Source organism: Onychostoma macrolepis, chromosome 19 (assembly GCF_012432095.1).
Source record: "Onychostoma macrolepis isolate SWU-2019 chromosome 19, ASM1243209v1, whole genome shotgun sequence".
NCBI classification, from domain to species: domain Eukaryota; kingdom Metazoa; phylum Chordata; class Actinopteri; order Cypriniformes; family Cyprinidae; genus Onychostoma; species Onychostoma macrolepis.
In genome coordinates, this window is record NC_081173.1 from 22886700 (window position 1) to 23109001 (window position 222302).

At 36.9% G+C, this 222302-nt stretch overlaps 14 protein-coding genes across 29 annotated transcripts; 9 read left to right on the forward strand and 5 right to left on the reverse strand.

Moving 5' to 3' along the window:
* The first annotated feature begins 7622 nt into the window (after positions 1-7622).
* cacng7a (calcium channel, voltage-dependent, gamma subunit 7a) lies at positions 7623-26179 on the forward strand. 2 transcript variants are annotated; one of them, XM_058752538.1, is made up of 6 exons: positions 7623-7752; positions 13320-13515; positions 15064-15150; positions 16840-16980; positions 22295-22440; positions 24042-26179. In XM_058752538.1, exons 2-6 carry the CDS (start codon positions 13320-13322, stop codon positions 24495-24497), a joined length of 1026 nt encoding a protein of 341 aa, XP_058608521.1. In that variant the 5' UTR covers positions 7623-7752; the 3' UTR covers positions 24498-26179. The 2 variants fall into 2 exon arrangements, with proteins under 2 accessions (XP_058608521.1, XP_058608522.1); XM_058752539.1 differs by lacking the exon at positions 7623-7752 and adding an exon at positions 7766-7911.
* Positions 26180-32848: 6669 nt separating this feature from the next.
* Positions 32849-42172, forward strand: cacng8a (calcium channel, voltage-dependent, gamma subunit 8a). Its single transcript, XM_058753797.1, has 5 exons — positions 32849-32979; positions 35963-36190; positions 39088-39171; positions 39298-39438; positions 40297-42172. The coding sequence occupies exons 1-5, from the start codon at positions 32949-32951 to the stop codon at positions 41082-41084; spliced, it is 1272 nt and encodes a 423-aa protein (XP_058609780.1). The 5' UTR covers positions 32849-32948; the 3' UTR covers positions 41085-42172.
* Positions 42173-45578: 3406 nt separating this feature from the next.
* On the reverse strand, positions 45579-52857 carry cacng6a (calcium channel, voltage-dependent, gamma subunit 6a). Of its 2 annotated transcripts, none has more exons than XM_058753946.1 (5): positions 52796-52857; positions 50474-51239; positions 50308-50382; positions 48774-48911; positions 45579-48136 (listed from the first exon to the last, which is right to left on the reverse strand). In XM_058753946.1, the coding sequence occupies exons 2-5, from the start codon at positions 50850-50852 to the stop codon at positions 47916-47918; spliced, it is 813 nt and encodes a 270-aa protein (XP_058609929.1). In that variant the 5' UTR covers positions 50853-51239; positions 52796-52857; the 3' UTR covers positions 45579-47915. The 2 variants fall into 2 exon arrangements, with proteins under 2 accessions (XP_058609929.1, XP_058609930.1); XM_058753947.1 differs by having other exon boundaries at positions 52731-52857.
* A 13298-nt stretch (positions 52858-66155) lies between these two features.
* Positions 66156-72208, forward strand: si:dkey-14o18.2 (neuronal pentraxin-1). Its single transcript, XM_058753989.1, has 6 exons — positions 66156-66444; positions 66544-66991; positions 68890-69484; positions 70204-70454; positions 71425-71604; positions 71676-72208. The coding sequence occupies exons 1-6, from the start codon at positions 66200-66202 to the stop codon at positions 71883-71885; spliced, it is 1929 nt and encodes a 642-aa protein (XP_058609972.1). The 5' UTR covers positions 66156-66199; the 3' UTR covers positions 71886-72208.
* Positions 72209-76222: 4014 nt separating this feature from the next.
* Positions 76223-96265, forward strand: slc2a3a (solute carrier family 2 member 3a). Of its 3 annotated transcripts, XM_058753992.1 has the most exons (12): positions 76238-77204; positions 77336-77799; positions 78818-78947; positions 80982-81080; positions 81339-81499; positions 83460-83700; positions 84026-84188; positions 86027-86214; positions 86912-87016; positions 87097-87195; positions 87316-87519; positions 93789-96265. In XM_058753992.1, the coding sequence occupies exons 3-12, from the start codon at positions 78933-78935 to the stop codon at positions 94149-94151; spliced, it is 1638 nt and encodes a 545-aa protein (XP_058609975.1). In that variant the 5' UTR covers positions 76238-77204; positions 77336-77799; positions 78818-78932; the 3' UTR covers positions 94152-96265. The 3 variants fall into 3 exon arrangements, with proteins under 3 accessions (XP_058609974.1, XP_058609973.1, XP_058609975.1); XM_058753991.1 differs by having other exon boundaries at positions 76223-77204; positions 77336-77846; positions 87097-87519; XM_058753990.1 differs by having other exon boundaries at positions 76223-77204; positions 87097-87519.
* Positions 96266-96735: 470 nt separating this feature from the next.
* On the reverse strand, positions 96736-103801 carry styk1a (serine/threonine/tyrosine kinase 1a). Its single transcript, XM_058753472.1, has 10 exons — positions 103594-103801; positions 102492-102535; positions 101142-101354; positions 100603-100836; positions 99330-99511; positions 98869-98949; positions 98361-98572; positions 98235-98275; positions 98006-98102; positions 96736-97588 (listed from the first exon to the last, which is right to left on the reverse strand). Exons 2-10 carry the CDS (start codon positions 102532-102534, stop codon positions 97405-97407), a joined length of 1287 nt encoding a protein of 428 aa, XP_058609455.1. The 5' UTR covers position 102535; positions 103594-103801; the 3' UTR covers positions 96736-97404.
* clcn1a (chloride channel, voltage-sensitive 1a) lies at positions 99407-132626 on the forward strand. Of its 2 annotated transcripts, none has more exons than XM_058753460.1 (23): positions 99407-99537; positions 112135-112420; positions 112504-112635; positions 113390-113518; positions 115932-116065; positions 116243-116320; positions 116550-116628; positions 118194-118319; positions 118439-118523; positions 118886-118987; positions 119152-119236; positions 120015-120170; positions 120477-120546; positions 121570-121680; positions 121911-122124; positions 125541-125674; positions 126010-126197; positions 126923-127004; positions 127181-127266; positions 127602-127646; positions 127822-127926; positions 130433-130519; positions 130604-132624. In XM_058753460.1, the coding sequence occupies exons 2-23, from the start codon at positions 112198-112200 to the stop codon at positions 131069-131071; spliced, it is 2919 nt and encodes a 972-aa protein (XP_058609443.1). In that variant the 5' UTR covers positions 99407-99537; positions 112135-112197; the 3' UTR covers positions 131072-132624. The 2 variants fall into 2 exon arrangements, with proteins under 2 accessions (XP_058609443.1, XP_058609444.1); XM_058753461.1 differs by lacking the exon at positions 99407-99537 and adding an exon at positions 106738-106812 and having other exon boundaries at positions 130604-132626.
* A 164-nt stretch (positions 132627-132790) lies between these two features.
* On the reverse strand, positions 132791-165914 carry fam131ba (family with sequence similarity 131 member Ba). 7 transcript variants are annotated; one of them, XM_058753465.1, is made up of 10 exons: positions 165753-165914; positions 156884-156921; positions 154164-154199; positions 153406-153435; positions 142433-142526; positions 141115-141333; positions 139444-139584; positions 137145-137440; positions 135904-136161; positions 132791-135088 (listed from the first exon to the last, which is right to left on the reverse strand). In XM_058753465.1, exons 1-10 carry the CDS (start codon positions 165778-165780, stop codon positions 134852-134854), a joined length of 1377 nt encoding a protein of 458 aa, XP_058609448.1. In that variant the 5' UTR covers positions 165781-165914; the 3' UTR covers positions 132791-134851. The 7 variants fall into 7 exon arrangements, with proteins under 7 accessions (XP_058609448.1, XP_058609447.1, XP_058609454.1 ...); XM_058753464.1 differs by having other exon boundaries at positions 142424-142526; XM_058753471.1 differs by lacking the exon at positions 165753-165914 and adding an exon at positions 163250-163277 and having other exon boundaries at positions 153390-153435.
* LOC131525620 (uncharacterized) lies at positions 147994-153369 on the forward strand. Of its 2 annotated transcripts, none has more exons than XM_058753462.1 (2): positions 147994-152180; positions 152520-153369. In XM_058753462.1, exon 1 carries the CDS (start codon positions 149261-149263, stop codon positions 150719-150721), a length of 1461 nt encoding a protein of 486 aa, XP_058609445.1. In that variant the 5' UTR covers positions 147994-149260; the 3' UTR covers positions 150722-152180; positions 152520-153369. The 2 variants fall into 2 exon arrangements, with proteins under 2 accessions (XP_058609445.1, XP_058609446.1); XM_058753463.1 differs by having other exon boundaries at positions 147994-152171.
* Positions 165915-175298: 9384 nt separating the features above from the next.
* Positions 175299-181926, forward strand: ing4 (inhibitor of growth family, member 4). Of its 3 annotated transcripts, XM_058753532.1 has the most exons (8): positions 175299-175357; positions 175837-175908; positions 176243-176409; positions 176849-176963; positions 177063-177177; positions 179830-179974; positions 180218-180279; positions 180437-181926. In XM_058753532.1, exons 1-8 carry the CDS (start codon positions 175321-175323, stop codon positions 180474-180476), a joined length of 753 nt encoding a protein of 250 aa, XP_058609515.1. In that variant the 5' UTR covers positions 175299-175320; the 3' UTR covers positions 180477-181926. The 3 variants fall into 3 exon arrangements, with proteins under 3 accessions (XP_058609515.1, XP_058609518.1, XP_058609517.1); XM_058753535.1 differs by lacking the exon at positions 175837-175908 and having other exon boundaries at positions 175321-175357; XM_058753534.1 differs by lacking the exons at positions 175299-175357; positions 175837-175908 and adding an exon at positions 175946-176091.
* Positions 181927-185984: 4058 nt separating this feature from the next.
* On the forward strand, positions 185985-199460 carry iffo1a (intermediate filament family orphan 1a). Its single transcript, XM_058753531.1, has 9 exons — positions 185985-187261; positions 190013-190073; positions 190171-190266; positions 190397-190537; positions 191232-191422; positions 191708-191825; positions 192442-192534; positions 192726-192856; positions 196794-199460. The coding sequence occupies exons 1-9, from the start codon at positions 186288-186290 to the stop codon at positions 196948-196950; spliced, it is 1962 nt and encodes a 653-aa protein (XP_058609514.1). The 5' UTR covers positions 185985-186287; the 3' UTR covers positions 196951-199460.
* Positions 199461-200770: 1310 nt separating this feature from the next.
* Positions 200771-207331, forward strand: vamp1a (vesicle associated membrane protein 1a). Its single transcript, XM_058754126.1, has 6 exons — positions 200771-201109; positions 201372-201387; positions 202514-202634; positions 203213-203371; positions 205181-205232; positions 205572-207331. Coding segments are annotated over exons 2-6 (351 nt in total). The 5' UTR covers positions 200771-201109; positions 201372-201385; the 3' UTR covers positions 205589-207331.
* Positions 207332-207457: 126 nt separating this feature from the next.
* On the reverse strand, positions 207458-211864 carry si:ch211-288g17.3 (high mobility group protein hmg-12). 2 transcript variants are annotated; one of them, XM_058754125.1, is made up of 2 exons: positions 211707-211864; positions 207458-210078 (listed from the first exon to the last, which is right to left on the reverse strand). In XM_058754125.1, the coding sequence occupies exon 2, from the start codon at positions 210007-210009 to the stop codon at positions 208825-208827; it is 1185 nt and encodes a 394-aa protein (XP_058610108.1). In that variant the 5' UTR covers positions 210010-210078; positions 211707-211864; the 3' UTR covers positions 207458-208824. The 2 variants fall into 2 exon arrangements, with proteins under 2 accessions (XP_058610108.1, XP_058610107.1); XM_058754124.1 differs by having other exon boundaries at positions 211702-211863.
* Positions 211865-215207: 3343 nt separating this feature from the next.
* LOC131525098 (uncharacterized) lies at positions 215208-220313 on the reverse strand. Its single transcript, XM_058752460.1, has 2 exons — positions 220176-220313; positions 215208-216768 (listed from the first exon to the last, which is right to left on the reverse strand). The coding sequence occupies exon 2, from the start codon at positions 216697-216699 to the stop codon at positions 215812-215814; it is 888 nt and encodes a 295-aa protein (XP_058608443.1). The 5' UTR covers positions 216700-216768; positions 220176-220313; the 3' UTR covers positions 215208-215811.
* Positions 220314-222302: the final 1989 nt, after the last annotated feature.

Sequence of the window (222302 nt, forward strand, 5' to 3'; positions counted from 1 at the left end):
GATATTTTAAAACCAGGCTAAATCATAATAGTAATAAAAATCTTATTTTAAGATACTCCATTTAAAACTTTGGGTCAGTAAGGTTGTTTTTAAAGTTTTTGAAAGAAGTCTCTTATGCTCTCCAAGACTGTTTATTTAATCAAAATACAGGAGAAACAGTAATGTGAAATATTTGTACATTTTGAAATCACTGTTTTACATTTATTGCTGTGATGGCAAAGCTGAATTTTTAGCAGCCATTACTCCAGTTACTCCATTGCTTCAGTGTCGCATACATTTCAGAAATGATTATATGCTGATTTGGTGCTCAAGAAACATTTACTATTATTGTTAATGTTGAAAACAGTTGTGCTGCTTAATAATTTTGTGGAAACCGTTTTTTCAGGATTCTTTGATTAATATAAAGTTCAAAAGAACAGCATTTATTTGCATCCTCATTGAATAAAAGTGTTCATTTCTATCTATTGATCTGTCTGTCTTTTTGTTTTGTTTTTAAGTAAAATATCGCACAGATTCTGCAGGAGAAGTAAATTTATGATTAAGATATATGTTGTGCTTTTCTTGTCATTTAAGACGGCTTTTCTGATACCTATATGACACAAGGACATTTTTTTTATAATTATCTTCCTCGATGCTGTGTATGAATGTAAATGTAATTTTTAAAGATATTAAACAATAATAATAAAAACTGTTCTAAGTAAAATAAAAGAGCTTATATTAGGCTACTGATATAGTCTTCTAGTTGGAGTCTTGTGTATATTGTGTGATACCATTTACAGTATATGTACCATTTATTATTTATTTATGTTCAGTGTTTAATGAGCAAAAAATTAGTTGAATATAGTACATTTTTGGAAAATATGTTAGATTAGAAGTGATCAGTTATTAGTAGGTACTGAACACAACTCATATCATGCAACATGTCAGAAGTCCTCAAAAACTTGAGTTCCAGTGATTTTTGTCACAGATGTGGCAGAGCTGGACAGCTCGAGGCCACACACACACACACACACACACAGACAGAACATCAAGGCACAGCACAGCGCTGCCCCGAACTGGGTCACAGCTACAAAACATAACAGTCCTAAAAAAAATCCAGTGCATCACACAAACACTTTTAATCATTTCCATGCACTATATTTACATGCATACAGCAAACTCATAAAAAAAAAAATCATTTCTATAAGTAAACTTGTGAATGCTTGTAGGCAGGGCCGCTGCTGGCCAAATGGGTGCCCTAAGCAGGATTGTATAGTTGTGCACCCTCCCTTAAATATTATGGAAGTAAAAAAAAAAAAAAACACCTACTATAGGGGTCAAAATAGAAAATAAATAAATTGCAATTAAACTGTATTATTTACAAATTACAATTGTTGCTCTAGACTGTTTAGTAATACAGTTGTCTGATTGATTTTATGGTCTCAAGCATTCATAAATCACGCAAAAGAAATGATGTCCACATGTTTTTTGTTGAAAAAATGATAGAGGCTGTGTCATCTAGCAAAAAGGTGGCCAAAAATGAAAGATTAAGTGCATATTTGAATTAAATGTTTGGTCTATAGCCTATTAAACAAGAATATGATCGTCCTGTAAGTGTAACAGCAGAAGTTACCAGGCCTTTGGCTCCCTTTGCAGGCATTTGTAATAACGTAATGCTGAAAAAACAATAGATGCCATCACAAAATTTGTAATGGTTTTACTGGTTATAATGGGACTTGTATTGGTTTTAAAGGGACCCCGTTGGTCTCTACTGGTAATTGGTCACCTTCTATTGGTGGCTTGTTAAAACCAATAAATCCTAATGCAATATGTCCCAAAACACACTGCAGAAAACCATTTTTTTAATGGTTAAAAGTTGATGGTTTTTAATTTTTGAAATGGTATTTGTGATTTATTTCTAATTAATTTGTGATGGTATTAGAATTTTCTGTGATGGTTCTATTGTTTTTTTGTTTGTTTTTTTCAGCAGGGTTGCCTCATTGTTTTTATATAATGCATTTTAAGTCATTTTAAAGGCTGTTGTTGGCTTAGGTTTGTTTTTATAACCACAAAAAATATTATCTTAATACTTCTTTGTATATTAATATTTGAAGTAACAAAACCATGGTTAATTTGCGGTTACCATGGCTACAAGAACCATGGCTAACTTTTTTTTTTTTATTCGTATTACATCCATGGTTAACTTTGGTAAGGGGGAGAGAATGTTAGATGTGTTGGTGGTGGTGAAATTATTATCGACATTAAAACACGTTATTAACCTCAACACCCAAAAAAGTTTCACAGGATTATGAATGTAGCCTACCTGAAAGTGACACATGGGCTTCATTTTCATCTTTTTTCTTTTCTTGGCGCCAGATTGCTGATGTCTTTTCACGGGCATAGTTGTCCATCAGTTATCATCATTTTAATTCAGCCGCAAACATGAGGTGGGAGTGGTCGCGAGCAACCCCCGGGAGTTGGTGCCCTACGCAAACTGCGTACTCTGCGTATAGGGAGCGGCGGTACTGCTTGTAGGCAGGTTTGATGTCTGTCAGTTTCATTTTACTGTAAACCTTTTGACAAACTTTCCCTACTTTCCTCACTTTTAAAATTGGATAATAAAGGATAGTAAAACCTGAATTTTTTGACATTGTGGGTACCAGCTTGCAGTCCACACGAGGGGAAAAAAATATTAATAATAGTAAATGATGTTTACCTGAAAATGTTACAATGCAAACAGGTTTTATGTAAGGGGTAGGTTTAGGGTTAAGGGATAAAAATATTGTTAGGTCGGTATAAAAGTAATAGAAATCTTTGGAAAGTCCCCACAATTCACAGAAACAAACGTGTGTGTGTGTCCATCATAAATCAGTTTCAAGGCATCCGTGGTTGTACATGGATGGGTGTGTGTGTGTCTTTATGTATATATGTATCATAAGTGCCCATGCTCAAAATTAACTCCCTTCGGGATTTCATGACTGCCTTTGCTCTCAGGGACCAAAGAGAAGGTATAATAAGAAGAGATCATGCTAGTTTTAGATACTGTGTGGGTTTGTGTGAGAAAAAATAAAATAAAAAATCAGATACTTGTATAAAATTACATGCTTTTTCAATGAATTAATTTCATTTTCTGTGTGTAGCTGCAGGAGTAGTGCTCAATAATGTCTGTAAATTTAATTTAATTTAATTTTTCTATTTTATTTTATGATTTTGAGGCCAGAAATGACACTTCACATGTAATATTTTTTTGTAAAATCTCTTTTTCTCTTTCATTCTCCATAAAATCGTTTTCTTCCTGTTGCTCTTGTTCTGACTCCATCCATCCCTCTCTGTACGAGCTGCCTGTATCCCTACAAGTTATCCATATGCATAAATGTATTCAAATCATCTGTGCATGTCCCTATAATCTGTCCTCATTTGCATAATCTTCACATGGGTACTTATGCATTTCCCACTCTCTGTTCTCACTGACTGGACTGTGAGCTTCTCCCTCTTGCATCCTTGCCTTCCCCTGTCCTGTTCCATCAAACTCTAACTCTCGCTCTCTTTCTGTTGATTTCATGTTTTAACTCGCCCCTACTTCCCGCCTCTCTCTGATGAGACCTCTTTGAAGTCATGGTTGTCACAGCAACGACATGATAGTGAGGGTTGGTTGCGGGCCATTTCTCTGTGGAACGCTGGGGATTCTCTGATCGGCCCAAGTCTATAAATCAAACTCCAAAATTAGCCTTTTTCTTGGTAAGTGAATACGGTAATCATTCAAGCACAATGGTAAATGTTCACCCACAGTAGTGCTATTTCCCCCCCGCCAATACGTTTAAAGACATGTCTGTAATCATTGTGTGCTGTGAAAGCCGTTTCAAATGTCACTTTATCTGTGATATTCGAGAGATACAGACTTGAATGCAGATTTTAGGCCGTCCTTGAATGGAGATATCAGGTCAGTCAACAGCACTGTGTGTTATTTTTATCACACATGTATTGGGTTTCCCCACCAGGGGTCTAAAAATAGATTAAAAAAAAAAAAAAACAGGAAGGGAGAGGCAGTCTGGTGAGGAGTGGGAGGGAGGAAGAGGAGCGAGAAGAAGAATGAGCGCATGAAAGACTAGCCCGCTCCTTCTCCTCCTGTGCTCTTTCTGCTGGAGTGGATCGATCACGAAGACCCTCGGAGGGGCTCAATCTCGAGACCACCATAAAGTGAATTCTTTATTGTGTACTGCCAGTGGCAAAGCCTTTTCAGTGTATTCAGTGCAAGCTCTAGAAATTAGATGAAGCCTATATTAACGAGAATATCACCAGATAGTTTGACAGATTCATGTGTTTACACAAAGCTGTTTTATAAAATAGTAGCACTATATATTCAAAAGCCTTGTTTGCTTCAATTGACACAAAAATTGTGAACCTACTTGACCGTTTGCAAAGAGCTTGATTGACAGGCGACCTGACCAATCATAACGCCAAATCCGCCATCCTGCCCAATAAACAAATCATACAGGAGAGTAGATTAACTTCGGTGGACTTAAACTTGAAACATTGTGTATATTGATGTCTTTCCACAGTTGAAATAAAATACATTCTGAGGTTCACTCATGTTTATTTTGTGCTTTAAGTAAATATGAAAAGACGATCGGTTCATGTGTGCCGTGACACATTAAAGAGCTACAAAACGGTATTTATTGTTTGAATTTCTTAAAAAAAAGACAGAATTTTAAAACTGAGACCTTGTTTCATACCGAAAGTAACCTGCTCTGTCTTGTCTGTTGGCATGTTGTCAGTTTCCTCTTTGCTCAGCGTGAGAACATGTTGTGTGTGTGAGAGCATCATTGGCTTGTCGGACATAGCAACAGTAACTAAGGAGCGCAGGTTTTTGCAAAGGGTCAATTGTGCATTTAAATTAACTGATTTTATTTAAAATCAAAATTCACCTAGAAGGTAAAAATTCTGTCATCATTAACTCACTGTTTATTGATTGACTGCCCAAACAATGAAAGTCAATGGAGTATGATTTTGTCTTGGCAAATTCTTCAATATACTTTTGTGTTCTGCTGAAAAAAAGCAAATCATACAGGTTTATGAGGGTGATTGAATTGGTGAAATTTCCCCTATAAGTTAAAACTATTTTTAACATCACTAAATCAACCAAAATCCATTAGGTTATGCAACAAAATTGAAGGGTTACTGTTATTCTCTATTGTTTGGTGCATTTCTTTCCTATACTGTTCTTTTTTCCATTCTTTTTTTATCACTGTCATTCAGTTAGAATGATTAACAAAGCATAAAAGATGAGAATGCCTAAGTTTATCCACTGTATTATTAACTCTAAATCTATCTATCAGCTCTGTTATTGATCCTGACCGAATTGACTGAATGTTAAATGTCTTCAACTAAGACACAAGAAGTACCGGAGGAGAAAAAGGTGGGTGGGTGTACGATTGTGTTTGTACAGTACACTGTCATAAAAAAAATGTGCAAAAAGTGTTCCTTTAGGGCACAATAGCTTGTGACTGGGGCAGAACTCTCAAAGGGACACCTCTGTATCTTCTTTACCTCCAAAGAGTGCATAGTAGTGCTTATTAGTGCTGTAAGAGTAGTAATATGTACTCTTATGGTACTGTTATGAACTCTTTATGGGTTAAGAAGGTACAAAGGTGCCCCAGTGACCAGATGTTGTACCTTTTTATGTGTGGTTGTTTCCCCCTCTGAGAGTGTATGTTGCATATGCATTATGTTGTGGTTTAATCTAAATATTTCCACCTGACCAGCTTTTGTTTTTTCACTTTACTCCTCCTCGTTCAAGCACAAATGCACATGCACCACAAACATCAGAGCTTCTCTGCTGCATGAGCAGGTTGGGAGTAAAAAAGCCCAAGGCTGTGCAGTGCAGCACCTTGAACCGCACACACAGGCACAATATATATATATATATATATATATATATATATATATATATATATATATATTAGCACATAATGGTTTATCACATACAGACACTCAGAGGCTGCATATAAACACACTGCAGTGTTGTAAACATCTGCTTATGTGCTGCAGTCTAGTGGTATCTCTACATGTCCCCCAGCAGAATCAGCTTTCTTTTACTGCAGTACAGTGGGCATCTGTGGACCTAAACATCTGTTATTCACCATACTTTCAGATGAGTATCACACAGGAGTTTGTAATTGTTCCCTTTGAGAGAACATAGTTTAATTTAAGACATTATGCCTGTAAATATTGGGCAATTCTGATATCGTTCCTCATTGTTTTCACCACATAGCTTTTTATATTTCTTATCACTTTAAAATAAAAACTGAATTTTTATGCACTGTTGAAAATGTTACTAAAAAGTTGCCTTATAATTATAATCTTATCATATAATGTAAAAATATATTACATTTATTCATATTAAATTCATTGGTTTTTTATTTTACAAAAATATGTTGTCTTTTAAAATATATTTTATATTTAATATTTTTACAACCATAAATAAACATTTACAGTAAAAGTATGTTGTTAAAATGCTTTCAGAAGTTAAAAAAAAAGTGATTTAGTTTATATTTAAATGTTTCTAATTATTTTGTTATCAGTTATGTACATTAGGTTCTTTTGTGTTGCAGTTTATGTTGTTTATTTAATGCATGTTGCATTATTTTAGTGTCTTGTGTATATATCAATTATTAGTAAAAGGGTTCCTTACCATATACTGTAAAAATATATTTTACAACAAATACATGTAATTTTATTGTAAACGTATGATTTTAATATATTTTCTATTATATATATTTTTAATAACATCCATATACTTTTACAGTAAAAAATATATTTTTTTGAGAAAACTATATTGTAAATATATATGTGACCCTGGACCACAAAACCAAGTAGCATGGATATTTGTAGCAATAGCCAACAATACATTTTATGGGTCAAAATGATTGATTTTTCTTTAATGCCAAAAATCATTAGGATATCACACAAAGATCGTGTTCCATGAAGATATTTTGTACATTCCCTACCATAAATATATCAAAACTTAATTTTTGATTAGTAATATGCTTTTCATGTGGACAACTTTAAAGGCGATTTTCTCAAAATTGTGATTTTTTTTTTTGTTTAGTTTTTTGCACCCTCAGATTGCAGATTTTCAAATAGTTAGTTGTATCTCAGCCAAATATTGTCCTATCCTAACAAACCATATATCAGTGGAAAGCCTATTTATCCAGCTTTCAGATGATGTATAAAACTCAATTTCAGAAAATTGACCCTTCCTGGTTTTGTGGCCCAGGGTCACATACAGTATATATGTTTAGTAATTTCAGGTATCCAATCACTTTATGTACAAATCAATCAATCAATCAATCACATGTACCACAAGAAAGTATGCATAAGTAAGCACGTATGCAGTTTAGGTTTTGTTGTTTAGGGAGCAATCTGCTAATTAAATGTTAAATTCTCCGTATCTGACTCACATGCCTTCACCGACATATGCAGACCTAAAACTAACCGTGACCTTATTGAGCCTCATCAGCGTCAAACTACATGAGTGAAAGTCTCTCTTCTGTCATCCCATCCCCATTCAGCCAAATCACCGCAGTGCTGAAAGAGTGAGAGAGCGCGCGCGAGAGAGAGGGAGAGAACACGCGTGTGTGGAGTGTGTGTTAGTGTGTGAAAGAGCGAGTGAGGTAGAGAGAGAGAAAAACTGCAAAATCTGTCAAGGTTTTCAGGCGTTCGCTCATTCCTCTCGACGCCTGTGCCGCGCTGACTCGGGTCGCGTGCTGGACGGTGAGTGCTCGCGCTCTTCGTTCTTCATGCACGTTACCGTCGCCGTATGAGTGGCGCGTGATTAGACAGCATAGTTTGAAGTCGAGAGATCGATTCGTTCCGGTGCTTTCGAGCCAAGAATGACAGAATCAGTCAGTTCATATCTTATAGTCCTTGCATGTGAGTATATCGACTGCGGACCTCGTAATATAGCTAGTGAAACGCTCATTTAATGATGTTGTATTTATGTAGCCTATTTTAAATCATTTTTCTGAATTGTTAGATGTGAGTTTTGTATCGTTTATTTTTAGACTCCTAGTCAGGTAAGAGCATAGGCTCGTGTCGTGGCGGGACTGGTACTGTATGTGTCATGGATGTTGTACATTTCTCTAGTGCTGACTTTGGTAACGCCACGAGGAAAGAGTGTACTGCGGTTGTGGGGATTTGAGAAGGGGTAGTCACGCTGTTTGTGTGTGTGTGCGTGTGTGTCAGGATTTGTCTTCATTGTGAGGACCAAATGTCCCTATGACAAGGATAATATAACCTGAAATCAGCTACATAGTGAGGACCAGCTTACATACTGTATAAGTAGGCTAAATAGGGTCCTAATGGTATGTAGATATGCAGAAATGTTTCTGTAAGGGATGTGTTTAGGGGTAAGGGATAGAAAGTAGCATTAGCTGAGTATTTAAACCAATAAGAAAGTCCTCATCTCTGTTGTAAGGACCAAAAGGATGTAAGGATATCACCACTTTGTGGGGTCCATCCAGCTGTTCCTATGAGCAAAATGGCTTAATATGCTAAATAATGTAATAAATAAAACACATCGATATAAAAAACAATAAAGGTTCTTTTTTGGAATCGATGGTTTCATGAAGAATTTGTAACATCCATGAAAACTTTTGATTCCACAAAAGGTTCTTTATAGTGGAAAAAGTCTCTTTAGATTTTTAAAATATTCTTCAGACTTTGAAAAAAAAAAAAAGGCTTTTTATAAGAACTGATGACTGAAAGATTCTTTGGGGGACTAAAATGGCTCTATGACATTGTTGCTAAACCCCCCTTTTGAAACCTTTATTTTTACGAGTGTAAGGAAAGTCTCCTTTATGATAGTGGTTGTGTGTGAGAGAGAGAGAGAGCGGATGAGGACAAAGTGATGTGTAGAATGGCCGAATTGTTTTATATATATATGTATACTGTTGATTCTGCCTTGAGTCACGTATGATTGTTTTCTGGCTTCTTGTGGCTCAGCTGAAATAAAGATATCAGTTTGAGCTTTATGAATGGTGCTTTCTATCTCTGTGAAGTGAGCTGAAGTCATGAATGTGCACATGTGAATGCATGTGCGTATGCGTGTGTCATTGAGAGCTCGCACATGCGTGCAGGCCTGCATGCACGTCTGTCCTCTGAGATATTTTGGGCCAAGGTCTTTCCCCAGACCCTGTCCTTTTTTTCCTCTTATTCCTTTTGCTCTGCTTGAATACCATCCTTTCACAAAGCACGCATCTCTCTGTTTTCTCTACTCATTTTCCTCCCACACTCTTCCCACTTGCCAGTTGGCCTAACCTGCTGACAAGGGAACATATTGCCATCTCAACAGAAAACTACACTCCCCTTGGGCTCTTGCTCCCCAGTCGAGTGGACACACCATCTGTGGAACCCCCAGTACACCACGAGGGCTGTCTTTTCGAAATGTGGTCATGTCTGGCATGTATTGAATGCCCTCTGACGTAAGACCTATATTGCCTAAATCCCCTGGAAGATATAAAGGACGACTGGATATTGTGCTGTTATGCTGTACGTCTAATAGAGGCTGATGTTTTAGATTGGTTGAGTTATGTTATAGTGTTTTTAATGATCACAGCAGTGAGGGTTTTATTGAGTCTTTACTGCCAGATTGTCAGCCCAATGTAGATTACAGCACTGTACAGTTACTTTACTTTCCACTTGGATGCTAGTCTTTTAGGGTAGGCATAAAAGTTTTTGATTACTTCCAGAATCCACATTTCTTTTTATTTCAGTTTATAAAAGAGGTTTTCTCTACAGTAGATTGACTACTTTTACAAGAGTGCATTTTTCTTACACATGTTTTGGACAAAAATAAAATATTTCATACTTTGTATTTTCACAAATCGCTAAACCTCCAGAAACCCTTCTTGATCAAGATTACAGAGCTTTGGTGAGGGAACACAGGTCTTTGCGTTGCCTGATTTCAGCACCACTGTGACGGACAGCTCCCAATTGCCTCACTGTTTTCTCTCCCACCCTGTAGCCTTGATTCGCTCTCTTTTATCTTTTTCTCTTTCATTGAGTGTCTTTCTACTCACTTCGCCCCTCACGGCTTTAAAAACGGGTTACATTTGGTACCTGCACATTTACAATTCAATAGCTGTATCACATGACCAGCTGTTTCTGCAGTATGCATATATTGACCACTATAATTTATTCATGTTTTCTTTTTTTTTTTTTTATCTGTTTAGTATGAGCGTATGCTATTGGTACACTATTTGCACAATTAAACAAAGGTGCAAATGTTATAATTTTACTCATACTTAGCATTAAGGATTTAAACAATTCCCTAACTCTGTTTTGACTAAATACATTTAATTTATTCTTTTAAATTATATATATATATATATATATATATATATATATATTATTTGCATTCTTTTATTTTTAATTTTCTCAATTTTGTACAATTCTCAAACTCTAATAAATAAATTAAAATTAGTGCTGTCAAACGATTAACCACTTCCAAAATAAGTTTTTGTTTACATAATATATGTATGTGTACTGTGTATATTTATTATGTATATATAAACACACACACATGCAGTATATATTTTGAAAATATTTACATGTGTATACATTTATATAATTATATTCTTATACTTTATATTATATATAAATATATTTAATATATAAACATAACATATTTTCTTAAATATATACATGCATGTGTTTGTATTTATATATACATAATAAATATACACAGTATACAGATATTATGTAAACAAAAACTTCTATTTTGGATGTAATTAATCGCGATTAATCATTTGACAGCACTAATTAATTTCAAAATAATTTCTATATCTATTTGTTAAGATTATTTCATTGGCATTATTTAAATATAATTATTTAAATTATTAAATAAAATTATTTTCACTTATTTTATTTTAAATATTCAAAATATTAAAATACTTTAGTTTTTTATGGACAATGAATCATCGTAGATTGAGCAACTAATTTAAAAAAAAACAATCAAGCTAGATTTGTTTTTGTTTGTTTTGTTACGACCAATCATCCAGCATACTCCAGACACATGCACATATTGCTCACATTTTCTTCATAAAATGTGCTACTATTGCAATGCTGGTATCCAAAGTGCTAATGCTTTCTTCAGAGGAACTTCATTATTCACCATATTATCTTTCCCGAAGCCATTTTTCCTCACCTTTAACTTTCTTCAAAGCACCCCTTTTCTCCTCAGCTCTGCTCTGTCAATGCTCTGTGGATTATCTTAACCCGCACACATAAACCACCATTCACTGTGAATCCTTCATTCATTTCAAGCTCACCCTGGGGCTCCCGACACTAACCGTCGAGGATTTCACCAATAATAACCCATTATTGTGTTCTTCTCTCCCTGCCAAAAACCAAGCCCCCCAAAAAATGTTAATTTTCCAGGCTTCTAATCCACCAGCTATATGGTGCCATTCAGTGAATTAAGGGAATTGTGGGTCTTCTGGAGGCATGCCAGTCAAATTCTCACTCGTGTTTTAGAGCATGAGAGCAAAACGTGTAGCAATCCAGGAGGTATTACACTGCAAAAGCTTTCTGATACACTTCACGTTCTCTACATTTCTCGATTATTCTTTCTGATTGTCTCTTTCGGTGTTAACCTTCAGGCTTGGATGTGTTGATCTATTCAACAGATATACATTAGTGCAATAGGCAGCTGTGATGCTTAAAACCCTACAACCCTGGGTTCACCCTTGCCCTTTAACGTTAAAGGATGAATTTAGCTAGTGATCCTCACCTATTTGTCAGAATGTGGACCTTTTTGGGACTAGTTGATTAATGGCCAGCGTTGGCACAGTGGGTAGTGCACATGCTCACATGGGGTACAGAATCCAGCTTGAATCTCAATCCCATTCTCCCTGCACTTTCCTGTCTATTCCGTCCTGTTCATGAGAGGCAAAAGCCATCGAATAAAATAACTAATGATTTATTAAATTAATGCACCTCATGTAATTCTGAAGATATGGCTCACTGTATGCTTGCCCCTAATCATTTTAGTCATACACTATTTAAAGGACACTGTTTGTCCTTCATCTGTTTGTTCTGTTGATGAGTCACACACTAGTTCAGTAGTCGATGGAGAGGAATTTTTCATCAAGCCCTTCAGGCACAGCTAATATAATCACTCCTGGCTTATAGTTGTTATAGTGCACTCTGTTTCCCTTAATTGGTCAATGGTTGATATTGAAAGAAAACTCAGTAAAGCAATTTCTGAGTTTTTCCACATGATTTTGCACAAATTAAGTACTGTGAGTATGAATCATTGGCAAATGGTTGTATCATCATGGGTACTTTTGTCCAGAAGCATAAGTTGTTGAACAATTGCCGAATAAAACTAAGTAGAATTCTTTCTATTCATTTTTAATAGTCGCAAATATTTGTTTTTATAAACATAAGTTGATTGATTCTACAAAAGGTAACTAGCAACATTATTAAAAACAAATAGCAGATCATTTATCTGCTCAATTTCTCAGTTGCAACACCAAGCTCATCAGTTTCGTTTCTTAGGGAACACGCTTAGAGATGGGGTAGAATTGCCTATGTAATTGTATGTGCTATTTTAACATGTTTATCTGTTTATTTTTTTTGTTTATTTATGCGATGAAACCTACATATTTCACCCAGGACATGCACAATCATTTAAATGTTTGGGGTTGGTAAGATTTTTATTTTTTATTTTTTTGGGGTGTGGTTTTTGTGTTAATGTTTATGAAAGTCTCTCACCAAGGCTGCATTTATTTGATCAAAAATACAGCAAAAACAGTAATCTTGTGGAATATTATTACAATTTTAAATAGCTGTTTTCTTTTTGAATATATATTAAATTGTAATTTATTCCTGTGATGCAAAGCTGAATTTTCAGCAGGCATTACTCAGTCTTCAGTGTCACATGATCCTTCAGAAATCTTTCTAATATGTTGATTTGATATTAAAGAAACATAACATTTCTTCTTATTATCAGAGTTTTATTTATATTATTATTAGAGTTATATTATATTTTTGTGGAAACCAAGAAATATTTATTTTCAGGATTTTTTATATGTGTAATAGAAACCTTTTGTAACATTATAAATGTATTTAATTGGAGTTTGATCAATTTAATGCATCCTTGGTGAATAACAGTTTTTTTTTTTTTTATCTTACTGACGCTAAAATTTGAATATTAGTGCATCTAGAAACAGTCCAGAACACCCTTACAACCACATAGCAGTTCCCTGGCAACCATCCACAATATATGAAATTATATTTTATTTATTTATGCGTGTTCTTCTCTCCCGTCTTTCTAGATGAGTTCATTTAGCACCAGGGCGCTGACGCTCCTGTCGTCTGTGTTTGGGGCTTGCGGGTTACTCCTGGTGGGTGTGGCTGTGTCGACAGACTACTGGCTGTTAATGGAAGAAGGCATTGTCCTGCAGCAGAACCAGACCACAGAGGTGAAGATGGCTCTGCATTCTGGACTCTGGAGGGTCTGTTTTGTGGCTGGTAGGTCCCATTACTGATGGTGCTGTATCGTCTTCTATTGCTGACCAGTTTGTTGCTGAGACAGATGCCTGATTAAAAATCAAACGCCAGTTGATTGTGGCGTCACGCTGTTATGCATCGCTTTGTCTTGACTTTGACTCCTGCATCAGGTGTTACACGCAGATCTACAGTTGAATCCCTGTGCATCGGAGTATCATCAGAAGACAGCGTCTTGGTTAAGTCACGGTTTATTTGCGGGGCGTCCTGCTGTGTTATGCAGCTGGTCTTCTTTGTCCCTGCACTGCACTGGTGTGGCATCCTATTGCATCACCCTCCCAAATCGTGCCAGACATTGAAACAGGAACTAGTGAGGCTGTGTGGGCAAACGGCTGCGAGATGGCAAATCAGTAACCACATCAAATTCCTAGGCTAATAAAAGATGCAGTGAAAATGCATTTTTGCTTATGGAAAATTGCATTTTTATGTTGCTTTGCATTGCATGCTGGTTTGTTTTCATGACACTGACAGGAAGTGCTGAGGTGGACTGAAACGATGCCACACCAGTTGGCTGCGAATGGCTGACTAAGAGAAGTGTGAAGATGATGTCACCTTGTTTCTAGCTTAACCAGTCCTGGTATTTAGTTTGTCTGTATGTATGTGGGAGTTTGATAAATCACTACATGAAGACTCTTCGCCAATTAGGTGTGTTGTATGTATAATGTGCACACTTTCCATGCGCTCCGGAGAGCATATGATTTATGTAAGCTCAAAAAGGATCAAGTTTTTTATATGTGTGTGCCGAGAGGGAGGTCTGATGTGTCCTGCTTTCATGCACGATATGCAGAAGTGTCATGCACATTCAGATTTTTGATCTTACATGTATCTTTGAAAATTACATTTAATAAAGTTTACGTTTAATAAAGACTTTAGGTTAAAACATTTTGTCTAAAAAAGGGTTTTCAAAAGGGGAAGGAAGGTTGATTTGGTCAATTATTTAATTTAATTGTCTTAATATCAACATTTTCCACACAAAATGCATACATTAAACTATTATAGTAGCCTTTATATTTCAGGAAGGGAGGCTTATATTTGGGGGATCCTTTGCATCAAATAGGGGGGAAAAAACAATATATATATATATATATATATATATATATGTGTGTGTGTGTGTGTTTGTGTGTGTGTGTGTGTGTATATGTATATATATATATATATGTGTGTGTGTGTGTGTGTGTGTGTATATATATATATATATATATTGCCTAGACTAAGTCAAGACAACCACTGGTGCAAAAAATAAAATAAAATGCATGATGCTTCTGACTAAGTGCAGTGTATATGTGTAATGCATGTGAGTTTGTGAGTTTTCTCACCTCTCTTCTCAGTGTTTGAACCAAAATCATTGCTGTGTTTCTCTCTGTTTGTCCCTGTCTCCCCTACTGTCATTGTCAATCTCTGTCCTGCTCTGCCTCTACACTCTATCTGTCTCTCTTTGTGTCCCTGTCTCTCTCTTTCTCTGTCTCTCTTTGTTCCCCTGTCTCTCTCTCTCTGTCTCTCCTTCTATCTCAGGGCCAGAGAAGGGGAGATGTGTGGCATCTGAATACTTCACCGAGCCAGAAATAGAGATCACTACTGAGAACACAGCCAATATACTGAGTAAGGAAAATTAATGCACTTTATTGTATGTGAATACAAATGGAAAAATCAAGGTGTAAGTAAATGTTATATTATATTATATTATATTATATTATATTATATTATATTATATTATATTATATTATATTTAGTGCTGTCAAAATTAGCGCGTTAACGCAGGCGATTAATTTTTTTCAATTTAACGCGTTAAAATTATTTAATGCCGTTAACGCAGGGGCGGAGCCTAGGGTTGGCCACCCCACTCATAACTGTTATTTCTGGCTGTTTTTTCTTGACAAGAAGTGCATTTATTCAGTCGCAGAACGTATTTACAATCACATCAATCCGGAGACGTTTCAGACGCGCGCTCCAGCTTCACTTCAGCGGCAAGCAGCGAAAACGGCGCGCGCTGTAACCTGTATCAATTCTAATCAAAGCGTGAAATAAACTACGTGCATGCAATGTCGTGCTCAGTTAAGGCATGAAGTTAACAAAAAGGCGATTAAAGCTGCCTTAAAACTGTGCGTGCATGTAACATGTTATATGAGTTACATTAAGAACATCTGAAATGGTTTCAAAACTGTCCTGGAGCATCCCAGCACTGTCTCCCTCATCTAACACACCCGATTCAACTCGTCAGTTCATTAGTAGAGACTGAAATGGGTCAGAAAAGGTGATGAGAGTTGAGAGAAAATACGATGCGTGTCAGATCCGCGTCACGTTCAGCAGCGACAGCTCTTAAAGAAATAGCAGCCAAAACAACCTAATAACCAGCTGCTGTGATGTCTGTTTATTAAGAATAAAAGAAGAAAGAGGAAATCTATAACTTTTATATAGCTGTAATTGTTTATCTGTATTTAGTTTAGAATTTGGTTTGATAACTTTATTCAATTTCTGTATATTTCTGCTGAGGGGCACAGGTGGCTAAATATAAGATTTATTATAATGGGTTTATGTGAAGATTGTTTTAAGTTCACTTAAATTAGAAGTTATTTTTTAAAGTCTAATAAATGTTAAAATTGATAGCTCTTAATTATAATGTAATGTTTAATGGCTATAGTCAATGGCTAAATATTAGGGGAATTTAATTTTTTTTATAGGGAAATCAGTATTACTTGGTATCAGTGATACTGGCCTTCAGTCATAAAAAAGATGACATTAAACAAATATTAAAAATATGTTGTTTGCCCATTAATTTGAAGATTGAATGTGAAATTATTGCAATATAAAAGTATATTCAAAAACTTTAATGTTAGGTAGGATTAATCGCGATTAATTTCAGAAAAAATGTGCGATTAATTAGTTATTTTTTTTAAATCGATTGACAGTACTAATTATATTATATTATTAAATATATAAATATATATTATTTATTTTCATGCGCTCCTAGCATATTTTAGGTGCTGATGTGCTTGAATTTAAATAGTCATTTCTAGTCTTTAGTCTTTTGTTTTGACAATAATTTTTATATGTACAATTGAAAGATTTTCAATATAATATGACACCATAAAAATACATGTATAATAATTATACAAAAATATTTTTATATATTTATAACATTTATATTATATAATATAATAATAATAATTTGTTACATTTATATAGCACTTTTCTGGGTATTATATATAAAAAAGGTTATAAATAGTTTCAGATGAAGCATATCACCCTTGACTCAATGATTTTGAGGGACTATTTTTCTGTCTCTGTTAGAAATGGTCAGGACGGCCACCCCGTTTCCTATGGTCTCACTCCTCTTTGTCTTCACGGCCTTTGTCATAAGCAACATCGGCCACATCCGTCCTCAGCGCACCATCCTGGCCTTCGTCTCTGGAATCTTCTTCATCTTATCAGGTAAGTTATATGGAAATATAGTGTGTGAAAATCTGCTAAATAAGTTCTTGATTCTCATCATCATGTTTCTCATTTTTGCGGCCCATAGTTGTGTATCTGCTTACAAACTCTAGATTAGATGCTGTTTGATGATATCCAGTTTCAGTGGTGAGACTGGTATTTCTCCACAACTGTGTCCGAAATCAGGCTGAGAATCCCACTGAGAGGCTTGCATATTTAATGAATGGTGTTCCCGATACCCATCTATGGTAATGTGTGGGACACAATATCCATTAAATGCTCCTTTTTTCTCACAAACAGTAATTAATAGCAGCGGACTCTCTGATCAAGTCAACAGAGCTGTGCCTAACAGCTGTCATTTGCATTCGGCTAATAGAAACAGATTGTGAAGAATGTCAAAGTGTGTTTAGATTTGACTAATTTGCATGCAAAGTATGTCTTAAAACAGATCTGGTGTGCATGAATGTTCTGACAGAGATGGGCACAAATACATCAAAATGTATTTAAAGTAAAAATACAAAATACAGTGTGGAAAAATGTATTTAAATACAAATACAGTATTTTGTATTTTGAAAATACATTTGAAATTGGACATCCAGTGAAGTAACACTATTAAGGCCTGTTTACACCAAGAACGATAATTATACAGATAACTATATTAGTGTATTCCAAGTATACAATGCAGTTGTGTCATCTGTCACTTTAAATGCTCAAGCTCTTTTAAGCAGAAATGATTCTGATTGGCTGTCAATGTTTTTATCATTCATCAATTTTTGTGCTGTTATGGTTATAGTTGTGCTATTCACTTAGATTTACGATGTACTCACACTAGGGGACCTGATCCATGCTTGAGCGATTGACCCCCAAAGTCCAGTTCATTTCACAAGTGTGACTGCTCTGTACCGTGTCCAGTGCGGTTCGTTTAACTATATATTTGCATACCATATTTGCATATAAATGATATAGAAAAAGTTCAATCAAAAAACAAGACTGACTAGTGCTAATGCTATGTTCCCATTGCTAGTGCTCTTTTTTTATCTGCTGGGACAGGTATGCTTTTTTCCCCACAAAAGCAAGATCACCTTGTTTTAATGTCATGCACATAGTAGTGCAATAACCATTTCAAGCATTTTGTATCGTTTATACGCAGCAAAACAGCATGTATTTGACTGAAAATCCAGAATCATCAACAAGCTAACTATAAATATAGCACTGTGAATGATGATATAGTTGTCAACAAATGGGATGCTACATTTTATTTAAAATGAAATATCTTAAATATCTACGATTTTGGCTTTAATAAGATTTTCCCAGGAAACCTGGCGTCCTCCACGATTCCTATTCTTTCCAACAGCGAAGCACTTGAATGAGACATGCTTGTAATCATGACTTCTAAAATTGAAAGTAGGAAATTTTGATAGCACACTAAGGCAGTATTATTCATTATTTCCTTACAGGAATCCAGAAAATGTCATTACCCAATTCTAGATGGAGTCGTACAGCTGCAGCTCACATGCATGAAAGTGGCATGTTTGAACTAGTTGACACAGGAAACCAGCAGTCTAATAAAGAGGTTGATTTGGCAAAAAGTATTTTATGAGATTAAATGTATTTAAATAAAAAATACATTTGATTTTCTTTCAAAGGTATTTAAATACAAAATAGTATTTTGTATTTCAAATATGTATTTTAAATACATGTATTTGAAGTACTGCCCATCGCTGTGTTCTGAAAGAAATCTTGAAGCATTAGACTAAATACATAACAGATATATGTAGGGCTGGATTGATACCAAAATAATAATGCCATTTAATTGCTAATTTTCTCAAGGTGTACCAGTACAGTACGTTCAGACTGAACCGTGGAGCTGTGAATTTCACAATACTCAGTGTGGCTTGAAGACAGCGATGTGGCAGAACTATATCAGTTGATTGTATCAGTTTCCTGCTGACAGCTGTACAAATCAGCCTGCAGGAACAGATTTCCCATGAAGGTTTAGAAAGCTTGTGTTTGAACAGTTCTAGAATGCTGGAACAGGACAGCTTTTAAACAGCCCTCTGGAATATTTCATTCTGATTGCAGAATTCTGAATTCAGTCATATAGTTTTACATAATCTGTGCAACCGATCGTTGTCCCATAGCTGTGTTTCGTGTCTCTCGTATCATGCCACAGTCTTCTCAAATAATAAGATCAACTCCATACAGGATACAACAGTGGTTCGTAACATTTTTGACTCCCTATAGGCTATGATATTTCCTTTGGTATGTCTGCTGATTATAAGGTTTATAAAGCCAATCAATCAATCAAGTTATAAAGAAGGTATTTAAAGTTTAAAAAAGTTATAAAGAAGGTATTTAGTTATAAAGAAGGCTTTTTTATTAACAAACTAAAAGTGTCAGTGGATTTAAATAATAAAATGTGATTAATTTTGAATGCAGAGGTTCTAAGAGTTCAATAATGTTCTTAATTAAAAACTTAATGTGTTTATTTATTTATTTATTTTTTCAATATATTTTAAATTTTTATTAATTTGATTTATTTTTTTTAAATTGTAAGAAATCATGCAGTCCCCTTGAAAGTTTGCTGAGGCCCCCTGGTGGCCCAGCCTCCCAATTGAGAACCACTTGAACATTGAAGAAAAGAAAAAAAAAAAAATTGAAAGAAATTAATGCTTTTATTCAGCAAGAATACATTAAATTTATCAAAAGTGACAGTAAAGGCATTTATAATGTTACAAAAAAAATTATATGTCAAGTAAATTATTGCAATTTACAAAGGAATATTAGTCAGCACACCTGTTTTAAAAATTGATCATATTTATTAAGCACAAAATTAGCACATTAAAATGATTTCTAAAGGATCATGTGACACTGAAGACTAGAGTAAGGGCTGCTGAAAATTCAGCTTTGCTATTACACGAATAAACAACATTTTAAAGTATATTAAAATAGGAAATATCTATTTTAAATTGTAATAATGTTAAACATTTTTACACTGTATTACTGCAATATTAAACAATATTTCTGCATTTGTGATCAAATAAATGCTACAGTAGTGTGAATTATATAATTGATCATTGTCCCAGGTAACTAATTTCCTTTTTTAATTTAATTGATCTCGTCTCACTCGTTGCTTTTTTCTTCTCGCATGATACGATAATTTCAACTCAATAACTTTGAGTTTAAAATTCTATATTCACTATACTGCATAGTCTCGCATAACTTATTGCTTAATTGCAGCACTTGATTTGCACTTCTACGTGAGACCATTTACACTCCAATCAAAACAATCAACATTTGCTAATTAGAATACAGTAAATCATTGAGTGGCTGTTAAAATCTAATTTGCCTCACCGTCTTCATTAGATGCCAGGAAATGAACAAAGAGGCAAAAGCAAGGAGTCAGCAGAAGTGGGGGAGTCAAGAATCAGCAAAGCCCCTCAATCGTTTGCACAGAGCCAGGTCAACATGTCCCATGCATTGCAGCCGATGCGGCTCTAATGCATGCACTACTGCAGTTTAATAATAATGGATTCTGTAGTACAACTGCAGATTCCTGTGGCAGCACCGGCAGCTGTCCAGCGCTGTGCCGTATAGCGCTGCATCAGGTGCAAATGTTACATTTAGCTCAGCATTTTGTACTACAGAATTATTAATAAAGCACAAGACACCACAACAGCGCTGTTGCAAAATGCTGAACACAGACATGCACAACACTGCAAAAAAAACAAAAACGCAGTCTGTGATGTTCTAAACTGTAGTATACAGTAGTTTACTATGGTATAGAAGCAGGTAGATCCAGTCTTTATGTATCCTACTTGAGCTTGGTTGTTTGGGAATATATGCCCTAGTGTGACATAGTAGTTTAATATCCAATGTCTTGCATTTCTAATGCGAAAAGGAAATATGTAAGCACATTCCTTGTCGGTATTCGCAGCATAGACAGCTGGCAGTGACAGACTGCGATAATGTGTTTGATTATGCCAGAGGCTTTCCTTACCGCTGTCTCCCCCTCTCTCTTTTTTTCTCCTGCGCTCCACAATTACTGCAGCAGAGCTTTCTCCATCATAACACAGCAACATTTGAGCACGCTATAAATGTTAATGTTTCCCGGTATGACAGGTTGCATGTTGGTGCGCTGCTTTATCGTTCCCTCTCCTCACCGAGCTTTCAGAAGAGCACAATGTTGACTGTTTAGTTGCGTAATAGGAAAACACTGCGGCATCAACTGTACTTTCTTCTAGATATTTATTTACAAGGCATATTTGTTTCTTTCATTTGTCATTTTCATTGAATGCTTTTAGGCTCCTTTGTGTGCATATAATAGTTTCCACCTTTACTAATGTGAAAGTGATACCACAAATTATGTGACTTATTGAGGAAAAAGTGTGTTATTAATTGATAGATGGAAAGATTTTAGTATGACCAAAAAAAAAAAAAAACACATTAGAAACCGCATACTGTAGCAAAGCTCTGGCTAACTTTTCTCCAAGTAAACCAGTAAGTAATCACCTAGCAACCACATAGTTATCACCCATGCAACCACAGAGCAATGCACAAACTACTATTTATAACACCTAAGTAGCCACAAATTTTGAATGGGAAAGCTCACATTTTCTTTAGATAATGTTTCTTACAATCAACCAATCAATCAATCAATCAATCAATAAAATGTAACTAAACCAGCATAAACCAGGTTTTATAGGGGTTTACAGCAATGTTCAGCTGGTCAGGCTGGAAGTCCAGCTAAACACACGCTTGGTCAGACTGGGAAACCATCTTAAATAAGCTTAGACCAGTTTAAACCATCTAAGACCAGAGACTGGTCAGGCTGGACTTTTGCCTGGTTTTAGAGGGTTTTGGGGAATGTTCGGTTTGTCAGACTAGTAGTCCAGCTAAACACAAGCTTGGTCAGGCTGGGAAACCATCTTAAACCAGCTTTGACCAGCTTAAACCATCTAAGACCAGAGCCTGGACTTTTGCCTGGTTTTAGAGGGTTTTCATCTGGTCAGGCTAGGAGTTCAGCAAAACTGGTCAGGCTGTGAAACCATCTTAAACCTTGTACTGTGCTGAAAATTCTTTATTTAATTTGGTGTTTCTAGTCAGAAATGACTGGCCTTTCTTGTAAATTTCTTGTTAATCTCTTATAATGTTATATTATTACCTTGGATTCAATCTTTTTGTCAAATTGTTTTCTTTTAGATAGCAGAGGTTCTGTAATTCTATTTAGCATGAGGGTTAATCCAGTTTTTTTTTATGATTTACCACTTTTCTGTCATGATTTACTGTTTTACCCTCTTGTATTCTCTCTCAGGTTTGAGTTTAGTTGTTGGTCTGGTGCTGTATATCTCCAGTATCAATGATGAAGTGATGAACAGGCCTCGGGAGCCGGAGCAGTTCTTTCACTACCACTACGGCTGGTCGTTTGCCTTTGCTGCCAGCTCCTTCCTGCTCAAAGAGGTCAGTCACAGAGACCAGCGACTGTTAACACTCGAGCTGACTGCGTGTGTACTCTTATCACAGAGCTCAGTTCATTAATATGCAGCTGTGTTAACAGCTTTCACTGCTGTTAGCTGCTAAACCAATAGGTCTGCCCTCATCAGTATGCATTCATTTTAGCCTAGCTTTTGCTGGGGTGAAGGCTACACTTTTCCGTTATGCTGCATATATGCTAATTAAGTTCAGTGCAGCAATTTGTAAATGTCAGCATCTACTGTCTGCAGTAACCTCAACTTATATTTTTATGATATATATGCATATACAGTAGAGTTCAAAAGTCTGAGATCATACATAAAAAACTCAAAATCTAATTTAAGCCTGGACATAGACAAAGTTTTAGGATTAAATTAGTAGTCTTTCGAACTTCTGCCAATTTTGTGCACTGTCATTCAAAAGTTTGGGGTTAATGAGATTTTGAAATGGTTTTGAAAGAAGTCTCTAATGCTCTCCAAAGCTGGATTTATTTAATCAACAATACTGGTCAGCAACAACAACAAAAAACTTTAATATTGTGAAATATTATTACAATTTAAAATAACAGTTTTCTATTTTAATATTTTTTTTTTTTCTATTTTGAGAGATTAAATGTAATTTATTCCTGTGATGGTAAAGCTGGATTTTTTTAGCACCCTTTACTTTTTCAGGATTCTTTGTTAAATATGAAGTGCAAAAAGAAAAAGAAAAAAAGCCTTTAATAACAGTTCATTTAGTTTATTCCATCAAACTACACAAATACATTATATTTGAATGGCTGTCAATGCAAAAATATGCTTTTTGCCCCCAGATGGTGTAGTTAGAGCTAACTGGGTCATGCTTACCAGCCAAACTTGACCCCTTGGGCAGAGAACTTTTCTAATTGGCTAGTTTTCGGCTAAAAAAACACAAGCTCAAACCCTGACACTTTTTTTGGATTTTTTTTTTTTTTTTTGCATAGGAATATCACAGAGAAAGGTGTGATTTCTCTGAAAATCTGTTTGCAGATATATCTGTTAGGTTGTAGGAACGTCAGGGTTCCTGTTCGGTACTGTTAGACTGTAGGAACATTTTATCTGTGATATTTAAAAAAAGAAAGAGATAGTTCACTCAAAAATGAAACTTCTGTCATTAATTACTCACCTTCATGTCGTTCCAGACCTGTAAGGCCTTTAAAAGTTCATCTTCAGAACACAAATTAAGATATTCTTGATCAAATCGTGGTAGCCTACTGTCGTGAATGTACGTCAAAGTCTGACACGGAAGAGAAGAATTGTTTAATAATTGTTGGTTTTTTGCACACCAAAAGTATTCTGGTTGCTTCATACCATTAAAGTTAAACCATTGATGTCACATGGACTATTTTAACAATGTCCTTACTACCTTTCTGGGCCTTGAACGTGGTAGTTGCGTTGCTGTCTATGCAGGGTCAGAAAGCTCTTGTATTTCATCAATAATATCTTAATTTGTGTTCCAAAGATGAACAAAGGTCTTACGAGTTTGGAACGGCATGAGGGTGAGTAATTAACGACAGAATTTTCATTTTTGAGTGAATTAACCCTGTAAACTGACTAGTTTTGTTGTACCAGGGCGCTGGAGTCATGTCTGTCTATCTCTTCATGAAACGTTACGCGGAGGAAGAGATGTACCGGCCCCACCCTGCGCTGTATCGCCCTCGCCTGTCTGAATGCAGCGACTACAGCGGCCAGTACCTGCACCCTGACTCCTGGCCCCCTCCTCAGCGCGGACGCAGTGGCTCCGAGGTGTCCAGTGACATCTCCATTCAGCTCAACCAGACCCCGCTGCCTCCTCCGCCGAAAAGCGGAGGGCCCTCCAATCCACCCTCTTCCTCGGGCCCCTCGTCCGGGGCCAGCTATCACCTCCCACCTGCTTCCTCCTCCTCTTCCTCTTCCTATCCTCACACCATCCACTCCACCCATTCTGGTGGCCACGCCCCTCAGTCCCTCCCAATGGCCACGCCCCCATCTGCAGTCCCGCCCCCCCGCTACCATGCGCATATGCGCATGAGCGCCTCCCCATGTTAGATTTCCTCCGTTTAAGATACTTAAACAACAGAAATATGGGCATAACATTAGATAAGAGGATAAATCTCCAGAGACTATGGGATCAAAAGGGTGCTAAGTTGAAAAGAGGTAGACGAGGAAGCGCTTCACTTACAACTCTGTGCCTGAATGAAGTTTAATAGATTCTCAGAGCGAGATTAATAAGTGAAGGACTAGCATTTATACATATAGAAAGAATGTATGGAGAAGAAGGGTACAAAATACTGACTTGCTGAAAATAGTTGAAAACAACTATATACATATTTAAATTTCTATGTAAAATGTTTAAATCTTATTGCACACCACAACATTTTTCATCCCCTCATATATCATGAGCACGATGAGGCTATTTATACCATTTCTTGTTTATACTAAAGCAAAAAGACACGAATGTGCCCTAAAGGTGGCTGATTTCTTTAAATGGTGTCGCAGATTTATTTCAGCGGACAATTTCTGTACATAATGTATCAAGAGCAGTAGTCATCTAGTGTAGTCCAACATATTTACCTACGTTTTATCATGTGGGCAAAGAAAAGTTTAGGTGCAGGGGGTTCGATTTGTCCTTTACTATCAATTTGTAATGTTTTTAGATTTGTACATCAGGGTAGATGTTCTACAAAGCTGGCTGATGTTTCTTTACTGGGATGTTGTACGCTTGGCCCCACGGCCCTCAATATGCCTTGTGTTTTCTTGTGCTCTCATATTCAAAAAAATAATGTTTTAAAAACATTTAGCAGTGGTATAGCACGATACGAAAAGGAAACGTTTGAAATTTTTAAACATATGTACCTTAACCTAGAATGGAGGCTGACTCCTATATGAATTCACTGTTCAATCATCATCTTAAAAATGCAGCCGTTACTTCTCGTTTATTACTGATATTATTACTACAACTATTAATTGAAGTGTTTATTATACAAAATCGATTGCAAACCTACATATATGTGTTATAACGGATGCTATTGTACATCAGTCCTGCAGTATTTCAGAGATCATGTTTTAGAGTAATATGGGTTATTTAATGAAAAATGACAGAAATCAACATGAGGGAGAATTTAACAGCACAAAACAATGTGCTTGAGAGCTCCTGGTATATTACGCCATCTACTGGTCATGCAGTATTAGTGCATTAAAGCCCTGAAGTACCTTGTCTGAACCACAAGTTGTATGAAATCTGTATTCGATTCATTGACTAAAATGAGACAGATGAGTCAGCACTTCCATACCTGGTGCCTGCGGATGCTGCATTGATTGAGCAATGCAGTAAAGACAGTTCGTACAGTATGATTATTATACCAATAAATCAGTCCCTTTTCCTAATGCATAAATGTCGACCTTTGTAGAAAAATATCCCTTAATAAATATTAGCTAATAGATATTATTATAATGACCTGTTATGCATTTAAGCCTAAAATTTTAATGCACAGAAGCTTGAGATATTTTCCAGAGTGTTATAACTGAGAGTTCATTATTGTGTGTAAATATTGTGATCATAAATAGTTATGAAATACGAATAGTTATGAAGAACAGGACTGGTTCCTGCTGGATAGTAAAGAAATATATAGCATAACAATTTATATTATAGCCATATTACAAGTGAAATATGCAGAATTGAAGGTATGATTTATGGGAAATGAAAATAGCAAGAGGAATGATTTTTGAATCCTAATATTTATTCAAGCATTGCTGGTGGTACAAATTTAGTGTGCTTTTAAGTCTGAAAAGTGAATATCTGTTTATGTTTCTTGTCTTTACTAATAATTGCTTTATAATGAGCTTTCTGCTCTCTCAGTTCCAGTTGACATTTGTTGTTGTTGCGCTCTACGCTGAGGGTCTGGCTTATAAATATGTATGTACCATTTTGCATGACTTTTTTTTTTTTTTCATCTTCATACCATTTTCCTCTCAATTGTTTATCTTATTTTATTTATTTTATTTTATTTTTTTTCTGTTTTTTCCCGGTGGGCTGTCCTTTGTCTTGATTTGTCTCTCTCAAAGTCCCATTAAGCTGAAGCTGCCTCACTCATTTGACTTGTCTTTTCCTCTTTTACCCTTCATTTCTCTCTCTTCTCGCTCTCAGCCTTTCTGTCTTTACTTCTCTGTTTTCAGTTATCAGTTTTGCATGCCTTTCATTCCATAATGCCAAAGCAATTGTGCCTGACTTAAGATGATGATGACAGTTATTATTATTATTATTATTATTATTAAAACTGTGGCATTTCTTCTTTGTAATCTGGAATTTGCTTAATAAAAAATTAAGAAACTAAAACAAATTGCACATCGAATGACTCGTGTTTTATGTCCAGTGCATTTCTGATACATGTACTGCAAACTGTATGCTTGTACTTTAATTTGATATTTAAATATAGGACAAAAATACTGGAATGGTTATTACATGATATGCCATCATAAATACAACTTTAGCCTACATTACAGAGAACTGCTTTTTCTGGTTATACTTTATTATATCACAGTGTACTTATACATTCAAGTACTGAGTAATATTAATTAACTACTTTTACTTACTATATGGTGAGGGTTTAGGGTTAGTTGTATGTCATTATGCATAATTTATTGTTATTACTATAGTATGTACATGTAACATATATAACAAGGACAGCGTAAAATAAAGTGTTACTCTTTTCCATTATAATTATAATTTCATTATTCATAAGTAAAGTTTTTTTGTGCAGGCAGAGAAAATTGATTTTTTTTTTTCTTCTAGATTTTGCTTAAAGCCATTTAGGACCTATTTTAAGATCATTAAGATTATTTCCATAGTAACATTATTTTCAAATTATTTGATTATTTACAAAACGACAATGACAGCACATGAAATAATTTGCAATTTAAGTAGTATTTACATAATTGTATTTTTAGTGGCAGTAATGAGAATGAGGGGTTGCTTAATTGGGATGAAAACAATGTCATAATTGAAAACAAAAAATAAGCTTATTTTTCTTAAAGCAAACACATTTCACATTTCTTTCTTTTGATTTCAGGGTGAAATATGACCAAGACTTGTTTCATGAGATTCAGTCTGCTAGTTTTTTGAGGTTTTAACTTGACAATTTCACCAAAAAACAATTGAAAAATAGCTAAGAGTCTAAATTTGTCTGTGTTGAAGAGTTTGTAGTTTATTCAATGATCACATGGTGAATGTCAGCATGGTTGTTTTCATATTTTGGATTTCCTTAAATGCCATTATACTGACAAGTACATGTTCTCAATCAAATCATTCTCATCTTGCTATATATTCCTTATGCAGGTCAATGCACTTTTGCTGCATATCAGAGAGACATTTCTTAATATTCTCAGTGGTTTAAAAACACCCTAGAAAGAGGCCAGTGCCAGCTGGTTTTATTAATTAAATTATGCCTGTGGGTGATGAAAGTATCTCTTTTAAGCTTTTGAATAAAACCACAGTTAATGTATCTGTTTAATCAGATGCCAATGTAAGCATGTCTGTGGGGCAAGAATTGTGGGGTGAACGAGTAACTGGGTGGCATGCTTGTGGAGAAATGAGTAAATGGTGGAGGAGTGTGGGTTGATGGGTCAGTGCATCAGCAATGAGCACTTGCTAATGTTCAGGCCATGTGCTTTAGATCCAGTATCGACTTCAAGAAATTCCATTGATTCCTTCTTTCTCATGTCTAACTTTGATAGAATGGCCTTGAAAGACCTTGGGAAAGAATCTTGAGGCATTATTTACCTTCAATGCACGATGTTTGTAAGGAAAGGCTCCCTGTTGGTTAAAGGTGCGATCGCATTATTGCTGCAACAGCATCCATTGAAACTGAGGAATTGCTTTCATGGCAAAAATACCCTAGTGACAGAATAAACACCCACATGAATAAGGAACCACAGTCTCTGATACATGCATCTCTCAGTGTGTTCAGACCACAGCGATGTTTTCAGCACTACATAACTGAGTGCTGATAATCAGCGCTTCTTCTCTACCTGAAGATGTGTGGGCGAACAGTGGCTGGTGTGTCTCTTTCTCTCCCTTTTTTCTCTCTCAGAGGAAAAAAACACTGAGGAACATGTGAGCAAATGAACACATGAAGCTGTATATCTTCAGCGTTTGCCAAAGCATAAAAATAAATACATCACACGGCGTACTAGAATAGTCACACCAACCTGCTGGAGTCCTTACAATTTTACAGTGGATCAAAGTGCTGCTAATTAATATAAAGCCTATATATTTCCTGATCCATTTCTCTATTAATAATCTTCCAAGATTGGTTGGTCAAGACTGATTAATTGGCCAATATTACACTATTTGGAATAAAAAATTAATACAATTATTATATTCCTGTAAAAATATCTTTAATAATTTCTCATGGGGGTTCATTATGCCTTTTCAGGTATCCAAAGCCCACCACCGCCTTATCGATATCAACAATGTTTTGTCCCCTTTATGTAAGTTATGCAAAACCAGTTAATAGGGCAGTCGTGTTCTATTGGATAGAGAGTTGGACTTGTAACCCAAAGGTCGTGGGTTTGAGTCTCAGGGTTGGTAGGAATTGTCAGTGGGGGAGTGAATTACTAGCGCTTTCTCCACCCTCAATACCACAACTGATGTGAGACCCTTAAACAAGGCACCGACTGCTCCCCGGGCGCCGCAGCATTGGCTGCCTACTGCTCCAGGTGTGTGTTCACGGTGTGTGTGTGTGTGTGTGTGCACTTGGATGGGTTAAATGCAGAGCACAAATTCCGAGTATGGGTCACCATACTTGGCCACATGTCACTTCACTCAATATGTCAACTGATATTGCAAATGCTCTCTTTACAAATATTTTAATTGGAAATATGTGGAATCTTTGCAATTTTGTATATGCTTTAATTCCTATAGGCTGCATACATGGATCTTATTCAGGGTAGGTGTCATTTTTGTCACAAATGAAAAGAAGGCTGTCAGGGAAAATGCAAATAAATATGACATAGGGGTAAATTCGGCTAAATTAGGACACTATTTTGCCATTAAGATTACTGGGACAAAACGTCCCAATCAACCTGAACTCACTCTACTCTAAATAAGGTGCATTCTGACCAAAACATTTCATGCCCTCATTAGCCATATTAAACTCTCTTTCCCTTTAAGGCTTTTAATGGCTTGAAAGCGTGTCACATATTGAAACAATCCAAAAAAATTACAAAGAAAATGTTATGTGCCATTCTAAAACCGTAGGCTAAGGCTTAGATGCTCAAACAGCCTACAATCAGTCCATTCTTCACTCTCTGACAGAATCTATATGCTTTGTTCGATTAGTTCGGGTCTGTCATCCTGCAGACCTGTTCCTAGAGAACTGTGATTTGTCTCTTGATCAATATTAAGCAAGTCCTGTCGGCTAATTCCTGCTTCACCATCGTTTATTCATATGAACACAACTGTCTCTTAACGCCCCCTCATTCACCGCCTCTCCAGAGCCGCCTCAAAGAATTACGACCAAAAAGCAACAGGGATACATGTCTAAACTGTTAAGGTAAGGCGAAAAAACATCAAGCAGTTACATTTTCTGCGATTTGACACATTTGGTACAACACATAGCCTGTTTATTTATATATTTTCAGAAATGAATCGTGAAATTTAACGGACGCTCTGTGGTCTCTTTACTTGACGCGCGAAAGCTTCAGTCGATTGTTAAGAGGTTCATTCGAATCAGTTTTTGTATTATTTATGTATTGTTATGAAGAACGTGTTTTATGCTGTTTCTATACACAGTTGTTTGTGAACATTGTGGAATTGCTAAATGGTTTGACTCGCGTCTCGATGGCAGATGCGCGAGCTCAATGGAGACGCGCGCGGACTGAACGCCTCTAGTATCGCTCTCAGAGAAACATCTGTCAGTCATTTTGATAGCTGAGGGGGATCAGTCATTGGTTTTATGTTGTATCATCCCCTTTAAGGCGAAAACAACAAATCATTGATCGACTGAAGGTCCGCTGGCACTGCAATATCGCTACGTGTTGCTCTAGTGGCACTGACCTATACAAACAAGAGACGTTAATTGACACTTTATACTTGACAATTTAGGTGATAAAGTACATTTATACCCGTATATTAGGCTGTATCATTATGAATGGGTAAGTCTACCTTAAAATGATTGGATGCTTCTTCATTCTTTCATTCGTTCATTCATTCACTCGCTCACTCACTCACTCACACACACACACACACACTCACACCAAAGACGCAAACGTCTCTTGGTGCTCATTAACCTAGTGCCAATGCGTTTTAATGAAAATGCGGTCACTTTAAATGGCTCTAAATGACTTTATATGTGACAACAGCAGTAATGAAAGCAATGGAAACTGGCTGCATGTGCAGTTTAAATCACTGGTTTATAGAGGTTTATTCCTCTTGTTGAATGAGATAGGCAAGGTTGAACCGTTCCTTCAAGGCGTTTGAATCCTCTGTTGTTTCTATCAGACATGACACATGGTTGCCATGTTATGTGAATGTTTCACTGCTGGGAGGCCATTAGTGCCCTACAGAAGCTCATTCATATGTATCATTGAAACACTAGCTTGCCTTTTCTCCACAGACTTGGCTAATATGTGGCCAGAGGATGGCCTGCAGTTTAGTGCCCCAAAGTAGTTTTTATAGTATTTCCGTATTTTATATTAGAAATAAAAAATCTTTAAAGTTATCATTGTAATAGTAGGCATATGAAAGGGATTTTTATTAGGATCTTTGAGTCCAAAAGTGTTGTGAGCAAAAACTGCATGAACTGTAATAGATCAAGTAAAATATTATTATTTTTATTTATTTATTTATTTTTACAAATATTTATATAGTTACAGGTATTATAATAATAATAATAATAATAATTATTATTATTATTAAATTAATCACATGCAAGAAACTTTCAATAAAAGAGACAGAAGGTCAAAATGCATATAATATATTATCACTTTTATATTATAAATTAAAATATTGATTTTGGCATAATAACAATAAAGTTATGGTATTATGAATGCATAATTTAATTATTATTGTATTTTTCTTATGTATGATTCTATATAAAATCTTTTTTTATTGTTTTCTGTCACCAGGGTATATTATATCACCAGGGCGTGATATGTTTTCATTAGGATCTTTACAGGGGCCAGAAGTTTTGTGAGCAAAAAATGCATGCACTTTAATTATATTACAGAATAAATAAAAATACTATTTTAAAAGGTTTGTGTTTATATAATGACAGATATTACCTTCTTCTTCTTCTGAATGTTATTCTTGTTAAATTCAGTACATGCATAATATATGTGTAAGAATTTTCGTAATGAAAGAGCCTTAAAGTTGCATTAATTTATTATATCGATATTTGTACGTTATAGAATAAAACATTAATTTTGGCATATAACAATAATATTTTATTTTTTTATTCAGTATCCAATATTTTTATTTTAGATTTCATTGTCTTTTCTATCTATCTATACACACACACACAAATAAATATATGTAGGTGTGAGAACTTTTCATTTGTATATTTCTGGAGGACTTTTCATGTGTTTATCTCATGGTATTTATCATCCTTTGTGTGTGTTCAGCTATGGTGTTTGTTACCATTTGGTTTCCGGTTTCTGAGAATGAGCATGAGTGACAAAACTCTGAACATACAGAACAGAACTCTAAGTAACTGCCTATTAGAGTCTGAGCTCGTCATGGGGGGACAGATCAGCTGTCCTCACTGTGCATGTCATTACCGCATCACCATACGGCCAGAAAAGAGCGCTGATCGAAGCCACCCGCCAGGTGCGTTCTGAACATCCATGACAGTCGAGGGTTTGGCAAATCACTAGGTATGTTATGATGAATACACCCCCCCACCACCACACACACACACTAGCATCACCTCACTCACCAACATCACACACACCATCCTGTTCTGTTCTCGACTTCAGAATGCGCTGTTGCCATGGTGACGGAATGGCGCACACTCTGTCTTGCTTTCTCTCTATTCTCTTTTTCTTTATATATCCCTCGCTCTTCCCGTGGATGTATGGGCGACATAACCATCTAGATTCACCGCTCGCCTGGATCAAATACATGTACTGCTGTCATGATAATAGCAAGAATGCAACCCCAAGCTGTTTTTTTTTTTCTCCAGCATGCACCTTAAACATGTTCTGTCTCTTTCAGCTATGTTCTCATTGTTTGTTTCTCCTCAGGAGGAGAAGCAGTAGGATTCCTGCCATGAAATCTCTCTAAGAGGAGAAAAGCAGCGAAACCTAGAAAATCTACACCCACCCACGGGCAGGAGACAGGGGGAGAGAGAAAGAAAGAAAGAGAGAGAGAGAGAGAGAGAGTGAGTGGAGGGGAGCGTGAAAGAGGGGGGGAAGAAAGAGCGAGGGATAACAGTCGATGGATGCTGCTTGGACGCTCTGGTCGGTACAATCTTCAGTGACAAGGACCGGAGAGCTGCAGGGATGGATGGGAAGGGAAGACACATTCCTCCAGGTAATCGGATCTCATTAATGGCCGCCGGTGCTGTGCAGAGACCACCGTGTCTTATGCTTGTTGTCATGTTTAGTGAAATGCTCTTGAGTGAGAGTCTGAACGGGTTTCGCTAGATGACGGCATCATTTTCAGCTTGCTGTTGTCTTATCGGGGAACTTTCTTGCAGACGTCTTCAGATGTTCCAAAAGTGTTCATTGTCAGTCTTAGTTTATGCGTTCTGCTTGGTTTTTCATGATTAAGTTCATTGTGTTCGTTTGTTACTCAACTCACTATTTGGAATACTTGATTGGTCAATTGTGGAAACTGAGCTGTAAAATGTTTTTGTATAATATTTGACTGTTGTCCATGGTAACATGCCGGTGCTACTTTCATGTCACTCAGATCAAGACATTGCTATATTGTAATGAAACATTTGAGCTAACTAATCTATAGAAAAAGAACCTTGAATTTCAGAATAATTATAATATATAAACGAATATTTTATATATATATATATATATATATATATATATGTATATATATATATATATATATTATACATCAATATAATATTAATATTGCTAATAAATATTCATATAAAATATTTATAATTATTGTATATAGAAAGAGCAAGAGTGAGTGTTGTTGCACGTTGTAATCAACTATTTTTCATAACATAAACTTCAAGTTCATCTAAAAGTAAAAAATATAATAATCATTCTAATCACTCAGTATTTCATATGCACATTTATTTTTTAGTAAGTAAGTATCAATTTAATAAGTAGCATTAATGTACAGTCTGGACATTATTACAAAAGTTTAGTGTTTGTATTTTTTGATAATGGCCAGTGCTGTGAAAATGTTTTTGCCCCCTTCCGTTTTATTTATTTATTTTTTTTGCATGTTTGTCACACTTAAATGATTCAGATCATCAAACTAATTTTAATATTACACAAGGATAACCCAAGTAAATACAAAATGCAGTTTTTAAATAATGATTTTATTTTATTAAGGGAAAAAAGCTGTCCAAACCTGCCTGGCCCTATGTGAAAAAGTAATTGCCCCCTAAACCTAATAACTGGTTTTGCCACCCTGTGCAGCAACAACTGCAATCACGCGTTTGCGATAACTGGCAATGAGCCTTTCACATCGCTGTTGACGAATTTCAGCCACATTGGACGGTTTTCCAGCATGAATGGACTGTTTAAGGTCATGCCACAGCATCTCAATCGGATTTAAGTCCAAAACCTTAATTTTGTTTTTATTGAGCCATTCAGAGGTGGACATGCTGGTGAGTTTCGGATCATTGTCCTGCTGCATAACCCAAGTGCGCTTGAGTTTGAGGTCACAAACTGACAGCCGGACATTCTCCTTCAGGATTTTCTGATAGAGTGCAGAATTCATGGTTCCATCAATTATGTCATCCAGGTCCTGAATCTGCAAAGCAGCCCCAGACCATCACACTACCACCACCATGTTTCACTGTTGGTATGATGTTCTTTTTATGAAATGCTGTGTTGGTTTTACACCAGATGTAACGGGACACACACCTTCCAAAAAGTTAAACTTTTGTCTCATCAGTCCACAGAATATTTGCCCAAAAGTCTTGGGGATAATCAATATATTTTTTGGCAAATGTGAGACGAGCCTTTGTGTTCTTTTTTGTCAGCAGGAACTCTCCCATGGATGCTGTTTTTGCCCAGTCTCTTTCTTATTGTTGAATCATGAACACTGACCTTAATTGAGGCAAGTGAGGCCTGCAGTTCTTTAGATGTTGTTCTGGGTTCTTTTATGACCTCCTGGATGAGTCGTCTTTGTGTTCTTGGAGTAATTTTGGTAGGCCGGCCACTCCTGGGAAGGTTCACTACTGTTCCAAGTTTTCTCCATTTGTGGATAATGGCTCTGACCGTGGCTCGCTGGAGTCCCAAAGCCTTAGAAATGGCTTTATAACCCTTTCCAGACTGATACATCTCAACTACTTTGTTTCTCATTTCTTTAGATCACGGATAACTCCGATAACTCAGCTTTCTAAAATAATGTGGTTAATCACAGTTCTTTCACGATTTAACGGGAGGGGGCAATTAATTTTTCACGTAGGGCCAGGTAGATTTGAACAGCTTTTCCCTTAATAAATAAAATCATCATTTAAAAACTGCATTTTGTATTTACTTGCATTATCTTTGTGTAATATAAAAATTATTTTGATGATCTGAATCTTTTAAGTGTTGAATAATTTGGTTATTTCTGAATTTGCACAAAAAGAACTGTGCATAGAAATGGTGGCCATGTATATTCAATCTCATTTGTATCACTGTGTTGTATTAAACATAAAATGTCAGTCACATGATTGCACTCATATGCTCTGTACTATAGCACTGTCTGAGATCTATTTTAGATTCACTGATCAGAGATTTTGGTTCAACTATTATATAAACATTGACTGGACATATTTAGCTTTATTAATCAGAAACAACCTAATCTACTGCCAGGAAGAAAATGGACCATATCCCTAGATATCTTTCATCTACATTAACATGCTTGAACTGCTCCTCATAAAAGATCTATCCATGCAAAGAAATGCTCAGTTAAAACTGTCTCGTGACCGTTCACAATTACTGCCTGGCTACTACGTGCCCAATGGGACTGTGAGCAGTTTGGTTATGGTCTAAAAGCTATGACCTTTTTGACCTCTCTGTTTCTTTAATGTATATTCAGATGTTGCATTGGTATTTGCTCATGATCTTAGTAACCTATATTTGGACACACTGATGTCATTTGTGCATCTTGGCTCCAAATGTCCTCACAAAGTGCAACTGATCTCCCAACACTTGATATGTTCTGCAGGATCACACATTCATCTCATCTACTTCTTCCTGTAACCTTGGGCTCCGATTACAATCTTTCTTCATGTTTTTGATTCATACCCACACTGTCCACTTCACCCAGATTTCTGTTCACACTATCTTAGCCGCTCATTTAACCGTGTTTCTGTTCACGACTCCAGCCATGGTGTGGTGCGAGCGGGGAATTCAGGTGCTTCTCACCACTGTGGGAGCATTCGCAGCCTTCGCCTTGATGACCGTGGCCATTGGCACGGACTACTGGCTGTACGCTCGGGCCTTTATCTGCAACAGCACTGCCAACTCCTCTCAGGATGACCCCCACAACAAGGACAAGAAGGATCCCGGAGCCCTCACCCACTCCGGCCTCTGGAGGATTTGCTGCCTGGAAGGTAAGTGAGCAGCTGTGTTTGTGTGTGGGGGCGAAGGAATGGGCCATGTATGTATGTAAGGAGGAAATGATGCATGAAGGAGGTCCCCACCTGTGCAGTTTCCGAAAGTGTTTCATGGAAGGTATATTGCAGAAGGAAAAATGGTTGGATTTGAAATTGTGTTATACGGTCTGGACGACCGACCTAACATTTGAGCAGTTCAAGTGTTCAAGAGCTTTTTCAAGTACATTTTATGTATAACCATGAATGAACCTGTCGGGAATGATAGTTGGGGTCAGTAAGATTTTTTTATGTTTTTGAAATAAGTCTCTTGTGCTCATCAAGGCTGCATTTATTTGATCAAAAATACAGTAAATCAGTAATATTGTGAAAATATCTTTTAGTCGTATATATTTTAAAAATGTAATTTATTCCTGTGATGGCAAAGCTGAATTTTCAGGAGCCATAATTCTAGTCTTCAGTGTCACACGATCCTTCAAAAATCATTCGAAAAAGCTGATTTGATGCTTAAGAAACACATATTATTATTATTAATGTTAAAAACAGTTGTGCTGCTTTTTATGTTTTGTGGAAACCATGATTTTCCCCAGGATTCTTTAATAAATAGAAAGAATTTTCATTTATTTGAAATAGAAATCTTTTGTAACATTGTAAATATCTTTTACAATGCCAGGGCTCACTTGTAAATGAGATAATTATCTCAATGTGATTTTCTTCCCTGGTTAAATAAAGGTATAATAATAAAATAAAATAAATAAATAAAAAATATATCTTTAGTGTTACTTTTCATCAATTTAATGTATCCTTGCTAAATTAAAAGTACTGCTCCCAACTCAATAATTGTACCATTATTTATTTTTCCAGTCTTTTACGACATTTAAATTGCAAATTTAAAAGGAATCAGAATCAAATCATTGCAGAAATAAGCAGTGAGGTGACTATATTCACATAATAACATGGCCTCAAATGCCTTACTGCTTTTGCAAAACGACTACAACAAAAAATATTCTCTTTGAAATTTCATCACATGATCACAATCAGCTTCAACTTTTTCTCCATTAGGATCTATTTCTTCCTGACTGCAGTCATATTTCTTCACTCTTTAAAAAAAACTTATGTTAGCACATGAAGTACATTTTTTAGATTTAGGAAGCTTGTTGTTACAGAGGAAACAACACCAGGGCACTGAGTCAGAACCCTAACACAAACTGATTTCACTGTCTAGCTTTAGGGTTACTTTAAAGTTATCAAAAGCATTGTGGGAAGCGCTGCCTCCAGATCCTTTTAACCATTGCGCTCTGCAATGCAGGGTATCCATGTTAAGCTATTTGTTTTAACAGTAGTTGCTCTAGCCAGGTCTCAAGAGACAGGTTTGAAACAAAAGTGGGCTGTATTGTTTCCATTTGCATTAGAAACCTAGAAGAGTACATGTCAATGGCTATGATTATGTGGTGAGTCATCGCAGGTCAAAGGTGCCATGCTGCTCTCTCATTGCATTTGCAGCATAATCAAACCAGACAAAAACAAAGTCATTTTGACTTATTATATTGCTCACTTTGGTTCTCTGCTTTATATAGCGCAAACTGATCTGTTTTTTAAGGGAAATTCTTTACTTTACTAATAGTGTTTCTTACAAAATGGCACTGTCCACTATATATGTGACCCTGGAAAACAAAAATGAATAAATAGCTTTCCATTGATGTATGGTTTGTAAGGATAGCACAATATTTGGCCGAGATACAAATATTTGAAAATCTGGAATCTGAGGGTGCAAAAAAAATTTAATATTGAGAAAATCTCCTTTAAAGCTGTCCAAATGAAGTTCTTAGCAATGCATATTACTGATCAAAAATTAAGTTTTGATATATTTACGGTAGGAAATGTACAAAATATCTTTATGGAACATGCGCTTTACTTAATATCTTAATGTTTTTTGGCATAAAAGAAAAATGGATAATTTTGACCCATGCAATGTATTACTGGCTATTGCTACAAATATACCCCAGCGACTTAAGACTGGTTTTGTGGTCCAGGGTCACATATTACATATAAAATATTAATACTTTTTGCAATAAGAATTCTGTTGCAAAAGCCTCTACACATTGTCATATAAGTGAGTGATTCAGTAACAGAACTGAATAATTCTTTCAAAGATTCCAAACCAGTAACTCATGAGTTTGTGATTCTTTGATTAAAAGAAGTGGTTCAAAAGAGTAATTTTCTCATGAATCAAAGCATGCATACAAAATTATTTCAATAATTTAAACTAAGTTTTATTATTTCACTTTTTCGGTCTGTTTTTCAGAGTGATTTTTACTGATATAACTCATTTTTACTATTTTATTTATATATTTACCATGGTACTGTAGACTCCCGGTGAAAACCCAAAGGTAAAACTGTTTCATATAAATATTAATGCCTTCTTGGTCATCCTTGTTGGGGGGATTCTCCAAGATTCTTGGCACACAAAGGCATTAAACATTCTTGTTGGCCATCTCGTAGCATGAAATGAAAACAGCAAGCACTGGGAGACACTGGGCATATGCAGTGCACCAACATGTTGTCTAAAGTGAATGGTTTCTATCACACACTGCATGACGCCTTTGACCTGGGGTGACTCACAGTCATTGACATCTACTCTGAATCCATTTCCAACAAAACACCTCACCGACTGAGCTCCATTCAAACCCCTTTTAGCCTTTTGTCAGTTTTATTTATAGGGACATTGAGAAATAAGACAGGAAATGATTTGGGGAGACTGGACTGAAAAATGTTGCAGGTTGAACTCAAACAAAGTCACCCAAGCAAGTGTTGCGTCACCCATGATAAAGAGCAACTTTATTTAGTTAGTTTAGAATTGACACTTTTGAATGATCTTTCTCTTTGATTCTCTTTAGGACTGAAGAGAGGAGTATGTTCCCAGATTAATCATTTCCCAGAGGATGCTGATTATGACCAGGATGCTGCAGAGTACCTTTTACGTGAGTCAGGAGTGTTGATTCGTGCATGTCTTATGGACTATAACTGATTTTTACATTATAAATACAGGGGTATGGGAAAAACCAATGCATTTGTTGTCTCTGTTTGTTTTATTTTTTTCTTCTCAGGTGTAGTCAGGGCCTCCAGTATATTTCCTATCCTTAGTGCCATATTATTGCTGCTAGGTGGAGTGTGTGTGGCTTCTAGTCGGTTCTACAAGACCAAAAGACACATCATTTTGGGAGCAGGCATTTTGTTTGTAGTGGCAGGTAATACGTCTCATTATGATAATTGTAGGATCCTAATTTACAGTAATTTGTGATGGGACGAATTCACTTATGATTTTTTGACGCTTTTGTGTGCCATATTTCCATGTCTTAATCACTAACCTATAATCCAGCAAATTTGATCAGTGTTGTTATTGTTAACTAGAACTTCTGTAAAACTAAAGCTATTAAAAAATATTCTTGTTAATTGAAATAAAGCTGAAATAAAATATTAGATTAAAAATGTAAAAAATGTCACATTGGAAAGTAACTAAAATAAAATAAGTTGAAGTACTAAAATTACTAAAACTAAATGAAATTGAAAAGCTGAATAAAAATGATAAAAACAACAAAATTACAAAAATTTAAACTAAAATTAAAATTAAACTTAAAATATAAAAATCATTTAATTCAAAATATTAATGAATACTATAAGTATATAAATAATACTAAAATAACAATGATTTAAATGTCTTGTTTTTATATAAAAAAATCGAATAAATGTAATTATTTAAGTCAATGTATTAAATATGAAAAATAATTAAATGTCAACATTTAAACCCATTCTCATTCTTTTCAGAAAATCACACCTCATTTCAATGCAAACTAAGTTTATTATAGCACATTATTCAAGTCAGCGCTATTAGCTTGGTGTAATTTATATTTGGCTGTCATGCTTGTATGATTTTATAAACAGAATTCAGTTTCAACAAACTATGGCATCAACAGGTGCACAGGTGCAATTCTGCTGAATTTGAGTGAATTCACCCCAAAGTGTTTGAATCCTTGCTTTGTATTAAAGATAAAACTGCTGACCTAAACAAACAAACAAAAAATACATTTTGTCTTGAATTGATCCAGGCCTGAGCAACATCATAGGTGTCATTGTATACATCTCGGCGGCGCTCAGCGACATCTCTCCCAAAAAGGACGAGGACAAGAAGTGGCACTACTCCTACGGCTGGTCGTTCTACTTCGGCGGCCTGTCGTTCATCCTGGCGGAAGTGGTGGGCGTGCTGGCTGTCAACATCTACATTGAGCGCAACAAAGAACTGCGCTGCCGCTCACGCACCGACCTCTTCCGCAGCACGACCTCGGCCGTGTTGCGCCTGCCGGGATACCGCTTCCGCCGGCGCTCCTCCCGCTCCAGCTCACGCTCCACAGCGGAGCCGACCCGCTCCCGCGAGCAGTCCCCCACCTCTGCCATCGCTCCCAAGAACTTTGGCCCGCCCCTGGCCGCCGGCCCGCCGCCCTTTTCGGTTGCCACGCTTCCCAATCCGCACACGCACTCCGGAGGAGGCATGGGGGATATATCCATGTACACGCTCGGCAGGGAAGGTAAGCCGCCCATGTACGGCACAGTCGACCGTGCCACGCTCTACCAGCTGCACAATTACTTTCCGACGAAGGAGGGCGGCGGAGGAGCGCTCATGACGGGAACGCTGCCTTCTCTGTCCAAGTCGAACCTGGCTGCGTCGACCAACGCCACCCTCAACACCTCGTCTTCCTCCGGCCCCCAGCAGGCGCCGCTGTCCGCCGGCTCCTCCGCCACCATGGAGAGGGATCGAGGGCTGGGAACCTTGGATCGGCTTGGTAAAGGAGACAGTTCAAACACTAACACTCTCAACAGGAGAACAACACCTGTGTAACGAAAGGCTGGAGGGGGGAGGGAAGAGAGTGATGGGGAAAACAAGCGATTACATGAACTGGAAGAAAAGCGGGAATGGGGGAGGGAAAAAAAGAGCAAGAAAGGGCTGAGAAACGAAACAAGGTCCACTTGCAAGACGACAAAGAAGTGAATAAGAAGGCAATACATCCTCTTTTTTCTCGTTTTTGAACATGGTGACTTGAGTAACAGAATTCCATCCGCACTTCTTATTGATTCATGTTGAAATACTCGATGTGTGTGATGGTGATCTTTCGGTTCTTCGAGCTCTTTCAATTCCAGTGCTTTATCATCAGGTTATGCCTGTAACTTATTTAGCATTCCAATATAGTTGATGTTTTTTTTTTTTATTATTATTATTATTATGCTAATTGTTATTGCTGGGTTAACTTATACATTATCCATTTTTATCAAGGTATTTTGTTTTTGCACAATTATCCATTTGAATTTATTTCCTTTCGATTGATGAACTCAAACTGTGATTTTTTTCTTGTACATGTTGACACTATATTTCACGATGTCATTCAGTGTCAAGCATGTGTTAATTCTGCGAGAGTGTGACGACTATTATTATTATTATTATGACATTTTTTAGTTTTTACAAAGATTGTTAATATTTAGACCTGTGGAATTTTTCATTGTAACCGTAAGTGTACAAGTAGTTAAGTCTTCATATAAATATAATTGATTTATTTATCATACTAACAGTCTTAATATTGTTACGATGGGATAATTATTATAATGAACTACTTTTGAGACTGAAAGTCAAAAAGAGAAAAAGAAAGAGACAATACAGAAGTGAAAGGCATTCATTCCAGGGGAGCAATACGTATACCTAAAAAACCTCACCAGAAAAGACAAAAAAATCTATTAAATATATAGTATATTATGAATATAAATATATATATAAAATTGTGTGTGCGTGTGTGTGGAAAAAACTTTTTTGGTAAAATAAAATATATTCTATGAATGTGTAAAACTGAGATCTATGTGCATACTGTTAGCAGTTTTGACTGCAGCATATTATTTTCATGTTTATTTGTAACTTTGTATGCATGATTCATATCTAATATATGATATATTCATAATGCTCTGCTTTTTGGTTTTGTGTGCATCGCGTTTATGTGCTCATGTGGATGGATTTGGGATGACAGACGAGGGTCAAAAGGAAGGTCATCATCAAGACCCAGAAGACTAGAAAGGGATCTGATACACCACACTTTATACACACATATTTTTACATAAAAAAACAGACATTTATCCTCTAATTAATAACTACAACTATGGGAAGTGCAAAATGGACCAAGAGGACAGCCGTACACCACCTGGTAATCATCACCAGTGACATCCCTTAAAGGCCACCTACATAGTCAGCTGGCTTTTAAAAAAACTCATAAGTGACCATTTGAAATGTTTTAATAGACAACAACTCATTGAGCTTCTAATTTAACACACGCATTCCTTGACATTAGCATTTTGCTAATGAAGCAATACTCAGCATATGAGCATAAAACATACACAAATATGCAAATTAGATTATTTTTAACTTTATTTAATGACCTTTTGACTTTATATATATATATATATATATATAAACACACACATATATTTGTAATCCGTATTTCCCAGGATTCTGGCATAACCGTCTCTGGAAAGGCTGCCTTTGAATTTGGCCAGAATGAAGTACCTAAAAAGGCTTTAAAAATACTGTCTAGGTAGACAGCCAAACACACAAGCCTTCAGGAGATGCACACACACGAATAGAGTAATTAGAAAGAAAGCAACGCATTATTGCCTGCGTCTAGCTCAAGGGAAGGACATGACTGAAAGAGACAATTCTCCAGAGTGTCATGTTCACTTTTATGTATATAAAAAAATGCTGTCTGAAGGGCCTCATTTGTGCGTGCGTGTCCATCCACTCCTACACAAATATTTAGTCGTAGGCATCCTTACTGTACATACCTTTCAGAGAAGTGTCAGGCAATTAAATTTCACCTGCACGTCTGTTCAAGAGAGCTGTCATCAATCTGAGTTACAGTTTGAATCCGCACCAACAGCGCTCCTGTCCAAATCACATAGATACAAAACACAAACAGCAGCAATTACACATCTACAGTGAAAGAAGTAGTTCAGGATCAAGCTGTACCACACATCACACATCACACTAACACAATAATAATAATTGTAAAAATAGTTTTCCTACTGTATAGCAGGTGAAAAAGAGTATGTGAACAGAGTAGCGTGTCCGAATTTACAGTATTCATAAAATAGTAGGCAAAGAGTCCCCAGATGACCTACTATTCATGGCAAGAATCTGAAGTGTGCTTCCAGTGGACTCCCACAAGGCCATAGGAGAGATTTGTGAATGGCAGTGAAGGGATGCAACTTCAGGTCACATGACAATGACAAGACAAATGTAGTATGTTCATACTACACACATTTATACTATATAAAACATAGTAACTCAAAAGTAGTACCTACTCAGAGAGCATGCAATTTTGGATGCAGCTCTTTTGGTGTTGTTTTGTAGCTTTTAGTTAATAGGTGTTTCCAAAATTGCATGCTGTCTGAGAAATGTTCCTCACATTTGATGAGGAATTAACTTTAGCTTTGGGAACATTAAAAAGATTTGCTCATAATGCTGAACTAATGACATTTTTTGTCCAATCTGGAAGTCAGCATCACCATGGTTCCCTCAACAAAAGAATAGTTCGCAAGAGCGTGATTATACAAAACAGTGAGGCTGTAAAAGCAGACTAGTGAATAGATTTGTTTACCTGTTCAGCTTGATGACGTTTAATGTCCTTGATAACCTCTGTAGTCCCATTTAGCCTCTTGCTAGCAATCTCCTTTCTTAAGACACATCACTGATGTATTTTATGTCATAGTGCTAAAATGCTAACTCATTTCTGGGTTTGGTCTGCAAAAATATGTCTATTTACAACTCCTTTCCCATGGCCTCATGGGATAGTAAATTGTCCATAGTATGCATACTTCAAAATATGGGTGGAAGTAGTTAATTTGAGGTTTATTAATACTAAAAATTCAGATGCACGACTAATTTCACCTAATATATAGGGAAGTAGGCATTTTCAGGCACAGGACATGTCTATTAGCTTTTAACCGTCTTTTTAGCTTTTTACCGTCTTTCTCTTCTAGAAAACCAGAATAAAAATATTTATGACACATCCTGAAACATAAATGTTTACAAATTTATATCTAATAATGCATTCTTTAGAATAAGATGTCCTTCCTACTAATGCTACCTGCTTCTGACTAGCATAAGCAAGTAGCAAATAATGATTCATGACTGTGATGTAAACTAGAGGCTACTAGCTATTTAAAGAAACACGTCGTCGCAAGAAAACAACACTCGTCAAGCATTTTCTTGGGGTCTTTAGGATCAGGTATCTCATGCGTTGGAATACCGGTAGCGATCATTAGCAGCCTGAAGGTGTATGAACTGTAAGCGCAGAGTTTTCAGAGGTCAAACCAACAAGGGCAGAGTTTAAAGATAGGCCAAACATAAACAAGCTGTAACTCATCAGAAGATTCAGTTGCCATGTGGCCTGCAGATTTATCTAGGTCACACTGAAGGTAAAGACACCTGATATGTAACCAAAGCTGAACTGAAGTAGAACATCCACGCCATACTGGTGTCTGTCAAGGTGTAGGTGTAAATGAAATTAGTTATACCGATGGTCACTATTTTACGAGAGGCTTGGGTGGCTCTGTAAAAGAGGGAAACCGTACTTCTAATCCATGTTTGTGTTGCTTACGTCCTCTGGAGCGCGATTGGCCACGCTCTAAATTTAGAGGAAGAAGAAGGGAGGAAATGAGATGAGTGGGATGAACAGGGAGATGGAAATCTGGAAGGAGGTCAAAAAAGAAAATGACATGTGTTTCTGTGCGACAGTGACAGAAAGAAACGAGGTATGAAGGCAAGGTGGTTGATGTTTTATTCTTTATGATAAATTTGCATTAATCCAAGTCAGGAGAGAAACTGCGTTCACTCAATGATTGGCACACACAGTAATGCATATCAAGAGAGCATACCAAACATCCGAAACGGATGGATGGAAATAGGCAATAGAATCTTGGCTTCGGCATGGATGTCATTTCACATATCTGACAAATACTGTGCATGTGTAGACTGCACATGTACAAGTGTTCTAATACAGGCGAGATCGACAGCAGACAAAACAAGATTTAGCATAAAAATCAACGCATATACATATTTGCACCACTCTTTTTTATGAACAAGGCATTGATATCACACTTTGATTTTAGAAATTCATGAGTACAGTAAGACTTTTGAAGCCAAAAATTATACAACTAAAAAACTTCACCTGATAATATAATATAATATAATATAATATAATATAATATAATATAATATAATATAATATAATATAATATAATATATAATATAATATAATATAATATAATATAATATAATATAATATAATATAATATAATATAATATAATATAATATAATATAATATAATATAATATAATATGCACAAAATTACAATATCAAAATATTTACTTAAAATTCACTCAGAAAATATTTTAATACAAAAAGTGCCATTTTTATTCAGTCAGACAATAAAAGATTTAGAATAAGATTCAATCCATACACAGATCTTTACCACTCTTTATTTATGAATATGCACTAATATCGCAATTTGTTTTAATGTATTTGTTAAAATGCATGTGTACAGTAAGACCTTTGAAGTCACAATTTATAAAACTAAAAAACTACACCTGAGTGGATATATAATATAATATAATATAATATAATATAATATAATATAATATAATATAATATAATATAATATAATATAATATAATATAATATAATATAATATAATGCACAAAATTTTAATATTTATTTAAAATTCACTCACAAATATTTGAATACAAAAATGTGCAATTTCCATTCAGTCAGTAGTAAAAATCATGAAATTAGTCAGAACCAAAACCAGAACTGATAATATTAATAACAGAACTACCAGAAAGACAGAAAACATTGCTTAAATGGGAAGAATTAGTCTAGTTTTGCCTAGGGGAAAAACACTGAAAAATCCCAGAGTACATCATTGTGGTGCTGGATGTCACTGCAGACCTGCAAAAATACTTTCATCAAACATTCTTTTGTTTAATAAAAAGGTCACATTAACAGGATAAAAATAAATAAATAAATAAAACACTCAAAGTTTGACTTTTAAACCAGCGCCTTCCTACTTCGGATTGTTGCATAATCTAGCCCAACTCAGTAGGAAAGCTATTTCTGTCATGCACCAGAGGCTGCCAACAATGAAAGTTTCTCATTATTATGATCTGCTTTCCTCTAACACTTTCAATAACTGATTCTAGATCAGCATCAGTGTCAGCGTTCACAATGGGAAGCAGCAGGAGCAGCAGCAGCAGACGTTGGGGCTTTTAATTAATGCTTTTGATTTCAGTTCGTCTCTTGCTGTCATCAAGCGACCACCTCCAGATGAAGAGGGCTGGTCAGAACCGGAGATGAATCAACTGGGCTTTCCACTGCTGCTGTCAGCTGCCAGACTAAAAACACGGATGAAACCCAAAACCAGATTTTCATTAGAACTGGAAGCCCCATCATGTAACTGAAGTTCCTTTTCAAAGACTAAACTGCCCTCTTTCTGAGAATTTGATGATATATTTCCATCGTTAAAACCATCATGTATCTTTTTCCAAAATATTCATTTCTCAGTATGTACTTTTGCAAATCAGCCAGCACATTTAAATTTGTGTTCCTGTGAATAATCATCACTTTATTCGTTATTTATTTACAATGCTGCAGTTTTCTCCAAAAAGAAATAAAATAAAATAGTTGAGTGATCATGTTGCTTTTCAAATATGCAATTCCATGTGGTTGCTTCACGTCTAAGGCGCCACCGTTAATAAACAGTCAGTGCCGGCCAAGAACAGAATAAATTCGCTCATGTATCTCAAGCAGCTTTGTTATGGATTTCAAGTGGTTCTCTTATTTCCCCCACTGACGAGACATGAAGGCTGTTTTCCACATCACGAAGGAGAAAAGATTCATCTGTTTTTTCGATGTACTTTAGTGCCAAGACCAAATCAAAGCTTGAAAATGTCTGCATAAACATAAATATAAAAACATAAATAAGCTTCATTTCTGTTACCTACAACTTCAATAACAGTCAGTGTTTGGAAACCCAGTCATGCCAATAATAACATTTATACCACAATTACATTTATACCACAGCATAACTACAGTATGGCTTCAGTATTTAGACTTCTGTTTCCAAAATTATAGTCCTAGATATTAAACATTATAAGTTTACCTCAATTATACCTCAATCTTCATAAAAAGTTAAATATAACAGTATCCAGAACCTCAACCTTTAAATGTCCCAAGCTGTATATAAAGTCAATCAAAATATACAGCATCAAGTTTAACTAAAAACATTAAAATAACAAAAGATATAGTTCAACCAATAATGAAATATTGCACGAGTTTCCCCAAAAAATGTGCTATTATGTTAAAGTTATGAGCTTATACGTATTATTATTTTAGGCATTTCATCCTAATGGTACATACACTCTGCCAAAATGTCTGGCCCACTTCCTGTTACATTTCCAACAGCATCCTCTCTAGTGCCAACTTATGCACAATATAATCACATTGCCAACCATAGCTTTTTTATATATGTATATACCCCAGATTCACCAGGATGTACTACTGTTGTTTTCTGTTCCACTTTATCAAGAGGATTCAGTTCAAAACTAAATGAGAAGTTCACTTCAGCCTCCACACCACTAGATGTCACTGTTTTTCTTAGGTAAGCACTTTTCCCAAGGACTGTATGGAAGAGCAAGGACCAAGAACAAGACCCCAGCAACAATGACCAGACCCCCGGCACAGCCCACACACGTCACTGACCATGCCATTTCATGATTTAGAGGTATGGATTGGTCACTTGCTAAGAAAGACAGCACTGATTGGTGGAAAATTATGATGCAGAGGAAGATTAAGACACCTGTGGAGAGACAGAGAGGAAAAAAAGAATACCATCAGATGTATTCAAACCTAGGTAACACTTTATTTTAAGGTGTTCATAATACAGAGTAATTACCTAGTTAAGTACTTAGTAGTAGCCGTTGTACTTACATGAAATAAAATGTACTTACCATGTAACTAAGTTATGGAACAGCCTGTAATTACAGTTTGTAATTATGTAGATGTAATAGACAGCTACTGTTACTGTTAAAATTCAAATGCTAAACAAATGCTGTTCTTTAGAAATGAAATGCATCATGGTTTCCACAAAAAATATCAAGCACAACTGTTTTTAACATTGATAATAAGAAATGTCTCTTGAGCAGCAAATCATCATATTAGAATGATTTCCGAAGCATCATGTGACTCTGAAGATAGCAGTAATAAATTACATTTACAAATGACATTTTACTGTTTTCTGATCAAATAAATGCAGCCCTGGTGAGCATAAGAGACTTCTTTCAATAACATTAAAAAATCTTTCCAACCCCAGACTTTTGAACAGTTTTGTATGAAGATTCCAAATGAACTTAAAGTCACTTTGGATAAAAGCATCATGCAAAATGCATTTGTAATATTTAGTTTAGAGGTGTTAGCCAATAGCGTAATAATGTTACCTGACAGTATGAAGCAAACTGCGGCTGGCTTCAAGAAGAACTGAACACCTTTGCTTACTGCCATGATAATGCAGATAGCTCCCATCACCATCAGGAAAAGACTAATGATAGCAAACATGGCCGATGCTACTGTCAGATCTGATGGAAGAAGAGGAGTCTTAACAAATAGCAGTAATATGATGGCATAATGCAGACATACTGAGCTGAATTAACATTTAGAACATGTTTTGCTTTAAAGGTGCACTCTGTAAGGCTTGGTTTACATTACTTGTTCCAGTTTTCTTAGAGTTTATATTGACATGGATGCATAAATATTTATTCATTTCTGTGACTTCTTACTTCTTTTTTGCCTATATACTGTATTTAGCAATAAATATTTTTGGGGATTCAATACCAACTTTGTGTTGTTGTTGTCGTTGTTTTTAGGTGGTTTGCTATCATGAATGGGCTGCCGTTAGCACTTTGATGAATGTTTTTCCTGTGGCTGTCAATTTCAAGACACTCGTGTGCAGTAAGAGTACATCATTTTATTGACATTTCTTAAAAGTGAAAATCATTAACCTTTTAATCAGTGCAGTATTACTCAGAGTTCTTCAGAAAATTAGCTTACTCTTTACGATAATTTTCCATTAGTTTAGAATGTAGAGCAATACATTTGTTACAGTATTTATTCATATTAAGTTAATAAAAACACAACTGTTCGTTGTTAGTTCATGTTAGCTCAGGTCCATTAAATGATATTAACAGATACAACTTTTAATAATGTATTAGTAAATATTGGAATTATCACTTCAGAAATTAAATGCTTTACACATATTTTTCATTGTTAGTTGATGTTAACTAATGTTAACAAATAGAACCTTACTGTAAAATGTTACTGAAAACTGGTGCAAAAGAATCGTTCTCTGTAGGAAATGTAATGTTTAATTTCTTCATGTATTGAAAATCTATCTATCTATCTATCTATCTATCTATCTATCTATCTATCTATCTATCTATCTATCTATCTATCTATCTATCTATCTATCTATCTATCTATCTATCTCTCTATATATATATATATATATATATATATATATATATATATATATATATTAATTGTCGATAACTCATAATAATTTATTAAATTATGCTGGTATAAGTTCTCTTAGGGAATTATATTGCGCCACAAACACTTTTGAAAACATATAGAGTCAACCACTGAATCCACTTTAGAGTTTTTATCTAAAGCAAACTTTAAAAACCTTACAGTGATTTGGCTCTTTTAAAGTATTTCAACTTGTTACTTGCCATGAAAATAGCCAAGGAAGCTGGCATGGCATTAAATTTCCAATCAACCAATCATTTCTTCATTTTATTTTATTTCCTTCGTATTATTATTCATGCTATTATTTGCTGCTCGTACACCATCTAAACTACCTGTCATGTTTTGGTGAAAAATGCATATATGGGGTCAGCACTCAGTGAAGACACAAAGAAAGACACATTAGTGCTACGGATCTAAAGATAGTGAGGAGGATGTGGGATGACTCACCCTTTTCTGGCGTTTTCTGAAATAGGACAATGTTCTCTCCAGTGGTGTAGAACTTAAAGAAGGTGCAATTGGATTCTATAATGGGATCCAAAAAGGTGATGTTATTCTGACAGATTATTCAGAATTCTCCTACTCCAGTTGAGACATTTTTCACAAAAGCTCTTACCTCCCTGTAAGTGCAAAGACCCACAGATCTCCTGCTTTGGGTCCATATCTGACACCCAGAATGTCTTGGTACAGCATTTCCATAAGCCATAATGTGCTACCAGACAAGTCTGATTGTTGTAGAAGCTCTTGGATGGTTTAAACTCCACCCAGAACTCTGTTCCCACCCCGAGCACAGTAAGCATGATGCCGGTTACAGCCATGAACAACGTCAGCTTGATTTTGCCCTCTTGGCTTTCGTTAATTCCGTCGCCAGAACTGGAGTGCGTTCTGTGTCGGCGTTTACGTCCACCGCCTCGTGATCCCAAAAACCCATCCAACCCACCGGACGTATTAACCGTCCTTACCTCTTCATCCTGCACGATGAACGTGGACCACATGATTGATTTGCAGCTTCAGAGATCCAGACAAATGAATGAGAGGCTTATTTTGAAAGGACATTTAAGTCTTCTTAGATGTTTGGGGTCAAAATAATCAGATGGGAGGACAAACAAAGACAGTTACTGCTGGAGAAGTCTGAGTTAGATTGATCCAGCGTTATCAATCTGGGCCAGTCTAATGTGTTTGTAATGTAGGCGTCGTCAGAAGAAGATGCAGTTGAGGATGTTAATAATGGAGGCGTTAAGGCCAGCTGAAGGATGCTGGGAGCTGTAGGACAGGGAAAGGCATTGCCCATTCATACAAAGAGTGCTGACATTGAATGCTAATACAGCTTGAAGATGTGAATGATGAGATGATGAAGTCAGGGGTTGGTCAGGTTGGTTACTCTAAAAAAATCAAGAACATGATGAAACCGTAAATCAAAATAAGCACAGTTTTATGGAGAAAAATGTTTAACATGAGTAGAATTGGGTATCACCATATATGCTACCATGTGTGTGTCATAATCGGATCAATTGGGCCAGTAATTTTTTTAATCAATCATTTGAATATAAGATATGTTTTATGTTTTTGCTGATGTGTTTTTCACATTTTATAATGGTGTAAAATTATTTTTTTGAAAATACATATTTTGAGCTTTTCCCCCCATACAATGGAAGTCAATGGTCACCAAAACTGGCTGCCAAAATTCTTCAAAATATCTTATTTTGTGTTTCATGAAATTGGCTATATAACTACTTTCTGAACTACAGAATTGTATTGTGTTTGCAATTATAGTCTTAATTTAATTGATTAACAGTGTCAGCAAAGACATTTACATTATTACAAAAATGTTGTATTTCAAATAATTGCTATTTCTATGTATCTATATTCTATATAGATCTATATTATGTATATTTAATATGTATTATTTATATTCGACATTACATATATTCTATATTATTTATATTAATCCTGAAAACGAATGAATGAATGAATGAATAAATAAATAAATAAGTGCGTAAGAAAGTAAGTATCACAGCTTCCACAAAAATATTAAGCAGCACAAAAATTTCCAGCATTGATAACAATAACAAATTTTGAGCAGCAAATAAGCATATTAGAATGATTTCTTAAGGATCGTGTGAAAAACTGTAATGATGTGAAAATTTCAGCTTTGCCATCACAGGAATAAATTACATTTTAAAATATATTTAAAAAAACACATACAAAATAAAAAATAAAAAAAAAACAGTGGTTTTAAATTAAAAATATATAAAGTAATAATATTTCACAATAGTATGGTTTTCACTGTATTTTTGACTTCTTTCTTTCTGTGTTGAGAGTCACATGTCACAACAAACCACCCACAAAAAAAAAAAAAAAGTAAGCCATTAGTCTCATTTCTGATAATATCCAATAGTTTCAAAAGCTGTTTGGCAATGATTTGTTTTCCTTTTAATAGTAACAATGTAACCAAGTAAAACTTTTGTATTTGTTTTAGTGCCTTTTATACCATTTTATGCTAGGAAAAACTAGTTTGCTGGTATGGCAGAAGCAGAGACTCTACAGTATATAGAACATACAGCATATTTCTAAAAATATTTCATGCAGCTCTTGATTGACTCATTAGCTTCATTGAATTGCCTTGCAGAAAATACCAGCCAAGATATAAACCACAGCATGTTTAAGGAATAACAGGACATGCTAATACTGCCAAACAGCACAGAGTATATAGCATATAGAGAAAAAAACCCCCCATCAAACATGACTTGTTGTTCAGGCATACCATGTTGTACCTAGTATATTAGTAATTTAAAAAAAAGCACATAAGCTCCAGACTGACACAAATTAAAGTTTTCTGCAACAAAAACAAATATTATGACTTTTAATTGTACCTTAACAGTGCTGACAAAGCAGGTACTTTTACAGTGAATCACAAGAGCACAAACAAGCAGCTGACCTGTCGAGTGTCGAATACGTGTAGGGGGTTTCTGTGAGATGGACAGAAAGTACGTAAGAGAGTGGTTTAAAGAGGGAGGACGTTGATATGGCACAGTGCTAGTATTTAGGGATGGGGGTTGTGTGCTTCTGAAAAAGATCACGCCCATGTCCGGGCATAATGATATCAATGATTTTTTAGGGACGTTGGCACCGGGTCTGTTTCTGTCTGTCAATTGTTACTTCATGGCTGCTCTGCTGAGATTTCAGTGTGTCTCCATGCCAGCATGATGTTTGTATCTTCTTGTGTCGCTATGTGTGTGAGTACGCGCGTGAGCATTTCTTGATTCTATTTTAGCAAGCCACCTGTTAATGACATTAAAAATCGTGGCACCAAGCCCACTCGAGAGCTGAGGTTACAGGATGCATGTGCATGGGTCTTCATGAGGCTCATTCTGGGAAAATGAGGCCTGGAATCCTGAAGCAGTGTCAATGTCAGTATTTCAAGCGTAGCAATTTACTTTAAATGTTGATTTAGACTGCCTGCGCTGCCTTAACACGGTGCATTATTATATATAACAAAATATTATTATTATAACTTATTATTATTGTTGTTGTTATTTCTGATGATTCAAGATAAATTATATAAATTATAATAATAATAAATAATAAATAATTATTATTATTTAACTATTTAGACCTATCTTTTTATCTGTTGAGGAATTAATCATTACATGTAAATTTGGGTTTATAAAACTGGACCTGAACACCTGATAAAATAGTGCAGGTCAGTTTTTTTTTTTTTTTTTTCATTTTATTTTATTTATCTGTTTAAATTCGTTTTATTGTTATAATTAACTTAATAAATCTGTCTGTCTATCTATCTATCTATCTATCTATCTATCTATCTATCTATCTATCTATCTATCTATCTATCTATCTATCTATCTATCCATCCATCCATCCATTCATTATCTGTTGAGGAATTCATTTTATAAATTGTTTGAAAATTTGAGTACATAAAATTGAATCTAAAATTGTCAAAACTAATTTTATTTTATTTTACTAAAGCATCTCCAGATGGAAGGTTGGTATTTATTTATTTTAATTATTTAGACTTTTTGTTAGTGAATTATTTTGACAATTTGTTGGTGAATTAATTATAGGCTATTGTTAAAACTGTGTGTTAGTAAATTGATAGTCAGACCGGGAACTTTTGCTAAAATAGTGTCAATTTTGATGTCTTAAAATCAGATGAAAATGGGAACAGGGAAATGGTTCTGGTTACCAAGAATGCAAACAGACACGTCGCAATTCAAACTTTCTTGACAGCTAGTTAAGTAGGGTGGTTAAGGTAGCTATTTACAGATGTTATGTAAATGTGAGTTATGTGGACTAGCCAAATGTAAAGTCCCCTTTTGATGTCACGGTGGAATGTCAAGTGAATTTTGACCATAGACGTGCGTGAGGGGCACCTGCTTTTTCACCTTACATTTATTCCTTTATGGGCATTTCACATATCCAAACAGAATGAATACCTCAGTCACTAGTCTTTCTTTCAATACAGTGACGGTAAATGTCAGTCATCTTTTGAACAAAGAACGTCAAGCGAGTTTGTAGCGACGTCAGGGTGAGTAAAAGATGACAGGTGAACTATTGTTCATTTGTGCTGTTGAGATGATTGCAGCTTCAACATGCTTGCAGTCCAATCTGTATACAGTCCATTCAATGGATCTATGATGTACTGACATGGGTGGTGCTCATTTGTATTATGTAGCCTTATCAGACCGACAAGAAAGGAGAGCCAGCGAGAAAGAGACAGACACTGTGCTGCAGTCTTATGTGCTCAGCATGGCGATGGCTCTGATTTGTGTACTCACTAACCTCTATGGAACCCGTTGCAGTACCAACACTGTCCAGTAGGTGGCGCCACCAGGCAGCGGTGCCTCAACACGTCTCCAGAAATCCAATCAGCCTATTAAACAGGGTATAATATAACATCTGCCTATTTTTATAATGGCTGTCAGTGTCAGGGAATTAATCCCCTATAACAGGGGTCGCAAACTCAAATTAGTTATGTGCCACAAGCCAGGTGGTTTCTATTGGGGGCAACAAACACAAGTGCTTAACAAGCCTGAAATGCAACTGCATGCATTACTGTTCAACAGTCTGTGGTCAGCACGATTTTTTTTATTTAGTTGTCTATTTATTTTTGTTAAAGAAATGAATGCAGTTCTTCAGCAAGTAGGCAATCAACTGAGTCAAAATGGCATTTATAATATTACAAAAGATTTCTATTTCAAATATGTGTCGTTCTATTGAACATTCTGTTCATCAAAGAATCCTGAAAGAATTATAACTGTATTCTCAGACATATCAAGCAGCGCAACTGTTTTAAACACTGATCATAAACATTAATAATTTTGCATTTTGTATTTCTGATTCAACAAATATTTGGTGAGCATAAGAGAGCACCTTGGTGAGGTGCTTTTTTTTTTTTTAAACAATATCTTTTAGTCTATCTTTTACCGACTTTTAGTGAAGTTACAGACATTTTTTTTTCATTCAACTTCCTCATCTTTTACTCATGTCTAGTGGACTGCTGTACATGTGTAATGATGCGTGAGATTATATGACTTGAAAACTGCTATTTTATCCCTTGTAGAAGACCGGAAACATCAGCTGAACTAAAGCTATTAGTTCGATATAAGTAGTAAAATACATAGCAGTCTGACACCTTGCATATTATATTATATATTGGTGCATACAATCCTTTTATTTCAGATGAGAAGGTATAATAAAGGGACTGGAGTAGCTGTCAATGTCAAAAAAAAAAAAAAAAAAGGGCTATTGTCAACTGCAGGTCCATTACAATGCTCTGTTTATAATCAACCTTTTTTGCCTTTCACATTTGTCATTAAATACTGTTCAGTGAGAGTAATTTTGTCTTATCTACTATCTCCTGTGACAGTTGGCTGGTTTCGGATTGGCATTTGACAAGAAACAAATGTTTGATTCGATTTTGAGGAAGATATGTTTTTTTTTTTTTAAATGGTGAGGCATGTGTCTGTTCATTCTGACCCAATGGACTTTTTTCACATTTCCAGTGTTATTAAAAGCAGAAGTCATTCATAGCTTGGTAAATTTCCACAGTATAGTGGTGAAGGGAAACTACAACAAATATGATTTTTGCGTTCCTATTGACACCATATATATATTCATTTGATCAGAAGAGAAAAAAATGTAATTTTTTTTTTTTTTTTTTTTTTTGAGGGGGCGCTTTTGGGGTTCTCAGAAGCAGGTCTAGTCATAGTTTTGTAAAGTTCTGTAGGGGTGAACAGAAACTACAATAAATATAATTTTTGTGTTCCTTTTAGATCCCATACCAAAAGAAAAAAATCAACAATAGTGTTTCTATGACTTTCCAAAAGAGGGGAAAAAATGTAGAGAGATCGATTATGTTGTAGCCTGTTAGAAACACCCACATCAGCATTAACTAGTTTTCTGTAAATTAATGCAAACTTAATAAAACACACTATTTTTTAAAAAATGAAAAAAAAAAAAAAAGAAAAAAACTTGAATATATTTATGATATTAATATTTGGGGAAATGCCTCATCACAAAAAAGGGTCCAGAAAAAACATTTACACAATTGCCTAGTTTAAGAAAATATTTAAAAAAGGAAAATATATATACGGTTTAAAAAAAAAAAAAAAAACCTTGCTAGATTTATGATGCTAATAACTGTAGAAATGTGTTATAACAGGCTGTGAGAAGGGTCTATTCATTCAAGTCACCTGGAATTTTGTCTTACAGTATATGTGTGACGTATTTTGACATTAGTGCATTTTCAAAAATTCTTTTGTGATTGTGAAAATGTAATACAATTCCATTTTTTATTCCAGTGTGAATTCAAAAGGAACTGTGTTCTTCACTTTTCACTACTTCATAAACTCAGCATTGATCAGCCATTGTGGATAGTGGGCAAAAAGGTTAATTTCCCCCCCAGCCCACAATGCCTCACTGCCTCAGCGTGTGCCATCGAAGTGTGTGCGTGTGAGCATTAAGCTTTGTCCTGACGCACAGGAGAGAAAGAGATAAAGAGATTAGGCTACTCCCAATGGAGCTTCACACAATGAAAAACTCTGTTGTCTGTATTGCTGCCCAGTCATTCTCATTCAAGTCATTCCTCTCCATACTCTTCTCCTAAACAATGCAACAGTACACATAGTGTATATATAGTGATTGATTAACGGTAGGAGCCAAGAGTCAAGCGGAGAGTCTCTGTAGCGCTTACCAAACAGAGATGAGTGACTTACGGAGTAATCAGTGCAGAAGCTGTTAATTAAGGATCAATTACATCTGTAAGTGGATGATTACACAACATCAGCAGCGGAAGCCATTCACCTGATCCTGAACCTACAATAGACAGCTGTTCACTCAGAAATCGGGAGAAACAATACCAAATATTATACAACCTTAAAAATATAGGTCCTTCATTGACAGTGGTTTGATGAAGGAGCTTTAACATCCACATCCTGACTTTTGTTATATAATATATAGCATACTGTATATAATTATTTTTAATATAATAAGCCATGTTGTTGTGGAAAACAACGGTTGAAAGTTGAAACTCAGTGATGGATTTGTTTCTTGATGGACTGAATTACTTATTCTTTTGTTTTTATAAGCTGTTTGGACTCTCGTTCTGATGGCACCCATTGACGGCAGAGGATCTAAGAATCTCCAAATCTTGAAGAAACAAACTCATCTACATCTTGGATGGCCCAAGGGTGAGTACATTTTAAGCAAATTAAAATTTTTGGGTGAACTGTTGTTTTAAATATCTAATCTATAGCTTGTGGTCAAGTCGGACTGTGGTTGTAAAACAAGTTTTTTTTCTTATAATTTTATTTAATTTAATATACTTTTAAATAAAGGATCCGCACTCGCTGCACTGTAAAAAAAAATTCTGTAGTTTTTACAAAATAATTTTGGCAGCTGAGGTTGCCAGAATAATTTTGTAAATAATACAGAAAAACTGTAAACACGTTTACAGCCAAAAACTGTAAATGTTACAGTATAAAACTAATTTACAAACAAGAAAATTTGAATGTAAACCAGCAAATTCAACAACGCACACTGCTATTAAAATCTGTTTTGTACCTTTTACATACTGACAACCACCATAATAATTCAGGTGGTAAAGAGAAAGCCACATGAAGAATCAAAGAGTGCACAGAGTCATTCATGCAAACACAAAACACCATCATGGTAACACACGATACTTAAATAATGCAGTATACTTTCATTAAACAACAGAAGATGTAACAAAGCCCAAATGTACATAACTGATAACAAAACATGATTATTTGGGAATTCTGGGAATATCAGTTTACAGTTTTTGACTGTAAATTATACATTTATTTGTTATTTTAATAAGTTATTTTACTTCTAAAACTGTACAATTAACAGCATTTTACTGTAAAATTACATGAAATGTCTGGTTAGATCTTTTACAGTTTTTCCCTGTTTATAGTACGGGAACTTACTGTTAACCTATTAACAGTTTTTTTTTTTCCGTAGCGTTTTTACAAAATTTTACAGTTACAGTTTTTTACAGTTTTTTTTATTTTGCAATAGAGCAATCAACAATCAGACATTTTGGCAACAAGCCTTCTTCATTGAATCATCTTGTTTAATATAAATTTAGTTTTTTTGCAGATTTAAATATAATGTGTGCCATTTCTTTCTCTTCTCTTGCAGCACTTTGTGAAGCTGCACTCACAAATATCCAGCAAACCAGTTAATTTTCCAGATGTGAAGCGCTTGTCTAGGGTTTGGGCTCAGTTCAGCAAAGCATTTGGCTTCAAGACTCCTCACTCACAAGCTCCCATTGCCTGTGGTTATATTTTCACACCATTCATGCAGGTATCTTCTCATATCTTGAATGAAAAATAGTTTAATGCTGTAAAGATGTGTCTGTAATGCATTTGAGTCAATTAATCACAATTAATTCAAAGTCAGACATTAGATTCAGCTCTTGCTGTCATTGCCATCTGATACCCCTTTAGACTTTGTATTTCCCAGAGTGCATTTGGCAAAGCTGCAGACTCCTCCCAGTCTAACAGCAGGTCCTTTACTTTAGCTCAGGAGTGCCTGCGAGAAGGATGTTGGCAGACCGGCTTTCAGAAAACACATGGGATTCTGTCCTCTAACAAGTTCACTCTTCATCAGTGTGTGCAAGGTACTCGCTCATCCAATTTAAAGTAGTGCGCCAAGCCCATATGTCCAAAGTTAAAATTGAAAGCACTCAGGAGCTAGCCCTCTATGTACTTGGTGTAAATGTGCAGATGCCTCACTTGGACAGGCCCCAATCTGGAGCATTATTGGTGATCTGTAGGCTATTTGAGACCGTCTCAGCACTCTTTGAGCGCAGATTAGAACCAGATCCTCTGGTAATGTTGTTTGGGGTTACCTACAGGACATGATTCAGTTGTGACATGATTTTTACATTCATTTATACATTGACATTAATATATATTGCTTAAAATAGCTTTTTTTTAAAATAACTAATTGATTATTAAAATTTGGACATAGTTTTATTAGATCCTCATTCATTTTGCCATAAGTTTCTGTATGTTTTAAAAATCAGTTTTCAACATTGATCTCTCAAGCATCAAATCAGCATATAAGGATCATTTGACACTAAAGACTGGAGTAATGGCATAAATAATGCCATTAATAAATTACATTTTAAAATAAACAATACGCTAAATTTATTTTAAATTGTAATAATATTCACAATATTACTGCTAAAATAAATTAAGCCTTGATTCATCCCATTAAAGTGTAGCCTTTATAATCAATATACACTTATAATATAAAAAGTACCATATTAAAACAAACTAAAAGATCTCTGTGCTATAAAACGGAAACTGTTTAACCATTATTATTTACCTTTTGTCTAAAAAAAATGGCAGTCCTATAAGTTATCTCAGTCTTCCTGTTTGTCTGTTTGTATTCGTCTATCTGTATTTCACTTTCTCTCCCTTTTTAGGCCAACTGGCATCGGTTGTGTGCGTGAATAGCTTTAGGACTGATGCCCATTATATCATGGAAGGTTAGGGCTGCCAGCTGTCCCTTTTCACATTCAAGCATCATTGTTTCAAATGACAGATTACAGTGAAAAATGCAAATACTGAAATGAAGAATTTCCTTCATTTCTTAAAAGAAGCCAAAAGTGGCCCATATATCCTTCTGCTGGAGTTGGTAACTCTATGATTGTGCCAGCAGGTTTGTTCACAGGTCACCTGAGCAGAATCTATTTTCAGGATGCCATAACCAGACTGAGTGGGGTCAGCAGTGACTTGACAGACTAAGTTTAGCACCTCGGCCAAAACAATTAGTGTGGATTATGAAACATACAGTTATGAGACCTGCTCCTTTCTTTGTGGCCAAATGTTTTATTGGTGCTGAAAACTATGGATGCTCCCTATATATCTATTATATCTGCATTTTGGAACTAAAACTAAAAATGCCAGAGATTAGATATCCTGTAAAGATTAAATATACACTCTCAGAAATAAAGGTACAAAAGCTGTCACTGAGGCAGCTGTCAGCTGTCACTTTTCAAAAGGTACATGTTTGTACCTAAAGGGTCCGTTTTGGTACCTTAAAGGTACATATTAGTACTTAAAGTGTACATATTTGAAGCTAATAGGTTCAAAAGTGTACCTTTTGAAAAGGTACCGCCCCAGTGACAGCTTTTGTACCTTTATTTCTGAGAGTGTATATACACTGTAAAAAGTGATAAGTTGACTTAACTTAAAAAAATTGAGGAAACCCATTGCCTTAAAATTATTAAGTACATTATAATTAAAAAAAAAAAAAAAAGTTAAGTGAACTTGACAATTCAATTAACTTATTTTTTTAATTATCATTTACTTAAAAATTTTAAGGCAACGGGTTTCCTCGATTTTTTTAAGTTAAGTCAACTTATCACTTTTTACAGTGTACACATATAAAAATCTACAATGCATTAGTGTTTTTGTTAATGAAAACTAAATCTAATATAATAAATATTTGAATAAAGCTGAAATAAAACAAAATATAAATATTAGAAACTTAGAAAAATTTGAAATATTTCCTCGGCAAATTACTGAATTACAATGAGTTTTAAATAATTGAAGCATTAAAAAATGACTAAAACTAATACAGAAAAAAAACTGATTAAAATAACAAAAGCATATAAAACTTAAACTAACATTAAAACTGAACATAAAAAATGAAACCTAATTCTAAATATGGATAAATATAGTACATAAATAATACAAAAATAACATGGCATTGTTTATATGGTATTAAATTGTTTAATTGTTAAATTTCCTTAGATTACCAGTCTTGTATCCCATAATGACCTCATGGATCAGTGTTTAGGAATAGGTGATGAGGCAAGTACTTTAGTGGTGTTGCAATTTAGTGTTTTACAAGAAAATACAATCAAAAGAACCCTTAAAGCTACGACATTCAAAGAGGACTGATAACAGGAGGGAGGGAAGGATGGATGGGGGGAGTGGAGAGAGTTAAAATTATCCTCCCTAAAGCAAATCCCTCTCAATCTGATCAGTGTGTTTGGAATAGACTAACTTGCCCCAACTCTGTGACTGACTGCAGGTGAGCGATCTTTTTTCTCTCCAGAAAACTAAACGGCAACTTTCTGATGGAGTTCATTTTTTAACAAATTTACTTCAGAAGGTATGGTGTCGTTTAGAAGGTGTGATGTAATTGTGGCATTTTATTGTATGATTAATGTTCGTATTAATCGTATTAATGTTCGTTCGTATATTATACTTTTGTACAGCATGAATAGCCATGTGATTTTAGGAAAACTGAAGAATATCTGTTTTTGCTCTCACAAACTTGACATTTACATTGACATTTATTTAGGGAATTTTTTAAAAGAGGTTTTAGATTGTGTTAGATATTTAGATGCTGATTATATTTCTCATTTACAATGCATGGTTACACACACCGTGTACAGTAAATATATTTGGGAATTGTCTTTTAGTAGAGGAATGCATGAATATTGTGATGGATATTTGCCTATGAATGGATTTATGCCTAGAAATCCCATACGCTGTGTTTTTACAATTTTGTTCTTCTAAAATGAAAACAGAGATCATTTAATTGATTCCTGGCGACCTTAACTGGTCTTTTTCTGGATTTTTTTAGTAATGATAGTATAAACATGCATTTCTAACTGTACTGATAACTGTTGTTTACAGTTGAAAGCAATATTTTTCTTAAAGCTTTCTAGAGGTGCTTGCGATAATGGTTCAGTTTAAAAGCTTGCAAGAGCCTCAGGGCTAACAATCATTTTTTCTCATTCTATATACTTATCTACAGCACTGTTTTCAACTGCCATATGAAAACATGTAAGGTTTTTGTATATGTATCTGGACGTGTTAATAGATTTAATATGTGGTCAACAAAGGACACATTACCTCATGATGTACTTTGACCTGATACATAAGGTGAACAAATCTCAATATGTCTGTTCTAGGGACACCTGTTCATGCTAATGTTACAAACTCTGAGCAGTGCCTTACATGGATGATTATTTTAGGTTTTGGTTAAATTTTACTCACTTTTACAGTGTTCATGTTACTGTAAAATTAGACAAGCAAGTACTGAGTGATACTAACAAACAACATATATAATATGTGTTACATGGACAGTATGAAGTTTTCTAACACTAGAGGGAGTTTAGACTTACCTCACATTTGATATAATCTAAACTAACAAACTATCTTTTAAGCAACACAGACTACTGAGCAGCCAGGAAGTCTTGTGGAATATTACAGCTCATTTGACACAAGTCTCAAGTGCCTGATCTTTGCTGATGCCAACCTGAATGCATCCTCTAATTTTAACCAACACAGATCTCATTTAGTCTTGTTGGTTTCTCGAATGATTCTTGTTTGCAAACAACAATGACATCCATTATGTCATTTTAATTTTACATTATGGCTGGATTTCATTTTTGCTATTTTGTATTTATGTTTTTGCTCTAAAGTCACTTCCAGTTAATTGCAGTTTCCAGAGCAAAACCACATAAATTTAGAGTGGAATTGTTGCTCTTTTTGGTACACCATTCTTTGGGATTTGAACGTTGGTGCACTTTTAACCATTAGTCTACCTTTAGTCCAGACATTTAACCCTTAGTCTAGCACCAACCATTCATTACTGTACATCTCTGAATGCCTGCATGCTCTCAACCCACGTCCTTTTCTTTGAAGATGAAAAAAAAAACTGAATCAAGTAGGTTATGTAAATATATGACCCATCTTAATAAGATAACCATGATTTTAGGGCTAATCATGTTTAAAAGTGCATCCATGACATCTGTTTGTGACATGATACAGACAGATTTAAGGAGCTTAGCACCAGTCTACTTCCCTTTATCTAATTTTACCCTCAATTAGCCAACAGACTATGAATGATTCAACAGATTCATTTAACTATCAGTACAATTAGGTTGAGATCAAGGGCCTACAGCAGGACAGGTGTAAAGAGTACAAAACAATTCACAAATGCATTTGTGCACTGATAGTTGTGGACTGTTCTTTAATAAGTAAAAAGAATTGGTCAAACATTATTGATTAAATGATTATAAATATTTTTGTAAGAAGTCTCACAAGAATATTGGTAACTAAACAGTTGACAGAAGCCACTGACTTTCATAGTAATTTTTTCATCCTATGGAAGTCAATGGCTACCATCAACTGCTTGGTTACCAACATTACTCAAAATATATTTTTTATTATTCACCAGAAGAAAGAAACTCATACAGGTTTGAAACAAGCGGAGGGTGAGTAAATGATGACAGAATTTAGATTTTTAGGTCAACTGTCCCTTTAAATAAGTGCAAATCACTGTTCTAAATATATCATAATTACAGTTGATGGCTTAACACATGCATTTGTTGCTTCTGTATCTGAACAAAATTTTGCACCCAAACTTACATGCTCCCAGAACAGACTTATTAGAAACGTACCATGAGAATAATATTGAAACTAATATTTCAAGGTAAAAAAAAAAAAAACTTACATAGAGGTGCTTTAAATTAAAAATTCTGAAAACCCCTAAGGTCTGTTCTATTGTGTTGCACTGTTTATAAACGCGAGAATACATTATGTGTGAAAAGCCCCCCAAGTAACATGTCTGGTGGACTCTAATTATACAGCTGAATAGTCTGTGAAATCTCTTCAGGGTTGCTGCAAGTCTAACTAAGCTGACAGCTGAAGTGTCCTTGGCAATCACCTTGATCTTTCACATTCTCACTCATTCCGTCTCAGTCACATGAGGATTCTGAGCTCTGTCTAGTGATATGTCTAGAGTGGCATGCTGTACAGCGTGAGAAACACATTCAGGGTGGAATGGGCAAGCCTCTTAGTAGTCTGCTGGCCACATGTAGAGTGTTTCTGAACTGGCTCATAATCGCCAGTCTACGACCCACCGCCACCGACACATGTGATCACGACAGTACTGCAGGAGGAGACTACCGTAAGCATGCCAAGCCAATTCACCATGGCCTTTAAGCCTTCCTAGATCCTATTAGACAGTCAACCTTGGGGACGCAAGAGTAAGAGAGCCCCTGTGAAGTGGTAGATCCGATACTTCCAGGTCGAAACTACTTAGATCTTTTAAAAAGTTGCTCCTCTTCAGGCTGTAATACACAACACAACTTTTAAAATCTGAACTGATTTTAAAATGCTAGGCATCATACACTAACTGACTTTGAAAATAGTCACAGAGGGAAAACTGGCCATAATACACTAATTGCCTGAGGATCACACACTACCAGATTTTAAAGTTTTTCAGATCACAACAGATTCACGCAGAAATGTTGTTAGGAGAAGCATGACAAATGAAAACAATATGTGTTCTTAAATCAGCTCAAAATATCAAACATGCTTGATATCCTCCAACTGGATAGTCTGTGACCATCATACACTGATTTTACATGGAATCTGTCAACTCGGATCTGCAGACTGGCTCTGACTTTCAGCAACTATTGTCAGCTTCTCCAGATTGTAAATCAGGGCAAAAATCTGACCAAAAAATTCTAGCATTTATTCATATATTTCAGAAATGTACACTTTTGTTTTAAAAAAATAAATACGATCATCATCATTGAAAATCTATCTATCTATCTATCTATCTATCTATCTATCTATCTATCTATCTATCTATCTATCTATCTATCTATCTATCTATCCATCTATCTATCTATCTATCCATCTATCCATCCATCCATCCATCCATCCATCCATCCATCTATCTATCTATCATCTATCTATCTATCTATCTATCTATCTATCTATCTATCTATCTATCTATCTATCTATCTATCTATCTACCTACCTACCTACCTACCTGTGATTCTGTCATTTGTCTGATACATAGTTTGCTTGTTTTATCTATTCTTCTATCTATAATTGTCTGTCTATCTATTCTGTATTTCTTTGAATTTAAAAGGCATTTTAGTTTTATGGTGTATGCTTTAAAATCTTTGGTGAAAATCCCTTAAACAATGATTAAAAAGTTAACAGTGAGCTGTGTCACAGTATTTGTCCTGTTTGCTATTGTGTTCAGTTTATATTGCCCCAGCTAGTGCTTTACTGATGTGTTCCCTCTAGCATTAGTTTGCCATTCTCCCTACGCATCCTTCATTAGCTACCTCTGACTACAGGCTTTCGAAATCGCTTGGCTGCTCACATTATTTTGAAAGCAATCTTTCATCGTTTGCATCAAGTTCGTGTAACAGTAATCTGATTACAATAGCCGAGGGGGTTTTCAGCTGTTAGCGTCATTCACCTCAGGGACACGTCTGACTCAACATGTCATTTTGTTGACTGATCGACTCAGTAACTAGAACTGAGCTATATGCAATCCCACTACTGCCATTTACAAAAAAACATGCTCGTTTGTCTTATTAGAATTATTGTAAATAACCCCAAAAGTGTTTTTCCTTGGGGCACAGCTTCATTCTGACTGAAATCTCTTTTCTAATCTACAGGGATGTGCCTGACAGAATACGGAAGTTAAAGGATTACTGCTAACTGCCAAACACTGGAGAGCCGGTGTGCCAAATATTTCATCAGCCTGGGGCAAAAGAGTGGTCAACGGGTCCTGCTTCTGCTCTGGTTTTTTGACATGCGAGTTTGTACACTGGAATGTCTGCGTTTGATGGATTTATAACCGTTCACAGTGGATATAACATTCTGCACTCACAAAAAGTGGTAAACACAGTATAAACAATGCATTTTCTGGACATTTCTTGTGGATTTCTAAATCCACTGATTGTTCTCTCATGACCTCTTTTTGTGGTGCTCATCCCACTGCTGCAAAGAAGAAATCGATGATGACGAAAAGCACAAATTATGTCATTATGGCATTGCCTTTTTCAGAACACATGAAGTGGGGAGGGATTTTACGCTCCCACTTTCTTCTTTTTCTCTTATCTTTATTACCCTCGGTGGCAGTTAGTAGCGTGCCAGGTTTGGAATATGATTGGGGAACACAACCCAAACTTGTTTGCATCCCTATCCCTGCAGATGTAGACCCTAGTTGTTTCACACCAGGTGAGGCTTCGCATGGGGCTTCGCATGGGGCATCGCATGGGGCTTCACATGGGGCTTCACATGGGACTACACATGGGGCATCACATGGGGCTTCACATGGGGCTTCACATGGGCCAAACAGCAATGGACATGGGAACGGCCATGGGAATGGACATCATGGGCCAGTTAGCGGGCCGCCAAGTAGTCACAGCGGCAGCAGTAGTAGTAGCCGACACGGCATTTCCGATGAGGCCAAAGCCACCATCCTTCACCTGAGGGAGAGCCTTGTGCGACAGAAGGAGACCATCTTGGATCAGCGAGAGACCATTCGGGAACTGACGGCAAAACTGACTCTCTGTGAGAGCTTTGGGAGGGGACACCATGAAGATCATCACGGCCCTTCACAACACAACTCCCAGCATTCCTCACACCACTATGACGGCCACCATGCTGATCCACACTTCCCTTTAAACGGACATCGCAGTGACCATCACAGAGGCAAATCTCCATATCTGGGCAAACATGGCTTCTCACCAGAACAGACAGGAAAAACCCTGCAGGCCCTGAAGGAGAGGCTGGAAAATCTTCAGGTGGGAGGGAAACTGAAAATGAAAGCCTGCAAATAATAATAATAATAATAATAAATAGTTAATATACTGTCGTTCAAAAGTTTTTTTTAAGTCTCTATGCTCACCAAGAATGCATTTATTTAATCAAAAATACAGTGAAAACAGGAATATTATAGAAATATTATTACAATTTCAAATAACTGTTTTTAGTATATTTTAAAATGTAATTTATTTCTATGATCACAAAGCTGAATTTTCAGCATCTATTACTCCAGTCTTCAGTGTCACATGTTCCTTCAGAAATCAATAAAATATGGCGATTTTCTGCTCAAGAAACATATCTTATTATTAGTCTTGAAAACAGTTGTGCTGCTTAATAATTTTGTGATAATTTTTTTACATTTTTCATAAAACATTATATAAGTCTTTAATGTCAATTTTGATCAGTATAATGCATCTTTGGTAAATAAAAGTAATAATTTCTTGAAAAACAAAATGAAACGAAAGTTTTCCAAATCCTGCTTGGATTTGTTTTTAGGGGTTATGTCACATGTCACAGGCTGATCTGTATTCAGGGCAACTTCTCAGCACGACATAAGCTCTTTTCTGTTTCTGTAACGTACACTTTTGTGGCTTCCTGTGCCAACAACAGATCATTGAGTACAGTCTTCCGTTTAGGCAGCCCAGTCAGGATTTGCTTATTTAATTAGCCGTATTCCTACCTTTGAGAAAGCAAATTGGATAAAATGGTACAAAAACAAACCAGTTAAATTAACATGTGTAATTTGTATGCTTATTGATTGCAGTCCACTTACAGTCAATCCTGTAAACCAGCTACAATGTGACACTTTCATTGAACACAGTATGCAGTGAAACTCCATTTTTAATTGATCTGTAGTACACAAGTGAATTGATGATGAAGGGTTTAAAGTTGTGGAAGTGTCTTCAGGTTTGAACTGTGCTTTCCGGATGACCACGAGCTTGATCAGGATTGTTGTTGTCTTGGGGAGGAAGTGCATGCACAGCATGCTGGTGACAGCGCTCTGCAATGTGCTAGTTGCTGTCATCTCCAATTAACCCCATCTGCCTTGATAAGCCATTAAGCGCAGAATGCTGTGGCGCTGAGAAAAGCTGGATTTGCTGCAACTAATCAGAGGAAGGAGTGCTAGCAGCTATCTTGTGATGTCATAACACTTGTCTGTATGCTAGTACACTACCGTTCAAAAGTTTGGGGTCAGTAAGATTTTTAATGTTTTTAAAAGAAGTCTCTTATGCTCACTAAGGTTGCATTTATTTGATCAAAAAATACAGTAAAAGCAGCAATATTTTGAAATAATATTGTGAGTTAAAAGAACTGTTTTCTAGTTGAATATATTTTAAAATGTAATTTGTTCTTGTGATGGCAAAACTGAATTTTCCTCAACCATGATTCCAGTCTTCAGTGTCACATGATCCTTTGCATATCATTCTAATATCCTGATTTGGAAACAAGAAACAAGAAACATTTCTTGTTGTATTTTTTCAGGTATCTTTGATTAATAGAAGGTTCAAAAACAGCATTTTTTTATACTGTCACTTGATCGATTTAATGTGCCCTTGGCTGAATACAAGTATTAATTTATATAAAAAAAAAATAGAAATGACATTAACTTGTGAACAGCAGTGTATACTGAATTTTAATGTTAAAAAAGTTTCTACAGTAAACCTGGTCTGTTGTTAAAAAAACACGGTGTCCTATGGTTTTGGTGAATTTCATCCATAGTTTTAGCTATAGATTTATAAAATAAAACAGTTTAAAATACTGGTCATATTCTGTTCAACAATCGAGATCATTTGATAAAATAAGCATACAATAGCATTGGTTAGAATTTTGCCAAAATAGTATACTGTTTTTATTATCTTCATTTTTGTTCTTCTAGGCAAGAAATTCTTCCAGTTCCTATTCAAGTTCATTGAGAGACCTCCTGCAGCGCAAGATCAACGCACTGGAAGAACAGCTCCATCATCACTATGACAGTCATTATGGTCATCATGACAGCCATCACGGATATGGTCATCATGAGGATAACCATGACCATGATGACCACCATAATAACCACCACAATAGCCACCATGAGGACCATCATGATAACCATGACAGCCACCAGGCAAACCACCACGACGACCATCACTCCAGTAACCATCGTAACCACCATTATAGTTATCGCCATGACCGTCACACCGAACACCATGATGATCACCACGATGACCACCATGGCAATCACCAAGACAATCATCAAAGTGGCCATGATGATCATCATGACAGCCACCACAACAGCAACCACCATGATGATCATCATGATGATGGCCATCATGGCAATGGACACCATGATGATGGACACCATGGAAATGATGATCATGTTCATCATCCACAAACCTCAATCAAACCACCTGGGTCTAGAGCACCGGTCCGTGGAGCCATCAACAAACTAGACGCAGTGCTGAGTAACCTTCACCACAAAACTCCAGAACAAGGTGACATGTCCTAAAAGTAGAACAAAATAGAATTGAATGAATTATACCTTATCAAATTACCTTTTTTTTTAAATATAATTTTTTTAACCATTTTTTAAATGTTTATCCGTTTTTTACATAGGACAACTGTAAGTGTACTATAAAATCTATTTTGTATGAAATATTTTAACATATTTAAAAACAAAACAACAACAAATGACTAAATGTCAACAAATCTAAATGACTAAACATATTTTAAAATGTAATTTATTACTGTGACGTCACATGAACCCTCAGAAATCATTCTGAAGTTATAAATGCTGATAAACATTTGCTCAATTATTGTCAGTTATTACTGGTGGACAACTATTAATAAGTCAGGTTCTTATTATTATAATAAGGTTTTGCTTCATATTTTGAGAAAACCATGATATATTTTGTACAAAATTATTTGATAAATAGAAAGTTAAAAAAACTGCATTTATTTGAAATGGATTATTTTTTTTTTTTTTTTGTAGTATTAGAAATCACATTACAGTCACCTTTGATCAATCATCGTGAGTAAAATATATGCTTTTAATAATAAATGTTTTTTTTTTTAATTTTCCCACAAATTAATTTTCCCAGTTCCCACAAATACAAACAAACAAACAATCAAACATTGGTTAGCATAATTTTAGATGTTATGCTGCCTAGAAATGCAATCCCGTTTCACAGTTTCTTATTTTCTTCTCTAACAGGGCCAAATAAGAAGCCCAAGAATCCCGACGCTTTTCAGATTGGCTTCCCGATGCGCACCAACTACATGTATGGGCGAATAAAGCGCACCCTTCTGAGCGAGATCTTCGCCCTCACAGTCTGTCTTTGGTTGAAAGGGGGCTCAGCTCCTGGGATCGGAACCCCGTTCTCCTACTCTGTCCCGGGCCAGGCCAATGAGCTTGTCCTGATTGAATGGGGCAACAATCCTATGGAGCTGCTGGTGAATGACAAGGTAAAGAAATCATCCAATTATAAAACAGGCATTGCATAACGAATGCTCTAGATTTATTAAACACAGGCAATCAAAAACATTTTAGCTTGGAAGTGTATTTAAATTGATGCAATCGAACATGTCATAACATTAGACAAAACATTTGTGATCAAATGTATTGTGATAAAATGCTAGGGGTCACCAGACTTACCCTGATATTGCCCTTGTCCTGCTCTTGCAACAGTCTGCAAATCTCTCTCTTCCTCTTGGCTTCTCAGCCATTTGCATCATCCTGCCTAATTAGTTAATGGCTTATCCGTGGTTGACGTGAGAATACATTCTACTGGTTTTTTTTTTTTTAAAACCGAAACCTCTTTCCTCAATGCCTGTTTACTTGCTGTCAGCTAAACTGTTTACAACTAATGCTGGCAAGCTGATACAGCATAATAAATCTAGAGCTAATAAACACGGTTTGTCAGTGCATAGACTACATTTTCACAAGGTTACTTTGTTTATAGCAAACTATAAACATTTAACCAGAAGTAAAAGTTTTTATGGTTTTGTTTCAATGATTTGTAAATTGCTCATTCTTTACTCAAATCTTTTTTTTTTTGCCATTTGTATTTTTGTAAATGATCAAATTCTACTTCTTCCATTTTCTTTTTTCTTTTTTTTTTCTATATTATAGAATATTCTGTTACTGTTTTATGGGAAAACTATTGGAATTATTCAGTCAATGAGTGAACTGTCTGAATGATTCAGACTGAATCACAAACTATAATTTAGATCATTATGCTAATCAATTTGTTTAAAATAATCAACACAAAGTTATTCCTATTATTCACAGTTATTCAAATATGAATTAGGCATTGCTAGTTCTTTTTTTAGGCCTGGGGCAAAGCACAGAGGTACTTATATAAAAAAGTGTGTATGACAGAATTCAATATACATTTTGTTTTTAAAGATATACTCTGTTTGTGCCCTCTTGCAGGCAGTTACTCTTCCTCTTTCTCTGACGGACAGTAAATGGCACCACCTCTGTATAACGTGGTCCACACGTGACGGCATGTGGGAGGCTTATCTGGACGGTGTGAAAAGGGGCTCTGGAGAGAATCTGTCTCCGTGGCATCCCATTAAACCAGGAGGAGTCTTCATCCTCGGACAGGAGCAGGTATGTCTCACAGAATCAATCAATCATAATCAAAACACACGCATGCTAACTTGCGATTCTCTTCTCTCCAGGACACTCTGGGCGGCCGTTTCGATGCCACACAGTCTTTCGTAGGCGAGATGTCGGATCTGCAGCTGTGGTCACGCATGCTCACCCCCACCGAGATCTACAACCAAGCGTCCTGCTCCAGCCACCTCACCGGTGACGTTATCACCTGGAGCGAGTCCATGGTGGAACTTCATGGAGGTGTCACAAAGTATCCATTCGACCCTTGTCATTAGGGATCTGACCAAACAGAGCCTGATTCTCCACACCTCTGCTTAACCTGCAGCTGGAAAGGTGGAGAATTCTGAATCCAGATGGAAAGGCTGAAGAGAAGGCCTTGGACTGCAGCCGCTCCTGCAAGATAATAGGATTCCACACAGGTCTACATAGGCCTCGGGCATTTAACTAAGCACTTTATTAGTTTACGTGTCTAAGAGTTACATACTGCATATCGATAAGCACTTATGATGTCAACAGATTGGTTGAACTCCATTCCGTGTTTTTGATTCACTTCCAAACACTAATGGAAGAACTTCAGTATGCTAAAAGTGCAAAACACTCCACAACAACAATTAATAACTGTTGGCATGTACTATCAAAAAACGCGAGACAATGTGGTCTATTTTTATATCAAAGTGATGTTAAGTGAAATAGAGATTTGCAACCTTTTTTTTTTTTTTTGGTTGCTTTGACCCATTTGTATTCGCTTTAGGCTCAGCAGCAGTGAGTTTTAAAGGCCTACTTCATGATTACATTTCATTTATGCTGCATTTTTTAAGCCAGAACTTCAGTAGTTTATAACCTGAGGTGCTCTTTTAGTCTTACAAATCAAGAATAATTTATGCTGGAAAAGAAATAAAATGAATTTTTTTATGTATGTAAATTTGTATTATAGAAAGCCGGAAAATGTGCATGCATCATGTTTGAGCATATAAAATGTGTATGATTGCAGTTTTGTATTGCTTTAGAAGACTTGAACTGTTGGAAAAGATGGCATTTCTTCATATGTACAATGTACAAGATGACAAGTGTTGTCTGTGGGAAGGTGGGCTGCTGTTGATGGCTTTATATACAGTACACGCATGCCAGAAAACTAGGAGCTAAACGAAAACAGTGAGGTGTCCATGGAAACATAGCTTAAAAGGGGATTAAACAGAATCTCTCTGTCTATCTCTCCCTCCATTTCATAATACATAATGCACTTTTTTGTGTTTAAACACATGCACACGTAGCTTAAGAAAACTGCGTCTTGTCACTATGAATAACATTGCAAATGTTATTCCGTGAAATGTTTTGTAAATGGTTACATGCGTGTGTTGTAGACATTTGTTTTGAGGGCAAGTGAAAATGCAATGAGGAGACAACGAACTGATTTTTTTGCTTGATTATGGAATGATTAACTTAAGTACAATATTGTTTTAAGCATTCTGATTACAGTAACACTTAAAGTATATGCATTGTTTTGTGTCATGTGGGGCTATGAAAAAAACATTCTTTTAACATGCGGATTTTCTATGTTTACTAAGTTTTTCATGATTAAAGAAATTTAATATAATTCAAAACCAACATGTCCTAAGAGGCGATTTAATGAAAGGTGATAAAAGTGGTAAAAATCATCTCATCTTTATAAATGTAGAGAGTTTTGGCCCTAACCAAGCACTGCTGGACATTTTGTGGATTACATGTAAATGTCCTGCCTACTGTGAAATTTATTCGGTCTAAAAACCATTTCATGTTCCTTTAGGACATGTGTTACTCTCAGAATTCATACCTCCAGCAGTTTATTAAAATGCTGCTCCTTATTTTTATGAATTTAACCTATAATCTAGAAGCATTTTTAGATTATGCATTTTCACTATTAAAACCCATTTATTGTTTTATTGAACTTTTTAACTAGATGGCCAAATGTACACACAGAGATAGCCTGAATTTTTATGTATTTTTCATCTTCTTATCGAATGGACTCTTTACATATTTACCAGTTAGATAATCTTCCAACCTGACTGGTCAGATTTATGTATGCATGCATTTGTATGTTTAAAATGGACTGCATAAATCAACTGTTAAAACCGCTTAACCTCGCCTTTGGTATATATCTGTATCCAAATGCACTTAGTTTTTTTTTTTTCTGTTATCTTTGTTCTCTCTCTCTCTCTCTCTCTCTCTTTGACTATAATTTATGTATATAGCAGATATACTGTATGTATATATCATATTTTTACTCATCATTAACAATATGTTTGGGCATGTCTTTAATGCCTTTAAGCCAAAATGTACAAGCTTAACTTGAGACAAGCATGTATTTAATTATTTTTAAATAAAGTAATGGTTTTCAACTAATCAAAGTGTTCTTTAAGATGTCTTTGGGATGGGTTTAATAAAATGTCAGTCTACTGCATTTCTGGGATCGCCAGTTTAAAACAAATTATGCCAAAGTCACATATCATAATAACCATATAATGATGAAATAATTTGTTTTAAACGGCTCTGGTTTGATGTGGCCAACAAAAGGGAGATTGGATGAAATTTTCCTTCTTCTGCATACATTACCAGTGGCAAACATTCCAGCCAATCAGCTTTCAGTAGAAATGTTTATTATTTTTATCAAAATCTTTTTTGCAGTATCGTATTTTAATCAAATGTGTGATTACCAGCGTTGTACTCGATTATATCATCATAGATGATGAAAGCTGTCATTCACAAAGGCTTTGCACCATAGAGGACGAGATCTTACTGCATCGAGACACAAGCAAAAATCCAGTGCATTAAACTCTACTCTAAATGGAAACTGGGCATTAGTTTTTTAAATAAGGTATAAGAATGAGTACATGTTAGCCAGCTTCTTAGCCATTCAACTGGCTGATTTTTTATATTTATATTTTTAAAACCTTCTGAGTATAAAATTATTATTAAGACCAGAATGAGAAAACCTTCACGTGATCTTTACAATAAAGAATGTTCTTCACAGGCAAAAATTGAAAATGTATAGACTAGACAGCTAAGATTGCAGATAACCAGTAGCATTGTTGTCCCCCTTGTGTCCCAGGGGACATCAGCTCACCAGCTGGTGCTTGCAAAAATGACCTAAAGAGAGTCTGTGAGACACCCAGTGTGATATAGAGACTGAAATACAACAAAACTGCAGTTTAAGTAAATAATCTACTATATAATCCCCAAGCTATCTTTATTTAATGACATTCAGAGTGCTTTCGCATCATTTTTTTGTGACAGTAGTTTCACAACGTCAACAGCAAACAACAGCAAAACGTATTTTCACTGGGTTCCTCGCATATAGGAAATGAACATCAAGATATCAATAAAGTCATAAAGGCAAAAAGCAATTACTCTCCTGCACTGTTGGGAGCCACAGCAGAGGTTTCATTATGTTTAAAGGTAATGGGTGGAAGATGGCAAACGAAAGAAACCTTTGCATAAGAAATGACCTTTGTCTGCCTGACCTTTTCTTTTCTACTTTGCATGTTGAGTCTCAGGGTTTAGAAAGAGCATAAATGACTCAAACTAACTGAACACGAGAAAGCCTTTGACCTTTTAAGTCAAAATGATTGCAAATATATTGATGATTGTGAATATAGAAATTTGGCTTGCACATTCAAATGTGATGTGTGTTATAAATGGAGACTTGGAAATATGACTGCGGGTGTATAAAATATAAAATTGAATTTTGATTAAATTAATCAGACTTTTTTTTTTTCCAGTTTGTGAGTAATGAAATGGATTAAACATGGATGGCTTGTCCTGTTTGACTTTTATGAAATGCTTTATGTTCAGTGACTATACCATGTAAAATGCATAGCCTACAATGTGATTTGGAAACTTCTATCAAAAGGAAAATACATTTAATTAAGGTAAAATGATAATTTGGTAGAAAAATCTCACATTTCATTATATTTTTCTGAATGACCATCTTATTCACGGAGGCAAGCACTAGTGGTTAGTGGCACTAGACCACAGAGGCCTCTAAGTGCCTAATGTTTGCATTATGAATTTTTTATGACTAACCATTGTCAATAGATGTGCCAATAAAAATAATTTCACAAATCTACAGTACACATTTCTGTGAGAATTACATTACAGATGCCTTATTACGATGCTAATGTTATTGAATTGCAAGCTCCAATGGTGCAGTTCCACATTGCGTCCTGAGGATGGCAGCAAAGTATCTTTTTTTGAAATCCCATCACATGATGTGAACACTTCTTTTAACACAAAAGCAAGTTTTTTGTTTGTTTGTTTGTTTTAGTTTTTTGCTTTATATGCCTGTTTTGCTTATAAATGAAAATGATTTTCACACATTTAAGAAATACAGTATGACAAATTTACAATAACGGACAATAACTTTTATCTTATCTTTTATTCAATTTGATGTTTATTCTATTTTTTTATTATTTTATTACATAATTAAATATGTGACAATATTTCTTACCCAATACTTAAACAAACTTAATAAACAGGAAAAAACAAGTATCATCATATAGCCTACTTGTAATAGCTCATGGATAAATAAGTGAACACAATAAACCCCACAATGGGATGCATTAAAGCAATCATATATTAATAATATATATAAAGGTAGACTTTAACTATTTTAACTTAAAATTTTAACTATGTTCTTAGAACAAGGATATATTGCATAAATGTGACCTTGGACCACAAAACCAGTCTTAAGTGTCAGTTTTTCAAAATTGAGATTTATACATCTGAATAAATAAGCTTTCTATTGATGTATGGTTTGTTAGGATAGGACAATATTTGGCTGAGATACTTGAAAATCTGGAATCTGAGGGTGCAAAAAATCTAAATATTGAGAAAATCACCTTTAAAGTTAGCAATGCATATTACTAATCAAAAATTAAGTTTTGATATATTTATGGTATCCTAATGATTTTTGGCATAAAATAATAATTCTAATTTTCTAATTTTGACCCATACAATGTATTTTTGGCTATTGCTACAAATATACCCCAGCGACTTAAGACTGGTTTTGTGGTCCAGGGTCACAAATGTTTAGATCGGGGCATTAACTTTGCATCAAGTTGTCACACGTTTTAGCACAAGTATGTTTTTCTTTTCTTTTTTTTTTTTAACATTTTCTACTTCAGTAGCTCCTTAAAAAAACTTTAATAGCTACTTTAGCTAGTTCATTTTTAATATTAAATCAAATACAAATACAACATTAAATAGACTATAATACATTTTAAACACAAACATTTACTTTGAATAATAAAAATGTATTCTCAAATCCACCCATACAAAATTAACTAGCCTACAAATAGCCTAAACAATATCCTGACAAAAAGTGTGCCAATTAGCCCAAATCTCCCCTTATAGTTAAGTCAGCAGCACCATTTGAAGTTAGGTATATTAAAACCAACAGAAACTTTTTACAGTGCACATAAAACGAGATATGATGCAACCGCGTTGTGTTATAAAGTCATCTGGAGTCTTGTGACTCCTCCTGCGGTAGAATTTGGGCTGTTGTACTGCAGAATTTGATACTACCATGGCTCACGTGCCTCTTCGAGGCCTGAATAAAGGTAAAGTGGGATGTGCCTACTACGGTTTTCAACGGATATTCATACGTAAACAAAGAAAAAACAAGAAAAGGTGAATATTATATATATAAATAGTATTTGTATTACTACTTTTTCCGCTCTACAAATTTCAGGAAGTAAAAGCCGCATGGCTGCATCCTTGGAGATCGTGGTACCCGGCGCTGCATCCATTTGGTAGCACCCATCATCTGATGCTCTATCAAGGTCACCCGCGCAGAGCATCATGGGCGGCGGTGTCGGATGCTATTGGTCCCACCCCACGAGCACAATCCGCATCCTAACTCAAACCTCGCCGAATAAGGTTTTCCCGCATCACGAGGCGTTATGACGGAACAGCTGTCACAAGGCGTGATGCCAAATACGAGTCTCGGATAAATAAAGGGGCGGGGGCGAGGCTTTACGTGCGCGGTCGCCGGTATTCCGTCAAAAGTGAACGTGCGGTTGGTCGTGTATTTGCTGCTTGTGACGAATGAACGAATACATAATTGCCGGAGCGAGTTTCACCAGACTTCAGTGCCAGTGGGTCAACGGGATACGTGCACACGCGAACGGGTGGTCACGACGCACGAGAGATACGGTAACTGCAAACTCAATTGATGGTATAGCCTACGTTTAAATTGTCAGGTAGGCTATTTAAATAGTATGTGACTTACCATATTAGCCTGATGCTGATTATTGTGGTAGCCACATCTTCTATGATCTTATTTGACTGTTTAGTTTAATGAATTTGACGGCGTCTTCTTTAAGTGAAAAATAATAATGGACAATTGTGGTGAATGTTAAAATATTAGATGCATAGTGTGATCTATGTTTTTTGATGGTTATGAGACCTGCAATAGGCTAGTACAGTAGTATTCATGAAAGTGGGATGTTTTGGCGATTAAAATTACGAGAATATTTATTTTTGCATGTGTAAAATGTTTAATGATCAAAAACAGGTCTGAGGTGAAGAAGAGGCTATTCAAATCTACTTGTCAAAAAAGTGGAGTCAGCAATATGCAGAAACACCTGTTGTACGGCATTGTATAGTTTGGGGGGTTATTTAGGCTATTTAACTAAGGCTATTTATTGATTTATTATAGAATCGTTTTCTTCTTATTTTTTGGTGTTTTTGCACCATAGAATGAAGGTTTTGGGGGCTGGGGGGTCGTCACAAAAGGTTTGGGGGAGGGGTCAAAAAACAGTAGGCTTATATTCTCTTAAGCTTTTTAAGCATATAAGTACTTATTTATACATAAACATTCAGTTCAAAACGGTTTCCAAACATTCATTTTACCACAAAAGTTTACAAGTTCGCCTGAAGATGTAACTAACAGCTTTGCTGTTAATTTCAGGATGTAGCATTGGTGAAACAAAAATACTAATGTCATTTATTACTTAAATTATACATTTTAATATCATACAGGCTTATATGTCGCTAAAACGTTTGTGGTTTGCTTAACTTGTAACTTATGTGCTCTAAAAGATGTTGCGGGAGATGATAACCAAAGTCCTTTTAAGGGTATTCTGTAGTCTTTGATGATAACGCAACAGATTGTTTATGGAAAAAATGTATGACTCTCACACTTTTCCGCTCATTTACAAATGTTTTACAGTTTTTAAAATCAAAATAGTCACGAACAGCATCGCATCTCGGGCATAAGAAGATTGTGTGCCAAGTATCACGTTCACTCAGAATTCATCAGTCTTGGACGTTTCCACTCTGGCACAATGGAGGGGGAGAAGGTTGGTCCTTATGCTTTCCTCTATCAATACCGGCTGCTTTTGTGCTGTATTATAATTATATGTTCCCACATCGCTCTACATGTATTTAAATATGACATTTATGCAGTTTAATTGTATGAATGGGTTTACATATACTGTAAGTCTATGTGTTGCATCTTGAATGTAATTAATGTAGGCCTACCATAGATTCTTTGCATGACTTTGATTAACCATTTTAGTTATGCAAATTCTTCATATGTCTATACACCATACAGTCTTTGTTTCAGCACTGAATGTATGTCAAAAATCAATCAATATGATCAATAAGCAGTGTCATGCATAATCCCAGTGTGTTGCCTGTGTTTGCTGTAGTCTCATTGAAAGGAATGTCAATGCAGCTGTTACCCATAGGATGTTGCTATGACGATGAAGGAGTGGCTGAGATGCTGAGGACAGGATATTAAGGATATTAAGACCTATTGGGATGTAAATGTTTGGGAGAGACAATGAGAGAGAGGCAGAGTGGGTAGTGAAGTTGTTTGTATTGGACGTTTATTTCTATCCTCTTAACCCTCACAACATCAGCAGATTAAACCATTCTTGTGAGCAGATTAGATGATTTCATTCATAGCCCTCTACACATGTTATGACTTTTCTGTCCAGGTTGTCTTATAACTCTTTAATTAAAGCGTTTGACTCAGAATGCATTTGTCAGATGATGTTTGTTTCGAAACTTATTTCACTGAGTCATCGTGACTTTAGAGCATTTGTATGGGTGCGGAAGAGAGGGAGAGTGAGTAATAGGAATAATAGGATCAGATTAAAAGGAAATTGATCTACATTTCTTTCGGATAGTTACATCCAGTTGGTTTTGCTTAGATAAGACTAAATGTTGTGCAAGAAATGCCCTGCAACACTGCATCGACCTACACAAATGCATCCATGTCCTAGAAATACTGCTGTATTTATACAGTTTATGGTGAAGACTATACACTCCTTTTGTTTTGATATAGTCAATAATATCTTTAAGGTCACCTGTGTCGAATGTCTGACCATCTCAGCATCACACAGCCCTTCACAATTCACAGTGTCAGCACTGCTGTGTCCTGTTGCCCTAGAAACCTGGAATCTGTAGTCGCAGTGTTGTCTTACAGCTGGGGGCAGGGCCATTTTAGGACATGGCTGATTTGTGATGATTAAGATGAGCTCTTTAATAATATAATGTGTTGTTAGCTGCTGTCGTGTTTACATTTACTACATCAAAGCGGAGTGCAGTGTGACTACTGGATCTTTTTAGAGAATTCAGTCAAGCAAACATTAATGTATATAATGAATATGTATATGTGATTAATTTTAATAATACAATTATATAATTGTATTATATATATTAATAAATTATATATATATTTCTGTGCTTATAATAATTATTACTTATATGTTATTATTTCAGGAGTTCACAAAGACATTTTTCACTTATTTTATGTTGCTTAAATAATTATTATAATATATATGTAAATATTTCGGTCTATTACAGTTTGACAGATTTTATTCAGTCATTTTGCACATTATTGTCAACTAAAAGTATATGTCATTTTAGTCAGAACAAAATGAATGGACAACAAAATTATGACTTATGGCTAATTATGGCTGTCTGTTTTTTAAATTTTTTTTATTTTGCAGACGTAAATCTGTGATTCTCTTGAATGTCTCGACCTTTCTTGCTCTCTTTTTTTTTTTTTTTTGGAGAAATCAGTCAAGCAAACGTTAATAAAATAATCTAGCGGAGTAGCCAGTAAACTAGGACTTTAAAGAAACACACAACCCAAGAAAAAGTATGATTAACATGGCATCTATGTTTTTTAAATGTTATAGTCAATTGCGAATATCAATAACAGTCTTTATAAATAAATAGGCTACTTTAATCTCAGAACTCTCTTTTAAAGTCCGTATGCATGTTTAATTTTTATGATCAAAATGTGAAAATTTAAATAAAATAGGCAAAATAAAATGATGGACAACTAACCAACCTTGAACCTTTTCTCTCTTATTTTACAGAAGCAGGTGACATGCTACCTCCTGTTTTCTTTATCGACAGCTGTAATTGGCTCCCTGCAGTTTGGCTACAACACAGGAGTCATCAATGCCCCAGAACAGGTTAGTAGGTGTGTATGTGTGTTGTGTAGTACCAATCAAAAGTTCAAACACACATATACTATACGTTCAAACTTTTGGGGTCAATATGATTTTTTTAAAGATTTAAAGCAAGAATGCATTAAATTGACCAAAACACATTTATTTAGCACTTAATTAAAACGATTAATCAAATTCAGTAAATAAAATACACACATACACAAATGATAATATAGGAATTATGCAGTGGCCATCTTCAATGAAAACATTTTAACCTCTTAGAAACTGCGGGCGTTCTTTAATGCCACATGGATGGAGCGTTACGGGCAGCCCATCAAGCCGGGCATGTGCACCGTTGTGTGGAGTTTTGCTGTGGCCATCTTTAGTGTGGGTGGAATGGTGGGATCATTCAGTGTCGGTGTCGTAGCCAACAAATTTGGAAGGTGAGTGGAAAATCATCATGTGTAATATAGCAAATATTGCAACCTGTCCTCCAACCAATATGCCCGTATAGGTCGTTTGTCCAAATCCCTGAAATACAACCCGTTAGAGCGTATACTACAATTGTGCCCCTATCGGCAACAGGACATTTTCATATTAATGTTTTGTACTCTTATCTTATCTGCGTTGTAACTTGGGTATAGTGTAGCTCAGTTGGTAGAGCATTGCATTGCATGATGATATGTTATCATGCGATCATGGGTTTGATCCCAGAGAATGCACACACTCATAAAATAAGCACTAAAAATCATGATTTCTGTAAAGGGTGGGGTTAGGTGTGGTCATTTGTATGAATTAGCCACCTAGTAAAATATGTACAAATTACCGTGAGATCGGTGTAAAAAGTCCACAAATTGCATTTAAATAAACACGCATTTTGATTGGTAATGACAGTCATACGTCATTTCATGACGACAGACGCAACACGACACTGTCATTATTTTTACGCGCGCTAGAGGGCGCTTAACTTTAAAACGTAAATATAGGTCGCAATAAGGCGCTTGCACAAACAACCTATATTTACCTATAGGGTCGTTTTTTGTTGGAGGACATTAAATGAAAAGAAAGAAATCCTAAGCTTGTGACTTCTTCCGTGTCATTACTCAAATAGGTTTACATTTATTGGTAAAGACACATTGAGGTCATAGCCATGGCCTAGTGCTTAATGCATTTTCTTCTAGTACATCGCACCATGGATCTAATGCTTACACTATGGGTTTGAACCTGTCTTCCATGTAATTTATGCATCAGTAAAGTGGAAATGAACAGAGAAGTTTAGTGTTTTTCATTTATGTTGTTGTGCTGGGAAACCTCAGCCAGATAATACATCAGCTTATGTGAGTTATTCACAATGCCGCTTTAACTGGACAGTAAATGCTTCATTAATAATAAAAGCAGTTTACTGTAATGAGGGCACTCAGAGTAGAAGAGTTGACCTCTGTCTTCCTTTCTGCTTGAACACTGTCCACATTGTCAGAAAAACCTCATTCAAAGCAAGCATTCATGTGTGCTCAGTGGCCATTGTTCTTTTTCTGTGGCCTTCTCTGCCACTCTCCCTAGTTTTGGTTGGTTTTTGGTTTTGTCAGCAATAATCAAGAAGGAAAATATGCGTAATATGTTTGTCTTTTGTTTTTAAAGCACAAAGATTTTACAACACAATAAATAGTAACTAACTATATACTAATATAAGCTACCATTTAAAAGTTTGTGGTCAGAAAAAAAATAAAGAAAGAAATGGTTACTTTTATTCAGCAGGTGCTTTAATAATCAAAGGTGAAAGTAAAAACATGATGAAAACATATTTGTATATAGTTGGTGCTGATAGCCTTGTGGGCAGTGCACCTTCATGCAGCACCGTTGTGCTACGGGCATCCTGTTTTCGAATCCCAACTCAAGGACCTTTCCCCCCTATCTCTCTCCCACTTCGCTTCCCGTCAGTTCTGATCTGTCCTATTGTAATAAAAAAAAGAAGAATATATATTTATATAATTATTATTACTTGTATGTTATTCTTTAAGGAGTTCACAAGGACATTTTTCTCATATTTTGATTATGTTGATTAATCTTTTAAATGTTTAAATTATTAAATGATTGTTAAATTATTTTCTTTTTTGTGTTTAATTATTTGGTTAGCGTTTGGCATATTATTTTCAACCAAAAATAGTATGTATCATTTTAGTCTGAGCAAAATAGAATAAAATGAATGAATATGACATTGACTATATGTTGTGACATTTTCATCCAAGGACAACAATTGTGACTAAAACGAAAAAGGGTGCAAGTCTTAACATTGTGTTCTTCTCTTTCTTGCTGTCATTTTTCTCATTTCCTCTATTTGCTGTTGAATTAGTGTATCTAATTCAATTGAACTCCCTCTCTCCCTGTCTGTTTTTCTTTCCACAGACGTAAATCTATGATCCTCGTGAATGTCTTGGCTCTGATTGGTGGGGGTCTCATGGGACTGTGCACTCTCTGCTCCTCCTTTGAGATGATCATTGCCGGTCGGCTGGTTATTGGGCTGTTCTGTGGCCTGTTCACCGGTCTTACTCCAATGTATGTTGGGGAAGTGTCGCCCACTCCCCTCCGCGGGGCCTTTGGGACCCTGCACCAGCTTGGTGTCGTGGTGGGCATCTTAATCGCACAGGTACAGCATTCTATGGCACAGCAATGTAGTTTGTTGCCTTTACATTCGTTTTCAATTTTGGATATGACCAGATGGTTTATAAAAAATGTGTAAATCATTTCAAGAGCCTTGTGGCCTCATTATATGTTTGTGCCACAACAAAGCCTTCGGGAAATATCCCCTCTAATTAGTTTTGATGCACTTATGTTACATTAAGCTTGTAATTGAGTCTGCTGGTCCATTTTTAAGTCTGCTAGCCTAATTTATGCCATCATAACCTAATCAGTTTTAATTTGATACCTGTAAATGTTCAAATTTCTTATAAGGCGTGTCCTTTTCCATCTAGATTTTTGGTCTGGAGTATCTGCTGGGTTCAGATAAGCTTTGGCCTGTGCTTCTGGCTTTAACTGTTTTACCTGCCGTCGTGCAGTGTATACTGCTTCCGTTCTGTCCAGAGAGCCCTCGATACCTGCTCATTAACCTCAACGAGGAAGAACAGGCCCGTAAAGGTAAAAAAGAGATCACAAATGAGCTTTATCTCCACTGAGCTGCAACCATGCTTCACTGAACAGTTTATGCTGAAAGAACGTTTATAGTGGTGAAAGCAAAGTACAGCAAATATATCTTTTGCATTGCCTTTTGCTTCAAAAGCAAATGAAATAATCCATGATGGCTTTACAGAAGAGGAAGAAACTATCAGGAGATTGATTACATTAGTCAGAAAAGAGAAAGATGTCAAATTTGGCACCACTCCCTAAGAAAATACTCATGCATCAGCGTTAACCTAAACTATTTTTTTATTTGGTGAACAACGTTCATCTGTGTGGCAATGAAGTTGTGCCAAATGCACTTAACCTTATGTTTCCACTTAACGTTAATTATGCCTTTGAGAGTGCTGATGACAAAATGAGCTAAAACATCTGCTTAAACAGGAGCCCTTTATTAAATAGCATACAGGTTATCATTTACTGGAGCTGGATGATTAATTTTACACCAGATTATTACGCATATAAATGTGTAATAGATGTCAGATAGCACAGCTATCTTGGAAAATGCTTTTAAAAAAACTCTAAATTTCGCTCTGTTTTGAGCATCTTGACCAACCCGACACAGCAAACCCAGCTTTGAGCGGGACTATCTTTTAGTCAACCAGTGGCAGCTAAGAAGTATTCAGGAAACCTGTTTGAAAGCAATCAGTCTTTGCAGTTTTGTTTGGTGATGCTAGGTGTTGGTGAAATTACACACTTCCGCTTTAAGCCAGATAAAGTTTGTGAAATCATTTAAGATACATGCATAATATGGCAGGTTTTGTTAATATAACAAATGTGCATTTTCTTATTTTGTGTAAACATCATTACCTCATTCCATTTTCTGAGACATTCATCTTCAAAATGAATCTGTTTACCCATAACATCTAAGACGCAGGCTATTGGAGAATAACTTACTCAGTGTTCTGAATTCAGAATTCATGTAAATCAGAAGAACAGACATTACCATGTTTTTAGCAGTAGGTACTGACATAATTCTTGTTATTTTTCATAAACCTATAAACCATGAAGTTATTGATATAATTTGCTGCGAAGCAAAGTTTTCAGCAAAAGCTTGAGTCTTTAAGAGTCCCTGATCTTGACAAAAGACCAACAGCAGGTTTTGGCATGCTCTTTGATGTTGATGATGCAATAGTTGCCTTTTATCTTAGAATACATCTAAATATACACATACAATTAAGTTCAAATAAATAATACATTTAATATTATATTACATTTAATATTAAGCAGAACAACTGTTTTCAACACCAGATCAGCATAATAGAATGATTTCTGAAGGATTATTTGACACTGAAGACTGGAATAATGGCTCAAAATTCGGTTTTGCTGTATGTATGTGTTTGTGTGTATATATATATATATATATATATACATACATACATACATACATATATATATATATATATATATATATATATATATGTATATATTTATATTCATATAATTTATATTATATATATAAATATATTTAATATATAAACGTAACATATTTTTCTTAAATATATACATGCATGTGTATGTATTTATATATACATAATAAATATATACAGTACATACACATATGCTATGTAAACAAAAACTTTTATTTTGGATGCGATTAATCGTTTGACAGCACTAATATATATATATATATATATACAGTATATATATACATATACACACACACATACACACTGTATATAAACTTGGTAAGCATAAGCACTTCTTTCAGAAACATTCAACAATTTTGCCCGTGCCAAAATTTAGTAGTCTTTCTTGTTAGATTTGTATGACCAAAACTCCATTATTTTGTCCCTCAGCGCTGGTGCGTCTCCGTGGTTACGAGGATGTGGGAAAGGACATGCAGGAGATGAAGGAGGAGAGTTTGAAGATGGCTATGGAGAAGAAGGTGACCATCCCAGAGCTCTTCCGCACCGCTGCTTACCGCCAGCCTCTGCTCATCGCTGTCATGCTGCAGCTGTCCCAGCAGCTCTCTGGCATCAATGCTGTAAGTGACATACATTACCCATCATACACTGTGTGTCAGTCCTGTGTTGTGTGTTTCCCGCCCTCTTGTGTCCTTATTTGGTCATTTTCCTGTCCTTGTTTAGTTTGATTATGATTCCGTTCAGATGTGTGTATTAATTTTCTAGTTTTATCCTGTGTATACAAGTTCCTGTCTGTTTAGTTAGTGTCGTCTGGGCTACTCGTTACGTTTCCTTGTGTTCCTGTGTGTCTCAGCCCTGCCTTGTCTTGCCCTGTGGGTTTGGATTAAAGACTGTTTATTTAAGTTATTCTACGTCTCCGTGTTCCTCGTTCCTCCCCGCTGTGTGCACCGTGACAATGTGCTCGTTACTGCATACTACCTACAATTTTGAATGTGAAACAGTATGTATATTGTTTATAATATGCATACTTTATATATGCAGTAAATATTTGGATGTCTTATTATACTTGGAATGTGACCAAAGCCAAACTTTCATTATGTTCCAAAATGCAGTATCCTGAAATGCAATGTGCCGGATTTGACCTTACATTTTGAAGGTGACAAATGATTTCTGATATCAACCATGGTTTTTAACTTCCACTTTAAAGCTCATTATTTGGTCAGACTGTCAAATGTTTAATATACATTAGTGTTCTTGTTTTACTATCACTTTACATTCTTAGTTAACCATTTGGTCTTTCCTTTGTGTTTCTCAAAGGTTTTTTATTACTCAACTGGTATTTTTGAGTCAGCTGGAGTGAATCAGCCCATTTATGCCACTATTGGAGCTGGAGTAGTTAACACTGTCTTTACCATAGTATCTGTAAGTATTTTATCATTGAACTTCGTAAGAAATCTGTGATGTGTTTGAAATAACACTTTAATTTTATCCTTTTCTACAAGCTTTTCTTGGTGGAGAGGGCAGGACGAAGAACTTTGCACCTTATTGGTTTGGGTGGAATGGCTGTCAGCGCCTTGTTCATGACCATTGCTCTCTTATTGGTGGGTCCTGCTGTCTGTTTTTATTTTGCTGAAGATTCCAAACTGAATCACTGTAAATATCTGACCATTATAAGAATGCTAATGTCGTACCTGTATTTTCTTACCTTTGTCCCTGAGCAGAAGGAAATTGAGGCTCTTCGCTACCTCAGCATTGCTGCAATCTTTGCCTTTGTGGCCATGTTTGAGATGGGCCCTGGACCCATTCCCTGGTTCATAGTGGCTGAACTGTTTTCCCAGGGGCCACGTCCTGCCGCCATGGCCGTTGCAGGGTGCTCCAACTGGACAGCCAACTTCCTTGTGGGAATCAGCTTCCCTAAACTGGAGGTATGAGCTTAATTTAGATTAAACTTTTAAAAACAACTGACATTACTTTAACTACTTAAAACTACAGTATTGTTTTAAAGTGTTTTAAGATAAATATAGTAATATTGGTTATGGAGAACCAGCTTTACAAATAAACATTTCTGAAAAACACACACACATTTAAATTTTATGTTAAATTAGTGTATTATTATTATTCTCCTTATGGGAATTAGCTTATTAAAACTTTAAAAACTTATTAACTTATTAAAACATATTAAATCAATTGGCATTACTTTAACCACTTAAATCTACTGAATTAATTTTTAAAGTAAAACTATTAATAGTCTATATGGAGAACCAGCTTTTCAATGAAATATTTACATATGTATTTTTTTAAATCACTCACCTTGAAACTTGAATTTTTTTAACGCTAGTTAGTGTTTGAGCATAAACAATATCTGCAAAGTTGCGGCACTGAAAGTTCAATGCAAACAGAGATATCGTCTTTTAAAATTATGCCAGTTTAATGCCTACAAAAACATCACAAACCCCGCCCCCGGAAACATGCAACAAAGGAGGCGAGGCCATGCTGCGCTGCTTTAGAGAAGAGGAAGAAAAGTAGGGGTGCACGTAAAAATCTATTCATATATGAATTATTGAATATTATGCCTTCTAACGATTCTAATGGATTCACAAGTTTCAAAATCAATGTTCTAAATCAGCGGTTCTTAATCATGTTCCTCGCGTCGCCCTGCTCTGCATACACTCTGCATTTCTCTCTCTCTCTCTCTCTCTCTTTCAGTCTCTCTCTCTTTCTCAATCTCTCATTCAGATCACCAGCTCAGCTCAAACAATGAACTTTTCCATTTATACACTTATTTTCACATAGCTACGAGAAGTGTTATACATGTGCGGTTGCCGTACTGTATTAAAGCTTTAATCAGCATAAAACTGTATATTAAAAGCTAATGTCTCGGTTACATTTGTAACCCTCGTTCCCTGAAGGAGGGAACGGAGACGTCACGTCGGATGACCGACGAATTAGGATCTCGCCAGAGAGACCAATCCACTTCGAGTTTAACTAAACGAGCCAATGGACATTGGCATGCGATCATTGCATCCAGCTGCCGCTGATCACAGCGTGAGTATAAGAGGCAGTAGGTGCACCGCATTAATTCATGCTTTCGCTGAGGAGCCGAGCCGGAGACCCGGCCGCTCAGCGGTGGTACAGCGACTGTGGCGACGGGACGTGACGTCTCCATTCCCTCCTTCAGGGAACGAGGGTTGCATACGTAACCGAGACGTTCCCTTTCAGTCGGTCACTCCGAGTCACGTCGGATGACTGACGAATTGGGATCCCTACCAAAACGCCACAGGAGCTGCCCCTTCCAGTGCCCTGTGTAGGCCCCCTGATCCTTCCTATAAGGCAGACGATAGGACCGGGCTCTACACAGAGAAGATCAACTACTGTTGTTCCTTGAGCAACCCAGACAGTAGGACTTGGATAACACTGGGAAGCGTGCCCTTCCGTTTGGAAGAGGCACACTGCGGAGTCACCTCCTCCCAGAGGGGGTTAAGTGGTATTTAGACATGTGAAGTAACCCCATAGGGCCCTATTGCACATGGAAGTCTCTGAGATGGCTTAGGCTGCATCATTAGAGATGGCAGAACGTGGTCTGCCAGGGGAAACACGGCTCTAATAAGCATACCGTGGAATACACATATGGGATCCCGGCAGGGTCTCTCATATGGGCACTAGCCTCACATCAGATTTCAAGAATTCATTGGCTGAAAGGCCTGGCGCCGGACACTCCGCCACATCCAGACGCCGGAGTGCTGGAAGACTCGACAGGGTTTGCCTGGTTAAGGAACTCTCTGGAGAATTAGGCGTAAGAATGCCGCTAGCCGACTCTGAGCCGGGCCTCTCAGTGCCACTACCCGTTTGAGGTGAGAACACGGGAGGAAACCGGTTCGACACGTAGGCTATAAAACCTAGCGAAAGTGTTAGGAGTCGCCCAACCTGCAGCTCTACAGATGTCTGCTAGCGAGGCACCACGAGCCAGCGCCCAGGACGATGCGACACCTCTAGTGGAGTGAGCACGCAACCTGAGCGGGCAGGGCACACCTTGTGCTTCATAGGCCAAGGTGATGGCATCCACTATCCAGTGGGCCATCCTCTGCTTGGAGACAGCCTTCCCCTTCTGCTGTCCTCCGTAACAGACAAAGAGCTGTTCTGAGGTCCTGAAGCTCTGAGTTCTATCCACGTACTGTCGCAGTGCGCGTACAGGACAGAGCAAAGCTAGGGCTGGGTCTGCCTCCTCCAGGGGCAGCGCTTGCAGGTTCACTACCTGGTCCCGGAAGGGAGTGGTAGGAACCTTGGGCACATAGCCCAAACTCAAGGCACGATTTGTCGACCAAAAATGCCTGCAGTTCCCCCACCCTCTTGATCGAGGCCAACGCAGTCAGGAGTAGGGTTTCAGAGAAACTTCAACTCGACTGACTGCATAGGCTCGAAGGGGGCAGTTTGTAGGGCTCTTAGCACCAATGCCAAATCCTGTTGGGCCAATATGGAGCCCTAACAAGACCTGCTCCTCGTCGTCCCTGATCTTGCACAGTGTCTGTGCTAGCAGGCTCACTGGGGGGAACGCATATTTGCGCAGGCCGGTGTAATCTGAACCCGGTGAGTACCGCGTCTCCACGCCCACCTTGGGACTCGGCCATGGAGCCAGTGCTGAAGCAGTCTCATATGGAGCAGACCGAGCGGAACTATCGCCGCAGCTGCAGCCATATGCCCCAGGAGCCTCTGAAAGTGTTTCAGTGGGACCGCCATCCTGCCTGATAAAGTCTTGAGGCAGTTCAGCACCGACTGAGCACGTTCCTGGGTGAGGCGTGCTGTCTGGTTGACCGAATCCAACTCCATGCCGAGAAAAGAGATCCTCTGCGTTGGCACGAGTTTGCTCTTTTCCCAGTTGACCCGAAGACCCAACTGGCTGAGGTGCCTGAGCACCAGTCCCTGTGTGCGCACAACTGCTCTTGAGACTGTGAAAGTATGAGCTAGTCGTCGAGGTAGTTGAGGATGTGCACACCCCGATCTCTCAGGGGAACAAGGGCCGCCTCTGTGACTTTGGTGAAGACACGAGGCGAAAGGGACAGCCCGAAGGGCATGACCTTGTACTGATATGCCCGACCCTCGAACGCAAATCGCAGGAATGGCCTGTGTCATGCGAGAATCGAGACATGAAAGTATGTGTCCTTCAGGTCGATCTCTGTAAACCAATCTAGGGGACGGACGCATCCAAAAATGCGTTTCTGCGTCAACATCTTGAACGGCATCTTGTGAAGTGCACGGTTCAAAACTCGCAGATCCAAGATCGGTTGTAACCCACCGCTTTTCTTGGGCACAATGAAGTAAGGGCTGTAAAACCCCGACCTCATATCGGCTGGAGGGACCGGCTCTATCACGTCCTTCGCCAGCAGGACTGCAATTTCCGCACACAAGACAGGGGCATCGACGGCCTTGACTGAAGTGAACCGGATGCCCCTGAACTTGGGGGGACGCTGGGCAAACTGAATCGCGTAGCCGAGTCTGATGGTCTGCAGGAGCCACCGAGCGCTAGCCAGGCTCCGAGAGACCATACCAGCGGGACCAACGGGGCCACTGACGTATCCACAGTGGGGCAGCGAGGTGGAACACAGGGACCCGGCCTGGAGCCTGTGACGGCCTGGCCTGTGACGGCGGGGGGCGGGGTCTGGGTGTGCAGTGTAACACTCACCTGATTCCTCTTCGTGAGGGAGGAAACACAGGAACCCGGCGTGTGACGACTTGAAGCGGGGACTCGAGTGCTACCGCCCTTAGCTGGTTCCACGAATGGGCAGGAGGGGTGCTCTTGGGCAACCCACTGCTGCCTGCTGGCGAGAGAGGAGGAGGGAAGTGATCCCGTGATGCACGGTTCACCACTCTCCTCCTCTTGAGACCCAGACATTGAGGAAACCGCTCTTTTATTGATGTTTGATGTAAAAAAAACAAAACGAAACAAAAGATTCTCCACCCGGCCCTCCTCCGGGGAAGGGAGTGGTGCGGTCACCATCTCCCGACGAGCAGTCTCCTCCATCTCTGGGTCGCCCGTCCCAGGGCCTCTTGCACTTGCGCTTGCTGGGCTGGGCGTCCTGCCTGCGACCGGCTCCACGACGCTGCCTGGTGGAAGGCTGCTGCGGCTGTGCAGGAGCAGGGGCGGCCGCAGGGGGGCACCCACGGCGACGAGCAGGCTGAGGGGCTGCCGCCGGGGTGGAAGCAGCAGGTTTCCTCTGGCGCATGATGTGTTTGATCGCCTCAAGTCTACTTCTGAGCTGCCGAGAACTGCTGGGCAAAGCTCTCGACAGCGTCGCCGAAAAGGCCGGTCTGCGACACGGGAGCATTCAGGAACTGTACCTTCTCTTGCTCCTTCATGTCAGTGAGACACAGCCAGAGATGGCGCTCCTGGACCACTAGCGTGGACATCGCACGACCCAGAGACTGTGCGGTCACCTTCGTCGCTCGAAGCGCGAGGTCCGTCGCAGCACGCAGCTCATGTAGAACCGCCAGGTCGTGACCACCCTCGTGTAGGTCTTTCAGGGCTTTGGCCTGGTGGACCTGCAGTAACGCCATGGCATGGAGGGCAGAAGCCGCCTCCCCACAGGCTCTATAAGCACTGCCAGTTAGACCTGACGAATACTTACAGGCCCGCGAGGGGAGACACGGGTCACCCAGCAGAGTTGTAGCGGCTGTTGGACATAGTTGCATGGCCACAGACCGCTCCACAGAGGGGATGCCTGCGTACCCCAAAGCGGCTCCACCATCGAGGGTGGTGAGGGGGGAGGAGCCACAAGATTTGTTTCGGGCAGTGAAAGGTGCCTTCCACGATCTTGTGAGCTCCTCATGCACTTCCGGGAAGAATGGCACCGGAGGAGGGCGCTGAGAACTAGCGCGACCCCCACCGAGAAACCACTCGTCTAGCCTCGAAGGATCGGGACGCGGTGGAGGATTCCACCCGAGTCCGACATTCTCGGCGGCCTGGGAAAGTATAGCCGTCATCTCTGGGTCTGGCTCGGACAACGCTACCACACCCGAAGGGAGCAACGCAGCCAGGTCGTCATCCCCAGAGAGAGAGGGCTCTCCCTCCGATGCAGCGATCGACATCTGGTCGTCAGAGGGGGCACCGAAGGAAACGCACAGTGCACTCTGTCCAGAAGAGGGCCCAGCGCGCTCCTTCGGCAGCTCCACCGGCTGCGGAGTGCTTGAGGGGTGAGTAACTCCTCTTGGGGAAGCCCTCACTGTCACCCTCAGATCAACTCTGACTCCACCGGATACAGCGCCGCCCCGGTTGCCAGGACGAACGCTGGATCGCGGCAGGCAGAGGACTCCGCCATGTTTGACATAACGGAGTCAATTATGCAACTCCGAGATGGTCATGTCCCCACAAGAAGAACATGAACCATCCACGAAAGTTTCCTCAGCGTGCTGAATGCCCAGACACGTGAGGCAGCGATCATGACCATCCTGAGGCGCCAGGAAACGACCACACCCAGAAACGCACGGGTGAGAAGACATCTTTAAAAAGACGCGATGACCCGTGTTACTCTTTTAGAGAAATTACTCTTTCAGAGAAATGCTCTTTTAGTGCTGAAGCACGCAGGGGAGCTGGCCACCGCACACTCCTAGTGTTGCTGTCAGCAGAAGACGAACTTTCTCTCCCACCACCGACGTGACACGTTAGACTGTATTATAGATTATAATACATTTTTATCTCATGACTAGTGGGTTATTGTTATCTTATTTTATGTTAAATTAGTGTATTATTCTCCTTGTGGGAATATAGTTTCCTAAACCAGAGAATTGGAGTTACGAGTTTAAAGGGATAGTTCACCCAAAAATGAAAATCTGAACACAAATTAAGATATTTTTGATGAAATCCGAGAGATTTCTGACCCTCTATTGACAGCAATGTAACTGCAATGTTCCCAGGCCCAGAAAATGCAGTAAGGACATTGGTAAAACAGTCACATCAGTGGTTCTATTTTTATGAAGCTACAAGAATACTTTTTGTGCGCAAAGAAAACAAAAATAACGACTTTATTCAACAATTCATCTCTTAAATTAATTCATTAAATCAATAGCTTCAACCACTTAAAACTAATAATTGTTCTAATATAGAATATTTTTATCTCATAACTACTTATCGTGATTTGATTTTGTGGCAAAATGTGCGCGCAATGTCAGAATGAACTTTTTTCTTATTGTTTGTGAATTACAGGAGCTGTGCGGGCCATATGTCTTCATTATATTTATGATCTTCCTCATCATCTTCTTCATCTTTACGTACTTCAAAGTACCGGAGACCAAAGGGCGAACGTTTGATGACATCGCCCGTGGTTTTAGCGGGGCTCCGCCTCCAGCTGCCACCTCCGTGGAGGAGCCCGGCAGAGCCGCACTTCCTGCCTCTCCGGTCAAAGAAAAGGTCCCATTGGTGGAAGCTTCCAAATCTTCCTCAGAACAGGGTGCAAGCTCATCTGAGAAAGCTGCGGCAGATGCCAAAAAGGTGGAGGAGAAACCGAGCTCAGTTACCCAGCCACTGGTGGATTCTAGTAAAGAGGAGAAATCTAATTCCACCATCTAAGAAACGATGTAACTATATAGCTTAATTCGATTAAAGCCATGACATGTACCACTGAAGATAGAAATATAATACTAGAGATTTATTTACTGGAAAGAGATTATTTAGGGTAAACAGATTATGAAAGGAACCACAGTGGAGAGTGACAGATCTCCTAGACATATTTTGAAAGGATACGAGATCTCATAGTACATGTGCTTTATTTTATTGTGTAGTTTGACAACTGATGGTTTGGTGCAATATTGATTCATGTTTTAAGGGTTTTATCCTTTTATCCTCATTCCTGTTTGTGCATTTTTAGTGCAGTCTTAATGTGAATTATCAAATTGGACATAGTTTCCTTTATCAACTCAAACAGGGAAATAAAAAAAAAGGGAATTTTGCCATTTGGCCTTCATAGTTCTCACCTTTTTTTAACTGTCAAACATCTTTTTCTTTTTTGCTTATAGAAAAACCAAAGTGTTTTTCCCTTGAATGATAGCTGGCGATCATCATAATCTTGAGGTTTTTGCACTGACGATATTTATTTTGTATAAAATATAGTGTATACATTTTCATTACTTCAGATCACTACTACCATCAAATTCACTTAAAACATATAATTAATTGTCATTAAAATATTTATATTTATAGGAAGTGCTTAACTAGTTGAGCTTATGCCAAGAATAAAATCGCTAGTTTACTGCCAAAAATAATACATTTAAAGAAACAGACTCTTCAGATAAATACATCACTCATTTATCTAAAATCACAGTAAAGGTTGTATTGTAGAGGATGCAAATGGACCAACCAGTGTTCAGTGAATTTCACAGTATATACTACTATATATACAGTCTCAATAACTAAACAAGCTCACATTTCATATATCCAAGATTAAGATTTTTAGCAAATGATGTAATCAATGAAAATTTGCTAGATTATGACCATTAATACCGCTACTGAACTTCCTGTGCTTGGTGATTTAGTATTTCAGCGTTACATGTGCTGCACCGTCTCACTTCGAGGTTTGACAGAGTAGTGAGACAAGTCTCACCTGATTTTAATAAATGTGTTTATAATAGTAGTTTTGCATTTTCCGACATTCTGTTTTAATCCCTTTCATAGAGAACACATATAGTATTTTTTTGTTCATACATTTATTTTTTACTTTTGGTTACACTTTATTTTGATAGTGCACTTTAGACATTCTACTAACTATAACTACATGTCAACTAATTCTCATTCATTTGCAACTACATGTCTACAGACTCTCAGAGTAGACTGTTAGGGTAGGTTTAGGGTTAGTAGAATAAGTTGACATATACTTGAAAAGTTTCTCAAAGTCATTATGTTGTGTGTTGTGGACCCATCAAAATAAAGTGTTAGAAGATATTAAGCAGTCTACAGTCTACTAATATTCTAATGACTGCTAGTTGACATGTAGTTGCCAAGTTACTTACTGTTAGCAGAATGTCTAAAGTGGACTATCGAAATAAAATGTTACCTTACTTTTATTAGAGAATCTTTACCAATAATTTCTATTATGTAAGTCGATAGACGCTTTATCCTGCCATTGCTTAGGTGTTGCTATTTTTGTCTAGATATTGAATGTGAAAGTATTTATTAATAAGCACATTTATATGCCAGGGGTAATATGAAGAACTGCGTTTTCCCATTCTGATGTCTTGTGGTCATGTATGTGTTGCACGGAGAGAAACTCCAAAAAAAGACCAAGAAAGACAACATTCCTCTTGCAATAATGCACTGTGGTTTGTATTCCTGCGGTCAAGAGCAGCTTCACATTGAGCCAGCCATCTTCTAACACTAGCAAACACAACCATCTTATTAACTGTTTATACCTTTCACATATTGTATCTTTTACTGTGCATAATGTACACAACTCATAGTTACTTGCTTACTGTACAGTTAGAAGAGCATTACCCTGTAAATACCTAAGTTCATGTTTCTGTGTTGAATGGTATAATTGATGTAATTGCAGGTCAAACGGAGAGTGTCTGCTAAACAGAAGTGTTGATGTTTTGACGTTTGTATATTTTATGATGGCTTTTCCTGAATGTGTATCAAAATCATGAGTGGTACTGTGTACAGTTGTTGTATTATTTTGTGAATAAATAGTCTAAATTATTTCTTCTCTTGTTACTTCTGTTTCCTAATTGTTAATAGGATACATCAGATTCAGTGAAGTATCTATAATACAGTAACATTTGTGGTATTTTGGAGTAGCTATAGTAATTGTCCTCACAAAAATATATTCAAGATAACTAAAGTCATAAAGAGAACTGTTTTTACTCAATGTGCATATAAATAACAATATGAATTTGATAATGAGTATGTATAGTTCTTTCCGATAACACAAGTTAGTATTTTTAATCACTGAACTGATATTCAAATAACACACCGTCATTTGTCTCCAATCATTCTTGCATAACTATATTTGAAGCCAATCAGATTTTAGCATCACTCATTTGCGACATCAGCCGTGCTTCTGGTTAAAAACAGCTGAAGAGAAACTTTCATATTTAGACAAAATACAAATGAAATCGCATTTATTGAAGGATTATTATAAAACCTACTTCAATTTCGCTCACGGACCAACACCGCAGGCTTGAAGATGTAAGTGGAAAACCAAATATTTAAAAGTAAGCCTAATTTCGAATAAGTCAGGTGACCATTATTATTTACAACTGCACTAACGATGACTAAACTGACAAAAATGTAAATTTACATTAATAAATAGTGTATTTTAAATATACTTCATTATAATGCAATAGACTTCCAATTACCAATAAACACGCCAATAATATAATTTTAATTTATACCATTTGAATCAGCCATAGCAGTGAACATAATGGGTAACAGTATAGTCCAACCTAAATAAATATAATGATCAATTAAATTACTATTACTAGACACAGTTTGTTTCTGTTTTCTACATGTTTACATTGTAGCTTTTTTCTATTACCTGCATATTTATGCATATATGTAGGCCTATATGACACAAGCATATTTTACGTAACACCCCTCGTTCTCATTTGTGTTACAATTAAGCATTTAGACTTTATCCTTAATCTAAATTCCTGAATAATAGCACATGCTTGCTTGATGAGATAATGTTCTCCTTTAAATTTGATAGAGCGATGTCACTGTCTGTAACAGCAGGTGCTTCTGTAATCCTTTGAAAGTGCTACTTTCAAACCTTAACTGTTCATTTATGCATTGATTGACCTATAAAGGGAGCATTAGAGCACCGCATAGCCTAATTCAATGATTCTCCATAGCCTGCTTCCCTCATGTATTTCTCCATGTCCAGCGGCTCAGACACTCGCAGCACTGCCTGATCATCGGCGCTTCTCTCTCCTGATTGGAGCTTTCTGATCAGCTCAGCCAATGAGACTCGATCCTTTGGTTTCCACTGACAGCAGGATTTGATAATAGAATATCTAGAGAAGAAATATAATGTAAGTGTATGTTATAGTGGCTATCGAAAAGGAATAGATTCATTGTTGTATGTGTATATGTTTTTTTCTTCGAAAAATGGTATGAGTCTTATGGTATAGGCCATCCTTACAAACTTTAAACTGACATTAGAATTCCCTGAGTGGCACTTCAAATTTGATGGTATTTTGTTTACATAATTGTGTTTTCTAATAGCTTTTGTTATCACATGTACATTAGGGTGTTTTGTTACATCTTATGTTGTTATTTTATTGGCACATGCAACAATGACGATGCTTTGTATTTGTGTGTATGACGCAGTGCTCCAGGATTATTATAGTTAACTCCAACAAAATAAATTTAAAGTGCATGTTTTTTTAGATGAACATGTTTACTGTATATGTGTGGGTAAAGAGACGTACAGAGTATTCGAGCAGTTGGGTGGTTTCTTTAGTGTGTTCACTCTCTGTAAATGCTGCATTAGTTCGCTGGTCATGATGTTGGGAAAGGGCGGCTCTCCTGAGATTAAAAACAATGCGATAAAGAGCTTTAAACAACTTCATAATTTGATTATTTTTTCCACATAAATGGAACCTTGCAGCTGTAGCTGTACTGGAGACTTTTATAATACTGGATGACAGAAACACTCACCTAATGTCACCATCTCATACAGCAAAATGCCAAAGGACCATCTATGGAGGATTAAACAGAAATGGACACAATGTCAAGATCAAAGGTGACATTAACTGAAAATTCAAATAATTATCACAAACTCACATGTCGCTGCTTTGCTGGAGAGGTTGCCGTGCTAATGCTTCTGGAGCTTGCCATTTTCTCATTCCCATATCTTCTACATCTATAGAGCCTGTACTCGTTTTTCTGCGATATGCCGGACCCAAACCCCACAGCTTGACCGACAGGTCCCGACCAACCAAGACGCTTCGAGCCTTGACATTACCATGGATGTAGTTCTTACTATGCAGATACTCCTGTGATTTCATAGCAGGTTGTGTTAGACTGCAAACTTAATCTTGGGTGTGACAAAGTATTTATTGTACATTGTAAATCATATATGCTTTGGTTAAGTGCTCATGACTGGCCATGATTAATGCATGCCAGAGTCAAACAAAGTATAAAGCTCTGTGATTTATGTAGTTGCCAGTGTGTGCGTGCCTGGTGTGTCTTATAAATCTCTCCATTCATAAATATACGTTTATACATTGTTGCCAGGCTTTAGTCTGTCAGTATGAATGTATATATCTTGCAAGCTGATTTGTTATCTAACCAGAGCAGATGCAATCTGAGCAACCATGGTAAAGATTCGTCTTTCAGTCATGTCACACGGTGCCTCCTGACCTGTGTGGTCCTGTGAAAGAGATTTACAGTCAGTCAAAAAAAAGGTGAGGTTTAAACTAGTCGTGTGACTTTTAATCAGTCCATTACAAATGAGATCATCAGGAATGACACAACCTCTGTGTTGTCCACTCTCAGGTGACCTCAGCAGTGTAATGTCAATATTTTACAGTAATTGCTAGTCGTGTCATATTTATCTAGAAGAATTGGAGTTTTGAGACTTTTAGTTCACAAAGCTGATTTTTCAGCATCATTACTCCAGTTTTCAGTGTCACTTGACCCTTTAGAAAACATTCTAATATGCCGATTTGCTGATCAAGAAACAATTCTTGCATTTTTGTCAAACGTCAATATGTCCCTTGCCAGAGTGAAAATGAAGCATTACTCATGTACCTGTCTGCACCTCCACAGGAAGCTCAGCAGGTCTCTGTGTTCCAGCTCCTCTACTGCAATCATCAGCGGTGTCTGCACAGACACTACCCCCAGCAGTTTGGGTATCAATGGATGTGGTCCCAACTCTGAAAGGAAGTGGGCAAACCCCAGAAAGTACTGGTGCTCTCTGGCATTGGCTGATTCTGCATGTGGGAAAAAGTAGAAGAAAGTAAGATTGTTTGTCTGTCTGTCTGTCTATCATTCTATCTATCTGTTTGTCTGTCTTCTATCTACCTATCTAACTTGTTGGCCACAATGGTGAGGTTTTGTAGCTCATCCTTTCAAGAATCAAGCCTGCAACCTTCTAGTTGCAAACCCTGAGCTTTAACAACAAGTGAAGCAAAATTCTACCACTGATTCATAATCAACATTGTAAAAATAGCCCGTGTGACTTTAGTGGTTCAACCGTAATGTTATGAAGCTACGAAAAAACTTTTTGTGCACAAAGAAAATAAAAATAATGACTTTTTTCAACAATTTCTTCTCTTCCGTGTCAGTCTTCGACACGCGTTCACAAGAGTAACACGACGCATGTTCTTACAGGTTTGGAACGACATGAGGGTGAGTAATTAATGACAGAAAAACAGCAATGAAATAAGTACTAAAATTACTAAAACTTAAATAAAATTAAGCTAAATAGAAATATTTAAAAAGAACTTTAAAAAAAATAAACCCTATGAAATCTAACTTGCCGGGCCACAATCGTGATGTTTTGTAGCTCATCCTTTCAAGAATCAAACCTGGAACCTTCTAATAAAATTCATTCATAATAAAATACACTGCAAAATGTTTTATTCTCAGATAACTGTATGCTTTATGGTGACATATTTGAATTAACTGGTTTTATACAAAATAACCTGACTAGAAAGAGAGCTGACAGAGATAACTCGTTTGTGTGAAGGAAATGATTTTGCCTACAACTTAAAAGAGATAGTTAACCCAAAAATGAAAATTCTGTTATTAATTAACCTCATGTGGTTCCAAATTCCGTAAGACCTCCGTTAGTACTAAAATTACTAAAACTAAAACTGAAATAAAATAAATCTAAATAGAAATATTAAAAAACATGAAAAATGAAAAAGTAACATTAAAATTTAAATGAAAACTGAAAATATAAAAATAAAAGCTAACTCAAAATATTAAATATAATAAATTGTATAATATATTAATTTTCAAATCAAATAAAAATAATATTAATAATAAAAATAATAAAATAATACTTGTCCAACAGTACCTTTAAGCACTCGTAAAATGACTGGCTGTCTGTCCATGACAGCTCTGTGCAATGTGAAGGTAGTGTCTTGTTTTACTGAGAAGGTGAGAGGAAGTGGAGAGACCAGCTGAAAGAGGTCCGGATGCCTCCCGGTGGTTTGCTGAGGTACTGCAGGGCTTGAATTCTGCATGTCATGGTGAGGTTGGACTGTCATGGGAATAACCTCATGTTCCAATGGGTTCAGCTCTGCTGGGGCTGTTGTTGCAAAGTAAATTAAAAAAATAAAAACAAATCTGTTGTATGTTCTTACAGTATAACTTTTGAAAAGACCTTTCAATAAACTCTTTGATAATTAATGAACAAGATAATCTATTAATAAACATTGCGATCATTCATAAAGGGAAACCCTTGAAATAAACATAGCGATCATGCATGGTCAGGAAGACTTATAAATAAACATTTCTGTCGTGCATGAACCGGAAGACCTTTAAATAAACACAACAAACAACAAGCGACTTGAGTATTTAGTGTGTAACACTAAAGTCAGATGCCGTAGCTACCGTCAATGCCTTGCAGGTGCCGTCTGTTGCTGTTATGGTGTCTGTGTGTGTTATGATGGTGTTGTGTGTCATCTTTGTCATTTCTGTGGTGTCCATAAAGATGTGATGGCTTATGAAAGCATTTGAGCACAAACAAAATGATCAGCGTGACCAGAAAAGCCAGGAGAAACAGCACTGGAATGACAATCAGTTCAGCTTTATAAAAAAGCACCTCTGCAAAGAAAATAGAAACGCAACGGGATTAGAAAGCTGAATTCCTTGAGTCACATGTTTGCATGTTTTAGTCACAGAGTGTGTCATGCAGTGAGACACCTGAACACTCAAGCTTTGTTGTTCTAGTCTCCTCCCACGTCCTTTACACCAGTGGAACATGCAGTGCTCATTGTCTGCAGTGGCACTGGTGGAGATGATGAGGTTTTAAAGTTTTAGATCAGTCATGTTCCTCTCTGAAACAGTGTCTGGCTGTGAGGGCAGACTTCTGTCTTTGTCTGTCTTTTTCTTTCCTATCTTGGAAATAGGTTTCCCACCTTTAACCTCCTGTCGTGTCTGTGTGATTTTTCATCATGTTATGTGATTATTTATGAACGAGAGAGAAAAAGCGTTGTGATTTTCAGTACCAAGTTTATCTTTAGTGGTTTTTATTATTGGTGTATTTTTATTTATTATTTTTTGTTATGTAAAGGCCTTAGATGTGTGTCTGATTGTGGTCAAGTGGACTTGAAAGCAGCCTAATTATACAGGGGTATGAATAGTTTAGTTGATTAGTGGTCCAGGTTACTTGCTTCCTAGTTTAAAAAATCTTGGTCATTTTCAAAAGATATAGCTATGAGTGTGTACATTTTAAATGTCAAACTGAACAGATAATTATTGTACAAGAAGTGAATGTTCAAGAATTTGGGGAAAATGTCAGTAATCATAATGAACTGTTGAATGAATAGTCATAGATGAGAAAAGTGTGTTTCCACATGTATTAAAATAAGTCTCTTGTGCTGCCTAATGCTGCATTTATTTGATCAAAAATACAATAAAAACGGCAATATTGTACATGATGCTTCAGATATCATATGTGATATGGTGATTTGATGCTAAAGAAACATTTTTTTTATTGTCGATGCTGAAAGCAGTTTTGGTAGAAAATATTTGGTAGAAATAATTTTTTCAGGATTCTTTGAATGCAAAATTTGCATTTTTTTAAAATGGAAATCTTCACCATTATTATACATTTCTTTACTGTCACTTTAGCTCAATTTATTTGTAAATAAAAATATTAATTTCTTATTGAATATTAAAAATATTTGTAACTTTTGAATTGGTAGCGTATAGAGAGAGACTAAAAAACACACTACTTACCACAAAGAGTGCCTGATACACATGGATTTGTTGCGTTAGACATACTGTAAAAGGAAAAATATATATTACCACCATTTTATATGGCAAATACATATGGCAAAGCACCAACTTCAAAACAGTACATATAAACTGATATCTAGTAATTCAAGTGCAGTGCTATTCACATGCATCAGCTTATGTGTTTTATGAGTGCATATAACATTTCTGCATGTGTGCAGTTTGGCAGCTCTCTTTGAAAGACATAAAACCAGACTTCAAATATTTGACATTAGAATATTTGTCATACTTTGTTAATGTATGTTGTCAGTAAATGATTTGTATGTTTCACAGTGCTTTTAAGATTTGATCATAAAGCTAGTTTTGCTTTTGTTTTAATTTGTCTCTGACATTTTTATTCAGCAATGAAATATGTAAGCAATTGTCTTGTAAAACAAGACAACACCGTCATATTGCACAAAAGCTAAATATTTGTTATAATATCATCTTGACAATGTTGGAACTTTTTGCCTCTATATAAAACACTGGCATGAAAAGAAAATATGATCTACACTCGTAGTCACAACATTGACGTTTGTGATCAATGGTTTAAAAATAGATTCAAATTTATCATGATTATCAAGAAACAGTAAAAAACATTGTGACAACATCACACCTTGAACACTCCCACTACTGATCATCCTTTGTCAGCACATTCTTTCTGTTTGACTTTAACATCTTAAGTTTGTGTGTGAGACTACCAGACATTCGCTCAACCGGTTTCTCTGCATTTCTGTCTTCACATTAAAAACACACCACAAACTTCACCACACGCAGGAGCCATTGTGAGCTTGGTATAATGTGAATACCAACTTCTTGATTGATCAAATCTTGATTTAACTAGAATTTAGCCAGTGAAAGTGTGTCTATCAAGTTAAAGGTTTTCCTGTTGTTTATTTATGTATATTAATAATAACTAAATATATAAATTTATATATTATATATATATATATATATATATATATATATATATGTTGTTTATATACACACACGCACATACACTGCAGTATAATGTAAAATAATATTTGCGTATAAATGTATATGGTTAGCATGTTAATGAACTTACATGTCATCTTCTCTGTGTGTGAAGAATGATGCAGCTATTTCTCAAACATGGTCATCTTCTTTTGTCAGAGGCTGTTTTGTTTCCATCCGTTGTTTTAAAACTGGTGTTTTTGCTGTACTTTATTCTCAAAGTATCAACTTCTTGGTCCCATCTCTTCGTATACTGCAAGTGCTCTTTGTTTTTGCTGTATGTCATTTACCTGCATTCTTGCTGCCACACCCACATCCAACAGCTTTTTTTTAAGCTCCGCCGAGTTTCTGCCATGCATCAATGTACCACAGACAGTTGATAAAGACTGGCTCAGTTGTCATATGTTAATATAATAACGTATCATATGTTTGCCATGGAAGGTTTAATTAAATATTTGCATGGAATTCTACCTGTATGTGAATACATCTTAAAGGAATAGTTCACCCAAAAATTAGAATTTGATTCGAATTTACTCAACTTCAGGCGATCCAAGATGAGTTTGTTTCTTCCTAAGAACAGATTTGGAGAAAATAATCTTTATAGAACTGTTAGCATCTAATTGTTTTGGATAATACAGTCATAGCCAAAAATATCGGCACCCTTGGTAAATATGATCAAAGAAGGCTGTGAAAATGAATCTGCATTGTTAATCCTTTTGATCTTTTATTTTAAAAATTCACTAAAATCTAACCTTTCATTGGATAATAAGAATTTAAAATGGGGGGAAATATCATTATGAAATAAATGTTTTTCTCTAATACACATTGGCCACAATTAACGGCACTCTTTTATTCAATACTTTTTGAAACCTCCATTTGCCATTTTAACAGCTCTAAATGTTCTCCTATAATGCCTGATGAGGTTAGAGAACACCTGACAAGAGATCAGAGACCATTCCTTCATCCAGAATCACTCCAGACCCTTTAGATTCACAGCTCCATGTTGGTGCTTCTTCTCTTCAGTTCACCCACTCATTTTCTATAGGGTTCAGGTCAGAGGACTGGAATGGCCAGCAGAAGCTTGGTTTTGTGCTCAGTGACCCATCTTTGTGTTGTTTTTGAGGTTTGTGTTTGAATTATTGTACGGTTGGAAGATCCAAACAGGGCCCTTTTATAAGATTTCTAACAGAGTCAGTCACTTATTGATTTTTTATCTGTTGGTATTTGATGGAATCCATGATGCCATGTGTCTAAACAAGATGTCCAGGACCTCCAGCAGAAATATAGGCACACAACATCAAACATACAGCAGTATATTTCATTGTACACATGGGGTACTTTTTATCCCTTTGTTCACCAAACCCATCTTGAGTGTTTGCTGCTAAAAAGCTCATTTTTTAGTTTCATCTGACCAGAAGCCAGTCCCATTTGAAGTTTATCCACTCAAACTCTCCTTCTCACCATGCATTAGGACGATATAGACACACGTCCTCTTCCAGGTAGTTTCGTAACATTTTCTGTTGATTGGAAAACCTTAATTATCGCCCCGATGGTGGAAATGGGAATTTTCACTGCTCTAGCTCTTTTCTTAAAGCCACTTCACTAATTTGTGAAGCTCAATTATCTTTTGCTGCACATCAGAAATATATTCTTTGGTTTTTCTCATTGTGATGGATGATTAAGGGAATTTGGGCTTTGTTTCCCCTCCTATTTATATTTCTGTAAAACAGGAAGCCATGGCTGGATAATTTCATGTTCATAGTCACGCTGGAGTGCTCAAAATTGTGAATATGAATGGGAATATACTTCAGAGATATTTTACTCATAAGAATTTCTAGGGGTGCCAATAATTGTGTCCAACGTGTATTTGAGAAAAACATTTATTTCATAATGATATTTCCCTCCATTTTAAATTCTTATCCTCCAATGAAAGGTTAGATTTTTGTGAATTTTTAAATAAAATATCAAGAGGATTAACAATGCAGATTAATTTTCACAGCCTTCTTTGATCATATTTACCAAGGGTGCCAATATTTTTGGCCATGACTTGTACGTGCAAGATTGTTTCTTTATCTGAACGAATTTGGAGAAATTTTAGCATTACATCACTTGCTCACCAATGGATCCTCTGCAGTAAATGGGTGCTGTCAGAATGAGAGTCTAAATGATCCAAAAGTAATCCACACGACTTCGGCCTATCAGTTAATATCTTGTGAAGCAAAAACTGTGTGTTTTTAGAAACAAATCCAAGGTGTTTTAACTTTAAATGGTCACTTCAGCCCAAAAATCCACCAACATATTTGTTTAGAACCAATTTAGCGTGTAAATTGTGCTTGATCTGTGCATATTTCTCTCCTGATTCAGACAAAATGACTTTTTCATTGGAGGAAGCAATATTATGGATAGAGGACTCGTATTTTAGTAAATACGTCTTAATGATGGATTTGTTTCTTACAAAGGTGCAACTTTTCACTTCACAAGATGTTAAGTGATGGACTGTGGTGTGGATTACCTGTGGATTATTGTAATGTTTTTATCAGCTGTTTGGACTCTCATTCTGACAGCACCCATTCACTGCAGAGGATCTATTGGTGAGCAAGTGTTGTAATGCTAAAATTCCGCTCGTCCTAATTTTTTTTTTTCTTTTTCACTTTTATCCAGAATGTGTTTATGTAACGCTAAAACTGTCTCCGTGTGTCATTAAGTGTATTGTTTAACATTCTGTTGGTCATCACAGATGAAAAGTGCGAATCAGAGACGGCACTGGCCAATTTGGTCCTCCCTGTGCTGCCCTCATTATGTTTCATGGAGGATGGGGAGTTCCCTCAGCCGCTCAAACCCTCACTGTGCCCCTTTCCAAATGAACAGGTGATCAAAGTCTTAGTTTGTTGCCAGGGGTGACAGGATTGGCCACTATTAAACAAACCAGCCCCGCTAATGAAGGGCCAGATGGGTTTAGTTTGGCATCTATGCTCTCTTTGTAACACTCACACACATGCATAAACACATGTACGTGTCCCAGGCACAGGCACGTCCACATAAACGGACACACACAGGGCTTAGTCAGTCAACTGGACTGCCGTGTTGCACCACATGAGAAGGTGTGTGAGAGAGAGATGGCTGTGCATGCGTAAAGCCAGGAAAGAGAGCTCGAGCGAGAGAACTTGCATGTGCCCTCTCTCACTCAGTCCGTGCCACCCCAGGGTGGGAATGCTAAGACAGACAGGCGGTTTATTTTTGGGTCAGTGACAGTGTGTCAATGGCCGCAGATGCGTCGCAAAGGAAGGCTCTGAGATACCAGCAGACCGTGGTCAGTCCCTGTCTCTCTCCTGCTCTCTCTCTATCTCCCTCGCTCTTTCTTCTGCTCTTTCTTCTGTCTGGTTACTGTTTAGTCTGTTCTGAATTGCTGTTCTTCTGTCATTTGAAATTGTATGAGCTGAAAGATGTTGCACAATCTTTGCATGACTTGTATATTTGTACCGACTGAGTCACCGCATTGAGCACTGGGCTGCAGAACTCGCGGGAAAGTGCAACAGGAGTTAGTCATTTTCCTCCTGTCATTTTCTCTCCCTTTTACTCCATCTCTCATTTATGTATATATAGGCTCCTGAAGAGGTCTGTACTGCTACTTTGTTTTATTTGAATAAGTTTGCAGTGCAACTTTTTTAAGACAAAAAGCCCAGTCAGTACTTTGACAAAAATGAGTGATTCTTCAATTAGAATGACTATGCAAAAAAAACAAAACATTATGTTCTTTCATAATCATTCTAGTTTTAAAGTAGAGATTATTAATAATTATATATATATATATATACACACACGTTTTTTTTAAATCAACTTTTCTTAATTTCTGTTTTGAGCTTGACTTTTAAATACTGTGCAAATAAGGGAAAGTGTATTTTGCACTTTTTCTAAATACTTTTTAAAAAGTTGACAAAAACTATGATGAAATCTTTTTTTTCAGGATACTTCTTTTTTAACATACAGTATAATACACATAGAAGATTAATTTTATAACATTTAAAATCAAAAGACTAACTGAAGAATCACCCAAATATACATTGTCAACCAAATTTACCGAACTACTGTTCAAAAATATATCAAAACTTAATTTTTGATTAGTTATATGCATTGCTAAAGACTTCATTTGGACAACTTTAAAGGCAATTTTCTTAATATTTTGATTTTTTTGCACCCTCAGATTCCAAATTTTCAAATAGTTGTATCTCGGCCAAATATTGTCCAATCCTAACATCAATGGAAAGCTTATTTATACAGCTTTCAGATTATGTATAAATCTCAATTTTGAAAAACTGACACTTAAGACTGGTTTTGTGGTCCATGGTCACATATGTTGATTTTCTGCTCAAGACACATTTCTTATTATTATCAGTGTTGGAACCAGTTGCTGCTTAATAATTCTGTGAAAGCCGTATAGATTTCTTTTCAGGATTTATTGAAAGAACATTGAATGTCTTTACTGTCTCTTATGATCAATTAAATGCATCCTTGCTATTCAAAACTTACTGACCCCAAACTTTTGAATGGTAGTGTAAGTGGAAACCCAATCATAGATTATAAATGTCTTTCTTAATCTCAGCCTGTCATGGGAGACGCTCCAGAACATCTGGTGTGATTGACTGTCTGCTGTGATCGCTGCTTTGACTGAAGGGGAGATGAATGAGGTTGAACGTTTGAGTGTTTGAAATGGCGATGATACATCTTGGTTAGAGTGTACTATAAACAATATAGTATTGCTTTCTTATGTCATCAGTTGAGGTCATCTCTTGCCAGTCTTGTCACTGTGATTTATTGAACGGTATGTAACATTTATTGAACAAGAGAAAACGTGTAAATGTTTGGTCAATAAGCATATTTTGGATTATGGGTCACCTACAGAATACCTCACTCTTCCAGTGATTTGCAGGAAGAAAACAACTAAAAGACATTCATTTTTGTTTGATGTCTTGATTTGTCGGAGTTCAGCTTTATGACAATGAGCAGATATTCCATGCAGCGATAACCAGTGGCATTGTATAGTTTTATGAGTCATGTGATATAGTTGGATACTAGAAATGGCTACTGCATGGCAACCAACAACTGGCAAACATCACAGACTCAAGCTGTTTCTTAGCTATTTTTTTTTTTTTCTAACAGGGATTTAGCTGTTGTACTTTAATGTTGTCAACCTGAATCTCAACTTTTTCTCATATACAGTGTTTTTACTATTAAGTATTTATTAATATTTTGAATTCGCAGTTATTTTACATTTTCAGTTTTTATTTTAATTTTAGTTTTATTGTATTTAGCTTTAATTTTATTTTTATTTCGATTTTAGTTTAGTCATTTCAATGCTTCACCTTAAACGTATTAATTTCAGTTAGTTGCCAATGCAGAATTTCTAATTAAGATTTTATTTTATTTCAGCTTTATTTTAATTACCAAAAATTATTTTTAAAAGTTAGTACAACACCATGCGATTCACATATGATGTCAATCATTTTATTTATTTAAAAATATTTTTTTTTTTACTTTACTTCTATTTTATAAGGAGTGTACATTTAGCACCAAATGAAAGAGCCTCAGCAGAAAGGACAGGCATATTGGGATATGTTGACAAGTGTGGTCATCCCAGCATGGGAAGAACATCTATTTTAGAAGACCTTCAACAGAATTACATATGACTTTACATAACATCACATGACAACACCATGACAATTGCCTTGATAGCCTTCCCGTGCAGCCATCAGCATGACCTAAAGCACAGCATCAAAAACTCTTTCCAACACGCTTTAGCTTGAGCACATTAGCATTTTCTGATCACAGTTACTTATTTGTAGATGTGCTCGTAGTATTTTTTATATTCAAATGACAAAATCTTTGGTTGTGCTCAACGTAAATGCATGTGTGAACTGCACACATTGCCTCAGCACCACAGTTGTTATTAGCTGTCTAGTGCTAGTTAGCATGACAGTGTCGCCTGATTATAGGTTTCCAACTTTCCTTGGGAGTCCTTGAAAGACGGATGAACAAATTGGAAGATAGAAAGATCCACACAGAGGTGTGTGGGGAAGTGTGGCTGTGAACATTGGGTCACACCGAAGCTATTATTAGCCTAGCGGCTAGTATTACAGGCCCTGGGTAGAAAGGGGGTAGTTCCAATCTATGGCGGACGGAGGGGGTCTGCGGGGGGTGTAGAAGACCGTAGGTGTAGGAGCATGAGAAGAGAGGAGGGGGTGAAATATGGAGAAAGCAAGGGATTACATGTACTGTGGGAACGGGTGAAAGTAACTGGATAGACGCATGGAATGAGAGTGAGATGTGTTATGAGGAAGAGAGATACATGATAAACCTATCATCTACATGGGTCCATTCCAAAGGCGAAAGTGAGCGCCTATATTCAATAAAACTGCAAATAGTAACACATATAGATACACGTTTAATATTCTCTGTAAAATAATAGGCCTAAACCAAAGAAAAATGTTTTTAAGCAAGATAAAAATATACATTTATAGCTGCGTATACCATAACACCTTATACTACAATTGAAAAGTTTGTAATACATACTGCATTAATTTAGTCAAATATGCAGTAAAACAGTAATATTGTAAAGTGATATTATAATTTTTTATTGTTTTCTATTTTAATATTGCATTTTTCTCTTTTAATATGCTATACTCAATATTTTGTACTATATAGAATATATATATATATATGTATATATATATATATATATATATTTTTTTTGTCAAAATGTAAAAGTATGAATAAAAAGACCAGCATTTATTTTAAATATATTTTTTTGTTACAATGTAACAGTTTTTACTGACACTTTTGACAGTTTAATGCAAAACTAATTTATGAAGTTATTTATTTAATTTAATTTTACATTTAATTTTTTATGTTTTAATGTGTTGCCCATATAACATTTACAAAATGATACAATAATAGTGGTTCAACATAAAAAGACAACAACATTAGAACTGCTGAAATTATTGCCCAGAAAATTTCCCATTTTCACTATATAGAAAAACATTATGAAAATCACCACAAACATATTTGATCATGTTAGTCTCAAGTGAAATGACTGAAGTTTTGAGCACTTTGCACCCCTCTGCATCTACAGTCATTTTCATTGTTTACTTCATTACATTTCTAAAATGAGATTCCTTCATCAGCAGTATAATATTTAGCATGTGGAAAAACTGTTTTTGCTGCTGTCAGTTCTGTTGTGTTAAAATGACTGTGTACGAAGAATCATATTTTTTGCTGTGTAGCAGCCAAAACATTTCTTAACCTAATCGCTACTGTCATATCCACGTTTACCTCTTCACATCTTTATTTCCATGCTGAAAATAGCATCTGTAAGTCCATAAGTCAACATTTCAACAAGTTGTAGTTGATCACCCTGATGCAGTGCACGTTAAATGAGGTTAAATGCTTGTAAATAAATTAGAGTCATGACACTATGACACACAGGGTAGTCCTACATCATGTCCCGATCCCATTTACTCTCCCTATAAAATTTGACAAATAGAGTAATTCATGAGATTTACAGATTTAAATGAAACATCTGTCTTATTTAATAGATGTAAGAAAGAAACGCTTTTTGTTTCAAGTCAGACTACTGGGGGGTGGGTGTGTGTTAGAGAAAGTAGTGGGAATGAAGACACAGGGAATGTATTTTCCAGATGTCTGGGTCTTATCCGGATGGTTATAAATCTAAATGTAGACTACTGCTCTTCCGCCGGTGGTCTTACTCGAAGCAGGTCGAGTAGATCTTCTTCTATTTTTGGACTCCCTCTCCTCTGTCACCTCTCGGGTGCATCATGTTGTTTTTGAAAATGAGGGCAATGTTTTACTTTTTTGAAATTATTATTTTGAAGACGTTTCTGTAACAATTTATTATGTGATCACACCACTGAAGAAAATTCAAAGTGTTATCAAAAGCACTTTTTTTTATATTCAGTCAAACAGAATGAGTAAAATGCCTTGTATTTTAACAGGGTTAATCTGAAGAACTAGTGACAGCAGGAAACAATGACTTCTTGAATGTTAATGAATAATAAAATGTACAAATAAATTCTAACATATTATATAACTAATAAAATAATAATATTCATAACAATAATGCTAATAATATTAGTAGTAGTAATAATAATAATAACACACCAAAGAAAAGCATTTATTTTGCTTATTTGGATGAAACAATATTTCAACTTTTATTGACTTTTGACCTCCTGAAATAGTGTTGTAATATTCCAAAGTAATGCATCTAGAAAGGTTTTTTGGACCAAAGGTATCTTATTGCAACAATTGTGACTATTCAGTATTAGATATTTTCATGAAACATACAAATAGTTTTCAAATTGACTTCGTTCAGACAAATTTGAAAGTATAATAGCAGTTGTCTTGCATATCCACACAAGATAAGGTGGTGTGTTGTAGTGGGAAATAATCTGACCTGGTAACTGTAAGCAGGAGTTATTTTAGTAAAATACTATTATAATATTTGGTTATTTATTATATTAAGTTGTAATTTATTAAGTTGTTCCATGGAGATTGTACCTGTAAGTTGCTATTTATCTGGTCTCTTGGGTAACAAAAACCTGTGATTTTCTTCTGTGCTCAGCTATATGGAGAGTACAGGGAGCACCCTGGTGGGTCCCAGAGGAGAGAGGCCACTCGCCTTCTGATGGAGAGACAGCGGAAAAAACACGGACATGGATATCACCACCACGGGCTCCACCATCACAGTCACCATGGGCGCAGTCACAGCCGAAGCCGCCATCACAGCCGCCAACGTGTGGAGCTGGACATAGGCAGCATTCATGACAGACAGGAGGAGGAGGAGGAGGAGGAGGAGCAGGGCCACACGTCCTCCTTCAAGAAACGCCGATCCTACTCTAAGTGCAGAGGTCAATAACAATGAGCCTTGCAAAAGCTAGTACGAAATATATGTGAGGTTTGGGATCTGATGGGGATTGTAATGTTTTCCCAGACTGTGTGGCTCGAGTACAGAAGTTCCTCGTCTCGAAATTGGGAGAAGACTGGATCTTTCTGGTGTTGTTGGGTATTACCATGGCATTAGTTAGCTGGACCATGGATTATGCTAGTGCCAAGAGTCTACAAGGTACTACACTACCCAGAATACCCTCTGCTTCACCTTTTACGTGTTCTTCTGTTGGATAATTTCGCATATATGTTGTATTTAGTTAGTGTATATATATATTGTAGTGCTGTAAAACGATCAATCGCGATTAATCACATCCAAAATAAAAGTTTTTGTTTACATTATATATGTGTGTATACTGTGTATATTTATTATGTATAAATAAATACAAACACATGCATGTATATATTTAAGAAAAATATGTTATGTTTATATATTAAATATATTTATATATAATATAAAATATAAGAATATAAATATGTAAATATCTTCAAAATATGTACTGTATGTGTGTGTATTTATATACATAATAAATATACACAGTACACATTTATATTATGTAAACAAAAACTTTTATTTTGGATGTGATTAATCGCAATTAATCGTTTGACAGCACTAATTTATTGTATAATTTAATTTCCCTTATTTCTGTCTTATTTATTATAATTCATGTATTCAAAGAGTGTGTGTGTGTATATATATATTTATAGCGAGAGAGAGAGATTTGGGGGTCCATGTATCAAAACATTTGAAAATCCCTCTTCCATTTTGCCTAGTGTTATGTCATATTCTTTTGTCTCTTTTCCATGTTTTTCCCACTTCTCATTTCTAAAACTTCTACATACGGCATGTTTTTGTCTTCTTTGCTGTCTTCCTCTTTCTCTGCTTCGTGTGCTCCTGCTCCATCACTTCTGTCCTTCTCCGTGTCTCTCAGCCTATAAGTGGTTTTATGGAGAGTTGAGGGGAAATATCCCACTGCAGTACCTGGTCTGGGTCTTCTATCCCATGGTGCTCATCCTGTTTGCCTCCCTCTTCTGCCACCTGGTCGCTCCTCAGGCCATTGGTGTGTAGCTTCATTGTTTCGTTAGCTTCTATTACTTTTATTTACTTATTTACTTTTCTTTACCTAATATCCTATATATATATATATATATATACAAGTGCATCTCAATAAATTAGAATGTCGTGAAAAAGTTCATTTTTTTTCTTGCAAGTTATTTCAAAAAGTGAAACTTTCATATATTTTACATTTATTGCATGTAAAGTAAAACATTTCAAAAGTTTTTTTCTTTGTTTTAATTTTGATGATTAGAGCTTACAGCTCATGAAAGTCAAAAATCAGTATCTCAAAATATTAGAATATTTACATTTCAGTTTCAATTAATGACCATCCATAGAGTATAAATTCCGGGTATCTCTTGTTCTTTGAAACCACAATAATGGAGAAGACTGCTGACTTGGCAATAATCCAGAAGACGAACATTGACACCCTCCACAAAGAGGGTAAGTCACAGAGGGTCATTACTGAAAGGTGTGGCTGTTTACAGAGTGCTGTATCAAAGCATATTTAATGCAAAGTTGACTGGAAGGAATAATTTGGGTAGGAAAAGGTGCACAAGCAACAGGGATGACGGCAAGCTTGAGAATACAGTCAAGCAAAGCTGATTCAAACACTTGTGAAAGCTTCACAAGGAGTGGACTGAAGCTGGAGTCAGTGCATCAAGAGTCACCACGCTCAGACATCTTCAGGAAAAGGGCTACCAAGCCACTTCTGAACCAGAGACAACGTCAGAAGCATCTTAACTGGGCTGTGGAGAAAAAGAACTGGACTGTTGCTCAGTGGTCCAAAGTCCTCTTTTCAGATGAAAGTAAATTTTGCATTTAATTTGGAAATCAAGTTCCCAGAGTCTGGAGGAAGAGTGGAAAGGCACAGAATCCATGTTGCTTGAAGTCCAGTGTGAAGTTTCCACAGTCAGTGATGATTTGGGCTGCCATGTCATCTGCTGGTGTTGGTCCACTGTGTTTTCTGATGTCCACAGTCAACGCAGCCATCTACCAGGATATTTTAGAGCACTTCATGCTTCCTTCTGCTGACAAGCTTTATGGAGATGCTGATTTCATTTTCCAGCAGGACTTAGCACCTGCCCACACTGCCAAGGGTACCAAAAGCTGGTTCAATGACCATAGTGTTACTGTGCTTGATTGGCCAGCAAACTCGCCTGACCTGACCCCATAGAGAATCTATGGGGTATTGTCAAGAGGAAGATGAGAGACACCAGACCCAACAATGCAGATGACCTGAAGGCTGCTGTCAAAGAAACCTGGGCTTCCATACCACCTCAGCAGTGCCACAAACTGATCAGCTCCATGCCACGCCGAATTGAGGCGGTAATTAAAGCAAAAGGAGCCCCTACCAAGTATTGAGTACATATACAGTAAATGAACATACTTTCCAGAAGGCCAACAATTCATTAAAAACAATTATTTTTATTGGTCTTATGAAGTATTCTAATTTGTTGAGATAGTGAATTGGTGGGTTTTTGTTAAATGTGAGCCAAATTCATCACAATTAAAAGAACCAAAGACTTAAACTACTTCAGTCTGTGTGCACTGAATTTATTTAATACACAAGTTTCACAATTTGAGTTGAATTACTGAAATAAATGAACTTTTCCACGACATTCTAATTTATTGAGATGCACCTGTATATACTGTATATATAATTTTATTTACCTATTTATTTATTTTTGCAGATCTTTTAGCTTTTTTAAAAGCTTTTTTTTTTCTTTTAGATTTTTTCGCCAGGGTCTGAAATGATCTTTTTGCCTCACCTGCTAGAAGTGAATTGAGAATCTGTTTTTTGTTGCTCGTTAGAATATATTTTGCATGCTTTTTTGCATACTTTTTATTAAGAATATGGTTTTGTCCTTATGACAAAGGGATCATTTAGCTATTTTCTGACTGTGTTTGAAAGCTGTACTCAGTTCTTTACTGATATAATATTTACTGAGTTAATTTTGGACCGTGCCTCTTTATACAATCTCTTTTTTTTTTACTGAAGTCTCTACATACCCTGTGCTTGTCTCTTAAAAGTACACTTTCTGTATTCTGTGCCACTTGTAGTTAATATACAGTATACAAACCACATAGTAATAGTCTTTTCTTCAACCACTGTAACTGCTGTGCACTGTTTACTACTCAACAATGCCACCTGCTGGTTCATCTGCTATTCAGCCCATTGATTGCCAAACTGTGGTAATTATGCAGGTTGCAGGAAGCTATTCTTTTATTTTATCCTATAAAACTGACACTTTAAAATTATTTGGGTTTAGTAAAATGTCACAGATTATAATGTGATCAGTAACTTTATTTACAGACCTCTCACATTGATTTTTCATGATTCATTCCTTCTTTTTCCAAGCCATTTGATTGTTTTGTCTCTTTTCTTTCCTCCTCTGACTCTTATTTCCTCTCAGGCTCTGGTATTCCAGAGCTGAAAACCATACTCAGAGGTGTTGTGCTGAAGGAGTATTTGACACTCAAGGCATTTATTGCGAAGGTGGTGGGACTCACTGCTGGCCTGGGCAGTGGTATGCCTGTTGGCAAAGAGGTGAGACACATTTGATTTTGCAGTCTCATATAACATACACAGGGGCCTCGATTTTCCATTTTCCATTATACAAAATGTGCTGTGATTTGGTGAGTATGAGTGCCAGTTAAGGTCACCTAAACTGGCCTCAGCCCCATCTGATGCTAACCTTTAAACTGTGCTATTTTTATGCATTAGGGTCCCTTTGTTCACATAGCCAGTATCTGTGCAGCTGTGCTCAGCAGGTTTATGTCTTTCTTCTCTGGAGTCTATCAGGTAAGCAGAAGTGCATGGAGATTCGGCATCTCCATTCATAAAATGCTGAATGCTCATTTATCATCCAGGAACAGGGCAGCTTTTTTTTTTATATTACACATTGTTTTTGAGGACAGCACTGATATATCATCCAGGGCATTTATATTACCAAGAATTATTTCCCATCTTCCCCCACCTGTACCCTCAACTGTGTCTGCTTCACTCTTTTTGTCTGCATCTGTGTCAGTAGAGCCCATACTGTTATACAGACATCCTCACAGTGGGCTGTGCTGTGGGGGTTGGATGTTGCTTTGGAACCCCTCTTGGAGGTAAAGTGTGTGCAGAAATGGCATTTTCCTTGTTTTTTTTTATTCTTTCTTGATCAGGATTTATGTTTGTTTTCCAATAAAGTGTCAAAACAGAAGTTATAAATCTGACAAAAATATAATATGTACACTGTAAAAAATATTCTGTAAACTTTACAGTAAAAAAACGGCAGGTGTGTTTTACTGTAAAAAAAAACATTTTAGGTTTAACTTACATTTACAGGTAAATACTGTAATTTCATTAACTGATATAATGTTAATATACCAACCTATTGAAGTACTGCAATCTGTTTTGTACCTTTGAAATACACTGATAACCACCAAAAGGAGGAGGTGATGAGAAAGTCACATGATGAACCAAAGTCTATCACAAACAGCTTTTAAATAATAACATATATAGTTGGTGCACAGTGTCATTCACACAAACACTAAACACCATCATGGTGAGATTCATTAAACTGAAATATGCAATAAACATTAATTTAACAACATTAGATGTAACATACAACCCTAATAAACATAACTGATAAGAAAAAAACTAAGAAACATATTTATTTAAAAAAAAAAAAACATCAAATTCAAACAAAATTTGAAATGCCATGCAGGGAATTCTGGGAATGTCAATTTACGTTTTTTCCCTGTAAATTTAACATTCTTTTTCACTTCCAAAAACTGTATTTCACTGTAAAATTGACTGAAATGTCTATTACAGTTTTTCACCGTATATATTAGGGGAACTTACCGTTAACCATTTAATAGGTTTTTACTGTAGCATTTAAAAAAAAAAAAAAAGTCAAACTTTAAGGTATATTTCTGTTGTCAGGTTTATGCCTAAAACAACAAGCAATTAAAGACTTCATATGCGAAAACCAAATCCATCTGAGATTTTTTTTTCAATTTAGCTTTTTTATCAGGCTCCTGTGAAAATATCATTGGACATTTTTGAAAATAAGTCATTCAATAACTGACTAATAACCTTTTCTTTGCCATTAAAGTGAAATTACTGAACCTAAACATATAAGCCTGATTAAAAATGCTCATGTAAAAGAAATAATCAGTGAAATATCTAAGATAGACTTATTTAAATAAATAAATAAAAAGGTTGCAAAAATGAAGATATACACTATCATACAAAATTTGATTTGGAGGAATATGTTTTGTTGTCGTTGTTGAAAGAAATAAATAATTTTATTCTACAAGGATGCATTAAATGTAATAAAATGAAAGACTTTTCCTGGGAAGAAATGTATGATGATTTCCACAAAAATATGAAGTAGAACAACTGTATTTCAACATTCATAATTTTGAGAAATGTTACTTGAGCACCAAATCAGCATATTAGAATGATGATCATGCGACACAGAAGACTGGAGTAAATTATGCTTTGCCATCACATGAATTCTATACATTCTAAAGTATATTAAAATAGTAAACAGTTATTTTAAATAATTTCACAATTCACAAGTATATTTCGCGTTTTTATCATCATATTTGATGGATTTAGAAAGTTTGAAATTCTATTCTGTAGATGACAGTAACTATTCTAAATGTTTCTTTGGTTCTTCCAGGTGTTTTGTTCAGCATTGAAGTCACATCAACCTATTTTGCTGTGAGAAACTACTGGAGGGGCTACTTTGCTGCCACTTTCAGTGCTTTTATTTTCAGAGTGCTGTCTGTGTTTAATAAGGATGCAGGTGAGATACTAAATCATATTCATGAATAAAGGTCTTGGCAGCCTCAGATAGCTGATGACTGATACACTACCATTCATCTGAGATGAGATATCTTTTTTTTCCCATATCTGTTGTTTCAGTTACCATCACTGCTCTCTTCCGCACCAACTTCCGCATGGATTTTCCTTTCGACCTGCAGGAGCTCCCAGCGTTCGCCATTATTGGGTGAGAGCGCGGGGCGAGAGCGTGCCGTTCGTGGTGAGGGCACAATCCTGAAGCTGTGTGTGTGTGTGTGTGTGTGTGTGTGTGCCATATTTAACCCTTGACACACTCGCAGATCTGAGCACACAGCACTTTAACTTAACCAAAGTGACCAGATGTTGGCATTATATTTGATTTGTTGGAAGGTCATGTTTCACTAACACATTCTGATGAAGTTATTGTATTATATTGCATAATAATTGTGCTCACATTGATCAGAAACAATTCAGCAAAGAGCACAGCAATCTTCTTGTCTTATTATAAAACCGTGAATGTGATTTTTGTGTTTGGATCACTGGAATAATGTGATTGCTTTCTCCCCACAGGATCTCTTGTGGGTTCCTGGGAGCTTTCTTCGTTTACCTGAACCGTCAAGTTGTCCTTTTCATGAGAAGACCGAACATTTTCACACGATTCCTTACAAAACAGTAAGAGAAATTAACGCCGCAAATGATAACAGACAATATATTACCTTTAGAATTATTACAGGAGTATGCAGTACTCACCTGAGAGTTATTTTGCTGTAATCCCAATCTTTAAAATGATTATACAAGCTAAATAATTACAATATGTGTCACATTTTCTTTCTCAGCCGGCTGATTTTCCCTGCTGTTGTGACCTTAGTGGTTACGACACTGACATTCCCTCCAGGCTTTGGGCAGTTCATGGCTGGAGAGGTCAGATTAGAAATATTTAGTAACTGATGAATTTTGTTCATTTTTATAACTAAAAAATTGTATCAGCTATTTAGGATCCTCCTCTAATGCAGAGGTTCTCAACCAGGGGCCTACTAGAGGACCTTAGCAAACTTCCAAAAGGGGTCCCAGGATGATTTTAAACAAGACAAAAACGCATACAAATAAGCTAAAACTACTAAAAATCAAGATATTTCTTAGTTTAGTTTTTTGTCTTTGAAGAACCAGGATTCTCACAGTCTTGGAAAATGTGAATATGTAAGGAAGACTTATTTTGTTCTTTTTTTATAAAGAATTTATTATATAGAATATATTATATATCAATAAATATTTTTTTCTAATTACGCCAAGCTCTAATATTTTATCAGGTATAAATTGTGAGTAAAATACTTTTAAAAATGCTCATCTTTAATGCTTTTCCAGTAAATCAACAACAACTGGAAAGGTAATGAAAATTTTTTGATTTAGAAGAGTAGGAACCCAGAACATTCAGCTCATAAAACTTTTGCAATCTTGAAATTTAATGTACAAACTACTAGGAGTGTCCACTGATTAAAATAAGTTTTAAACAAACTTGTCATTTCAGCAGATATTTTTGTGTAGAATGGTGGGAATTTGAGTCACAAAGGTTGAGAACCACTGCTTTAATGTTTATGGTTGGTCTGTCTGTCATTCAGACAATCTTAAAATAATGGTTGAATTTTTTAAATATTTCATTTGGTTGGGTTTAAATGTGAATTTGACTTGTGTTATTCCGCAGCTGATGCCCAGGGAGTGCATCAACTCTCTGTTTGATAACTTCACCTGGACTAAAATATGGGGTTCCTCCCTTCCTCCTGGTCTCGGTCGCTCTGCTGTGTGGTTTCACCCTGATGTCAGCATCTTTGTCATTCTTATTCTCTTCTTTATCATGAAGGTTGGTCCTTTGCGATATTTTGTTCACATTGTTCTCTATCAGTTAAGTCATTTTCACTTTAAAACACTAAGAAACTACCATGCACTGACACTGGCTTTAGTTATCATGTCATAGTTGTCTAGATGGCTTCAATAAAACCTGCTTGTTCCCAGTCATTCTCTCTCTCTCTCTCCATCTGTCATGTTTGAAGCTGCTGAAGCAATGACTTTTATTTTGAGTTAGGCTCGTACAGGTTGTGCTGACAGCAGTATTTGAGATTTTAGAATTAAAGGCAATCATGTGAAAACATTATTATTCATCTCACAGTTCTGGATGTCTGCAGTTTCCACCACGATGCCCATCCCGTCTGGAGCTTTCATGCCTGTCTTTGTTTTGGGTAGGTCACTGGTATTATTCATTTATAAGTGGCTACCATTATGGATATTTTCTGATTTATATTTAAGAATGCCTTTATCATACAGTGGGATCCAAAAGAAACCATGTTGTCATGCTGGAATTTGAGATCTATTTCATATTTATACTGGGCAAAAACAAAATTTATTGATTTGAAGATTTTGAACAAATACATGTTTTCAAAGAAATTAATGTTAGATTTCACTTTATTTTGATGGTCCCTTTAACACATTCTATTGACTACAAGTAATGTTGCACCTACATTTCTACTAACTCTCATTAGAGTGTTGGTAGTGTATTAGTTGACTGGTAGGGTTAGGGTTAGGGTTAGATTAAGTTGACACGTTCTTGCAAAGTTACTTATAGTCAGTAGAATATCTGTTGGGAGACCAACACAATAAGGAGTTAGTAGATATGAAGTAGACAGTCTACTAATACTCTTATGAGAGTTTGTTGACATGTACTTGTTGACAATGTAGCAACATTACTTAATGTCAACAGAATGTTCAAAAGGGACCATCAAAATAAAGTGTTACCGAATGTTATGACAAAAAATAATATCAATATTTTATTATAAATAAATATTTATGTTTTTACACAATTTCAGGACACTAATCAAATAAGTACTTTTTTGGTCAATATTCACTCACATTAATATGCTTATAAACTGTAATGAACAAATATTTAAATTTAATTTTTAAATTGATTCTAATTGCAAAAAAATGCAATAATTTTCAAGAGCAGTCTCAGACTTTTGGATCTTACTCTACAGTAAATATGTAAATCCACTTATTAGGCTTACAGAAGTTAGCCAGGCACATTTTATTTTATTTTATTATCCAATAACTTTCTGACATTCGGATTTCACTGTAAATGCATTTATTACACTCATAGAAATTACTTTTTTTTTTTTTTTACTTTCATAGAAACACTTTATTTTATTTTATTCTATTTTATTTTTATTTTATTTTAAAAACGTTTGAATGTCCACTGCAATGTCTTACAGGTGCCGCATTTGGTCGTTTAGTGGGTGAGATCATGGCTACTCTCTTTCCTCAGGGTATCCTGTTTGATGGAATACTGTACCGCATCATCCCTGGAGGGTACGCTGTCATTGGTCAGTCATCCTTTCCTTCTCTTCCGATCCACCACTGTTACCTAATGTTTGCTCATACTGTGCTGATGATGTCACTTCCTGTTCCTATCTTTCTTCTCTTAATCTCTGATCTTCCGCTGCATGTGTCCATATAATCTCTCCGTTCATTATGTCACTCCTGTCATGACTCTGTCTTACAGCACTCCATCTTTCCGTCCTGTTACTCTATTGGTCTATCCTTTTCCCTTAAGGTGCGGCGGCGCTGACGGGGGCCGTCACTCACACCGTTTCCACTGCGGTGATCTGCTTCGAGCTGACCGGTCAGATCTCTCACATCCTTCCTATGATGGTCGCCGTCATCCTGGCCAACATGGTAGCGCAGGGTCTGCAACCGTCACTGTACGACTCCATCATCCAGGTCAAGAAGCTGCCCTATCTCCCCGAGCTGGGCTTCGGCCACATAAGGTGTGCAAACATTGCAAACGCCAGTGCCGTGGCTCCACATATGTGACAAAACAGCTTGGCCCACAGCGCAGCCAGGTTCCCTCACCCTCGCATGCTGACAGCACCTCAAAGTCCTTGTGATTCATTAGCAGCGGGAGCTATTAGTAAATACACTTGTCAATGGGGGGCGGCAACATGAAGCTTTGGCACCATTCCAGCTAACACTGAGCCTCTCCACACACATTAGATTTGGGCTACTCATTACCTCTTAATCAAGGATGCGCTCTGCGTCTTAATCTACCCTTTTGTGGTCTGAAGTAATGGTTCTGCTTCAGCACCCAGAGTTTACATTGGACTTCAAGTGGTGACCAAACATGTTACCAAAATTAGCCAAAATAGACCCTGCGTCAAGTTTTTAACAGTCTTTACATGTCTTTCAGGGGTTTGTCAATATGCTTAAAGTCAAACCATGTGGAAATTCATCAGACAACATCATTGCTGAGCATTTTCTCCTTAAAACTGCAGTGTACCGAAGACGGTCTCAAAAATGTGATTTAAAACATCCCATTTTCTACAGTCACAATACATGTGACCAATCCTATCAACTTGTGGGGTGGAGCTAAAATGGCAAATAAAACCATATTTTGTATAACATTAGCTGTTTGATAACATAGTCAAGCCAAAAGCTAGTGATATCAATTACCATTATCTTGAGCAATACATAAAATGCATTACCATTCTGATACATGGACTTTTAGACAACCCTGAATAATTCACTCCTCCTCTTCTTCATCTGAATCAGTTTCTGGTTCAAACATGAATGGCTGAATTAATCTAGTATTGCTACTTGTCATTCTGTAGCGTTTGCTACTTCAGTTAAACAAGTGAAAGTGGAGCAGGTATATTGAGTGGAGGTGGGGGCTGATTTGCATATTCATTGGTCAGCGTATACTAAAAGAGGTAATGGTGTAGAGTTATATTTAAGCCATTTTAATTCATGAAGAAATTATTACATTTAATAAAAGAAATTAAATCGAAAATTAAAAAAATAAAATAAAAAGATTTTAAATGCTATAAGTTAATTTAGACATCAATATAACATCATAATGTACAGTGTAGAGTTATTATACTATATTAACTAAAACTAAAAACATAATGTGATTACTTAAAATAAATGTTAACTAGTTAGATGTCATCTAGTTTCCAAGGTCTTTTAATTTATCTTGATGTACTTAAATAACTAAAACTGAAATAAAAATTAATATACTAAATGAGGTATACAGTTCTAAAAGAGGTATAAGAAGAGGAAGTGTGTGGAGTTATATTTTAGTTCAAGAAGAAATTATGTTCATGGGAAAAAACATTTAAACGTCATCTAAAATGAGTTTTATGGGATAAAATTAGGGACTAAATTAGGAAATGAACTATGTAAGCAACATGCAAAATTAATAATATGACATGAAAAGGCATGAAATTCAGGTTGAATAGGAATGTGTAACTGAATCAATATTAAAATTTTGTACAATACCAATAAGATGATATTTAAAAGGCTGATATTTAAATGATTTACTATTTTGTATAAATAAATAAAAAAATTAAAAAAAAAAGATCACTTTAAATTCTATAATTGAATTTAGATATCAATATAATATTATAATTATATTCCAGAAATATTGGGACATTTTTTAAATTTGAATAAAATGAAAACTAAAAGAATTTCAAATCACATGAGCCAATATTTTATTCACAATAGAACATAGATAACATAACAGATGTTTAAACTGAGAAATTGTACAATTCTATGCACAAAATGAGCTAATTTCAAATTTGATGAAGTCAGCAAAGCTCATTAGCATTTAAAGCAACATGGACTAAAAGAGCTGATTTTGACAGGGTAAAAAAGGTGTTTTTTACACTACCATTGAGAAATTTTAACCAAAGTATGTTATATACTTTTCATTAAGACCATAAAGAATCATATCAACTTGTGGAAAATGGGCATCTGATGACCCCTTTAAATAAGCCTTGGCCCACAGGGCACGATGGCGCTTCTGGACCATGTTCACATATGGCTTCCTTTTTGCATATGCAGATGGCACGGCGGATTGTGTTTACCGACAGTGGTTTCTGGAAATTCCTGGGCCCATTTAGTAATGTCAATGACAGAATCATGCCGATGAGTCATGCAGTGTCGTCTGAGGGCCCGAAGACCACGGGCATCCAACAAAGGTCTTCGGCCTTGTCGCACAGAGATTTCTCCAGTTTCTCTGTATCTTTTGATGATGTTATGCACTGTAGATGATGAGATTTGCAAAGCCTTTGAAATTTGACATTGAGGAACGTTGTTTTTAAAGTATTCCACAATCTTTTTACACATTCTTTCACAGATTGGAGAGCCTCCACCCATCTTTACTTCTGAGAGACTCTGCCTCTCCAAGACATCCCTTTTATAGCTAATCATGTTACAGACCTGATGTCAATTAGTTGCTAGATGTTCTCCCAGCTGAATCTTTTCAAAATTTCTTGCTTGTTCAGCCCTTTGTTGCCCCCCTGCCAACTTTTCTGAGATAGTAGCAGGCATCAAATTTGAAATGAGCTCATTTAGTGGATAAAAGTGCAAAATTTCACCTTTTAAACATTTGTTATGTTCTCTATGTTCTATTGTGAATGAAATATTGGCTCATGTGATTTGAAAGTCTTTTAGTTTTAATTTTATACAAATTTAAAAAACGTCCCAACATTTCCAGAATTCGGGTTGCAGTTAACTAAAACTAAAAACATAAAAATGGGATTACTTAAAATGTTAACTGAAATAAAATAAAATATAAAAAAATAAACATTTTATTTCAGCTGGTTTCCAAGGTCTCATAATTTATCTTGATGTACTAAAATAACTAAAACTAAAACTAAAATATTAAAAACTATATAATATAGTTATATAATACTATATAATATTTAAAAACAATAAAAATGACAAAAACATACAACAGAATTACTAAAACTTGAACTAAAATTAACATGCAAGCAGAAAACATAAAAATAAAATCTAATTCAATAAGATACAATACAATATCTTAATGATACTAAAATAACACCGGTACGGTATGAAAAAATTATGTTCTTTTTGAGGTTTGCTAAAGATTATTACTGTTATTACTGGGCCTAATATGGTATGTGTCATTATGTTACCCATATTACCAAAGCAGCCAATAAGTTTGATGAAATGTGCCATTTTCTGCTTCCTTTTAAAAGCATGTTTATTTTGCTGTTCTAACTATGCACTTTTATATATAGTAAGAGCATTTTATTATTTGGATTAAGAATTGTACTTCTCTTGTACAATTAGACCACCGGTCTAGAGTTGTTAATCTTTTTATGCTCTGTGTCCACCAGCCTTTAGCCTGTGGCATTACCGCACAGTTTCTGTTTTCCTGCAGCCAGTATAATATCTTCGTGGAGGACATCATGGTGAGGAAAGTGAAGTTTTTATGTTCCCACTCTACATACAGAGAAGTACTGAATTTGTTGGAATCGACCTCTTTAAAAACCTTCCCGCTGGTCGACTCAAAAGGTAATGTCACGCAGACTGTCTAGACAATTTCTTGAGTCTAATTACATTTCCCGTTATGACATTTTTCTAGCTGCATGCAGTCTACCAAGGTGAGCTATGAATTTTTATTTGGTTTCACTCAAACAATTTAAAGCTCTGTTTAAAAACCTAACAAGCTATCAACCTCATGTTGTTTGCTTGGCAACATGAAGTTGCCTCTTTGTATAATTTCAAATCAGTCAGGCCCTGTATAAGGCCTATCTCTACTGTGCAGGTTTTGGAACAGAGCCCTAGAGTCAGAAAACATTTTAATACTCATATGTAACTGGCTTCTGAACTCACTTCACCTTCAACAGAATCTATGATTCTATTGGGCAGCATTGAGAGGTCTGAGCTTCTTGCCCTCTGTGATTGGTGGCTGTCAGCAGAGAGGCGGATCCTAACACAAGGACAGAGCTCACAAGGTCAAGTGCCTTGTGCCAGAATCAGCTGGGAATCCTTTGCCTTTGTTGATGAGGAAGAAGAGGAGAATGAAGATGATAAGGTCTATCTATCTATCTGTCTGTCTGTCTAACTATCGTTCCATCGTTTTATCATTCTATCGATCGTTCTATCTCTGTCATTTTATTGTTCTATCGTTCTATCTATCTATCATTCTATCTATCGTTCTATCTATCGTTCTATCATTCTAACTGTTGTGTTCTACCTATAGTTTTATTTTTGGTTCTATCGTTCTTTTGCTATCATTCCTTTCTGTGAATCCCATCTGTCCATCCACCCATCAAAATACAACGGGAAACTGCTGTGCTCAGAAAATAATGTAATAAATAATAATAAAAAATTATATAATAATAAGAAGAAGAGTTAAGAAATATTTTTTCCTGAAATGTAGCTTTTGTATGCCTTTTCAAAATGACATTTTGTACACTGAACAAAGTTATTAAACGCAACACTTTTGTTTTTGCCTCCATTTTTCATGAGCTGAACTCAAAGTTCTAAGACTTTTTCTATGTACACAAAAGGCCTATTTCTCTCAAATATTGTTCACAAATCTGTCTAAATCTGTGTTAGTGAGCACTTCTCCTTTGCCGAGATACTCCATCCACCTCACAGGTGTGGCATATCAAGATGCTGATTAGACAGCATGATTATTGCACAGGTGTGCCTTAGGCTGGCCACAATAAAAGGCCACTCTAAAATGTGCATAATGTGCATATAATGTGCATATAATTTTGTTCAGTGTACTTACTGTTCTCTGTGAATGTTTAGACGATACCAGTTCAAGAGGAAAGAAACGGTCCTGTGCCTCCACCCAAACCCTCAGAGCCATCCACCAATCACACGTCTCCCGGTGAGAAACTCTCCAGCAAACATAACCGAGTCATCCTCTTTAGAAACCTTAATAAACCTCAGGCAAGCACTTCTACTGAACAAGCATCTTGAGGCGATATAAGTGATACTCATCCTCTAATCCACCTTTTGTCTTTTCCGTTTATTTCCTTCTCTCCTCCTCCTCTTCTTGCCTAGATAAGGGTCCTTCCCCGTCTTTCGGGAGAATTTTACGTAACTTCTTTTCATCCTCTTCAGAACGACACACAGAAGGTCAGCCACAGGTACATTGTTTGCGTTTAAGTCCCTTGTGAAAACCTGTGTGTGTCTGTTCCATCAAGTGTATTTGAGTGCACTAAATTAATTCCTCTCAGCATGTATGAAATTTTAATGTAAGGTTGATAAAATGAGAAGAGCCAATGTATTGCTAATGGTCTGCATTAATATTCATCAGTGTTTTTCAAGGACATGTGCAGTTAAAGGGAAGTGAATGGTCTTCCGTAGAATGTGTCAATATGCAAATACTCCTTCTAAAATGTTAATGAGTTTGAATACTTGGTTCAAATGCACCATGTCATGTATACTAGAATTATTTTGCCTTTTTTTTTTTTTACCCTAGGAGCCTTATCCTCCACCTTTAACTGACACAATGACACCAGAACAGGTATTACCAATACTATAAATAATTAGCTTCCAAGTAGATATTAAAGCATGAAAGGAAATTGTAATAATGCAGGTTCTGGATTTTGTTAGATGTTTTAATTCTGCAGAACAGTTGCTAAAATAAAATAAGGCATAGCAGAGTTGAAGCCTTACGTGGTTTTAATTGGGTCACATAGATCAAAGCTTGGGAGGAGACAGAGATGGACAAACCTCTGGATATTGATCAGATCAGAATAGATCCCTCCCCCTTCCAGCTGGTTGAGAGAACATCACTACATAAGGTGAGAGTTAATGTTGCAAAATTAATCAGTTATGAAACAAATTCAATTTCATCTGTGAAGCAGTTCTACAGAAGATAATAGTGTCATTATTCAGCTCAAGTCAGTTCAGAGTTGATTCAGTTCAGTAACAGCGTTGATGTTGCAATGATAATTAATTATGAGACAAGTTCAGTTCACCTATAATCAGCTCTAGAGAAGTCAATAGTCATGAATGCATGATTTATCTGTACCATATTAGATTTATTTATTTTTTTTAATTTATCAGTATCTTCTAATATCGAACTGGATAGATTTCATCTATCCATCTACATCTATAGATTACAGGGGTTATGACATGGATTTTTTTATTATTTTAATATGTTCCTTAAGGTTTACTTATAATGTTAGTAAAGTTTTTGCACAAAAAACTAACAAAACAAAAAAATAATGTGGAAAAATGATTATTTTTCAACCCTCATTCTGACCCTCTGTCTAAAAATGACCTGTTTTTAAGGGGTGTGTTCTCAGTAATCGGCCACTGTTATGATTGGCTAACTTCATTGCATAGGAAACAGTATCAGCGCTATTGCATGTGAGTGTTCTGACAACATAATCAAAATAAAATGGAAATTTCCAGACAAAGCATTCGGAAATCATTTACTTATGGTTTGTGATGCAGCTGCAGTCAGATCTAGTACCTTTCAACAAATGTTTCTTTGTGAACTCTCCATGACACTGTGCCTCGTTTACAAAATAAAATGCTCAGACAAGATCCGGGATGCCATTAAAAATAAACTACCCACGTGTTCCTTAGGCTGGGATCCTTCTGATATCTGTGCAAAGATGCAAACAAGCTGTTTAAACCAAATGCGTCAAAGCAAAAGTTCTTTCACTCCATTTGTCCTGATGACAGACTTAAGCTTGTGGACTGTGTCAGAAAGCGAACATGCATCTGTATACTGTATCCAGTGTAGACAAGATAGCGGCAGTGATTGTAATTTCTGTTATGCAAATGACCCCGCCCGGATGATGTCACCTTGCACCTCGGATCCAAAACAAGCTGTTTTCTGAGGGTTACTACATAAATGCTTTTTATTGATGATGAGTGCATTTTAAGCTATGAAACTTACAGGATGCATTAAAGGTGCACTAACGATTTGCCAAACGATGTTGATATTTGAAATCACCAAAACAAACACGTCCATACTCCAACAGGACCTCGCCCCTATTTTGAAATCTCCGCCCCACACGTACGTACACAACCATGGCAACGATGATCGCAGAAACAAGCGAAGATGACACGCAAGCATATTCAAACAAAAGCCAACACAGATAAATTGTGTGAAACAAAGCAAAATAAACATTACTCACCTATCAAGAAGAAACAACGCAACCTTGGCATCCAATTCAAGCCCTTCCTGCTCCTTGAGACAGATTTGAGGATCCCTGGTCTAGTCTGTTCATTCTTCCCTCGTCTGGTATTGTGAATGTTCCCTACATGTGTGACTTTCCTGCCTGTTGTGAATTACCCTTCTGTGGATTATTAAAGTGTTATTGGAAATTCTTCATCGTCTTCTTCGTGCGTTTATCTCACCGTAGCGTGACACTTCCCTGATCGTAACCCTTCTTTTTAATGTTTTGCTCCTCTGATATTTTCTCTTTTTTTTATTCTGCCATCTCTCTCTATCTATAGTCAATCTGCTAATATCCGTCCTGTGAAGTCAAATTGAGCGCTTTCTTCTCTCTGTCATTACAAGACACGTCCCCTTACTGCTGATTGGCTACAAGTGTGTCAAAAGCGTTTTTCAAATATTGCTTGGTGCACCTTTAAGACCCCTTTAAATTACATTGTTAAATGTAATATAGCAAATCTCAAAATGAATATCTATTGTTCACACTGTACATTGTTGTGATCCCTAAATTCACTTGATTTAAAACTAATAATTTCAGTTTTAGTATTTTAACTTGTTTTAACAAAATAATCTAGATTGTAATTTGTAATGTTAAATTGAATTCATATAATTATTTAATATTTCAAAATTTTTAAATAATTATTGGCTTATTGTATCAGCCAAAATTCTAATGATGCATTCCTATTTATTAGTGTAAATCAGTGATTCACAAACTTTTTATCAGCCAAACCCCTTTAACCTAAAATATTGAGATTTTAAGTTAATATTTCAATAATTCAACAACACTTTTGCATATTCACAGTTCACTGATGTCCATAAATAGTCACATGGCACACAGGTAAACAAAATATTTCAAAATAATATATAAAATAGTATATTTTAGCAAGTGTTTTATTTTGATTAATATTTCATTGTACAGTTATTTATTTATTTATTTTAATTTAACATTTACTTTAGTAATTATTAGCTTTTTATTAACTTACAAACTTCAGTTTGGAAAACGCTGACATAAATGGAACAAATATTTTTCATTTAAGCATGGTGATATAAAATTAATCTGATGATTATATCTTGATGATTTCCGATCAATAAAAATACTTTTTTTCCCCCCTCAGACTCATACCCTGTTCTCTCTATTGGGCCTCAGTCATGCCTATGTAACCAATACTGGAAAACTAGTGGGAGTCGTGGCACTGAAAGAGGTAGCTCATCCATCCATCAGTTGTCATGACTAGTTAATTCTTCTTTTTCAGATTGTCTAACCCTTATTTCTTCTTCTGCATCAGCTCCAAAAAGCCATAGAGGGCTCCACGCGCAGTGGTGTGCGCTTGCGCCCCCCTCTGGCCAGTTTCCGTGACACAATTCGTAAAGCTTCGAAGCCTCCTCAGGCCTCCTCCCCTCCATCCTCACCCGGCTCCACCACGGCTCCCTCCTCGCCTCTGTCCGCACCCGTGGTCCCTCACGTCAATTCCCCCACCCCAGCGGCCCCAGTGCAGCCAGAGAAGGAGGAGATGGAGGTGTGGATTGAGGGCGTGAAACGAGAGGTGATTGTGGGGAACAGCAGTAGCACGACGACTGGAAGCAATAGTGGCAGCAGTAGCAGGACAGGAAGTAGTGACAGTGAGACAGGAAGTCCCGATAGCAGCCCAACCCTACCGCCCTCCTCTCCTCCACCCCCCATCCCTCTCTCCACCCTGCAGCCCATCCCGGAGAACAAGGAAGGTCAAGAAAACGAGGACGAGGAGCCCCTTTAGAACAAGTAAAGTTTGTTTTTCTTTTATTTATAGTGTGATCAGTGTACTTTTGTTCACTTTTATTTTTATATAACAATTTCATGTTTTTTATTCATGTGCTAATTTCAGAGGTTTCAAAATGTCTGTTCTTTTCCTAAATCCCACTCAGTTTGTTCTCCTGCTCTCTCTTCTGCTTCCTTTTCCTCTATGCTCTTCCTCTTTTTCCCCTCTATACATCTCTGTAAATAATTTTATTTTCCTTTTTTCTTCCTCTTATTCTTTTTTCCACTTAAGGGGAAAAGATAACTGACAAAAAATGTTTAGAGGAAGAAGAAAAATAAAATCTCCTCTTCCTCTAGAATGTTCCGTAAATTTTCTTCTTTTTCCTCTTGATTTTTTTTCTTCCTCTTTTTTCTACTTACACTTGCCCTGTTTATTTCTCTATCCTCTAAATATTTCTGTAAATAAATGTCATCTCTTCCACTACCACTTGCTCTTCCTCTTCCTCCTTTTTTCCTTTTCCTCTAAAAAATCTGTAAATAAATATAAACTGCCCCAGTAGAAATATGTATCCTGTATCATGAGATTATATTCAAACAGGTGCTCTTTTTTTCTCCCCAATAACACTCCAAATATTTCTTGTTTTTCAGTGAGTTCCCTTGACATTCAGTAGTTTAAAGTAACGCTGACCGTGTGTCTGCAGTTCTTTTCAGTTGAATTGTAAAAAAAAAAAAAAAAAACATAAATGGGGAATCTTCAAACATTGACTGATTATATTAAAAAATGATTTTATTGGAGCACCAAATCATGAACATTTTCAGTACTGACATAAATGAAAATGCTGAACCAGGTTTACATGTTATTCCAGACCTCATAAAAGCACTTGAAGTCTTCATACACCTGGATCATTTCATATGAACCCTTTATTAAAGGGTGTGAACACTTTTATGCTATAAAATATCAAAAATAGATTTCCAACAAAGAATATTTGCACTGTATTGTGAAGTAGCTGTCAAAAATATCTTAAAAACAACACATGGCCAGCAGGTGGCACATTGTGGACCTGACTGCAGAATCTGAACTTTCTTTTCACCTGTAACACATTTTCCTTGTGCCCTTTTTTTAGCAATTTAAAATTCAGGGTGTATGCACTGTCCTTTCTTAATGAAACCCTTTATGTCCTGCCTTCATCTGTACATCTTTTTTCTGAAAACTCTCTCTCTCAGGTGTCTCTCATGTCTTTAAACCAAGGCTGTTTATGAACAATCTATGTTGGTTCATATGATCTGCTGTCTTCTTTTAAATGTTACAGTTAATTTAATGTGATTTTGTATCTGTTCAATCTGTGAGCAATAACTTTGCCTCCATTTTTGTTTGTTTGTTTGTTTGTATTTGTCATATTTATTAATTAATTTATTCATTCATCTCTTTCCTTCTTGGCGTGACGAGATATGGACAGAAAAATGTTTGATTCTTAATGTAGCTTTGAAACGTTGATTGTTTTTGTCTAATATCTTCCAGGAATTAATAACAATTCAATAAACAGTGATAAATTTGAATTAAAAAAACTTTATGGTACATACTTTTTAGATTAGTCAGCGATGTGGAATGATAAATGTTTTTATTATTTTTTGAATCATTGTATAGTGAAGTGATTCTGTGAAATAATGCGAGAGCATCTTAATATATCTAAACAATTTACTGATAACTGTCTACAGCCATTAACAAATGAGACAGACCTTCACAATAAGGATTTTATTTACAGCACATTAAAACGCACATGATTTGAATGAGGTTACAGGATGACACCGAATGAAGTTGAAGAAACTGCAAGATCGCTATACCTAGCTTTATTTTATATTCCTCGATAATCAGAACTCCATTTCTGATTTCACCGCATTGCCATTCTGCACTAAATGCATCATATTTCACAGAATATGACAGAAATATGACCTTGTGACATCATTGCTGTCAGCTATTAACGTGACATTTCACAAAGAGCTCTGACACTGAAGATGCTGAGAGTGTACTTCCCAAAGAACGTAATTTTGTTCATTAAACACAAGAGATCATCCACTTCAATCTTTCTCATTTCGCCTGCTCTCGAATTTCGTTCCAAACACAGCCATTAGATCTGTGAAAATGACTCTCATCCGGCAGACGCTAGTCCTACGATGTTTGAAATATCACAAAGAATGACAACTCGCAGGCCTCGTTAGTATAGAAAAATAAATGTTGCCTCAGCATTGCATAACGGCATTAATCAAAAACTCTCAAAATCATCAAAGAATATAAATCTTTGCTAAACCAAATGCCATGTTGCCACATCCAAAAGGTTTTTTTTTTTTCTCTCACTCTCTTTTGGAACGTATGTAAGTTTCGACACAGGTTTGAGATGTCCACGCTAGTAGTCGAGGGCACTTCTTTCTGCAGCGGGTATTTCAATTACAGCTTATTAAATAATTAGTGGAAAGCCTGCAAGCATTAACCATAAAAGCACCTTCTTTTCACTTCTTTCCACAGTCGTATGGTCTGTCATGACAAAAACATACTGTGACCGAACATGTCATCTAGCCCATTACCACATGATTTTACTGAGGTAATGAGAGTTTATCTCTTTGCATTATGTTAGCTACAGGGAAAGCTATAATGTAAATAACATGGAAAATATGCATGACATAAATGGCTTCTACATGTTAGTTCACCAAAAATGGACCCATGAGTTGTCTTTGGGATTCCCAGTTTGGTTTCCCGTAGTCTCAGACTCAACGGTTTAAAAGTATCCAAAGTTTACTCCTCTTTTTGCATGAGAAGATTAATGGAACTTTCCGGAATGACGACGATGACTCTTCAGTTTTCCTTTTGTTGTTCAGTGCAAATCAACATTGAGTAGCTCAGCCAGGCAGATAAACACAGACATCGATGAGAAAAAACGTTGAAGTACAACAGAAGAAAACAAAAACTTGAGGACAGAACCGGGCTGTCGCTAAGAAGATAGGCAATACATTCGTTTATGTCCATAGTAGTGCATAAGTCTTAGTAACAATACAGTTAGGATGTTGAAAAGGGCAGCACTGTTTCCATTTGGGCAGTATTGTGCTTGGATATATTAAGAGCAAAAACATGTTTTCCAGGGTGTGTACGTGTGTGTGCATCAGTGTTTGTGTAAGTGTGTGTGCGAATGTGTCGGAGGTACATAGGGACACTTCACGCAAACGGCAAATTCGTAACGTTTTTTTCAGAATATACTTTTAAAGACACATACATTCATACATTCATACTAACATACATACAGTACATACATCTTATATATACATACAAATACATATTGTTTCATTGGCTTTTAGTTTTATTACAAAAATCAATATATATTATTACTATGTGGATACTGTTAATTCAGTCACTTAAATACTCCAAAAAAAAAAAAAAAAAAAAAAAGCATGCACTTTCTTTTGGTTGTATTGATTTCTCAGTATTGCACTCTTCGTTTTCATTCGCAAGCAGCCTTGGACTCCAGCACTCCCGCCATAAAACAGCAGCAGCAGCAGCAGCACATGTAATGCATCATCCTGGCTTTGACGCTCTCCCACGTTTAGTCTTTATATGCGCCCGGCGCTCAGAGCGTGTTCTTTCGGTGTTTAATAACGAATAAATCTGTTCCTGATGTGACAGTCCGTACGAGTACACATCTGGGGTAAAACGGTGTATACAATAGCTTAACTGGTTGATTATTTCACAGACAGTTTTGTTGTTTATTTTGTTCCTCACTCCGTTCTTACAGCTGCAGCTCGATTTGAACTGTCAGTTGGTTGCCACAACGACAACAGCCCCATCCTCCACCTCTTCTTCCTTCTCCTCCAGCGATTGGACGACGCAGGATGTGACCTCGTAGGTCATGTGCTCAGCCACTGGCTGTGCTGGTGCTTGCCCTGGGCTCATGCCCCTAGGTGGGGTGGAGTCCTCTCTTTGAGGCGGGGGGGTCAGGGCGGTAGTTACGGATGTCTGCTCGGGTTCGAGGGTGAGTGTTATGTCATCCTCCTTGAGAAAGAGAAAAAAAATAAAGGAATAATTTACCGAATTTTCTGAAAAATTAACAAATCCTCGGGCCATCCAAGATGTAGATTAATTTATTTCTTCATCAAAACAGATTTGGATAAATGTAGCATTACATCACTTGCTCACCAATGGATCCTCTGCAGTGAATGGGTGCCGTCAGAATGAGAGTCCAAACAGCTGATAAAAACAACAGAATAATCCACAAGTAATCCACACCACTCCAGTCCATCAATTCATCTCTTGTGAAGTAAAAAACTGCATGTTTGTAACAAACAAATCCATCGTTAAGGTGTTTTAACTTTAAACCATCATTTTTGGCCTAAATGCCAGTCCATAATCCATAATAATGCTTCTTCAAATGGAAAAAGTCAATTCCCTGTTGTCTTTTCACATCAAAATCCACCAACATTTTTGTTTAGAACCATTTTGGACTGTTTTTTTGCATGTAAACGGTGCTTGATCTGTGCATATTTCTCTCCTGATTCAGACGAGATAACATTTTCACTGGAGAAAGCAATATTATGGATAATTCATATATATTAGCATTATTATATATTTTTGAAGTTATAAACACACAGTTTATCATTTCACATGACATTCATTGATGGATATGTGGATGTTTTTTTATCAGCTGTTTGGACTCTCATTCTGACGGCACCCATTCACTGCAGAGGATCCATTGGTAAGTGATCAATTTTTCCAAATTTGTTCTGATGAAGAAACAACCTCATCTGAATCTTGGATGGTCTACATTCTCACTGAACTGGTGGTGAAGGAAGTGCATTAAAATATCCCACCTTAGCTTCCTCTTCCTCTTGCTGCTCCGGGATGCATTCGGTCTCCACACCAGATTCCTCACCGTACACTTCTGCCATTCCCATTTCGGCCATGGTCATGCCCACGTGTCCCATCAGCTCCACCTGATGAGGCTCTACCTGAGCTGCCGCCCACAGGTCAGCCAGTCTCGGGTGAGTGGGCGGGCCCAAACTGTGAATAGTGCTGTTGGGCGTGGCTTGTAAAGAGTGGGAGGCGCTGTGCAGTCGATATTCCAAAGACTTCAAGAGGAAATATGAGAAAAAAGAATCAGTAAGAATCAGTAAAACTCTGAAACAAAAAATATTTGAAAATCTGGTACGTATGGTATAAAAATTTGTACTGGACATCTTTAATGAGGGAATGAACTGCATTACTAACAAGCATTGCAAGCGATGTAATTGAGTTTTTTTTTTGTTTGTTTGTTTTTTTTATCAAAATATTTAAAACTTTTTTTATTTCAATTCTTGATTATAATTCTTTTAAAAACATTTTCAGTTGATTTATATTTTATATTGCGCTATATAGATTCTTAGGCAGCATTCATTTGATTGAAAATACAGTAAACATAGTAATATTTTAAAATATTATTACAATTTAAATTAGAATTTCCTATTTTGATATATTTCAAAATGTCATTTATTCATGTGATGGCAAAGCTGAATTTTCATTCTCATATGCAAATTTGTTGCACAAGAAACTTTTCTTATTACATATTACACATTATTCTTTACATATAATTCTATGCATTTTAAAATGATTTTAAAGAATTTCTAATCAACTATGATTAAAATTAAAAATATGATTTAACTGAAATATTATTAAAATTTAAAGTAGAATTTTCTATTTTGGTATATTTCAAAATGTCACTTATTCCTGTGATGGCAAAGCTGAATTTTCATTCTCATATGCAAATTTGTTGCTCAAGAAACTTTTCTTATTACATCCACATCATTCTTTACATATAATTCTATGCATTTTAAAACAATTTTAAAGAATTTCTAATCAGGCACTGAGTAGTCTAACCATAGAGACGTAACACCTGAACTCCATCACACCTTTCAGTCATAGTCAATGCTGTTCTAAATACAGCAAGACCACCTACAGCGCCACCCTGTAGATGACACCTGGCTAAAAGAGGTCAAGTAGTAGAGCTAAACACAACTCTGTAGTGTTCCTCTGAGCATGTAAACATGGCAGCATGTCAAACTGTGTGTTTTCTGACCTGTTGATACTGCAGGAGCTGCTGCTGCTGCTGGTACTGCTGATACTGTTGGAGCTGCTGTAGGTGGTTCTGCTGCTGCAGTGTCAGCTGCTGCTGTGGTAAATAGTGGGTGGAGCCATCATAACCCTCTCCCGAAGCCCCGCCCCCCATGATATAAGAGCCAGCAGCGGGAGAAGCCACACCCGAGGGCTCATTGCTGATTGGCTCCCACGCGTCAGAGGAGGAGAGACAGTAAAGGCCTTGAGAGACATAGGTGTGAGGCCACATTTCTGCAGAGGAATGATGCAACGGCTGGTCTGAAGGACAGAGACGGAAACGAAGAAGAGACAGACGGAAGGTCATAAGGTGAAGTGCAGAATTTAAATGCAGATTGGAACCAAAGTGGTTTCTGGAAAAATAACTAGTCTATATTAGCGTCCACACCAATGAATGAAAATGTTCTGTTTATCATAAGCGCGTTCTGCAGTTATGTCATCTGCCACTTTAAATGCTCAAGCCCTTTCAGGATGTATTCTGATTGGCTGTCAATGTTTATATCATTCATCAGCTGGAAACGAAATCTTTCTGAAAGTGATTCCGACGATAGCATTCCTCTGTGTCGTTATCAATATAGTTGTGGTGTGGACTCAGCTATTCTTTTAAATTTAAAATGATTATTTATTTTACTATATCTTTACCATCATCGGTACAGTTATCGTCCTTGGTGTGAATGGAACTTAAATCCGAAAAATTCTAAAATTCCTTTTTATGTTCTACAGTGCATGCAAGTTCATATTCTGATCATATTTTTTTCCAAGCACATTTTACCAATTCCAAACCACATCAATCTTAATAACTACTATTAATTTTGTATTTAATCATTTTTAAGTGATGAAGGCTGGAAATGAAAAACTCCTTATATTCAGGTGTGCATAATTATTAGGCAGGTTTTCTTTTACAGATGAAATGAGCCAAAAAAAGAGATTTAACTCAGACTGAAAGTCAAAAATTATTAAATGCCCATGAGAAGGATGCAAAACTTATGCAATACTAGTTAAGGCATGACCATGGGACAGCGAAATGCAGAAAAAAAGGTGGAGAAAAAAAAAGACACATTAACTGCAAAAGAATTAAGAATTAAGGGGAAGAATTAGGTGAGAAACCATCAGGAACCATTTAGCATTTAACAAATGACCCTCACTTAATAAGAATCACAAGCTGAAGTGTTGTGAAATACATGAAGACTGATTTTTATAGGCTTTCTAGACAGATAAGTTGAGAGTGACTCTTGAAGGACCAGCATCACATCCTCTTGTACCACTCCTTCAAGAATTTATCTTCCAGAATCTGGCAGTAAGTTTTGGGAGTTCATTTTTAGTCCATCTCCTACCCTGAAAAGTCTGTTAATGGGAGCTGAAACTTTTTGGTTACCAACATTCTTCAAAATATTCCTCAAATGAAAGAAAGCCATACAGGTGTGGAACGACATGAGGGTGAGTAAATGGCAGATTTTTCCATTTGGGTTAGTGTTGTCAAAAGTGTTGAAGCGAATCACAGACTTATCTGTTGAGCGCGTGAACATAATGACCAATCAGCGCTGTTTAAGAATCCGCTCAACAGCGCTCAAATCTTAGCGGGAAATGGACGTTTTTATGGTATCGCGGTCGGTACTTTTGACCACACTAATTTGGGTGGATTATGCTTTAAAATTTTTTATAATCATGGTTTTTCATCATTACAATTCTCCGCCACACAAAATCCTCATTATTTTGACATAATCAGGCCAAAGAGATGCTTTTGGTTTGGTGTTACGCTGCAACCTGGTTTCAACCCAGGGCTTGTATAAACTCTGATAGCTGAACCTCAGGAAAACTGCTGTTCTGCGATTCTCCCCCATCGCCTTTGGGCCTGCAGCTGTCACTGTGGCATCTCTGACACATCTCCACACAATAAATAAAGTGGTGGCAATGCGCTCTAGACCTGTCAAATGGACTGGAAGGCACATCAGTCAAGGCTAGGTAAACAATATAAATCAAATCTGCAGAAATATCCAAGCGCTCACGTCAGTGAAGCAGAGAGGTGTGGTTATGAGACTCCTGTCTAAAGATGCAAACAGTTCTTACTGCAAGAGCAGCTGAATATTCAGAAGCTTTTGAGCTTGCCAGTGCAATAATTATGTGAGGATGCATTTAAGAAGTGTGTGCTTGTAATATCTGAGCTGTGGATTAACAAAAGATTGTTCTTTTCACCTAAAGTCAAACAAAATGCAAAAACCTAGACGTAACTGTTCTGGCATGAGGTGGTTGTTTGTGACCCTCACCTCTGCTGGTGATGCTCTCCTGGTTAACCTCACTGAGGTGAGCCACGCTGCCCTGATTGGAGTCGGCACAGAGACTCTCTGCTTCCATAGAGTTCCAGGCTAAGAGTGTGGCCTCAGAAATGGCAAACTGCTGCATAATGCCTGCAAAAAGCAATATAACAATTTTGATAAATAAACATTTTAAATATATACAGATTCTTAGTGGGTCGCTGACTCCATTAAACAGTTACCAACTCTTATTTTGAAATATATATGCAATACTGTTCAATATGGTTTAGGGTCAGTTATTTTTTTAAGAAATAATTACTTTTGTTCAGAAAGGATGCATTAAATTGATCAAAACAAAAGTAACAGTAAAGGCATTTATAAATGTTACAAAAGATACAAATAAATGCTGCTTTCTTGATATATCTATTCATCAAAGAATCCTGAAAAAAAAAAAAATCACAAAAATATTAAGCAGCACACCTGTTTTCAACACTGATAATAATTATAAATGTTGCTTGAGCACCAAATCAGCATACCCAGGTGAAAAACAAGTACTCTATTTTCACGCACTAATTTTGTACTTAATATACTAAAAATTATCCTTTAGTACTTCTTAAGATAAACTTAAGATCATCTAAGTGTACTCAACTGTACTCAACATTTAAAAAATGTATTTAGTTACCATTTGTAGTACACTTAAACCCATCTTTCATACACTAGTACACTCAAGTGTACTACAAGTGGTAACTAAATACATTTTTTAAATACAAACATAGTATGTTAAAAGTGCATTTTAGTTCATATTCATGGTGTCTCAAAATAGCACAGTTGAGTACACTTAGATGATCTTAAGTTTATCTTAAGTACAAAATTAGTGCGCAAAAATAGAGCACTTTAACATTATGGAAGTGTACTTGTTTTTCACCTGGGTATTTAAATAATTTCTGAAGGATTACGTGACACTTTGCCCTCACAAAATAAATAACATTCTTAATTTTTAAATTGTAATATTTTACAATATTACTATTTTACTGTATTTTATTAATAAATACAGCCTTTGTGAGCGTAAAATACTTTTTTAACATTAGCAAAAAGAAATCTCAGAGAGTTACAAAATTGGGGGATAAATTGTAAGAAAGGTCTTTGTAGTAAACAAAAATATATTATTATTTATTATGTAAAATTGCACATTATTAGTCCCTATAAAATTATTTATTAAATCATTATTAGTTTAAAAAGCCCACAAAATTTTTTTGTCTTGTTGTCTGTAAAAATGTTAAAATAAGGTATATCCGTAAAACAAGATAAATTGACCAGACAAGCAAAATTGCATGAGACATTGCAACTTCTAGAGAATATATAGTAAATGTACTTTGGCAATAGGCTACTTTTCTGACCCCATGTTCTTTTTTAAGGAAAAAAAAGCTTACGAATAAAACCCAAAATATACTGTTTTATTACTATTCAGTTTATAAGTTTTATTATTACTGAAAAAAATATTTTCAGGTACAGCTCAATTTAGTAAAATGTTAAAATGTCCTTTAACACTATATTTCAACTTAATATATTATGTTTCCACCCTGTACCACAACTAAATGTGAAAAAGGGGGATGACATTTGTGTCTGGTGACTTTACCATATACATTTTCCATTCATCTCAATGTCTTCAGTCAATCATCTCACCCGCTGCCATTCGTGCCTCTTTTTCTCCATCACTCAGGTCACTATAGGCATCATTTTCAAGCCGTCTCTCCCTCTCACGGTTCAGATTGGAGCGTCCCGCTCCCCCTTCTGGCCCTGCGGATGGTTTACCCCAGCTCTGCCACTCAATCATGTGGGCCACACGACCCTGAGCCATGGCAGTGGGCTTGGTCACTTTGTCCTTCATTGATCTGGTAACACCTAAAGAGAACACAAGTCAGAACCTGTTCAGACTCTACATGGAGCTGCAGAAAGGGGCGAAATGAAAGCAGCCAGGCAGTGCATTATGGGATTTTGTTTAATCACGTTACTACAGTAAACTACTGCAAGGCTCTGTGGATGACAACAACTGAATGAGTGATTATGAATGAGCCACAGTCTGTTGATTTGATCGATCGCTGTGCGAGCGGTTAGAGAGATGCGATTCGTTGACCATCTTTACAAATACATTATTCACGAGAGTAATTACACAAGATTCATAAGTTTTTATGCATGTATGAATAATTAGAGCCGAACGTTTAAACATTTCCTTTAAACAAATTGGCTCATTTGCATGCAAATATCTCATTTGAATGAGAGACGCATTAGTTTAAAACGTAAGGCTCTGAATGCAAAAGAGAGCTAAAAACAAGGTAGTCTGACGTTAACCTCATTGACGGTTGTGTGATTTTTCTCGAGGCTGCTGACAATGATAAAAACCCCATCTGATGAAGTGACTGCTCTCTTTAAATACTTTGATAAATCACCTCCGTTTGTTCCATGGGAAAAACAATCTAAAGGTATCACTTGAGCACTTCACCCCATTTTCAAGCACTTAAGGAAAACAAGAGAAATACAAAAGATACAGGACATTGAATCAAGAGATATTCAAATACCTACGTTTCCAGAAACCTGTTGTGACAATGTGTAGTATCCATAAAAAAATGACACCACAACACACTATTGACCAATAGTTTACTTCACAAAAGGGCACTTCACCTCACAAAACCACAAAAAACACTACAATACACAGCTGGCGTCACAAAAGACTACGTTTCCCAGCAGCAAGCTTGTGGAGATGGATAGTGCACTTACGTCAGCTGTTTTTTTTTTGTGAACTCTTGTTGGGTCTGACTGGGGATTTCATCAATGGCTAAAGAGGCCATTGACATGCACTAATTAATGGAGGAGGCAGGTGGTGAAACTGGAAAGGGAGGGGGACCCACAGGGGCAGCCATGTTGGCTCCAATCGCCATCTCCTCCTCTGGAGCCAACATGGGGTCGGTTACCAGCTACCGGGACAGACACACACCTGACACACCTGTCAGAGAGGACTTAGCCAGAGCCCCAATCCCATAGGCGTTGGAGTTCCGCTTCAGACGGGGCAAAATGGAGGTGGTGTCCTCCATGGACAGCTGGCGAAAGAAAGAAAGAAAGAAAGAAAGCAAAAGAAAGAAGCAGCAAAAGTTAGGGAAGTAGTAGTAAAAATCAATTAAAGGAATAAGCGCCAAAAATCACTGTAACACACAGCCTCATCTTTCTTATTACTTTCATTATATAATGAAATGATAAAGGACACCAAGGCTCAATGAATAATTACATTTATAAATAATAATTGACATTAAACAATCCTTCCGCCAGGTAATATAGTTCATTGTAGACTTTTTACTGTTGTTATTACTGTATGTATTTTAAATTAAACTAAAAGCACATTAAAATGATAGTTTAAAAATGAAAATTCTGTCATCATTTAGCTACTCATCAAGTCTTAATTTGTTCACTCGTAATGAAAGTGAGGACTGGAGCTGTCAAGCTTGAAAATTACAAAAACTTAACCATAAACTTGGTTCATTCAACAATATTCTGAATCTTCTAAAGCAATTCAGTAACTTTAAATAGCAAACAGACTGAAATTTTGATAGTCATGATTCACTGAAAACATTCACTCTATTTATAATGTGAGTTCATTAGAAAAGTAGTGAAGGCCAATTCATAACCCAATCATTCTTTTGAGGATTTTAAATAAATCATTTGTTTCAGCTCACAAGGGCTGTCATGATTTTAAAAATCATCGACTGCAGTTAGCTGTGTCAAGTAAGGTTCCGGTGTAATGCCGAATTCTGACCCCCGCCAGATTATTATTAGGGGTGGGGGTGGGGTTAGGATTAGGCAATCAGGTAGCGATTTCAACGAGGGAGGTAATAATTTGGCTGGGAGTCAAAAATGGGCACAACACTGGCAAAATACCGGAAGTGGCGCATTCCACGATGGACAAGAACTTTTTCCTAAAAGGCTACATGATATACAGTGAGGAAAATAAGTATTTGAACACCCTGCTATTTTGCAAGTTCTCCCACTTAGAAATCATGGAGGGGTCTGAAATTGTCATCGTAGGTGCATGTCCACTGTGAGAGATAATCTAAAAAAAATCCAGAAATCACAATGTATGATTTTTAACTATTTATTTGTATGATACAGCTGCAAATAAGTATTTGAACACCTGTCTATCAGCTAGAATTCTGACCCTCAAAGACCTGTTAGTCTGCCTTTAAAATGTCCACCTCCACTCCATTTATTATCCTAAATTAGATGCACCTGTTTGAGGTCGTTAGCTGCATAAAGACACCTGTCCACCCCATACAATCAGTAAGAATCCAACTACTAACATGGCCAAGACCAAAGAGCTGTCCAAAGACACTAGAGACAAAATTGTACACCTCCACAAGGCTGGAAAGGGCTACAGGGAAATTGCCAAGCAGCTTGGTGAAAAAAGGTCCACTGTTGGAGCAATCATTAGAAAATGGAAGAAGCTAAACATGACTGTCAATCTCCCTCGGACTGGGGCTCCATGCAAGATCTCACCTCGTGGGGTCTCAATGATCCTAAGAAAGGTGAGAAATCAGCCCAGAACTACACGGGAGGAGCTGGTCAATGACCTGAAAAGAGCTGGGACCACCGTTTCCAAGGTTACTGTTGGTAATACACTAAGACGTCATGGTTTGAAATCACGCATGGCACGGAAGGCACAGCACATGTCCAGGCCCGACTTAAGTTTGCCAATGACCATTTGGATGATCCAGAGGAGTCATGGGAGAAAGTCATGTGGTCAGATGAGACCAAAATAGAACTTTTTGGTCATAATTCCACTAAACATGTTTGGAGGAAGAAGGATGAGTACCATCCCAAGAACACCATCCCTACTGTGAAGCATGGGGGTGGTAGCATCATGCTTTGGGGGTGTTTTTCTGCACATGGGACAGGGCGACTGCACTGTATTAAGGAGAGGATGACCGGGGCCATGTATTGCGAGATTTTGGGGAACAACCTCCTTCCCTCAGTTAGAGCATTGAAGATGGGTCGAGGCTGGGCCTTCCAACATGACAATGACCCGAAGCACACAGCCAGGATAACCAAGGAGTGGCTCTGTAAGAAGCATATCAAGGTTCTGGCGTGGCCTAGCCAGTCTCCAGACCTAAACCCAATAGAGAATCTTTGGAGGGAGCTCAAACTCCGTGTTTCTCAGCGACAGGCCAGAAACCTGACTGATCTAGAGAAGATCTGTGTGGAGGAGTGGGCCAAAATCCCTCCTGCAGTGTGTGCAAACCTGGTGAAAAACTACAGGAAACGTTTTACCTCTGTAATTGCAAACAAAGGCTACTGTACCAAATATTAACATTGATTTTCTCAGGTGTTCAAATACTTATTTGCAGCTGTATCATACAAATAAATAGTTAAAAAATCATACATTGTGATTTCTGGATTTTTTTTTTTTTAGATTATGTCTCTCACAGTGGGCATGCACCTACGATGACAATTTCAGACCCCTCCATGATTTCTAAGTGGGAGGACTTGCAAAATAGCAGGGTGTTCAAATACTTATTTTCCTCACTGTATAAAACCAATTTAAAAGTCATAATAAAGCTTAATGTTATTATGAATTCACAAATGCTACGGTTCAATTAAATAAATATATATAATGAGCTATAATTATTTGCATGCCTGTAAGTTATATGTACATGAGTGTTAGCAGCTCCATTCACAGTAAATGCTGCTCTACATGAACTGTTATCATTTACATGTGTGGAGTGTCTCAAACTCCATCTCTGCATATTGCTGTGTTTGGATTTATTATAACGTTCATCTGGGAACGCAACATGCACCATTTCATCAGATTTCTAAGGTAAATCACAGGAGAATCCATCATTACATCTTTCTCAATATGGCAATTTAACGGTTCATTGTAATTTCAACACAATTGCTCAAACCTTTACACATTTTGATGTCCACATATTCAAGAAATTACGGTAGCTGTAGCATTTCTGTCGGAAAGAAATATGCCAATATTAAACTTTAAGTGGATATTTAAATTAAATGTTATTTAGTAAACATTAGACAATAATTAGATTGTGCAGTGTAAAAACAATCGTTAGGCCTTTGGCGCCTTCTGCAGTTATTTGATATAATTCATAATGTAGGCTACATTAGTCCTATAGATTATAATACATTATGTATTTATTTAGTTTTTTTAAATATATTGTAACTTCTTGCTTTTGATACATTATTTGGACTAAGTATTATTGCCTTATTGCTCTAATATACAACCCGAATTCCGGAAATGGTGGGACGTTTTTTTAAATTTTAATAAAATGAAAACTAAACGTCTTTCAAATCACATGAGCCAATATTTTATTCACAATAGGACATAGATAACATAACAAATGTTTAAATTGAGAAATTTTACAATTTTATGCACAAAATGAGCTCATTTCAAATTTGATGCCTGCTACAGGTCTCAAAATAGTTGGGACAGGGGCATGTTTACCATGGTGCATCTCATCTTCTTTTAAAAACAGTTTGAAGATGTCTGGGCATCGAGGATATGCGTCTCTGGAGTTTTGGTGTTGGAATTTGTTCCCATTCTTGCCTGATATAGGTTTACAGCTGCTGAAGAGTTTGGGAACATCTTTGACGTATTTTTTGTTTAATGATGCGCCAAATGTTCTCTATAGATGAAAGATCTGGACTGCAGGCAGGCCAATTCAGCACCTGGACTCTTCTACTACGAAGCCATGCTGTTGTAATAGCTGCAGTGTGTGGTTTTGCATTGTCCTGCTGAAACACACGTTGTCTGGAGAGGAGCATATGTTGCTCTAAAACCTTTATATACCTTTCAACATTCATAGTGCCTTCCAAAACATGCAAGCTGACCATACCGTATGCACTTATGCACCCCCATACCATCAGAGATGCTGGCTTTTGAACTGAACGCTGATGACACGCTGGAAGTTCTCCCTCCTCTTTAGCCCGGAGGACACAGCGTCCGTGATTTCCAACAAGAATGTCAAATTTGGACTCGTCTGACCATAGAACACTTTTCCACTTTGAAACAGTCCATTTTTAAATGAGCCTTGGCCCACAGGACACGACAGCGCTTCTGGACCATAGTCACATATGGCTTCCTTTTTGCATGATAGAGCTTTAGTTGGCATCTGCAGATGTCACGGCGGATTGTGTTTACCGACAGTGGTTTCTGGAAGTATTCCTGGACCCATTTAGTAATGTCAATGACAGAATCATGCCGATGAGTGATGCAGTGTTGTCTGAGGGCCAGAAGAACGCGGGCATCCAACAAAGGTCTTGTCCCTTACGCACAGAGATTTCTCCAGTTTATCTGAATCTTTTGATGATGTTTTTTTTATGATGGAACGTTGTTTTTAAAGTATTCCACAATCCTTTTACGCATTCTTCCTTTGTTGCCCCCGTGCCAACATTTTTGAGACCTGTAGCAGGCATCAAATTTGAAATGAGCTCATTTAGTGGATAAAAGTGTAACATTTTTCTGTTTAGACATTTGTTATATTCTCTGTGTTCTATTGTGAATAAAATATTGGCTCATGTGATTTGAAATTCTTTTAGTTTTCATTTTATTCAAATTTAAAAAAACATCCCAACATTTCCAGAATTCGGGTTGTATGTATTTGAAAGGTGCACTAAGCAATTTTTGAAAAACGCTTTTGACCACAGTTTCGGACCGTGTCTCAAAAGACACTTGCAGCCAATCAGCAGGAAGGGGGTGTGTCTTGTATAGAGAGAAGAGAGCTCTCAATTTGAGTGCACAGGATGGATATTAGCAGATCGACTATAGATAGAGAGAACTGGAAGATTAAAAAGAGGAAAATATCGGAGGAACAAAACATTAAAAAGAAGGGTTACGATCAGGCAAGAGGTAGGACCCGTGTAAATATCGGAGCAGCTTTCCAGCAGTGGAGAGAAACTCAAGGAGCAGGAAGGGTTCGAATCGGACGTCAAGGTTGCATTGTTTCTTCTTGATAGGTGAGTAATGTTGATTTTGCATTGTTTCACACAACTTATCCGTGTTGTCTTTTGTTTGAATATGCTTGTGTGTCATCTTCACTTGTTTCCGCGATCGTCGTTATGCCAGGGTTGTGTACGTACATGCGGGGTGGAGATATCACAATAGGGGTGAGGTCCTGTTGGAGTATGGCCATGTTTGTTTTGGTGATTTCAAATATCAACATCGTTTGGCAAAAATCGCTTAGTGCACCTTTAAGTAATTTTTATGGCTATTGATTGCTTAGGTCAATTTGTATTACAGCAACAAAAAAAACAAAAAAAGTATTATAATTATCCAATTACATGATCAGAATTGATCGACCGATTACTTGATTACGAAAATAATCATTAGTGACAGCCCTAGTTCCCATTCAGTCGGTCACGTTCGACGTACGTCGGACTGACCGACGAATAAGAATCTCGCTAGAGAGGCCAATCTACTTCGAGTGTAACTAAAATGAGCCAATGCACATTGGCATGCAATCATATGCAGCAGCTGCTCACCTCGCAGCGCGGGTATATAATGAGCAGCAGGTGCGTTGCATCTTTAGCTTTTCGCTTCGGAGCCGAACGGTTGTTCTCTGCTGGAAGTGTAGAAAGACGAGTCTCTGCAGGACGATCTCTTTGGATGTGGAAGTGCGGGCGTACAGCACAGCAGCGGGGTCGAATCCTCTCCATTTTTTCCTTTTCTTCTCTTTTTTTGCCTTTTTTTCTGAGCAAAAGAGCTGAAAAGGCCATTCTCACGGCTGGTAAACAGGGAGCTTAAACTGTGAGTAAAAGCTGTTTTTACGGCTGGTAAGAGCGTTGGAGAGAGAGAGCACACGACAGGCTGCACAAAATCCCTGTCCGTGTTGCCGCGGCCGTTCCCCTGCGTGCTTCAGCACTTATTAAAAGAGTAAAGTCCCTAAAAGAGCTTACACAAGTAGAGCTTGCATCTTTTTAAAGATGACATTCTACTTGTGTGTTTCTGGGTGCGGTCGTTACCTGGCGCCGAGGGATGGTCACGAGCGTTGCATCGCGTGCCTGGGCTTAGTGCACGCTGAGGCAGCGTTTGTGGATGAGTCATGTACCCATTGTGGGAGGATGACCATCTCGGAGTTGCGGTCGAGACTCCAGTTCCTGCAAAGGGGCGGAGTCCCAGTGCCGCTGCCTCGTTCCAGTCCTCCTCAGAGGGTTGCTGCGAGCAGTGGCACTGGTGACCTGAGGATTACAGTGAGTGCGCTTCCTTCAGGGAACCAACCCCCTAGGAACCCTCACTCCTCCTGCACTCCGCAGCCAGTAGAGCTGCCGGGGGAGCGCGGTGGGCCATCTCAAAGGTGTGTACCATCCGTTTCCTTCGGCGCTCCTCCCGATGACCAGATGTCGATAGCTGCATTGGAGGGTGAGTCAGACCTTTCTGGAGATGACACGTCGGCGCAGTTGCCTCCTTCGGGTACGGTAGCTGTGCCCGACACAGATCCGGAAATGATGGCTATGCTTTCCCGAGCCACCAACAGGGTCGGGCTCGTGTGGAATCCTCCCGAGCCACGTCCCTGCGTTCCACCTCGCTGCCCCACTGCGGGTCCCCTTGGTCCCGCTTGCGCGCTCTCTGCGAGCCTGGTTAGCGCTCCCCAGTCCGTCTCGCTGGCTCATTCGGACCATCAGGCTCGGCTATGCGATTCAGTTCGCCCGGCGTCCCCCCAAGTTCAGAGGTGTCCACTTCACTTCAGTGAAAGCTGTCGATGCCCATGTCTTGCGTGCGGAGATCGTAGTCCTACTGGCGAAGGACGCGATAGAGCCGGTCCCTCCAGCCGATATGAGGTCAGGGTTTTACAGCCCTTACTTCATTGTACCCAAGAAGAGCAGTGGGTTACGACCGATCTTGGACCTGCGAGTTTTGAATCAGAGTCTTCACAAGCTACCGTTCAAAATGCTCACGCAGAAACGCATTTTCGAGTGCATCCGTCCCCGAGATTGGTTTGTAGCGATCGACCTGAAGGACGCGTACTTTCATGTCTCGATACTTCCTCGACACAGGCCGTTTCTGTGCTTTGCGTTCGAGGGTCGAGCATATCAGTACAAGGTCCTTGCCCTTCGGGCTGGCCCTGTCTCCCCGCGTCTTCACGAAAGTCGTGGAAGGAGCCCTTGTTCCCATGAGAAAACAGGGTGTTCGCATCCTCAACTATCTCGACGACTGGCTCATTCTTGCTCAGTCTCGGGAGCAGTTGTGCGAACACAGGGATTTGGAGCTTGGTCACCTCAGCCAGTTGGGCCTTCAGGTCAACTGGGAAAAGAGCAAACTCGCCCCAGCGCAGAGGATCTCTTTTCTCGGTATGGAGTTGGATTCGGTCGAACAGTCAGCACGCCTCACAGAGGAACGTGTTCAGTCGGTGTTGAACTGCCTGAATACATTCAGAGGCAGGACAGCCGTCCCACTGAAACTTTTTCAGAGGCTCCTGGGGCATATGGCAGCCGCAGCGGCAGTAACCCCGCTCAGTTTGCTTCATATGAGACCGCTTCAGCACTGGCTTCACGGCCGAGTCCCGAGATGGGCGTGGCAACGCGGCACGTACCGAGTGGCAATCACTCTGGAATGCCGCCAAGCCTTCAGCCCGTGGTCAGACCCCTTGTTTCTTCAGGCAGGAGTGCCCCTAGAGCAGGTGTCCCGGCATGCCGTGGTCTTCACGGATGCCTCTGCCACCGACTGGGGTGCCACGTACAATGGGCATGCAGTGTCAGGGGTGTGGACGGGCCCCCGACTGCATTGGCATGTCAACTGCCTCGAGTTGCTAGCAGTACACCTTGCCCTGAGCCGCCTGAAGGGGCCGTTACGGGGCAAACATGTGCTGGTCCGGACGGACAACACTGCGACCGTTGCGTACATCAACCATCAAGGGGGTTTGCGCTCCCGTCGCATGTCGCAACTCGCCCGCCATCTCCTCCTTTGGAGTCAGAAGCATCTGAGGTCGCTTCGCGCCATTCATGTTCCGGGTGTGCTCTGAGGAATTCCTCTGAGGAAGGATCTGCTTTCTCAGAGACCGGGCACCCTTTGGCACCCGCGTACAGACCTCTGGAAACTCCATGTCTGGTCCCTGGACGGGACGCGGAGGTTCTAGGTGACTTACCCCCTGAGGTACTTAACACCATCACTTCGGCACGTGCACCGTCTACGAGACGTGCTTACGCCTTGAAGTGGAACCTGTTCGCCGAGTGGTGTGCTTCTCGCCGTGCCCGCACACGTCGTGCTTTCCTTCTTGCAGCATGGGTTGGAGCGTAGGCTGTCCCCTCCACCCTCAAAGTTCATGCTGCCGCTATTTCCGCATGCCACGACCTCATCGATGGTAAGTCTGTGGGTAAGCATGACCTGGTCGTCAGGTTCCTTAGGGGGGCGAGACGGTTAAATCCTCCTCGACCTCCCTCCATACCCTCTTGGGACCTTGCTCTGGTGCTTCGAGCACTCCAGATTGCTGCCTTCAAGCCTTTGCAGTCAGCAGACTTAAAGATTCTGGCTATGAAGACTTTGTTGCTGGTTGCATTGGCCTCCATCAAGAGGGTAGGGGACCTGCAGGCATTTTCGGTCGACGAATCGTGCCTAGAGTTCGGGCCGGGTGACAACCACGTGGTACTGAGACCCCGGCCTGGCTATGTGCCCAAGGTTCCTACCACTCCCTTCAGGGATCAGGTAGTGAGCCTGCAAGCGCTGCCCCCGGAGGAGGCAGACCCAGCCCTGGCTTTGCTCTGTCCAGTTCGTGCCTTACGACTGTACATAGACAGAACTCGAAGCCTCAGGACCTCAGACCAGCTCTTTGTCTGTTACGGAGGCCAGCAGAAGGGAAAGGCTGTCTCCAAGCAGAGGATGGCCCACTGGATAGTGGATGCCATCGCCTTGGCTTACCAAGCACAAGGCGTGCCCTGCCCGCTCAGGTTGCATGCCCACTCCACGAGAGGCGTGGCATCCTCCTGGGCGCTGGCTCGTGGCGCCTCGCTGACAGATATTTGTAGAGCTGCGGGCTGGGCGACACCTAACACGTTCGCTAGGTTTTATAGCCTTCGTGTCGAGCCGGTCTCCTCACGTGTTCTCACCTCAGGTCAGAGGCACGGAGAGGTCCCGGCTTAGTGTCGGCTTGCTGCGTTTCATACGCTTATTGCTCCAGAGAGTCCCTACAAGGCAGACCCTGTTGAGTCCTCCGATCACCCTTCGGCAGCCAGACGTGGCGGAGCGTCCAGCGCCAGGCCTTTACTCCGCTGTATCCTTGAGAACCGGATTTAGGCTAGGGTCCATATGTGTGACCTTACGGGGATCCCATATGGGGTATTCCACGGGTTGCCCCTAGACAAACCCGTGTCTTTCCCTCTGGGAGAACCCACCTCTCGTCAGGTTGGAGTCACCCCAGTACTTCCATATGTAGTACAGCCCTACGGGGTTAGTCCATATGTACTTCTCCACATAACTCCTTCGGGGAAGGATGTGGCTTCCGCAGCGTTCCTTTCCAGTGAAAGGGTACGCTTTCCCAGTGTTATCCAAAAGTCTCACTGAATGGGTTTTGGGAACAGCAGTGATCGACACTCTGTGGTTGCCCTGTCCCACCGTCCTTAAGCAAGGGGGTACAGGGGGCTGGCTACAGAGCGCTGGAAGGGGGCAGCTCCTGTTGCGCTTTGGTAGGGATTCCTATTCGTCGGTCAGTCCGACGTACGTCGAACGTGACCGACTGAATGGGAACGTCTCGGTTACATAGGTAACCCTCGTTCCCTGAAGGAGGGAACGGAGACGTACGTCCCGTCGCCACAGTCGCTGGACCCCGCTGATGCTTGCCACCTGTTCGGCTCCTCAGCGAAAACCTAAAGATGCAACGCACCTGCTGCTCATTATATACCCGCGCTGCGAGGTGAGAAGCTGCTGCATATGATTGCATGCCAATGTGCATTGGCTCGTTTTAGTTACACTCGAAGTAGATTGGCCTCTCTAGCGAGATTCCTATTCGTCGGTCAGTCCGACGTACGTCTCCGTTCCCTCCTTCAGGGAACGAGGGTTACCTATGTAACCGAGACGTTCACAATAATTTGGTCACAACAAGGTTGACAACTTAAAAATTTGTCTTACATACAAAACATTATGGTGGTTTTAAAAGCTTGAAAGCTCAAATCTGCACTCACTGTAATTGCATGGGAGAAAAAAACAAGAAGTAGGCCTACATCAGGGGTCACCAAACTGCCGGTGTCCTGCAGAGTTTAATACTTGAAACTTCAAGGCAGGTGTGTTGAGGCAAGTTGGAGCTAAACTCTGCAGGACACCGGCCCTCCAGGACCGAGTGTGGTGACCCCTGGCCTACATGATTCAAATGTGCTCCTTTTGTGTTCCATTAAAGAAAGAAATTTTAAATAAAGATTGAAAGATTTGTCGGAAGCTTAGTGATTGTGACATTGACATTGTATAACTGTGGTGTAGTTCCCTTAGCCTAATGACTTCTGGTCATTGTATTTCAGAATTCATTAAATCTTGATGACAAAAATTGTATGAATGAGTGTTGTTATTGTTAGCTAAAACTATTCACAATAATTTTTGTAATTGAAAGAAAGCTAAAATTAAATATATACATATTTAAAAAACTTGAACTTAAAATATGTAAATTAGAACTGAACTCAACTAAATTAAAATAAGTTGAAGAATAAAAATAAATTAAAGCTAAATAGAAAATCAAAACCTAATGAAAAATAAATAAATAAAACCTAATAAAAATGACAAAAGCACATAATAAAATTACAAAAACTTAAACTAAAATTACAATTTAAATAAAAAAAAAATGACAATAAAGGTTCATTCAAAATATGAATAAATAATATTATAGTAAAAAACAAAATGCTAAAACATCACTGGTAAGAATCATAAACTTTTGTTGTATTAACTGTCCTTTTTTCATTTTGAGATGAGAGCAGATGTCACTAACTCCATGTCATCCTCACTGTGTTATCATCTCTCACATCCACTGCCACCTACAAGTCACAAAAACAGGCCAAATCTCAGATAACATGACGTGGCCTATCAAAGACAGCTGGCGGGCAGCTCAAACCCCCAGAGAAACCTGCCAGTGATGAAACACTGTGGAGTCATGGCAGACATTTAAGGTGAGCTTTATGTTCATATAAACCTTTCAGTATATTGACATCTCCAGTAAAATTACTACATTTACCTTCACAACATCACCATTGTACAATACTGATCAAAAGTTTGGAATAATTACATATATTTTTTATGTTTATTGTTTAAAACAGTCTCTTGCTTACCAAGGCTGCATTTATTTGATCAAAAACAGTAATAATTAAAATAATTATTTCAGCTAAGCTTAAAGATACATTTTTGGAAGTCATTACTACATTTTCCAGTGTCACATGATCCTTCAGAAATCATATTGAACAATAGTACTGTTTTTACAGTATTTTTGATCAAATATATGCAGCCTTGGTGAGCATAAGAGATTTATTTCAAAAACATTATAAAATCTTAATTATTCCAAACATTTAAACAGGAGTGTATCTGTCATAAGTTGCTGTCCATGTTTTTTAAGCATTTGTTAAATAAAAATTTTCTGGATACCCCCAGAGAGTAATATGATGGAGAAAACAGATGTTCATATCATTTAAAAACGAAAATATCTCAAAACAGAGACAGAAAACAAGAGAGGCAGAAAGTATGAAGGACATAAGGTCAATATCAGACTTACATTGATTCCTTCCCAGGAAAACTCGGCACGTCCATGCTAGAAGCAAAGCAGAGAACAGTTGAAGAATAGATGGGAAAGATACAGAGAAAGAGAAGAAAAGGCATGGTTTCAGTTAGCAGGAAGCAGCAGAAGGCGAAACATCAAGCCAAGTACAGAACACTAGATCTGGAAGAACAACAGATAAACAGAAAGCAGGAGAAGGAGGCGAGGCTGTTCATCTGTATGAACTGTTGTACAAACCAAGATATATCTTTGTATGCACCCTTGTAGTGTTATACAGATAATTCGCTAATATGGTGTAAAATATTCATGAATGAAGTACCACCTATAGTGTATCCATGTTGATGTCTGCCTTAGAAGTCTCTACACTGCATGAGGACAGCAGCAAGAGGAGATGGAGGCGACTTTGATGAGTAGCACTGGAGTAAGTAATCCTAGCCAACCCAAACATACACACAGCGAGCGATCGATCGCATTCACACCGCACCCAGCGCAGCGAGACAAACACTGGTGCCAGTACAAACAGCAGCAGCCGCTCATTGTTCATTAAGAGTGAGATCAATGTGAAAGGTCAAATGGAGGTCAGTGTCAGAAAGGCGTTGGCGTGGGGCAAATGTCGGACTCTTAGAAACTCTGACCAGACTACAGGCACGGTTGGACAGTTGGGGGGTCGATCGATTCATTTCCCACCATCTTAGTCTTAATGGCCGCTTCTGTTACATAAACGTGGAGCTAGCTCCTAAAAATACATTTTTGAGGCAGCCACCTACAGCTTTTCTGTGAGGGGCAAAAGCAGCTAGGTTCAAATCAAAAACATAGAATTAGTTTTCTTCTCCACCCAGTGATGAAGTAATTAATGTTTTTGGTGTGTAAAGAACGTTTCGGATGGGATTTGTTTTCAAAACAACTTTTAAGTTACAATAATTAACAGAGGATGGCTGTGATAATGTGCTAATGAGAAGGACTGGGATCTTGGTAGTTTTACTAAAATGTGTCTGCATGGGCATTATGCAAGGTCTCAAACTCAGTCCTGGAGGGCCAGTGTCCTGCAGAGTTTAGCTACAACCCCAAGCACACATACCTATAATTTCCAGGCAGGTGTGTTGAGGTAAGTTGGAGCTAAACTCTCCAGGACGATTCTGGTGACCCCTGGTCAAATGTAATAAAGCCCATAGAAATAAACACAACTATATGTGAATTAATTAAAACATTTATGTACATAATTCATAGACACTGCTACTATCATGAGCACTTTTATCAGTCAATGATCAAATGATTGATTATTGATTTTACACATTTTTTAAAAGAGATGAGATGCCAGCAATATTTAAAGTATTAGTTCTCAAGTCAAGAGTCACTAATACAAAAGAACAAAACTATAAATGTGATATGGTTGAAAAGTTATGTAAATAATTAAGACACACTGATGCTATAATGAGCACTTTTATCAGTCCATGATTATGCTTTTCTTATTGATTTTATTCAGTTATTAAATAAGAAATAACCGAGGCGCTGCTATTAGCACTTCAGTCAGTCCATGGTCGAATAATGTAATACTTGTAACTGTTATTTCACCAAGAAAGTTGCCAAAAAGGTCTAAAGTATAATTTAGTTACAGCTTAGTTATCAAATGAAGGTCAAAATCAATAAGGAGCACTGTCAATAATAAACCACAATCTCATATATTCCTATTAGAGTAGATTTCTCAGAGTCAGAAGTTAGCTAGGTAATTTGATGCTTATAATTTTTTCGAGGTTGTGTGAGGATAAAAACACACATTTTATTAAAAAACACATACATGTCAGTGAAACAAACTACCATCTAGGGCCTTTCAATTCAACCTATAATAATTTATTTTTGTGAAGTTTTAGCTAAGTTAGAGGGCATTTGTGTTAGCGCTTAGATAACTAAAATAGCCTTGCTACTTAGCAACTAGCACCTGACTCTTGAGAGATTTTAATTGCTAGGCAATCTTTTATGACATAAATTCTTACTTTTATTTTTATTATTCTCAATTTAGCAACCAGCAAGTGGCTTTTCGAGTGCGGCTCGTTAACAAACGCATACACGCACAGCACAGACACTGTTTCAATTGGCTCCAGCGACAGTGGGATGACACCACCTCCTGGCGCTGCTTCTTAACTCTGCATTGAGATATAAAACATGCCGTTTGGTTTGGACAGCTACCAGAATCCAAATGGTAGATTTTGAGCCAAATTCATCTGTGGATGAGCAGAGCGACAAGCCAAGAGCTGTTGCCCTTGGGTAGGACGTGAACACAGGCGGCAAACAGGGAAGACGGATGAGGCTATGTCTTCCCAGGAGACAAAGCCGTTATACGGCAATACTGTACGGTAATGGCTGGGCTCTGGGGTCCGTCTCCCGTGGCCTTGCTGAGAATCTAATATAGAGTCTTTTCAAATACACATTATACCATCACGCTTTCTCTGACTTTCAGCGCTACGGGGCGGCAAGACGTGCGTGTGGCACGCAGGGGGTCTTGGTGTTAGCTAAAGACTTCATTAAAGTGCCATGAGGCACAAATGTCAGCACTTGGTAGGTATAATAGCTTCGGACAGAAATGCAGACGTCGCACAAGTATCATCTCGGCAAAGGGACGTCATGTAGATGTGATCCTTAGAGCTTAAGCTCACAACATGGGACAGAGGTTTGGTGCAAAGCAAATCTTAAAATATGCAAATAGCTGTAGTTTTACTTACCTGCTCCCCATCTTTCCGAACGGGAACTGCGTCCGCCGCTACAGGGAAAGAAAGAGATAGACAGAGAGAGAGATAAGGGAATAGGCATGTGGCTTATGCAACCTTTACCGAATATGCTAAGTCAAACTGACAGCTCCTCGCTACATTTTCTGCTGACATTCACACAAAGACCTAAAATTAGATTAATTATCCATCCGAAACCGCCAGCATTCTGTGGGGAAGGAGATTTGTTGCATCACGCTTTTATATATCGCATCATTCCTATAAAATGATTAAAAAAACCATTTAGAGATCGCTGCTTGATGCAATTATGCAAATTATTAGGCATTGTATTTTAAGAAGAGGCTTCCAAGAGATGCTGAATTCAAGATTAACTATAGAAAAAAAAAAGAATGCGGACATCTTTAATATATTTAATACAATAATATTCATTAGATTCATATATATGTTTATTTGGTATCCTAACTTCCTGTGTATTTGCACTTCGGCATCATTTTGATAATGTTGATGGTGTGTGTGTTGACAGTGACTCATTCAAAATGACAAACTAGAAATGACACGTAACCCAGTTTGCACTAACATTTTGAATGATGTGCCTGAAAACAATCACCCTGCAACATTAGAGACTACATAAACACATAATATTGAGGCATAATGACTGTGTTTTTGAGACAAAGCAATAAATGGAGCCGCAGCGTTCAGTGGCGAAACTATGGTGCATGAAGCCAACCAGCAATCAAACAATCATCCGTATCAAATGTATAAACAACAGTATGCAAACATGCAGGTGATCGTGCACTGTAGGGCTGTATAAAAGGTTTAGATAACGGCACACTTGCTGCTCATGCTGTCGTCTTTAGCGAGAGCAAGGAAACGTTTGCAAAGAATGATAAATGGCTGTAAAGGAGAGATTGTGTGGAAGCCCTTACAGCATACGGAGATGGTTTGGTTGTGTATGCTAATTGCTAACTGCGGTCACTGCTCCCCACATTTACAACAATCCAGATTCATCAATTCATTGCAGAACAAGCGTAAAACCTGCCTGCTGTGCTGTTTTTTTTCCTTCGACAATTGCCGCTTGTCAGATTGTACAATATGAGCCCAATGAGACTTTGCGTTAAGCTGCGTTAACACATTGCGACTTTGCCATCTGACACAAATTAGGAAATCAAGAAAGATTTATCTTGTTTTATGTGGTAAAATCTTTGAAAATTGTACAGTATGCACCTGGCTTAAAAACAGACTTTAAGAAATTCATCACCAAAGCCCTATTGGGATAGTAATTGTCTCTCAAGGGGAAGACTGTAAAAATATATTTGTATGGCTCTTCAGTGATAAAACTGTTTAGATGCAGATTTATTCATGGTGGAGGAGCAAGTTTTGTGAAAATGCACTTCTCATGTTGTCAGTCGCATATTTAACATTTATTTAAATATTCTATTTAATAATAGGAATGATTTTTTTCTTGCATTTTATCTCTTTAAATGATGGATGCTGTTTTAAAAATTGGCAGAAATTTGAAGAAATAAGTTAACATAGGTATCTGGTTGACTAGTAAAATGATTAGTATTGCAAACCCTGATTTATATAAATGTATATAAGACATTTTAATTTTTTATTGCATACCTGTTGCTGCCATAACAATGGCGAATTTCAAAGACTTACATGATTTTCTTTTTCTTCTTAGCAGCTCCCACTCACTGTAGTGGAGCAGTGATGTATTATTATTCCTGTAAACCGTTTCCAGCATTTCAGAAATAAAAGTCTATTTTTAAAATGCATGCTGAGCACGTCACACTAAAAGATCCAAGTCTGATGATTTTTCCATATGACAAAAGAAGTCTTTTATGATTCCAAAAAGTCTTAAACCACAAAATCGTGGCCAAAATTGTGTTGTGTTGTGTTGTCACGGTGCACATGTACGTAATTATTAGTGAATGAGACCCTGTCTAGCTGCAGTATACTCTCACACTCCCCCATTTCTCTCTATTCAATTTAGGTCTATTTAATTTAGCTCAATATCAGTGAAATTGAGTTGAGCATTGGCTTGATTCATTGAACTCATTTACAACAGTCCTAAACCATTGACGCAATAGAATAACAATATTGTGATGGGGTTAATCGCATCAAAACAGAATGTACCAGTCCTTGTTCTATTTGCATCTGATTTTTTTTTTCTTTTTTCACTCCAGACTCCAGACTGATTTGGATCTCAGAATGCATTAATTGCATCCCGTGCATGTGTGTGTGAGCGTGTGTCTTTTAATTGCTGGGCTCTCTCTCTCTGTAAGTACAGCAGAGCCTTTGGGCCTCAGGGCCATTTCCTCAATCAACCTAACCCACTCTGGAGAGACGGATAGAGCCATGCAGAGCAGCGCAGCTCTGGAGGAGACCAGTGAACAAGAGTGAGGAGTAAATAGAGAAAGACCTTAAAGTGAGTTAAGGTAAAGCAGATCTACTCATAATCAATTACAAAGGAGACAATCAGAACCAACAGACCAGAAGATCAGCAACCATGACTAGATGAGAGCTATGATAGATAGAATAAGACAGAAAAAGATAGACATAATGAACGATAAATTGAACAGACAGAAGACAAAGAAATAGATAGATAGATAGATAGATAGATAGATAGATAGATAGATAGATAGATAGATAGATAGATAGATAGATAGATAGATAGATGAAAGGATGGATGGACGGATGAATCGCTGCACATCCCAGCTGTCAGGACCCATAACTTTCTATCCGTCCATTCCACCATGATGTTGTTACGGACAAAACACTTCCACTCATGCAGGAAAACACATTGAGAAAATCCCAAGAGACATGAAGGATAAGCCATCGCATCCAAGGTCGCTAAGCACCACATGGCCGCTGCACTGTTTACCCTGCCCATCTACATTTATGTCTGAGTCTGACACTGAGCATTATGAGGGCCGGAGCTTCAGGGGAAAGGAAAGAGAGAGCGAGAGAGACGGAGAAAGAAGCAGCCAAACGGGATAAACAAATCTGCATGTGACGAGGATAAAAGCTAACGTCAACACGCAGTGAACGACAAGGAACAGGATGAAGATTCCTAGACACCCGGCGTAATCCTGACGGAATCACGGGGAGAAGCAGCAGAAGCTCTGCATTGCCAACAACCAGATGGAAGAAACAACTGGACCATGGGACAATCTGGCTTGACAGATCTCACTGCCTAGCATGTCTGGGTACATCTTTGAGATTGTATTCTACAGCAAAAGGTAAAGGTGGAGAAAGGGAAGAAAAAGGGACAAATAAAGGAATGCAGGCTGGAACTCTGACACACGGTGACGCTCACAGTGACTCTGATTAGGAGCGAAGTCCAAGAGGCTGACTCACCTCCAGTACTGAGCCAAAAACACATGGAGAGGAGGGGGAGGGACAGGAAAGAAAGAGACCGAGGATGAGAGAAAGACTGAGACACCGAATGAAGGAAGGAATGCTATGCTATGCGATATAACAAAGAAAGACTGAGGACAATAGAGGGTAGGCGTAAAGAGATTAAAATGACACTGAGTTAAAAGACACAGAGAAAGAGAAAAGAGTCAGAGAGAGGCTCAGAAAGAGTCAGAGGGAGAGCACAGAGTTACAGACCATCAGAGTGAAGAAGGGAAGACAAAATGGGTATTTACACTTAATCGATCAGATTGCTATCCGATTGGGTTTGTGTCTAAGCAAAATGGATATTAATCAGATCTGCTCTTCCCAAACTATATGGATGCTAATGCAGAGCAGTGAAATTTTCTGCTGAATGCTCTCTTCGGCTCAAATGGAAAATAGTGTTTGAATTCTGAGATCTGGCCTGAACAACAAGACGCATTTACGCAACTCAGAAACATCTTGTATGCATTTTAAACCACTTCTGAGGTGGTCTGAGGGTATGTTTACACGACAACGATAGTACTAAATACAGAAATGTTTTTCTTTTGCATCTTTGAAAAGTTTAATGTACAGACATCAATGTTGTCAAAACAATTCCATTTCAGATGGATATGCAAAAACTAATAAACCGCTGTATTTTGCATGCCAGGCATGTAGGTGGCAATGTCACCACTACTCCTTGCGCATGCACACATTCTGAACACGTAATACAAATGCGCATGATGTCACCATTTACACACATTCACATTTTTGTAGTTTACACAAAGACGACAAAAGTATTGTTTTCAAAAACATGCACTTTGAAACCCGTTTTCAAAAGTTTGTGTGCAGGCCCCCAAAACGCCAATGTTATGTTAATGAATGGCCAAAATGCATAAAAAGTTGTCCGTTTTTAACACTCACAAATGTATTTTGCAGAGCACTCGCTCACTTTTCATGATTGTATAGCAATGGGAGCAATAGAAATGAACTGACCAAATGTAAATACCTCTGAAGAGAAAAAGACTGAACTTGAGTGAAAAGGGGACAGTCAAGGAGAGATGGGGAGTATATATGAGAAATAGAAGCATGAACAGCAACTAAATTGAACAGCAGCAGTCACTGTTTAAAGGAGTCAGTTAGTTATCAAACTAGGCCAAAGTCTGGCCTTTAATTTGAGAATTAAATTATACCAAAATCTCATTTTCTGTGCTATAAAAAAGCTGCATAATGAATCTGAACAAATAAATATCCAAAAAAATAAATATCATCAAATTATATCAGCAAGTATATATGCAAAATTACCTGGAATATACTGTATACAGTACTATATACTGTGTACAGTTCAAAAGTGCGGGTTCAGTAAGATTGTTTTATATATTTTACAAATAAGTTATTATTATTATAGTTATTGCCTTATTCTCACCAAGGCATATATCATGTAAATATACAGTAAATATTGTGAAATATTTAAAGAATATTATTTTTAAATTATTAATTTTTATTTAAAAAGTTAAATAACATTTTTATTTGTATTAATTATTTAAAATAATGGGTTTCTGTTTTAATATATTTTAAAAAGTAAGTTATTCCTGTGTTGGCAAAGCTGATTTTTTTAGTAGCTATTATTCCAATCTTTGATGAATAGAAAGTTCAAAAGAACAACATTTATTTGTATAGATATTTATAGATAAATATATAATGATAATGATGAAGGGGTTACATCTTTTTTTTGTGATTTATCTGTGCCATATCTCTAAAGAATTGCATTACTAACCTAACCAAAATATTTCAGTTACAAATAAAGCTATAAAAAGAGAGAGCAAGAAAGAGAGAACGTTTTATTGCATTTCATTATGGTATTGACTTGTGAGGCTGAACATTTCTTCACTTGGGACTTAAAACTCACTTCTAAATTATGGGTTTATGAAGTGACCTTCAACCTAATATTAATGGAAATCTGTAAAAGAAGCAACTGCTTCTGCTGTCTCAAACTTAGTTTGAGCGAACAGACAGGTGAAACTGGATGGCAGCAGCTTAAAATAAGAAAAGTCAGGGGGCACTTTTAGAATAAAACCTAAAAGTAACCTGAGGATTGGTTCCCCTTACGGACAGCACTGGATAAGAAGTGATAAGAGGTACAAATTCACCAGAAGACATTTGAGAACTTCTTGTCTGTCACTCCCTGGGCCTCCATCACCCTCTTTCCCTCCCTTCCTCCTTCCTTCCCTTCATTCGTCTGACTCATTCTTTGCAGTCCTTCTCTCTCTCTCTTTGTGATTCCTCCTGCCCCTTCTGCCTCCTCCTCCTCCTTAAGGAGTAAACCTCTCAATCATACTGAGCCAGTCACCTTGGACCGTGTCTGTCACCACACAAGCTGGATCATGCAATCACATGCAAACACACACACATGCAGGAGATTGAGTGTATGTGTGTGTGTGTGTGTGTGTGTGTGTGAGAGAGAAGTGTAGAGAGAGAACATCTGCATGTCAGCTTGTCTGTCCCTCTTTCAGAGCCTGAAATTAAATCAATACAAAGAGGCATCCCTGAGTAACGCAATAGCTCAGAACAGAACAAACACGTACAGAGAGCGACCCGGTGCAAACATCGGCTTTAGTGCCAAGAGCTCAGCCATCCACCTGATGCCCTCCCAAACACACCTACACGACAGTTCACACCCACAATCCTGTGGCTAACAAATACACACGCTGCTTTACCCATCTACATGTACATTTATTCATTTGACAGATGCTTTTACCTAAAGAGACTTCGAAAACACTGCCAATTTATCATGAAGGACCCAATAATATAAAATGTCACAAATTTCAATAGTAAAGCAGAACACACAACTAGAGTAGACAAGAGCAGAAAGAAATGAGAGACAACTCTTTTATTACACAGCAGTGTGTGATTGGACTTTCAAGCTTGCCAACACACACTTCTCTTGTTATTAGTTATTCAGTCCTGTGAGACACTTACTTGGGATTGAACCATAAGGTCAGATCATTCATCATTCGGCTACAGTGCTCTGGAATTATATATATAGCAGTAAAAAGACAAGCAAATCATAATTTATATCATAATACATATATAATAATATATAATAATAATACAAATATATCATAATACATTTTCTAATAAATATGTATTATAGAATATATAGAAAAACATAAGTACTATTTAAAAACACATCATCATCATCATCATCATAAAGGCAGGATTGTTTTAGTCATATTCTAATTGGTCAATCACAGTATTCCATGGCATCTATACAGTATATATATATACATACATACACACACACATATATATATATATATATATATATATATATATATATATATATATACATACATGTACATATGCATATTACATATACATGTATATATATAATTTATGTATGTAATATAAGACAAGCAAATATATCATAAAATACTCTCCTATGAATATGTATTATGGAATATATAGAAAAACACACACATTAACCTCCTTCACGATGGTGATGTCTTTTTTTAAAATATTAACTAATCTTTTTCTATATATTCCATAATACATATGTCATATAGAATCTGTCATGTGTTAAATAGCTAGAGGAGACTACAAAGCAGCTGTTTAAAATATTAAAATATATACTCACTTAATTCATGATAATGTGATAATGCTTAGTGCTGTGTCTACAGCCACTGATTGACCCTCACTGCTGATTGGTGAAGTACTGAAGAGCGTAATTATAGGAAACATATTGCCAGTGAATATGTTTGACAGCTTAGCTAACATAACAACTTTAATGAGGAAAGCCTGTGAAGTGTCATCTCATGCTCGTTTACCGAAAGCTGTAAGAGGGTATTTCTAGTTTAATACTTTGATTAGCAAATTGCAATTGCCCTTTACAACCTGTCACCAGATTCAGGTATTTCAGTAGTGCCCTTTAAAGGCTGTGGTTGATTCATTACACAATCTTGTGAGAGGAGCAATAGCTGTGTAAGTGACTCTAATTAAAAACCCAAACCTGATATTTAAAAAAGTTTGAAAGTATAATTCAAATGCAATGCATTTTACTGTAAACACAGAATCTCACAAGGATTTGAGATGATCAGCGTAGACCTAAGAATGTTCCTATTTCTGGCTGTAGCAACAATTTGCTTGGTGAGCTCATGAAGTTAAGAATAACCAAAAAAATCGATAACGGGGCCTTGGTTGAGCCATTAAGAGCATCAGTGCAACATGTCGACAGCACATAAATTTCCTCAGCTTACATGAGAAGTGTTTGCTTCACTCAAAATAAGGGGTGAACAACCACAGGCCCATATCAGGCACTTGACCCATATTATTTAGTATGCATCTTGTCCTCTCTCCTCTGCTTTTCGGTCACTGTAAAGTAGACACTATTTATAGCCAAACACACTAAATATGCCATCCACGCTCCTCTCTGGAGCTATCAGATAGCCGGCCAATTTCAGTGCCACAACTTGAAGGCATACGTTTTTTTAGTTATTAAAAAATAAGTATTTCTATAAGATGTGGTTAAATTTAGTTACTCAGCACGGGCTTCCCTAATTACCCAATATTAGACACTTTCTGCAATAGCTTTATTATGTGAAAGAAATCTTCCATCCAGACTCTCTGTTCCTTTGCCATGACAGCTCAATGACAATCAAAGGTCAAATACAGCAGCATTTATTTATTTATCACTCCATCAGCTGCCTGGGTTTGTTTTGATACTGCACTCTCATCTTAATGAGCGTACGGCATCGTAAAACACGTTTAAGAGGAACAATTCAGAGTCTTCTCTCCAGGGTAGCTAGCCTGCCTGCCGTCTCACGGTTACAGCAGAATATTAATCGCGCCAAAACACCCGCAATTTGTCATCAACGGCTGTGTTAACGCGTAACCGTTTGGCGGGAACAGGTGCCCGCCGTTGACTTTGTAGAATTTGACCTACATGTGAGACGCATTCAGCCGGCTCCACGTCACACCAGAGCGCGTTTTGCGCGTGAGCACCTCTGATCCCAAAAAACACCCTCTTCGGTTAACCTGCATGTACATACGTGCTCAAACCTGTGAATCGCTGCTGTTTTCACACAAACAGCTCCAGACATGACCTTAGCACAGTGTCAGATATTGCGAGCTGTTCTGGAGGTGCATCGAATGCAATCGTACGCTCCAAAAATTCCACGTTGGATCTCTAAAACCACTCTGTCTGCACCTACTGCATGCACACGGACACACACGGCTATCAATTCCAGACGCACTAACGGCTCTCAAAAGCTGACACCTCCATCCCGGCTTCCCACAAGCAGCGTGCCGAATCACTGTCAAAGCCTGGAGGACAAACGGCCTTTAACCAAAAGGTTTCCATAGAAACACACACGTTTTTCCCGAGAGGGGGGATGCATGCGAGCATCGCCTATTGCTCCTCTACCCCTGGCTGGTCTCCTTTCAACCTGGAAAAGAAAGGCAATCAAAGCGGAGAGGGTCTTACTGATGGTGCGGGAGCCGATACAGCCCATGGTGTCTCAGCGAGGGCCGGTTTGTGAACGAGGAACGAGAGCCACCCTCTCAGCAGACATTCTCTCCTTCTCTCTCTCTCTCTCTCTCACTCCTCTTCTTCTTCTCCGTGTCTCTGACTCTCCCCTCCTGTCTCTGTAAGGCTGTATGCGAGAGCGAGTGTGTGTGTGCCTCCAACACGCTCTCGCCGTCATCCACCCTCCCTCCCTTCCTCCCTCCTTGCCTCGCTGCAACCCCCTCAATACTCTCTGGTGAGCCGAGATATCAGAGTTAGTCAGTCACTAAGTCAGTGTGTCTGTGAAACGGGAGAGAATGGTGTGAAACCGCTCACCGGCCACTTATGTTCCTGTAAATCCCTTTGTAATTGATACTACTGGTTGTAGTATCAAACAGTCAACAATGACATTGAGAAATGTCAATGACAACAAGAGGAAAGAGCATCAATCAGAAGTTCCACGCAATTCCCTGGAGTTCCCTGATCAATATCTTGAGCAATCGTATACGGGGCATCTCTTTTCTTTGGTTCTCTCCATTATCGCTTGACAATGCGGTGCATCTGTCTCCCCACCCAACTCTGCCGCCCCTCCCTTGCTCTTATTTTCCTGTTGCGCTTGCACTCTCCAAAGCATGCACAAACATCTGTTTATCCTTCCTGATCTCTCGGACTCCCTCTCTACTTGCTTTCTCACCCCTCCAGCTCAAATCGAAGAGTTTTGCACATCTATATAAAACCGGCTCATCATGTTTGCTTGTCATGTCCAGTGTGTCTGTGGAGAGCCGTAACCTTGAATATACCCACACACACACATGCATGCTGTCCAGACCGTATATGCGTACTCTCCCTGCCTCAAGCAAGCAAGGTTTCTCCTTTTTTAAACACATTCTGTCACTGCATTCAGCCAGTGCTGCCAGAAGAAGAACCTTTGAAGAGAAATGGAGAGGGCTAACCCAGGAGGTGTGCTTTGAATCGTATTAAGGACCATGAGGCTGAATTAGTATTCAGGAGGTAGCGAGAGATAGAGAGAGAAAGAGCAAGAGTGATGAGGAGAGGAAAGAAGGGATGACAGGGATGAGAGGAGGAAAGAAAGGATGAAATATGTATTCGTGTGGTAATATTACAGGGGAGCTGTCCAGACAGATGCCGGGGTTGACTGCTTTTCCGCTTCCGTTTCGATATGTATGATTCTCCAAGCATTTCATTTAACACTTTTCACTTGGTGTTATATTGTTTCACATCAAATCGACAATATGTTTTCTATTCTAAAATAAACTTTTAGGTTTAAATTGAGTGCCTTTGCACATTCTTTGGAACTTTATAACATATATATATATATATATATATACACATACACAAACACATACACAATTTTTTGGAAGAGAGTGAGGTGAGCTTTGTTGCCCCCCAAACTGCATGATTTTTGATCCTGTATTTATAAATGGCCCATTATTTACATTTAGTCATTTGGAGACTTAGAAATGACAAATTTGATAAGTACATCTGTCATTAAATTGATTACTTGTATATTATAATCAAAATTATGTAGATAGATAGATAGATAGATAGATAGATAGATAGATAGATAGATAGATAGATAGATAGATAGATAGATAGATAGATAGATAGATTAATGCTCATTTTCATCATTAATATTAATAAATACTAATTAATAGTATTAAGTGTCAGTAAAGACATTTACATTGTTACAAAAGATTTGTATTTCATATAAAAACAATCCTGAAAAATGTATCTTAATTTCAACAAAAAATATTAATCAGCACAGCTGTTTTTTAACATTGATAATAATAAGATTTTTTTTTAACTCCAAAAATTATATCTGAAGGATCGTGTGACTCTAAAGACAAGTAATGGCCATCACAGGAATAAAAACATTTTTAAATATACTAAAATAAAATAAAAAACTTATTTTATATATATATATATATATATATATATATATACTAGTTCACAATATTTTTGCTGTATTTTTGATCAAATAAACAGGTGAGTATAAGAGAGTTTTTTAAAAACATGAAAAAAAATCATTTAATCCTACCACCTTCTCCTCCTGTACATTTTTCTTGTGATGAAAAGGTAACACTTTATTTTAGGGTCTCTTAACTAGTTGCTTATTAGCATGCATATTACTACAATATTAGCCATTTATTAGTACTAATTAAGCACATATTAATTAGTATGTGCTTATTCTACATGACCTTATTCTACATCCCTAATCCTACCCAATAACTAAACTTAACAACTACCTTATTAAGTATTAATAAGCAGCCAATTAGGAATTTATTGAGGGAAAAGTCATAGTTAATAGTGAATAAGTGTACCCTATTCTAAAGTGTTACCATGAAAATGTGTTTACTTAGCATCAATTAAAATAATTTTGCAACAGATCTTGTTAACAAGTTGTGTTAACACAGTTCCGCTTAATCGACAGAAGCAGACACAGTCAAAACACCATTGATAGCACATCATCATATCAACAGCTTCAGAAATTCAGACATCCAAAGTGTCAACGCTTCGCTCTATACAAATGACTCTACACAAATCAATGCCTCAACTTAAAAAAGGAGGCGTATACCCGACACTGAGGGAGATAAATAGAGAGGAAGAGGGAGGGAGAAGGCTCATCCTGACATCACAAAACCAACATTGGGACACCATATCATCATTTATTTATGCACCCAACAGCTTGCCTGAAGTTACAGGAGGCTCTCTCAAAGGGTGAGTCATCCTTTTCTCACTCTCTTTCTCCATCTCCCTCCCTTTCTCCAGCCTATCTCTCATTTTCAAAGCAGCCACTGACATCAAATTCACTTTGAGGCTGGGACTTCCTATGTCTCCCTTGCATATTTTGATTTGTGTGCGTCTGTCTGTGCACATAATAACACATCATTTTAGTATAACTGTATATGAGGCATGCCAGCATCTATAATTTGAAGGTTACATGCTGTTATTTAACTTAACATTATTGTTACTTGCTTTTAGGCTACATTACATGCTGGTATAACTTACCACATACGCTAACTGCATAGCTATAAATAGCACTGAACATGTACTGACCTCCCAATGTGCTGTACAAGGCATGATGATGGGGAAAAATGCTCTTAACAATCCCCATAGCAAACTGCAGTACAGCCGCTGCAAATCCGATTTCTTCCCTCTACATTTGCACAGTGTGAGTACATCAGACCTGCGCTGTGCTGACAGAGCTCTAATTCAGACAGAGAGCCAGGCTCCGGCCCGGCTCTATACTGCCCTTGGCCGTGATCAATAACTCCATGTTAGACCAAAGTAATTCAGCAGGGTTTTATTCACTCGGAACATTTCTTTGGCCCTTTGAGAACGTGAATCACCCAGAGCTCACAGCCCTGTCACTTTGTACTTGTGGAGGGGCTTTATAGTTTACTTGATCTTCACATGGGTTTGCTTGAAAGGGTCAGTTCATGTCTATTGTTGACCTTATGAGAATATATATAACCTCCACCATGCATGTACAGCCATCTGCATGTGCCCTGAAACACTTGTTTGGCTGAATGACTGAGAGTTCAATGTAATTTGCTTCCAGTCTATCCAAAAGATAATTAGGTAAAATAATTTTCTGCCTTTATTTTGTAATATTAATTATAGGCATTTATAACCAGATGACTGGCTATAGAAATGAAAAGAAATGAGAATAGGAAAATGGGGGAGAATGGGACCAGAAGAATATAATGTAATATAGGCCTTTAATAGAATAGAATAGAATAGAATAGAATAGAATAGAATAGAATAGAATAGAATAGAATGTTTACATCTTTTTTTCTTCTCAGCCAACATATAGATCTCAGTAGAATAGAATAGAATATGTTGCTAAAAAAATGGCTGAATCTGAGCATAAAAGTAAAAAATATATCATTTAATTTTAAAATTGCTAAATTTAAAAAAATAATACTTATAAAGAATTTGCAAGTAATACCTTGAATTAAACATTCTTTAAGTCGAAAAACTGAAATAATAGCCTATTTTCTTGAAAACACACTCTAATAATACTTTTTAGGCACCGACGATCGATACCACCCAGTATCCAAAAACGTCTTGTGTTTGTTAGCAAATTTCTATACCTAAGGGGTTAATCTCATCAAAGTCAGTGAGGCCTGCAATAAGCCTGCAGCACTAGGTGTGTTCGACTAGAAGCGACGCGGCACAGGTCAGGTCAGTGGTCAGGTCAGTGCAGGTCAGTGTTTGACATCAGCGCGGTTTTGTTTACTACACACAGACTGAAGCGCTTGTGACGCTTGCAGTGATTTCAGCGTCTGCCGTCTCACTAAATGAGGACATAAACACATGAACATCTCCAAGAACTTCTCTGAGAGTCACTTCACGAGCATTTTTGATTTGAGTAAAACTAGCGTCATATCAAGGTATTCACGGCAACCCGTCAAAATAAAAGTTCGGTTTAACTTGGAAGACTGCGACAGAAATATATTACTATTGTTCTATATATTACTATATTACATACTGCTACTACTAGGCTACTATTAAAATTATTAAAACTTTGTTTTGTTTTTTTAGTTATGATCACACTGCATTTCTTCCATGTTTTAATTGTAATAGTAAACCCCCTTTGTTAAATAAATAAATAAACTTTGATTTTCAATCATTTTGAAAATTTGAAAACCAGATACAGAACACAGAATTTCTGAGGAAAAATAAAACATTTCATAAGGTTATTTTACGAATAAATTTGAATAAACTAAGTTGTTTTCATGCATTCAAATAATTAGACATACTACACCAAAATTTTATAACAATAAAACATATGGTGAAAGAAAATAAAACACCCACTTATGAAAGTGGATAAAGATTTTCAATTTCTTGAAGTCTTTAACGACCTAGAATAAATGAATAGAAATGATGATTCTGTCTGAGCTATGTGTTTTAAATTGAACACACACTAGTGTAAATGTAGCCTAACAGATGTGTAAACTGAAAACTATTTGAACTTTATTAAAATTATTTGCACTGGTTTATTGTGTTGGATATATTTTGTTCCTTTGTGCAGTGGCTCAGGAGATGAGGCTTTGGTCTGTATAAATGTCAACAAGCTGAAAAAATATTTTTTTGAGATAATGTAATCTTGTTAAAACTGATTTCATAAAATTGGTATCGAAAAAGTATTGTTCAGGAACCGGTATCGAACTCAAGGTATTGGTATCGATATCAAAAAATTTTGAACGATACCCAGCCGTATAACAGTGGAAATCAAGTCACTCAAATAATATGATGGCAATGCTACGCTTAATGAGCGCCCTGGGCTTTGCGATTACTACTCTGTCTAGGAAAGAGTGCTTGTCTTCTCCCTTTTTAATTGCTCAAGGGAGCATAAATGCTTATTAGCATTGCCACAGTAATTTCTCCTTGAGGGAGACCACTGACAACACTCCCTAAACAGAGAGAGTGCTCCCTTAATACTTCATACGATACGTGGGTGTTAGTGAGGCAAAATTATACCAGTCACAGCTAGAGGAGACTTTGAGAGCTGCTTTAGCTAAACCGACATTTATTCTGTGCCTGCTTAGGTTGAAAAAAATAGTGCTTTTAAAAACTGAAAGTACTTCACAAAAAAGCGAAAAGAAATCAGCATGCAAATAAATCTTAAATTGTACTTTGCAAGCAATCATCTCGCTAGATCTTAATTATGTTCATCTACAGCTATTTTAGAAAATATGATTCAGCAGCACAGCTGATTCACAGACTACATAGTCCTGAATACATATGCGAGCAAATTTAAAATAAGGAGAAAGCCTGTTTAGACATGCATCTCGATTGGGAAAGCAGCAGTAATTAAGTTCTTTTGGCAGTCCTGTGGGGTGACATATTGTGCCAGCTCTGAAAAATGAGATCGAGTATCCTCTCCAAACCGCACAACACAAGTCTTAACTGTTGTATTATTGTCTGGCTGTCAGCTCCACTTCTGTTATGTGTTTATTGGGATAATGACTGACTGTACTGGGAGAGAGCCTAGCTACTGACCAACACTCCCTGGAGCTCAATCTCCAGATTCTCTTGCTAAACAGTTCAAAGTTGATTGACTATTGCCCTCTTCTGGTGAAAAGTACTGAATACATGCTGGGAAAAGCTATGTGATAAAACCAGTGGAGGCTTCAGAGAGAGAACAGGCATTTAAACCTCTTTTGTTTATTTCTGTCAAGACCATTATCATCAAAGATAACTGACAATTAGCATACAGTTTGGATTGGTGGTATGGTTCTGTTCTGGGCAAGAACTCCCTGCGCATCCATGCAGCCTAGCATGGATAAGAGCTGGGAGAGCAGCAATAACGCCCCCAGGGTAAACAGAACAAAACCAATATAAATGTATTGCAGATATCATAAAAGTTCGACAATTTAATGTAACATTTTAGAAATAAGTCAGATTCAAAGGAGAATCAGAATGCCGAATCTTGACTGACGAGAGGAGGAGTTGGGTATGGAAGAGGGTAATTAACTATTGAGCAACGCGATAGCTGGTGATAATACTGAAGGATCTGGGTGCTGTGATAGGATCCACGTCTATCCCTAAAGGTAGACGTGAATCAGCGGAGAGTCAGCTGATGCGAGCTTGACTAACGTGACCTGCCAGAACTATGCTATGCTTCCCTGCTAAAAAAACAATAGAAGCCCAATAGAAACTATCACAGAAATTCTAATGGTTTCCATTAAAATACCATTATAAACCATTAGCTTTTTCCAGTAAAATCATTACAAAATTCCTTTTTGTAGTGTGTTTTGGGCATTTTTGCAATAGGATTTAACATCCCACCAATAGAATCCATCACATACCAGTAGACACCATTATAGTTTCCATTAAAACCAATACAATTCCCATTATAACCATTAAAACCATTACATGTTCTATTGTGTTTTGGGCAGGGTTCTATTGGTTTTTTCGGCAGGGTTGATTTAGGTGATGTTGGTAAGGTCCTGAACAACACTAAAACAATCAAGTTATTTTAAAAATGTGGGGAAAAGAAGGACACATTAAGGTCCTGTGTGACAAAAAATTGCTCATTATAAATTTTGATGTACACTATAATAAGGGCTGCTAAGTGTGCCGTATAAACCGTATAATGCCTAACGTTTTTTTTATTTTTTATTATTATTTAAATATTATTATTAATATTACTATTATATTATTTTATTAGTAGTAGTTTAGTATGTGAAACTACACTCTAAAAAATGCTGGGTTAAATATGGACATACCCAGCGACTGGGTTGTTTTCAACCAACAGTTGGGTTAAATGTTTAACCCAACCTTCCGGGCAGTAACCCAACCGCTGGGTCAAAACAACCCAATCACTGGGTTTGTCCATATTTTACCCAGCACTGTTTAGAGTGTATGCAGTTACGATATTTTGCAAGTGCTGTTCAGTCATCAACTCAGAAAGAAAGAAAGAATAACTGGTTGAATAATTAATGACAAACAAAGCAGAATCCCTGTAAAAGAGGTTAATCTGAAATGTATATTTATTCCATGACTTAGACAGATGTATAATACAGGTGCTGGTCATATAATTAGAATATCATCAAAAAGTTGATTTATTTCACTAAATCCATTCAAAAAGTGAAACTTGTATATTATATTCATTCATTACACACAGACTGATATATTTCAAATGTTTATTTCTTTTCATTTTGATGATTAGAGCTTACAGCTCATGAAAGTCAAAAATCAGTATCTCAAAATATTAGAATATTTACATTTTAGTTTGAATAAATGACCATCCCTACAGTATAAATTCTGGGTATCTCTTGTTCTTTGAAACCACAATAATGGGGAAGACTGCTGACTTGGCAATGAGCCAGAAGACGAACATTGACACCCTCCACAAAGAGGGTAAGTCACAGAAGGTCATTACTGAAAGGTGTGGCTGTTTACAGAGTGCTGTATCAAAGCATATTAAATACAAAGTTGACTGGAAGGAAGAATTTGGGTAGGAAAAGGTGCACAAGCAATAGGGATGACCGCAAGCTTGAGAATACAGTCAAGCAAAGCCGATTCAAACACTTGTGAGAGCTTCACAAGGAGAGAACTGAAGCTGGAGTCAGTGCATCAAGAGTCACCACGCTCAGACATCTTCAGGAAAAGGGCTACCAAGCCACTTCTGAACCAGAGACAACGTCAGAAGCATCTTACCTGGACTGTGGAGAAAAAGAACTGGACTGTTGCTCAGTGGTCCAAAGTCCTCTTTTCAGATGAAAGTAAATTTTACATTTCATTTGGAAATCAAAGTCCCAGAGTCTGGAGGAAGAGTGGAGAGGCACAGAATCCATGTTGCTTGAAGTCCAGTGTGAAGTTTCCACAGTCTGTGATGATTTGGGTTGCCATGTCATCTGCTGGTGTTGGTCCACTGTGTTTTCTGATGTCCACAGTCAACGCAGCCATCTACCAGGAAGTTTTAGAGCACTTCATGCTTCCTTCTGTTGACAAGCTTTATGGAGATGCTGATTTCATTTTCCAGCAGGACTTGGCACCTGCCCACACTGCCAAGGGTACCAAAAGCTGGTTCAATGACCATAGTGTTACTGTGCTTGATTGGCCAGCAAACTCGCCTGACCTGAACCCCATAGAGAATCTGTGGGGTATTGTCAAGAGGAAGATGAGAGACACCAGACCCAACAATGCAGATGAGCTGAAGGCCACTATCAGAGCAACCTGGGCTCTCATAACACCTGAGCAGTGCCACAGACTGATCGACTCCATGCCACGCCGCATTGCTGCAGTAATTCAGGCAAAAGGAGCCCCAACTAAGTATTGAGTGCTGTACATGCTCATACTTTTCATTTTCATACTTTTCAGTTGGCCAAGATTTCTAAAAATCCTTTCTTTGTATTGGTCTTAAGTAATATTCTAATATTTTGAGATACTGATTTTTAACTTTCATGAGCTGTAAGCTCTAATCATCAAAATGAAAAGAAATAAACATTTGAAATATATCAGTCTGTGTGTAATGAATGAATATAATATACAAGTTTCACTTTTTGAATGGAATTAGTGAAATAAATAAAATTTTTGATGATATTCTAATTATATGACCAGCACCTGTATATATTTAATTGTATTTTACTTTTGAAGATATGTAAAAATAACAACACTATGAATTCAAACTGAAAGATTTCACTCTGTTATGAATAGCAAAGACGTCTGATATATGTACATCAAAACTGCTTCATCTGACTAAATTTGACAAATGTTGTGCATAGCCTCAAATGCACTAAAATGAAAAATAATAATAATAAAATCCTACAATTTGACCAATTTATTACAACTACACTCATTCATTGTGCTATTTCCCATAGCACATATCTCTGAACATCCAAAGAGGAGCTTTATCATTCTGTCTCAACCCACTTTCAGAGAGAATGAGACAGAAGCTCATTCTCAACACACTTTGAAAGTAGATAGCATCCCCCCCCCCCATCCCCCCATAGCCCCCCACAGCCCCCCACTTCCGGTGAAACCGGAAGAACCTTTGTTTGTGTTTGTCAAAATGGCGGCTGGAATGTATCTAGAGCACTATTTGGACAGTAAGGCTGTTGTCTTTGTTTCGATATCCATCCGCATGAATAAACGTCTTCCGCATTCATATTGTCCAGCATGTCTGCACGTTTCACATACACACACGATTTACAATAAAACGATCGCGTAACGACACAAAACAGCGCTAATAAAAACGTTAGTACGTCAGACCATTGGGCCCTGAAGCTAACGGCTAACTAAATATAAACAGTGTTATGATGCTAGCGATGTTTCGTAGTTTTGCTTGGTGGGTGCGACACCGATAAACGTGACAGAATATAATATTAAGTCACTGCTATTAAAATAATTAAATATTGTAAATAAAAACCTGGCAATATTAAAGCGCAATGACAAGCATTAAATGCTGTATCTCAGGACAATCGCGCTCGCACAGACTGAGATTGTTTACTCTAGTGCTGGTTTTCAAATGCGCACAGCCTTATGGGTCTGTTTGTAGGTGATTTATATGTCACTCTTATCTCTTTAGGCATAGAGAATCTGCCCTTTGAACTGCAGAGGAACTTCCAGCTGATGCGAGATCTGGACCAGAGGACAGAGGGTGGGTCTAAACCAGGGATCCTCAAATCTGGCCCACGAGATCCACTCCTGCAGAGTTTAGCTGTAACCCTAATCAAACACACCTGAACATGCTAATCAATGTCTTCAGGATCATTAGAAAATCACAGACAGGTGAGTTTGATCAGGGTTGGAGCTAAACTCTGCAGTGGATTGGCCCTCCAGGGTAAGATTTGAGGAACCCTGGTCTAAACTATAGCCCTGCCTCGATACAGTAATATAGAATAATATTTTTAATGACATTTTCACATTTTTATGTTATGTCTGGTTGCTTGGGATACTAAGTGATTGTTTGTTTACATTTCTTCTTTTTCTAGATCTGAAAGGGCAGATTGATTCTCTGGCTCGTGAATACACAGCCAACGCTCGGACGTTGTCCTCCGAACAGAAGCTCTCACTGTTAAGACAGATCCAGCAGTCTTATGGGAAGTGTAAAGAGTTTGGAGATGACAAGGTCCAGCTTGCGATGCAAACCTATGAGATGGTTAGTGTGAAGTTGCATTTATTCCTTACAAATGACCTTTTATAACTATTGCAAATTCTGTTTATACATTACATTTTAATATAAATGTTCACTACTATTTAAAAGTGTGGCGTCAGTAAGAATTTTCTTAAGAAATTAATATTTTATTCAACAAGGATGCATAAATTTGATCAAAAATGAAAGGAAACACATTTATAATGTTACAAAAAAAATCATATGTTCTTTTGAACTTTAGGTTTGTCAAAGAATAAAAAAGTATTAAGCTGCACAACTGTTATGAACATTGATAATAAGAAATGTTTATTGATCAACAAATCTGCATATTAGAATGATTTCAGAAGGATCGAACCTTTGAACAGTAGTATATATTAGAGATATTGTAAAATAATGTACATTTTGTTGCTTTATGACTCCATGCATCATTTGTTCTATGCATTAGGTGGACAAGCATATCCGACGGTTGGATACAGACCTGGCTCGCTTTGAGGCTGACCTCAAAGAGAAACAGATAGAAAGCACCGATTATGACTCTACCTCCAGCAAGGGCAACAAGAGTGAGCTTCTGATGATAACTTCTTAGTGATGTTTTGGCACATGCACATCTCTTATGTGGATCTCTGTATCTCAACAAAGTCTCTGATGGTTGTTTGAAGGTGACCATCGAGGACCCAAGAAGAAGGAGGTGACTCGCACTAGGTCAAAGGTGAAGAACTCTGACGATGACTGCAGCTCAAAGAGTGGTCAAAAGAAGGTCAAACTCACGCAAGGGTGAGAATCACACACATTTTCTATTATAATTCTTTTTTTATTTGTAAAGTGTGTCATTTTTGAACCGCTTGTCTGTGGCACCAGAAATGGTTCATCTTTGTAATTAAATTTTTCAGCTTTGTACTCTTCATACATATAAACTACTGTTCAAAAATTTTGATTTTTAAAGAAATTAATCTTTTTATTCAGCAAGAATGCATCAAGTTAATTAAAAGTGCCAGTGAAAATGTTACAAAAGATTTATATTTTGCAAAGTTTGTTCTTACGAACGTTCTATTTATCAGAGAATCCTGCAAAAAAAAAGATTTGAATAAATGCAAAAAATATTAAGCAGAGCTGCTTTCAACACTGATAATAAGAAATAAGAAATGTTTCTTGAGCAGCAAGTCATATTCGAGTAATGATGCTGAAAATCACTGGAATAAAATAATAGAAAATAGTTGTTTTGAATTGTAATAATATTTCAGAATATTATTGTTTTTGTTGTGTTTTAAATCAAATAAATGCAGCCTTGGTGAGCATAAACCTCACTGGACCTTCCCACCTTGTATATAAATATTTATGAAGTTGATTTGAAATACATTTTTAATTAGGGATGGGCATTTCTGATCATATTTCATTTAGAGTAATCCACAGGTTTGAGAAACGAGTACTCGATTAATCGGGGGTGGGGCTTAAGCAAGGGGCGGGGCTTGTGCGTCATAGCGACAATTAAAATAGTAAAGTAAAAGTAAAGCCCTGTTAAGTTGTTGATAAAACTTTGACAGGATTCAGAAAATAATTAAATTAACACAGATTATTAAAAATCACCATCAATAGTGGTTAATACAGTAAACATTTAAAAGAAATAACAGCGTGAGGTGAAGCTGAAGCGCTTTTACTACATGACGCATTGTATAGAAAATGAATCACATAGCCTAGATACAGAATATGTAAATGTTATATTACAAATTGTATTTATCTACACAAAATGCATGTGAGCTTGAACTGCGTGCCAACCAGAAAGTAGTGGATGCGCTTCTCCCGTTACAGGGCGCTTTAAAACAACGGCAACTGAAGCCCCGCAAAAAAAAAAAAAAAGTTATTTTACAGTATTATCCCCATCAATATGTGTGTCTTATTATTTGTATAAGTATTTTGGATCAGTTTTTAAAAAGATAACCTACCTTTTTCTATCTTTTATAAAACAAATAAAACACACATGTTACTCTGCTATTCAGTTATTTTATTCAACTGTTATTTTTAACAAAACAATATTTACTTAAGCAGCATCACAACAGCTGTGGATCAAAAAAGTTTTTTTGTAAAAGGTTCGCAAAAATAGTTTAATACAACTTCACCAAACGACTGTTAAGTAGCCCATTGCCTAACGAAAATTAGAAGCCAGCATAATTTGGCTGCGTAAACTTACAATTAAAATAGCCTGAATATTTTTACCACAGCTATAAAACTTAAAGATTAGGTAACATAACATTTCTTTCAAAATGATCAGTCGGTAAAGGTAAATAAAATAAAGCCTGCATAATTTAACTATGCTGCTTAAAACTTAAAACAAAAACAGCCTGAATATTTGACCATGCATGGCTAATAAAACTAAACATAAGGACTACATATTTTTATTCAAAAAGATCAGTCGGTCTACGTGCTCAGATGAAAGCCGAGTGCAGAGTCTATTTACAATTAGACCGGCGGTCTTTTAGGTAGTTGGCAATGTTCACAGCTGTGTGTCTTTCCTCGAAACCTCGCATCTCTAATACTGCGCTGTGAATTTTCCATTCATTTATGTAATGACAGGTTAGCGTCATATACGATTCAGTGGTTAGCGAGGTCCACGAGTCCGTAGTTATAGCCACCCGCGCTGGCTTCGACAGACTGTCTTTTAGTGAACAAGCGCATTTTTCGTATAGAGCATCAATCCTTGCAGTGACCGTTTTGCGCGATGGGACAGTATAGTGGGGCTCAACGTAATTCATTAAACGTTTAAAACCTTCACCTTCAACAAAACTAATAGGCAGCAAGTCTTCTGCTGTCATCTTCTCTGCCCTGCCTGTGTCGCATTTCTGTCTGATGGTGAAATCTCTTATGCTCCTCTGACTGCTGGTAGTGGCATCGGCATCATCTGCTTTTTTGTGTTTATGTGCAAGATGGTAACGCATCGAACTCGTGGTGGAGTTGTAGACGAGTGTGGTGCTGCACTTCTTACACTTGACAGTTTTTTCAAAGTGTTGCCAGACATCGCTGCGCGCTTTAGAAGCCATATTCGCTCTGTGCTCTGGTCTATTCTCTAGACCGCAACTTCGCAGCCATAACCAATCAAATATCAGACTACCGACCAAATACCAGCATAACCAATCAGAAAGAATGAAAGTTAATAAAATTAAAAAAAAAAAAAAAAAAAAATTTTCAGAGCCAATCGATCATCGTTTTCATGCTCGATCGTCGCTGATGCGTTCGAGTAATCGATTAATCGAGTACTCGTGCACATCCCTATTTTTAATATTTAGAAAAACCAAATGGTTAGCTGTTTGCCAGGCTACATTTATTTATTTTCCCCTTTCTAACCGTTTCTGTCAATAAAAGAGGCGAAATGCACCAAAATAAAATGGATACATTCCAAAAATCGAATACAATTTTAATAAAACTGTCTTCCAGCACTGAGTTTTCAACCCCGGCTGTGAACTTTGGGAACGTGCACCCCTCGGATGTGCTGGACATGCCAGTGGACCCCAACGAGCCCACCTATTGCCTCTGCCACCAGGTTTCATACGGGGAGATGATTGGCTGTGACAATACAGACGTGAGTCTGCTTTCTCATCCAAAGTCAACAAGATCACAGCCTCTCATACGTTATTGCTTGCATATAGATAGATATTTATTTTATCATTTCATTATATTTATTTCCCTGTTACAAGTTAAAATGGAGATTTAAATATCTAGTCATAGGCTGTAAACCCAGACTGCAGCATTATGTTACAGCAGATTCCTGTACATTTATATGGAGAGCTGTGCTTGTGGTAAACGTGTGTTTCTCTTTCTTTAGTGTTCTATCGAGTGGTTCCACTTTGCCTGTGTGGGCTTAACCACCAAACCCAGAGGGAAGTGGTTAGTAGTCATGTGATTTTTGCCCTTGAAACTGATGTTAGTCAATGTTGTCAGGCATCAGTAATCAGAAATTTTATTCTGAAGTAGCTCACTAAATATAGCAACAGTGAATATACATGTATATTTCAACATTTGCTTTGTTTTCCTTCTACATCAGGTACTGCCCAAGATGTTCACAGGAGCGGAAGAAAAAATGAACATGCAAAACAAGAGAATTCACAGAGAGGGAGGTAGAGGCAGACACAAGGGTTGAAAGTGTTTTTAAGGCCCTCCATAGACACTAATATAGATCCACTCTCTGCTTAATCTGGTGCTTGTTGTCCTCTTTTCCATCTTCACATCCCTCTCTCAGCCAGACAGTAAGAAGGGATGACGGGTGAAGATGAAGGAGGTGTAGTTCTTAATTTATGTGCTCAGTAATGAAGATGACTTTTGTTATGGAGTGTTTTTGATTTGTTTTGGTTCTGCATTTTTTTTTTAATTTTTTTTTTTATATTCTTACATTTTCAGTTTGTTTATTTGGATTGTCTTTTTTTACAACTCATTTTAAACACATGAGCTCAGCAGTCAGGGGGCATATCAGGAGATCTCACAGTTCTTTGTCGTGCTTGTGATTCCAGATGGTCTCAGACTGGATCATTTCGGGCAGTATATCCTTCTCAGATGGGATAATTTCCTACTAGTCTCAGTTTTTGCCTTTTAACACACAAAAAGGGGAACAGGTCCTAGATCAGACTCAAACTGATCCTTTATCTAACTTATTTTCTCATTGCAATTTTCATAAAAGGGCGACCATTATCAACTTACCTCACCAAATCTGAGATGATTATTTGACAAACCAGCGATTACAAGAAAATAGCTGCTCAATGGGATTATTTAACTTGATTTTTACACCTTCTCAGCCTTTTCCGGTCTCTCTCTTTATCTTACATTCACAAATCCTGCACTTGAAGGCCACCTCTTCACTTCAGGTCCATTCCACAACTGTAGATTTCAATGCAGACATTTTTTTTGGTGCTTATGATCACACACTACTTGGATCGTATTAAATCGGTCGTATTCCAGACTGTTGAAAAGCATTAACTCATTAACTAGCATGTAACGTTATTCAGTTGAATCGCTCTGACACCTGGTCATTAAATGCATTTGGTGTTTTCTTTTGTAACCTATGAATTAACTCTAGGATTGCTGTGCATTCAGCAACAGGGTTCTTTGCAACTGGATTTTGGTGCTTATGAATATATTAAAGATAATGATGTGTATGGTTTGGTTAAATGCGTGAATTACACAGCATCGCTTACAATGGTTCTCAGTTATTGTGTTGAAGTCGTTAAAGCAGTATGATACTTTTTGCGAGATGTCGGAAATCAAATGTGTTGATATCAGCTTGTATTTAAGGTTCGGTTGTTTTAATAAAATTACAGGTATGTCAGACAATGCAAAACCTGGTGCTACACAGTGCTTGTTGCCGGTTCTAAATGATTCTATTGTCTGGTGTACGATGAAGGGTTTGTGTCATGTGTTTTATGCCTTTGTCATGTTGCTTTGTGATTTGATTGTTCCAGGTATTCTAGAGTACTGTACTAATGTCAGATATTGGGTCTGGTGTCTTCCATGCTGAACGAACAATGCCTGATTCTGAAAGTGTCCTTGTGTCCGTTGGTCATTATTTCATTCATTCTGGCATTTTTGAATGCCGTTGTATGAAAAGGACATAGTGTAAAATATTTCAAGTCATCTGAGAATTAAAAATAATAATACAGAAGTGTTCATAAATAATATAGTATATGGAAGTCATTTGATAAACTGAAAAAGTGTGGGGGGGGACTTTATAATTAACTATTTATATATTTGTATGTTATATATATATATATATATATATTATTATTATTATTATTCATTTTAGACTATCATTCAAAAGTTTTGGGTCAGTATGATTTATTTTGATGTTTTTGAAATCTCTTCTGCTTACCAAGTCTGCATGTTTGATCAAAAATACATTAAAATCATTAATACTGTGAAATGTTATGATTTAAAATAACTCTTTTCTATTTTAAAATGTCATTCCTGTGACAATAAAGCTGAATTTTCAGCAGCCGTTACTTTTTGATGCTCAAGAAACATTTGTTATTTTTGTCAATGTTGAAAACAATTGTGCTGCCTAAAATTTTTGTGGAAAACTTGATATGTTTAAGTTTTTAAAGAATGATTCATGAGTCAAATAGAAATCTTTTGCAACATTAAAGATATTTTTGATCAATTTAATACACCCAATTTAATAAAAAAAAAAATCATTTAAACTGTAGTGTATAAAATGGCATATGCTCTGAAATATCTATAAAGGCGTTGCACAGTAACGTTAAGTCCACTACAGTGTGATGCTGCATTGCAGTTCCCATACAAACCGCTGGAAGCACTCTTATCACTTATAAGAGATCCACTTTGTGCAGTGCTGCAGTGATGCTGCCCTGTACTCTTTATGGTCCTGATGCTCCTGAAGTGTCTCCATGGACTTTATTGTAAATCTTTTTAATAGCACATACTGTTGAAAATTATATATAAATATATTTCTCCATTTTGGAAAAAAAGCAGCATGAACAGCTAGAATGCACCTTGACTAACATACACATAGGGGGTGTGGCAGCCTAACAGCATCATTAGTTCTTACTGCCGTCTAGTGACACTCAATGGAATTGCGTTATTATTATTATTAACTGCAAACTTTGAAGTTTGGATGTACTGACGACCACATCACTTACTTGAACTAGAAATAAATGAATTAAGTGATTTCTGTCTGTACACAGGTAAAGTTATGCACTTACATAGTCTTTAAAAACGTTTTCTTGCTGCATGCATTAGACTCGTTGATCTAGGTGTGCTGGACTGTGCATTTCTCATTTATTGAGCTGTGCAGATGAGCAAGATGCCAAGCAGAACATCATTCTAGCCTCCATGGGGACTGCCAAGGCTTTGGGCAAAGTCATCTCAGACCTCAGTGAGTATATGGGCACTTATGACAAATACTGTAAATGGACGCAGTACAATTTAATGGAAGATTTTTTCCTTAGAGGAATGTTTATGACTGTGCACTTCACCCCTTTATGTAGGCAGACAGGCTACTGGCCAAATTGAATAATTTGGAATAATTAAGATTTTTTTAATGTTTTGATAGAAATCTCAATTGCTCACCAAGGCTGCATTTATTTGATCAAAATACAGTAAACTTTAAAATTGTGACATATTATTATAAATTAAAATGTCTGTTTTCTATTTGAATAAATGATCAAATGTAATTGATTCCCTGTGATGGCAAAGCTGAATTTTCAGAATTTTAAATCATTCTAATATGCTGATTTGGTGCTCAAGAAACATTTATTATTGTCAATGCTAAAAACAGTTGTGCTGCTTAGTACTTTTTCTGCCATTCAAAAGTCTGATGTAAGTATGAATTTTATTCAGCAAGGATGCATTAAATTGATCAAAATTAGCATTAAAGACATTTCTGTTTTTCTGTTAATCAAAAAATCTGGAAAAAATATATATCGTGGTTTCCACAAAATATTAAGCAGCAAAATTTGTTTTCAGCACTGATAATAATAAGAACCATTATTAATAATTGAACACTAATTATATTCATTGATAATAATAATTAAGTAGCATATCAGAATGATGTGACATGGGGTAATGACTGAAATTCAGCTTTGTTGTCACAGGAATAAATTACATTTTAAATATCTTAAAGTAGAAAACATATTTTAAATTGTAATAATATTTCACAATATTGTTATATAGTCTATTGTGTATTACCGGATACATCACATCCAGTGAGTCATGTAGAAGTGACTAAAATTGGCTATATTTGAAAACTTACTCTGGTCAAGCATCAGACATTACTGTCTTGTGATCACTCACTTTCTATTATAGTGATTATACATTTTCAACTTCTGGTTGTTTGCTTAAATGTAATCTGACACTTGGTTGTCTTGCCATTTCACATCTCAGTGCCTGATGTCTGTCATGGAGCTGCCAGTGGACCTGCAAAAGCCTGTAATCATCCCTTCATCTCCCATCTTGTAATCTGAGCTCACTTTCCACAGCATCTCATTATGTGTGGAGCTAACTGTGATGAGTCACTGTGGACAGTCTCTCTCACTATCTATTTATTTTCTATCATAGAGCGCACAGAAGACAAGAACTTCATTATTTTGTTTTGTCCTAACAGCAAAAAGTATGGCAGCTTGTCGTAATGCTCTTTTATTTACCGTCTGACCCCTTTCTACACTAAGATGAGTGTGAGGAGGTTAAGAAGGTAAGCTGTCGCTCCACGAAGGCAGCAGCAGATTGACCATCTGTAGCACTGAGAGAATTCCCAGTGGGCCGATCCACCTGTAAACTGTGCCCCCACTAAATAAAAAAAGACATGTATTACATGTGCTTTCATATTTAAAGGCCCTTTGACTTAGCTGGCCAAATTATTAATGTGATTTCTTTTTTGTGAATAATATTTTTTCAATGGTGAAAAAGCAGTCATGTCATGTTGATAATGAGGGTGAGCTCGCAGTGTCACACAATGAAGTCCTCTGTTTGCATTTGTCTGAGTCCTGCTTGTTCTACCATTCAACTGTAAAGCACTTTGTAAACAGTGTTCTGAAAGGTGCTGTATGAACAAAGCTTCACTGTACAGATGCTAATAATTGGGCATTTGGATATATTCTGTTGTAAAATTAGATTTCATAGCCTTACCCTTGTTCGCAAACCTGGAAAATCCATTATAAAAGTACTTTTTCTCTCATTAGTGTACTTTGTTATTAAGAAGACAAAAGTGTCAAGAAAGCATATAATTAAGATGAAATATGAGACATAGCCTATGACCTTGAAAAATCAAGGTAGCCTAATGGTATTTGTGAGAAAAGTATTTCTATTGTCATTTCAAATCAAATTGTACAAAAATTGAGAAAATATTATCTAATTGTGTCTGTTTTTGTGGTAAATAAAACAACTGACACATTCTTATTCCATAGACCTTTAATCTGACCAACAGAATACTGCCAGATGCAATACATAATATGTTGTGGAAATAGCTTTTTGGTTAAACTATTTTTATTTATTTTTTAAAGTTACTAAATTTCTTAATCTTTTCTAAAGGTCCACAGGGCTGAAAGTGTCAACAGATGAAAAAGCCTGTATGCATGAAAAAAAAAAAAAAAAAATCTAAATGTTTTGCTATATCTAAAAGTTTTTATCCAAATGTTATTCTCATAAATGGAAATTTTCCCAAAGAATATGATTTTTAAAAAGGAAATTGAACACTGCTTTAAAACCTGCAATGTATTTAATATTCTTATTTAGATGTATAGTCATGGTATTTGATCTTGTTGATGTACAAAACCAATAAAACGACTAAAAAATAATATTGTTACTGTTCATATTGTTCACGCTCAGTCGCGATTCGTATCACGGTGCTGTCGCCAAATTACATCCAGTGACGTAAACGTACACCTTGACTACCGTAAATCCCAGAAATACAAACGCACATTCAAAATGCTGAGTTTCAATATTGCACATTAAAATATAATCTAACACAATCCCTGGCGTTAAATGTGTTATTTCACAGCGTGGATTACACTAAACACGTTGAATTGTGCAAAAATAAACAAACTGTAGCGCTGCGCAAGAGTGACGCGCTTCTACTAACCGATCACGGTACGAAGGAGCCGCAGTCCTCCTCTCATGTTTATTTCTGCTCTGGAGCTTGGCCGTTCCGCTGCGAAGACGCGTTTAATCTCCTCTAAGATGAAAAACAACGTCTGGTAAGGACCTGTTATAACAAATGGCATGCAAATACGCGTCACGCGTCCTTGTGTAACATTATAGACTGTCATAGTTATAACCAAAGGCTTGAGTTTGATCGGATTCATTCATTTGGTCCCACTTAATCGGACAAGTGGTCCTTCGGTTTATTAACTTAAGAGGATCGGCTTCGAAGGCACACGGTTAAATCAGTGTTCATGCCGGACTTTGAGCATTTCAGATTTTCCTACTCCAGAATGAATCCTGTATTGGGAGAGAACGTGTATCCGTTCCAGCAGAACCAGATGACGGGCTTCGCGGACTCCGCTTCTTCAGGCCACTGGACCGATCCAGCGGGCCTTTTCTTAAGCGAACACACGAGTGGCATCGGGCAAGATGGGTTGGACCTAGGAGCTTTACCTCCTCCGGGAACACCGTATCTACACCTGGGTAACTATCTCCACCGGGTTTCTCCACCTCCTCCTGCCGCTGCGGCCCTGCGTAACGACCTGGGATCCAACATCAGCGTCCTCAAAACTCTGAATTTGCGTTTCCGCTGCTTTTTAGCCAAAGTACACGAACTGGAACGCAGGAATAAAGTATTGGAAAAGCAGCTGCAACAGGCTTTGGAGGAGAGCGCGGAGTGTGTAGAAAATAAAAAGCCTTTAACGAGAGATGTTGGAGTTCAAACCGGCTTCGTTGGATTGATTCCCGTCAGGCCCGACTTGATACCCATTCAGAACGCGAACGACACCGCATATCTGTCCGGAGCCTTGCTGTCACCGACTCTCAATAACACCATCCTCCCTCTCGAGTCCAATAAAAGTACAACAATATTAGAAAACCTGAACCCATCCAATCTGACGGACTCTAATTCCAACCTCACCCCAAATTTCCCCATCAGCCCGATTGATCCTGCTCCAAAAACATTCGGCAATGTTAGCGCGAAGTATGTCAATACTGGGATCGGCTGTAGCAGCTACCCTCCACCCAGATTTCACCCTGGCACGGTGTGGTCGTATAATCAGAGGTACAGCACCGGGCGTGAGTCGCGGGTCTCGGGTCCGGGTGTGTCGTCGTGGGTGCCTCCAGACGGAGTGGGTGTCCAGATCGACACCATCACCCCAGAGATCCGGGCCCTGTACAATGTGCTCGCCAAGGTAAAGAGGGAGAGAGACGAATACAAACGGAGGTTAGTATGAGTGCTATGTGATGTTCTTGTAAACGGAGAGCTTCAAAGTGCAACTTTTACGCACAACTTTACGCAGCACTTTGCGCGCTTCGCAACTTCCGTAGTAGCTTTTTCTTGTCAGTATATTATCTATCTATCTATCTATCTATCTATCTATCTATCTATCTATCTATCTATCTATCTATACATGGATGATTGATGATTCTTTAATTATGAGAACACAGCATATTTATTTATTTATTCATTTAAGGCTTGTTAACATTTTAAAAATCATTTTATAGTGCCTTTTGTTAGGTGTCATTAAAACACGTTTAGAGAAATTGAATTCACAATCAATCCATTTTACTGTCTATTAGCTAATGTATTGTATAAGTTCAGGGCTTATCCATTTTTTTTTTTTAAACTGAAAAAACCTCATTACCATCATGTCATTACCATAACAAAATATTATCAACCATACAATATATTAAAGTCTGTTAATAAAGACCAATGAATCCTGACATCAACACTTTTGTTTTAGCAGTTTAGTTTTAGCTTTATTAACACAATTCTCAGGTTTTTCCCTTTGTGAGGTGAGATTACATTTTAATAATAGTGTATCACAGAATATTCTTGCAATTTCTCTAACAGGGCCTTGCTTATTGCCTGTGGCCCTCATAAAAATCTAGTATAGTAGATGCACTCAATGCAAATACATAAAATATTTTGTGGATTTTTATGATGAATGTGTTTGCACTGAATAGGTGCATTTGTTCTTTTTCAAGACAGGTCTGTTAGGGCTGGTTCTCACTCAACATTTCAGTCCCTCTTCAGCTGCCATTTTTGAGGCATTATGAAGTAGCATTTAAATGTCTTCACTTATTACTGTACTTATTAAATAATCACAGTAAAAAAAATATACAGTGCATATCAGTGTCAAAAAATTTTATTTTATTTTTTACCTTAATGGGGGCATATTATTACTAAACATATAATGTCATGCTTGTGTTAGCTACTTTGATATAATGAAAAGTGTTATAATACATAATTTTGTTATTTTCAGTGGCATTTTAGCCCTAGGCCCCTATTACTTAATTAACAAACAATTTTGAATATAGTAAAATGCTGAATATATTGCATTCAGTAGTTAAAGCTAGACAGTTATTTCATTTTTGAGGCTTATTTATTAATACTTTTTTTTTCTCATTTTAAATATTGAAAGCTTTAATTGGAATACTACCTAATTCCCTTTTATTGTTGCGTAGAAGTTTTTTTAGGCTAACTATATCATGTTATTTAATAGGTATCAATTTAATGCATTGATATTATCACATATGAATAAGTATTATTAGCATTAAATTATACTTTCTGTATGGTTTTAGAAGAATACATGACTAACGAGTAAAATAACACAAAGTTGTTCTGTTTATACCCTGTATAACCCCTCCTCCCAATGAATCTCTCTCTTCATCTCTCCATCTATTTCACTCCAACTTCAGTCGCCTCCCCTCTGCGCCTCAGCATCTGCAATGCAGTACTGAACTGAGTGCTGCTGCTGTCAGGATGCCAATAGAGAATAATTCAACAATCTCTCTCTTACCTTCCCGTTCAGACTCCCCAGACTACTACCAGCTGCCAAAGCCACTGAATCCCAGCCAAAATAGCACTTTTTATGTCAACAGTCAGGTTTATTTCTGAAAAAGCCCTCGGTTGTATGTTTTCTCTGTTCTATTTTGTCTTTGTTTTAGTTGTGTATGTGATGCAATGGCACCTGGTCTGTGGAATCGCTGATTCAGCTGTCTGTATATTCACTGGTGTGTTAAGAAGAAGGTTACGTGGATGTTATCTGAGTGTTACACTAACATAAATCACCTGCTCTAACACCTGCAGTGATACTGCAGTAATGGCCTAAAATGGAAGGAGCGTGTATGTGAACGATCCTGCACTTCCTGTCTCAGGCTGTAGTGTGCGTCCCCTATGCGTACAGTCTAGTGACACATTACATAATGCTTTCTGCGCCAAAAAAAAAAAGATGACTTACTACATGAGTAGTGTACTACCAGCCCAAAGTGTTAGCTCATGTTACATGACAGACTCTATTTTTAGCTGAGATTCACTCACTCTTAGGTGGTGGTTGCATTTTTATGACGTGTGGAAGTGTAGAGTTTCATGTTTACTTTAGTAAAGCTGTACAGACTCAGTTATTGTTTTACAAAATACAATTTGTATTCCTAAATTAAATTAATGATATATTTACAGGTTTTTATGCAAAGTATACCCCGAAGTAAGCCATTGTAGGACTGTGTACAACAGTACAATGTATATATTTATTAATATATAAATGTATTTATTATATTTCATTTAATAAAATTACTTTTATTTGTAAAATGTAGTACATTTAATTTAATAAAAGTATGCAAGCCATTGTAGGAAGCATTATACAATCAGTTTTTTAATATTTTCTTGAATGATCAAAGCCAAAGTATACAACAGTACAGCCCAAAATAAACGTGGCATTTACCCTCATTAAGGTCAATTCTGTTTGTTATGCTAGTGGCTCAGAAATTACACATTTCCCCTTTAAAAGTATTTAAATAAATATTTAAATATTTTTTATTTGATGACATTATCATTTTAATTAAGTCTCGTGAATGTTCAAAGCCAAGGTATACAACAGAAAAACGTATTGAAATGGGCATCAAAATAGATATGGAATAAAGTCAAAAAAAAAGTTTGATGGTTTGCCAATTCTGGTTTTATTATTTATTCTAGATGGGAAGAGGAATACACAATGCGGGTGGATCTACAGGAAAAAGTTGCAGACCTTGAAGAGGTAAAACCCAATCAATTTAATATTTAAATTGATTAAAATAAGACTCAAATTAATGGAGCACTGCATCTGATGACGTGTGTGTGTGCATGTGTTTCAGGACCTGCAGGAGAGCGAGGTGTGTCAGGATGAACTTGCTCTGAGGGTTAAGCAGCTTAAAGCAGAGCTGGTTCTGTTTAAAGGTCTCATGAGCAATGTGAGTTAATGACAACATTCATGTGACCTGACCTGAAAAATACCTCATTTAGCCACAAATGTCTTTGCAGAGTAATTGATCCTCTATTTCAATTTGTTTCATTCTTTCTTTCACATCCTCTCTCCTGTAGAATCACTCTGATTTGGACAGTAAGATTCAGGAGAAGGCCATGAAAGTGGACATGGACATCTGTCGCAGGATTGACATCACAGCTCGTCTGTGTGATGTAGCCCAACAGAGAAATTGCGAAGACATGATTCAGATCTTCCAGGTTTGTCTTTCATCATCAGTGTTTGCATTTGCAGTTACATGAAAGATATTAGATATAGGCATGCCTTATTTTCTGCATATTTGTTTACCATTCATAACTTCCTGCCTTTCTCAAAGACCCTGGACCACAAAACCAGTCATAATGGTCCGTTTATACAATAATAAATAAGCTTTCCATTGATGTATGGTTTGCTAGGATAGGACAATATTTGGCTGAGATACAACTAACAAAAAATCTAAATATTGAGAAAATCACCTTTAAAGTTGTCCAAATGAAGTTCTTAGCAATGCATATTACTAATCAAAAATGAAGTTTTGATATATTTACGGTAGGAAATTTACAAAATATCTTCATGGAACATGATCTTTAGTTAATGTCCTAATGATTTTTGGCATAAAAGAAAAATCGATCATTTTGACCCATACAATTGGCTATTGCTACAAATATAGACTGGTTTTGTGGTCACGTATGTAATTTATTTCATATTTAATATTTACCGTTTGGGTTAGTAAGAGTATTATTTTTAATTAATTAATTAATCAGTATAATCAGTGACAGTAAAGACATTCTTAGCGTTACAAAAGAGCTTGACTTCAAATAAATCAGCATATTAGAATGATTTCTGAAGGATCATGTGACACTGAAGACTATATATTCTGTTTTTTTAATTTTTATTCATATTACTGTTTTCTAGCAAGTAGCTACACCTCCGTCAACCTTGACCCGCCGTCCTCGAAAACCAGCACCACAGACAGTCAGGGCGAATGAGAGCGATGAACCAGTAAGCATCTCTGAAAGTGAGGAGAGCGGGAATAAGGAGGTGGAGCTTTGTTGCTCATCAACCAATCAGATCAATGAGGAGATGCAGAGGATGCTCAACCAATTGTAAGTGGCGCCATTGAAAGTCTGAAATTTCAGAGAATGCTGTGGAATAATGAGTGCTGTTAATCAGTTTTACTCATACATAATAAATTACTTCTCAATTAGCAAGATGATATGCACAGCGACTGAATAAATAGCACTTCTAATGAAAAGAAATGGTCTATTAAAATGATAGTGTTGATGCATTCTAGTTTGTGTTGTTATTTTGAAGATCACACACTCAATTATATTTGAATTCAGAATGCTTCTAATCATTTAAGATAATGACTGTTTGTTCTTATGCCACAGACGTGAGTGTGAGTTCGAGGATGACTGTGACAGTCTTGCGTGGGAAGAGACTGAGGAAACTCTGTTACTCTGGGAAGATTTTCCAGGATACACCTTCAGTGTTGAGAACCAAGGAGAAGTATGTTTGTTTTTTATTGATTTCAGCTCCAGTGATGAACTTTGGCAATTAAATTGGCATGATGGATCCAGTTAAACCTGAAAAAAGACAAACAAACATGCGTTAATATTGATAAACATACAGTCATTTAAACCTCCGATATAAAATTGAAGTTTATATTCACATAACATTTATTTAAACCAAGTCATCAAATCTCGTCAAGTTGATTTAAGAAAAATAACTACAATATTGCAAAAAGCATACTTTATCTTCTGGTGTCGCTGCTACTTAAAAAAAAAAAAAAAAAAAGATTTATACATTATTCCATCTCAATATTTCTATATTTTTTCTTTTTGGATTTGCTTTATTTTTGTACTATTATTTGTTTTCTTATCCAATATTTCATCCAATATGAAAGCTCTCATGCTACACCTATCACAGTTTGGTGGTTTTTGTTGTCTCATCAGTTTTGCTATAAAAGGCAAACGAAGGAGAAAAAAAACACTTGAGTTGCCATTTTATCTGAACTGATATATTTCATCTCAATGTCTCTCACTCTCTGCACGACATTTACATTTTGTAGAGAAAGAGCTACAAGACATCTCAAACTTAACAGTTTTTCTTTTGTTTCACACAGCAGGATGAGTCCATAGAGGAAGTGATAAAGGACACAGAGTCCCTTTTCAAGTCCCGTGAAAAGGAATATCAAGACACCATTGACCAAATTGAGGTAAAGAGTTTTTGCTTGTGCCCAAAAATCTACATGATGTTTTTTCTTTAATCTACCAAACACATAATAGCTTTTTATCAAGCAAGGCCTACAACATTGAGGGATTTCTTGACGATGTTGCGTGATTTTTAAAGGAGAGACGGCTGTAAAATGTGACTTTTTGTTACTTAAAGTTTGTGTTGTGTTTGTAGTTGGAGTTGGCAACTGCTAAGTCTGATATGAACAGGCATTTGCATGAGTATATGGAGATGTGCAGCATGAAAAGAGGCCTGGATGTTCAGATGGAGACCTGCAGACGATTAATCACTCAGAGTGGAGACAGGTACACACACACACACATACACACATGCTCAAGGACTTCGAAGAGAGACTAATCACGATAGTCATGTAGTCGGGTCAGAAGTGCTCATAAATAACTACTTGAAAAGCAACAATTCCTGGGAGAAAACAGTCCATTAATTGAGCAAAACAGCCTTTTTATCAGAATCTCTCATTCCTGACCAATCATCATAAATTTCTCCAAAAGTAATGTGAATTAAACATAATAAAAATCATTTTAAAAAATAAAATAAAATAAGAATAAATTATTTGCAAAAAATAAATAAATAAATAAAATCCAATTCTTATTCCATTGTGTTTTCCTACTAAGAGTGATGTCATTAAGGAATTGACTTTTTTCAGATAAACAAATTAAATAAATAATAAAAGCTTATGCTTCATTTGAAATATTTTGAACAGAGAGGAGCACATTCTTAATAAATTAAAATTAGTTTGATTTATTTTTCAATTGAAGTTAAAATGCATAAAATATATATATATATATATATATATATATATTAGTGCTGTCAAATGATTAATCGCGATTAATTACATCCAAAATAAAAACAATTGTTTACATAATGTGTACGGTGTATATTTATTATGTGTATACAAATACACACACATACAGTATATATTTAGAAAATATGTACATGTGTTTACATGCATATATTTATATTCATATAATTTATATTACATATACATATATTTAATATACAAACATAACATATTTTTCTTAAATATATTCATGCATGTGTGTCTATTTATATATACGTACTAAATATACACAGTACACACGTATATTATGTAAACAAAACTTTTATTTTGGATGCGATTAATCACGATTAATCATTTGACAGCACTAATATATATATATATATATACAGGTGCATCTCAATAAATTAGAATGTCATGGAAAAGTTCATTTATTTCAGTAATTCAACTCAAATTGTGAAACTCGTGTATTAAATCAAATCAATGCACACAGACTGAAGTACATTGTCTTTGGTTCTTTTAATTGTGATGATTTTGGCTCACATTTAACAAAAACCCACCAATTCACTATCTCAACAAATTAGAATACTTCATAAGTAGTATTTTTATATTTAAAAAAAAACATTTTTAGTGAATTGTTGGCCTTCTGGAAAGTATGTTCATTTACTGTATATGTACTCAATACTTGGTAGGGGCTCCTTTTGCTTTAATTACTGCCTCAATTCGGCGTGGCATGGAGCTGATCAGTTTGTGGCACTGCTGAGGTGGTATGGAAGCCCAGGTTGCTTTGACAGTGGCCTTCAGCTCATCTGCATTTTTTGGTCTCTTGTTTCTCATTTTCCTCTTGACAATACCCCATTGATTCTCAATGGGGTTCAGGTCTGGTGAGTTTGCTGGCCAGTCAAGCACACCAACACCATGGTCATTTAACCAACTTTTGGTGCTTTTGGCAGTGTGGGCAGGTGCCAAATCCTGCTGGAAAATGAAATCAGCATCTTTAAAAAGCTGGTCAGCAGAAGGAAGCATGAAGTGCTCCAAAATGTCTTGGTAAACGGGTGCAGTGACTTTGGTTTTCAAAAACCACAATGGACCAACACCAGCAGATGACATTGCACCCCAAATCATCACAGACTGTGGAAACTTAACACTGGACTTCAAGCAACTTGGGCTATGAGCTTCTCCACCCTTCTTCCAGACTCTAGGACCTTGGTTTCCAAATGAAATACAAAACTTGCTCTCATCTGAAAAGAGGACTTTGGACCACTGGGCAACAGTCCAGTTCTTCTTCTCCTTAGCCCAGGTAAGACGCCTCTGACGTTGTTTGTGGATCAGGAGTGGCTTAACAAGAGGAATACGAACTGTAGCCAAATTCCTTGACACGTATGTGTGTGGTGGCTCTTGATGCCTTGACCCCAGCCTCAGTCCATTCCTTGTGAAGTTCACCCAAATTCTTGAATGGATTTTGCTTGACAATCCTCATAAGGCTACAGTTCTCTCGGTTGGTTGTGCATCTTTTTCTTCCACACTTTTTCCCTTCCACTCAACTTTCTGTTAACATGCTTGGATACAGCACTCTGTGAACAGCCAGCTTCTTTGGCAATGAATGTTTGTGGCTTACCCTCCTTGTGAAGGGTGTCAATTATTGTCTTCCGGACAACTGTCAGATCAGCAGTCTTCCCCATGATTGTGTAGCCTAGTGAACCAAACTGAGAGACCATTTTGAAGGCTCAGGAATCCTTTGCAGGTGTTTTGAGTTGATTAGCTGATTGGCATGTCACCATATTCTAATTGGTTGAGATAGTGAATTGGTGGGTTTTTGTTAAATGTGAGCCAAAATCATCACAATTAAAAGAATCAAAGACTTAAACTACTTCAGTCTGTGTGCATTGAATTTATTTAATACACGAGTTTCACAATTTGAGTTGAATTACTGAAATTAACTTTTCCACAACATTCTAATTTGAGATGCACCTGTGTATATATACATGTATATATGTGAGTGTGTGTGTGTCATAGGTATCATATGTATAACACTTTTAGAATGCAAAACAAACAAAAAATGTATATATTAGTGCTGTCAATCGATTAAAAAAAACAACTAATTGATCACACATTTTTTCTGAAATTAATCGCGATTAATCCCACCTAACATTAAAGTTATTAAATATACTTTTATATTGCAATAATTTCACATTCAATCTTCAAATTAATGTAAAAACTACATAAAGACCATATATTTTTAATATTTGTTTAACGGCATCTTTTTTTGTTACTGAAAGCCAGTATCACTGATACCAATTAATACTAATTTCCTTATTAAAATTTTCCCCCTAATATTTAAGCATTGACTATAGCCATTCAGCATTACATTATAATTAAGAGCTATCAATTTGAACATTTATTTGACTTTTTAAATAACTTCTAATTTAAGTGAACAATCTTCACATAGACCCATTAAAATAAATGTCATATTTATCTACCTGTGCACCTCAGCAGAAATATACAGAAATTGAATAAAATGAACAAACACTAAATTCTTAGATGTGTTATATGAGGGAGACAGTGCTGGGATGCTCCAGAACAGTTTGGAAAACCATTTCAGAGACATGTTCTTAATGTAACTCATAACATATTACAAGGCAGCTTTAATTGCTTTTTTTGGTAACTTCATACCTTAACTGACCACGACATTGCATGCACGTAGTTTCTTTCACGATTTGATATGCAATGATACAGGCTACAGCACGTGTCAGCGCCTTTGTGCGTGCAATTAAAGAGCACGCGCTGCGAGCACAGTACCGTTTCCGTGCTTGTTTGACTCGTGCCTGGTGCTGAAGTTAAGCTGGAGCGCGTGTACGTCTCCGGTTTGATGTGCTCGTAAAGACGTTCTGCAAATGTATAAACGCACATCTTGTCAAGAAAAAAGAGAGAGAAGGAGCAGTTATGAGTGGGGTGGCCAACCCTAGGCTCCGCCCCTGTGTTAACAGCATTAAATCATTTTAACTCGTTAAACTTAAAAATTTATCGCCTGCGTTAACGCGCTAATTTTGACAGCACTAATATATATATACATATATGTATGTATGTATGTGATATGTATATGTGAGGTTTTTTTCAACAGGTTTGTTTTGAGTATATGGAGATATATCGCCTACATATAGAGAGAGAGAGAGAGTTTTTTGTTTGTTTTGCATTCTAAAAATGATTATTAGAGATGGAAAAATGATGTGTAAATATTTTAAATTAGCTGCAACTGAAGGTGTGATTGTATCAGTGTCAGGCTTGGATAACAAAAGTGAAAAATGAAATAAAAGTGCATTCTTAATGATATTTTTGACCCATTCACCCTTTTGTTTCTTTCTGTGGAGAGTGAAGCCACATACACGTTTATTTCTGAATGGAACACACCCTCTTTCGTCACTCATTACATCTCCCTTCTTTCACAGAAAATCCCCTCTTCTCGTTTCGGTTGCTGTGGAGGAGGGAGAGAATGCGGAGAAGGAGAGGAAAAAAGCAACTGCGGCAAATCCTGACAGCGCTGAACCGTATAATGACTTGCAGTCGAACTCTGCTGTCCCGGACCACACATGGAAAAAGGCTTAGGAGCTTTTATATCCCTCCAGCAACACAGAAATAGCTGCAATTATAAATGTACGGCAATTATCCTTTCATAACAAAGACTGTGATGCTGCAGCAAGAATCCACAGTAAATGGGTTATAGTTACCTTCTGAAAGGCAAGTAACCATGTGTGGTTTCACTAGTGCCCTCTATTGGAATACACCGTTAATAGTCAAAAAAATCCATTATTTGCACTTCCAGCATGTAGCATTATATTAATTCTGGCCAAAAATATGAGGCCAGATGTGATATCACTCTTTCTAGATTACATAATTTTATTTATTTTTATGCAGATAAACACCAGGGTCATTCCTGTTATGTAGTACCTTTTGAATGCTGTAATTTGTCATTTAAGGAAGATATTTAAATGAGGACTTTAAGAAATATGTTCTAGTTAAGACGGCACTTCATTATAATATGATGCAATTTCCTGGAAAATGATGTCAAAAGGGAACTGGCATTTGTTAGATGATTGGAAGAAGAAAAAAAAACGTTTTGAATGGAGAAAGAACGAAAAATAAGGAAACACCTGAAATGTTTCTAAATTACCATTGTATCATCAAGTTTTACTTAAATTTATTTATGAAACTATATGAATTTTACAAAATTAGCTAAAAAGAATTTAACATTTGAATTGCTAGTTATATATGTGTATATAGTATAGCAAACACAAGGCAAACCAACAATAGGGTTTTTTAACCTGGGATACTCAAATAATAAGAGCAAGTTATTAATTTTTGAAAAAGCACTTAGCAGTTTATGCATCAGCTCCCAGTGATGCCAGCGATATGATAAGTGATATTTAAATAGGTCTACAGTCAACTTTTTGCAGCTCTGAGTGGAGATATTTAGTGCTCAACACTTTGGCGTGAAGTGCACACTGAAGTGAAGTGTGGGTGTCTGCTTTCATTTTCTGATTTATTCTGTGATTTTGTGCCGTGGGTGAATGACTAATCATTGGCCTTGTTATTTGTGTTTCTTGTTTGAAGATGTCTAAATCTTTAGCGTTGTGTCATTATGCACTGTAACCTACCTTTGATCGCTTAGCCTCAGTCAATGTCTTTAGCCATTTAGTTGCATTAACATTATCAAATAGAGATGCTCAAGTGAATTTCATTAGATTCACTCTTTGAGGGCCAGGTTACAAAAACAGTTTACAAAGGTCATTCTTAAAGTGCATCTGGCTCAAAAAAGAAATAAAATAAAAAAATACAGAAATGGCAAGTGACGTCAGTGTAAATAAAAAGCCAAAACAAATCGCTTAGTTAGGTCAAAAAAGTCAATATGAGAGTCATTATGCACTTATGCATAAGTGATGACTGAACATGTTAAGTGCTGCTGAGGGCGATGTATTCCACTCTCTAAACTGAACTTCTCCCACGCTATTTATCTATTTATTTTTTTATTTGTTTATTTGTTTAATTATTTATTTGAATAAAGAGGGATCTCAATTTTAGCCAAAGCAACTCAAGACTTCAGAGTCAGAAACTGAAACAGCAGTTAGTTTCAGTTTAAATTGAAGGACTAAACAACTGGATACACTTTAAAAACATTTTGTAATCCCAACAAATCACTTACTGATGAAAATTTACATTCGTAATTCTAATTATGAGTCAGTATTCTGGATATTTCTGTCTTTTGTTTGCTTTATCTTGTGTTTTGTTTCTACATTTATCAAGTTATCAGTGCTTTACTGATAATTACTGACAAAACAAACTGTAAAGGAAAAGCTCAACTAACATATTTGTATATCAAGGTGCCTGGGAAATTTCTGGAAGTTTATTGTATTTATACTTGAAGGCACTTTACTGGCACACATCTGCTTCACAACCTTCATAATAATGCTAATAATGTCTGTCCGCTTAACTCTCATTAGCAACAACATGTAATAGTTGTAGATGTTTTCTTGTAGATGTAAACCATGGAAACAATAGAGCTTCTTCTGTGATTATTCAGTCATAGCCTACAGTAAATTACCATGACAACTCATGCAGAAGTGTAGCTATGGTTAACATGAATGTAAGCAGGACTGTGTGAACTGCATTGTACAGAACAAAGTGATATTATGCCATTTATTACACTCTTAAGGTCTTGGGCTCAACATGGTCCAAAGTCTTAGTTTGTAATATGATGTTAAATGAAGTGGTTGATATAAAAAGGAGAACTGTAATTTAATGAATGTTTAAAATTAAATGTTGATCAGTGTGTTATGAATAGAATGTGAATTAGGGGGATTTTATTCCTCAAAACACAGGAACAAAATTGCTGATTGGTGGTTCTGTGAGGCCATGTTCGAAAAGGGCTTCTAAACTCTGCTGTTGGTTTAGGAATGTTTTTGTGCAATAGACTACTATTTATTACAAATATGAAATTGTTCTGATTCTAGACATCTGATATCTAGATTAATGAAATTTGAAAAGATGGCCTCAAACCAGAAAATGAAAAACTGTGTACAGATATTTTGATGGACAAGCTGAAAATAAATTATTTTAGTGAAAACATTGCTTATTCTCTGATCTTATTTGCATGAAGTATGTTTTCTTACTCTAACGTATTAATTATAAACCATTGTATTAGAGGAAGAATGTTTTTCAGTAAATTTGTAGTTTACATAAATTTCAATGCCTGAACTGATGTCACTTCATTTATTTTTTTCATGTATAACTATTTTACACACATTATTCTTAATTTAACACATTGAATGTACTGTAACTGAACTACACATTTATTTATTTTATTTATTGTAATATTGTGAAATGTTTTTATAATTTAAAACAACTGATTTCCTGCTCAAGAAATACTTATTATTATCGGTGAATATTAAGCAGTTGTGCTACTTAATATTGTGATTTGTGTTAACAGTGACATTGGTAAAATCTTAATCTTCATGGACATGTCATGAGTTTACTTCCCAAAAATATATTTTGAATGCTTTCTTCAGTCCATTAGGTTACAGAATCTTAAATCCAGAAATTAGACCTTCACCTGAACTCTCATATGAAAAATGATTCATTTGATGACAGGATGATTCATCCACTTTACTGGAAAAAAACAGCACTTCCTTGAATGTTCTAGAATCTGTATCCAACTCATTAAATTTGTTGATCGTCTGAGTCACAGTTTTGCCATTAGTGGTCAGCTCTTTGGCCATAGTTTGGGCACAGGGCCAAATATTTATCTCATTGATTGCTGCTGTGAGCTCAGCAGTCATTACAGTGATGCTGTTACCACAGCGACCGAACTGTCTGTAGCACTTTGCTGAGCTTTGTTATTGGCTGCACTGCTTCCGTTTGCTGCTTATACAGCCAAAACGACACTAATGCTAACCGATATGTCTGCCTAAAGAGCTTCTACCTTTTAGTTTGGATTATTTAGGCATATTGCATTTAAGATAAAGATGTCAAGTCACATCTCAGAAGGATTTGCATGCCACTTGCACTAACCACATCCATAAACGAATCCATCATATCGCACATTCCCTTGAAAGTTGTGTGTGGATTGTTTAACTGATCTGCAGATCATGCTTTAAGCTCCAATGCATCACTTCTGAGATGATGGTGGCCTGTTCTAAAGCATACACCCATTTTTTGTGCCTCTCCTTCTTTCTTACAGTTAAAATCCCAGGCCTGTGAGGGGGGTTGGAAGTGTAGCTACATTATGCTCAACCACCGCAGTGCTGTCCCGTTAACGTTACCGCGAGGGGCGGGAGGGGTGTGTGTGTGAGAGAGAGAGAGTCACTGAAAGTGTTCGTGATCTCTCTCTCTCTCGCTCGCTCTCTCTCTCTCACACACACATCCCCTCCCCTTCTCTCTCACTCAGGCATACATACACTTTCATGCAGAGACGGGAGGACTATATTTTTTTTTCGTCCAGGTCGTTTTAATCCGTTCTAGAAAAGCGTTTATCATGATAATATCTCTTGGTTTACTGCTATTTCCAACAGCCTAACAAAAGTTTAAACCTGTCATTTTAATTAAGTCGCCACTTGACTGCGTAGGCTATATATATATTTTTTTATTTATTTTCCCAATACGTGCTCTCAGGAGGATATATAGTCGCATCCAGTTTGAAAAACTGAAGGAAGCTCTTCATACGGAAGACTGGATCTGTGTTTCGAGGCTTTAGTCGCCTGAGGCTCTTTCGGTAATGCAGCACTTTTTGTGATGACGCGGTCTAGACATCGCTTCATGCTTCCATCATCAGGGGAATATTATATACTGCATTGATGTAGAGTTTATACGGAGAAATACTTAGGCGTCCTTGTGTATGTTTTTATCGTCAATTTAAGAAGTTTGGCTTTTGACTACTAATCCCCTCTCTCTCTCTCTCTCTCTCTTCATCTATCTCTCTCTCGCGCGCGCGCTCGCGCTCTGCATCCTTGGTGACGACGGTCTGTTTTATTAAGCACCTGCCAGCAAAATGTGAGTACAATACATTTCCACTATCTCAAACAAAATGCTAGCGTAAAGCAAAATCTGTTATTCATTCAGTATGTATTGAGTTTTTGTTTTTAAACCACTTTTTATGCCTGAGATGTATTGCTATAGCGGTTGGTTTATTAAAACGCAATTTATTGTGCTCTCTGTATTACATTTAGCAAATGTAAGTCGGCGTCTAAGGTTGTTTGCAAGAGAGTTCGTTAACAGCACCGCAAAATCTCTCAGGTTTTAAGCTGATACATCAAAAAATTGCGTAGACTTTAGTGTCCTGCTCCATCTATCGGAATTTAGGGGAAACTGCATCGAGAGACGTATTAAATCATGGTCCTACATACATACACAAAATTTACCTGCACTTAATTCGATGCCCTTTAGTAATTTTCACGTCCCATGCCGTTAATGCACGTCTCGCGCAAACCCCTATGACAAAGTTATCCCAGCATTAACTACCTGCAATGCGTTTTAAACAAAACACACAAGTTATTTATTATTGTGTTTTGTCTATCTAAAGTCTTGCTAATCGCAACAAAGTTATCGAACAACTACAGTTGCTATGGTTACCTCCCGAGGCGAACGCGACTTCTGTTAACGTAATCCGACTAACTTTACTAAAATGTTCGAAAACAAAACACGGTTGATTTTTATTTTTTTATTATTATTATTATTTTATTTTTTCAAGTAAAACTATAAGACCTTTTTGTTTTTATTTTAATTTCGGAAGCCTTAGCTATAGAACCCCAGAACGCCTCCCACCTTTTAATTAGCACACTTGCACCTGTAAAAGTCATTTAATGTAATGTAAGGTAAGTGAGTATAATTAAAGAAAACTAAGCTTTTTATGACAAATTTAATTTACATTGTATTATTTTAAAGAGCTTTAATAATTGCACCATGGTCTGAATTGAGACCCAAGTTTAGTTTATTTATTCATGCATTGTTTTGCTTTGATCCTAGGAATTTAATGTAAAATTATTATAATGTAATATTTGTTTAGAGGGACTGAACATTCTCATGTGTCTGATTGAGCCTATGCAGAGCCAGTGGTGCAGAGGAAACTTTAAAGGCCCAAAAAATGTGGCTTCCCAACCCCTGTCCCTTTTTCCCTCAGGTCTGCCCCAGATGCCAATGCAAGCCCTGGAGCCCCAGAGGGTGAGGGGGGCTCATCTGCCACACCTCCCAACCTCACCAGCAACCGTCGTCTCCAACAGACACAGGCCCAAGTGGATGAGGTAAAACGTACCAGTATGAACTCAGATACTTTGCTGGAAAACAAGCTGGACTAGGTGAATCTTGACTTCACAAACAACATTAATATGTAGAGAGAGAGAAAAAAAAAAAGGTTATTATGAATAAAATTTAGACAGAAGAAGATTGAACTTTGAGTACAGGCCTATGGTTCAAGGATGCCTACTATATCTACTAAATACTGCACTTTTTCAAGTTTATATTATGTTCTGATCAGTATATTTTTATGGCGTTTAATTTATTGGATGTGACGTATTATTAAAAATCTTATTAGGAAATCAGTAAGATTAAAGGGGCAGACTAAAATTTATCAAAGCTACATAAAGCTAGACTCTTAGATGAACTTTCTTGGAAGCATAACATTTTCACGCAGTCAAATTTTCAGGTACTAGTAAGTCTCGCATGCAATATTCATCCTTCCAATGTTAAGTGTCTATGAAGACATTCCGTAATTGTCTTTCAGTTCCACATTGAATCTTACTGATGCAATGCAATGATGATGTTACATTGCTGATTTCTTAGATGCTAAGTTGCTGTGTTTATCTTTTGCATATGTGTTCAGGTGGTTGATATCATGCGTGTGAATGTGGACAAGGTTCTGGAAAGAGATCAGAAGCTATCAGAACTGGACGACCGAGCAGACGCGCTGCAGGCCGGAGCATCGCAGTTTGAGAGCAGTGCTGCTAAACTGAAAAACAAGTACTGGTGGAAGAATGTTAAGGTGCGATTTGACTGAAGATGCTGGGTTGGGTTTATTTACATCTAGAGTCTCAAGTCCTATTGTATTTAAATTCACTGTTAAAATTAAATCACTGAATACAAACACACCTAATTCAAGAAATGTATTTGTAATGTAAATGTAAATGGTAATGTAAAACCATTCTTATGTAAACTGTCACATTCACTTTACATTTACACGAGACTAGTTTTATGAAGCATTTAAAAAGAAATTTGTTAAAGGAGACCTTTTGCCTTTAGATTTTGTAGTTCACTAAAATGCAAGATTCAAAAATGAAAATGATTATATTAGTCTCTGTGTTAAAGATCAACCTATAGATTTATAGTTTACTATAGATAATTGTTAAATATATAAATTAATACAATTAATACACCAACAAAAAAATTGGTGTATAAACATTTTTCACAGAAAATTGCTAGTAAGTTTAACTATTGATTACAAAGAATTGGCAAGTAACATTGAATTAAACATGACAGGACATCATAGCAGTTTCTTATTAAACGTATTCTAATAAACTTTAATTTCCAACTTTGAAAAATCATTTTCTACAGTATATTGCCAGCAGTAAAGATGGCTCATGGGGCAGAGCTGACTCAACACTAAAGCAGAAGCATTCTCATTTGGATATAACCTGAATGCAGTCCGGCCCATAAGTCACAGCGCTGGCGAGCGTTTGAGATATATTAGGCAAGTTGCAGTTGTGACGCAAGCTTAGGTACTGCAGTAGCAGAGTGAGTCCAGCTACTCCTGAGACGTGCAGACGGTCACAACCATCAGGCGGTTACCATCTCGTTTCGTTTTTTACTTTCTTAATACCTGCATAATTCCATTGATCATCTATTAATAGAAGGGACTTTTTAGAGCATGGCATGGATAAAAATACGTAGTTCATTTCAATATTTTTAAATAATAAATGAGGAATTCATATATAATTGAATTTATTCCTTTTTCCTTAGTAGGAAAATGTCTTGCATTGAAAGAAGAGGCACTTGAGATGTGTTGTGAACGTCTTGTACTGCATTGGTCCGTCTGACCCTCTGACAGCCTCACTTTACATATTACATTTTTATCTCTCCATCCAGCTATCTGTCAATCCATCCCCTCTGTGTGGATTTATAACCCCCCCCCCCATTCTCCTCCCCTCCAGACAGCATAAATTTATTACTCCCTCACCAACCCCCCACTGCCCGCCCCAGATGGCCGAACAGCTGCCCGTCCAATCGCATCTCTGAGCGGGAGTGGGGGGAGGGGACTTCTAGTCCCAATCTGGATTACAGCATTTCTGGATTAAAACCCAGATGTGATTTGTGATGTAACCCGCTCTAATCATTCCCTTTGCGCTCTGTCTCTCCCTTTAGCTCCTCCTGCCTCATTCCCTTTTCCATATCACTTTCTTATTCCGTGTAGACTTCTTTTATGGAAACGTCCCACTTTTAATCTCTCTCATTCTGTCCTGGCTTTCCAAACTAGATTGTTTTATTATTCTCTTTCCTTTTTGCATTTCTTTACTGGCTTACTTTCTTTTTGTAACTTTACTCTGTATTTTTCAGTGAAGTGTATACTTGAGAGAGAAATACTGACGCTTAAAGCAGCCACATTCATGTGACAAATGAAAAGTATAAATATTCCATGTACTTAATATGAGATCAGAAACGCTAAATGTATTATCATTATAAAAAAAAAAGGAATTAGCAATTAAGTAGTTATAGTTGTTCATGCAATCTTATTTCTCAAACAGAATTGATTAATTAGCTTTATATTTATGGATTTTCTTTTCTTTTTCTTTCACAGATGATGATCATGATGGGAATTATTGGGGTCATCTTGATGGGCATCGTTTTCAGTGAGTAGAAACTATACAAACTTTAATCGGTGTTGGTTGATTTACTTGTAAATCAAGACTTTAAAAACAGAATGTTTTTAGTATTTAGTTTTACTCCACCGTAGGATGTTTTGCCATTTTAGGCATATAAAGGCTAACGTAATGATATATGTAAGAAAAACAAATCTTGTGTTGCAGCTGTAACTTAAATGCTAATAAAAGATCAGCTGCTCTTACAAAGATAAATTAAGGTCTAGTTTGTATATGCATCAAATATAAAAGCCCAGCTTAATCCTGAATCAGCATGCACTAATCAATTGATTGAATGATTTATTTCTCTTTTCTTGTCTTCTACGGCAGTGTACTTCTACTACTGAGCCTCTCGTGGGACGCACAAGGACAGGAGACTCTGGCTTTGTGTGAACTCCACCCCTCCTTCTCTCCCCACCAATGCCTTTCATTGAATCCACAGTGTGTGTGTGTGCAGTCATTGACGCAGTGCCTCTCCCTCCCTTTGTCTGTCACTGCATTTCTTTGTACCTCTCTTGAGTGCTTTGCAACAGTGCCCAAGCTTACTCAAAAACTCCTTCGGTTAGGAATATCTACTTATGGTATTAGATTGGAGAATGTGTTGGCCCTTTTCAGGCCAAAAAAAATAAATAAATAATAATAATAAAAAATGGGTGATGCAATAATGTAGATTTGTAGCGCTTGTCCAAATGAACCCATGAATAACTAAAGAGGGAAAATGAAACGCAAAGTTCAGCTAAGTTTGAGTTTAGGATCAAGTCATGCATTTATGCATAGAAGCCAAAGTGGACAAGTTTACCCAGAAACAACAGCTGTGGTCCTATCATTAGAGTATTAACAAAGTGCAACTGCAATGAGAAATTACAGGAATATTTTTTAGAATTGTTTTAAACCCTCCTCCATATATGAACTACTAGAAGCAACTTGTTTTCACTTCTTAATATGGACCTTTAAAGACCTGAATGATTTTAGAGCGGTAAAGACTATGCGAATAAAATTTAGGATGTTAATTCCTTCTATATCATAATGCAAAACATGGATGGCGCCATTTTTATAATTCATTTTAAGGTTTAAAATGTTTAAAAAACATAAGAGAAAGATTGTAGGATGTTTTAAGCATCTGCAGTTGACTTAAGGGGAATATCTGATCACAAATCGTCACTTTTGCTGTTTGATGTTATGTGTTTGACGTTAATGTCAGCCAGAAGATCAGTAGAGTCTGGAGGGGAAAAAAAGTGACATTAATGGTGAGATGTGTAAAATGAAGATCTAACATTACAGCAGTGACCACAATATAAAATATTTTAAAATAGATTTTTTTTTAATATTTATATATTCATGATTATTGTGGTGTGTGACAAGTGTGGTCACAAATGCAATTTATTTTGATTTATTTATTGCTAAATTAAATGTGACTATTAAAAATTGGTAAAAATCAATGGAGAAATTCAGATCCTGATCATATTAACCCTTTGCACCTCCTGACTTTACAGGCAACATGTCTTTGGGTTGAATGAACTACTGCTGATATGCAAACCGAAAGAGAAATAATGTGACTAGTTTAATGTATTTGTAAATATTCGGGATTCAGTGTGGGAGCAGATACCTAATCAGCACTGGAGATGACAATGTTCAGGGATGTACCTCGGCATGTGTTTGTGTAAAATATACATAGGCACTTCAACCACCTTCGTTATAGTGATTGTAGGTTTAACTGGACATTTTTGGGGTATTAAGGACATATTGTCCAGCACCTAAAACTATGAAATTTTGCTCTTGTTGATGTGGAATTTAATGCAAGATCATCATGTGTGAATAATATCCCCTACATTCAGCATTAACCCAAACTGCAAACCTAATGCAGGGCAGTGAATGTTATTCCATTAAAAAAAAACCAAAAAAAAAACCTGACTACATTGTGTTTTATGCAACCTATTCATTTGTAAATATGCACTGCAGAGATGCATAAAATAACAGTTCCTGTCCCTGAGCATTTGGAGCCAAGCTGCTAACCCGTGGTTCATTTTAAAGCATGTCTGCTTGCCCACCATGTGCTGATTCTAATAAAGTGCTGATGCAGTTACTCGCTCCTCCCCTGTGTAGTTTTTTTATTTGTGAGCGGGTGGGGAAACGGAAGCAAAGTTACCTCTGAAAGAGAGTTGGAGCAGTTCACATCACATGAAACTCTAGTAAATGAAGAGCACAACAAGACCTGGTGAATATGGTATGATTTAATTGGTTATTAATCAGCAACAATGCTTATCCAAATCACAAAGTGAAATGAATCATACAAAGCGATGATACAGAAATGTTTCGTACTACAGCACAAATGAGTAACCTAATTAGAAAGCGTGTACATGAAATGCACTTAATGTCTATTGAACCATCATGTCTGAACAGTAACTGTTTTAACATGAAAGAACATTTCTAGATGCAAGATCTCAGCTAAAACAATCTGTTCTCAGCTTCTACTGGTACATACAGATTAAAACTAAATCATACATGAAAATTAATCAAGACAAGATCTACGGTTTATAGCAAGAGAAGTCTACGCTTTTACACAAACTAAGCAAATTAGGAGAAAAAAAAAACGGTTACATGAGAAAAAGTTCAAAAAGACAGGAGCAACAAGAAATGTATATAAAAAGCCATAAATGATATGAAAATTAAAAACCAGGACCCATGAGCCTACTGTCAAAGCAGAATTTTGTATGTATTCACATTTTGAAAAACAACGGCATGTCTTAAAAACGAAGCAATCACAATATTTTAGCAAAAATGAGGGGTTGTCGTAAACTAATCACTCAACACCTATATGTGACCGAACTATCAGACAAAGATCTGATGATACGAAGCATAAAATAAGACTGTTTCACTATAAAACACTGAACTCGGCGGGACTGATTTTACAGAGTTGAAGTATGAATGGACCAACAATGATAAAAAGAAATAATACTACAGCAAAGACGCACTTAACCGTCATCCTGGAAAAAGCTGCAGAATTTCACAGCCACTACTACGTCGACTAAAAACCGTCTGGGCAATTTAAATTTTCAAAATTAGCTTCGAGTACTTTAAAATCCTGTGCACACGGACTACTGCACAGGTATGAGGATACTACATCTGAAACAGTCTGGTTTGGTAGTTGCTCTGAAATTATTGGCACAAGCCATTGGTAACAAACAAGGTGTGCTTAGCATGGTAACGTTTTCAATGGAACCGTTAATTGTGCATCATCTTTTTGGATCCCATGATTTTAACAGGCTACATACTTGTCCTTCGAGTTTGCATGCTTCAAATTATTATGCAGACAAAATATTTTTTCCATGCAAGAAAAAAATTAAATAAAATTGTCAATTGTGCTCAATAAGACTGAGCAAACATTTCGGTTAATGAGCTTCAAAATAAAAGAGAGAAAACGAAAAAAAAAAAAATACAGTCTGGCATGGCAGGCAACATCAAAAGCACACTTTGTCAGATTAAAAAAAAAACAAAAAAAAAAGGCAAAGAAAATTATTGACATAGCCTATTAAAACCCTTCGAAAAATATACCCACCAATTTTCAATGAAGCCCCGTATCTTTTCATTTCTTTTTTTTGAATTTGCCCACCATCTCGTTCTCGCTTGTGTTGTTCACTTTTGAACAATCAATGGCGTCATCTTCGTCATCTTCTTCATCTTCTGGGTCTGCGTCGTTCTCACTCGCCCTGGTGTCTTCATCGTCATCGTTTGGATTTTGCGACGAATCGTCAGAGGTGCGGGATTGTTTGGGAGAGGGTGCGTCCGTCTCTTCTTCGTCTTCCTCCGCTGATCCCTTGGGGAGTTTTTCGAGCACGACTGCGAGTCTGACTTTGCTTGGACGTCCTCTCTTACGACGTGGAGCGGCGCCATCCGAGTTCTCACCTCCCGTCTCTCCACCTTCTGCGGCATGAGCCTTGACTTTGCCTGTACCTGGAGGCCGGCCTCTCTTGCGGGGAGTGTCGCCCACTTTCTTTTCGACAATCTTGACCTTTTTGCCAGAACCTGGAGGTCGGCCTCTCTTCCGAGGAGTTCCGTCGGGGTTTCGTTGAATGACCTTCAGTTTGGTGCCAGAACCTGGGGGACGGCCCCTCTTACGAGGAGATCCGTCAGCCCGCTGAATCTTCTTCACCTTGTTGGGAGAGCCTGGAGGGCGGCCTCTCCTTTTTGGGGTTCCATCTGAGGCCCTGGCGATCTTGGCAACCTTCGTGGAACCTGCGGGTCGACCCCTCTTTCTCTTCAATGACCCCGCCGGCCTCCCTCTCTTTCGTGGAGGACCGTTGGCAGCATCAAGGCTGATTTCGACGCTAGCTTGTTTGGCTCCGCCACTTTGTGAACCGGATTTAGTGCCGTACTTGCGTGGTCTTCCTCTACCTCTTTTTACCTTGGGATCTTCGGCGATGGGATGAATGCGTGGTCTTCCGAGCGGCTTTGACAGTCTCCGCTTGCGTTGTAAACTCAACCTGTGAAGTCTCTCTGATTCTTCCTCAGGTGTGAGCGGGATCTTTCTCGGCCTGCCGGGCATTTTTATCTTCTTTGGTCGACCACGTTTCTTCACCTTGGTCTTTATGACTATGTCGGGAGAAAAGAAGTCTACCTTTTTAGATGGCCTGGAATTGTGTGTTGGCGCTTTCTCGGTAGTGAACTTCTTATTGAGTGACCCTCGTGGTCTGCCGCGTCCACGTTTGGGTGGATGGGTGCTGCCGTTGGGCAGAGGGCTCTCGGTTTCTTCTTTATTCTCAACCTCCATCACGTTGCAGCTTCTCGCTCACAACTTCAGGCGTATCAGTGCCACACTCGTCTGTTTGGTGCTGAGAATCTGAAAACAAGATGAGAGGGAGAAAAAGATTTGAGACGAAGATCCAAAACATTATTTACATTTAGTCATTAAGCAGACACTTTTATCCAAAGCGACTTACAAATAAGGACAATGGAAGCAATAAAAATCAACAAAAGAGCAATAATATGCAAGTGCTATAACAAGTCTCAGTTAGCGTAACGTAGTACACGTGACAAGTTTTTTTTTTTTTTTTAATAAGAAAAAAAGAAGAGCAAGCTAGTGTTTTGAGTTAAGTACTTGAAAAGATACCTCATATAGTTTTCCCTCCAAAACCAGAATTTACTATTTTCCACAATAAACTATTTTTGTGCAAACGTACAACAACAACGATCAAAGCTGTTAGGACCTTGTATTTTCATGGGGGCAGGGGGCATAAAGTTATTCTCAATTTTTTTTTCCCACCATCTTGCATACAACCTTAATTACTTAATATTCTTTAAAAAAAACAAAACAAAAAAAACACTAATTTTATATAGGTGGAAATGTTTAATAAAATGTAAATAAAAGTAAAATACTGCACAGCCAAACAAAAAATAAATAAATAAATAAAAATGTACAATGAAAGGAAAAAAGCAAATATGAACATTTATTGAAACCTCAAATAAATTTATATAAAACAGACTTCATCTCTCTTTATTTACACACATATACATATATATATATTATATTATATATACACACATAGAACTATTGTGTTTAATTATGTAACGATTCAACAACTTCAATGAATCCATTTAAATAGTTCATTCACAACGGGTATTATTATAACTATTAGGGTGTTGATATTAGTTTAAAAAAAAAATAAAATAAAAATCCTTTTGGAAAAAATAAAATAAAAATCATAGTAAAAAATATATATATATATATATATATATATATATGTAAGTAAATTAAAATTACGCAACTGAATTGAATGCTGTTTTTGGCTAAGAAAGAAAGCGCTAAATCCGTACCATAATATTTCATATTTAAACGAATATTTACATATAAAAATGCATTCACTAAAAGCATTTTCATAAAAATGGAGGGGATATGAGGTGCATTGGTGTTTTTTTTTTTTTAATTATTTTGTGAGCAATTTATTTTAAAACAGATCGAACCGACTGAAGCGCTGTTTGCAGACTCAAGACAATAGAAAAACCCATCTCAGTTTTGACAACAGAAAACGAATCGGCGAGAGAAGTTCAAGCACGCTGCTAGCCTACTTCATGCATGCTTAACGGATGCAAATGGACATCTTTATCGCAGCCTGGAAAAAAATTGCATCGTTTTTTACCGCGAGATCTTACATATTACAAAATATTGACGATAATATTCTACTTGTTTAATTTTTTATGGAGCAATAACGCAAAATTCGTCAAAATATTTTTAAAACGCACGATTTCATGCAGTATAAAAGGCATAAAAGAGCGGATGCTGTAGACTGGCTGCCATCATGTACAGTGAAGCCCGCGAGCTTTTGTAGTTCCAGGTAAAATGTGAGGCACTGGCGATTTTTGTTAGCTGCCTGCTAACCCGACTAAGACAACTTTTCAATGGAAAAAGAGCCTACTTTCATTCGCTCGATAATAAAAAGCGGCAAATATTCGAAACACAACGCACCTTACTCGTAAAGCGCTTTCACAACAGCAGAGATGATCTTTTTCATGCATTCGACAATATTTTCGATGCAAACAGCATCGGACAGTGGGCGGGCGACTGTGATTATTTGAAAGGCAATGCCAGTTCTTCCTCGTCTCTCGCTCGGCGTCGACGCTTCGCGGCACAGCGCCGCCTTCTGTTCTGGAGTGTGCAAACGTGAGGCATGAATGTATCGGTAAAATTAAATAAAGAAGTTGTGTGTGTGTGTGTGTGTGTGTGTGTGTGTGTGTGTGTGTGTGTGTGTAAGTAAGTAATGTGAAAGAGTCAAATCACGTAAGCTGTATTACTGTATAGCTGAAGAACACAGGAGTACAAAAATTCCAGTTATGAGTTACTGAATAGGAATTTGCAAATTCTAAAGAGTGTAAAAATGGAAAAGTCATTAAAATTCCTAAGAGCATTTTTTATTATTATTATTTAAAGAACATATGGCATTTCTTTAATAACACACATAAAATGCCCCTATTGTCTGTCAGATACAACTTTAGATGGCCTGAGATATCACATCTGTCTCAGCACACAGTTCAACAAAAAAAAAAAAAAAAACACACACACACACACACACACACACACACATTGCCCGCCCTTTTTAGCCAATCAGAGACGCGTTCTGCTTTTCAATCATTTGCCGCGTTTCAGCTTGCTAACATCCGGTTTGCTGAGATCTTGGGGGTGGGATCTCGGAGAGAGGACGTTTGGTTGAAATAGAAAGAACAAAACAGCTTCAATTTTAGAAGGGTAAAACAGTAATATATTCAATATATAATATAATTACTGGCTGTAATATATATATATATATATATATATATATATATATATATATATATATATATATATATACATAATTATGATATATTGTTAATGTTGTATAATATTTTTAATCCCTATATTTCAGTAAAATATTATTTAATCCCTATGTTTTATGATTTACCACCATAAGAACTTCTCTAAAAGCATAAATTAAAAAATAAATTAAGAAACGATTACATGTGTAATCGTTTTTGAGGATATGTTCTTAGATATTGGTAATCTCTGACTCTGCAATTACATATAAAACCAAATGTACCTGAATTATTGTCTAGATTAATTATTTATATTAGTTGTTTTTTTTATGAACTTATCGGCTAAGCATATTCTTAATTACACTTATTATTTATTCATTAATTTTTAATTAAATCTCGATCAGCGGATTAAGTAGGCTACAAAAATAGGCCAAATATACAGAAGTATGCTTGTCCTATATTTGTAGTTTACTTAATCTGTTGATCGAGATGTAACTTTAATAAAAATGTGTAATTAAGGATTCTAGGTATGCCTTTACATACTGTCTTGTAAATTGACATGTTCCAGTCCATTAGTTTTCAAATAAATTGCTCACACAATTAAAAAAAAATATATATATATATATATATATATATATATATATATGACCAAAGGCGGCTGTGAAAATAAATCTGTATCGTTAATCCTTTTGATCTTTTATTTTAAAAATTTACAAAAATGTAGCCTTTCATTGGAGAATAAGAATTTAAAATGGGAGAAAAATCTCATTATGAAATAAATGTTTTTCTCTAATACACATTGGCCACAATTAATCATACCCTTTTATTCAATACTTTTTGCAACCTCCTTTTTCCAAGATATCAGCTCTGAGTCTTCACCTATAATTCTTGACAAGTTTGGAGAACATCTGACAAGAGATCAGAGACCATTCCTTCATCCAGAATCACTCCAGACCCTTTAGATTCCCAGCTCCATGATGGTGCTGCTTCTCTTCAGTTCACCACTCATTTTCTACAGGGTTCAGGTCAGAGGACTGGAATGGCCAGCAGAAGCTTGGTTTTGTGCTCAGTGACCCATTTTTGTTTTGATTTTGATGTTTGTTTGTGGATCATTGTCCTGTTGGAAGATCCAACCACTGCCCATTGTAAGATTTCTAGCATGGACAGTCAGTTTTTAATTTTTTATCTGTTGGTATTTGATAGAATCCTTGATGCCATGATGCCAACAAGATATCCAGGATGTCTGGCAGAAAAATAGGCCCACAACATTAAAGATACAGCAGTATATTTCATTGTACACATGAGATACTTTTTTATTCCTGTGTGCACCAAACCCATCTGAGTGTTTGCTCCCAAACAACATGTGGTGATGTAGGTGCTGTTTGATAATCTTTTTTTAGGTTTTCTGACCCCGAGACTCAACTGTTTTCTGCAATTCTTCAGCTGTGATCATTGGAGCATCTTTGGCCACTCAAACTCTCCTCCTCACCTTGCTTTAAGACAAAATAGACACACGTCCTCTTCCAGGCACATTTGTAACATTTTGTTGATTGGAAATTTTTAATTATTGCCCTGATGGTGGAAATGGGAATCTTTAATGCTTTAGCTCTTTTCTTAAAGCCACTTCACTAATTTGTGAAACTTAATCTTTTGCTGCACATCAGAAATACATTCTTTGATTTTACTAATTGTGATCAATGATTAAGGGAATTTGGGCTTTGTTTTCCCTCATATTCATAATCCTGTGAAACAGGAAGCATGCATGGCTGGATAATTTCATGTCCCTAGTCACCCTGGTGTGATAAAAAAATGCAATTATGAATGGGAATATACTTCAGAGATATTTCAATCAAAAGAATTTCTAGAGGTACCAATAATTGTGACCATTGTGTACTAGAGAAAAATATTAATTTCATGTGATTTTCCCCCACTTTTACTTTTTTTTTTTTTGCTTAAATTAAAGGTTCTATTTTTTTAAATTTTTGAATGAAAGATCAAATGGATAAACAATGCGGAGTTATTGTCACAGCCTTCTCTGATCATATTTACCAAGGGTATGAATAATTTTGAGCACAACTGTATATATATATATATATATATATATATAAAAAAAAACTTTAAAGATTAACAAAATGAACTTTGTAAGGAAAGCAATTTCACCCCAAAGCTGACTTGTTTTCTTATAAACTTGAACTTATAGTTGGTCGACTTTTTAGTTTATAATAGTAACTATTACTGTTTACATTTAAGTGTAACAGTAGTAAACTTTGAATAAATAACTATTGGACATCTTTCTCTTGTATTGCAAACAAGTAAGCGTAACATCATACAGCACGCTATATTTAAGCTATATATGGGTTTTTCACTTTAAGTATGCACTGAAAAGAAATATGGAGTATATGTTCAGTGAAAATATGAGCCTGTATACAAAACATTTATATAAGTACACATACAAGAATACTACCAGTACACTGATAGTAACTTAGAAAATACACTTGAAGGGAATACTAATAAAGAATACACTTACCTCTGCGTGAACTATGCAGTTCACTTAAATTTGATGCCAGAAAGATTAAATCATTATTTTTAAAGGAAGGACATATTTCTGCATAATAGGATTGAATATAAAGTGAGAGACAACTTAAATGCATTAAGTATTTTAAGGGGAAAAAAGCACATAGGCAATAAAAGTATAACATTTTATTCAATAAAAGACAGAGGTACATATAATTTGATTGCCTTTATTGTATGTTATCCATTAAAATTCATGATAATGAATAAGGGAATGCAAATTAGCTGATATTCTATCAAATAACACGACTAAGTCCATCCAGCACATCATAGAGTAGAAAAGCACACTGGATATTCAAGATACGTAAAGTGAAAATAACTAGTCTATTGTCTCTGATGGGTGCTTAACTTCCCTATTATATTGAGATTTTAAATCGAGAGAATGGGAAACGTCTTTCAAGCCCAGAAAAAATAAAAACATGAGGTTGTAGACGTTAATAGTCCTCATCTCACTCAGAAACTCTTTTTTAATATGATTTCTTCAGCATCTTATATTCCCATCTTTCCAAACACCATTTGCAATTGTAGATTTTCTCTGCTTTATCCATTAAAACAAAACATTGAGGCATCCCTCACTTTCATGGAGGACCATTGGCGACATCAAGGGTAATTTTGACGCTAGCTAGTTTGTCTCTGCCACTTTGCAAACCAGATTTAGCGCCATACTTCCATGGTCTTCCTCTTCCCCTTTTTACCTTGGGACCTTCAATGATGGGATTTATGCTTGGTCCTCCGAGGGGCTTTGACTGTCTGCACTTGCAACCTTGGTAGAACCTGCGGGCCGACCCCTCTTTTTCTTCACCGAGCCCGCCGGCCTCCCTCTCTTTCGTGGAGGGCCGCTGGCGGCATCAAGGCTGATTTCGACGCCATCTTGTTTGTCTTCACTGCTCTGCGAACCGGATTTATCGCCATGCTTGCGTGGTCTGCCTCTTCCTCTTTTTACCTTGGGATCTTCGGTGATGGGATGAATGCGTGGTCTTCCGAGCGGCTTTGACAGTCTCCGCTTGCGTTGTAAACTCAACCTGTGAAGTCTCTCGGATTCTTCCTCAGGTGTGAGCGGGATCTTTCTTGGCCTACCAGGCAGTTTTATCTTTTTTGGTCGACCACGTTTCTTCACATTGGTCTGTGTGTCTTTGTCAGGTGAAAAGTTGCTCATCTTTTTTGACGGCCTGGCATTGTGTTTCTTGTCAGTGAACTTCTTATTGAGTGACCCTGGTGGTCTGCCTCTTCCTCTTTTTACCTTGGAACCGTCGGCGATGGGATGAATGCGTGGTCTTCCGAGCGGCTTTGACAGTCTCCGCTTGCGTTGTAAACTCAACCTGTGAAGTCTCTCTGATTCTTCCTCAGGTGTGAGCGGGATCTTTCTCGGCCTGCCGGGCATTTTTATCTTCTTTGGTCGACCACGTTTCTTCACCTTGGTCTTTATGACTATGTCGGGAGAAAAGAAGTCTACCTTTTTAGATGGCCTGGAATTGTGTGTTGGCGCTTTCTCGGTAGTGAACTTCTTATTGAGTGACCCTCGTGGTCTGCCGCGTCCACGTTTGGGTGGATGGGTGCTGCCGTTGGGCAGAGGGCTCTCGGTTTCTTCTTTATTCTCAACCTCCATCACGTTGCAGCTTGGTGCTCACAACTTCAGGCGTATCAGTGCCACACTCGTCTGTTTGGTGCTGAGAATCTGAAAACAAGATGAGAGGGAGAAAAAGATTTGAGACGAAGATCCAAAACATTATTTGAGTACTTGATTAGGTACCTCATATAGTTTTCCCTCCAAAACCAGAATTTACTATTTTTCCACAAACTATTTTTTGTGCAAACTTACAACAACAACGAGCAAAGCTGTTTGCATACCTTGTATTTTCATGGGGGGAGGGGAAATAAAAAGTTATTCTCAATTTTTTTTTTCAGCGTCTTGCGTACAACCTTAATTATTTTATATTCGTAAAAAATTCTTAACACTAATTTTACATAGGTGGAAATGTTCAATAAAATGTAAATAAAAGTAAAATAAGTTTACTGCACAGCCAAACAAAAAATGTACAATTAAAGGAAAAGCAAATATGAACCTATTTATTGAAACCTCAAATAAATTAATATAAAAGAATTCAGCGATCTTTATTTACTATGCACATATATTATCTTTATATTAGTGGTGGGCCGTTATCGGCGTTAACGTGAGACTCTTATCGGGCGATAAAAAAAATATCGCCGTTAATCTATTCTCAAAGTTGGGTTGGGAGCTGGGTCTATACTACGCAAGCTATGATGACTTTCACCTTGATATTTTAGCGCGGATGTATACCTAGCCGAATTGCACTGTAGGGGCGAGCAGTCTTGAACCTGTGTGTATGCGTGCTAACATGGATGCAGCTATGAAGCCGCGGGTTTGCTTCAGGAAAATTTATTTTTAAGAAGCTTCCCAATGGAAATCTCAGTGTTTCCCCTACCATTATTTCAGGCCGCCCAACGGCACCCCCCGCCCCCCTTGAAGGTCAAGTTGATTTTATTTAATTTAATTTTCTCTATAGCGCCAGACCACAAAAGAAGTCATTCAATGTTACCTTCCCTATAGAACAGGTGTATACCTTGTTCTTTTATTAAACAAACTAAATAGCCTTATGTTATTTATCTTATTTACACGACGGCGTGTCATTTATGTCTCTACTTTACATGGTAGCGCTCTCTGTATCGCGCACAGCGGAGTTCCGCCCGGTTCGCGCACACACATACACACACACAAACAAGCGTGGCGCACACACAAGTGAGCACACTCCCACTCCTATTTGTAAATATTAAGCCGCAAAACGTCTATTTAAATGTGACTTCTGCGTGTCTCTGTGTTAATGTATGGCGCAGACGCGCGGGTTTGTTCACTCATACAGAAGCGCGCGACGCTTGCGGTGATATTAACGTCTGTCGTCTCACTAAATGAGGACATAAATACATGAACAACATCTCCAGAACTGCTCTGAGAGTCACTTCATGAGCATTCGAGCATTTCATTTGAGAAAAACTATCCTCATATCATATACACAGAAATGTAAAGGTATTCAAGGCAACCCGTCAAAATAAAGTTCGGTTTCACTTGAAGACATTGGGCAGAACGTAATAGACTACTACTACTAAAACTATTAAAACCTTATCTTTAAGGAATAATCATACAATGTCTTCAATGTTATTATCAATATTAAATCCCCTTTATTTTTATGTCGGGAAAAAACGCAAAAGCCTTTAGGTAGGCTACCTTATGTAATTTTAAATTACATAATTTAATTTAATTAATTAGCCTATTAATTACCACGACACCACGAATTACCACCATATTATGTTTGCTTCTTGATGACTGCTAGTTGTTTACTACTAGTAGTGAACTTATTCTGATCTACTTGGCAGAATTCAAATGAGCCATTTTAATCTAGATTAATTCCAAGATTACAGTGAGATTAATCTAGATTGAAAAAAAATTATCTATGCCCACCACTACTTATATATATATATATATACACACTTAGAACTATTGTGTTTAATTATATAACCATTCAACAACTTCACTGAATCCATTTATATAGTTCATTCACAACAGATATAATTATGTAATTATGTTAAACTATTAGGGTATTGATATTATAGTTTAAAAAAAAAAAAAAAAAAGTCATTAAAAAATATGTAAGTAAATTAAAATTACGCAACTTAACTAAATGCTGTTTTTGGCTAAGAAAGAAAGCGCTAAATCCGTACCATAATATTTCATATTTAAACGAATATTTTAAAAAAAATGCGCTCACTAAAAACCATTTTCAGAAAAATGGAGGGGATATGAGGTGCATTGGCGTTTTTTTTAAATAATTTTGTGAGCAATTATTTTAAAACAGATCAGATCGACTGAAGCGCTGTTTGCAGACTCAAGACAATAGAAAAACCCATCTCAGTTTTGACAACAGAAAAGGCATAGACATTATTTGAATTAAGCACTTAAATTGACACTTCATACTGTTTTCCCTCCAAAACCAGAATTTTACTATTTTCCATAAAATTTGCATACGTTGTATTGCCACGGGGGAGGGGATATAAAAGTTATTCTCATTTTTTCCACCATCTTTTGTACAATTTTATTTTTAATTACTTTTTATATTCTTAAAAAATAATAATAATTGTACATAGGTAGAAATGTTAAATGAAATGTAAATAAAACTTAAGTTTACTGCAGACAATGAAAAAGGAATACATTTCTATAAAACAGACTAGCTGCAACAAAATCCATTGTTATTTATAATATTTTATTTCATATATTTTTTTGGCACTTAGGACTATTGTGTTTAATGACATAATATTAACCATTCAACAACTTCACTGAATCTATTTATATAGTTCATTAACAACTGATAAAATTATGCTAAGGGTATTCATATTATAGTTTATAGATGATAAAAATCGTTTGTAAAAAATAACAACAGTAGTAAAAAATACGGAAGTAAATAAAAATTACGCAACTGAATTAAATGCTGCTTTTGGCTAGGAAAGCGCTAAATCTGTACATTAATTATATACACACACACAAAAATATTTAAATATAAAAATGCACTCACTAAAAACCATTTTTATAAGAATGGAGGGGATATGAGTTGCATTTGTGTTTTTAATAATTATTTTAAAACAGACCGAATCGACTGAAGCGCTGTTTGCAGACTCGAGACAATAGAAACCCCATCTCAGTATTGACAACGAAACGGCTAACGTATTGCCTACAACATCCTTAATCACAGCATGAAAAAGACTGCATCGTTTTTACAGCGAGATCTTGCATATTACAAAATACTGTGTTTAAATCCAAAATTAATTAAAAAAAATACACGATTTCACGCAGTATAACAGGCGTAAAAGAGCGGATGCTGCAGACTGGCTGCCATCATGTAACGTTACAGTGAAGCCCGCGAGCGAGCTTTTGTAGTTCCAGGTAAAATGTGAGGCACTGGCGATTTTTGTTAGCTGCCTGCTAACCCGACTAAGACAACGTTTCAATGGAAAAAGAGACTACTTTCATTCGCTCGATAATAAAAAGCGGCAAATATTTGAAACACAACGCACCTTACTCGCGAAGCGCTTTCACAACAGCAGAGATGATGGACAGTGGCGCCTGGGTGGGCGACTGTTGTGATTATTTGAAAGGCAATGCCAGTTCTTCCTCCTCTCTCGACGGCTCGCGGCACAGCGCCGCCTACTGTGGAGGACTGTGCAAACGTGAGGAATGAATGTATCGGTAAAATTAAATAAAGAAATAAACAGTTATATGTGAACGTAATGTGATAGAGTCAAATCACGTAAGCTGTATCATTGTATAGCCGAAGAAAACATGAGTACAATCACAGAAATAGGCTATTCTAAAATGCAAATTTTAAATCCTATGCAAATTCTAAAAAGTGGAAAAAAATGGAAAAAGGTTTTTTGAGCTTTTTTATTTAAAGACCTGACACGCATAAAATGCCAAATCCTTCCTCTTTATCATTCCGTGTATCATCCGATCATTCAGTTATGAACCAAAAATTAAATGTTTGCATTCCGTGGAGGAATACACTCAAGAAATGGAAAGATGGCTAATTTTGTTCGACAACTCTTATTTTGTGGTTTACAAATCGATTTATGACTTTGATATTTCATTTCATGTGGGCGGCACTGAAACGTCCCTGTCATTTGATTGGTCTGACAGTCACCAAAATTCCCTTGATTCACATATAAGCAGTCATTGTACTATAAAAACATCCTGAAAGTTTAATAGCTCAAAACTTTCTCCTTAGTCTAAAAACAGCTTAGGCCAGTCGGTTATTTTTCGCTTCAAAAACTGTATCAGAGAGAGATGCTTCTTCGCCTTTTCTCGTAAAGCTCCTGAGACATAATTAAAATTCCAAAAAAATCATAATAATAATATTTGAAGAGTTTAGATGCAAAAGCCTCTAAGTGCCATCTGAAATTTTCATCTAAAATTAGAATTTTTATCAGGCTCCTATGTTTAGATTCAGTCATTTTTACTCTAACAGCAGTATATAGGTCCTTTTCTATGCAATTAAAGTGAAATAACTGAACATAAATATAGGAGCCTGATAAAAATGCTAATTTTAGATGAAAATTTCAGATGGCACTTAGAGGCTTTTGCATCTGAACTGTTCTTCAATTATCCACCTTTTTCTTCAACACTGAAGTAAGCTTATGGGTGCGACTTCCGGGTCATTATCCGCTATAGGTAAATAACGAGAAGAATATCAACGTGCAGTAAACGGTAAAACTGTTTGCACTACAAACCAGTTTGTTCACAATTAAGATAATACATTAAAATAATATGGTAAGACACACTGATTTTCAACATCAAGCAGCAAATGAACTGTTTTGTACAGCTAAAAATAGCTGGATGCGGATGGCCACGCCCATTTTTATGACAAGAAAAATGTGGATACAACAGTTCTGTTTTTACTTCAACAACACCTTGTAAGTTTGCAGCCAACAAATGCATTTAGCAGCGCTGTCATCAGAAATCACCCTTAACAGATAAAAGGATAGTATGTAAGGGATAATCAACGGCTAGCTGTGCATTAAAAACTTACGCGCAGCGGAGGGTGGTTGCCTCCGCGAAGTGCATTCAAATCGTTTAATGCACAGCTAGCCATTGATTATCCCGTTTATGCCACGGTCATTTGCCAGCATTCACATATTAAAGATGTTAATAATATTTGTGCTGCAATATTTGACCAGAACGATAAAAATGACGGTTATTTTTGTCTGTATTACTATTCAACTCTAACTGTATGTTACTATGGTTACCAATGTTTATAGGAAGCGCATTAATATAGAATGTGATTAAACTGACCTGGAACTACCTGTGCAGTTAGACGAATTTAATCAACACCTGCCAGCCAATCAGACATCGGCTCAACATCGTGATGTCTATCAGCCATCGGCGATGGGAGAAAATGAGCTACTACCATGCGAGGTGTCAGTCCTGTCTTGTTTCCCCTCCTCTCGTGCCCATATTTGGTTTGTTCCTGTTCCTGTCATTATGAGTTCTTTAGTCTCCAGCCGTGTTTGATTTGTTCCCCACCTGTTACAGTTCTCCTCGTTTGATTTCCTTCTGTTTATAAGCCCTGTGTTTCCCTGTCTCCAGGTCAGCTGTTAATTGTCTATATGTCTGTTTGGAAGTCCCATGTCTCCTGTGTTCCTGAGTTA

Bases quoted from the DNA above. Each gene is read 5' to 3' on its own strand.
- cacng7a (XM_058752538.1), top strand. From the start codon at position 13,320: ATGAGTTCATTTAGCACCAGGGCGCTGACGCTCCTGTCGTCTGTGTTT. The intron at 15,151-16,839 runs GTAAGGAAAATT...TGTCTCTGTTAG, and splicing joins GAACACAGCCAATATACTGA to AAATGGTCAGGACGGCCACC. The intron at 16,981-22,294 runs GTAAGTTATATG...ATTCTCTCTCAG, and splicing joins AATCTTCTTCATCTTATCAG to GTTTGAGTTTAGTTGTTGGT.
- cacng8a (XM_058753797.1), top strand. From the start codon at position 32,949: ATGGATGGGAAGGGAAGACACATTCCTCCAG. The intron at 36,191-39,087 runs GTAAGTGAGCAG...GATTCTCTTTAG, and splicing joins GAGGATTTGCTGCCTGGAAG to GACTGAAGAGAGGAGTATGT. The intron at 39,439-40,296 runs GTAATACGTCTC...GAATTGATCCAG, and splicing joins CATTTTGTTTGTAGTGGCAG to GCCTGAGCAACATCATAGGT.
- cacng6a (XM_058753946.1), bottom strand. From the start codon at position 50,852: ATGTGGTCCACGTTCATCGTGCAGGATGAAGAGGTAAGGACGGTTAAT. The intron at 50,383-50,473 runs GTAAGAGCTTTT...ATCCCATTATAG, and splicing joins GTCTTTGCACTTACAGGGAG to AATCCAATTGCACCTTCTTT. The intron at 48,137-48,773 runs GTAACATTATTA...GTCTCTCCACAG, and splicing joins AGTTTGCTTCATACTGTCAG to GTGTCTTAATCTTCCTCTGC.
- si:dkey-14o18.2 (XM_058753989.1), top strand. From the start codon at position 66,200: ATGATGACGAAAAGCACAAATTATGTCATTATGGCATTGCCTTTTTCA. The intron at 66,445-66,543 runs GCATGGGGCATC...TGGGCCAAACAG, and splicing joins GAGGCTTCGCATGGGGCTTC to CAATGGACATGGGAACGGCC. The intron at 71,605-71,675 runs GTATGTCTCACA...TCTTCTCTCCAG, and splicing joins TCATCCTCGGACAGGAGCAG to GACACTCTGGGCGGCCGTTT.
- slc2a3a (XM_058753991.1), top strand. The intron at 81,500-83,459 runs GTGAGTGGAAAA...TTCTTTCCACAG, and splicing joins GTAGCCAACAAATTTGGAAG to ACGTAAATCTATGATCCTCG. The intron at 84,189-86,026 runs GTAAAAAAGAGA...TTTGTCCCTCAG, and splicing joins GGAAGAACAGGCCCGTAAAG to CGCTGGTGCGTCTCCGTGGT.
- styk1a (XM_058753472.1), bottom strand. From the start codon at position 102,534: ATGTCTAACGCAACAAATCCATGTGTATCAGGCACTCTTTGTG. The intron at 99,512-100,602 runs GTACTGTTGGAC...TCCCACATGCAG, and splicing joins CATTTTACGAGTGCTTAAAG to AATCAGCCAATGCCAGAGAG. The intron at 98,573-98,868 runs GTTAGATAACAA...ATGAAATCACAG, and splicing joins CTCAGATTGCATCTGCTCTG to GAGTATCTGCATAGTAAGAA.
- clcn1a (XM_058753461.1), top strand. From the start codon at position 106,762: ATGGCCGCAGATGCGTCGCAAAGGAAGGCTCTGAGATACCAGCAGACC. The intron at 116,066-116,242 runs GTGAGACACATT...TTTATGCATTAG, and splicing joins GTATGCCTGTTGGCAAAGAG to GGTCCCTTTGTTCACATAGC. The intron at 118,524-118,885 runs GTGAGAGCGCGG...TTCTCCCCACAG, and splicing joins CCAGCGTTCGCCATTATTGG to GATCTCTTGTGGGTTCCTGG.
- LOC131525620 (XM_058753462.1), top strand. From the start codon at position 149,261: ATGAGGTCAGGGTTTTACAGCCCTTACTTCATTGTACCCAAGAAGAGC.
- fam131ba (XM_058753464.1), bottom strand. From the start codon at position 165,780: ATGGGCTGTATCGGCTCCCGCACCATCA. The intron at 141,334-142,423 runs GTGTGTGTCTGT...TGTTCTCTTTAG, and splicing joins CTCTCTGACAGGTGTGTCAG to GTGTTACCAGATCAATGAAG. The intron at 136,162-137,144 runs GTCAGAAAACAC...TTCCTCTTGAAG, and splicing joins AGCTCCTGCAGTATCAACAG to TCTTTGGAATATCGACTGCA.
- ing4 (XM_058753532.1), top strand. From the start codon at position 175,321: ATGGCGGCTGGAATGTATCTAGAGCACTATTTGGACA. The intron at 175,909-176,242 runs GTGGGTCTAAAC...TTCTTTTTCTAG, and splicing joins TCTGGACCAGAGGACAGAGG to ATCTGAAAGGGCAGATTGAT. The intron at 179,975-180,217 runs GTGAGTCTGCTT...CTCTTTCTTTAG, and splicing joins TTGGCTGTGACAATACAGAC to TGTTCTATCGAGTGGTTCCA.
- iffo1a (XM_058753531.1), top strand. From the start codon at position 186,288: ATGCCGGACTTTGAGCATTTCAGATTTTCCTACTCCAGAATGAATCCT. The intron at 190,538-191,231 runs GTTTGTCTTTCA...ACTGTTTTCTAG, and splicing joins ACATGATTCAGATCTTCCAG to CAAGTAGCTACACCTCCGTC. The intron at 191,826-192,441 runs GTATGTTTGTTT...TGTTTCACACAG, and splicing joins GTGTTGAGAACCAAGGAGAA to CAGGATGAGTCCATAGAGGA.
- vamp1a (XM_058754126.1), top strand. The intron at 202,635-203,212 runs GTAAAACGTACC...ATATGTGTTCAG, and splicing joins CACAGGCCCAAGTGGATGAG to GTGGTTGATATCATGCGTGT. The intron at 203,372-205,180 runs GTGCGATTTGAC...TTTCTTTCACAG, and splicing joins ACTGGTGGAAGAATGTTAAG to ATGATGATCATGATGGGAAT.
- si:ch211-288g17.3 (XM_058754125.1), bottom strand. From the start codon at position 210,009: ATGGAGGTTGAGAATAAAGAAGAAACCGAGAGCCCTCTGCCCAACGGC.
- LOC131525098 (XM_058752460.1), bottom strand. From the start codon at position 216,699: ATGGAGGTTGAGAATAAAGAAGAAACCGAGAGCCCTCTGCCCAACGGC.